The sequence below is a fragment of the Capra hircus genome, chromosome 4 (assembly GCF_001704415.2).
Source record: "Capra hircus breed San Clemente chromosome 4, ASM170441v1, whole genome shotgun sequence".
Lineage (NCBI taxonomy): Eukaryota > Metazoa > Chordata > Mammalia > Artiodactyla > Bovidae > Capra > Capra hircus.
Genome location: NC_030811.1, coordinates 69,612,366 through 69,900,723, shown reverse-complemented (window position 1 = coordinate 69,900,723; position 288,358 = coordinate 69,612,366). Strand labels below are relative to the sequence as shown.

Sequence of the window (288,358 nt, the reverse complement as noted above, 5' to 3'; positions counted from 1 at the left end):
CTTTCATTTCCTTTTCTTGAGGATGGTTTTGGTCATGGCCTCCTGCACAGCATTATGAACCTCCGTCCATAGTTCTTCAGGCACTCTGTCTACCAGATCCAATCCTTTGAATCTATTTGTCATCCCCAGCGTATAATCATAAGGAATTTGATTTAGGTCATACCTGAATGGCCTAGTGGTTTTCCCTACTTTGCTCAGTTTAAGCCTGAATCTTGCAATAAGGAGCTCATGATCTGGGTCACAGTCAGCTCCAGGTCTTATTTTTGCTGACTGCATAGAGCTTCTCCATCTTCAGCTGCAAAGAACATAATCTGTCTGATTTCGGTTTGACTATCTGGTGATGTCCATGTGTAGAGTCGTTTCTTGGGTTGTTGGAAAAGGGTATTTCTCTTAACAAAACTGTTAGTCTTTGCCCTGCTTCCTCATTTTGTACTCCAAGGTTAAATTTGCTGGTTATTCCAGGTATTCTTGACTGCCTACTTTTGCATTCCAATCCCCTATGATGAAAAGGAAAATTTTTCTTGCTGTTAGTTCTAGAAGGTGTTGGTCTTCCCTGGTGGCTCAGACAGTATAGAATCTGTCTGCAGTGCAGAAGATCCAGGTTTGAACTCTGGCTCAGGAAGATCTTCTGGAGAAGGGAATGGCAACCCACTCCAGTATTCTTGCCTAGAGAGTTCCATGGGCAGAGGAGCCTGGCAAGCTACAGTCCATGGGGGTCACAAAGAATCAGATATGACTGAATGGCTTTCACTTTCACTAAAAGATGTTACAGGTCTTCATAGAACAAGTCAACTTCAGTTTCTTTGACATCAGTGGTTGGGACATAGATGGGTTACTGTGATGTTGAATAATTTGCCTTGGAAATGAAACAAGATCATTCTGTTGTTTTTGAGATGGCACCCAAGTACTGCATTTTGGACTTTTGTTGACTATGAGGGTTACTCCATTTCTTCTAAGGGATTCTTACCCACTTGTCGTAGATATAATGGTCATCTGAGTTAAATTTGCCCATTCCCATCCATTTTCATTCACTGATTTCTAAGATGTAAGTGTTCAATCTTGCCATCTCCTGATCATGTCTGATATACCTTGATTCATGGACCTAACATTCCAGGTTCCTATTCAATTTTGTTCCTTAGAGCATCAGGCTTTACTTTCACCATCAGACATATCCACAACTGAGCATTGTTCCCACTTTGGCCCACCCTCTTCATTCTTACTGGAGATATTAGTAACTGCCCTTCATTCTATAAATCCTCAGAAACTAAAATATCCACTAATGTGGATCAGCAGTATTAAAAAGGAAAGATCAGTGGATACCACAGAATCATCATTACAACTAAAGACTCTGCCAGCTGCTCCTAGTAAAAATTCAGCAATACCATAGCTCTATGGGATTATATTCTAGCTTCATTTGCATATTTTTCTGGGTTTTGTACATATGTTTATATTTAAGGTAAACATTTAGAAAATTTTTTATACATCTTAACCAATCTTCTTATATTTATCAAATCTAGAGTTGAAAGACCCATCCCCCTCAAATAGATGCCATGAAGAAAATGTATCTGGTAGTCTCCCAAAGCAATAGAAATAAAAACAGAAGTAAACAAATGGACTTAATCAAACTAATAAGCATTTGCACGGCCAAAGAAACCATAAACAATGAAAGACAGCCTAAGAATGGGAAAAAATATTTACAAATGATGTGGCTAACAAGGGATTAATTTCCAAAATATATAAATAGCTCATACAACTTAACAACAAAAAGCTGAACAACCTAATAGAAAAGTGGGCAGAAGACCTAAATAGACTTTCTCCAAAGAAGACATAATACAGATGACCAATATTATTCAGTTCAGTTCAGTTCAGTCGCTCAGTCGTGTCCAACTCTTTGCGACCCCATGAATTGCAGCACTAATTATTAGAGAAATGCAAATCAAAACTTCAAGGAGGTACCACCACACACCAGTCAGAATGGCCATCATTAATAAGTCTACAAATTACAAATGCTGGAGAGGATGTGGAGAAATGAGAACCCACGTATACTGTTGGTGAGAGTATACATTTTTTTCAGCCACTGTGGAAAATGGTATGGAGATTCCTTTTAAATCTAGAGTAGCCATATGATCAAGCAATCCCACTCCTGGGCCTATATCTGAAGAAAACTCCAATTCTAAAAGATACAGGCATGCTAGTGTTCATAGCAGCACTATTTACAACAGCCAAAATATGGAAGCAACTTAAATGCCTGACAGATGATTGAATAAAGAAGATGTGGTATATATACACAGTTGAATACTACTCAGCCACAGGGAAAAAGAAAATGAAACAATACCATTTGCAGCAGTGTCAGTGGACCTAGAGATTATCATACTGAGTGAAATAAGCCAGAGAGGGAGAGACAAATATCATATGATATCATTCACATGTAGAATATTAAAAAATGATAAAAATGAACTTACATGCAAGACAAACTATTTAAAAGGTAATGATAGAGCACTTTTCACAGTTGAAAACTTACCACCTTTAAATTGTGTAAACCTAATGAGTTCAACACCTGGCAAATAAATTCCATTTAAGAGACACATGTACCCCAATGTTCATCGCAGCACTGTTTATGATAGCCAGGACATGGAAACAACCTAGATGTCCATCAGCAGACGAATGGATAAGAAAGCTGTGGTACATATACACAATGGAGTATTACTCAGCCGTTAGAAAGAATACATTTGAATCAGTTCTGTTGAGATGGATGAAACTGGAGCCGATTATACAGAGTGAAGTAAGCCAGAAAGAAAAACACCAATACAGTATACTAACACATATATATGGAACTTAGAAAGATGGCAATGATGACCCTGTATGCAAAACAGCAAAAAAGACACAGATGTGTATAGCGGACTTTTGGACTCAGAGGGAGAGGGAGAGGGTGGGATGTTTTGGGAGAATGGCATTGAAACATGTATACTATCATGTAAGAATCGAATCACCAGTCTATGTCCAATGCAGGATACAGCATGCTTGGGGCTGGTGCACGGGGATGACCCAGAGGGATGTTGTGGGGAGGGAGGTGGGAGGGGGGTTCATGTTTGGGAACGCATGTACACCTGTGGTGGATTCATGTCAATGTATGGCAAAACCAATACAGTATTGTAAAGTAAAATAAAGTAAAAATAAAAATTTTTTAAAAAAATCACAAGGAAATCCAAAGAGGAAATGAAACATGAGCAGAGAGAAAAGACATACTAGCTAAAAGGAAGGAAGAGTTAATCTAATGGCCTGCCTTCTCAACGGCAAAAATGGAAGGCAGAAGACAAGAGAATTAGTAGCCTCAATCTTCTGAGAGACAAATAACTCTCAATTTAGAACTGTATACACAAAATAAACACTCAAAAAGGAGAGTTAAAGAAGCACATCTTTAGAAAAACAAAAACTGGGCATTTACTACCAACAGATTCTGTGTTCAGCAAAAATATAAAGGATAGATCTTATAAAGATAAAAATATTTTACCATAAAGAAGGTCTCAGATTCAAGGACTAGTAAATAAAATATTTTAAAAGAGAATAAATCTAAACAAATATTGAACAAATAAAAAATATTTATGCTCAATATGGAGACTAAAAACAATTGAAAGTTGCAAAGAACTATAAGCTAATGAGAAAAAGAGCATGAAATCTAAAAGGTAGTGTGGTAACGTACGCTGTAAAATCCTGGAGGAAAACACAGGCAGAACACTGTGACACAAGTCACAGCGATATCTTTTCTGATTCATCTCCCAGAATGATGGAAATAAAAACAAAAATAAGCAAATGGGAATTACTTAAACTCAAAAGCTTTTGCACAGCAAAAGTGAAAGTGAAAGTGAAATCTCTCAGTCTTGCCCGATTCTTTACAGCCCCATGGACAGTAGCCTGCACCAAGGTCCTCCGTCCATGGGATTTTCCAGGCAAGAGTACCGGAGTGGGTTGCCATTTCCTTCTCCAGGGACTCTTCCCGACCCAGGGATGAAACCCAGGTCTCCCGCATTGTAGACAGACACTTTACCATCTGAGCCACCAGAGAAGTCCAAAGGAAACAGTAAACTCAATGTAAAGACAACCTACAGGGTTTGCCTGGTGGCTCAGTAGTAAAGAAGCTTCCTGCCAATGCAGGAGACATGGGTTCCATCCCTGATGCAGGAAGATCCCACATGCCTTAGAGCCACTAAGCCCATGTGCCACAACTACTGAGCCTGTGCTTTAGAGCCCAGGATTGGCAACTACTGAAGCCCACCCTCCTAGAGCCAGGGCTCCGTAACAAGAGAAGCCACACAATGAGAACCTCGTGCACCACAGCTAGAGAGTAGCCCCCATTCCCCACAGCTAGAGAAAAGGCCATGCGCAATGAAGATCCAGAACAGCCAAAAATAAATGAAAAGAACTGAATGATAGTAAGTCTACCAGCTTAAAGAATACAAGGGGAAAAGCAGGACAAAGAAAAGGCTCAAATTGCTGGTAGAGATTAACCAAAATATATGCAAGTGAACCGATTCTTCTCCTGCTAAAAGACATAGATGTCAGACTGGATTTAAGAAAATAGTCCAGCTCTAGCTGTGTATAAAAGCCATACTTGAAACATAAAGACACAGACAAGTGGGAAAGGATGAAAAAATGATATACCTGAAAAGTGTTAACTAAATGAAAGCTGGTGAAGTTAATTTAAACTGCACAAATATAAGTTAAGGCAAAAAGCATTACTAGAAATAGAGTAGGGCCTTCCCAGGTGGCACTAGTGGTAAAGAATTCACCCGCCAATGCAGGAGACAAGAGACACAGGTTTGATCCCTGGGTGGAGGAGATCCCCTGGAGTAGGAAATGGCAACCTACTCCAGTATTCTTGACTGGTAAATTCCATGGGCAGACGAGCCTGGTGGGCTACAGTCCCTGGGGCTGCAAAGAGTCATACACAACTGAACACACACACAGGATGGAGAAGGTCACTGAATAATCATCAAACAAACTTTCAGTTCAACAGAAGGATATAACAATTCTAAGCTTTTACTCACTAATAATAACATAACTTGAATTCTATTATGCTAGTAAAATAATTATACCACTAATAAAATTTTAAAAATAACTTATCAGTCGAAAAATCAATAGATTAATATCCATATGCAAGGCTGTTCCTTAATGCCATTTCACAGGTTATTAGATAATAATAATTTTGGTTCTCAACACTATTTAGCCTCATCAGGTAAGTTATGGACTGTTCTCTATTTTTCTATGCCAGGATTAGAATCATCTCCCTCAAATGTTTGCCAGAATTTATCTCTAAAACCCTCTGTGCATAGCATCTTCCTTCTATGAAGATTTTTTTTAACCGCTTACTTGTTTTAATACATACAGATCTACTCACAATTTCTATTTTGTCTTGAGTCAATTTCATTTATTATTTTATGAAAAGAACCATTTCTTCAGAGTTTTTAAAACACTGGGGCATCAGAACATTTAAAAAAATCTCTGCTGTAGCTGCAATTTTCATCCTTTAAAGTGTTTCTTTGAACTCTATCTTTTGTTTTAGTGATCAGACTGTCCAGAATTGTCAATGTTTTGATATCTTGGAAAACTAGTCTTTAACTTTGATGTCCTTTTCTTGCTCATTATCGTCTGCATTTATTTTCACTTTCTTCTTTTACTTTCTTTGAGTTTATTTGTTCATTCTTTGCCAGCGTTTTAAGATAAATACCTAGCTCATTAATCTTTCTCATTAAGTATTTCACTCTAAAAATTTCCCACTACATAGCATTCACCAACATTTCCAAAGTTTTTAGTTATAATTTTTTCTTTATTCTATAATTCTAAGTAATTTTTAGTTTTTCTTTAACTCATGAGCTATTAAAATGTTTTTAATTTCCAAAATTATCTTTGTTTTGTTCTGTATGTATACACATGAGTGTGAAATTTATTTTTATTTTTTAATATTAATTTAATTATGGTCAGAGATGGAATTCCATGTGAAATCAATTCTTTAGAAATTACTCTAACTTCCTATATGGCCAAAGCATTTGTTTGTATTTTGTGTTACATTGTTGTAAATGTTCCGTGTAACTTGAAAAGAACTGGGTTCAAGGTCTTTATTAATTCATAAGGTCAGTATTTACCAAACTGTCTATATGATAAGAGTTATTTGAGGCTCTTTTTTAAAATACAGCTTCTGACTCTCTCTTCTGGAAATTCTCATTCAATAAGCCTGATCAGAGAAGTTTGGGAAATCCTGCAGTGAGCCAAGCAATTTTGCTGTTCCATTCAGATTTTCCTTATTTGTACTGATCTATATCAATCTGATTTATCACTTATTGAGATAGCTGTATTCAAATATTTCAGTAAGAGGGTAGATTTTTAAATTTTTGCTTTTAATTTTGTCAGCTTTAAATATATGGATTTTACACACACACACACACACACACACACACTCACACACTCACACACCCACACACTCACACACCCATCCATTTGGTAGGTCTATTACATTCTCTTCAGCTTCAGTTCAGTTCAGTTCAGTCGCTCAGTCGTGTCCGACTCTTTGCAACCCCATGAAGAGCAACACGCCAGGCTTCCCTGTCCATCACCAACTCCTGGAGTTTACCCAAACTCATGTCCATTGAGTTGGTGATGCCATCCAATAATCTCATCCTCTGTCATCCCCTTCTCCTCCTGCCCCCAATCCCTCCCAGCATCAGGGTTTTTTCAAATGAGTCAGCCTTTTGTATCAGATGGCCAAAGTATTGGAGTTTCAGCTTCAACATCAGTCCTTCCAATGAACACTCAGGATGATTTCCTTTAGAATGGACTGGCTGGATCTCCTTGCAGTCCAAGGGACTCTCAAGAGTCTTCTCCAACACCACAGTTCAAAAGGATCAACTCTTTGGCACTCAGCTTTCTTTGTAGTCCAACTCTCACATCCATACATGACCACTGGAAAAACCATAGCCTTGACTAGACAGACCTTTGTTGACAAAGTAATGTCTTTGCTTTTTAACATGATGTCTAGGTTGGTCATAACTTTCCTTCCAAGGAGTAAGAGTCCTTTAATTTCATGGCTGCCATCACCATCTGCAGTCATTTTGGAGCCCCCCAAATAAAGTCAGCCAGTGTTTCCCCATCTGTTTGCCATGAAGTGATGGGACCAGATGCCATGATCTTAGTTTTCTGAATGCTGAGCTTTAAGCCAACTTTTTCACTCTCCTCTTTCACTTTCATCAAGAGGCTCTTTAGTTCCTCTTCACTTTCTGTCATAACCATGCTTATATCCCCTCAAAATATGCCCAAACCTGGAGGCTTTCATGCCAGTATCAAAACCCTCCACTGGAAATGACAATCCATAGAGGTAATATATAAAACATTGATATCATTCAAAGGGATAGAAATGAAGCATCTCCCTTAATTCAGTGGTATATTAATACAAAGAGAACGATTAAGCATTTTACAGGATTTATGAGTTTTCTGCTTCCATAGGTATTATTTCTAGATTCATAGAAGAGCTATGTCACTCTTTGCATTGAAGAGTTGCTTATGGCTCTGTATTCAGCCAAAATATTGGATAGTAATTAGACTCCAATTAAAATAAATAAATTAAGAAAAAGAAATGGCTTATTTTCAGAATAGTGTCTTGTTTGCACAAATGTGTCTACTGAGAAAGAGGAGGAAAGCTTGTGTGTTTCACTAGGGTCTGCATTATTCTGGCAATTTCTCTAAATGTGTTCTTGGAGGACCATGCAGCCTGCTTCTCTTATTCCACATCTGAGATACTCCCCTCTGAAACGTCCTGTTGGTGATTATGTAGACCCAGCTGTGGAGAGTGGTTTACTGGAAATGTTTGTAAAACAATTAAAACTTTCATCATGCCTCCTAACCTCCTGTCTTCTTAACATTAAAACCACCCTTTGTAATTTCCTTGTTTTTCTCACATTGACTGGTTCTGAAGGGAACATTTATTTATGCCATAGCAAACACAGTTTAACTGGTAGTTTGGCTGACAGAACAGCTTTGTTTCTATGCTTGTATAACCCCCGCTTCTGACAGCAGAAGTTGAGAAACAAGTCATCTTAGCAAACTGCCTTTGCAATGCCAGAAGACAGAGCCAGCTTGTTATTACAGGAATACAAAATCAGTGGAGGGTTACTTCATTTTTCATTTATTGACCTAAGGACGAATAGCCCAATGTAATATTACTTCAGAAATCAATAGAGATAACACTGTAGTCAACTTTCAAAAAATAAAAATAAAGTTAAAAAAAAAAACCTGTTCTTTCATCTGGTAGCAGTGGCTTTAGGGTACTATAAATTGTCCTGCAGGACCTTCATAGGGTCCACAAAGGCTGAGAAGAGTAATGAGGCATGTCTATCCAGAGGGAGGCTAGATAAACATGGTTTAAGATTAAATTGCTTCCCAGCAAAGCAAGAGTTATTAGATCACTTTTTGCAGAATCAGTCATTTTTATAAACACAGATACAAAACAAGTAAATCATTGGACATTCTTCAACTAGAAACAGGGTGGTTTGCAATCGCTATTGCAGAGGGTCTTGATTTTTCAAACAAAAAATTAAAACCCAGCAACCAAATGAAAACTGTGAAGGCTCTTCTCCTCTTGGATAATTCTGCTTCAGATACTTCTGGACTTTTAAGGGGAAACAACGTTCTGTTGTGAAAATCCATCGTTGGGCTATTTTTCGTCTTGTTTTTAACTCCCTTGTAGCATGGCTCAAATCACTGTCCCCAGAACAAAAGAGATGTAACACCACTTTTTAAATGACGCTGTCTTCCTAATTCCCTGTTAGACCCTTAGCAATACACATCATTCTCTGTATTCTGTATTTTGGGCAGGAAATTCTTAAAAAGGCGTTCATGGTCTTTGTAGCACCCACTGAATGTAAACCTTAAGTGGTGCTTGAAGCCAGTATAAACCCCTTTGGTAGCAGTCATCTTTGTAAGCTGTACCATCCTGGTGAAATGCAGGAGGAAGAGGAAACTGAGTGAAGCCTCTGGGTCTTTCTAAAGGATGAGTGGACCTTACAGCTGGAGAGCCGAGCCACGGGTTCATTCAGTCCCTCTGTTTCCTGTACGTTCACGGCAAGCTTGTTTGCACGTTTTCCATGGGCTTGATGAGTATCTGTCTTTATACCAGAGGCCCTTAATAGGTTTCTACAGGATGACAAGTGACTTAGGAGATGGATTACATTAATTTAGGAGTGTGCAAGCTTGGCCCTGTCCTGCTCTATCCCTGCGTGATCTTGAGCCTTGAATTCTCCAAAGATAGGGAAACTAATCCTTACCAGCTGCTTTTGGGGAGGGGGAGATCAAATGTATAAAGTAATTGAGCTCCTCATTAACAAAAATCATCTATCAGTGTGTATTACTCATTATGGAAAAGAATTAGCCTGTCCACAATTTGGTTTCATTTTGCTTTTGATTAATTGTATCATGTATTGTCAACCAGGACTCCATAAGGAAATGCAATTAGCATCATCAATGTTAATGATGACTGAGAGTTGACAGGAGCCAGATGTCTATACAGAATTCAGGGGGAAAACTCACTCTAATAAACTTATGATCTAGTTTAAAGGAAATAGCAATTGCTCAATTTCCCTGAAATGTTAAACTTTAAAGAGCTGACTTATAAAGAAGCCAAGATGATAAAGAAGTAAAAAAAAAAAGTATACACAAAGAAAAACTAAAGAAATATTTGACAGGAAAAATAGAGAACTGAGATTGAACAAGTAATAATGGTTTGCAATCCTATAAGGACTCCATGTTTTGGGGCCAAGTTAAGCAATTCTGGGCTTGTTTTCTCTTGTTTCTCTCTCCGTGTTCACTCTTTTGAACAGGCCCAAGCCATACCTTTCATTTCTTCATTTATGTACTTCTTTCAGACATTTTTATTTGCTGCTGCTACTGCTGCTGTTGTGTCGCTTCAGTCTTGTCCAACTCTGTGTGACCCCATAGACAGCAGCCCACCAGGCTCCCCTGTCCCTGGGATTCTCCAGGCAAGAACACTGGAGCGGGTTGCCATTTCCTTCTCCAATGCACGGAAGTGAAAAGTGAAAGTGAAGTCACTCAGTCGTGTCTGACTCTTTGCGACCCCATGGACTAAAGCCTACCAGGCTCCTCCGTCCATGGGATTTTCCAGGCAAGAGTACTGGAGAGGGGTGACTGTATATAAAAACTATGCTAGGTGTGTAAGTGATAGAAAAATACACATGACATAGTCACCTGTTCTAAAAGGATACAATGTCTCAGTAAGAAGAACAAGACATGAACACAAACCACTCCTACTTAAGGAAGTATGAGAAAAACTAATACAAGAGAGACAGGAAAGGAAAGAAGTTTATTTCCTTTCCAGCCAGACTTCAAAGGAAGTCTTTGAAAAAAGTTGTTTTCATCTGACTCATGCTTATTTCCCATCACTACTGAAAAACTCATTAATTCTTATCCAGATAAATTGCATAATGTTAAAATTAAGATAAATTGGTATGACAACACTAAGTTTCAGATTATCTCCATTTCTTCCAAGCAGAAAAAACATTCTGTGCTCTTGGATGGTCTGTCTTTTGAGAAGTCACTCTTCAGCTCCCTAGACATGTCCTAGGAAACAAGTGTCACTTCTTGCACACTGGCTTGGGTTGCTATCCTTATAAACCAGGATACTTTAATGACTTGTTGCTCCATACTGGATCTTGTTTGGGAAATAACATTAAAGACTAATGTTACTTGCCATCTGCATTTATCATTTCTCAAAGTTGTGCTGGAAGCCTAAATGACCAAGTCAGATTATACCCATGGTGGTATGAGGAACAAAGGAAATTATTTAGTCACTAAGCCTCTGCATGAGAGCAGGACTTGATAAAATGAAGGCACCTCCTCCCAAAAGGATGGGGACATAGACTGCATATCAAGTATTTAGGGATTACAAATTTTTTTCCCTTTCATAAAAGTCTTTCTTACTCCTTTTTGACAGGAAGAAATGGCAAGAGAAATAAATCAGTACAGTTGTTTTTCCAGAATAACAATAACATGCTTTCTTTGGACTTTGTTCATAACCTCACTGAACACTCAGGTCAATAAACTGAGAGACAAAGTCTTCTCACAGAAAAAATATACAGTGTGCCCAGAAATAAACCCACGCATATGTAGTCAACTAATCTTTGTCAAGAGCACTAAGAATGCACAAAGAAAAGATAATTTCTTCAATAAAAATAGTTTCTTTTTTCAGCTAGAAAAACTGAATATGAAATTGAACCCTTGTCTTACATTATACACAAAAAACAACTCAAAATGGATTAAACCATAAGTGTAAGACCTGAAGAAAAACATAAGACTTCTAGAAGAAAACATAAGGGGAAATCTGCTTGAAAATGATTGTCTTGGCTATGATTTTCTTTTTCGGGAGATATGCAAAAGTGAAGAAAACAAAAGCAAAAATAAGCAAGTAGGACCACATCAAACTAAAAAGCATCTTTACAGCAAAGTAAACAATCAGCAAAATGAAAAGATGACCTAGGAAATAGGAGAAAGTGTCTGAGTACTCTATCTGATAAGGGGGTAATATCTAAATATATAATAAACTTATACAGCTCAATAGCAAAACAAAACAAAACAAAACCGATTTTAAAGTGAGAAGACCTAAAGAGACATTTTTCCAAAGAAGATAAACAAATGGAAGATATACAAGATATCTATATTTCAACAGATACATGAAAAGGTGCTCAACATTGCTAATCATCAGGGAAATGCAAACCTAAACCACAGTGATGAATCTCCTTATACCTGTTAAGACAGCTGTTATCATAAGACAGATGTTGGTGATAATGACGCAGAAAGGAGAAACTGTATGCTGTTGCTGAAAATATAAATTGGTACAGTCATTATGAAAAATAGCCTGAAGACACATCAAAAAATTAAAAATAGCACTATCACATGATCCAGCAGTTTCACTTCTGGGTATGTTTCTAAAAAAATAAAATCACTGTCTCAAAGGGCTCTCTGCACTCCTACGTTCATTGCAGCGTTATTCACAATAGCCAAGACACAGTCACAACCTAAATGTCCATCAGCAGATGAATGGGTAAAGAAAATGTGGTACATGCATACAGTGGAATAATACTGAGCCATAACAAAGAAGAAAATCTTGCCATTTGGGACAACATGGATTAACTTGGAGGGTATTATGATAGGTGAAACAAACCAGACACAGAAGAGCAAATACTGTATTATTTTACTTATATATGGAATCTAAGAAGATGAGCTTATAGAATGAGAGGGTGGTAACCAAGGCTGGGGGTGGGGAAAATAGAGAGATATTGATCAAAGGGAATAAACTTCCAGTTATAAGATGAATATGTTCTAAAGATCTAATGTACAGCATGGTGACTATAGTTAATAATCATAAGTTTTACATCTTACAGCATATTGTACAACCTAACTATATATAATTTTTATTTGCCAATCATACTTCATTAAAGCTGAAAATTAGAAGAAAAACATACAATGTCATGTGAAAGGTGCTATTAAAAAAGCCAGAAAGGCAGAGAAAATCATGAAATAAGGCAAATCATTCTCATTGGGCAGGGTTTTCTTCCGTGAAAGAGTCACTCTTCTCCTTTGTGAAGTTGATACTTCTTCTCTTTGAAGAAAATAAGGAATTTTTGTGTGTTGAAGCTAAAGTGTTACTATTTGTTGAGTGCCTACTACACAGTATGCATTTATATGCTTTATTTAACCCTTATATCTACTGTGCAATATTACCCTCATTTCACTGGAGAGAAAATAGAGGTTCCGAGAATATCTTGATTCAGGGTGTTGGATTAGTAAGTGCTGGAGACATAATTCATACTCAGGACTGTCTCACTTGAAATTTGTACATTTTCCTGTAGGTCATAAAGTCACAAGTCATAATGCCTTCAGGATAATGGCTTTACCTTAATCCTTGAAGTTAGCTGTGGTCACAGTGGAAGGCAAATTTAAAAACCGAGGAAAATCATACAATCCTCCAAAAGTGGGCATAAAATGAAGAGGATGGCTTGCTAGCATACAATTAAAATTTGATGCTTATTAATACATCATGCATCAATTTTGTAAACTCTATTGAAAATGTTGAATTGTGGAGTTCATGTCCTCCTATACTCTTTTGTGGCCTTGTATATTTGTTCTGGAGTGCTTCCAGGAACAGTCACTGAAAGGACTCTGGTGTTTGTGATGTTTCTGAGGAGTTTGGCAAGGCTCAAGTTCATGAGCTGTCTGTATTTGGCTATTGTTGTTCTGCTGACCTGCTCTCACTGGCTTTTGACTCTCCAGCCTGGAGTTCCATTCTCTCCATGACATTATACTTGACTTTACACAAATCACTTAACCTTTTACAATTTCTGCTTCAAAAGAAACAGGATGGAAATCATTTTCTGAGTTCCTGCAGCCCTAAAATTTCATAAACTAAAACTTAACATTCTCTTTTTATTTTTATAGAACAGATTTTTATGAATTAATTTTGCTTGGCTAAACAGTTATTTTTAAAATTTTCAGTGAAATTCCAGCAACCTTGGAACAAGTGTGAAGATTTTCAAGTTGGTTATTCATCTATTGTGAAAAAATAGATTATTCAATGTTTGTAAATTCAATTTATTATTTTAAAATTAACTTGCATAACCATTAAATATATAATATCAGGTTAAAAATAAGCCCCTGTTTAAGTCCATAGAGATTTAGTTGAACACAAATCTATTTTTTGAAGATTAAAGATAGCACACTCTAAACTGTAATAGTATGTAGTCTAAATATAAAACTAAGCAATTAAGATAAGGTAAGAAACTCTTTATGATCTTCATGTAAGGTTTTATTTCTTTTTTGTTCCCTTTTTAAAAAAATATTTTGCTTGTCCTCAGTGAAAAAAATATTAAGAACATCCTACTTGTATAGTCTTTCAGTTCAGTTCAGTTCAGTCGTTCAGTCATGTCCGACTCTTTGCGACCCCATGAACTGCAGCATGAATTGTGACCATGAACTGCAGCCCTCCAGGCCTCCCTGTCCATCACCAACACCCGGAGTCCACCCAAACCATGTCCATTGAGTCAGTGACGCCATCCAACAATCTCATCCTCTGTCGTGCCCTTCTCTTCCTGCTCCCAATCCCTCCCAGCATCAGGGTCTTTTCCAACAAGTAGCTCTTCACATCAGGTGGCCAAAGTACTGGAGTTTCAGCTTCAACATCAGTCCTTCCAATGAACACCGAGGACTGATCTCCTTTAGGATGGACTGGTTGGATCTCCTTGCAGTCCAAGGGACTTTTAAGAGTCTTCTCCAATACCACAGTTCAAAAGCATTGATTCTTTGGCACTCAGCTTTCTTTATAGTCCAACTCTCACATCCATACGTGACCACTGGAAAAACCATAGCCTTGACTAGATAGACCTTAATTGACAAAGTAATGTCTCTGCTTCTTAATATGCTGTCTAGGTTGGTCATAACTTTCCTTCTAAGGAGTAAGCGTCTTTTAATTTCATGGCTGCAATCACTATCTGCACTGATTTTCAAGCCCAGAAAATAAAGTCAGCCACTGTTTCCACTGTTTCCCCATCTATTTCCCATGAAGTGATGGGACCAGATGCCATGATCTTCATTTTCTGAATGTTGAGCTTTAAGCCAACTTTTTCACTCTCCTCTTTCACTTTCATCAAGAGGCTCTTTAGTTCCTCTTCACTGTCTGCTATAAGGGTGGTATCATCTGCATATCTGAGGATATTGATATTTCTCCTGGCAATCTTGATTCCAGCATGTGCTTCCTCCAGCCCAGCACTTCTCATGATGTACTCTGCATATAAGTTAAATAAGCAGAGTGACAATATACAGCCTTGATGCACTCTTTTTCCTATGTGGAACCAGTCTGTTGTTTCATGTCCAGTTCTAATTGTTGCTTCCTGACCTGCATACAGATTTCTCAAGAGGCAGGTCAGGTGGTCTGGTATTCCTGTCTCTTTCAGAATTTTCCACTGTTTATTGTGGTCCACATAGTCAAAGGCTTTGGCATAGTCAGTAAAGCAGAAATAGATGTTTTTCTGGAACTCTCTTGCTTTTTTGATGATCCAGCAGACATTGGCAATTCAATCTCTGGTTCCTCTGTCTTTTCTAAAGTCAGCTTGAACATCTGGAAGTTCACGGTTCATGTATTGTTGAAGCTTGATTGGAGAATTTTGAGCATTACTTTACTAGCATGTGGGATGAGTGCAATTGTTCGGCAGCTTAAGCATTCTTTGGCATTGCCTTTCTTTGGGATTGGAATGTGTAGTCTTTATGGTTTGCAAAACACTTCCATGTGCAGCAGAGCTACATCTTATGTGAGAATTATGTCCTAAAGTCATTTCATAAAGTAAAAAATTGCATATGGATAAAATTACCCATGAAAATATTAACCCATAAAGAATGGCATGCATGATTTTATACATTTAAAATATATAATACATATGTATGAAGGTAATATCTGTAGTATAAATTTTGCAGTTAAAAATAGTATATACAGTTCATTTCTAAATTGTATAAAAAAGGCACATAATTACATATTTTAATTTGTAGGAGAATGCATATTATTTGTAAGCATAAATGTAAAATGATGCCGCTCCAACTGTATGGATTTCACATCTGTAGCCCATAGGTGAGCTACAGATTATTATATCTACATACCTATATAAAGGAAAATATGGCTTGGAGTAATGTTAAAACTTTTCTAAAGCCTCAAAGCTAGTAAGCTGCAAAGCTACAATTCAGATCTTTAAAACTTCAGGGGCTATTGTCTTTCTACTACCTCATAATTGGCTATTATTATTTCACTTTCTATTTGAAGTATATAAACTTATTTTTCAACTTCACTGAATTTTTCAGGTTTTTTTTTTCAGTACAATTTATTTTCTCAAAAAATTTTCTTCTCCAGATCATCCATTTCACTGATAATTCAGAATGAGAAAAGTGCTATTATATTTAATATGAAAAATCTATTAATTAGAATGAATTTGACTCACCCATGGACTCACATTCTAAATTTCCTATTCGGCTACTTTAAATGTGTGAGGATTGTTTTGGGAAACTTGTTGATCACTTATAGTTCCACTTCCGAAACAAGAGTAGGTGAAGTAGATATTTAACTGCAGATAAAAAAGGTCACTATTTGCTCAAGTCTGGCCCAAAACTAGTTTTAAAATTTCTAAGCAAATGTGGGTCAGCCGATGTGAATAACATCTTGATTCTTATCTGTTGGTATATCAAGACTCATTTCAAGAGAAACTTTGTGTTTAACCCCCTGCAATGCCTTTTGCTTTCTTGGTCGTTTGTTTACTTCCATTGTTCTTTCTCTTAGGAATAATAGCAGTCTGTATGCTTTGGAGGTACACATTGTACTTAAAAGAGATGGCTTATGAGGAAACCGATTTTGGTCTGCCCCAAGTCGAGACACAGAGTTACAAGCCCTGACCGCAATCCATACCGATTAGTAGTCTGGATTGACAGCCTAGGTAGAATCACACCCTAACCTCCTAAGCCATTACTCCCCCCCTAGGAAGTAGCACAGCAGCAGATTTGAAACATAGACTAAATTAACAATGCAGTTGTGAATGTATTAAGGTGAAAGTTATAAGTACATTAATTGACTATGTGTTGGAAATCAAGAAATTGTGTTTATGGGATTTTTCTTATTCCAACAGCTTGTATGTTGCTTTTCCGAATCATTTTAACGCTTGCTCTTTTTAAATATATCTTCCTATACATTGAACCACACAGACATTTTTAAACTTGATAACTGTCTCAACCTATTATTTTTCAGAAGAGAAGTTGAGTTCTCCCTGTGGTAAATAATCTCCCTGCGAACATTCAGAGTGGAGCTAGAATGCAATTTTTATTAATTATTGATTCATGAAGAGGTAATGAGAACCTCCTGTGTGTCAGGAATTTTTGATCTTTTTTTTTTTTTAACCACACTGCTCCTAGGACATTTGGTATGATTGCAGTTTTATTTTGAAATGTGAAATAATAAGTGAATGGTACAAGAGTTTGAGGCTTCCTCCAAGACTCAGTGGTAAAGAATTCGTCTGCCAATGCAGGAGACACAGGAGATGTAGGTTCAATCCCTGGGTCAGGAAGATCCCCTGGAGGAGGGCATGGCAACCCACTCCAGTATTCTTGCCTAGAAATATTGGACAGCAGAGCTTGGCAGGCTACAGTCCATAGGCTTATAAACATTCAGAAATGACTGAACGTACACACGCATATGAGAGATTTCAGGTCTTGGTTACTGTGAGAGACTTGCTAATGAAAATCCCTAGGAAGAGAATTCACAGGAGTTGCCTTCCATGCTGCCAGACTGAAGTTAGGCAAGAAAAGATGGTAAAAAGGAAATCTCTCTCACTGTGTTTTCTTTGGAAGAAAAAAACATTCCCTGCCCCCCAAAGTTGGCAATTAATGGAAAAAGAGAAAAACATACAATGAAGCACAGGAATTGTAGATTGTGTCCTCTTAGGGCCAGCTTCTTGGACATGAGATCTATACAGCCACTCAGAACCACATTTAAAAGGTTTTCATGCTGAGCGGTGCCATCTTGGAATTCTCAATAAATTTTCAACAGGGGATCCCAGATTCCTACTTTTCACTGGGCCAAAAAAATTAGGTAGCCGTTTCTGCTCTTCTCTTCGCAGGGTCTCTTCTGCCTAGCTTGTACACAACTCTGACTTTCCTCACCCTCTCCTGCTCTCTTTGAAGCAGGCCCGACTGCCAGGACCTGCTTCTTTCATCCAAACACATCTTTAATGTAGATCAGGTTTGCATAATAAATTCTCCCTCTGGAATTCAGCTTTAGATAGACTCATTTGGGAAAATGGAATACTGATTGATATACAACTGGATTTTTCTATTTAGTAATATTTAGAGAAGACTCTCGAGAGTCCCTTGGACTGCAAGGAGATCTAACCAGTCCATCCTAAAGGAAATCCATCCTGACTATTCACTGGAAGTATGCTGAAGCTGAAACTCCAAAACTTTGGCTACCTGATGCAAAGAACTGACACATTGGAAAAGACCCTGATGCTGGGAAAAATTGAAGGCAAGAGGAGAAGGGGACGACAGAGGATAAGATGGTTGGATGCCATCACTGACTCAATGCACATGAGTTTGAGTAAGCTCTGGGAATTGGTGATGGACAGGGAAGCCTGGCGTGCTGCAGTCCATGGGGTCACAAAGAGTCGGACATGACTGAGTGAATGAACCGAACTGAATATTTTGAAAATCTGCTTTTGTAGCAGTAAATGTCTGCCCTGTTCTTTTTTAAACCAGTAAAATCCATATATAACCCAGATGATATGCCCATTGTGAAATCCCTAACTCCTAGAGATATGGTCAAATTTGGTCCAAACCCCAGTTTCACCATCCTGTGAGAGAAATTTCATGGTTTCTTCTAGGTCCTGTGCATATCTTTAGAATCTTCACTTGGGTATGTTTTTGTGCTGCGTTACTTCAGAACAAAGGTCTGACTGCTTCATCAGTTTCACAAGATGTCTGATAATATACATTTTGTGATTTGTGTGTGTATTTTACTAAAGATTTGAGGAGACTAGGGCTGGAGGGAGAAGTTCTTGAAGGGGAATAAACAGTTCTCTGCAATATAGCTGATCTTTGTTCTCCATCTCTCCCATCTCCCTTCTTTCTCCAAAGTAACAAGTGCACTTTGCTCTTGTTTTACAATAAAAATGTTCATCAGTATCAATATTCTACCAAAAGCACTTCCCCCATCAAACATTGTTTCCATCCTAAGAGAAATGTTTGTTAAAAGCATTTTTATAACACACAGCTTGAATAGTTATCAGTAGTTTTCCCAGAAAGGTGGAAATGCAGAAACATTTTCCTTATAACTTACATTTTATGTTTTTTGGAATGTTTATACAAAATTATCATCAAAAGACTTGCCTTTTTCAAACTGGGCTTGAATATGTGTTTCAGATATTACTGCAGTGTATTTTTGTTGAATTATAATTGCTTTACAATGTTGTGTTAGTTTCTGCTGTACAGCGAAGTGAATTTACCGAAGGCAATGACACCCCACTCCAGTACTCTTGCCTGGAAAATCCCATGGATGGAGGAGCCTGGTGGGCTGCAGTCCATGGGGTCGCTAAGAGTCGGACACGACTGAGCGACCACTTTCACTTTTCACTTTCATGCACTGGAGAAGGAAATGGCAACCCACTCCAGTGTTCTTGCCTGGAGAATCCCAGGGATGGGGGAGCCTGGCGGGCTGCCATCTATGGGGTCGCACAGAGTCGGACACGACTGAAGCAACTTAGCAGCAGCAGCAGCAGCATACATATATCTCCTTTTCCTTGGATTTCCTTCCCATTTAGGTCACTGCAGAGCATTGAGTAGAATTCCCTGTACTATACAGTAGGTTCTCATTAGTTGTCTAATACATAGTAATGTATTTATGACTATGTCCAATACATAGTCATGTATTTATGACAATCCCAATCTCCCAGTATATCTCACCCTTCTCTTCCCCACTTGGTATCCATACGCTTGTTGTCTACATCTGTGTCTCTATTTCTGCTTTTCAAAGAAGCTCATCTATACCATTTTTCTAGATTCCACATATAATGTTAATATACAGTATTTGTTCTTCTGACTTACTTCAGTCTGTATGACAGTCTCGAGGTCCATCCATGTCTCTGCAAATGGCATAATTTCATTCTTCTTTATGTCTGAGTGACATATATATATACACACACACACCCACACATATGTATGCACACCATCTTCCCTGGTGGCTCAGACGGTAAAGCGTCTGCCTACAATGAGGGAGACCTTGCCTACAATGAGGAAGACCTGGCCCTCATTGGGGGTCGGGAAGATCTCCTGGAGAAGGAAATGGCAACCCACTCCAGTATTCTTGTCTGAAAAATCCCATGGACAGAGGAACCTGGTTAGGCTATAGTCCATGGGGTCGCAAAGAGTCGGACACGACTGAGCGACTTCACTCATATACACACCATATCTTCTTTATCCATTCCTCTGTTGATGTATATTTAGACTGCTTCCATGTCTTGGCTATTGCAAATAGTGCTGCAACGAATATTGGGGTGCATTTATCTTTTTGAATTATAGTTTTCTCTGGGTGTATTCCCAGGAATGGGATTTAGGGCCATATGATAACTCTATTTTTAGTTGTTTAAAGAACCCCATACTGTTCTCCACAGTGTCTATATCACTTTGCATTCCCACCAACAGTTTAAGAGGGTTCCCTTTTCTCCACACCCTCTGCAGTTTTTATTGTTTATAGATTTTTTGATGATGGCCATTCTGACTGGTGTGAGGTAATACTTCACTGTGGTTTTGATTTGCATTTCTCTAATAATTAGTGATGTCAAGCATCTGTTCACATGTCTGTTGTTCATCTCTATGTCTTCTTTGGAGAAATGTCTATTTATTAATAGATTTTCTTCCCATTTTTTGATTGTTTTTTTTTGATATTAAGTTATATGAGCTGTTTGTATATTTTGGAGATTAATCCCTTGTCAGTTGCTTCATTTGCAAATATTTTCTCCCATGCTGAAGGTTTTCATCTTATTTATTATTACTGCCTTATTCTGAAGTTCTTTGTATTCTTTTTCTTCTTTCTCTTCTAAAAATATTTGTTTGTTATGAAAGAAGCTGCTTTTCTGAGGGTCACAGAGAAACTTATTTTTTAATTTCATCTTAAGAAAAGAGTGAATGAATTTCTGCATCTTTCAATTGTGGAAGTTTTGTGGGAAAATATATTATAGTGAAAGCAATATTAGAAAACCCTTAAACCATCACTTCCCACCATAATGTGTACTCATTTAATATTTTTCATAAATATCATATTTTGAAGGGATGCTTACATGAGCTGGTTATGTATTTTCAATTCATTGATCACCTTTGTACTGATTTATTTCGACTCCATTGATATGTGCTACTTAATTACAAATATGCATAGAATAATGTATGGGTTTCATCTCGTTATGCAAATAACTTTCCCAAAGAGCATTGTTTATGAGAGTCAAGCACTCTGTTTAGAGTCAGAAAGAGTGATTTATATACTGTTCTGCACTAACCAGTGCTTCATGCATGAATGGTCATTTCTCTCTCTTAATTGAAAACTAGCCAATTAGCCTACATATAATTAGTTTGCACATCAAGCAGATGAGCTATTGAATAAAAACACCATCTAATGTAGAATCAATTAAGGGTCAATCTGCTGAAGTAAACAAGCTCATAACCAGGCTTCTCTGCTCCAAAGAAAAAGGAGAAATAGGTTTTAAAATATAGTTACAAATTCATAGTAACTTTATACCATATCTAAAAACTAACTTAAATCATAGGCTTAAAATTCCAAGCTTTAAAAAAAAAGAGAAAATCTTTGTGAACATAAGTGAGTCAAAAGACTTTAGAGATACATCACCAAACACAATCCATAAATGAATATATTAAAAAATTGGAATTTGTCAAAAATGTTAAAACTCTTCTCTTCGAATGACATTAAGACAATGAAAAGATAAGTTATAGGTTAGGAGAAAATATTTGCAAATCATGTAGTTGATTGTAGCATCTGGAATGTATAAAGAATCTAAAATTCCAACAATAAGAAAACAACAACTCAAATTTTAAATAATGGGCTGAATATTTAAGCAGATACTTCACCAAAAAAAAAAAGCATATGGAATGCAAATAAGCATATGAAAAGATGTTCAGCCTCCCACGTCACTGTCATCGCAGTCGCGTCTAACTGCAACCCCATGGACTTTGCGACCCCACAGACTAACCCGCCAGGCTCCTCTGTCCATGGGATTCTCCAGGCAAGAATATTGGAGTTCTTTGCTACTTTCTTCTCCAAGGGATTTTCCCAGCCCAGGGATCTAACCAAGTCTCCTGTGTCTCCTGCATTAGCAGATAGATTCTTTATCACTGAGCCACCAGGGAATTCTTCCTGAGTCGTTAGGAGATGTAAATAAAACCACAAAGACCTGCTACTATACACTATAAGAATGGCTATATCTCTTATCTATGGTCAAAGCAAAAATTATCAGGATAATTATAACTGCTGCTATATTGCAAGAAGGAGAAACATCTGGAATTTTTCTACCCACATTAAATAAAGTCTGCAAACCTCTAACTGAGAGTTTTAAACTAGAAATCTAAGTACCTCTAGAGGCTGAAAGACTGGACTTTCAGAGGCCTATAAAATTCTTTAAGTTAGAAATAAAATTGCATGTGCATGCCTATATATGCATTTTGAGGGGAAAGGAAACAAGGATATCATTGTTTTCAGTGAGGTCATTTAAACAAAAACAGCAACCAACAACCAAAAAGTTTAAGAACTCACCCTAACTGATAGCCTCATTGACCCAGACAACAGAGGGAGCTGAATGAGGCAACCGTGAAACTACTGAAGAGGAAGAGGCATTGATAAAGGTAAGGTCCTTTGGAAGATAAACTCACAATTGAAAATTATAAATCACACCAAAAAAATCCTTGCCATGTCAAAAGATTTATACCTTGGAAAGATTCACAAATGCTAAAATTTAAGATCAGTTCAGTTCAGTCGCTCAGTCGTGTCCGACTCTTTGCGACCCCATGAACTGCAGCACGCCAGGCCTCCCTGTCCATCACCAACTCCCGGAGTTCACTCAGACTCACGTCCATCAAGTCAGTGATGCCATCCAGCCATCTCATCTTCGGTTGTCCCCTTCTCCTCCTGCTCCATAGCTTTATGAAGCCAAAATTCATTCATTAAAACAAAATCGTGGTAAGAAACACATGAGATTTACTCTCTTAACAACTTTAAAGTATACTATATTGTTAACTCTAAGCACAATGTTGTACAACAGATTCTCTAGAACTTGTTCACCCTGCATTCTCATTGAATAGCAATTTCTTATTTCCTACTCTCTCCCCCGTGCCCAGCCCTAACAACCACCATTCTGCTTCTGCATTTGTGAGTCTGACTTCTGCAAATACCTCATATAAGTGGAATCATACAGTATTTGTCACTCTGTGACTGGCTTATTTTGCTGCAGGAAAATGGGGAGCAAGAGGACAATCATGTCCCAGGTCTCAGGTGAGTCCCTGAGACAGGCCACCAAGTAAGTGTCCTTGGCAGGGAAGAATTCAAGAGTAAGCCATAGTAAAGTGAAAACAAGCTTTTCTGGGAGATACACACTACAGAGATGAAGTGTGGGCCATCTAAAAAGTCAAGAGGTCCTGATAAATGGGGTGGTTAGTTTTTATGGGCTGGGTAATTACATATGCTAACAAGTAGGAGGATTATTCCAGTTCTTTCAGGGAAGGGACAAGGATTTCCAGGAGTTGGACCACTGCCCACTTTTTGGTCTTTTATGGTCAGTTTGGGAATCTTCATGGCACCTATGGGTATGTCATTTAGCATGCTGCTGCTGCTGCTGCTGCTAAGTTGTTTCAGTCGTGTCCGACTCTATGCGACCCCATAGACGGCAGCCCACCAGGCTCCACTGTCCCTGGGATTCTCCAGGCAAGAACACTGGAGTGGGTTGCTATTTCCTTCTCCATTGCATGAAATAGCATTCTGCATTTTAAGTATGTTCAGATTTCTCAGAGAGATATAGAAGTAAATAACATCCTGGAAATAAGATTATAAAATTAACAAATCAGAGCACAAATATATGAAAAGAGACCAAGTGTAAATAATAGAAATGAAAAAAATGGTTCTTAAAAGTAAAATAGGATCTTAGATAAAATAAAGAGTAAGCTAGACATAGGAAAATAAAAGTAGTCACTAGAACAACTCATTCAAAATACAATATAGGAGGAGAAGGAGGTGGAGAATATGAAAGAGCCATGAAAGAAAACAAAGGATAGATTGAGAAGCTCCAAAATATAAGTAAGAATTCAAGAGCAGAGATAATGGAATGAGAAAATATTTGCAAAAATGATATCTGAAATTTTTTCAAGAATTGAGGAAAGACATGAATCCTCAGATTCAGAAAAATCTTGCCAACTGAACAAGGTAAATAAATAAAAAAGAAATATACTATTAGACATATAATGGTGAAATTTTAAACTATCAAATATAAAATGCAAATATGAAAAGCTACTAGAGAGAAATTATAGATTACCTATAATGCAATGACACTAGATTGAACATGGGCTTCCTCTTAGCAGAAATAAATAAATGTCCAAAGATAATGACATAATATATTCAAAGTGCTAAGGGAGACTAATTCTTATTCAAGACAAAGTGCAAAACAAATACATTTTCAGGCACATAAAGACTAAGACTTCTCACTACAAGATTTAGTAGCAAAACTGCCAACAACAGTAAAACAAATTCAAAAAGAAAATACAGGTGCCACAGTGGACAAAGAAATTGTTTAAAGACGTAAATTCATAAGTTTTGACCAGGAAAAAATACCCTGACAATAATTTATGGAGGATGAAAATGGGCCTTAACTACAATTCATGCCAGTTGTAAGGAGGCAGTTTTATTGTTTTGGGGAAGGGTAGAAATAGCTATTAAATTTTAACTATTATCTTGTTTTAATAAAACAAGGGAGTAGCTCACATTACACTCAGGTAATTTGTGAAGAAGAATTCTTGTACACTCATTTCTAAAAATGCCATAATTTTTTCCTTTAGAAATCAGTAATCTCTTTCCAAGTGAAAGAAACAGTTGATCTATGGAAAATGAGATATTTATTGAGACCATGTCATTTTAATTATCTTCTGGATTTTCCTAGAGCACAGAATGGTATGAGTTTCAATATTTATTAAGTGAACTGTCTCCTAGCATTAAATAAGAATTAATCAGAATACATATGGATTAATCACAAAACTGCTACTAAAAATAATTTCCAAATAAAAAAATTTAGTTATAATGGCATGTTTACATAAGTAAGAAGCAGTAAATAATTCTGCATGGAAGGAAGTTCTGCATTGTAAAGTATCAGCATGACCTAAGGTTAGACTTGCTAGGTATGAAAAGAATGCTATGTCAGCATAGCCCTGGAGGACAGGATTGGGGATATTCCTGGATCTGAGAACATTTGAATCTGATGTTAAACCATACAAGAAAGCAGAAGCCAGGCCTGGGGAAAGGGAAGCTGTTTTGGGAAAGAGGAAAAGCATATCACAGTAGGTTTAAGTGGAAACTCCCAGGGCATTACTGAGGAGAGGAAACAATTGTCTTCCATCATTTTACTCTTAATTGAAGAGAATCTATTTCTAGAACTTGCATGTTGGGGAAGTAGTACTAATCTTTTACTTTTCACTTCACTTTGTTCCAAATGGCTTCCTGCTCTCCTACCCTCACCCCTACCTAAAGCAACTTAAGCAACTTGTAATTTATAAGTGACATCTCACAAATGTCTGTTATATGTAGAGCATTGGATTAATTAACTAACTAGGGGAAGAAAGAAAAAAATAAAATCACAACTGCAATCCCTAGTATAATTTCTAGAGAAGAAAAACAAACAAACAAAAAAAAACAAAGCTATCTGCCATTGTTTTGTATTGATTATCTATCAGAGATTGCCTGACCAGAGTTTAGAATTGTATATCTGAGAACTTTGTACCTTTTACATCATATACACTGTGCCTAGATTTCATTGGTTGCAGTGAAAACAGATTTTTCATGAAAATGAATCATAAACATGATTCTCCCTTAAACTTCTTTGGACAGAAGGGGCAACGTCCCAGGTTTAAAAGAGGATAATTTTAAAATAAAAGCAAAAAACAGGATAATCTTAGTAATTAAAAAATGAAACATCAAATCCTTTATGTGAATAAAAGAGAACAATAATAAAATGCCTAGTCTATTTTGGAATCCAATAAGAAATGTAACACTTTTTTTCATGTTCAGATACTAGGAGATAAATCATTAAGTTGATGGTGGATACCACTAAAACAGAACTTTGGTTTCTGTGGGATGACAAGACTGGCATCCAGTTGTTGCTGCTCAGTCATTAAGTTGTATCAACTCATTGCGACCCCATGGACTGCAGCCCACCAAGCTCCTCTCTCCTCTACTATCTCCCAGAGTCCACCCAAACCCATGTTCATTGAGTCAGTGATGCCATCCAACAATCTCATCCTCTGTTGTCCCCTCCTCTTTCTGCCCTCAATCTTTCCCAGCATCAGGGTCTTTCCAATGAGTCAACTCTTCGCATCAGGTGGCCGAAGTATTGGAACTTCAGCTTCAACATCAGTCCTTCCAATGAACACCCAGGACGGATGTCCTTCAGGATGGACAGGTTGGATCTCCTTGCAGTCCAAGGGGCTCTCAAGAGTCTTCTCTAACACCACAGTTCAAGAGTATCAGTTCTTCAGTGCTCAGCTTTCTTTATAGTCCAACTCTCACATCCATACATGACCACTGGAAAAACCATAGCCTTGACTAGACCGACCTTTGTTGGCAAAGTAATGTCTCTGCTTTTAATATGCTGGCTAGGTTGGTCATAACTTTCCTTTCAAGGAGTAAGCATCTTTTAATTTCATGGCTGAGATCACCATCTGCACTGATTTTGGAGCCCAGAAAAATAAAGTCAGCCACTCTTTCCACTGTTTCCCCATCTATTTCCCATGAAGTGATGGGACCAGATGCCATGATCTTCGTTTTCTGAATGTTGAGCTTTAAGCCAACTTTTCCACTCTCCACTTTCACTTTCATCAAGAGACTCTCTAGTCCTTCTTCACCTTCTGCCATAAGGGTGGTGTCATCTGCATATCTGAAGTTATTGATATTTCTCCCGGCAATCTTGATTCCAGCATGTGCTTCCTCCAGCCCAGCATTTCTCAAGATGTACTCTGCATAAGTTAAATAAGCAGGGTGACAATATACAGCCTTGACGTACTCCTTTTCCTATGTGGAACCAGTCTGTCATTCCAAGTTCAGTTCTAACTGTTGCTTCTTGACCTGCATACAGGTTTCTCAAGAGGCAGGTCAGATGGTCTGGTATTCCCATCTCTTGAAGAATTTTCCACAGTTTATGGTGATCCACACAGTCAAAGGCTAAGGCATAGTCAATGAAGTAGAAATAGATGTTTTTCTGGAACTCTCTTGCCTTTTCCATGATCCAGCAGATGTTGGCAATTTGATCTCTGGTTCCTCTGCCTTTTCTAAAACCAGCTTGAACATCTGGAAGTTCATGGTTCACGTAATGCTGAAGCCTGGCTTGGAGAATTTTGAGCATTACTTTGCTAGCTGTGAGATGAGTGCAATTGTGTGGTAGTTTGAGCATTCTTTGGCATTGCCTTTCTTTGGGATTGGAATGAAAATTGACCTTTTCCAATCCTGTGGCCGCTGCTGAGTTTTCCAAATTTGCTGACATATTGAGTGCAGCACTTTTCACAGCATCATCTTCCATGGTTTGAAATAGCTCAACTGGAATTCCATCACCTCCACTAGCTTTGTTCATAGTGATGCTTCCTAATGCCCACTTGACTTCACACTCCAGGATGTCTGGCTCTAGATGAGTGATCACACCACCTTGATTATCTGGGTGGTGAAGATCTTTTTTGGACAGTTCTTCTGTGTATTCTTGCCACCTCTACTTAATATCTTCTGCTTCTGTTAGATCTCTACCATTTCTGTCCTTTATTGAGCTCTTCTTTGCATGAAATGTTCCCTTGGTATCTCTAATTTTCTTGAACAGATCTCTAGTCTTTCCCATTCTATTGTTTTCCTCTATTTCTTTGCATTGATCACTGAGGAAGGCTTTCTTCTCTCTTCTTGCTATATTTTAGAACTCTGCATTCAAATGGGTATATCTTTCCTTTTCTCCTTTGCTTTTGGCTTGTCTTCTTTTCACAGCTATTTGTAAGGCCTCCTCAGACAGCCATTTTGCTTTTTTGCATTTCTTTTTCTTTGGGAAGGTCTTGATCCTTGTCTCCTGTACAATGTCACAAACCTCTGTCCATAGTTCATCAGACACTCTGTCTATCAGATCTAGGCCCTTAAATCTATTTCTCACTTCCACTGTAGAGTCACAAGGGATTTGATTTAGGTCATACCTGAATGGTCTAGTGGTTTTCTCCACTTTCTTCAATTTCAGTCTGAATTTGGCTATTAAGAGTTCATGATCTGAGCCACAGGACTGTCTTGTGAGCCACTCTCAGTCTTGTTTTTGCTGACTGTATAGAGCTTCTCCATCTTTGGCTGCAAAGAATGTAATCAGTCTGATTTTGGTGTTGACCATTTGGTGATGTTCATGTGTACAATCTTCTCTTGTGTTGTTGGAAGAGGGTGTTTGCTATGACCAGTGCGTTCTCTTGGCAGAACTGTGTTAGCCTTTGCTCTACTTCATTCTGTACTCCAAGGCTAAATTTGCCTGTTATTCCAGATGTTTCTTGACTTTCTAATTTTGTATTCCAGTCCCTTATAATGCAAAGGGCATCTTTTTTGGGTGTTAGTTCTAGAAGGTCTTGTAGGTCTTCATAGAACTGTTCTACTTCAGCTTCTTCAGCATTACTGGTTGGGGCATAGATTTGGATTACTGTGATATTGAATGCTTTGCCTTGGAGACGAACAGAGATCATTGTGTCGTTTTTGAGATTGCATCCAAGTACTGCATTTTGGACTCTTTTGTTGACTAGGATGGCTACTCCACTTCTTCTAAGGGATTCCTGCCCACAGTAGTAGATATAATGGTCATCTGAGTTAAATTCACCCATTCCAGTCTATCTTAGTTAGCAGATTCCTAGAATTTCGACGTTCACTCTTGCCATCTCCTGTTTGACCACTTCCAATTTGCCTTGATTCATGGACCTGACATTCTGGGTTCCTATGCAATATTGCTCTTTACAGCATTGAGCCTTGCTTCTATCACCAGCCACATCCACTGCTGGATGTTGTTTTTGCTTTGGCAACATCCCTTCCTTCTTTCTGGAGTTATTTCTCCACTGATCACCAGTAGCATATTCGGCACCTACTGACCTGGGGAGTTCCTCTTTCAGTGTCCTATCTTTTTGTCTTTTCATGCTGTTCATGGGGTTCTCAAGGGAAGAATCCTGAAGTGGTTTGCCATTCCCTTCTCCAGTGGACCACATTCTGTCAGACCTCTTCACCATGACCCATCCATCTTGGGTGGCCCCACACGGCATGGCTTGGTTTCATTGAGCCCTTTCCTTTGATGAGCCTCAATTTTGTGGGGAACAAGAAAAGGAATGAAGTTTTAGATAGAGAGGTTAATCATAAACTCAGCAGAGGAAATCAGTTTTCAGTAGACTCAGATTCAACACCTTCTTCCCAATTTAGGGTAGTATGCCCAAATTAAATGCATTCATATTTCTGCTAAGAAATGTATCGATGATTCACAGTGAGTGGAATAAGTTAAGACTATAAAAAACTTTCTATCCCTTTACATGGATTTTGTGGCAAGAGTTCATATCAGATATTGCCACCAATATGAAAACCTTTTGGTTTTCAAAATTATATATAAAGTATTGTGATCCTGTACTACCTTCAGGAGAGCAGAGTGGTGAATAAAGTTTACACTTTCTTCAGTTGAGAAAAATTGGTCATTAAAACTGCTATCATAGAATAGTCACTTCCTATCCTAAAATAAGCCCTCAGTGTATTCTGAATGGGCTTTAGTGGAAGTCTAGAAGTTAACCAATAGGTTAATAGTGTAAGTTTTTGTCTACTTTATTATTATTTTTGTTAAGCCATGAAGCACATTATTAGTTCTATTCTTATTGGCTTCTAATAAATAAAATAAAACAGAATTAAATTAAATGTTAGTATCAGTCTGCCTTTTTCGCTAGGCCACAAACTCGGTTGCTGCTGTTTTTCAGCTGTTCACATTATCGATGTGTTTTCTTCTGGCCTGTTTCCCATGCTGGTTTTCCTCTCTTAGATGAGGGAAAGAACACCAAGGAGCACATCCCATCCCAGCCAGACTCCACTGACTCCTCATCACGTTCTTCTCTGGGCACAACAAAGTGTCAGACAGAACAGCCATAGCATCCTACGCTCAAGTCTCCACTCGTGGTTTATAAGGCAGGGGGAGTACCCAGCCACACCTGCCTCTATCCAGTCCTACCTGCAGTAGAGGGATCTTCCATCAGCCAAGCTTTGTTCCCAAGCATAAGTTCAAGTGGCTCCTTTCCACAGGATAAATTTTGAGTCACCTCTGTGGCCCTCGTTAGATCCCAGATAAATTTGAGCCACCGTTTACTTAAAATTCCTAAAGTAAAACTTAAGGAAACTTAAGTTTACTGATCACCCTTAAATTCCACGACTGATAGCTAGAAACGTACATCTCTTCCAGCTAGGCACTGTACTAACAGAGGGGAGTCACCATGAGGTATGCACAATAACATAAATTTATTTTTATCATGAACTTTTTTTTTATCATATTACCTTTGTATATATTTCTTGCCTTTGCTGGTTGACAGCCTTGGAGTAAAAGTAAGAGGATTAAGAGTTGTTAAGTCAGGACAACTCCCCCTACAAAGAATTATGAATATTTTAAATACCAGATATACTTAAAAGGATTTTCCTCATGTTTCAGTTTTTCTTGGTAAAATATTTATAAGATAATTGAGGTCTTTATTGTATTAAGTCTTACGGGAAATGACACAGAGAAGAATAAAACACTGTTATGTCTCTCAGGGACAGTTTGATCTAGAAAGGGCAAAGGACACATTAGTAAGTTATCAGAATGTTCCTCAGAGAAGGTGATGGTACCCCACTCCAGTACTCTTGCCTGGAAAATCCCATGGACAGAGGAGCCTGGTAGGCTGCAGTCCATGGGGTCGTGAAGAGTCAGACTCCACTGAAGTGACTGAGCAGCAGCAGCAGCAGAATGTTCCTGCTTAAGGGTTAGGAGGAGGAAACATAGTCCCCAGATATAGAAGGCCAGGAAGAGAAGTAGAAAGAGCATGGGCAAAGCAGAGAAAAGTACTGCAGGACATCAGATGTGGCTAGAACAGGAGTGTTGGAAGGTTGCAGATGAACTTGAAGCTGCAGATGAAGAATAAATGAGTCAATAAAATAGGCATATAGAGTCAGTCCCAGCAGTCCAAAGTAAAGCAGTGCTATTAGGAAACAAACGAGAAAAAATAAAAGCAAAACCTGATTAAGGTGCTTTGGGTTAAGCCAAGCATTTTTAGTGATATTTGTAAACAAATAAGCATAAGATTAACCAAGACTGGGAAGTAGGGAACATGTGCAGTGTATGACTCTAACTGAATAGCGCCCAGGCTGTGGGCATGGACTCCTGAGCCAGGCTGCTCAAATTCAAGCCCTGGCCCCCAGTACTTGCTGTGTGACCCGAGATATTGATTTAATTTTTTTGCACATCAGTCTGTTCATCTATAAAATGATGATAGCAAATACACCTTTTGTAGGGTTGTTCTGAGGATTACATTAGTTAACACATGTAAGTTCTTAGCACTACACCTTGTATAATAGCAAGCATGAGAGCAGGAAGGAGGAGAAAAGGGAGGAAGAAAAACCATTAACTTAGGAGAAAAATTAAACACTCCCTTCGAGTGATCAGATACTTGGGCCTAAGGCATCACTTCTTTTTCCAAGTAATACCTGAATTATGACTGTTACGATGACAGCATCCAGGCTTCCCATAGATGGTGCAGCCAGCCAGCAGAAGCCAATTAATCTCCACCACCGCAGGCAAAAAGCTCGGGCTGCTCACTGAGACCTGCTTCCATCTCCTGAAGCATCTGCCCTGCTTGTGTTTGCAGGGGGTCAGGATTTCAGTGAGTCTCCGCCTTCCCCAGCGGTGTTGCTATTTTGGGAATTGTATAGCTTGGCACTAAAAAGAAAAGAACTGTGCAGGCCCACAGTGCTTGGTGTGTTTGTTTTTGTCTTGTTTTCGAGCTGGAAGAAACCTTGAAGCCCCAGGAGCCAAATGCCTCTCATTTGACACTAGGAGATCCTGAGAGGGCTTTGTGTCCCTGACCCCAGCAGTAAGGAAACTCAGAAATGTGTCTTTCCTGAATATTTCCGCTCCTTTTTATGTCAATGTTTTATTGAATCAAACAGAAAGTTAAGCTTTTATGAACTTGGGGCAAGCCATTGTTCTAATATTTGATGATGTTAAGTCACTTAAGATGAAAAGGAAGTGGAAACAGTGTATTAACATGAAAATATGATATCATTTTTTTTTCTTGGCTTGGGTAATCTTGAACTGTTTCACTTCTGGAGTCAGTGCGATACTATTGTATGAACATGATATTTAGGGTCAGAAATCAGGATTTGATTCCAGAAGTTACTAATTACTAATCTGGCCTTGTCCAGGCCACTAAGCTTCTTAATTAATAGGTGTAATAATATCTACCTCCTAGAATTTTGAGAAGATTAATCAGTTAATTAGAAATAGTAAGTGTTAAATCTGTAAAACACAATAGAATTTCAAGAAAGGTAAGTCTCCACCCAAGTCTGTCCTTTCCTAAGAGACAAAGTTTTAATGAGGACACCACTTAATTTTAACATGAGTATAATCACTTCTTTGTTAATCATTTCCTCCTAGATCAAAAACTAACACAGAGCTCATTTTTCTTCTCTCCATCTGCTTGCTAATTTATAAAGTGAGGTGATTGGATTGTATTTCACCTCCAATGTCCTTCCAGAATCTTCTTTCTAGCTTTTCTTTAGCCTAACGAAATCTAGTTTATCACAGCCATCAAATTCTCCTCTTTGCTGAAAGAGGGTGAGTTAAATGCTGTGTGTGACTAGAAATAAAAATGTCTCACAATTTCTCCTCTGTAAAAGCATATTTTTCCATTTTTGTTAACTGTAGAGCTCTATGGTAATAGTAGTGTTAGTTGTTAAGTTGTGTCTGACTTTTTGTGACCCCATGGACTATAGCCTGCCAGGTTCCTCTGTCCATGGAAATCTCCAGGAAGGAATACTGGAATAGGTTGCTCTTTTCTTCTCCAGGGGAATCTTCCTGACCCAGGGATTGAACTCAGGTTTCCTGCAAAGCAGGCAGATTCTTAACCATCTTAGCCACCAGAGAAGCCTCTGGTGAGCTCTATACAATCCCACAATTTATTTCTTATATAATATTATTGTTTTTGCCACTCTCTCTGTTCTGCTTCCCTCCTCTCTAACAATCTGATAAGAGAAGTAAATAGTTCATTAGTAAGATAAATATGTAATGAGTTCCATCCAAAAATATAAATATAAATATATATATATATATATATATATATATATATATATATATATAGTGATCATGGTGTATGTTCCAGATCTTAGTTTACGTTCCGTTGCATCTCCATTCAGCCCTATGTGACTCAGTCCCTTCTGACTGGAGCTGGACCATTGAAGGCTCATGCCATGCAGGTGGTCAGAAATTCTGGGTGTGTTACTACCACCAATACAGATTTGGGAACTTCCTGTGAACTCCTGGCTGATGGGAAGAACTCAGTACCTGGGCGTGGGCTAGACTGAACAGGAGAAGAATCTGGCTTCCCCGGTGGTCACCTGAAGTGGCTGAATGACTCAGCTAAGAGTCGTGGAGAGGTTGTCAGTCTATGGGGCAGACTTTTGCCAGTGGGAGAGAAGATGGAGCCAGGGCACAAAGTGATCTTGTCTTTCTTGCCTTATCCCTGGTTCTGGAATGTAGTCCCTTTATTAATCTCTGGAGATGACTCATGAAATTTGAGCAACCAGACACATTTGGTAACCGATGTATTTACCTTGGTAATACACTCTTTGTATTTGCTCTCTGTCGCTGATTGCGTTCTCTGAGAAGAAGACTCTAGGACAAAGTCTGGTGAACTGTATTTGGGACTATTCTTCGATCACTGGAAAAGACCCTGATGCTGGGAAAGACTGAAGGCAGGAGAAGGGGATGACAGATGATGAGATGACTGGATGGCATCACCAACTTGATGGACGTGAGTTTGAGCAAGCTCTGGGAGTTGGTAATGGACAGGGAAGCCTGGTGTGCTTCAGTCCATGGGGTCACAAAGAACTGGACATGACCAAGAAACTGAACTGAGCTGACTTCAATCAGTGCCTATAGAAGGGGAGAAAGAAGCAGTTTGAGCAGAGGAAGAAGTTGAGTTGTGGTATAGACTCAAGAAAGATGTCAGCCACATCTACAGATGGCTCTGAAGCTTTGATGGCCCTCCAGAATTATCCCAAATAGACCCAAGGGAACTGGGCACTTTTACTCCTATATCAAGTAGTCATTGGACGTGGGCTGTCCTGGGAAAACAACGTGACCTTACGAGAGGCAAATACTGAAGAGGGTGGACAGTTGAGTAATAAGAATGTAGCTTGGTCTCTCAGATTTAGTTTTCAGTCTGATATAGCTGACACAGTAATGTCTGATTTTTCCAGCCCCATAATGATGCCAAGAGGTTGAAAGAATATACAGGCCAACCTGGAAGATATTGCAAGTTTGGGTCCAGACCACCAAAATAAAGCAAGCCACACAAATTTTTAGTTTTACCGTTCTTATAAGGGCTTCTCTGGTGTCTCAGATGGTAAAGAATCTGCCTGCAATGCAGGAGACCCAGGTTCAATCCCTGGGTCAGGAAGATCCCCTGGAGAAGGGAATGGCAACCTACTCCAATATTCTTGCCTGGAAAATTCCATGGACAGATGAGCCTGGTAGGCTGCACTCTTGGTAGGGATCACAGAGTCAGACATGACTGAGGATGCATGTGCAGTTCATATATTTACAGTATGTTGTAGTCTATTGTGTGTTCAATAGCATTATATCTAAAAGAGCAATATATATATATATGTTAGTTTAAAAATAGTTTATTGTTAAAAATGCTAACCATCATCTGAGCCTTCAATGAGTCATCTTATTCCAATAGTAATGATGAAGATCGCTGATCACCAAAACAAATATAATGAAGATTTTAAAAAGTTGAAATATTGCAAGAATTGCAAAAATGCAATATAAAGACATGAAGTGAGAAAATGCTGATGGAGAAACTGCACCGATAGACATGCTTGATGTAGGGTTGCCGCAAACCTTTAATTTGTAAGAAATGTAGTATCTGCTAAGAACAACAAAACAAAGCACAATAAAGCAAGGTATGGCTGTGATGCATCTCAGGCACTTTCTACTTAATCACAAGATCCCTGGTAGCAAATTCTTGTTCTTCCCCATCATATTTTTACAGAATCTACAGAGCAATGCAGCAGTGATGCCATCCTTTGAAGTTCATTGCCAGGGCCGTATGGTACCCTTACAAATGCAGTGATACTAGAACACTAGGAAGTTAAGAGTTCAAATGTCTCCCTTGTTGTGCCCCCCTCCCCAGGTTTCCTGGTTCTTCACCACTGGAAAGTGAGGTTCTGCTGCTGTAAAGTTTTTAGATCTTTCAATAAAAGTAACAGGGCCATAGTATTGCCCAACCCCAGGTACCATTTTTAACTGGACTGTAAATGGGGCCTCCTGGGGTTATGCTGTATCATAGCCTTATAGGTACCTGAGAGCAAGAAAAGCACCTCCTCTGTAGTAAGAAGATAAGCATGGGAGTCAGGGCAATGAAAGGGAGAACTGAGATAAAAGGTCAAAGGAAAAAGATTTCTCCTACTTCTTATTTCCAGTAGGTTTAGCCTTGGTTAATTATATTGGTTAGGTCTCCCCAGGAAATATAAGTGTAACACACTGCACACCATAGAGGAGCTAACATCAGAGCAGTATCACTCCTGCCTGTGACCTATTGCTTTTCTACTTTTCTTCCATCTTCTTCCTTCTGAAACAGAGGCAGCTTCCCTTAGTGGGATTTATACAAGGTTCTCTTTTGACCTATGTATGAGAAAGTGATGTTCATAATTATTTGAATAAAAGTCTTATTCCCTTAACTTAAGTCCTACAATTAAAAAGACCTTCATTCTGACTAAGAATGGAAAATTAGAACATGACCCACTCTTACTTAATTAGCCCCCACTTTTTCTGCCAAGATTTAATTCTCCAAGTCTTTTGAAATGCAACATGTTAGAAATGAAATAACACAGAATCCTCAAGCACTCTCAGGGGAGGGATGAGTAAAAGTCTATTTTAAAAAGGCAAAAAGTAATGGGAAAATAATTAAAGGAAACATCTCTGACATGTTAAAACTAAAACAAACCATATGCTGTGGCACTAAATTATTTCCTGTAGCCCTAGATGAGGGCTGAGTAGGGTGATCTTCCTTTCCCTTTAGAAGACTATGCTTTGGCTAGCTCTTCTAGGCATCACATGGTTTGATTCCCTCTGACCTCCGGGCTCTGGGTGACTGTCCTGCCCCCAGTATCTGCCACTGAGGCTGCCACAGAGGCAGCAGAAATTACTGCAATGTTGGGCAATGACCTACTTTCTAGTTTTGTGAACTAGTAAAACTAATGTAGTGCTCTCTTTTTAAAAGCACAGACTTCATTGATTTTTTTTCAACAGATCAAGGCCAAGACCACCCTAGACCAAGGCAACACTGAACAGTCCCTAAGCAATTATCCTGTGATGAACTGAATTGCATAGACAACTAAATATGTGCATCTACAGTGTATTCTTTATCAGATCTGTGCATTCAGTCTGAAATAAAATATTTGTAGGTTAATCAACAGAGTGCCATTTCTAATCCATCAATTGAAAGGAAATGGGAAATTGCAAGGAACCAAGTCTAGGGATTGTCAATGCTGGTCCAATACGTGGTCACAGATCTGAGGTAATTTGAAGAACACCCAAATGTTAATTCTGCATAAAATAAAGAATCATAACATGTCATGGATGGAAGGGCCATAGAAACTATCTAGTTGATCGATCTTTAACTGCTGGGTAGGCTGTGGAGTTGCAGATGGGGAGGTTGATTGGAATCACTGGGAAATTTTCAAAGTATACACTCAGATTGTATAGAACCTTCCAACTCAGCGTGAGTGTACACGAGTCTAAGAGGATAGTGAGGTGGTGTCAGAATATTTTAGAATTCTGATAAATGACTCCCTATCTCCCTAGAGAACCCACTGTTCTACCAAACCAAACCAAACAAAACAAAAACTGAGTCCCAGAGAGGTGTGCTTTAACAAAAACCACGAAGTAATGAAACAGAGAATTTGGACTACTGAGATGTTCTGGTTCCAAATTCAAACACTAGAAATTTATTTCATTCTTCTTAGAATATGATCAAATCTTTTATGAAATTTAGAGATGACATTCTCTGATCCTTTGTATCCCTTCATTTCAGTGCCTAGCTGAACTCCTTACAGGTGATGTTAATTTGAAAATAGATTATGAAGTTTCTTCAAATGTTAAGATTTTTTAAAATGTTTATTATTTATTTGACTGTGTTGGATCTTAGTTGTGGTGTGCAGGCTTAATTGCCCTGTGGCATGTGGGATCTTAGTTCCCTGTCAGGGACACAACCTAAGTCCTCTGCATTGGAAGGTGGGTTCTTAATCGCTGGACCACCAGGGTAGTCCCTCAAATGTTAAGATTTTATACACACAAATCATCAGTGGCTTTCCTCAGTGGGTTTTGTACTGGTATGTCTTTTTACCTAAAATGAGCATTCCATATATACAAGTGAGTTTCTTAAAAACAGCGTATAGTAGGGTCTTCTTTTAAATGCGACCTGACATCCTCTATCTTATAGTTGAAGTGATTAGACTATTTGCATTTTATCAATAATCAATATTGTTGCGCCGCCTATTTTGCACTACCTAGTTTGTTTCTTTTTCCCCTCTTTCTGTCTTTCTGAGGGAACAAGGAGATTAGTGGAGTAATGGATGTGTAATTCTGTTTTTCCACATTATTGTTTTTATCAGCTGTGTCTCTGTCGACATTGTTGCTATTGCTTTTTAGTGGTTACTCTAAGGCTTATGGGTTCCCTGGTAGCTCAGCCTGCAGTGCAGGAGTGAAGGTGAAAGTGAAGTCACTCTGCTGCTGCTGCTGAGTCACTTCAGTCGCGTCCGACTCTGTGCGACCCCATAGATGGCAGCCCCCCAGGCTCCCCTGTTCCTGGGATTCTCCAGGCAAGAACACTGGAGTGGGTTGCCATTTCCTTCTCCAGGGGCTCTTCCGGACCCAGGGATCGAACCCAGGTCTCCCACATTGCAGGCAGACGCTTTAACCTCTGCACCACCAGGGAAGCCCTTATAGTCTCAAAGCTGATATGAGACTTTGGGTAGTGCAGGAGATCTGGGTTTAATTCCTGGATTGGGAAGATTCCCTGGAGAAGGAAATGGCAGCTCACTCCAGTATTCTTGCCTGGAAAATCCTATGGACAGAGAAGCCTGGCAGGTTACAGCCAGTAGAGCCCAAGAGTCAGACATAACTTAGCGACTAAACCACCGCCTGGGGTCACATATGTTGACCCATAGCTAAGGCTAACAGTAGGCATTGTTTTTATTTTGGTTTAGACAGTCAAACGTTGCAAGCCAGAAGCCGACGGGGTGGCATCTTTGAATCACTGAAAAAACAAACTATCCGTCTAGAGTTCTACACTAAGAAAATTTCTTTCAGAAAATGAAGTGAAATAAAGACTTTTGATATTTAAAGCTGAGAAACCATGATAGCACAGATACTGACCCAGCTGTAAAATTCCCTGACAATGGGTGCAGGAACAGTACCATTATATGTGCAGTGATTATAAAGAACTTAGATTTTACACATGGCCCAGTGCCCATGGGATATATATCTGAGGCCAGTGATAAAGACACAGACCTGGCTGCAACTAAAAATGGAGAGATATGCTTTCCTAAAAGCTGATATGAGACTTTGGGGAGAAATCAAGACTATGTTGGGCTTCCCAGGCGGCTCAGTGGTAAAGAATCCTTCTGCAATGCAGGAGGCACAGGAGATGTGGGTTCAATCCCTGGATCAGGAAGATCCCCTGGAGGAGGAAATGGCAACCCACTCCAGTATTCTTGCCTGGATATCTCATAGACAGAGGAGCCTGGCAGAGTATAGTCTATGGTGTTGCCAAAGAGTTGGACACAACTTCATGACTAAACAATGGCAATAAGATTGTGATGGTACATTTAAACAGAATACAGTATCAGAAATGTTGAGAGATACTTTGTCCAAATATTCCCTCATTGGTAATGATTTAGATTATTTTATGACTTCATCTGGAAGTCCCACAAAATATTAAAGGTGTCTTTGGTGGGGGCTGAAATCCTGCATTAGCTGAGGGGAAAGAGCAAATAAAAACATTACTTTGTTATAAACTTTTGTCATGGATGTGACCAGTATTTAATTCTCTCTCTAGTATTTGAGTATTTCCCTTGTTGTGTCCCACCTCTCTAGGGTAGAAGTCAGAAACTCTTTCCTAACCTTTCTTGAAGCTAGTGTAAAAATAGATATATTACATGAGATTTTTATTTGGAAAGACGTCAACATGATGAAGAAGGGAAACCTTTGGGAAACCATTGTCTGGAAAGGATAATCAGAGAGACAACTTGTTTGCAGAGAAGCAGTGATGTAAGTTCTAGAACTGAGTGCCAAGCAGCGTGGTAAGTTGTATATCTGTGCTGAGTAACAATAGGAGCAAGGACTCAGCTGGATTAACCTCAGTGTATGGTTTGGGCATTGTTCTTGGTTCCATAGCTTCTAAGACCCATTCTTTGAACACCTAGAGGATTTGCGAGCTGCCTAATATCCTTTAATACATTTTTTTACTGTGTAAACCAGTATGATAGGGTTCTACTCTTTTCACTCAAGAATGCTAGCTGGTACATTTCCTATTGTTAACCTGATTTTCATTGTCATAATCCTAAATGTACCTCCCCAAAACATTGTAGCACTCTGTCATTCCCCAAAGTGCTAAATTTTCAGAATTCTGACTTTCTGTTTTCATGCAGTCAGTTGTTGGATAAAATGTTTTTCATAGTGTTTCTGACACAACTTCAAAGAGCCTTGTAAATCCCACAAGACCTCAACTTGGCAAAAACTGAGCGTCTTTTGAGTAGCACCAGAGGAATGTTGCATAAAGGTATATTTGTAAGAGTCAGATAGTTCTATTTTCTTTCCTTATTGGGAAGAGAACATTTGGGAGGAATTACACAATCCTTTTATACACTCAGGATGCCTGGTCAAAACCCACATGGTTCAACATGAAGACTGCCAAAGATACCTGGAAGAACATTGAAGTTTTGGTCATCTAGCCAACCACTCTTATTTCAACAATGTACACTTCACAAAAACAGGAGAATAATTTATAAAGAAATCAACTCAGAGTCTTTGCCACATGAACAGAAAGGAATTTTGACTAACCAAGAAACTATGTTGAAGGAAATTAGCTATTTAAGTGTGTGAGACCACTTAAATTTCTCCTCTGTTTTAAGAAATAGAACAAGCGGTCTTAAAATGCAAGTTTTCCCTAAAATGTTTAAACTCAGTTTGTAATTGATCATAAATTAATATATGTAGTCAGTATAATTGGAATTTACATAATTTCATCTTTATAGAAAATGTTATTGGAGTATTGTTGATTTACAACATAGTGTTAGTTTCAGGTATACAACAAAGTGATTCAATTATATATATATTCATTCTTTTTCAGAGTCTTTCCCATATAGATTATTACAGAATATTGAGCAGTGTTCCCTCTGCTATACAGTAGGTCCTTGTTGGTTATCTATTTTATATTAATATATAGTAGTGTGGTTTCATTAATCCCAAGCTCCTAATTTATCCCCCCTTCATTTTCCCTTTGATAACCATGAGTTTATTTTCAAAACCTGAGTCTGTTTATGTTTTGTAAATAAGCTTGTTTTGATCAAAATGTCAAAACCTGTGATTTGATCTTTTAATAGACTTTATCTCCTAATGCCTCCAGGATAGTATTTCAGTGTCCCTTTTCCCTTCCAGGGGCCCCCTTGTACTATTCACCTTTATAGCATTCATGCATCTTATATCCTTCACTGCATTCATCTCACTAGAGGAGGAGCAAATATGTGTGTGCATACATATGTGATTGATAATGCTTAACTACTAACTCTTTGACAAGGGTTTGCTTTTCAACTTTAAGCCTAAGGATGGATTGATCTGAGAGTCTGCCTCTAGCTTTCACATCACATGTACATTTATATCCCTTGTGAAGCTATCAACACCAGTCACAGCCAGCATGTAAGGCAGTAACATAGATTGGCATTGCCTGTTTTTATCTCAGAGCTGGGTGTACATTTACAAGTATTTCTCAGCAAAGAAGAGCTGAAAGTCAGTTTCTGAGGCCTTCTTGCTAAGTGATACTATGCAAGAAATATCAGAGATTTTAAAAATAAAAATACAAAAATGAGTCTGAGAATTCGTTATAATGCATATATGACATGTCATTCTTATAAAAAGCCAGGATGCTCATCATGGTGATGTTATCTGCCTCCTGTAAGAATAGGGGCATCCTCCTCCTCCTCCATAAGCATCCTAGTAGCTTCCACCAACTAGGTCAGTGGAACACTCCGTGGTCAAATGGCTCACCAAAGAGCTCAAGAACACAGCCACTTTATCCATCCTGACTAGATTTGGAATAAATGTTATTTACCTTTGTTACACTATATGATAATTTATAAACAATTTCATCTCCAACTTTTTTGGGAGGACAGCAGGAGAGGAACTGTTCCTACCTGGTAGGTGGGTCTCAGAGTTAAGAGAGGTACCCAGAGGACACATCTGGAAAGCTAGAGAAGGGACTCAAATGGATGACCAGTCTAGCACTCTTTCTACCACACCCCTCCCCCGTCATGCATCTCCTCTGGAGGGGACACACACACCCTATAAGATATGATGAATACTGACTGCACTAGCCCTTGAACAAAGAATACATTCGTAAGGAGCTGCAGAAGCATCATGATGGGTTAGAAAGACAACCAAACTCTTTCACTAGGTGGGGAAGGTTCGATACCTACATGTCCTAGGCACTGAACTGGGCTGGGCTACAACAATGCATAGGGTTGACAGGGTCCTATCCAGGGTCCTCCTGGAGCTAACCTAACCATTAAGAGAATGAGAACACTTGAGCATTTTAGCAGCTAAGGTTTAGGCTCATGGTTGCTTATGACTGGAACTGTTTCCCCCATTACATTCTGCCTTATGCTATAATTTTCTTTTGAAAAGTCTCTTCTGTAGCTGGCTATAAATCCTAGAGGGCAAAGATCACACATTTTTATAACCACCATGTCACATTTCAAGGGAGGACAACGTGTGAAAAATTCCAGACATAACTCTGTAAAGGGAGTTGATAGCCATCTGCTGCATTGTTAGTTTTGACCTCCCTAAATCACTCCACCAGTCCCCACTAGAGTCATGTTTTCTTTATATAAAACAATTTACCCACAAAAAAATGTTGGGGAGGTTGTACCTGTAAAATGTGTTTGGGTCTATCAAAATTGTGCGAACAAAATATTTGAGATACTCATCCTGTGTAGGCAAAAACCCGGTACCTGGCATCTACTACCTAAAGATACCTGTGTCCTAGACACTGAACTGGGTTGTGCTGTGCCACACGTGGTATAAACACCTGCTTGTGCAGTGTAGCTTTTATTTCTCTGAAAGCAGGTGAGAGCAAACAGCCTCCAGATGCCCAGAGTAAGGAAGGAAGAGCTGACCTTCTGCATCTTTTTCTCCTTCCTATTTCAGCATCTACCACATCCATGCCCTGTAGTGAAGCAGAAATGAATAGGAGTATTGTACACTTTAGTATTTAAATTCACCAAAACTTCATGCATATCTACTCTGTGCCAGCAGTCATAACACTGATTGTGTTTCATAAAGATTTTCATAAAGAGCTTCTTATCTATAAGAGAGATACGATACCTACACAGAAAGGCATAGTTTTCTAAAGTCAAAGTCGCTCAATCATGTCCGACTCTTTGTGACCCCATGGACTATACCAGTCCATGGAATTCTCCAGGCCAGAATACTGAAGTGGTTAGCCCTTCCCTTCTCCAGGGCATCTTCCCAACCTGGGGTTGAACCCAGGTCTCCTGCATTTGCTGGTGGATTCTTTACCAACTGAGCCACCAGGGAAGCCCAGGAATACCAGAGTGGGTAGCCTATCCCTTCTCCAGTGGATCTTCCTGACCCAGGAATCATACCAGGGTCTCCTGCATTGCAGACGATTCTTTACCAGCTGAGCTACCAGGGAAGCCCTATAGTTTCTAAGTGTCAAGTAAGTAAGTGTTAGTCGGTTAGTCATGCCTGACTCCTTGCGACCCCATGGACTGCAGCTCACCAGGCTCCTCTGTCCATGAGATTTTCCAGGCAATGATACTGGAGTGGGTTGCCATTTCCTTCTCCAGGGGATCTTCCCAACCCAGGGATCGAACCCAGGTCTCCTGCACTGCAGGCAGATTCTTTACTGAGTGAGTTTCTAAGTTACTAACAAAGTGTCGTAGGGGCACATAGGAAATGGATAAAAAAGAATGTTAGAGGCAAGTGACTTAGCGCACACACATATAGAGTGGAATGGTGACCCAGAGGGGACAATGCTACCATTTCCTTGGATTAGTAGGAAAGGCTTGGATGAAGAGTCAGTTTTTAAGCTGAGCCTTGAAGGATGGCAGGGAAATTACAAATTATTAACTCAAATAATTAAGAGATAATTTATTTGTTCAACCAATATAGATGTATCCTACATTTTAGTACTTTGGTAGTTGTTGGAGATACAGAAGAAAATAAAATAAGTCCTTATCCTGATGAAATTTAAGTTCTAGTGGGAGAAATAGGCAATCTATCAATAAAGTACCTTATTTCCCAGCCACCCCTCACATGTTCTCTATGTTGCATCCTTCCTGAACTACCAGCTGCTCTATGTTTGAGCCATTTTCATTCATATCTCTCAGATGTTTTTTCTTTACTTACAAAAATTTTCTCCAATTTCCAGCCTGATTTGTGATTTCCCTCCCATCCTTCAAGACTCAGCTTAAAAACTGACTCTCCATCCAAGCCTTTCCTACTAATCCAAGGAAATGGTAGCATTGTCCCCTCTGGGTCACCATTCCACTCTATATGTGTGTGTGCTAAGTCACTTCAATCATGTCCGACTGTTTGCAACCCTATGGACTGTAGCCCTCCAGGCTCCTCTGTCCATTGGATTCTCTAGGCAAGACTACTGGAGTGGGTTGCCATGCCCTCCTCCAAGGGATTTTCCCAATCCCTCCAGAGATTGAACCCACATCTCTTCCATCTCCTGCAGCAACAGTTTGTTCTTCACCACTAGTGCCTCCTGAGAACCCCATAACACTCTATTCATGGGCTTACATTTCTACAGGTGTAAAAGTGAAGTGCAATTAAATGTTTATATGGCTTTTCTCCCATTAGACAAGGAATTTTTCAAAAAAGGGACCATGGCTGATTCCTTCCATGCCCTTTACCTAGGAGAAGAACCATACATGGAGCTATAATAGTATTATCACCCACAATTATAACAATAACACAAGTTAATCATACCAACAATGTGCCAGGCACTCTAAGTACGTTAGTTGCAAGCAATCCTTTGTCTTACGTATTTCATTATTATCTCCATTTTATGAATGAAAAAACTGAGACTGATAGTTTACATGACTTACACAAATCTAGTAAGGAATACATATCTGATGAATAAATAAATAGATTTTTATTTTATTTTAACAAAGAACTCTGCACACAGACTCATCCTTAAAAATTAGGTATCCATAAGGCTTAAGCATCTGTTCAAACTGTTTTGAAAATTGAGAAATATTGATCATTATCATCATCATAAATCATCAGCAAAGTCTGGTTACATATCAAGTTTCATGGTACTGAGTGATGCACTGTATATGATTTTAAAACTAAAGAGTAAATGATCTGCATGAAGGAACTCTATTGCATACAGCTCCCAGAGGAACATTTGAAAGCCTCAGCCTTTATTTTCTCTTGGACACATATTGTCTCCAATTTTAAAGACAGCTGTTAGAAGGAAATGAGGCAAGGGATTTAGGGGGCAGTCATGAGACTTAAAAATAGAAAATGGCTTTTTTTTTTTCCTTCATGCAGTGTCTCCTTTCCTTCCACAGTACTGTATACCACATCTGTGACCACACAGCTGATACCCATCAGCTCTTGGAGAATCATTATGGACACAGTAGCTCATTTTCATAGTTAAGACAGAAAAGTTGGACCAAAAGAATTCACCTTTGGAGGACTTAACCAATTTGTGTGCATTGCAAAATCTCAGGAGTCACCAGATTCTTACGTATTCTTTTGCTTATTGAGCTTGAATGAGGAATGATAAAAATCTGAACATGTTGATTCCTATTGTCTGCAGCACTATGGTACTAAATTTACCTATAAAATCTTTGAATTTCTTTTAGTAAAGGTATCACCAAAAGGTAAAACACTACTGCATTTCTATTTAACACAGCCTTCCTGGTATTCATTTCTTTCAATAAAATTATCTCTCTTAATATAGAAATAGGAAATAAAGCAGATTTTGACCATTCTATCTAAGGTCATTTTCATCAGCCTACTGCCTTAGCCTTCATGATGGGAATAGCGTTCATTTTGAAAAGTTCCTTTCGGTCATTCTGAATAAATGAGCCATTAGAAATCCAATCAATGACGATGAGCTTGGGTATTATAAACAGTTATGCTTTGAATCTTGATATTTTGAAAAACATCCATATTATCAGACTAGGAAAATGTTACTTATTAGCAATATTAAGGTGTTTATAATTTAAAGTCCATATAATTTTGCCTGTCACCTAAACACATAGAGATAGGTACTCAGCCATTTCTCTGCATAGAAGGGGGCTGGCCAGGAACTCACTACCTGTAGTCAACCTTAAAATTAGTAAGAAAGCCTTTAGAGAAGAAAAGATTAATAGAAGAGGTATGTAGCAAGCCCCTTCCTCGAGTAAATTAAAACCCTGAAGAATCTGATTTCTTGTTTCAGAAAGAGCTAAGAACTGTAAGTCAAGGACCATGACTGTTAGAACTGTGCAGCCTTCTGAAATGTTTGTAAAATCTCTATGTTGGTTATATTTGTTACCCTCTTTTTTTAAATTTATTTTAATTGGAGGATAATTACCATATTGTGATGGCTTTTGCCATACCTTGACAAGAATCAGCCGTAGGTATACATGTGCCCCCTCCGTCCTAAACTCCCCTCCTGCCTCCCTCTCCACCCTGGCCCTCCAGGCTGTCACAGAGCACTGGCTCTGGGTGCCCTGCTTCATACATCGAACTCTCGCTGGTTATCTATTTCATATATGGCAATATATGTGTTTCAGTGTTATTCTCTCAAGTCATCCCACCCTCTCCTTCTCTCACTGAGTGCAAAAGTCTGTTCTTTACATCTGTGTCTCCTTTGCTAACCCGTACATAGGATCATTGGCACTCTTTTTCTAGATTCTGTAGATATTTGTTAATATATGGTATTTGTCTCTTTCTGACTTACTTCACTCTGTATAATAGACTCTAGGCTCATCTACCTCACTAGAACTGACTCAAGTACATTCCTTTTTATGAGTTAGTAATACTCTAGTGTGTATACGTACCACAGCTTCCTTATGCATTCATCTAAAGGTGGACACATAGGTTGCTTCTGTGTCCTAGCTATTGTAAATAGTGCTGTAATGGACACTGGGGTACATGCGTCTTTTTCACTTCTGGTTTCCTTAGGGTATATGCCCTGTAGTGGGATTGCTGGGTTGTATGATAGTCTTCTTCCTAGTTTTTTAAGGAATCTCCATACTGTTTTCCATAGTGGTTGTATCAGTTTGCATTCCTAGCAACAGTGTAAAAGGGTGCCCTTTCCTCTACACCCTCTCCAGCATTTATCATTTGTAGACTTTTTAATGATGGCCATTCTGACTGGTGTGGGATGATACCTCATCATGATTTTGATTTGCATTTCTCTAATAATGAGTGATGCTGAGCATCTTTTCATGTGTATGTTATCCATCTGTATGTCTTCTTTGGAGAAATGACTGTTTAGGTCTTCTGCTCACTTTTTAATTGGGTTGCTTGTTTATTATGAGTTGTATTAAAACCCTTAAAACTAGATGGGAAGCATAAAGAAAAGTGGTGGGTTATAGAAGAACCTTAAAGAGGAAGCAAGAGAAGGCAGCTACTATGATAGTGCTTGTGTGTGTGTGCTCAGTCGTGTCTGACTCTTTGTGACCCCATGGACTGTAGCTCACCAGACTCTTCTGTCCATGGGATTCTCCAGGCAAGAATACTGGAGTGGGCTGCCATGCCCTCCTCCAAGAGGGCAGGGATTGAAACCATGGCTCCTGCTTCTCCTGCACTGGGAGGCAGATTCTTTACCATTGCACCACCAAAGGTGGTGGCTATGATGGTGAGAGGGGAACATAAACCAAATTCCACAAGGCAGGCTATTAAGAAGGGTAGAATGAAAACTCTTAAGGAGGGGCTGATACTGCTTCCACAGACAGAATATCTTCTTCTTCAGGGAAGCTTCAATTCTGCTCTTAAGGCAACTGGTTGAATCAGATCACCTCCTTTATTTAATGTCAACTGATTGTACATGTTAATCACATCTACAAAAACCCACAAGGGTTTCGAAACCATTGTATAAACAGAAGCATGGCCAGCTTAGACCAAAGGAGACGGAGATAGGGTAAGGTAAAAGTGGGCTGGTGGATTCCCAAAATTTTATACTTAGAAAGTGAGCTGATAGAACTCCTTAGTTGCAAGCATGTGCTACCCTCGAAGAAAAAGCAGTGACTCCAAGGATAGAGGCAAGATTGCAGAGGCCAGGGGCTCAGAGGCAGAGGTAAGAGCTGCGGGCAGTGGTGTCTCGAGCTGCGGTGGGCCCAGAGCTGCGTTGAGCTGCAGAAACTGAAAGGAATTTGCTCTGCTGGATTTCTAGCTTGTTTAGGGTAGTTTTTCTTTTATTCCTTACCTTTTCTCCGTTTTGGAAAGTGACTATTCTATGTGTCCCACTACTGTTTTTTAGAACCTGAAAACTTGTATTCTAGTCTCTTAGGTCTACAGATGGAGAAGAGTCTTATCTCATATCAGTAATACCAGAGTCTCGCCTGTACCTGACTGGGTTGATTTAGATCATAAGATTTGGAACTTTATAAATTGATGATAATTGGATGAAATTTTAAACTTAGACTTAATGCTGTAACTGGTTGAGACATTTGGGGGTATTGGGATGAAGTGAATATTTCACACACATGGAGTGAATTTGAGGGGAGGGGGCAGAGATATACTCACATCCTAATACCTGGAACCTGTGAGTGTTACTTTCTTTGGGAAAAGTGTCTTTTTAGATATAATTAAGGATTTTGTTATGACCAACCTAGACAGCATATTAAAAAGCAAAGACATTACTTTGACAATAAAGGTCTGTCTAGTCAAGGCTTTGGTTTTTCCAGTGGTCATGTATGGATGTGAGAGATGGACTGTGAAGAAAGCTGAGTGCTGAAGAATTGATGCTTTTGAACTGTGGTGTTGGAGAAGACTCTTGAGAGTCCTTGGACTGCAAGGAGATCTGACCAGTCCATTCTGAAGGAGATCAGTCCTGGGTGTTCTTTGGAAGGAATGATGCTAAAGCTGAAACTCCAGTACTTTAGACACCTCATGTGAAGAGTTGACTCATTGGAAAAGATTCTGATGCTGGGAGGAATTGGAGGCAGGAGGAGAAGGGGATGACAGAAAATGAGATGGCTGGATGGCATCACCAACTCGATGGACATGAGTTTGAGTAAACTCTGGGAGTTGGTGATGGACAGGGAGGCCTGGCGTGCTGCGATTCACGGGGTCGCAAAGAGTCGGACACGATTGAGTGACTGAACTGAACTGAACTGAAGGATTTTGAGATTAAATCACCCTGGATTATCCTCAATTCAATGCAAATATCTTTATAAAACACACACATAGCAGAGACACACAGAAAAGAGGAGAAAGACATGTAAAGATGGAGACAGAGTGGTATAGTCACAAGGCCAGTAATGCTCACTACCACTGGAATCATGGAAAGCCAAGAAATCGAATTTTCCCTAGAGCCTCTGGAGGGATGAGAGCCCTGCTGATGCTTTGATTTTAGAATTCTACAACTGTGAAAGGAAACATTTTTTGTTGTTTAAGCCTCCAAGTCTGTGTTAATTTGCTACAGCATTCTTAGGAAATGAATACATTTACCAGTTCAGTTCAGATTGGGTGCTCAGTGCTAGCTGACTCTTTGTGACCCCATGGACCGCAGCACGCCAGGCTTCCCTGTCCATCACCAACTCCCAGAGCTTACTCAAACTCATGTCCATTGAGTTGGTGATGCCATCCAACCATCTCATCCTCTGTTGTCCCCTTTTGCTCCCACCTTCAATCATTCCCAGCATCAGGGTCTTTTCAAATGAGTCAGCTCTTTGTATCAGGTGGCCGAAGTATTGGAGTTTCAGCTTCAGCATCAGTCCTTCCAATGAATATTCAGGACTGAATTCCTTTAGGATGGACTGGTTGGATCTCCTTGCAATCCAAGGGACTCTCAAGAGTCTTTTCCAACACCACAGTTCAAAACCATCAATTCTTTGGCACTCAGCTTTCTTTATAGTCCAACTCTCACATACATACATGACTACTGGAAAAACCAAAGCATTGACTAGACGGACTTTGGTTGGCAAAGTAATATCTCTGCTTTTTAATATGCTGTCTAGATTGGTCATAACTTTTCTTCCAAGGAGCAAGCATCTTTTAATTTCATGGCTGAAGTCACCATCTGCAGTGATTTTGGAGCCCCCCAAAATAAAATCTGTCACTGTTTCCATTGTTTCCCCATCTATTTTCCATGAAGTGATGGGACCAGATGCCATGATCTTAGTTTTCTGAATGTTGAGCTTTAAACCAACTTTTTCACTCTCCTCTTTCACTTTCACCAAGAGGCTCTTTAGTTCTTCTTTGCTTTCTGTCATAAGGTTGGTGTCATCTGCATATCTGAGGTTATTGATATTTCTTCCAGCAATCTTGAGTCTAGCTTGTGCTTCTTCCAGTCCAGCATTTCTCATGATGTACTCTGCATATAAGTTAAATAAGCAGGGTGACAATATACAGCCTTGACGTTCTCCTTTTCCTATTTGGAACCCGTCTGTTGTTTCATGTCCAGTTCTAACTGTTGCTTCTTGACCTGCATACAGATTTCTCAAGAGGCAGGTCAGGGGGTCTGGTATTCCCATCTCTCTCAGAATTTTCCACAGTGTGTTATGGTCCACACAGCCAACAGCTTTGGCATAGCCAATAAAGCAGAAGGAGATGTTTTTCTGGAATTCTCTTGCTTTATCAATGATTCAATGGATGTTGGCAATTTGATCTCTGGTTCAAATTGTCCCTAAGAGGTACAAAATGTACATGGGTTTCCTTGATGCAGTTTTTCAATAATGTGCCAGAGTATGCACAAAAGAGTGATGTCCTCTTTTGAAAAGTCCCCTTAGATCTCAGAAACATCATGCTAAGTAACAGAATCCAGGCTCACTCATGACATAGTATGTAATTCCATTCATATCCCATTATAATTTACCCTACAGAAAGCTGACGAAACTGTAATACCAGAAGATTGATCAGTGGTTGTCAGGGACTTAGAGGATTCTCCATTGAGGTATGGGGAGGTATTCAGGATGATGGATGTAACCAATATCTTGATTACTTTGGTAGTAACACAACTGTATAAGTTTCTCAACACTTAAACTATATACCTTATACCTTAACAGCATATATTTTACTGTATGTAATGACCTTGACTTCTGGTGCTGTAGGTTTATATAGCTCTGCTTTAATATGTTTGGAGCAAGTATTTTGACATGATGTGTATACCAGTCTGTGATATGTATGCACAGCTGCAACTCACTTGGTTTTCCTTGAATTTTTATCTGTATTCTGATATCCATTCATTCTCAAAGAACAGTTATTTTTCCACCATTGAAGATATTCAAAACAAACCACTACACGTTCTGCTTTAGTTCCTAAATAGTTGAAAAAGTATTTTGCTTATTGAAGTAAGTATATAGTATCTAAAAGTGCTACTTTGTTTAGTTTTAATTTAATGAATATTTAGTATCTAATAAGACCTGCCTCTTGAGAAATCTGTATGCAGGTCAGGAAGCAACAGTTAGAACTGGACATGGAACAACAGACGGGTTCCAAATAGGAAAAGGAGTACGTCAAGGCTGTATATTGTCACCCTGCTTATTTAACTTCTATGCAGAGTATATCATGAGAAACGCTGGGCTGGAAGAAGCACAAGCTGGAATCAAGATTGCCGGGAGAAATATCAATATCCTCAGATATGCAGATGACACCACCCTATGGCAGAAAGTGAAGAGGAACTAAAAAGCCTCATGATGAAAGTGAAAGAGGAGAGTGGAAAAGTTGGCTTAAAGCTCAACATTCAGAAAATGAAGATCATGGCATCTGGTCCCATCACTTCATGGGAAATAGATGGGGAAAGAGTGGAAACAGTGGAAACAATGGCAGGCTTTATTTTTGGGGGGCTCCAAAATCACTGCAGATGGTGACTGCAGCCATGATATTAAAAGATGCTGACTCCTTGGAAGAAAAGCTATGACCAACCTAGACAGCACATTCAAAAGCAGAGACATTACTTTGCCGACTAAGGTCCGACTAGTCAAGGCTATGGTTTTTCCAGTGGTCATGTATGGATGTGAGAGTTGGACTGTGAAGAAGGCTGAGTGCTGAAGAATTGATGCTTTTGAACTGTGGTGTTGGAGACTGTTGAGAGTCCCTTGGACTGCAAGGAGATCCAACCAGTCCATTCTGAGGAGATCAGCCCTACGATTTCTTTGGAAGGAATGATATAAAGCTGAAGCTCCAGTACTTTGGCTACCTCATGTGAAGAGATGACTCATTGGAAAAGGCTCTGATGCAGGGAGGGATTGGGGGCAGGAGGAGAAGAGGATGACAGAGGATGAAATGGCTGGATGGCATCACCGACTCAATGGACGTGAATCTGAGTGAACTCCGGGAGTTGGTGATGGACAGGGAGGCCTGGCGTGCTGCAATTCATGGGGTCGCAAGGAGTCGGACACAACTGAGTGACTGAACTGAACTGATGGAAGCCATATGCTAAATGCAGGGCTGGAACAAAGAGTGGTTACAGGGATAATTAAGAAACAATTCATCTATAGTTAGAAGTATAAAGCAGGAAGCAAATAAGTTTAATACAAAACAGATTCAAACCAAAAGTTCTGGGGTCTTAGAAGAGGAAGAAGTTATATCCAAATGGGAGGATCTCTTTTAAGTAGATGAGATGGAATTGAAACTTGAAAATGGATGATTGTAGATTCAACAAAAAGAGGAATCCCAGGCGGAAGAAACTGTATGGGCAAGAGGTATGCTATGGATTAAATGTGTCCCTACCCCTGCCCCTAATTCATATATTGAGTCCAATTCCTCAGTGTGATGATATTTGAAGAAGGAGTACTTGGAAAATAGTTAGGTCATGAGGGTAGAACCCTCATGAGTGGAATTATTGCCCTTGTAAGAGAAGGAGACAAGAGATTTCCTTCTCTGCTCCCCACTATATGAGACTACAACGGGAGGACCACTACCTCCCAACCAGGAAGTTGTCTTTCCAGACACCTGGGTCTACCTGTCCCTTGGACTTAGACTTCCCAGCCTTCAAAACTATGAGAAATAAATGTTTGTTTTATAAGCCACCAGTCTGATAATTTTCTGTTTCAGCCTAGACTGAGTAAGACAGTACAGAAATAGGGACAGACTCAAGAAACAGTCAGTAGTCTCTTTGACCAATAGAATACCTGCAGAGGAGTGGGAGAAAAACTAGAAAGGGAATTTAGGATAGTTTTCTGTATGTCTTAAATCCAAGTTGGGAGATCTGTACTTAATTCAGGGGTCAGTGGGGAGTTATTAATGCAGTGCTTGAGAATTTTGAGAATCTTGTGACAATTACAGATGCATTGCTCCAGAAAAGTACACAGGTGTACAAAGTATATGCTATATACTGTTTCAGAAGCTTCACAAACACCTAGAGCTCCTCCAGGGCCTTCCTTCCCTGGGAATCCTGCGTTAAAGAAGTTTTGAGAAAGAGCCTTACTCAAGGGAATTATCACTTCATGTTATTTTAGTTAATTCCTCCATATATGATTAGAATGGAGAATTACATTGATATAATTTATGAACTAAAAGTTGGTTTTCTTAAAGTGTGGCCTATGTTAGAATCACCTACAGGGCTTATCAAACATCCATATTCCTAAATCCTACCCAGATATACTCAGAGTCTCTAATGGTAAGACCAGGATGCCTTTTTTGAATTGGAGTGTAGTTGATTTACAATATTGTGTTAATTTCTGGTGTACAGCAAGGTGAATCACTTATACATATATATTATCCACTTTTTTTTTAGATTCTTTTCCCATATGGGTCATTACAGAGTATTGAGTAGAGTTCCCTGTGTGATACAATAAGTCCTTATTAGTTATCTGTTTTATATATGGTAGCATGTATGTGTCAATCCCAATCTCCAAATTTATCCCTCCCCCACTGTTTTTTTTTTTAATGTATTTCCTTTATTTTTTTTTTTTTGTTTGTTTTAAACTAGCACCAAGCTGATGCAGACATGACTGAAGCATCTTAGCAGCAGCAGCAGCAGTAAGCTGATGCCGGTGCCCACTTCACTTAGAAATCCGCTTCACGAGTAATGAAGAGGGTACAGTCATTTCTCAGTATCAGTGGTGCTGGGGGATTGGCTTGGGGTCCCCTGAAGATACCAAAATACACAGATGCTCAAGTCCCTTATGTAGAATGACGCAATACAGCTGGCCCTCCATATCCCTCCATATCCATATCCTTGGATTCAGAGAGCTAGAGAGCCATTTGTATTGTGGTGGACATTTGCTTTTGACTTACCAGTAAAGCATGAAAGAGACAGAAATAATTCAAGGGGAAAAATATAAACGATTTTTTTCAACTCCACTAATTCTCAAGACACCCTCTGCAGTCAGTACCAATTTAAACTAAGCATAGGAACATCTTCCGCTGCAATGTGATAGGAAGCATGTATCCTGGGGGAAAATGGCTCCTTTACATTAGCCAGAACATGTATGAGGAACATTAGCATCACACAGTCAAGGTGTTGGAAGCTATAGATGGGTCCCAGTGGATGAAGATAAACAGTCATCATCCTTAACCTTAAAATCACCTGCCACAGCAGCAAGGTAGTTTCTGAAATGTGTCTTGATCTGAAGAGATCCAAGGTTTCAATACTTATCAATCAATCTTTCCAGGAAGGATTTTGCAAAATGGCAGTAATTGTCAAGGTTCTAGAATCACTAGGATATTTTGCTTATCAGAACTCTACTTTTCTGGTGGTGTTTTCTTTTTCTTTTTTTGTAAAACAATCACCAGGACTGTATTCTTAAAAAAAAAAAAAAAAAAGTTGTTGATCCCAAGCTTGTTTTATGATTTAGAAATTCCACACATTCACTCCTAGTTAGGGATACAACATTTTATGATATGGTATTAAACTACCAAATCCATGTATTTCAGTTCCTGACTTTTTAAAAATTAAAGGAACAAAAGGGAGAGTGCGTAATAGGCTGATTGAGGAGTTAGTTGCTAAGTGAAGCTATTAATTTCATTTTCGTGACATCACAAAAGTGTTCATGGAATTTTTACATAGCAAGCACACATACTATCTGTACTTGTGTTTGGTTCATCCAAGAACAAAGACTCAATTTGTATAAACAGCCATTTTTATTCTTTCTTAGGTACTGGTAGTATGTATTTATTGTTTTTGATTTCCCAGTACTCCTCTTCCTCTTCTTCTGGATATAGCAAGCTCTCCTTTGAACAGCTATTCCTCCCCTGCTCTAGCATGAGGTTTGACTGGAAGCTGTCAATCACAGAACTCCACTCTCATGGAGGGCCACCTGATTGTCCTGAAAATGGGCGAGTCTGAGCTCTTCCCAAAGATTTTCTGAACTAGAGCTTGGGTAGTTAGGAGAATAGTAATAGGGAGGTGAAAAGAAGTTCTGTCCTCTCTGATGATGAAGCTATTAGCGCAAGCAACCAGAGAGGCTGATAGCCATGTATTCAGGCACACTGAGAGAGCTTGATCAGAAGCAAACAACAATGAAGCTATCATTCAGGAGGACAGGTTGTTTTAAGCAATTCCTTTGACTTTAAGAGGCATCCTAATATGCTTCAGTCCTCTGCTACCAAATGTTGGTGGCTACTGGTCACATGTGGCTCTTGATCACTGGAAACATGGTTAGTCCAAACTGAGTTGTTCTATATGTCTCAAATAACAGTGTATATTGAAGACTTGGTGTGAGAAAAAATGCATATAAAATATTTCATTAATGATTTTTATAATTAACATGTGAATTATAATATATTGAATATATATTTAAATGAGATTTTAAATTAATTTCATGTATTCCTTATTTTTTAATGTGGCTTCTAGAAAATTTTATATTACATGTGAGTCTCAAATTATGTGTCTATTGAAACAGCACTGCTCTCTAGTGTAATCTGTGTTTTTGATTTGTTTAGCTACTTGGGGTGAGGTGTGTACCATTGGCAGCCTGTGGAGCCCTAACTGATGCTGAAATCAGTAACTGGAACGCAGGCAGTGAGAGAGAGAGATCTAAAATGTGGAACTGGCTACATTCAGGTGCAGAGTGGGCTGGGAGGTTTTCTGCGTCATGAGGCAGGAAACTCAATAGCAAAGCTGTTAGTTAATCATTATAGGTTGTTTAGATGATGTGACTATTCTCACTAAGCTCGAATGTCACAGAAAAAAAAATGAGATTTTGGGGGTATTGGCCACTTGCAAGCTTCAATAAGGTGCTACAAGAGGGGGAATATGTGGTCAATGCAGAGGTTTCTGAAGCGGAACAGGAATAGCAGCCTGGCACGGCTGGGTAAAGAGGCCATTCTGCCACTGAGCATGCTCTGGATTTCAAAAAGTACCCACTGCACTGAAATCCAGCCGTGGGGTAACCAGCATGAAGTCAGTTCCCATAAATGTTTCCCCGGGTTACAAAGGAGATTGTGAGCACCTGTGGCAGAGGGCCTTGTCCCATCCCTGCAGCCTGCCACACTGAGATGGAGACCAAAGTTGGATGCACTAAGGTGAGGCCCAGGAGGGTGGGCAGTGCCTACTGAAGGGTCACCAGGGGATGGAAGCTGTGGAGGAGGAGGGGATCCAGATTCAAGCACCTTGACTGCTGAGGTTACTGGCTTCAGTTCCTATCAGACCGAGTTCCTCCTAGGCAGTCCTAGGGCCTTAAGGAGGGTCTTTCGTCACCACCGCCATTCCCAAACAAGAAAGAAGGCATACAAATTAGGAATCGAGGACTGACCACTGCCTGGGCCAGTCTTTTTTCATGCTCCGTCTCACCAACAGGGACTGCACAGCTAAAGAAGTGTAGCAAAGATATGAGCTGTCCACCAAGGTATTTTTTTCCCTCCTTCAGGTACCCACCTTGATTCCCTTACAGGAGTTTTGTGGTCCTTTGTCTAATTATCTGTAATGGCAAATGAGAGGAAATGATACCTCCTTCATTCTGTCCTCCTGCTCATAAAAAGCCTTCTAGTATTAAACAGCAAAAACATCACTTTGCCCACAAAGGTCCATATAGTCAAAGCTATGGTTTTCCTGGTAGTCATGCATGGATGTGAAAGTTGGACCATAAAGAAGGCTGAGCACTGAAGAATTGATGCTTTCAAATTGTGGTGCTAGAGAAGACTCTCGAGAGTCCCTTGGACTACAAGGAGATCAAACCTGTCCATCCTAAAGGAAATCAACCCTGACTATTCATTGGAAGGACTGATGCTGTAGCTCCAATACTTTGGCCACCTGATGCAAGAAGCCAACTCATTTGAAAAGACCCTAAGGCTGGGAAAGATCGAAGACAAAAGGAGAAGGGGGACGCAAAGGATGAGATGGTTAGATGGCATCACTGATCACTGGACATGAACTTGAGCAAACTCCAGTAAAGGACAGGGAAGCCTGACATGCTGCAGTCCACGGGGTTGCAAAGAACTGGACACAACTTAGTGACAGAACAACAGCAACGATATGTACATCTCCGTGCTCTTTCCCACTTCTGGCTGACAGAGGTGCAGAAAAATGTTAGGAAAACTTTGGGAACCATGTGTTGAAGAAGGCAAAACTGCAGCTCTCTTGGACTATTATGTAAGCAAGGTATAAACTTCTATCTACATGTTTGGTTCTGTTTGTTATCACAGCCTAACCAAATACATCTCCCAGTAGAAAGATCCCCCCAAATGTCCATGATGAGCAAAGCCACACAGAACACTAAGCAAATCGACTCTCTCTAGTACATAGCAGACAGACCAGACAAACCAGCTTCTCAGTAGATAATCCATTGCCATGAACTCTTCCAACAGAAGTAACCTGCTTCCTTATACAACAGGGCAGCCACTGTGTGCTACTGCCCTGCTCTGCTCCTATACAATGCTCTTCTCTGACTGAAAGATTTTGTTAACATTTCTTCTGTTTGTATGTTGTATGTGTTAGGGGTTGTTAAATTTCTCATTTGGAACATGGCAGGTGGCTGCGATGGCCGGCGCACTCAGCGCGGCTGAGAGGAGCTACCCCGCATCCGAACTCAGGGGCAACGGTCTGGAGAAGCCACCCTGCATACAAGGCCAGGGGCGGCGGCCGGGAGGAGCCACCACGTGCGCGAGGCCAGGGGCGGCGGCTGGGAAGATCAACCCACATCCAAGGAGCGGTGGCTGCGCTGGCGCAGGAGGGCCTAGAGGAGCTATCCCACGTTGAAGGTCAGGAAGGGCGGCGGTGAGGGGATACCCTTCCTCCAAGGTAAGGAGCATCGGCTGCACTTTGCTGGAGCAGCCATGAAGAGATACCCCAAGCCCAAGGTAAGAGAAACCCAAGTAAGATGGTATGTGTTGCAAGAGGGCATCAGAGGGCAGACACACTGAAACCATACTCACGGAAAACTAGTCAATCTAATCACACTAGGACCACAGCCTTGTCTAACTCAATGAAACCAAGCCATGCCCGTGGGGCATTCCAAGACCGGCGGGTCATGGTGGAGAGGTCTGACAGAATGTGGTCCTCTGGAGAAGGGAATGGCAAACCACTTCAGAATTCTTGCCTTGAGAACCCCATGAACAGTATGAAAAGCAAAATAATAGGATACTGAATGAGGAACTCTCCAGGTCAGTAGGTGTCCAATATGCTACTGGAGATCAGTGGAGAAATAACTCCAGAAAGAAAGAAGGGATGGAGCCAAAGCAAAAACAATACCCAGCTGTGGATGTGACTGGTGATAGAAACAAAGTCCAATGCTGTAAAGAACAATATTGCATAGGAACCCAGAATGTCAGGTCCATGAATCAAGGCAAATTGGAAGTGGTCAAACAGGAGATGGCAAGAGTGAACGTCAACATTCTAGGAATCAGCGAACTAAAATGGACTGAAATGGGTGAATTTAACTCAGATGACCATTATATCTACTACTGTGGGCAGGAATCCCTCAGAAGAAATGGAGTAGCCATCCTAGTTAACAAAAGAGTCCAAAATGCAGTACTTGGATGCAATCTCAAAAACGACAGAATGATCTCTGTTCGTCTCCAAGGCAAACCATTCAATATCACCTTAATCCAAGTCTATGCCCTAAACCGTAATGCTGAAGAAGCTGAAGTTGAACGGTTCTATAAAGACCTACAAGACCTTTTAGAACTAAAACCCAAAATAGATGTCCTTTTCATTACAGGGGACTGGAATGGAAAAGTAGGAAGTCAAGAAGCACCTGGAGTAACAGGCAAATTTGGCCTTGGAATGCGGAATGAAGCAGGGCAAAGACTAATAGAGTTTTGCCAAGAGAATGCACTGGTCATAGCAAACACCCTCTTCCAACAACACAGGAGAAGACTCTACACATGGACATCACCAGATGGTCAACACCAAAATCAGACTGATTATATTCTTTGCAGCCAAAGATGAAGAAGCTCTATACAGTCAGCAAAAACAAGACCAGGAGCTGACTGTGGCTCAGATCATGAACTCCTTATTGCCAAATTCAGACTTAAATTGAAGAAAGTAGGGGAAACCACTAGACCATCCCTTATGATTATACAGTGGACGTAAGAAATAGATGTGATAGACAGAGTGCCTGATGAACTATGGAATGAGGTTCATGACATTGTACAGGAGACAGGGATCAAGACCATCTCCATGGAAAAGAAATGCAAAAAAGCAAAATGGCTGTCTGGGGAGGCCTTACAAATAGCTGTGTAAAGAAGAGAAGCGAAAAGCAAAGGAGAAAAGGAAAGATATAAGCATCTGAATGCAGAGTTCCAAAGAATAGCAAGAAGAGATAAGGAAGCCTTCTTCAGCAATCAATGCAAAGAAATAGAGGAAAAGAACAGAATGGGAAAGACTAGAGATCTCTTCAAGAAAATTAGAGATACCAAGGGAACATTTCATGCAAAGATGGGGTTGATAAAGGACAAAAATGGTATGGACGTAACAAAGCAGAAGATATTAAGAAGAGGTAGCAAGAATACACAGAAGAACTGTACAAAAAAGATCTTCATGACCTGGATAATCACAATGGTGTGATTACTCATATAGAGCCAGACATCCTGGAATGTGAAGTCAAGTGGGCCTTAGAAAACATCACTACAAACAAAGCTAGTGGAGGTGATGGCATTCCAGTGGAGTTATTTCAAATCCTGAAAGATGATGCTGTGAAAGGGCTGCACTCAATATGTCAGCAAATCTGGAAAACTCAGCAGTGGCCACAGGACTGGAAAAGGTCAGTTTTCATTCCAATCCCAAAGAAAGGCAATGCCAAAGAATGCTCAAACTACTGCGCAGTTGTACTCATCTCACACTCTAGTAAAGTAATGCTCAAAATTCTCCAAGCCAGGCCTCAGCAATATGTGAACCGTGAACTTCCAGATGTTCAAGCTGGTTTTAGAAAAGGCAGAGGAACCAGAGATCAAATTGCCAACATCCGCTGGATCATGGAAAAAGCAAGAGAGTTCCAGCAAAACATCTATTTCTGCTTTATTGACTATGCCAAAGCCTTTGACTGTGTGGATCACAATAAACTGTGGAAAATCCTGAGAGAGATGGGAATACCAGACCACCTGACCTGCCTCTTGAGAAATCTGTATGCAGGTCAGGAGCAACAGTTAGAACTGGACATGGAACAACAGACTGGTTCCAAATAGGAGAAGGAGTACATCAAGGCTGTATCTTGTCACCCTGCTTATTTAACTTCTATGCAGAGTACATCATGAGAAACGCTGGACTGGAAGAAACACAAGCTGGAATCAAGATTGCCAGGAGAAATATCAATAACCTCAGACATGCAGATGACACCACCCTTATGGCAGAAAGTGAAGAGGAACTAAAAAGCCTCTTGATGAAAGTGAAAGAGGAGAGCGAAAAGTTGGCTTAAAGCTCAACATTCAGAAAACGAAGATCATGGCATCTGGTCCCATCACTTCATGGGAAATAGATGGGGAAAGAGTGGAAACAGTGTCAGACTTTATTTTTGGGGGCTCCACAATCACCGCAGATGGTCACTTCAGCCATGAAATTAAAAGACGCTTATTCCTTGGAAGGAAAGTTATGACCAACCTAGATAGTATATTCAAAAGCAGAGACGTTATTTTGCCGACTAAGGTTCATCTAGTCAAGGCTATGGTTTTTCCTGTGGTCATGTATGGATGTGAGAGTTGGACTGTGAAGAAGGCTGAGCACCGAAGAATTGATGCTTTTGAACTGTGGTATTGGAGAAGACTCTTGAGAGTCCCTTGGACTGCAAGGAGATCCAACCAGTCCATTCTGAAGGAGATCAGCCCCGGGATTTCTTTGGAAGGAATGATGTTAAAGCTGAAACTCCAATACTTTGGCTACCTCATGTGAAGAGTTGACTCATAGGAAAAGACTCTGATGCTGGGAGGGATTGGGGGCAGGAGGAGAAGGGGACAACAGAGGATGAGATGGCTGGATGGCATCACTGACTCGATGGAGTCTGAGTGAACTTTGGGAGTTGGTGATGGACAGGGAGGCCTGGTGTGCTGCGATTCATGGGGTCACAAAGAGTTGGACACGACTAAGCGACTGAGCTGAACTGAGCAGGGATTACAAGGAGTCATATGAAGACTTGTTTGAGAAAAATGGACGTTAAACAGACATCATGAACCCAGAGATGGCTGCAATAACTGGGAGGGAGTAGAGGTTGTGTTCTACTGGAACATATGTGGAATTAAGGTATAATCATTGCAATAAGTTACAAGAGAGAATTTTGAGAATTGTTTATAACTGTAGAGGAGAGTATTTGTATATTAGACACTGTGCTACAAAGTTCAAGCTTAGTAGAAGCATTTGGGTCAAGACCTACATAAAAATTTCTGGGCATCATCAAGAAGCTAGACTTAAAAATCATGAAAGGAGTAATCAAAATTGAAGATAAATAAATGTTTTAATCAAACATCCTTTTTAAAGACTTGAGTTTAACGTAATGATGTTATTCATCTGGCTGTTTTACAAAATGTCACAGCACTTAATGAGTTAGTACCAAGTGAAACGAAAGAAGCTGCAATGCTCCTCTCAAATCAGCATCTTCAAGGTATCAATATATTTGGTGAATAAGAATGAGGAAAATTACATTTTCATTAAATTATTGAGGGATCATTAGAGGCATCAACCTCTACTTGTATAATAATGCTGTCTTTTGCTTGGGTATTATGTTGAACTTTTTTAAAAAGAAAAATGCATGTTGTTTTCATTTTAAAAATTGTTTTAGCAGAATTATCACAGAGAGTAAAAGAAAACATTCACCTGATGAAAAATTATTAGACTAAAGACTTACAAATTATATTTTGAACTTAAGTTTCAACAAAAATGAGTCCTTCCTACTCTTGAAATAAAGCCAGCACCTACCCCTGATTGGTATTTCAGGATCAAAGGCAGTCTCTGAAAATCTAATTCTACTTTTCTCAAGTTCTTAAGGTCTTGAATACAATTATTGAGACTACTAAACCAAGAAAATCCTCTTTTTGAGAGTAGCAGGCCAAATTAAAAGGATATACTTTGTAGTCAGCCATCTCAAGACTCTTTACTGAATGAAAGTTAAGTTAGCAACAGAACAGAGAAGCAAATGAGGAGCTGTAAAATCAATGTCAGACACTCCAATTGTTTCCCCATTGTCCAGTCCCCACCACCTCCCCCGAACTTGACTGACCCAGATTCTCTTACAGAATGTAATTTCTGTTTGGTCTTCCTGGATGCGATATGGTAGAGAAGAAGGGAAACTGATTAATCATTCTGATTCTACCCCATGCCTACTTTGGACAGCTTAAGTAAACCTCTCTGAACCCATTTATCCCTTTCTAATATAGAGACAATAATTTTTGCCCTGAATTCCTCATAAAGTTATTGGGGTTAACATGAAATTTACTTATAAACTATAGGTTATTTTACAAATATGAATATATTTATTCTATAAAGAAACTTTTAGAGATATTTAACTACTTGATATAATAAGCAAAAGGCACATAAAAATAAGAAGCAGTATCACATGAAATAAAAACATGAGCCCTATTTCTGGCAGTTTAACAGATTAGATATCCCTCACAGACATCCCAACTCAAATAACTAAAATTCTTCATAAACCATAAATAAGAAACATCCTTTAAGTGCATCTCTGAACTGACACAAAAAGAAAAATGTTGAAGACAGAAATAAATAGAAAGTAGTAATGAGAGGGAAGCAGGAACATAAATGCAAAAATTCTTAAAAGACTATCATATCAAATCTAGCAATATGTATACATAGATAGGTAGATAGATGTGACATGTATATATATATTTTATATTTTGATATATGTATATTCCCTGGAGGAGGAAATTGCAACCCAGTCCAACAGTCTTGCCTGAAAATCCCATGGACAGAGGGGTCAGGCAGGCTATAGTCCAAAGGGTGGCAAAGAGTCAGACATGACTGAGTGACTGAGAGAGATAGAGAGAGGTGTATATCACAGACAATATATAATGGTTAATTGCTATTCATTCTATAAATATGAAGTTAGTTTAACATTCAAAAATCTTCCTGTTCTAGTCAATATGGAGGAAGTGCACTGCAGCTTATCTCTGCTACTGATTACAAGTAAAAACTGAAAAATATGCAAAAAGAAACTACTTAGGACTTAGAATATTAAGTAGCAGTTAGAATATTGAGAAAAGTCAAAACTTGAAAAATGACAAGTGTAACAGTAGTGAGTTTCTGAGATTTTTTTTTTACGCACACATACATTTTCTGTTTTTTTTCTTCTCCCTCCTTTAGCTTTTGTCTTTGATCCAAGGGTGGATTGAATTGGAAAACTACAAAATTGGCACAATCAGCAAAAATTTCAGGGAGAAGCTCATCTTTTTGGCCATAGAAGGAGAACAAAAAACTGCTGCAAATTATAAAGTGAGGAAGGAGGCCACTGTCTCTGTCTCTCCCTCACCTCCTCCCCAGCCCTGTAATATAATCATATAGGAATATAAACTGTCATAAATTGAAAGTCTTACAGTTATTGATTTTTGAGCCGCACACCTCAGTGAGAATGATTGCATTGGAAAAAAAGTGAAAAATGCAGTTTCTGTTCACTTCAGCTTCTCTCTCTGATATTATTGTATGAAGAACTAACTTTTAGAACATTCATGTAGAAATTTCTTTATACAGAAACTATTTAGATCGGCTGATGACATAGAAGGGGGAACCTTACTGTGCTCTGATAAGGGCAGATCTGCGTAGACTTGAGCTTTGAGAACATGATTTAGTCTCTGAAATAAAAATGACATTAGTAGAACTGATGGGGAGAACAGTTTGAAATAACTGAATACAGCAAAATAGAAAGTGGGGCTATAGAGTAAAATTCCAAATATTTTGCTCACATCAGACCTCCTTCAAATTCTTCCTTAGTCAAGGATATAGCAGAAAACACAGTTTACTTCCAGATAGTTCAAATGAAGAGACTTTAAGGAAAGTGCTCCTTAGAGAAGTGTGAGCAAGATGACAGGAACAAATATGACTGAGTGAAAATATATATGGTTGTGCATTTCCAATGGCTCCGTTGGTAAAGAATCTGCCGTAATGCAGGAGACCTGGATTCAACCCTTGGGTTGGAAAGATCCCCTGGAGAAGGGAAAGGCAACTCACTCCAGTATTCTTGCCTGGAAAATTTCATGGACAGAGGATCCTGGAGGCTACAATCCACAGTGTTGCAAGAGTCAGACATGACTGAGCGATTAACACTTTCACTGTGTATGACTGAGTGAAGCACCCAAAGCTGCCCCCTCTCCCCTCGCGCTGCACCCAGCAAATAGGGAGGAAAGAGTGTTGCCTGACACCCATGAGACCTGGGGCCATGGTGAGGGGCTGCCTGCCAGGAGCTGCAGTCCCAGGAGCTCCTGCCACAGTCTCAGGGTCAAAGCAGAAAGGATTAAGGAAGAAAATACCCACCTCTCTTCTCCCACCATTCCCTCTTATGCTGATGCCGCCCACTGGCTGAACACAAGCTGAAAGCAGAGAGTGAGAGGAAGGCAGAGATTGGAGTGGGATAAGGGTGGCAAACAGAAAAATACAGGGATGCACCTGATCACATCACCCTGGCTCTTTTATGACCTATGAATTGCCTCTTTAGTTGGGCTTGTCTTTTGTGCATCATTCATTTCTCCTTCAATCCTACGGAATTTAGAGTTGGGATGTAAGGGCTTGGAAACTTCTGCCTCCTGTTCTAAGACAGAGATAAAGGGAACAAGATGTGCACAGGTTTCTGCTATATATCAGTCTTTCCTTGTCCAGAAATATCAGTAAAGGAGAAAACAGGAAGAAATTTTAGCTTGATTCTCCCCATCCCTGCTTCTGCGTTGCATATAGCCCAGAGGACGCACATTAGCCCTCTCCTTTGTCCTCATTCTCTGCCTCTCTCTTTGTCTCTCTGTCAGAAAAACACCAGAGGTCAACATGTGTCCTTTAAAGAAAGTGACAGTAACTATAGCCAAGAAATTAAAAGATGCTTGCTCCTTGGAAGAAAATCTATGATAAACCTAGACAGCATATTAAAGAGGAAAAACATCACTTTGCTGAAAAAAGTCCATATAGTCTAGGCTATCATTTTTTTCAGTAGTCTTGTACAGATGTGAGAGTTGGATCATAAAGAAAGTTGAGCACTGAAGAACTGATGCTTTCAAATTGTGCTGAAGTCCTATGGAGATCAAACCAGTCAATCCTAAAGGCAATCAACCTTGAATACTCATTAGAAGGACGGATGCTGGAGCTGAAGCTCCTATACTTTGGCCACCTGATATGAAGAGCCAACTCACTGGAAAAGACCCTGATGCTGAGAAAGATTGAGGGTAGAAGTGGGTGACCAAGGATGAGATGGTTGGATGACATCATCTTCTCAATGGATATGAATTTGAGCAAATTCTGGGCGACAGTGAAGGACAGGGGATCCTCGTATGCTGCTGTCCATGATGTCTTGAAAAGTCAGGTACAACTTAGTGACTGAAAAACAACTAACAAATGAAATGCATACCATAGGTTTACATACAAAGTATTTTTTAATGATACCAAAAAATCATAAGAGAATTTCATTTTCTTTCTTCTTTTCTAACTGGTAATGAATGATTGTAAAGATGATATAACTATTTGTAGACTATGGGATCAATTATTTGGAATAGCTACAAGCCTTTCACCTTAGTATTCTGGCAAGTGTTAGAATTCAACATCTAGACTCAGTTTTCCTTTTTGTTTCCAGTAAAACAGATCCATACCTTTAGGCAGAAGACATCAGGGAAAAGAACACATTATTGTTTCTGCACACATTTCTTGAGAAGTGACCATGTGCCAGCCTGTGCTATGTATGTATTTTATTTGCAGGCTTAGAACTGGGCACACAGCTAGGAAGTTGCAGAGTGCAGTTACCAACTCAAACACTCTGTGTTCCTCGATTTCTCTACCATTCTATATCCATCTGAAAATAGTAATCATAGCAGTCTTAAAACAAGCTGGCCATTTTTTAAATAAAGCAGAACTTTTAAAAAGAGACCAGAAATTGAAATTTGTGTGCAGGGCTCTGATTTTTCTTATTTCTAATGTTTTTAGAGGGAAAAATCACAATATATCAATTTGGACAGTAAAACTATTCTGCACGACTTTGCTTGTTGGTTTCAATGGAAAGATTTATAGCACTTTTTTTTTGCACTATCTATATTTGGGTCTGGATCTCAATCCTCCCAGATAAGATTGCAATTCCAAATTGTACAAACACAGTTCCATAGTTGTGAGAAGCTTTTCTAAGCCTTCACAGTTTGATGCCACAAATTGCCAGACAGCCTGCTTCTAGAGTTTAAATAGATCACCTCCCTTTGAACTGTTATCACATTCAGTGAGGCTATAGCTATATAGCACAAAAATAATCTTGATGGGACTAAAATACTATCAGCCTCCATCATCTATCCTACATTCTGCTAATAATCTAGGTGTTTTCAAATATATGGGTTGATAGCATGAGGTAAGTAATATATCTGGACACTTTAAAGCTGGGGTCAACAAACTATGGCCCATGGGCCAATGTTGGCCCGCTTTTGTAAATATAATTTTATTAGAACACAGTCACACCCACTCATTTATATCTTGTCCATGGTTGCTTTCACATTATGACAGCAGAGTTGAATATAATAAGCCCCCTACATATGAACCTTCAAGCTACAAACTTTCAAAGAGGCAAATGTGCACCCACATGTCCAGTCACGTAAGTTAGTTCATGTGTCTGGCCTGCAGTGTCACATGTGAGCATCCTCCACAAGTGGTCAAGATTCTGTGGACCATGTAGCATACAGTGTCCAGTGTCCTTATTTCAAGTGCAGGATTCTGGAAGCAAGCATAGAAGCAGCAGTGATGTAGCTGCTAAGCAGTGATGTGGTGTACTGCTAAGAAGCCCAAGCAATAACAATGGAAACAAAAGAGAGAATAATTGAGAGAGTGGAGTGAGGCAAAAAGATGGAATTGGGGGCCCAGAGAAAGGATGAAGAGAGACAAGAGGAAAAAGAAACAACTGAAGAATCAAAAAGATTCACGATGCAGGAAAAGGCAAGAGATTTTCTTTATTTGAGGAGGCTCTGTTGCTTTTGAGGAATGGGACCAAACGTAGAATGGTACATAAAGTTTGCAGCAGCCAGAATGCATTGCATTCAGAATGCCATCCGGTGCTACCATGTCACCCATGATGAGAAAAAAAGAGCTCACATCCAGATATTACTGGACCATTTTTTCTATAGGGTAGATAGAATTGAATGCAGCAAGGAACCAGAATCTGTGCCATTGTAAGGAGTGAATAAAATTGCAACTTGCCCCTTGTCTCCTATTGCTGACGATCCTTCAGTTCTACCATCTCCCACTTCCTCTCCCTCCTCCAGTCAGTAACTCTTCTTGCCTGTTCACTTGATGTATGCCAGCTGTTGTACTGTACTACTGTAGTTTTTAACGTGCTGTACTGTAAGACAAAAAATATTTTCTTTGTGTTTTTGTTTGTTTACATATTATTTATGTGTAAAGTATTATAAATCCATTACAGTACAGTAGTATATAGCAGATTGTGTTATTCAAATACCTTGGCTAACTTTATTAGACTTTATTAAACTTTATTAGATTTATGAACAAATTGGACTTATGAACATGCTGTCAGGACAGAACTGTAGATAGGGGACTCTATATAGTTAAGACAGAGACTGCAGAGGCAACATCCAAAATATTCACCATTTTATTTTTTAAAAAACGGTTTCCCAGTGCTGCTTTTCCCGAAAGATCTCCATTTTCTTGGATTTGGTTTGATTTTTCTCTTTTTCAATAAGAGGATCAGGAAGTTAAAAAGTTCCCTCATTATTCCCTTTATTTTCTTTGGCGCATTTAACCACTCTGAGCTAGTTATTACATCTCAACAAACCAGAATCAGTACTGTTAGCTGTAAACCTGCCTACTTTATAAAGTATATATAAAGGGTCATGTAGTAATAATAGGATATGTGCAGTTCTCGTTAAGCAGAGTGTGAGGTGGTTCAAAAGGAGCTAGAATAATTTTCCATCTCATGAATTTCAACCGTGCTTTGGATGAGGTGGGTCACAGTGAGTTATAGGCAAGGTTTTGGAATCACACCTGGGTTCAAGCCCTGGCTTTACCAGTTATGAGCTATGTCTCTCCCCTGCCTGTGTCAGTTTCCTCCTCTGTTACATGTAGTATCCATCTCATTGGGCTGTTAAGAGGATTAAATTGGATTAAAATAACTATGCTTCATGTAGTTGTGGTGCATAGTAAATTCACACATACTGCCATTGGTGACTTAAGAAAGGAATTAAAAAGACAAAGTCAGGAATGAATGAAGGAAAAAAAAGAATTAAAACCACCAAAAGAATGAGGGCATTTTTCTATATTTTTTGCCTTAACACTCCAATTTCTAGAGTTAAGAAATAGTTCTTTCTTTAGGGACAAGAGCAAATGCTTCAAATGTAAGATGTTTTCATAAATCAAATTATCCAGAAACTTAAGGGTTTGCTTGTTAAGTTGAACAAACAGAATTTGTGAAACCTACAGATGTTGTGATCACTCTCGGGGCTCATTTCAAACCACACAAATTTTGAATGAGATGTGAATTCCTCCTGAGTGCACGTGTACATATAAGCAATAGCCGATTTTATAAGCTTGAGAAGCATATTTGCTTTCAGCAAGAAATGAGCTCTTACTTGGAAAACTGGCCTAAAAACCTGTTACTGCAGTGGATTCATTTTCATTTATTTCCCAACAGGTAATGGAATTTTCTTGGAGTATTGAGAGAGAGTGCTTCACTGAGGCTGGGTATTGTCTCATTTACATGCAAATATTTTTATCTTCATCTTAGATAGTAATATAATCGTGCTCTATAAGGCTTGCTCTGCACCCAGAATTTAATTAATGACGTGTCTGCATAGTCAAGATAGAAAGTTGAAATTAGAAAAGTTTGGCATCAGACAGCTTCAAAGTCCTTGGCTGTTTTTGTAATTTCACTCACTTATTCATTAAGTTAACAATGCGTTAGACACTTGTATGTATAAATACATAAATGGAAACACACAAACTTGCCTCCAGGGAGGTTACAATCTAATAGGGATACAGAGGCAAACAGAAAGAATCCTTCTAGGTCTAAGTACATTGGAAACATACAAATCCAAAGGGAAAAAAGATACCTTGCACAAAGGCAGGGTCTAACTGAACCTTGAAAAATGGGCAGACAGATGTGCAGGGCGTGCCAGGCAAGAAACAGCATGTCCCAAATGTTAGTGGAAAGTGGCTCATTTCTCTCAGAAGGTAACGTGTTCAGTGGGGAGAGGGGGCTGAAGGTGTGAGACAGGTGTGAGTGGAGGTTGGACAAGGTCCTAATCATGGAAGACATTGTCAAGCAAAACACTCCAGATCATTCCTGAAGGAAACCAGAAGCCACAGGGAAATTCTGAGCTCTAGAGACAGGGATCTGATTTTCACACCAGAAATGTCACTTCAGCAGCTGTGTGAGAGTGAAGTAAGGCCATAAAAGGGGCGATCGGAAAGTGAAAATGTTAATCTCTCAGTCATGTCCTACTCTTTGTGCCCCTATGGATTGTAGCCCATCAGGCTCCTCTGTGGAATTATCCAGGCAAGAATACTGGAGTGGTTTGCCATTTCCTTCTCCAGGGGATCTTCCCAACCCAGGGAACAAACCCAGGTCTCCTATGTTGTAGGTCGATTCTTTATCAGCTGAGCCACTAGGGAAGCCCTGGGGCAATCAGAAAGTGACCTAAAATGACAAGTGGGCAAGTGATGCCAAGGTCATGAACTATATAGATATCCACGGTAATAGAGATGGGAATCTAAAATGAAAAGTACTTAGCAGACAGGATCTTTAGAAGGCAGGCTTCCTAGGTGGTGCTAGTGGTAAAGAATCCACCAGCCAATGTAGGAGCCTCAGAAAATACGAGTTCGATCCCAGGGTCAGGAAATCTCTTGGAGAAGGAAATGGCAACCCATTCCCACTCCAGTGTTCTTGCCTGAAAAACCCCATGGACAGAGGAGCCTGGTGGGCTACAGTCTGCTGTTGCTGCTGCTAAGTCGCTTCAGTCGTGTCCGACTCTGTGCGACCCCACAGATGGCAGCCCACCAGGCTCCCCCATCCCTGGGATCCTCCAGGCAAGAACACTGAAGTGGGTTGCCATTTCCTTCCCCAAAGCATGAAAGTGAAACGTGAAAGTGAAGTCGCTCAGTCGTGTCCGACTCCTAGTGACCCCATGGACTGAAGCCTACTAGGCTCCTCCATCCTTGGGATTTTCCAGGCAAGAGTACTCCTATGAGGTCACAAAGAGTTGGACATGATGGCATGTGCACACACTCACACACACACACATACCCCACACACAGCTTCAGAATATAAGGATTGATAAGATGTGAATTTTAAAGGAGGAATAGTCATCTAAGATGAAACCCTAATCTCTGGCTTGCACAGCTTACAAAGTTTTATTTATAAGAGAAATTCAGTAGAGGCAACATGGGGACAAGGTTTAGGATCACTGTGGAAGATGAACAATTCTCTTTGGGATACCATCTCTGCAGCATTTCTAAGCAGAGATGCCTGATAGACAAATAGAAATGAAATTTGGGGATTAAAAAAGTCTGGACCAAAGCTACAAATATGGGAGGCACGGACATTTAGGTGATATTTGATGTGTGTAAACTTAACTGAGTTAAGGGATCCCAGCTAGCCTATAAAACATTACTTCTGGATGTGTCTGTGAGGGTGTCTCTGGAAGAGAGTAGTATTTGAATCTATACTCTGAGTGAAGTAGTTCTAAAAGATTACTCTCACCAAAATAAATAAGCATCATCCCATCATGAGAGCCTGAGGAGGGAGGGGAAAAAGGGTGAATTCCTTGTCTCTGATTGAGCAGAGACATCCATTTCCTCCTCCTCTTAAGCACTAGCACTCCTGCTTCTGGGGTTTTGGCTAACACCAAGACTTACTTCATTGCCAGAACCCACCCCCAAAACCCAGTTCTCAGGTTTTCAATTGTTGTTGGTGTTCAGTCTCTAAGTTATGTCCTACTCTCTGTGACCCCAGGGACTGCAGCACACCTGGCTTCCCTGTCCTTCATGCCCAGTTTGTTCAAATTCTTGCCCATTGAGTTGGTGATGCCATCCAACCATCTCATCCTCTGTCTCTTCCTTCTCCTCTTGCCCTCAGTTTTTCCCAGCATCAGGGTCTTTCCCAATGAATTGGCTCTTCACATGAGGTGGCAGAAGAATTGGAGTTTCAGCTTCAGCATAATTTCTTCCAATGAATATTCAAGGTTGATTTCCTTTAGGATTTACTGGTTTGATCTCCTTGCTATTCAAGGGACTCTCAAGAGTCTTCTCCAACACCACAGGTTCAAAAGCATCAATTTTTTGGCACTCAACCTTCTTTATGGTCCAACTTTCACATCCGTACATGACTGGAAAAACCATAGTTCTGACTATATGGACCTTTGTTTCTGCTTTTTTAATATGATTTCTAGGTTTATCATAGCTTTTCCTCCGAGAGCAAGCATCTTTTAATTTCACAGCTGCAGTCGCCATCCATGGTGATTTGGGAGCTCAAGAAAATAAAATCTGTCACTGCTTTCACTTTTTCTCCTTCTGTTTGCCATGCAGTGATGGGTCGAGATGCCATGATCTTAGTTTTTTGAATGTGGAGTTTTAAGCCCTTTTTCACTCTCCTTTTTCACTTTTATCAAGAGGCTCTTTAGTTCCTCTTCACTTTCTTCCATTAGAATGGTATCATCTGCATATCTAAGGTTGTTGATATTTCTCCTGGCAATCTTGATTCCAGCTTGTGCTTCTTCCAGCCTGGCATTTCCCATGATGTACTCTGCATATAAGTTAAATAAACAGGATGACAACATACAGCCTTGTCATACTCCTTTCCCAATTTTGAGCCAGTCCATTGCTGTTGCTTCTTAATCTGCTTATAGGTTTCGAAGGAGGCAGGTAAGGTGGTCCAGTACTCCCATTTCTTTAAGAATTTTCCACAGTTTGTTGTGATCCACATAGTCAAAGGCTTTAGTGTAGTCAAGGAAGCAGAAGTAGACGTTTTTCTGGAACTCTCTTGCTTTCTATGAGCCAAAAAATGTTGGCAATTTGATCTCTGGTTCCTCTGCCTTTTCTATACCCAACTTGTACATTTGAAAGTTCTCAGTTCATGTACTGTTGAAGTCTAGCTTGAAGGATTTTGAGCATAATCTTGCTAGCATGTGAAATGAGCACAGTTGTATGGTAGTTTAAACATTCTTTGGTATTGCCCTTTTTGGGGATTGGAATGAAAATTGACCTTTTCCAGTCCTGTGGCCCCTGCTGAGTTATTCAGATTTGCTGACGTGAACATGCAGTTTTCCAAACTTGAGTGCAGCACTTTAACAGCAACATCGTTTAATATTTTAAATAGCCCAGGTCTTCAGACTCAGACTGAATTGCACACATACATCTTTCTTGTTCTCCAGATTGCATATGACATACTGTGGGACTTTTCTTGATCTCCATACTCATATGAGCCAATTTCTATAATAAATCTCCTCAAGTTATCCATATGTATATATCCTGTTGGTTTATTTCTCCAAGAACCCTGACTAAAACGGACATTGTGGGTATGGATGAAAACACACAAGAAAATGTAGTCTCAGAATAGAAGAGGAACTATAATGGAACCCCAAACGCTTCAGGGAAACACATAGGGAGGCTGAAAACGACCCAAAGGAGAGCATCTTGGAGACCATTGTTGACTCTACAGACAATGATTTTAATGGGAGGCGAGCCAGAATGCGGGAGATTGGTTGTAGAATGTGGGAAGTGTTTGCAAAATGCTGCGGGGAGAGCAGGAGGCTTGACTGTAGAGAAATCATCTAAAGGGGCAATGAATGAGCCAGAGGGCTGTTTGGGATGGGAGAGGAATGGCCAATTAAAAGGGCAAGGTCAAAGGCTTAGAAAAAGAGATGTTTATTGAGTAAAGAAGCATACATTTTATTTAATTTTTTTTAAAAAAATTTTTTTTTAATGAACAGTTTCATGGAAAAATGATGGGTGATTATACTTGATGTTAAATAATCATTTTGAGTATAGTCTTACTTTTAACTGGAAGTTTTTCCTCATTTAAGTAGGCTTTTTAAATTACTTTTTGTGTGATGAGAATGAGTGTTGGTTTGCCAAACACAAGGAGCATCTGAATGGTCGAGTCTCTCTGAGTTGGGATGGAAACAGATGTGTTTTTTCTGGAAGTCATAAACACTGTTTATGTAACATAAGATCCATCATAACCTTGTCAGTATGTGAAGAACTTGCTTTTGAGTAATGAGTTGCTCTTTAATGAAGCATGCTGTTGAGCGTGTTTGGGGGATGCTCAGCCAACACCGGAGACAAGATTTTTAATGAGCAGCTCTACAAACTTCAGAACTAAGAGAAAAGATGCTCATGGAACCAGATTTCTCTGCACCACCACTACTGCTGCTCCAGCCAGCTCAGCACTGGCCTCCTTCCTGGAGCAGAGGTGCTGACGGCTCAGAGGCAAGACAGAGTCATGGTCAGGTCCTTCCCTGGGGAGTTTCAAGAACTTGAGGCAAGTTTGTGATAGGTACTAGAAGAAAACAAGAGAAATAAGAGAGAGAGGAAAAATCTAGGATTCCTAGAGATGTGGAAAAGGGCAGGGGCTGTAGCTGAAAGACAGGGGAAGATGAGAAATTACACAGTGCCCATTTCACCATTCAGCAGTCACCAGAAACCTACTGGGTGAGGAATTTTGCCTTGGACCAAATAATGCCTAAGACAGTTTCTAGCTTAGAAGATACAAACAATTCACCCTAGAAAAATATATCTAAAATTTTAAGTATCAATCCATTCATTGATCAACATATAAAACATAATTTTATGACCAACCCAATAAAAGCAGTTATTTCCTAATAAAGGACTATCTGTATTTTAAAATAGTCTTCATTTGCCTAGTAGTTCTGTCAACATTTGTCTACATGGTGCTATGTGGGCATGCTTAGTCACTCAGTCCTGTCTGACTGTCTGTGACCTCCCAGACTGTAGCTCGCCAGGCTCCTCTGCCAATGTGATTTCCCAGGCAAGAATACTAGAGCATGTTGCCATTTCCTCATCCAGGGGATCTTCCCAACCCGGGGATCAAACCTGTGTCTCCTGAATTGGCAGGTATATTCTCTACTACTGAGCCACCAGGGAAGCCTTGTCTACATTACCTGATGACTTCTATTAGTAGTTTCAGTAGCAATTTACCATAAATAATAAAATCTACTTTTATTTTAAATCAGAGTGAATAAACATTTTCTACAAAAAAATTCCTTTATATTTATAGGAAATTCAAAAAAGATTAAAAAGTATTCCCAAAATTGCCACGCATTTGATACTATACTTCATGACAGGTAAAAAATATTTTTAATCGCCATAGCAAAAAAGTAAAATATCAACCAAAGTGAAAATTCTACTGTTTCTTTTCAAGCCTGATTGAATTTAGTTTTTTTTTAAACTGAATTCAAAAATATGACAAGAACATGAAAAATCCTTAGATATTAAAGCTGGGTCCTAAGCCATATAAGGATCAAATTTATACTCCAGTTCTGTGTTTTTAGAGGGCAGATGGCATATATCACTTCAGGGCTAGAAACGCTGAAGCCACTAAAGTGGCAACTGAGCTTTCCTAATCTTAGAATGTGAATTGTTCACATCTATGTTTTCTGGAAGCTTGATCATAAAAACAGGGGAAAAAAATGTAAAAGGTCTCTGCTATCTACTTCTGAATGTTCTGTGCTTCTGCAATAAATCATATCATTAAATCATTTTCTTATTCATACCTTGACAATCTGAGCATGTGGAAAAAAATTACTGTAATTAACAAGAAAACTCAGAAAGTCACAATCATTTTAAGGGTAAAGATGTAGGTCACATATGCTTCTGTCTTCTCACAGATTTATCAGACTGAGAAGACAAAATGAAAAGTGTTCAATTAGAGCTATGTGCAGCTTTTTAATTCTCATCAAAGTTCACTCAACCGATTTATAATTTATAATGTCAGCACGTCTTGTTTGCTAGATTACTTACCTAGGCATATTTCTAGTATGTTCAACAGCTGTCCTGTCCTTTCCTGTTTAACTCAGAGTGTGTTGAACAGATAACTGCACTTGCTTCATTTTTTTCTTAACATGGATGTTTGCTCTTTTTCCAGACACGCCTGTATGCATCTTTCCCTCTCCAGCATTTGGCCTAACAGGGTATTCCAGGTCTAATAGTAGAGCATCTCCCTTATTGAAGAACAGGAATCAAAAACAAGGGGTTCCTCCAAAGTATATTAATTGGAGCTGATACACTGATTAAAGTAGTCTATCTGATTGAATGTGACCAACTATAAGTTCCTCTTGTCTTAGAAGGACAAAGAGCTGAATAAAGGGAAGGGGGCGAGGAACAGCAAGCAGAAGGAAGAGATAAAAATGAACAAATAAATGAAGACAAAAGGAAGATCATGCTCACAGAACAGCAGTGCCTAAAAATATTGACAGTAAATTTGTATGAGGCATACCTGCAGCCTGCAGGTAGGGCTTTCCCTGTGGCTCAGTGCTAAAGATTCTGCCTGCAATGCAGGAGACTCGAGAGCCATGGGTTCAATCCCTGGAAGATCCCCTGGAGAAGGAAGTGGCAACTCACTTCAGTATTCTTGCCTGGGAAATCCCATGGAGAGAGGAGTCTGGTAGGCTATGGTCCATAAGGTTGCAGAGAGTCAAGAGATGACTGAGCACATGAGCACATACCTGCAGGCATCGTTATGCGAGCAAAACATTTTCAACGAATCATTGCTCATGTCATTCACCATATTTTGCGCTATTTAAATAATGACTAGTGAAGAATAACATGGTTGTCTTAGTCTAAGAGAAGATAGCTTCCATATGAGGAAAATAGCCCTTTTACAGAAAGGAATGCCTAAATCTGATTGTGATAGGAAGATGTCAGCTCAACTTCAACCAACCCTCCTCCTGGGTCAGTGGTCCAAAATAGTCCCACAGTTTTTAAACCTTGTAAATATTTCATGTTGGTTCTTGTAAGTTATTTTTGTTTATTGTACATAATGCAAGTCTGCATCACCACATTATTACCAGTTAAAAATAATAATAATAAGTTGGTTTCTAAGGACACCAATAATTGACAAGACATCTAAACCACTTTTGCAAAGAGGTCACATTTAATCAGAACAAAGAAATTGGAGGAGTACACGGCCAATGCACTGACTTTGTTTTTTCCCATTATTGACATTGAAGATTGCATTTTTGTAGCACTGACAAACCTAGACAGCATATTAAAAAACAGACCTATCACTTTGCAAACAAAAGTCTGTATAGTCAAAGCTATGGTTTTTCCAGTAGTCATGCATGGATGTGAGAGTTGGACCATAAAGAAGGCTGTGTGTGAAAGAATTGATGCTTTCAAATTGTGGTGGTGGCGAAGATTCTTGAGAGTCCCTTGGAGTGCAAGGAGATCAAACCAATCAATCCTAAAGGAAATCAATCTTGAATATTCGTTGGAAGGACTGATACTGAAGCTCCAGTACTTTGGCCACCTGATGCAAAAAGCCGACTCATTGGAAAAGACCCTGATGTTGGGAAAGATTGAAGGCAAAACGAGAAGGGGACGACATAAGATGAGATGGTTAGGTAATACCACCAACTCAATGGATATGAATTTGAGCAACTCCAGGAGATGGGGAAGGACAGGGAAGCCTGGCATACTGCAGCCCATGGGGTCACAAAGAGTTGGACCTAACTTAGCAGCTGAACAGAACAGAACAACTTACAAAGTAATTCCCTGTGAATGACCTCACTTATGCCTTACAGCAATTCAGTAAGAGAAATATTGTGTCCATTTTCCTTATGTGGGCCTTGAGGTTCAGAAGGGCAGCAAGCTTCCCAAGGTCATGATATTAGTAAGTTGAAAAACCTAAGCCCACATTTTTTGCTTCCCAATTCCATTCTCAGTCCCTCCTCCCTTCCAGCAGAGATGACTCCACTGAGGGCCGAAGCCTGATACCTAGATGAGGCTTGGACATGGGTCATATGGGTGCTTTAAGTCACAAAAGCATGTTCTGTTTACTTCAGGGATCCTCGGTATCTAAAAATTGAACTTATAATAACTGCATCATTGAATATCTTTAAATTGGAAAGTCTCCACCTAGATAACTTTCCACTTTCATGAAAGGCCATTTTCCTTTGAGTCCCTCACTGTGGTGGTTTCCTGCTCCGTTGAGCCAGTTCACAATGGAGGCTGCAAGACGAAATTTTCCCTATGGGACGCTTCTCAGACCTCCTATGGACTCTTCCATGGTTGCTCAGGTCTGTTGTTCCTCACGGGCAGCTCCACAGCTCAGAAAACACTCGCGGGAGGCAGGATGGGGTAGGGGTAAGAGAGTCGTGAGAGGTAAGGCATCACAGTGTGGTGACGTGGTCCTCCTTCTCCGCAGAGCTCCACGTGTTAAGAAAACAGGGGTGGCGGGCATGGCAGGAGTGAGGAGGAAGCCCTGCGGGGTGGAGCGGGGAGCTGTGACATGATCACATTAAGGGGGGCACTTCATGATTGCTGACACTCTGTACTGTGTATTGTTCCTGCAGGAACAATGCGGGTCCCTCCAGGATCCCTGACTCCCGTTATGATGACAAAAGCACCAGCAGCCACAGGGGCCTATTTTTCCCTTGATGTATATCATTTAACTTTCACAATTTGACTTTTTGTGAATAGATGCCATAAAGAAATTTTCAAAGACATGAGTGGGAGCTGTGAATGGTAGAAACTAAAGAATCAGCTCGCATGCTTAACAATTCTATTCTAAACAGCCAAGAAGGTGTTTGGAAATGAACACACAGCTCTGCCTTTAAATTGCCCAATTTTCTATAAACATGTAATTTTATTAACAGTTCACATGGATGGACTGTTCTAGGAACGATGCCAACAACGCTGGGTCTGCCTTGCTCCCCTAAATGCGTTGCACTCACTGGGCACAGGAATCAGGAGAAAAAGATTTCACTGTGACTGAGAAATCTCTAGAAACCTTTTATTCTTTCCAGGAGCCCCTCTGGGACACAACCTTCAAAATCACCCCCAAGACATCTCATCTTTTACCAGGGTATGTGGCAAAAACTGTGAGCTACAGGAAAAGAACTAATAAATGCCATGCAAAAATAAAGGCCCTCTGCCTTTCTAACAAAAGTTGCCAATCAAACATCAGAAAATGTATGGGCACACTCCTGTATGCATATGCACGTGCAGGCATGCGTGCACACCCGGGCACCAGGACAACGTGCTATTATACAGAAGCTTCAGATGATCTTTTAATACCGTGTCTTCTGATGACACAATGCCCCATTTTTCTGTTTTAAAAATTCGTTTCAGTCAGAAGCTCTCTTTTATTTTTCAATAGCAACTTATGTTTACAACTCTGTATTACCATTTTATAGATAGTAAACCTGAAAGGACAAAAAGCTTACCTGCCTTAATTTTAGCGACATACTAGCAACCACAACTCTTAATTTTTTTGTCACATGGGGGATTGGTAGGAGCTATTTGGACCTTGTCCTGTGCTTTCTGTCCCACGGATACAGCTTCTGAGTCACAGCTGAAGTAGTGACTCAGAAGGACATGGATATTTCTCCACATTAGTAGATCTTCTTGTTCCTGTAAAGCCTTGTTCCAGGATCATCAGCTCCCCTTCAATGCTGGTTCTTCAAACCTGAGAACATAAAGAGGCAGCTGGTAGAGGGGTTGTGCGTGGACACTCTGAAATCAATTGTGTGCATGTGTTAGTTGCTCAGTCCAGCACTTTGAGACCCCATGGATTATAGCCCACCAGGCTCCTCTGTTTATGGGATTTCCCAGGCAAGAATACTGGAGTGGGTAGCCATTCCCTTCTCCAGAGGATCGTCCTGACCCAGGGATAGGACCTGGGCCTCCTGCACGGCAGGCAGATTCTTTACCATCTAAGCCACCAGGGAAGCCCTGGTGCAGGCAAAAACTTGGCTTTAGCACTTGGAAGCTGTACAACCTCGAGCTGGTTGCACTTTACTAAGCCTCTTCTCTTATTAATAAAAGTGAGACAAATAACAGAAGCTTCTTTACCTGGTTGCTGTGAGGATCGAAGCATGTTACCCAAGTGGTTCTGATATGACCCACCTGGACTCCCCCAACCTCATGTTACCCAACCTGCAGCTATCCCTCTGATCTTTTTCCTACCACGGTTCCCCTTCTCTCTCCACTCAGGCACCCTGGGCTCCTTCTCCATCCTGCAGCACACCGGGTCCGCTCCCTCCACAGGGTCTTTGCATTGCTGCTCCCAGGGCCGAGAACCCTCAGTTCCTGATATCTACATGGCTCTCCTGCACCTTTATGGAGGGCTGTTGCTTAAGTGCCACCTTACCGGAGAATCCTACTACGGTAGGTAGAATAATCCTGATTCCGCCCTCCCCCTTCCTGCTGCAGCAAAGAGGTTGACTTCCTAATTCTTGGAACCTGTGACTATGTTACCTTACATAGCCAGATAGACTACACCTGTGATTCAGTTACAGCTGTTGAGGCAATTATCCAAGGCTGTGTGGGTGGGTCTAATAAAAACAGGGGTCCTTGTAAGAAGGAGTTAGTGGAGGAAGGGGAGGAGATCTGAAGATGTTCCAGTGCTGGCTTTCAAAGTGGAGGAAGCCTCTAGAAGCTGAAAAGGGCAAGGAAATGGATCAACCACCACCCACCTCCCCCTCACTCACCAGAACATCTAGAAGGAAAGCAGCCCTACCAATCCATTTCAGACTTCTTACCTCCAGAACTGTAAGGTAAATTTGTATTGATTTTGACCATTAAGCTTGTGGCTACTTGCTACAGCAACAATAGGAAACTAACAGATACTCTCTCACTGTCTACATAAAATTGCCCCCATCTCTGCACTCACACCATGGCTTTCCCTTCTGCTTAACCTGGTGGATATACTTTCTTAGCTCTTGATCAACACCTAACATAGGTTTATTTATCTGTTTTTTGTCTCGCCTTACTAGAATGTAATCCTCATAAGAGAGGTCTCTGTTTTGTTCCTGGATTTGAAAAGCACCTGGAACATAGAAGGTACTCAGTAAATATTTCTTGGCTAAATGAAAAGCCTGACATGAAGTAATCCCTCCATGATGGATTGCATCTGCAAGTACAAAACTTCTAAACAGTGAGCTGCAGCCTAATTGCTACTTTGCAAAAAGAGTTCTCTGTGTGCCTGATGTCCTGCTCTCCTGGGCCCTTGAGTCGGCAGGTGGAGTGGCCTGGTCTATTTATCCAGCTGTGCCATTCAAATAATATCATATTCTACGTGTGGCAATAATGGAAAAGGATGTTGTAAGGCATGTTTGAAGTCATCAACAATGACTGCTCTGGAAAAATCAGGACTTGTTTTTTCGAGAGCCAAGGATTCCAGAAGACAGTTGCATCCTGACCATGAAGCAGGTCTTAGTGTGAAGGTGATGTCAACAGATAACCCCCTTTTCTTATGGAATCCCTTTTCAAGTTGGAAGTGACTTCCTGTGGTAGAAGGCTTACTGCTGAATAGTAAATATGAACTCAGGTGAGAGGACCTCATCAATGACTTCCGTTGAGTTTTCAGGGTTCACTCTAAATCATCAGGCTGGACTCCCATACCTTTGCTGTCTCCTCACTGGAAAGTTACTTTTCTTGACTTGCAAAGCTGTCTGTTTCATCCATGTGCTCAGATGCTCAGTCATGTCCAACTCTTTTGTGACCTCATGGACTGTAATCCACCAGTCTCCTCTGTCAGGGGGATTCTCCAGGCAAGAATACTGGAATGAGGTGCCAGTTCCTCCTGCAGGGAATCTTCCAACCCAGGGACTGAACATGCATCTCTTATGACTGCTGCATTAGCAGGTGAATTCTTTACCACTGAGCCAGCTGGGAAGCCCCTTTTTCATTCATACTGACCGACTATTTCGAACAGGTTCCCTGTCACTGATACAAGCATTTTCCTTCCTTGACTTTTTCTTTTTTACTTCAAGTGTTGCAGGATTATTTGTTCATTAACCATTTCTAGTCTTACACTGTCACAGGATAAGCTGACTGCTCTAATAATCAGGGCTGCTCAGTTCTGGAATTTGCTGAACCGAAAGTCAACGCTGATAGTGAGCATACTGCTGAAGAAGCAGAGTTCATGAGATTAAAGCCATTTAGTGCTGGCCTCCTGTATTGATTCACGTATTCACTCATTGATCTATTAAATCAATAGATAATTACTAAGTATCTACTACATGTTGGTCCCAGGGGATAAATATAAAACAAGATAGACAGTATCTTCGATGTAATAAACATTACAGCCCAGCGAGAGTTAGATGTTGACAACTAACGGCAAGCATGTTGAGTCTACAAAGAAGAAAACCAAGATTCTAGATGAATAAATAGTCAAAGTGTTAGTCTCTCAGTTGTGTCTGGCTTTTTGGGACCCCATGGATTATAGCCTGCCAGGCTTTTCTGTCCATGGATATTCTCCAGGTAAGAATCCTGGAGTGGGTTGCCATGCCCTCCTCCAGGGCATCTTCCCAACCCAGGGATTAAACCCAGGTCTCCCACATTGCAGGCAGATTCTTTACCACCTGAGCCACCAGGGAAGCCCTAGATGAATGAAGAACCTATTTCACTCTTCAACAGATGTTTGATGAGTGGCTGCTATGCATAAAGGATATTTATTAGATGTTGGGGTTTCAAAAGTGAGTAAGACCAGAAAAGTCTCTGACTTGGTAGAATTTACAATCTAGTAGGGGAAAGAGAAATAACAAACAGATAAATAATAAATGTCAAGGAATGATAAATCCTGTGAAAAAGCATAAGAAATAAGGTTGAAGGAAATGGTGAGTGGGCAGTTGTATAAAGACATCTTAAGATTATATCTGAGTTGGCCTCTTCTAGAACCAGCCTCATCTTATCAGACTTCCTGGGAAGTGGCCTTAGGAACAGGAGGAACATCCAGAGATGTCCCCAGATCTTGAACCTGCTTTGCAGTGCCAGCGCCATCATCATCTAGAGGTAGGTCCTCTGCACAATCTGGGAAGGCTATTCACGTTGCCATTAGTTCTCTGTAGAAGCTTGTTGCCTCCTTCTATGCGCACATAGCGATAATGTAGTAACTCAATTTTTTTATATAACGTATTTTTGGCTGTGCTGGGGGTCTTCATTGCTATGTGGGCTTTTCTCTAGTTGTGACTAGTGGAAGCTACTCTCTAGTTGCTGTGCGAGGGCTTCACATTGTGGTAGCTTCTCCTGCTGTGGAGCACAGGATCAAACCCATGTGTCCTGCACTGGCAGGGCAAATTCTTCACTACGGAGCCACCAGGGCGCTTGTAACTCAACTTCCAATAGAAACTTCCGAGTACCTTTATATATATGAATATGTATGTATATATGTATGTATATATAGGGGGAAGAAGTCTGAGTGAGGGAGTGCTTAAATGAGATGCAAAATGTTAATCTGTCTGCAAACTTCTGGCCCAGGCAAATTTTCTTCTCATGTTCATTTGAGGATAATACTGAGTTTATGGAATGATTGGCAAGAGAACTTTATGGTGAATGAGACTTAGACTGAAAGTTGATCAAAGAATAGATATTTATTGATCTTCTATTTGCATGGCTACAAGCTCGGTAACCAGAAATTGTAACCAGAAGGGTTTTTCTCTTGTTGACTTTCTCTACCTGAAATGAACATTTAAAGCTTAGAGTCCTGGTTATTTAAGACAGATAACATCTCCTACATATGCCTTTCTATGAGCAGTGCTTCCCCAACTGAAAAAAGATGTTACTGCCACCTAGACGCTGTGCTCTGGGCTCGTACACACTTGTAATTCTGTTCTTAGTGTCATGACTGACGACTCTTTGGTTAAATTTCCATAGGGGAGGGGCTTGTTTCTCTCTGAATTCCCTTTGCCTTACACAGTTTTCCCCAAAGTTCCCAGATAATATGGCTTACCTTGGGGCACTTGTTAAATTACCTGGATTGTCTGGCCTCTCCCTGGAAATTCTGATGGAGTAGTTCTGAGCTAAGGCCTAGGAATCTTGTTGTTTTAACAAGCATTCCAGGTGATCCTTATCATGGGGCAAGATTGGGAAATCCTGGCCCAGCATGCAGTAACACTAAGAACAAGTGATTGAGTGAACTAAAAAAACTACTCGTGAACAGAACTTCCTTTTGTCTTTTTAGATCAGATAATCATCAAATAAATATAGTATTGCAAAAATACTCTCCTGTGGTGTTGGAGAAGACTCTTGAGATTCCCTTGGACTGCAAGGAGATCCAACCAGTCCATCCTAAAGGAAATCAGTCCTGAATATTAATTGGAAGGACTGATGCTGCTGCTGCTGCTGCTAAGTCGCTTCAGTCGTGTCCAACTCTGCAACCCATAGATGGCAGCCCACCAGGCTCCCTTGTCCCTGGGACTCTCCAGGCAAGAACACTGGAGTGGGTTGCCATTTCCTTCTCCAATGCATGAAAGTGAAAAGTGAAAGTGAAGTCGCCCAGTCATGTCCGACTCCTAGCGACCCCATGGACTGCAGCCTACCAGGCTCCTCCATCCATGGGATTTTCCGGGCAAGAGTACTGGAGTGGGTTGCCATTCCCTTCTCCAGGAAGGACTGACGCTGAAGCTGAAACTCCAATACTTTTGCCACCTGATGGGAAGAACTGACTCATTGGAAAATACTCTAATGCTGGGAAAGATTGAAGGCAGGAGGAAAAGGGGACAACAGAGGATGAGATGGTTGGATGGCATCACCAACTCAATGGACATGAGTTTCGGTAAACTCCAGGAGTTGATGGTGGACAGGGAGGCCTGGTGTGCTGCAGTGCATGGGGTCAAAAAGAGTCGGATGCAACTGAACTTGGCCCCTAATATGATGAATTGTTTCACCTGGACATGAGTAAATTAAGAAATTAACAAACTGGCAGTTGCTGCTGCTGATGTAGCTATCTGTCATATAATCCACTCATAGATTTGTACTTCTCAGCTGGGTGACCCTACCTCCCAGGGAATATATGACTATATGGCCATGTCTGAAGACACTGAGTTCTTCCAACCGGAGAGATGCCATTAACATCTAGACGCTGCTAAATACCCTACAATGCACAGAACGGCCCTCCTCACCAAAGAAATATCCTCAAATGCCCAGAGTGTTGAGACTGAGAAATCTTGTATTAGACTCAACAGGATGCTTTAAAAAATCCTTATGTCTGGGCCACTCCCTAAACCAGTTACCTAATAATGTCTGAGGGTGGGACTCAGGTATCATTGTTTGAGCTCTGCCAGTGATTTCAATATACACCCAAGGCTGACAGCCATTGCATTAAATCCAAAATTTGCCATCTATTGGCTGGGAAATTAGGCACGGAACCTCCCAGTTTCTGTTTCTTCATCTGTAAAATAAGAATAACACCTACATCAGAGGGTTATTATAGAGATTAAAGAGATACTGCATGCAGCAGTGCCCTGTAACTAAATATACAAATGTAAGGTATGATTACTGCTCCCTGTTCAGGTGTCAGTCCAAGCGGCAGAACTGGGTGAGTTACTTACTTAACACCATGGGTATATTGTTGCATGCAAATTCATTCTTGTATTTTTTTCGCCTAAGATATGTTCTGCATATGCCAAAGAAGTTAGAAAATTCATATGCTTAGGTGAGTTTTTTTGTTATAAAGTCTTCTCCCACTCTACTTGTTCTCTTTGATATGTTTGAATTTATTTGTTGTTGTTGTTCACTCCCTAAGTCATGTGCATCTCTTTTCAATCTCATGGACTGTAGCACACCAGCTCCTCTGTCCTCCACTATCTGCTGGAGTTTGCTCAAATTCATGTCCATTGAGTCAGTGATGCTATCTAATCATTTCATCCTCTGCTGTCCCCTTCTTTCCTCAATCTTCCCCAGCATCAGGGTCTTTTCTGATGAGTCAGCTCTTGAATTTATATGAGGCTTTAACAAATCAATCCCTCTGTTTTTTTAAATTAATACGGTTGGAACTGCAGTCCCCCAGGGACCTCCCTATATCTACTGACAGAGCACATCTGGGAAGGCCACCATTAATCTTGTAGAGCCACATCTGGGGCTAAGAGCAGGAGAGGCTATAGAAATGCAGAAACCCCATATGACTGAGGAGAGCAAAGGTTACATGCTTTGGAGTATAGGTTAAGACAGATGAGTTAAGGCTAAGAGTCCTGTGGTAACATGTTACTTCGTGGTGTGGTCCATAGACCAGCAGCAGCCTCATAGCTGGATGATTGCTGGAAATACAGCGACCCAGGACCTGACCAGAGTTAGTGCATCAACATAGGTGGTCTAATAAGATGCTCAGGTGATTTGTAGGCACTTTAATATTATAGAACCATTACTCTAGAAAATGACACATGAGATATTAGACAACTCAGTTCTCCCAAACATCAAGCATGCAACAGTCTTGGGTAAATCCATGTCTGTTCCATGTCTCAGATGGATTCAGACTACTGCCAACTGCTACACAAGAAAGTTTCAATTTGATAATTCTCCCATCCTTTACCACCTGTAGCAGCCACTCTAGGTTATTAGATAATGACCTTAGATCGTATTAGGTGATAAACTTAATAAAAGTTTTGGCTAGAAGATAATCACCACGTATTTTTGCCAGCCTATCTTCTGAAGCATTTGTTTTCATTATCCTGAAAAATAGTTTCCCTGGCAATAGAAGGGTTAATTCACGAGCTGCCAAACTGGTTTCTCTTGTACTGGTAGATCTAATTGGCTCATCCTTCTTGCTGAGAGAGGCAGTTAATCAGTATATAAAGACCTGTGATTGATGTGGCATAACTTCAAAAGGTACATGGTTTATTTCTCGATGCAAAAGCCTCCTGCTCCCTGAGAAGCAGGCCAAGAGTCAGGCATATCCTTCAATCTCTCCCTGTTGCCCGCCTGCTACTTTTAACATCACATATCTGTACCCTAGAGCCCTATAGCTTCTCCTACTTCAGACTTTCAGTACCCTCTTAAAAGTGTGTTTGTGTTGAAGGGGCCTTTGTTCTAAAATGACATTGGTACCCAATACTTAGATTTAAATCAGCTATGAATTCCCTCCATTAATTCCTATTTCACCTTTTGTTCAAAAGTCCTCCAACACTGGCAATTACGTGCGTTATTATAAACTATATTCAGCAATTCAAATCTCCACCCAGGAAATTAAAACAGTTTCCAGTTGTTTGGAGAAAGAATTATTCTGACATGAGGGAAAGATATATATTTCACATGACAAAGAAAATATAAGAACATTTATAAGTTCAGAAAGGAAAACACAAGGCCCTTTAAAAGAGTTGGGGGGAAGCAAGATTTACATTTTGAAGAATCAAGTGCTACAAAGCTTTTGAAAATTAGGAGGCCCCGAGAGAGTTTTTTTTTTTTTTTTTTTTCAATTCCAGTCTCTTGAGTTGGGCTTCCTCATGGCCAAGCAGTAAAGAATCTGCCTGTAATGCAGGAGACCTGGGTTGGGAAGAGCCCCTAGAGGAGGGAATGGCAATGCACTTCAGTATTCTTGCCGGGAAAGTTCCATGGGCAGAGGAGCCTGGCAGCGCTACAGTCCATGAGATTGCAAAGAGTCAGACACAACTAACGTGACTGAGCAGGCACACATGCACTCTTGCGTTGCTTAAGAACCCAAACCTGGCTGATTGTAGGAAGTATCAGTAAGCTCGCCTCCCATGTGGTATACATGAATTAGAATTCTTACAGTTCAGTAAGCAGAGTAATCAGCCTCTAAATAGCCCAAAAAATAATCTTAATGGTGTAAAAATACACTGCATTTTAAAGTTAGTATCTTTCTTGTATTAACAGTCTTAAGTGTATCAATATGTATACAGTATAACCTTAAAGTCACACTTGTGTTAATTTAAAGGCTCAGTCTCATTACTGTAAAGTCACAATTCATGTCGTATTAAAAAAAATCAGTAATGAGATAAATGAGGTTTTTGGAAACATAATCTCATAGTTGAATAAAAAGAATGTATCTCTTATAGATTGTCTACTTTTACCTAAAAAAAAAAGACTGACTTTTGTAGAAGATACTTAATAGAAGATGTAGTCTTGCTATCAAGAACTAAGTATTTCATCAGGAAAATAACAAATGCATGTGACTTTAAGTAGAGAATACTTTTGTTTTTAAAAACAAAAATATTTTATGTGTCTGTATGTGAAAGGAAGATAATAGTGATTGGAAGGTTTAGGGTGCTCCTAATAAAAGAGATGAAATGTAAAGCTGGCCATTGAGGAGAGAAAAAAGAGTTTGGAATAAGGAGAGACAGAGGGAGCATTGTATGTAGCGAAAGAATATGCACAAAAACACAGAAGCAGAAATGACTTAATGTATATATAGCAGACCCTGTTGGGTGTCCTCCCCAACGTGCTTTTCTAGGCTCTTTGTAGCAGCCAGGAGTGGTCACATGACTGAATTTTTGTTCTGGATAATATGTCACATGAATAGAATTGTCCTTGAGAGTTTCTAGCTAATTTTTGCTTCCTTGCTAAAAGGGACAGCTGTGCTTTCCCCTTCTCTTTTATTTCTGTTTGAATATAATTATGATGACTGGTGCTGTAGTAGCCATTTTGCGACCATGAGGGAAAAGCCCAGAGAATTCAAGACCCAAATTGAATATAAGAATATAAGAATATAAGACCCAAATTGTTGAAGCTTCATTAATACCAGTAGTTTCTTATTTCCCAATTTCTTATTATACAGGAGGAAAATATTAGCACTTATTTAAGCCATTGTAGTCATGCTATCTGTCACTTACGGGAAAATGCAATTCTCCGTCATAAAGTGTAAGAAAAGGAGTGAAAATCGACATCTAAGTGACACAGAAAGAGAGAACTTTATGGACTGATGAAAAATAAGAATATCTTGAAAAGGCTAGTTAGATTACAGGGAGCAGAAGTGTCTGATACCATGGGCATTAGAAAGCTGTTGAATATTATCCAAGGGAAGAGGAAACAGAAGAGCTACTTATTGGAAATCTTACCAATAAACAGGTTATTCTAACAATAACGTGCAAGACAACTCAGAAGCATTAAAAGCAACACAGCCATATGTTGAAGATGAACCTCGTATATGGTAAAATATAAACTACTTTTTATTCGTCTCACTCAGAACTTGAGATAACCAGCCCAGCTGTTGTGATCCCCCATCCTCTGTGTGTGTCTTCGTTCAGGCTGCTATAAGAAAGAACCAGACACTGAGTGACTTAGAAAGAGCAGGGATGTATTTCTCATAGTTCTGGAGGCCCAAGATCAGAGAGTGAGCATGGGCAGGTTCTGGGTGAGTGCCCTGCTTCTCACTTATGGATGGCTTTCTTCCCTCTATGTTCTCACAGGGCAGAGAGTTCGCTAGCTCTCCAACCTCTTCTTAAAAGATTTTGTGAGCACTAATATCTTTCATGAGTTCCACCCTTATAAGCTAATCCCCTCCCCAAGACCCCATCCCCAAATGTCATCATATTGGGCCAAGTGGTTCCGCATACGAATTTACGGGAAATACAAACATTCAACCCACTGGAGCTACAGGTTCTCAAGTCAGGGCTGTGATGAAAATTGCACATAGTTAAAAATACCGTGGAAAATTCCCTAGGATTCAAAGGACAGAACTTTTGTGTTTGTTTTCGCATTCTTACTGTCATTTTCCTTTCCCTAGTGTAGTGTTCTGTAAACTTTGTCTATAGAGGGCTGGCAGTCAGTCAGTTCAGTCTCTCAGTCGTGTCTGACTCTTTGCAACCCCATGGACTGCAGCATGCCAGACTTCTGGTCCATCACCAGCTCCCGGAGCTTACATAAATTCATGTCGAGTCGGTGATGCCATCCAGCCATCTCATCCTCTGTCATCCCCTTGTCCTCCCGCCTTCAGTTTTTCCTAGCATCAGGGTCTTTTCCAATGAGTCAGTCCTTCACATCAGTTGGCCAGAGTACTGGAGCTTCAGCTTCAGCATCAGTCCTTCCAATGAATATTCAGGACTGATTTCCTTTAGGATGGACTGGTTGGATCTCCCTGCAGTCCAAGGGACTCTCAAGAGTCTTCTCCAACACCACAGTTCAAAAGCATCAATTCTTCAGCATTCAGTTTTCTTCATAGTCCAACTTACACATCCATACATGACTACTGGAAAAACCAGTAAAGATTTTAGGCTTTGCAGACCATACACTCTCCATTGCACCCACTCAATTCAACTATTGCAGAGCAAAAGCAGCCATAGACAGTACATAAATTAATGACTGTCTGTGTCCCATCAAAAGTTTATTTACAGCAAGTGACAGCAGGCTAGATTTAGGCTACAAATCATAATTGGACAACCCCTGACCTAGAGCATTGGAAACCAGTATTCCTTTTTTTTTTTTTAATCACAAAAAGTTTAATGGACATCCATCATCTTATATAGATACAGAATTAATGAAATAGAAAAAGATATTTTTCCTTGGGAGGAGAACTCTTAGGATTTGCTCTCTTAACAGCTTTCATCTATAACATACAGCAGTATTAATTATATTAATCATGGTGTATATTATACCACTAGTACTTATTTGTCTTATAATTGGAACTTCGTACCTTTTGACTGCCTTCATCCAATCTCCCTCCCTCAATACTCATGAAAACAATCTGATTTTACAGAGTGATGTGTATACATATTTCTGAAGGCACGAGCTTATAATGAAAAGCAGCAGCCCCTCTCCCATCTCTATATTCTACGTTCCAGCAGCAATTGTCTATCTAAATTTTGTTTCTGTTGCTTCTGGAGTGTATCCTTATATTTCTAAACTAATGTTCTTTAAAGTGGAGAAAGGTCATGAAGTAAATTAAGAGTGGAGGCTATATAGTCTAATTTATATAATATAAATGTATATGAAAATCAAATTAACTGTTTATAATATAGTTTAATGTATTTTCTGTAATTTTTAGGGTCTAATGCTGAATAAGATTAACTATCTTTTTAAATCAAAAGGCCTTAGCATTAGTTTTATCCTTTTAAATCAAAAGGCTTTAAATCTTAAGATCCATTAATTTCATTCTCACCTTCTCAAAGTTTATTGTGTAACTTTCATGCAGTCTAAGGGTCATTTGCCTCATTAATATAGTTTATTGTCCCCAGGTACTGAATATCACAGAATGTCTCAAAACTGTATTTAGTTTCAAATGTTTTCTAATTCAAACCTTTAATTGTATTTTACTTTTATTTTTTCCCAATTATGTAAATATTAAATTCATAATATCCTCTCCCCGCCACAATTTCCTTGTCAGGATAGGCTATGTGACATTGTGGTAATAAATTTCTGCCCGTACCTCAGTGGTGTAACAAAATGAACATTTTTCTTACTCCCAGCAGCTCTCATCCAGGTGGTGACTTGAGAATATACCTTGTGGCTATGCCAGGTAGAACTGTTGACTTCTAGACCTCTGAGTAAGAGAAAAGAGATCACAGCTGTTCTCTGCACTTTGGCTTGGAGGTTGTATGCGTCAACTCTGTTTATGGCTAAATTACCAGAATCAGTCACTCTACCCCAGGGGAACTACCTGTCAGGTTAGGAAATACCATCTTCCTGTGGGATTGAATGGGGCTTAGAGAACACATAGTATTTCCTCTGCCACATTCTGTTGTATGAAATGTGATACATGTGTGCATGCATGCTAAGTCACTGCAATCATGTCTGACTCTTTAGGACCCTATGGACTGTAGCCTGCCAGACTCCTCTGTCCATGGGATTCTCCAGGCAAGAATACTGGAGTGGGTTGCTATGCCCTTCTCCAGGGAATCTTTCTGACCCTGGGATTGAACATGCATCACTTACATTTCCTGCACTGGTAAGCAGGTTCTTTACCACTAGCAATAAAAGGCCATATACAAAACAATTTACAGTCTTTTGAAATTTATGTAGGCTAAATATCCAATATAACATATAATAGCACTTGGAGACAAAATGTAAATCTTATGTAATGTAAATCCTAAGGAAGAATTCAAAGGTTATTACCAGGTTTTATTCCCCAGTTTAGATAGCTACATTATAATATTTTGATGGATCATCAGAAGAATTAGTTGAGAATTAGGGAACCTGTACTGCAGAAGAAGAAGTTCTATTCAGATGTCATGATACTTGACAACCACAAATGTTATCTGAAGGGTATTGCTACTGTATTCAGTTCATTCCTTTTGAGGATTTCATGACCATCTTTAGCCAGGCATAGCTGAGAGAACAGCCTTTGTTTTAGACCATCTTTTTGTTTTGACCCTCAGTTCCATTAATCCATTATTGTTTCCAGTGATCTGCACTGTGGTGTAATTTCTTTAGATGAGAGTTCTTATTGCTGTTTGCTGGGAGTCTGAAGGCTTTGATTATGCACACACCCTGAGATCACTTTGAGCATCAAATCTATGTCAGTAGGGGTGCTAAGGACGCTTTACTCCCCTCTAATGAACTATGTAAAATTGGCTGCCTGCTTTGTGTATGACTCCAAAAGTAGCAGAATGTGACCATAATGTTATCTCAAATCGGAGCCTGGATTTTCTGCTAGAGCTGGGGCTATATTCAGTTCCTTTAGGCACAGTGATTCTTACCACGGAGGCATGGATTCCTGGATTTGGAGATGAGAATTAGAATCTCTTGAGTTATGAGCAGTGTGTGTAGTAAGAAAAGGCATATTTAGCAAAACAATGCAATTTCATATTTTGAAAAGCAATTATTTTTATGACTTGAAATCCCAAAACTAAAATTGAACCATCTTCCTGGATGCTGGAAATAACCAGATGTTTTGAGAGGATATATATCCAAATCAGCAGGGAATTGGATTTTTACATTTATTAAAAGGCATCTTAGGTTTGAAACATGAAGTCTTTCACGATGGAAAACTGAAAATAGATTTTCCACTGTGCAGGGAAAAAAGAAAACCATGGCATGATTAGAAGATTTGAGGGCAAGAGGGTCAAAAGGTAAGAATTCAGAGCAGTTGGTAAGGGAATAGCAGGAGACTGACATTACCTCTAGGAAATTCTTAGCAATAAAAGGCGTGGAGGCACAGAGAATGCCTGAGCTGCATGGGATGAGAGCTCACTTTATTTCATTTGGATGTTAAAAGAAGGCTGATGAAGTTGTGATCACTAGAGTGCATTTATGCTTGAGGCATAACCTGTAACCCCCTGCATGGATAAAATCACAAGTCCATCTGGGCCTTGGTTTCATCTATTAAGTTAGAGGGTAGATGGCAGCCAAAGTCTCTTCCATTAAAAGATTCTCTCATTTTCTGAGACTATATCACCCACCCCCAACACACAGAATCAAACAATTAGCCAACAGTCAGGAACAAACATTCATCAAGCCCATATAAAGATTCAAACATTGTTGCCCAGAGTCTAGAGATGTTGCAAAACAGGATATAGATTGTACTGTCTATAGGGAACTTATTATCTGTTTGAGAAGACAAGGTTTAAAAATAAATAATGCAAAAAAGTACATCATTTTCTATTAGAATTGGGTAAGCAAAATACAACTTGCAGGACAACTCTGACCCAACAGTTATAGCTGCTGTCACGTTACATAGTGGAGAGTTGAGTTATTGTTACAATGTATGGTCCACAAGCCTAAGATATTTACTGTCTAGCACTTTACAGAAAAAGTTTGCCAACACATATATTCAGTTCAGTTCAGTTCAGTTACTCAGTCGTGTCTGACTCTTTGAGACCCCATGGACTGCAGCATGGCAGGCTTCCCTGTCCATCACCAATTCCCAGAGCTTGTTCAAACACATGTCCATCGCGTCAGTGATGCCATCCAACCATCCCATCCTCTGTCATCCCCTTCTCCTGCCATCAATCTTTGCCAGCATCAGGGTCTTTTCCAGAGTCAGTTCTTTGCATCAGGTGCCCAAAGTATTGGAACTTCAGCATCAGTCCTTCCAATGAATATTCAGGACTGATTTCCTTTAGGATGGACTGGTTTGAACTCCTTGCAGTCCAAGGGACTCTCAAGAATCTTCTCCAACACCAAAGTTCAAAAGCATCAATTCTTTGGTGCTCAGCTTTCTTTATAGTCCAACTCTCATATCCATACATGACTACTGGAAAAAGCAAGGCTTTGATGGACCTTTGTTGGCAAATATCTCTGCTTTTTAATATGCTGCCTGGGTTGGTCATAGCTTTTCTTCTAAGAAGCAAATGTCTTTTTATTTCATGGCTGCAGTCACCATCTGCAGTGATTTTGGAGCCCCCCAAAATAAAGTCTTTCACTGTTTGCATTGTTTTCCCATCTATTTGCCATGAAGTAATGGGACCAGGTGACATGATCTTCATTTTTTGAATGTTAAGTTTTAAGCCAACTTTTCACTCTCCTCTTTCGCTTTCATCAAGAGGCTCTTTAGTATTTCCTTGCTCTCTTCCATAAGGGTGGTGTCATTTGCATATCTGAGGTTATTGATATTTCTCCCAGCAATCTTGATTCCAGCATGTGCTTCATTTGGTCCAGCATTTCGCATGATGTACTCTGCATATAAGTTACATAAGCAGGGTGACAATATACAGCCTTGATGTACTGCTTTCCTGATTTGGAAGCAGTCTATTATCCATGTCCAGTTCTAACTGTTGCTACTTGACCTGCATACATATTTTTCATGGTATTTCCATTTCTTTAAGAATTTTCCACAGTCTGTGTGATCCACACAGTCAAAGAATTTGGCACAGTCAATAAAGCAGAAATAGATGTTTTTCTGAAACTCTCTTGCTTTTTCAATGATCCAACAGATGTTGGCAATTTTATCTCTGCCTCTCTGTTCCTCTGCCTTTTCTAAATCCAGCTTAAACATCTGGAAGTTCATGGTTCATGTACTGTTGAAGCCTGGCTTGTAGAATTTTGAGCATTACTTTGCTAGTGTGTGAGATGAGTGCAGTTGTGTGGTGGTTTGAGCATTCTTTGGCATTGCCTTTCTTTGGGAGTGGAATGAAAACTGACCTTTTCCAGTCCTATGGCCACTGTTCAGTTTTCCAAATTTGCTGGCATATTGAGTACAGCACTTTCACAGCATCATCTTTCAGGATTTGAAATAGCTCCACTGGAATTCCATCACTTCCACTAGCTTTGTTTGTAGTGATGCTTTCTAAGGCCCATTTGACTTTGCATTCCAGGATGTCTGGCTCTAGGTGAGTGATCACACCATCATGGTTATCTGGGTGATAAAGATCTTTTTTTGTATAGTTCTTTTCTGTATTCTTGCCACCTTTTGTTAATCTCTTCTGATTCTGTTAGGTCCATACCATTTCTGTCCTTTATTGTGCCCATCTGCTGAAATTTCCTCTTGGTATCACTAATTTTCTTGAAGAGGTCTCTAGTCTTTCCCATACTATTATTTTCCTCTATTTCTTTACATTGGTCACTGAGGAAGGCTTTCTTATCTTTCCTTGCTATTCTTTGAAACTCTGCATTCAGATGGGTATATCTTTCCTTTTCTCTTTTGCCTTTTACTTATCTTCTTTTCTCAGCTATTTGTAAGGCCTCCTCAGACAGCCATTTTGCCCTTTTGGATTCTTTTTCTTGGGTATAGTCTTGATCACTGCCTCCTATACAATATCACAAACCTCCATCCTTAGTTCTTCAGGCACTTTGTCTTTCATATCTAATCCCTTGAATCTATTTGTCACTTCCATTATGTAATAGTAAGGGATTTGATTTAGGTCATACCTGAATGGTCTAGTGGTTTTCCTACTTTCTTCAATTTAGATCTGAATTTGGCAATAAGGAGTTCGTGATCTGAGCCACAGTCAGCTCCCAGTCTTGTTTTTGCTGACAGTATAGAGCTTCTCCATCTTTGGCTGCAAAGAATATAATCAATCTGCTTTCGGTATTGACCAACTGGTGATGTCTATACATACATTAGAATAATCAAATAGTGTCACATGGTGAGACAGAATAGATTCCAAGTGGTAACAGAGGACAGAGCTATTGGAGTTGTGATAAGGCCAGCCTGCAGAAGATTCATTCAGTCCAAGCAATCAGAGAGGAGAGAGTAAAGAGTTTCTAGTTTCTGGAGGAAAAAACAGAGGTCATGAACAGAGACACTTATAAGTAGTATAGAAATGTTGAATGTAACTGTGTATTGTTCTTTTTTTATACTTATAGTTTTGATTGTGCTGGCCCTCAAAATCATTAATTTGGAAAGGGAAAATCCCATGGGCAGAGGAGCCTGGTAGGCTGTAGTCCATGGGGTCATTAAGAGTCAGACACAACTGAGTGACTTCACTTTCACTTTTCACTTTCATGCACTGGAGAAGGAAATGGCAACCCACTCCAGTATTCTTGCCTGGAGAATCACAGGGACGGGGGAGCCTGTGGGCTGCCGTCTATGGGGTTGCACAGAGTCGGACACGACTGAAACAACGTAGCAGAAGCAGCAGCAGCAAGCCTCTTAAACAGTCTTCACAATGTTGTTCCAAAATCAACATTGATTAAAAATTCACCACTCCTCTCCTGAGAAGCAGGAAATATTGCTGTGTGGATACTTCTAATAAATGAAAATTTGTGATTCACGCTAAAGATAATTAGGGGGCTACACAAATGAATTTCAAGGGATATTAAGATTGGAAAATCTGGACTTTGAAATAAAATATCAATATTTTTTGTATTTTTATTGCTATCTGTCCTTAATTCATAGATGTACTTTATTAACCAGTATACTTCTGACAAATGAAAATACCTGAAGCTAAATAGTAACTACAGTGGATTTTGGATTAGTTATTTCCCACTGTATCAAGCTTTGCTATCATGGCACCCAGTTTATTTTGCGCCTTTAAATATTTCTCAGTGCTTCTGAGACTTTTAGATGCTATGGGGACCCACACTAAAGCCCACTCCACTCAGCCAGAACTGCCCGACTCAGAAAATGTTCCATGTTCCAGAATTCTCCTTGCTCTTCTTTCCTCCCCAATCTAAATTTATTTTCCTGCATTTGCTTAGTATCATGTGTGTTAGGGGCCTTGATAGCTACTTGAAAAGCATTATATTATACTGGTTAATAGAGCCTTTACTAAAAATTATTATTATGAGTGTTATGAATCAGCACTTGGACATGGAAAAATTCATTCAGCCCTAAAACTCCACCCCCCACCGCCCTTGGTAATGTGCTGGGCCCAGGGGACACAACGATGCATGTTAGCTTGTGAGTAGCTTCCTGTCTTCACCAGTGTGCCCCCAAGGGTGGTCCCTGAGTGATCTCCACGTGCACCTCAGATCTGCTGATTAAAATACGCAGCTGTTTAGCCTCCAGAAGAGGTTTACTCTGTGAGGGTACTTGGGGAGGCCACATGATGTACAGATTGTTAGCACGCTTCCATTTTTCCATACTTTAAGGTCAAAGGGAGATGATTCCTGGATTCAGGGCATTCGTCATTCGGGACACTGACAGCCATGGCTAGATCTGACTTGCAGATACATTTTTTAAGATTGGGAAATTTCATATAAACATTTAATTTCTTCCTTGTCTTGAAAAATTAGAAGCTCTGATATCACTAGGTTTGTGTTTCTTGACTCAATTCAAGGAATCTTTTCCATTACAATTGGACTAGTTCAAATCCCTGTCCTTCTCTACTGGGTTGCACACCTGGAAATCCTTATTCAGATACGTCACAGAGCCCTTAGCCCTTGTAATCATTTGATTTAATGACCTGCGATCTAGAGTCAAGTGTGTAGTTCAATTTTTGTTTTTTGGTTTTTTTTTGTTTTTTTTTTTAGTTTTAAGCTCTGTTAACGTTATCCCAATTTATCTGTGTCCCAGATAAGGCTGTGACCTACTTCTATGCTCAAACCTTGAAACACCTTGGGAAGTGGGAATTGTATGTGCTAGAGCAGAGAATGGTCAAGATATTTGGGGCAAGTGGTTACTTTCAGGCATCTAGCCAGCATGGGTTTGACTTAGGATGTTGAGCCTGGGTCACAGGCAACAGAACTGAGATCACTTTATTTCTCTCTAAATCCAGCATTCCTATAGCAATTGTCACCGTGGTATCTCGATGTGTTCTGACAGGGGAAATTTTCACTTATTTAAAAAAGGTGGGAATGAGGGATAGGAAAACTCCTTCCATGCCTTAGCCTTGGGGCTATTTCCTCTATAAGAGCTCAGAAATATGTGTACACATAGGACAGAAGTTGCCCCATGATCTGACTCAACCAAGGGCTGGTGTTATTTCTTAATGGTGAGGCTGCAGATGCCCAGCCGAAGGAATACTTGAACCTGAGGACTGGAAGGTCCTATAGGTCATAATACTCATTGCCTGGCTCTTTTCAGTATTTGAGGCACTTGTGCAGTTAATCTCATTTAATCCTCATAACCAACTCTGTGAAGTAAGTGTTGACATGTTCATTCCCACTTTATAGTGTCAAAAAGAGATTCACTGAAGATTAATCACTTGCTTCAGGTCAAACATGTCTTCTAATAACAACTCTCCTGCATTTTAAATTATGACCAGTGTTTAAGAATCTTATTCAGCCTTCACAGCTTCTGTAGAGTATAGGGCTTCCATTTACGTGTGTGTGTGTGTGTGTGTGTGCATGAGTGTGCGTGCACGTGTGCGCATGCTTAGTCACTGACTCTTTGCGATCACACAGACTGTCACCTGCCAGGCTTCTCGGTCCATAGAATTTCCTAGGCAAGAATACTGGAGCCAGTTGCCATTTCCTTCTGGGGATCTTCCTGCCCAGGGATCAAACCCGTGTCTCGAGTCTTCTGCATTGCCTTCTTTCCCAGCCAAGCCACTGGGAACACCAGATGGAGTTCCCTGGAGTTGTGTAGTGTGGGCAGTGCTGAGTCCTCACACATCAGTGGGAAAGGTTTGTATCTGGGTTTCCCTGCAGGCATAAATAAGACAAGCTTTGTGGAATTCGTAGTGGGCTAGACAGACTTATTTAAGCATATTCAAAATCATGTGAGTGCAATGATATAGAAATGACCTTGAATCTGATCTCATTTTCAGTACTGAAAAAAAGGAGGGGGGGAAGCAAACTTCAGTACTGTGCCTATTATTAGGGACAAGTTACTTGTGAGACACTTCAGGACTTGCAGCAAGAAGCACCAAGGCTCCCTACAGTTCCTCAAATACATCCATAAATCCTCCTTATCCTAGAGAGGTCAGCTTACCCTAGAGATGAGTGAGTTGGTTGATATAAAAGTAACTTGTGGGAAAGAAGAGGAAGAATGAGTTTATTCAGAACAGATGCTATATTAATTTGCTTAATCTGCCATAACAAAGTATTAGAGACTGGGTGGTTTAAACAGGAATTGATTTCCTTATAATATTGGAGGTTAGAAATCCAAGATCAAGGTGTGAGCAGGGTTTTTCTGAAGCCTTTCTCCTTAGTTTGTAGATGGCTCTTTCTTTGGTTTGTAGATTGTTTTCTTCAGAGGCCTGTTCTCTTCTTCCCTCTTCCCTCTGTGTGTGTCTGTATCTTGCTGCTGCTGCTACTAAGTCACGTCAGTCGTGTCCGACTCTGTGTGACCCCATAGACGGCAGCCCACCAGGCTCCCCTGTCCCTGGGACTCTCAAGGCAAGAACTCTGGAGTGGGTTGCCATTTCCTTCTCCAATGCATGAAAGTGAAAGTGAAGTCGCTCAGTCATATCCGACTCCCAGCGACCCCATGGATTGCAGCCTTCCAGGCTCCTCCGTCCATGGGATTTTCCAGGCAAGAGTACTGGAGTGGGGTGCCATTGCCTTCTCCTGTGTCTGTATCCTAATCTCTTCTTAAAAGGGTGCCAATTGTGTCGGACTGACTTCATTTTTCCTTAATTACTTCTATAAAGACTATTTCCAAATACAGCCACATCCTGAGGTACTATTGCTGCTGCTGCTGCTGCTAAGTCGCTTCAGTTGTTAGGATTTGAACAATGAATTTGAGGAAGACATAATTCAGCCTGTAACAGACGCTTACATTGACCCTTCTTAGAGTTTGTGAATTGTCAGCATGTATTTTGATGGTGGATGGCAAGCTTTGTCAGCACATCTTTGTTGTTGTTGTTTGGCCATGTCCAGCTCTTTGCGACCCCATGATCGGCAGCACGCCAGGCTTCCCTATCCTTCACCATCTACGGAAGCTTGCTCAAACTCATGTCCATCAAGTTGGTGATGCCATCCAACCATCTCATCCTCTGTCATCCCCTTCTCCTCCTGCCTTCAATCTTTCCCAGCATCAGGGTCTTTTCTAATGGGTCAGCTCTTTGCATCAGGTGACCAAAGTATTGGAGTTTCAGCTCCAGCATCAGTCCTTCCAATGAATATTCAGGACTGATTTCGTTTAGGATGGACTGGTTGGATCTCCTTGCAGTCCAAGGGACTCTTAAGAGTCTTCTCCAAGGCCACAGTTCAAAAGCATCAATTCTTCAGCCCTCAGCCTTCTTTATGGTCCAGTTCTCAGATGTTTTTAAGTCCAAGTTTCCTCCATCTTTTTACTGAAATGAATAAAATGCATAAAGTCTTGTTGGAGCCACACAAACTAAAATGTTTTGCCTTAGGGATCATGAAGTTAAAATTCTATGGAAGATAAGCATGTAAAGGAAGTAAAGTAAAATAAAACAGTGTAGGTGGAGATTCTAGAGACAGACTGGTGAGCATACTCCTCAGGCTCACTGGGACTTGCTGTGAACCCCGTGAGTTCAGACGCTCTGAATCGGAGAGGTTGGGAGGCTGAATATTGATATAAAATGGCTCAAATTTTAAATGTTGGCCATTCATTCCTTTTTCAAAACCCAAAATCCTGTATGAGTCAAACAAAATATGTCTGCATACTGGATCTAACCCGCTGGAATGGGTTAGGCTGGTCTGGATCTGATGACCTGTACTAGATCAGAGTTTTCAACCCCAGGTGTATATGAGCCCTAGGGAAATTTCTGAATCATTACCATGTAGTATTTAGTTAAAACATTTCTTCACTGGAGAAGAGAGTCATGCTTTAAATACAGCAATCATTCGTTTGGCCAGAACTGACTTATAGGACCGACCCTACATTTCTGTATTATGACTTTTGCAAGCACTTACAGAGAGTTGTTACCGTTTAATATAAAACTTAGACTATTTGCTTTAAAAATTAAAAAAATATATACTAATAGCCTTGTTAGGACTATTATATAGTTACAGGATCATTTTATTTAATTCAATAAATTCTTTCTTTCCTAAATTTCACATGCATTAGGGTGACTATTCATTTTGTAATAGGTGCATGCAGAACATGAAAATAGTAATGACTTTGTAAGAGTTTTCGGGGGGATCAGACATTGTTAAAAGAACTTTACATTAATGAATTGATTGAACTTCTTCAGCAACCCTGCGGGGGGATCTCCATTAGGACTGCCACTTGACAGATGGCTACCTGAGGGAAGCACTTGCTCAGGGTCATAGGAAGAGTCTCTTAATCATGTAAACTTGCACTTAATCACTATTCTAGGATATGTGACCTGCGTTACTGTTTTGTTTTCAGGGAGTGGGGGCATTTGGGGCTCCAAATTTCTCTCCTTCTCAGAATTCCCTTATTTGGTCTATCATACTTAAATTTCAATCTTCCCCACCTCTCCCCATAAAAGATCTCCTTAAATGTCTCAAATTGGGCAGAAACTTCATTGTAAGAAATCTGAACTCTACCTAATAGCTATAGAGTGAGCTTCTTAAACTATTGTGTTTGTGGATAGAATTCATAGGAAGTCTATAAAAATAAAAATTTGAATATTGTATTTTCATGTTCACTGGCTCTTGCCAACAGTCAATTCAGTTCAGTGGCTCAGTTGTGTCTGACTCTTTGTGACCCCATGAACCGCAGAACACCAGGCATCCCTGTCCATCACCAACTGCCAGAGTCCACGCAAACCCATGTCCATTGAGTCGGTGATGCCATCCAACCATCTCATCCTCTGTCGTCCCCTTCTCCTCCTGCCCTCAATCTTTCCCAGCATCAGGGTCTTTTCAAATGAGTGAGCTCGCCAAAGTATTGAAGTTTCAGCTTCAGCATCAGTCCTTCCAATGAACACCATCCTTTAGGATGAACTGGTTGAATTTCCTTGCAGTCCAAGGGACTCTCAAGAGTCTTCTCCAATACCACAGTTCAAAAGCATCAATTCTTCTGCACTCAGCTTTCTTTATAGTCCAACTCTCACATCCATATATGACTACTGGAAAAATCATAGCCTTGACTAAATGGACCTTTGTTAACAAAATAATGTCTTTGCTTTTCAATATGCTATCTAGGTTGGTCATAATGTTCCTTCCAAGGAGTAAGCATCTTTTAATTTCATGGCTACAATCACCATCTGCAGTGATTTTGGAGCCCCCAAAAATAAAGCCAGCCACTGTTTCCACTGTTTCCCCATCTATTTCCCATGAAGTGATGGGACTGGATGCCATGATCTTCATTTTCTGAATGTTGAGGTTTAAGCCAACTTTTTCACTCTCCTTTTTCAGTTTCATCAAGAGGCTCTTTAGTTCTTCTTCGCTTTCTGCCATAAGGGTGTTGTCATCTGCATATCTGAGGTTATTGATATTTCTCCCAGCAATCTTGATTCAAGCTTGTGCTTCTTCCAGCCCAGCGTTTCTCATGATGTACTCTGCATATGAGTTAAATAAGCAGGGTGGTAGTATACAGCCTTGACGTACTCCTTTTCCTATTTGGAACCAGTCTGTTGTTCCATGTCCAGTTCTAACTGTTGCTTCCTGACCTGCATAGAGGTTTCTCAAGAGGCAGGTCAGGTGGTCTGGTATTCCCGTCTCTTTCAGAATTTTCTATAGTTTATTGTGATCCACACAGTCAAAGGCTTTGGCATAGTCAATAAAGCAGAAATAGATGTTTTTCTGGAACTCTCTTGCTTTTTCCATGATCCAGTAGAGGTTGGCAATTTGATCTCTGGTTCGTCTGCCTTTTCTAAAACCAGCTTGAACATCAGGGAGTTCATGGTTCACGTACTGTTGAAGCCTGGCTTGGAGAATTTTGAGCATTACTTTACTACCATGTGAGATGAGTGCAGTTGTGTGGTAGTTTGAGCATTCTTTGGCATTGCCTTTCTTTGGGATTGGAATGAAAACTGACCTTTTCCAGTCCTGTGGCCACTGACAGCATCATCTTTTAGAATTTGAAATAGCTCCACTGGAATTCCATCACCTCCACTAGCTTTGTTCGTAGTGATGTTTCCTAAGGCCCACTTGACTTCACCTTCCAGGATGTCTGGCTCTAGGTGAGTGATCACACCATCATGATTATCTGGGTCGTGAAGATCTTTTCTGTACAGTTCTTCTGTGTATTCTTGCCACCTCTTCTTAATATCTTCTGCTTCTGTTAGGTCCATACCATTTCTGTCCTTTATCGAGCCCATCTTTGCATGAAATGTTCCCTTGGTACCTCTAATTTTCTTGAAGAGATCTCTAACCTTTCCCATTCTAATGTTTTCCTCTATTTCTTTGCGTTGATTGCTGAGGAAGGCTTTCTTATCTCTTGTTGCTATTCTTTGGAACTCTGCATTCAGATGAGTACATCTTTCCTTTTCTCCTTTGCTTTTCCCTTCTCTTCTTTTCATAGCCATTTGTAAGGCCTCCTCAGATAGCCATTTTGCTTTTTTTCATTTCTTTTTCTTGGAGATGGTCTTGATCCCTGTCTCCTGTACAATGTCACGAACCTCTGTCCATAGTTCATCAGGTACTCTGTCTATCAGATCTAGTCCCTTAAATCTATTTCTCATTTCCACTGTATAATCATAAGGGATTTGATTTAGGTCATACCTGAATGGTCTAGTGGTTTTCTGCCCTTTCTTCAATTTAAGTCTGAATTTGGCAATAAGGAGTTCATGATCTGAGCCACAGTCAGCTCCCAGTCTTGTTTTTACTGACTGTATAGAGCTTCTCCATCTTTGGCTGCAAAGAATATAATTACCAACAGTATTTACTTCAATTATGACTTTAAGCAGTACACCTGGTTGTACCTGTGATTTTGTCACAGTAGAAATCATAGATTATTTAAAATCTTAATACATAAAATTGTTGTCGAATTTTCAAAGTATTATTTATATTCATGGAAACTTCAAAATTATGTTAATTGTGGACCTGCCACTGTATCTTCTTATTTACTGTGAAAGAATGAAGCACATCTGTTTCTGCATTACGAATTTGCATATGCAGAATTCTTGAATATAACTAGTTTTCTTCGTTGTTGTTTGGCCTACATTTTGTTTTATATATTACATTTTCTTTTTTTCTGAGAAGAAATCAGTAAGTTGTACTGCAGTGCCAAAGGGACCAATCACATGAAAAAGAAAATAATATTTTATCTGTTTATTCATCTATCTTTCCATCTATCCGGCCATTGGTTCTGTTGAATTCATTTGATTAAATATGACTGACTGTACATCATGTGTTCGACCCTGTGTTAGGCATCGCAGGCTTGGAGTAATGTTCTTACAAACCCACCAATCTTCTATTGACCCTGAAGTCTGAAAAATCTGCTAAAGGTTCCCAGAAGGTATTGGAATCTTCACATTTGAAATGCCTTTGTTCTTTGAAAGACATTCAATTTCTATCAGTCTCTTAGCTGAGGGAAACCCAAGGCCACCCCTCACTCTGTTCTTCCTCTTCCCTTTAAATCTTTTAACCTTTTTCTTATTTTCTGAAACCTATGTAGGCATGCTACTCCCTAGAAATAAGAGGAACGTTGCTACCCTTTAAAAACTAGGATTAGAACCTGTACGTTGTCAGACACGACTGAGCGACTGAACTGAGCTGATTACTTCTGCTTCTGCAATGTCATCCTTTGTTGCCAACACAGGTTTTCATGTCTGACGACAGATGCGGTGGCAGATCAGTGCCTGGATTCTGTTTGTCAATGGCAGCTGGAGAGTCTAGACTGGCTTCACCCCTGTCTCTAGACTGAGAAAACAAGTAATATGGTCCTGGAGCAATCCACTTAGGAAAGGGAACACTAGGAAGTTCCCTTAATTATACACACTCTCTGAACGTAAGGACATGTGTTTTTCAGTTCCAGTCATGACAGAGTCCCTAATATTGGACCAGTCCTCTTACTGAAAATTAAACAAGTGAAACAACATATTGTTATATGAAATGACTGTTAGAAGGCATTGACGTGTAGTGAATACAGGCAGGATTTCCAGAACAATGATTCTTGAGTGAAGTGCTCAGGATGGCATAGAGGTCAGTTGGGGAATAAAGATGAGTTTTACTGGGCTAAAGAGACAGAGGTCAAGATTTTGGGGTTGCCACAGTGTCTGAGAGATGAAGAACAAAACCCCAGAGAATAAGAAACTTAAGAAAGAGTCCAAATATTCTGTATACAATTTCTTCTTAAACATTAGGCTGATTTCTAAGCTGGGCATGTGCATGATGAGACTTTAAAAAAGCAACAGAAAACAGCATCTGAGAGGGGCAGGAGTTGAACAAAGATTTAATAAACAGGACACAAAACACTAATCATACAGGCAAAAAATTGGTAAATGGATTGTATTAAAAGAAAGGACTTATGTTTTGATTTACAAGTTCATGAAAATATTTCCCTTTCAGAAGCTTTATTGCTTTACTTCTCCCATTTGAATCTATGATTACGTTCTTTTGTTTGGTTCTATGGCTCTAAAAATGATCCTGTAGAGGAAATAGAACCATACAATGTGGTATTTGTAAATGGAGTGCCCTTACCCACTGCTCACACTCAGGGGTTTTGAGAAGATTCTGTTCAAATTTAAAATTTTAAATTCCCCATCACTATCCCCATGGGTATCTGTGGCCACATGGGGTGAGGGTGGAGAGCTGATCAAAGCAGAAAATGTCAAACAAACGTGTCTTGTGACCCAGAAAGCATCATGCCTTTTGGATAGTCTGTGATCAGGAATTGGAGGCTGAACACTGACAAAGTGACATCCTTAGCAGATAGTAGGACTTCCCTGGTGACTCAGATGGTAAAGCTTCTGCTTACAATGTGGGAGACCCGGCTTCGATCCCTGTGTTGGGAAGAGATGGAAATGGCACCTCACTCAAGTACTCTTGCCTGGAAAATCCCATGGATGGAGGAGTATGGTAGGCTACAGTCCATGGGGTCACAAAGAACTGGACACAACTGAGCAACTTCACTTTCACTTTAGCAGATACTACTGAAGAGAAGACATATATCTCAACTGAATTGATTTTTAACAAAGATGTTAATGCTCAAAGTAATAACTCATGAAAATCAAGTGATGATGTAATAAAGGGATTTTGACTGATAGTAATGGCTGCTGCTGCTGCTAAGTCACTTCAGTCATGTCCAACTCTGTGTGACCCCATAGACGGCAGCCCACCAGGCTCCTCCATCCATGGGATTTTCCAGGCAAGAGTACCGGAGTGGATTGCCATTGCCTTCTCCAGATAGTAATGGCTAGTAGGTGGCTATTTCTGTTTTCCATTAAAAAAAAAACTTACTGCTAACAAAACAACTTCAGTGGTTAAATGTTTCTTTAATTGTTATAGTAAAATTCCAGACTACTTAAACCTTAATGTTGATTTTTCAGAAGTTTTTTTCTTGATTATTCTACAGGTGACTTCGCTTTCCCTAGGATGAAAATAGCAACACCAATGGTTTTTTTCCTTTAAATTCTTGAATCATAAATAAGACCACGCCTTCAAGTCTAGCTATGACATTGCTTTATTCATGTTTTGACTTAAATTTTATTTTGTGTTTGGTTAATTGAATAATGTCTGCTATGTATATTTATAGTATGCCTTTTCAAATAATGACATCATATTTTCAGGCACTTTTAAATACAGCCAACAGATTTGAATCAGTTAAAAAAAATGTAGACCAAAAACTATTGTCAGAAAGTGAGATTTGGGGCAGTATCAGGTGGAGTTTATGTCTCAAAAATTCCCAAAATATTTCAAACTCCATTAACTTGGTATATGGCTAATGATGACAACTGTCTGGGAAACATTGGTGTATTGTTTCACAACTTTCCATTAGCGAGCTATATACTTATGGCTTTTCTCTTGCACTTTTTTGTTTGTTTTACACATCTTTCCCACCCACCATCCACCCTGCCCCCCATGCACACACACACTGCACAGTATGTGGGATCTTATTTCCGAGACCAGGGATTGAACCTGTGGTCTGTGCTCTTGCAGTAGAAGCCCAGAGTCTTAATCACTGAACCGCCGAAGAAGACCCTTGTTTTGCATTTTGTCTCAGAAGTAAATCATCACTAAGCCAATCATATATTCCATCTACATATTTATCAGAATTTAAGGCCATCATCTTTAGTTTCCTTTTCAATTCTTCAAGTACTACATTTACCTTTGAATTGAACAATACATACCCCATAGTGAAAAGAAAATCTCAGTTTTGATTTTAGAGCTAGCTCTGCATTCCTCATCAGAGGAGAAAAGGGTCTGATCTCATAATCTATTTAAATAGTTTTTAAACTTTCTAAGAAAAATAAAGCTCTCTATAATTAACGCCTAATGGTATAAACACCCCTGCTTTGGTGGTTGCCTAGTAACTACATAAGGCAGGCTTCTGAGGTTGCTAAAGAGGCTGAATAAACGGAAATAATCAGATTCATTTCCAATTCAGGTGGATGAGGGACAGCAATGGGCTAGATTTCTTTGTTAAAATTATTTTTCCATAATAGCTTTGCACTAAAACTAACTCTTGGAAATGACTTCTGCAGATAAGAGTCCAACCAGCAAATAATAGTTTAAGATTTTAAAAACATTAAATGGAAGTGCTTCCCTGGTGGCTCAGACAGTAAAGAATCCACTCACAATGCAGGAGACCTGGGTTTGATCCCTGGGTTGGAAAGATCCCCTGGAGGAAGGAATGGGAACCCATTCCAGTATTCTTGCCTGCAGAATCCCCACGGACGGATGAGCCTGACAGGCTACACAGCCCGTGGGGTCACAAAGAGTCGGACACAACTGAGCGACTAAGCACACAAATAGAAGTGAAGCAACACTACTGTATTGTTCTATATTAGCCTGAGTTTCTGTTCTTAGAGTGACCGAACTGGGGAATAATGTTATTACTGAAACCTTAACTCTTCAAAAAAATCTTGTATTTGGATGTCGCTTTAGCATTGAGTGACCAAATGCAGTTCCTAGCTAGAGGTGGTATTAAAAGGGCCTGGGAGTGATTATAATAATATATTTATGTTTAGTTTTGGCTTGCATCTACCTGGCATGTTTAATTTCCTAATTATATTTTGCTTTTAGTTTAGGTAGTTAGCTTGCATTCCCTTGGCACACACCAACTGCAGTTGGTGGAGGCGGCCTTCCAAAACCATAGGTTGTTGACAAGAGTGGCTAACTAGATTAGGATTAAATTTACTGAGAAATCCACAAAGAGCCTGAGCACATGTAGATAATGACAAGTTGACTAAGAGGGAATGTAGTTAGGTCATATGAAAACTCATTTCTGGCAATGTCTTGGTTTCAAAAACATGTGATAGATACAGGGCAGTCAAAGCTCATTTGTGCTCTTCTGTTAGCATTTCTTGTGTCAAGATCTGGGGCTTCCCAGGTTGGCCACCGCAGCGTAGACAGGGATAAGCATGGTCTGGAACATTTAAATTTTATAACTATAGCCCTGTGGATAGAGTCAGAAATGATATGCTACTCGGTAATTCTGTCATTTGGCAACAGTAATGCATGGTAACATATGGTTTGCTCTTTGGAGTTAGCATAAATGTTGCCATTGACTGAAATTAAGAATTTTCCTATTCTAACAGGGAACCAGTTTTGATGCATGTGTAAGTTCTTTCATCTTTTCACATGGAAGGAAGCACACGTTGCATCATATGTGTAAGACTCTGGGGTTTTGGTTTAGTGGGTTGGAGGATGTGGCCTGTGAGGTCAAGGCCATGGTTTAATCAGAAAACCACTTGGTTCCCCAAGTAAAGTCTGCATTTCTAGCTGCAGAAACCCATTTCCTTGGTTTTAAAAGAGAATCTTGAAGAGTGTGCTATGGCTCAGCACAAATACCTTTATTCCAGGATTCAGAAAATAATTTTTCTGAATTCATTTGTCAGCGGATCATCCCTTTTGCTCAAAGGAGAAGACAATGTAACCAATAGTTTTCTCCGTTTGTAAAATATTCAATATCTCTCCTTTCATTTCAATGCTGAAAGAAACTTACTAATTAGAAATCATTATTCATTGTTACATATATTCATTGCTTTTCTTCTTGCTTATACTTTCACCCCTTCTTTTTCCCATTTTCCAGAAATGTTCATTCAAACCCTAGGATGTCTTTTTTTTTTTTTTTTTTTTTTTTTTAGTTGGGGGAAAAATTGTTTTGCAATGTTGTGTTGGTTTCTGCAGTACATTTTTTTAGCTGTTTAATGAAGCTTCAAAAGATTTAATTTCTAAAGCCATCAAGTCAATACCCTTTCAGATCTGTTTTGGTTTGACTCTAATTGAGCTTGTCTTTGTGCAAAGAAAGTATTTCTGAAAGAGTTAATTTGCAGTCTCAACAGAGGCTAACTCAGGAGAGAATTTAATCCATCAAGTGTCTTCCTGGTGGAGAAGCAACCCCAGCCAGGTGACTAGTGAACTCCTGGTGTGCTACTTCTGTGCAGTAGGTTGGGACATTCCTTCCACCCTTAGCAGTGGGCAGTGGCAGGTTTAAGGTAGAGACAAAAATTCTGTTTTTCTTCCCAGGTCTTGAATTTTGGCAGTTAGAAAATGCCCTGTGACTTCTTTTTCTTTCTTTCTTCCTTTCCTAACTGTTTATTTTTCATTTTCTAAAGAAATGAGAGAGGAAAGAAACCCCTCAGGGATTGATTTCTTTGTGATGTGATAGTTTTAATTTTATTTAGACTAATAGAAGCTATTTATTCCCAATGATGATTTTTTTAAGTTGAGCTTCATGTATAAAATAAATGAGGTTTGCTTCCCAGAAATATTGTCATGTCATATTTTTAGTTCTTAACTCCCAAGTGAAGTTTATTCTTATTTTTTCAGAAGTGAGTTGGTTAATTTCTTGGGTAGAATTCAATTTCAGTATCAAGTATCAGTATCAAGAAAATATATTACCTTATGGTATGAAATGGAGAAGGAAATGGCAACCCACTCTAGTGTTCTTGTCTGGAGAATCCCAGGGATGGGGGAGCCTGGTGGGCTGCTGTCTATGGGGTCGCACAGAGTCGGACACGACTGAAGCAACTTAGCAGCAGCATGGTATGAAAATTCATTTTGGAAAGAACAAGGAATGCTTTTGGTTCTAGCTTAAAATTTTGACTATCAGCTCAGCGTCTACGTTTTACCATCAAGTGTTTTTCTTTTATCTAATAAGGAGTCTAGTTATTCTAATACTGAGCAATTTCAAAGAAAATATTTGATAAAAGAAAGTGGTATAATGAACAAGGATGAAAACCATGCAGATAAGAGAGGGAGGAACTATCAGAGAGAAATCAAAAGAAAATAAATGAACACTTCTGCTTATGGGACATGCTGGAGGTGATTTCTAAACCTGTGACCCTTAACCCAGGATTCCAGGTGAAAGTTCTTTCTGGATGTAGCACTCTTCTGCAAGGGAACTTTCTACAATTTATCGATCATCCCCTTTAAGGACCTTTGCAGAAAAGATTTTCTCTGCCCTGTTTTGCCTTATATTTAGATCCAATTTGGAAAGTGAAGCAATTAAAGTGCTTTCATTTAGGAGGCCACCATTTAAAAAAAATGAACTCTGATCTGTAACCCTCAAACTAGATATTCATCTTCCAGAATTTTGAGTCCAGGATTTGGTTGTGATTTGCTTTTACTTCTTTGAAAAGTAGCTTGAATGCCTCCATTTGATTTTGTGCTTTCAACACATTTTTGGGATCTGGAGATTTGGGAAAGCCTACACCATATGGTCTTGATAAGGTGATAGATTTTCACATCCGAGGAATTGGCAGGAAAGGGTAGCAATCGAAACTGATATGGGGAGGGAAAATGACGAGTTTGGGCCTAACTCACTCATGAAATACCTCCTGAGACTTTATGATTCCCATAAAATCGCTTTTAGGCGAGCTTTTGCTTTGTCTTGTTCTTGTCTGGTGTATATGTCCTCACTCTGTTGTTGTCAGTCCCTAGGTCGTGTCTGACACTTTTGTGGTCTCACAGACTGTAACCTGCCAGGCTCCTGGGTCCATCGGATTTTCCAGGCAAGAATACTGGAGCAGGTGGCCATTTCGTTCTCCAGGGGATCCTCCTAGTGCAGGGATCAAACCCGCCTCTCCTGTGGCTCCATTGACAGGCAGATTCTCTACCACTGAGCCACTTGGGAAGCCCTATGTGTTCCCACTACATGGGGATAATTCTTTAAAATTCTCTTAAGAGTAGAGAGCTGTCTTTTATTAGCAATGACACGACATTTCTTGGTTAGCCTGCTTTCACCTTTTTGGAAAGAGATTGTATAGCTAGGTACAGTTAAGGGGCCCGCTAACGCAATAAACGGTAGTAGCAGACATTCTGATGGGGAATTTGATGGTTTTGGAGAATGAGAATCAAACAAAGGCAGGCATATAAACCAAATGGGTAAAAACGTCCTGGCGGCAGTGTTGGGGGGAAAATTTTTTTTTTAAGAAAAAATGAAAAGGGTGCCTTATGTGATTTCTAGACGTGGGCTTGGGGGAACTGAAGAGAAGGACCTTCCTTGCTCTAATAGAGAATTCGGATTTGGGAGGCCGGACATTTAATCCGTGTGTCTTTGCACCGCCACCGTCAGGAGAATCTGCTCCTGGGCTCTTTCTTTTCCTTCACCTCGCCCTGTGGTTTTGATTCTCCTATTTGCGCTCGGGGCCTTAACCCGGCCTGGGCATGTGCCCAGTTCTCGTACCTCGACGAGCGGGCGGATGGCTGCCGGCCCGGCGCTGTGCGCACGGCGGGGCGGGGATCGGGCGGCGCGCCGGCGCGCAGCGGGTTAAGGCGGCGGGGGTGGCGGCTAGGGGCGGAGGGAGCGCGGCGGCGGCGGCTGCGGCCCGGCTGCGAGCGCCCGCGTCCCCGGACCGCCGCGGGTTAAGCGCCGCCCGCGCCGGGAGGGCTGAACCTGGAGCCGCCGCTCCGAGCTCGCCTTCGGATCCGCTAGAGCAGGAAGATGGCGACGGACGGCGCGAGCTGCGAGCCCGACTTCTCCCGCGCCCCCGAGGACGCGGCCGGGGCCCCGGCGGAGGCGGCGGTAATCGAGGTCCCAGGGTGGGCATGCGATGCCGGGCTGGGCGCCCCCCGGGGCGCTCCGCACGCCCGGGCGCTTCCCGGTGCCCTCTCCTCGGAGTGCCCCCTCCACGGGGTCGCCTCATCCCCGGAGGCCGGGGCGAGGCGGTCGCCTGGTCTGGGGATCTCGTTTGTCCTCTGCGCGCCTCGCGGGTAGCAACCCCGGTCCGCCGGGTTCTCCGGGCTCCATGCATGCGTCCTGTGCGGCCCCTGCACGCGGCCCCTCTGCCGCGGTCGGGTTTGGCGAGGGGCGCGGGCAAGGGTGTGTTTCCTGGCGAACTTGACCCCCTATTGTTCGCCTCTGGCTGCTCGCGTGGTTGTGGACGCGTGTCTCCGGGGTGCCTGGCACCTCTCCGCGGACCCGGAAAGCTGCGTGGGGGAGGTGGGTCGGCGCCGATCCGGTGTCGGGATGCCCATTGTGTGTGTGTATGTGGTGTGTATGTGGTGTGTGTGTGTGTGTGGTGTGTGTGTGTGTGTTGTGTATTTCCGTGCCTGAGGCCCCTTGGGAGCGGCCCCATGCCCCGCTGTGGGCGCTGCTGCCGCTGAGCGCGGGCGCTTGGGTCCTAGCTGCCTTCTGCCCCATCACTTGGTGATGGTTGGGGTTGAGGCGGCCGAGATGTCCTCGTTCTTCCCGAGACCCCGGCGGGTTTGAGGCGCAGCACCTGGTATCAACACATTGTTCTTCGCTCGGATCTAGAAGCCAAATGAGCTTCCATCTATTGCTGGTCCCTCCTTTCACCCCCAGAATACCCAGTGCACAGAGGCTCAACGGTTAGTTTCCAGCCCCTACCTTGGGGGAAGGCCAGTCGCACAATACCTGCGTGGAAATGTTTTGGGGGTTTGGGAAACAGCTCGGGAGGAGCTGCAAGGATCTGCAAAGAAACGCAGCTCTGGGAGCGGCTTCCAGTCTTGGCGGGATCCCATGAGCCAAGCGTGGACGCCCTGGCTTTTTTCCCACCCGTGACCTGACCAGTGTCGGTGAAGGAGCAGCCCCCGGAGGGCATGGCCAGGTGTGAACATCCAGGGCTGCTTTAACTTCCTACCCCTCTGTTCGGAGATACGGCTTTCTGGAGAGGTGAAGGGGAGAGGTGAAGGAGAGTTGTGGAGGAAAGCTACTTGGCCGTGTGAAGAGCTGAGCCTGGGAAGGAAAAAAGAAACAGGGAGAGAAGGAAACACTGAGGCGGAGGGCTGCTGTTTTCCACTTGTGAAACTGGCAAGTTTTGATTTGAAACTTTTAGGGAAATTGATGGCTCATTCTTTACGTAGAAAATGTCTTAAGATTTCATGTGAAACCTACCTACTTGTGATGCAGGAGATCAGTTCCCCTGTGTAAGGTACTATAAAGAAGCTAGCCAGTAAGACAACAAACCTCTCTGAGAAGTTGAAATGATTGGGTACCTTCATCCCCAAGAGATGGGGAGGGGAGTGAGAGAAAAGAAAGAGGTGTGTTTCTTGTTGCCCAGAAAGGTTGGATTTGTTTGCTTAATTGACTTAAAATGGGTTTCTTTCTATACACTCTATTTTAATCATCAAATAATTAAACCAAACAAAAACAGCTGAGTTATGGTCAGTAGCTTCCTACTACCAAATAGTAGCTACCAAATCATTTTATTTGGTAAGATTACAAACAGAGCTTTAGACACAAGCAGATTTTTGTGTTAGGAAGGTCAGTGTTCCCTTTCTGCTGTTGAAATTTTCAGGAGTCTGATATTTTAACTGCTTAAAGGTAGAGGTTTGATCATTTCATCCTGGTGGATTAGAATAGCCATGAAAAACCTGTGAAAGTGAAACTCCTTTGTTATTTCCATAGACTCCTATAGGGTTCTGAGGAGATGCAGTAAGAATTCTTAATCTAATATTTTTAAAAATGTTTGGTATTTAGTGAAATTTTAACGATGGCTTCATATGTGGTAAACTGGACATTTATCTTTGAAGTAATGTACAATCTGCCTGTAGCTGCCTCTTGATCTGTAGACTGATTTTTTAATTAAAGAAAAGCTAGATTAAAGAATATTTGTCATTATAATTGCCTCTAGTCTAATGATTAAAATTTAAAGGCATGATTATGCATTTTAGGTTTATGGCAACTGAGGACTTAATTATTTTAGTGGATAATTCTTTTTTGAATTTTTGAAAGTTATTTCAAGTCGGTTTATATATTATGCATTTTACATGTATATTTGGCAGTAATGAGCCAACAGAGACCCAAAGCGGTAGGCTATTTTTGAAAGTGAATGTTTTCATTAAGTTTTGACTATTTAGATTGTTGCTTAGAGACAAGTTTAATTTATAGTTTTCAGCTTAATATGATTTTCAGTGGAGTGTTTTAAATTTAGTTGTGGTCCTTGTTCTTAGCTGTTTAAATCCTGAAAGCATCCAAAGTATAAGGCTAAGGTAACAACTACATTTTTCAGTAGATCATATTAATAGTGTTTGCTGTGAACCATGCTGGAGGCCTGGATTATTTTCAGCATCTTGGCCAAATGTGATGTCTCTTCAACTATATTGCTATTTCTACTTTGAAACTAACTCTTAATGGATAAGGCAGCATGGAAAGCAGAAATCTTCCTGCCTTTAATTGTCACCGAAGAATTTAAGAGTAAAAGGAAAACACAGATCTTTTTAGAGCTATGTTTGGGAACTGGACCAATATTCTTGTTCTTCTAGGCTTTTCTGGAGCAGTTAATATACCAAATTTTGTTGTCATGGTGATAGTGACAAGAAAAAACTTGGACAGTAATTTTGTTAAGAATGCACAATAGTGATGTCAAACAAATTAACAGCTAGCACCTTCAAAGTTGTGTTCCCAGGTGACAATATTGAATATAAACCCAATAGAACTTTTTAAAGCTAATTTTGCTAAGCTTTCTTTAAAAATTATTGTTATGTGGCAGCTACAGAGTTTTGAGAATCTCAAGGTAATTTAGGTAACAGATTTTCTGGATTTAACACACATTACCAAACACATACAGAGATGGAGATATTGTAACATCTTTGCTGTTCTAAAGTAAAGCATTGCAGTGGTAGAAACTCACAGGCACCAGGGAATCAAATCCAAGACCATGGGGTCATGAGAGGCACACAAAAAAAACAAAACTGCAGCAAGAACCTGGGGAGAGTCACAGGGAGGATTCCTGGTGGAAAGATCTGGAAGCATTCCACAGAAGGATGGAGGACTTGGACAGGAGGACTGCACGTAGCAGTGTGCGAGTGTGACTGGTTTCCGGGATTCCTTGAGAGGAGGCCTGGGACAAAGATGAGCATAGAGGTTTCAGTCTTAACTATGTGCTTTAGAAAAACTGCTTAGAAGTTGGAAAAAATGTACGAAAATATTCCCCAAGTAAGAATATACGTGATTTTATCAGGATGCTGCTTTGTTTCTTCTTGAAAAGTTTGTATATTTCTATTTGCATCTGTTTCATGGACTTCATTATTGTTGTTGTCATCATTGTTATATTTCTCACAGGAGTAACTTAGTTAAGGGAAAAATATTTGTCCTTTCTATGATTGAATCCATGCCTAGATTCCCACTTGGTCTTATCCTCCTGTGCTTCACATGACTGTATGAAGTGAGAAATGTTTCACAGGCTTAGTACTTAGCCATATACAGATATCTGCTGTTGATCATATGGACAGCAAGGCGCTCACTGGGAGGGAGCAGCCTCCTTCCTCAAGAAGAGCAGTGTGGATTTTGTTTGTGAAAGCAGAGGTTTCTTAGTACGGTTCCAGGCACATGGTAGATTGTTGCTGTTGTTCAGTCACTCATTTTTGTCTCTGTGACCCTATGGACTGAAGCACACCAGGCTTCTCTGTCCTTCACTGTCTCCTGGAGTTTGCTCATACGCATGTCCATTGAGTCGGTGATGCCATCCAAGCATCTCATCCTGTCATCCCCTTCTCATCCTGCCTTCAGTCTTTCCCAGCATCAGGGTCTTTTCCAATGAGTTGGCTCTTAGCATCAGGTGGCCAAAGTATTAGAACTTCAGCATCAGTCCTTCCAATGAATGAATATTCAGGGTTGAGAATCTCAAGGTAATTAAGGTAACAGATTTTCTGGATTTAACTTTAGGATTGACTGGTTTGATCTCCCTGCTCCCCACGGGATCCTCAAGAGTCTTCTCCAGCACCACAGTTTGAAAGCATCAGTTCTTCAGCACTCAGCATTCTTTATGGTCCAGCTCTCACATCCGTACATGACTACATGGTACATGATAGATATTCCACCAATATTTATTGAATAAAGAAAGTGAACATTCATCAAGAGCCTGGGTCATAATCCTTAATGTTGATAGGCTAACTAGAAATCTTACTTCATGTGTTACCAGATTGTAATGAAGCCGTTGGCCTGTGATTTGTGTAATTATAGATGTTATAGATCTCTTCTTTCTTCTTCTGATTCTTGTGGTTGTTGGTTTTCATTTTATATTTTTCCCTTCTAAACTGCTTTTCTCAATGATATTTCAGCTGCTTTACAGATTTTTTAGAAATTAAATTTCCAACATGGTTAGTTTTCCCTTTAGATTTTCCCTCATCAGAACAATGATTGAGGCTGGGGATGTGGTGGTGGAGGGATGGAAACTGCACCCCTCCATTCCTGAATTCTTCTAATAATAGAGTCAAGGCCAAATCACCCACTAGGGTGTGTGGAGGGGGAGGATGGTTGAGAAGGGGTCAAGAGAGATGCTGGAAACTTGGAAACAGGAAGAGGGAGTAGAAGGAAAGACTGGGCAGGAAGGACATTTGGAATTGTCTGCAGATGTCCACAAGTGTGGGACTAGAATTTAGATTTGAATGTGCCCAGGAGGGATGGTGCCAGTTTCTCTCCCTTCTTCCCCTGCATACTTGACCACCTAAGCACATCTGAGCATTGCTTTAGAAGGCGGCTTTTCTTTGAATACACTTGGTTGTATTCTCTGTTGGAGCTCCTTTGCAGGACTTATATTATGTGGAAAAGGAAACTTGTCTTTGACGATTAGGTAAAGAAATGGAGAACAGTTACAAGAGAGATGATGATGATGACATTGATAGCAGAGGATTTTTAAAATTTTACTTTGTTAAAATAACTTACACAAAAATAACAGCATCATAGTATTAATGCTGTGCACAGTGTGGTCCCATCCATGTGTAAATCTCGATTTTAGAAAAAAAATTGGGGTTTCCTTGGTGACACTAGTGGTAAAGAACCCACCTGCCAATGCAGGAGGAGAAAAATTGTTCTCTTGAAATAAATTATTAATGAATAACCAAATATGTTGAACATGAATTTAAAATGTTATTATAGTAAGTGCAGTGGAGCCAAGTTAACATTGCTACCTGAAATGGATACTTGTTTGCAAATGATTTGATTCTGACATTTTTATATTTCATTGAAAAGGCAACAAGGTGATGCCAAAGGCCTGAGTTCTTCTACAGAAGGGCTTTGTAACTGCAAGACAGTTCATTTAGTTGTCCATGTCTTAGCTCTTCACTTGAAAATCAGCGTGCTGACATTTGCCACCTACAGATAATCGAAGTGATAGTCTTCCATGCATTCTATCTGCATGCCAGCTCCCATGTGAAAATGATCCATGTCCCATGTGAGGTGTTGTTAATATTGAAAATAAATGAGTTACGATGGAAATAGATGTTTGTTTTATCTGAGATGTGGCTCTTCTTTTCCAGAGTTAAAATGGAGGTTAGAGGAATTGTGAAAGGGGGAGAAGGGAAGGGAGGTAACTGTCCTTAATTACGAAATGCTGCCGCCCCTGGCTGAGCCATATTTGTGCTTTTCCTTCCCCCTTTCTCCTACTTAAAATTAATTACATCCATTACCAGGTTTCCTTCCTGACAGTCTGTTTACTTGTTGGTTTTACTTCCTTCTAATACATGGAGTTGTTTGTCTTGCGTGGCAGACCCCCGGTGGCATGGTTGATTTGAGGTGCATGGCCATGGAGAGCTGAGGCCAAGTTCTCAGCATGTGGCTTTAAAGGCGCATGCCAAGTTGCCCTACTTTAGGTTACTGTAAATGATTTTTGAAAAATGATTGAAAATGACCTATCTGTTACTTAGTTGCCCTGAGAGTGGGCCATCACGTTGTGTCTTAGCAAGATTGGTGTATCTGTTAACACGTCATTTTACATGATTTGTGTTTTTATACTGAGCAAGAGAGGCATTTTCATACCCAAAGTGGGAGGCATGTGTGTTAGGTAAAATCATTCAAAGGTGTAATTGCTCTTGCTGTCCTGACACATCTAGTAGAGGTGAGAAAATGGAAAGTTAATATGGATAAGTAAGTAGAAAACAGTGAAGACACACAGGAAGCAGAGCATGATTACTTGTCAGTAAACTAACAGACTCTTAAGACTGAATTGAGAGTGAGAGACTTCTGAGTCTGAAAAGACCTAAGGAAGGGAGCTTTGAGCTATGTCCTGAAGAAAATGGGATTCAGATCAATTAGAGGAGAGAGGAGAACTAGGAAGTACTAGATCAGAAGTGTGCAACTCTGGTCAGGAATACCCTATAGAAAGAAATCAGAAGGAATAATCTCAAAGCAAGACATGACTGCAGAGGTACAGTTTTAGACCATGAACACATGTACTTTTCATCATGAAAATCCTTATAATTGGCTACATATTTTTAAAAGAATGTAAATATTCTTTATACCTGGATTTAATTTTTCCATGTTAATGATAGTTTTCAAATTTTGCTTTTTCTCCTTGAAGTCTCAATATGAGTTTCATTGCTTTCCTCTTCTTTACAACCTTTTACATTCATTCCCAAAGCATGAATCTTGCTTACATAAAAAGTTCTAAATGCATTATTAATTATTAGTGAAAGTGAAGGTCACTCAGTCGTGCCTGACTCTTTGCAAGCCCATGGACTATACAGTCCATGGAATTCTCCAGGCCAGAGTACTGGAGCAGGTAGCCTTTCCCTTCTCCAGGGGATCTCCCCAACTCAGGGATCGAACCCAGGTCTCCCTCATTGCAGGCGGATTCTTTACCAGCTGAGCCACAAGGGAAGCCCACTATTAAACTGGGAGGAAAACATATTTCTGTACCTTCTAAGCAAAGAGGTAAAAATTAATTTTTCTTCAAATATTTCTCAAAGGCTTCAGGGAATGACCTAAATTTCCTCAGCCCAATAATCCAGTTACTCTGATGGTATGTGAAATGAGGACATTTGGGGGCTGGAAGAGATTTCAGAGATCACTTAGTATAGCTTTCTCATTTTGCTGCTGAGAAACCTGAGATCCAAAGAGATGAGCTAACGTTCTTTCAATCCATCTGCTTTCTCTGACACCCCTCCTCCCTCCCTTGTAAATTCATTGATCAAATGTAGGCACAACCCGCTAGATTTGAAATGGAGATGCTCTTGGTATCTGAGAAGAGCCAGAGTGCATGTTTTGCTTTGTATCTGGTCACTAGATTATCACCATGAAGTGAAAATCCCTCAGTTGTTCCTGACTTTTTGTGATCCCAAAGACTATACAGTCCATGGAATTTTCCAGGCCAGAATACTGGAGTGGGTCGCCTTTCCCTTCTCCAGGGGGTCTTCAAGCTGATGCATATGGGCAAAGATCTGAGGGATACTTCTGCCACTGTGGCTCATAATCATAACTTCTAAAGGCTCTTTTGGTACCTATCAGTGTGCTGACCCCATTAATTCCTAAGGAGACTTCTGGCCCCTTTGTGGCTCAGTGGGTTGAGAATCTGCCTGCAATGCAAGAGACACAGGAGATGCTGATTCCATCCCCATCCCTGGGTTGGGAAGAGCCCCTGGAGAAGGGAATGGCAACCCACTCCAGTATTTTTGCCTGGAGACTCCCCATGGACAGAGGAGCCTGGCGAGTTACAGTCCAATGGGTTGTAAAGAGTAGGACACGACTGAAGGACCAAGTTTGAATTTCCTGTGTAAACAAAGTATGTAAGATTTTTTCTTTCAGGAAGAGTGTGGGAAGAGTGGTAGTGGAGGAAACTTGGTATTGGCCAGTGTTCAGTTCTGGCAATTTAAGATGACAGCTCAGCCAGCTTCTATTTTGTCATGTTTCTCATTTTTCCTTTTTCTTCAGAAGCTTGTAGGAGAATATTCAGGAGAATGCTGTCCTACACCTGCCCCAGATAAATGAAAGTGTTGCAGACTTTTGTGTTGAACAGTAACAGTTTGAGGTTGTGTCTCCTTTTCCATGTATATATGTCCCAAAGAAATCTTTCAATCTGATGACCAGACTCAGGATTAGTTTAGGCTGCCTGTGCTGGATTTTCTAAACTAGGTGTTAAGAAGAGCTTTTCCTAGAGTCCTTTTTTCTGGCAAACATCAAACATGGTAGGCAGGAGAGTGGCCTGTGGAGTTGAAATTTACCAGATTTTTTTCTTCCTTTTCTGTCTGAGTGCCTTGCTGTCATTAAAAAGAAAATGAGATTTGAATTTTCCCTGTTAATTAGGAAAAGCTATTGCAGTGGTAATAAAGTTTAGTCTCTGAACATGTCTGCTCTGGTTTTTGGGTGGCAGGGGTATGGGTATCATATTTGCTTAGGGACCTTTATGTAGATCCTAATTTTTTTGTGTGAGTGTGGCATTTATATCTATCCTGTCTTGTATCTTCTTTTGAAAATTAGGTTTTCAAGTTAGTCTTTTCAAATATTACATGATTTATCACAAAAAAATAGTAAAGAGGATGAAAGGAAACTTTTGTAGGTGATAGATTTGTTTATGGCATAGATTCTGATGAAGGTTTCATGGGTGTTTACTTACCTTCAAACTCATCAAATTGTATATGTTAAATACAGCATTTTTTATGTCAATCACACCTCAAAGTAGTTTAAAGTACAATTTTAAGTGATCATTTTACTCTTAAACCAAGAGACTTTAATAATTGCTTTTTCTGTATCTAAGTACTTTTGTACTGTAAATGTGTCAGGTCAGATAAATGACACTTCATATGAGACAGTAATAGAGTTTTTAATGAGATTTTTTTTGGTTCTGGGCTTTATTTTTCTAAAAATACCAAAATTAATTGAATTTATTTGTGAAATACCCAGTCTAAAACCTATGACATAATTTCATATACTTTCTTTTACTCTTAGTTTGCCAGTTTAGAAGGTGAAAACGTCAAGTATTGGAGAGTGACCATTTGGAAATATGCTAATAATATCTTTATTGTTGAAGGCCACAAATTAGAAGTACCTTCACTCAAGGGCTTCCCTGGTGGTGCAGAGGTTAAAAGCATCTGCCTGCAATGTGGGAGACCTGGGTTCAATCCCTGGATTGAGAAGATCCCCTGGAGAAGGAAATGGCAACCCACTCCAGTATTCTTGCCTGGAGAATCCCATGGATGGAGGAGCTTGGTGGGCTGTAGTCCACAGGCCGCAAAGAGTCGGACACGACTGAGCGATTTCACTTTCAGTTTGGAAGCAAGGGTGAGAGGTAGAGGACAGAGAAGCAGGCAGATAGATGCACTATGCTTAAAATAATGCATCACTTAATAAATTAAGACAGATTATTTTTTAACATTCTCTGTAACATTTATTGTTTAGCAAGAATCCTTGTAACATTGTTTTTTAAATGACTTTTCCTTTTTATTGATGGTAATACATTAAAAAGAATAGACGTGTTGGTTGCAGGTCACATGTTGCAGTGTTGATGATGATGGAACCAGGGCAAGCTCTTCTGACTCTAATGTGAATCAAATCATGGCAAAGTCTTTCATAATTTATTAGTTTTTAAAGTAGAGTGCTTTGCTTATGAAGCTTCGGGGAAACAAGGACAATAAAATATACAATTAATTAAAATCTTTAGAACCACCAGCAGCATTAATAAAACATTACCCTCTAAAGCACATAAGAATTGCAGCTTACTTTCCCATCTCAGTGGGAAAAACCGGGATAAACAAGTCTGTCTCTCATATAGTCAATAAACTGAGTTTATTGGACTTGGGCTGGTAGATTTTCAAAGAAATAGGCTCCTAGCCAATATCCCACTCCTCCCTTTTAAAACATCTGGGAGCTCTCAACTTTAATAATAATAACAGTCACCTGCCTTTATTTAGCACTTACTTCACTGATGCATTCTTTTTTTAAATTGAAGTTTAGTTTCTACTGTATAGCAAAGTGATTCTGTTACACACACACACACACCCCCACACACACCCCCACCTCCTTGCAACCCCATGGACTGTAACTTGCCAGGCTCCTCTGTCCATGGGGATTCTCCAGGTTGCTATTCCCTCCTCCAGGGGATCTTCCTGCCTGACCCAGGGATTGAACCCAGGTCTTCTGCATTGCAGGCAAATTCTTTACCATCTGAGTCGCCAGGGAAGCCTGTGTGTGTGTGTGTGTGTGTGCACAATATGTAGGCATATTGTATACATATGTATGCAATCTTTTTCATATTCGTTTCTATTGTACTTTTCATAGGATATTGAATAGAGTTCTCTCTGCTATACGGTAGGACCTTGTAGTTTATCTATTCTGTATGTAATAGTTTACATCTGCTAATCCCAAACTCCCACTGCGTCTTTCCCCGACCCATTCTCTCTTGGCAACCTCAAAGTCTGTTTTGTAAGCCCTGGATCTCTTTCTGTCTTGTAGATAGGTTCATTTGTGTCATATTTCAGATTCCACGTATAGGTGATCTCATATGGTGTTTGTCTTCCTCTCAGTATGACTGACCTCACTTAGTATCATGATCTGGTTGCATCCATGTTGCTGCAGATGGTACTATTTCATTCTGTTCCATGGCTGAGTAGCATTCCATTGTATACATATGCACCATGTCGTCTTTATCTGTTCAGCTGTCGATGGACATTTAGGTTGCTTCCGTGTCTTAGCTATTGTGCTGCTGTGAATGTGGGGGTGCGTGTCACTGATACATTGCTGTTTAATCCTCATAAGAACTTTGTGGGATAGATGCTGGGATTTCTGTTACACCCACGAGAAAACAGACTCAGATAAGTTACAGAATGCTTCTCCAAATGTTCATGGAACCAAAACACCAGCAGTAGCAGGAGCACATAGAAAGGCAAATTCACAGCCCCACCTCAGACTTTGTGAATCACACGTCAAGGATGAAGCCCAGCAGCCTGTGTTAACAAAGTCTCCAGGTGATTCTTTTGCTTGAATTTTGAGAATAACTGGGTTATAAAGCTTAAGTGACTCCGCTAAGTAATGGGAGCAGAATTTGAGCTCTAATATATTGGATTTTATTTTTCGCAGTGAACATCTCTAAGTTAATCTTCCAAGCAGAGGTCACCCAGAACTACCCATCCTGTAGGCTTGCTACAGGTTTTCTTTTCTCTTTTTCCCACCTTAGCCCCTACCTTTCCAAATAACTGCTTTGTTGAATGTATGTGCAAAAAGAAACAATTTTAAGGGTACGATCCTTTAAAAATCTTATTCAGAGAACCAGTTAGCTCTGGTCTCTTGTTTCCCTTTATACCACCATTATCTCCTTCCAGAAGGTTCTTTTGCAACTGGGAAGTGACCAATTCTGGTCATACCAGTTTGGAAGTCCCTGGAGTCATTTATAGGCTTTGCTGTGTTTACTTGTTTGTCATCACAATGATAGTATGGTGCCAGATACACAGTTGCTAAACTGGTTCTCATTGGCTTATTGATAGAACAGCACTGTTTCCGTCTCTAGAATGTTGGCACCATGCTGGCAAAGGGTGCAGGCAAGACACAGTGCTTGGTTGCAGTTTTGCCATTTTCCTGGTTGTGTGATCTGGGTGCATCATCTGACTCCTGAGTTGCGGTGTTCTAATTTGAAAAATAGAGGGGATGATAGAGATCTGACAGGTTAGATCTGTTCCTTCACGAGTTCTTTGGATGGTGACTGGGTTTGTCAAATGAGTCATGATGGGAAGGAGCAGTGGGCTGCATGTTTGGAGGGCGCTGGGGCTGTGGACTTACCCAGGCCCAGCGGTCAGCATGCTAACCCGTCCTCTTTCAGCTTCGTCTGTGAGATAGCTGTCAGGAGACCTGCTTGGAAAAGCTGTTGTGAGGAAAGAGGGCAGAGTTGGCAACAAAAGAATGAGAAGCCGTGGTGTGTCGGTGGGATGCAGTCATCAAGGAGGGATGGTAGAGAAGGGCACGGGGCTGCATGGGCAGCGGGTGAGGGTCATGACCCCCCAGGACCATGGTGCCGTCGCCTCCTGGGATAACTGGTCTCTGGAAGAAGACTCACTCACTTCAGCCTCAGCTTCCTATAAAGCTGGCCTTACGGAATGGCAGGAAGTCAAAAGCATTGTGGAAGAAAGCATTTGACAACCATATAGCGGGGCCTTCAGAAACACCTAACCAGCAGCCCAGATGACTCCATGAGCTGGCAGGCCTGGCCTCTTAAAATCATATTGCCTGCATGCATGAGTGTGTGTGTGAGAACATGTGTGGTTGTGGAGGTAGCAAAGAGCATGTTCCTTCTAAAGGGGCAGCTGCTACTTGACTCGGTGACTTATTCCCCTGTGGGAATGTGAATCTGGGGTTACCCGGTCATCTGAGTTTGGAGAAGCCAGTGATCTGGATTTTTTGGTGACATCTTGAGATTTTCTTACTGCTGACTGGAGAAAACAAAATGCTTTGTGGCCCAAGTAACACACATCTGTGGGCCAGATTTGGCTGTAGGCTGCTAGCTGGTGGCCTCTGCAGCAGAGTGTTCTATAAACATGACCTGTTATTATTGGATGTCCTGGAATTTATAATAACCTCCCAGGAGCCTTTACGTTGGGGCCCTTCTAGGAATACAGTCATGCTTTCTTTGCTACCCTCGTAACTTCTCCCCAACACAGACTGGGCCTGTTTTGATATAGACTCCAGGGACTTTAAATTTGTGTGGTATAATTTGAAGAGATCCTGAAGCCAGGTGGGCAGTCAAGCTGGGAAAATAGATCTCATTAGTGGAGAAACGTGGAATATTGTCTGTGTGGTTTTTACCTCTCCTCATAAAAAGTGAAAGTGTTAGTCACTCAATTATAGCCCACCAGGCTCCTCCGTCCATGGAATTCTCCAGGCAAGAGTATTGGAGTGGGTAGCCATTCATTTTGCCTGGAAAATCCCATGGACGGAAGAGCCTGGTGGGCCGCAGTCCATGGGGTCGCTGAGTCGGACACGACTGAGCGACTTCGCTTTCACTTTTCACTTTCATGCATTGGAGAAGGAAATGGCAACCCACTCCAGTGTTCTTGCCTGGAGAATCCCAGGGACGGGGGAGCCTGGTGGGCTTCCATCTATGGGGTCACACAGAGTCAGACACGACTGAAGCGACTTGGCAACAGCAGCAGCAGCAGCCATTCATTTTTCCAGGGGATCTTCCTGACTCAGGGCTTAAACCCAGCTCTTCCTACATTGCAGGCAAATTCTTTACTGTCTGAGCTGCCAGGGAAACTCCTTCTTGTAGAAGGTCAGAACCTACATTGTCTGCTGCTGAATGGGTCCCCAGTGTCCCCTGGGTTTGTTGAGCCATTGGGATAAATGTGACCCATTGCATATCTTTATGAATCTTTTTCACTTTTTAAAATTTGTGTTACAGAAAAAAGAGTTTGATGTGGATACCCTCAGTAAATCAGAGCTTCGGATGCTCCTCAGTGTGATGGAAGGGGAGCTGGAGGCCAGAGACCTTGTCATCGAGGCCCTGCGGGTAAGAACCTTCTAGGGCTGAGTCCCATTTCTGTGTCACTTTCTTTTCTCAGATGGCCAATAGCAAAGCTGCTGCTTCTTAATTTTTGAGTCATGTGGCTTTAAAATGTTCCATCAGGTTAAAACGTGCCCCTCCTTCCGAATACCAACCCATAACCTTGATAAGCCCTGACAAACCCTCAGGTCAGATGGACATTGAAAGAGAGAATGATTCCAAACTGTCTGATTTGAGGAACTTGAGAATTAAAACTCTGTAGCTTCTGAAATCGTTTTATATTTCCCATATTTCTTTGATTAAAAACATAAGTTCTCAGGAAATTGGTAGCTTGGTACCCTACATGTATGTGAGGCCAGTGAGGAAAAATTAAGTGAATCATTTATAAAAGAAATTGCTGGTAGTAGAGGGTTTTTTCTTCCTATACAAGCTATAAATGATTTCTTATTTTCAGAAACTCTTGAGTTAAAAACTAAATCGTGGCAGATTCACGTTGATGTATGGCAAAACCAATACAGTATTGTAAAGTAAAATTAAAAAAAATCTTTATACATATGTATCTTTAAATAGTTTTATTACTTTTTTCATCTGATCTTATAGTAATTTTTAACTTTTCATAATTTGCAAAGAATTATCTTCCAATATGTTAGAATACCTCAACAAAGTTTTGTTTTCTTAAGAAAAATGTTTTTAAACTTTCTTGATGTAGAATTTTCTAATTGGTTACTCCCCAGATTAGGTTTATAAGCCAAACTTGAGGGTTGTTTTTTTTTTTTTTCTGTTTTGTATTTAATACTTTGTATGTAAGCAGGTGTTTCCTGATTCTTGGTCATTTAATCAAGAGGGATATATTTATTATACAGGAAGTATGGATGTATTTTTTTCACCAGGAGGTAGTTCCTTAAACTTTGTCTTAGGGAGTTTAACATGTGAAACTTTGTGGAATATGTAAGCAGTGTTCCCCCATGTGGCTGCTAGTATGGTGGGAGAAGAGGTAAGAGAGGTGAGTGGTTAGACGTAGTGGAGATGGTGCATGTGCTGAGAATCCAGTTGTGTGGGGAAAGGGGCAGCAGTTCCTGAAGTAATGACTTAAGTCATTTTCACAGCCTGGAAACTGCTTTTCTGGGGATAATAATGATTCTTCAATCTGATGACAGAGAATGATGGTCTCAGAAGAAAATGGATTGTGGTTATAGCAACGTCATGCCAGTGATGAGTTGAGGGTGTTGATTTTTGAATGATAAGATTTGCTAAGTAAACCTGTGCACAGTTCGGTAGTGAGAGGTTTCCGTCTTGTTCCACATTTGGAACATTTGCATTGTTTTGTCTTTGTTCACTCGCTGAGTCACATCCAACTCTTTGCAACCCTGTGGACTGCAGCACGTCAGGCTTCCCTGTCCTTCACCATCTCCCAGAGTTTGCTCAAACTCATGTTGGTTGAGTCAGTGATGCAATGCAACCATCTCATCCTATGTTGTCCCCTTCTCCTTCTGCCTTCAGTCTTTCCCAGCATCAGGGTCTTTTCCAGTGAGTCAGCTCTTCGCGTCAGGTGGCCAAAGGATTGGAGCTTCAGCATCAGTCCTTCCAGTGACTATTCAGGGTTGGTTTCATTTAGGATCGACTGGGTTGATCTCCTTGCAGTCCAAGGGACTCTCAGGAGTCTTACATTGTTTGCCAGCGTGTATTTTCTTGAGTGAACTTTGTGGGAGAAATGCTAAGGCAGTTCACCACTCAAGACTGTGACTTTCAACCCAAGGAGAGAAGAAGGTAGCAGTCACCTGTAAGACCAGTGCAGCTTCTTGAGACCAAAGGGATGTGAAGGCTTCAGTTCTCCCTTAGATACTTCTCTCTCCCTCTCTTGTGCTCTTTCAATCATGTCTGACTCTTCTATGACCCCACGGATGGTAGCCCACGAGGCTCCTCTGCCCATGGGATTTCCCAGGCAAGAATACTGGAGTGGGTTGCTGTTTCCTCCTCCATGGGATATTCTTGACCCAGGGATTTGAATATGTGTCCCCTGCATTGCAGGCAGGTTCTTTACTACTGAGCCAACAGGGAAGCCCCCGTCCCTCTCTGTTTACCTGTAAAAGTCATCAGCACCGAGGCATTTCCCTCTGCTTGCACCCATGTTGGAGTGTTTAGTGGAGTTTGTGTTTTTATGTGTCACCTTAGCAACCACATGTTTTTATCTCTTTAACTTAATTGCAATGCTTTCAAACTCATGCAGAGGTAGAGGCTTGTTACTGATCAGGGCTTGCCGAACTGTAATTTTTTCATAGAATCAGAGTGCTGGAGCTGCAAGGAGCCTTAGATGGTATTCTAGGTCAGGGTTTGCATATCTAGCAGACCCAGTTTTTCATTTTTTATGAAATACTTTGTATTCCCCTTTTACTATGTCGCAATGAAATGTATTCTAAATTGCATATATAAGTAGGCTATGTTAAAAATAGCCAATCAGTTCAGTTCAGTTCACTTGCTCAGTCGTGTCTGACTCTTCGCGACCCCATGAATCGCAGCACGCCAGGCCTGCCTGTCCGTCACCAACTCCCGGAGTTCACTCACGTCCATCGAGTTGGTGATGCCATCTAGCCATCTCATCCTCTGTCATCCCCTTCTCCTGCCCCCAATCCCTCCTAGCATCAGAGTCTTTTCCAATGAGTCAACTTTTTGCATGAGGTGGCCAAAGTACTGGAGTTTCAGCTTTAGCATCATTCCCTCCAAAGAAATCCCAGGGCTGATCTCCTTCAGAATGGACTGGTTGGATCTCCTTGCAGTCCAAGGGACTCTCGAGAGTCTTCTCCAACACCACTGTTCAAAAGCATCAATTCTTCAGCACTCAGCTTTCTTCATAATCCAACTCTCACATCCATACATGACTACTGGAAAAATCATAGCCTTGACTAGATGGACCTTTGTTGGCAATGCATTGCCCTAATTGTGATATAAAGTGACAGAGAAGTAATTTATTATAAAATATTATTCATTTCCATATATAACTGCTGCATGACTATATTGGAAGACAAGATAAATTAGATGGGTGTTCCCACCTATTCTCATGACGTTGCCATGAGCACAGTCATTGCAAAAGAATCCTGATCCGGGCTTGCCGTGTCACTGACTGGGATACAGGGAACAGATTTGCCATGGGTAAAGTGATTTCACTGAAATAGTGAATGACTCTTGGTAAAGTTCCAAATTAAAACACACATTTACATGGGAGTTGACCGTGAATAATTTAGTGTTTATTAAAGCTGAATTAAAACAGCTTGTTTATGTGTGGAAAGAAGATCCTCTGTTGGCTCAGAGAGTCATCCTGAAGGTTCTAGTGAAAGGAGTGAACAGAGGGAAAGTTGTGGGGGACTTGGGACAGCTCCTGGATATGTGGCAGGCCCCTAGCCCTGCTTCCTAAGTGCCACTCACTGTGACGCTGTTTTCACCTATTTCAAGAATGCCTCTTGGGTACTAGTCTGTAGAGCGCCACCAGTCTCTCTCATATATAGACTCAGACAAAAAGGAAGTCCAAGGAAATTGTGACTTACTTCAGGTTGAAAACGTGGCATGCTTAAACTTGGTGTGTTTGGAAATTCTTAAGGTTTTTTGTCACTTTTTAAAATTGGAAATCATGATTGATTTGTGTAGATGATTGCATTTCTAGGAGTAGGTAATAATGTCATTTTCACATACCTGTTGTAGACTCACTCTGGTGATTTACTGATTGGCTATTCCCTTGGGGATTTTTGTTAGAGCTGGTGAAACTAGTGAAATATTTGCTTGGGTCCAGGTGTGTCCTTTAGTTACCTTTTCTTTTAATAGCAGAGTATAAGTTAGTGACTGGCTAATGCCCCAGAAAGAAACTGGGAAGGAGAAAGAAAGTGAAACTTTCATTTTGTAAGAAATTTATTCCTAAATAAAAAATCAGAATCTACTCAGTAAGTATTCAGTTGGGAGAAATACATTTTGTTTAAAGATAAAGTCAAAAGTAATTTCTTTGAGAATAGTGAAGATCTTTGAATTTAATATATAAATTGTGATTTTTTTTTTTAAGGTAGAAGTTGCCTAATTTGTACTCTGAACTTTAAGATTTAGAAATGATTCTGTTGTGAGGCATTAAAATTCTTTAGAATTTAACAAATGTTAAAAAGGTATTTCAGACCAAACTGTTTTATTTTACCTTTTTAATCATGTTATCCTGATGGCTCTGGATAAGTTATGGTCAAGTTAGATATGGTCAGGATATGGTCAAGTTATAAGATATGGTCAAGTTACCATAAAAGTGGCATAAATCATTGAATTAATAGCCTTAGACTTGTTAGGACAATCCATAAATACAATTTGGGGAAAAAGATGTTAGGAAATCGCAGTATATATTCTGATACTTTTACTGTTTTCATATGTTTAAGGTAAAAATATTTTTCAATAAGCTTATGGCTTTATAACATGTAATATTCAACACATTAATTTTTATTGGGGGAAATTATGTTTTAAAAAGCAGTATCGATGGAAAATCTGAATTGCATAAAGCTGCTTAACTGAAATGTTATAATTTCATCACATAAGAAATACTTTGTTTCTCAATGATTTCCCTCTCATTCACATAAAGTAGAAATAAATCATTGAATAAATATATTCAGTATCAAATCAAGTCTAAAGGAAAATACTTTGAATTTTAATAAAGAAGGGTGCTCAGCGAGAAGCGTTTGTATTTTCTGAAAACTAAGATAGACACAGAGCCTTTTGAATAAAATTTAATTGAATATTCAAAATTTGAATCTACAACTTAGTCCATAAATCATTGTTTCAATGCTCAGTGTTTAGTTTTTGAAATCCTCTAGCCCTCACTTCATTTTCCCTGTTGCTGCTGGTATTTTTACCAGCATCTTAGTCAAAGGGGAGACAAACGCAGGGAGAAGAAAATGCTGCAGTTACAAAATTTGAAGAGTGAAAATTGTCTTGTGTGTGTGTTAGCCTGCTATCATTAGCATGTGTGTGTCAGTCTCTTAGTGGTGTCCAGCTCTTTGCAGTCCCATGGACTGTATCTAGCCAGGCTCCTCTGTCCATAGAATTCTCCAGGCAAGAATACTGGAGTGGGTTGCCATTCCCTTCTCCAGGGAATCTTCCCAACCCAGGGATCAAACCTGGGTCTCCTGCATTGCAGGCAGATTGTTTACCATCTGAGCCACCAGGGAAGTATGTTTATGTAAATATCATATCATTGAAACAATGAATTCCTTGGGCAGGAACCTCCAGATTTGCCTTCTTTTTCCACTTAGTTTGGATAAATGAGAATTAACAATATTAACAGACAGAGCAGATCTTCCTCTTAATCTATAGTCACCATAAAGTAACCACATCATCCAGATTTTCAGGTATTACTTGCACTGAAACTTTAAAAATTAGCCAGTTTAACATTTCCTTGGATAGAAAGCATTTGTAGCCCTTAGATCATAGTGGATATTAAATTATAGAATTGACTTGTGCAGGCTGCTGCCACAAAGGGACCTAAAGTATAATCGATTAAGTAAGTGGTTCATTTCTCAACTACAATTCTGCAGATGAATGATCTCTACTGGAGAGACAGCTTTATGCCAGGGAGTCATTCAACCTCCCAGGTGATTTCTAGCCTACTGCTCTCCTTAGGGAATTAGCTTCCTCTGTATAGTTGAAACTTGGGCAGTGTCACCTCCACATCCCAACCTATGGCAAGGGGTGGGGTCAAGAGAGGAAATGAACAAGCAGCTTCCTCTAAGCAGTGCACACACGTGCATTAGTGAGAACTTTTGTAGACACAGGTAGCTGCATAGGACACTGGAAAATGGCACTGGCTGGCTACTTGCTAGTGCTAGGAAGGAAGGGAGAAGGTTAGATGGCCTCTAACTACCGAATACAGGCTTCCCATGTGGTTCAGTGGCAAAGAATCCACCTGCCAATACAGTAGACATGGGTTCGATCCCTGGGTCTGGAAGATCCCCTGAAAGAGGGCATGGCGACCCACTCCAGTATCCTTGCTGGGAAAATCCCAAGGACAGAGGAGCCTGGTGGGCTACAGTCCATAGGGTTGCAAAGAGTCAGGCACACTGACACAGCGCAACAACCCAACACAGAGCATTATCTTGATTTAATGTTACATATTCAGTGTCCTGGGGTACAGTACAAGAAGATCCTTCTCTTTCTACTTCCCTCTGTAAATATTTGTTGAGTGCCTACTTTGTATAATTGTGAACCGAGTATCAGTGGAGCTTTATTACAATACCAAGATTGTGTTCATTTAGAGAATTCTTATATCTTGAGTTTATATAGTTCTGAGTAGTGTCATTTCGGCTGGAGTTATACTTTTCTTGGATTGTGACTCAGTATATATTTTGTCTAGAATATATCCCTTTTTGAAAACCTGGTCTTTCCATTGAGTTAAACACTCAGTTAAAAAGCAGTTGTAATGGTTTTGCTCTGAAGCAGATTTTTTCCACCTCAGCATAATTGACATTTGGGATCAGGTGATGGGGATGGGGGTTGCAGGAAGGAAGCTGTCTTCTGCACTCTAGGATGCTTTGTAGCCTCCCTGGCCTCTAGATGCCAGCAACACCTCCCTAGTTATGACAGACAAGAAGGTCTCCAAGTCACCCCTCCTTGGGAAACACTGCTGTAAACTGAAACTGGTTAAGGAAATGCCACTTTCAAAACTATATTTGCTAAAATAAATGTAAGAACTTTAATGATTCAAATATATTTTGTTATGATACAGGGATTTTCCTGGGAGAGATTTTTTTTTCTCAGAGCTAAATATTAATCTGAAAACGTCCATTTTAACAAATCTCATGACTCTCAAAACACACCAGATACTTTAAATTGCATTATAGTTTCTTAGGCAGAACTTCAATGTTTTATTTTTAAAATTCAAAAACCTTAATGGCCATCTGGTTCAGTGCTGGGATCTTTACATAGAACAAAGTTAGTCTTTTTAAATAAAATGAAAGCGTTAAATGGAATAATGTTGCCACTCCTTTTGAAAGCAGCTACGCATATACTACAGAGTATTGTGAGGGTTGTCCTCAAATGACATGTCTGCGAAATAATGATAAAAGAACAACATTCTGGTTTCAGCTAAGTAAAACATACAGCCTTTTGTATTTCAGAATTCTCCTGTGATTGCAGGCAATTGATTGACCAAAACATACTCTTTTTTGTGCTGTTTATTTTAATTAACAAGTGAATTTGCTGAGCAGAGCTGAATTCATGAGACATGAATTGTTTCCTTCCCCGTCTGTGGAGATAACGCCTTTTCTTCTATGTTTAGAAAAAGGAAGCAAGTTGACCAGATGTGCTTTTTTCTGCAAGCAAATGAATTTTCATAATATGTAATAGCTGATGATTTTTAAGTAGCATTGTATTTGGTTTAGTAGGGCAAACAAGAAATGCCAATTTTGATTCTTCTGAGAGACTTTGTTTTCCCTGACGAACAGTTACTATTAGTGAAAGGAAAAAAAAAATAGAAGACTATGAGGCAAAATACTGCTTTTTTTATACTAGGGGTAGGAGATGAGATACAAACTATTAGGTATAAAATAAGCTATAAGGATAGATTGTACAACACGACAGGGAATATATCATTATTTTATAATGACTATAAATGGAGTATAACCTTAAGAAATTGTGAATCCCTATATTGTATACTTGCAACTTACAGTATATTTTAAAGCAACTGTACATCAAAAAAATTATATGAGTGGAATCATATGGTAAAAAAAAGAAGGTAAAGGTGCCATGAAAGCAAAGTGTTTTATCACTACCATTTAATAAGCAACTGAAGTCACTCGAGTAACATTTTCTTGCTGATGATTAATAAATTAGCAGGATATTGTGAGAACAAGCTAAAGAGGAAGTTTCCTAGGTCAATAATGTACCATCTGATCCACACTGTGTACAGGATAGACTCAAGGTTACAAATGGTATGAAACCAAGAGTGTGTTTTTGTCCACTTCAAAGGTTATCATAATGTGTGGAACTATCAGTTGAATTAATGGTTCGCTTTTAGAACTAGCTCCTTGAAACCTGAAAATGAAGGGTCTTCCCTTGAGGCAGTCTGATAACATTTCGGCCATCTCATCTTAACCCTCAGTGGCTACACTACAAGTCATGGATTCTTGTGGGAATTTGCTTTGCCTCATACATGACTAATTCTGTTTTGATTGTAAGAAGGAAGAACAAGGGTCTAAAACAGTACTCAAAACTTTGCCCTCCTTCTCTTTGATTCTGGTTATCTGGGGAAGAAAAATGAAGAGGTTTCAGGTTCTGTCATTCAGTTTTCTGAGTCAAAAAATAAACTGTTGTTGAACAAATAAGGAAAGGCTGTGTCCCATATTTCTATGTACTTGGACAGGGTGGGGGAAGATGAGATCCAGCATCCGATCCTTAAACGGATGTTTATTGTCTTCAGGCATGTCCTGGGCTTCCAGGGTGGTGGACAAGGGGATATGATTTCTTTTTCATGAGTCTCATATTTTTTTATTAATTTTTTATTGGAGTACAGCTGCTTTCTTCCTCAAGGATCTTAGGGTCTAGTGAGAGAGATTGACATTAAACCAATGAACACAGTATCTAAGTACAAATGATGATTATGAAAGAAAGGACAGACTGTTAGGAGAGAGGTGAAGGGTTGCTTATATTGGGTTGGGAGAGGCTTCTCTGAAGAAGTGACACTCCCTGAGACTTGCAGAGGTAGTGGGAGTCCAGTTGCAAGGACAGTGTTCAGGCAAAGGGAGCAGCGCGTGTAAAGGCCTTTGGAGAGGATGGAGACTAACAGGTGATGGGAGCTGCGGGAGCTCAGAGAGCAGGAGAAAATGGCACAAGGTCAGATGCAGATCCAGGCTGAGGCCCGACCACGCCGGAGGGCGAGGGTCGTAGAAAGCCTGGATGTCATCCTGGGTCAGGTAGTCAGCTGTTGGTTTGTTTAAGCTTGAGAATGCCGTTGAATTGATGTGCTGTGAAAGGCATCTTTTTGGCAAATGCAACATTATCATGCATTCTATTTTTGCATAAATTTTAATTTATTAAATGTAAATATTTAATGTAACTATTTTCAGCTTGTCACCATTTTCAAGGGAAAAAATGACAAAAAACACCCTAACTGCTGGGCAGACAAAAGTCTGCAGGAGAGCCGTAGTAAAGGCAGGCTGTCAGAGCGGTTGCCTAAGAAATGTGGACACCTCAGATGCTGACAATTATTGCCCTTTAAGAGGGCGTGGAAAATGTGCTTCCTCATTAACTTTTGTCACTTAGGAATGAACAGTGTTTTTCTTCAAACCGTTGAGATGAGCTGATTACGGTTTTTAGTTAAGGGCTTGTGCACCTAAAATAAGATTGATAAGGTAAATTCCCCACTTGAAATTTTTTGAAAGGCAAAAGTCTATCTTCACTTGCATTTTTTCCAATCCAGTTCCCCTCCATTCATGAATTTTGCTAAAAGACCTCTTTCATGGCATAAGAGTCCTATAAATTTCTAAAGACCTATCTGTTATAAAATCAAATTCCTTTTCAACTTTTTCACGTAGGGTTGGGTGAAATAGCAAAAGATTGCTTCACATGTACTAAAGGTGACCTGGCAAGAATGTGAAATACATTTCAACATGGTCAGAATTTGTTCTGCCCTAGGACATCTATGTTGGCCTGTTTTAAGTGGACCATTAACAGGGCTTATGCTCACATGATTATCCCTTACAAAAATAAAATGCTAGAGCTGAAAAGCCCTCCAGCAGCCCAGAACCCTTTTCGTGACATTCTTCCATGGAAAACAGACCATGAACAGTCTTCTCTCAGTGTAGGCACTGCACTAGGCACCTTACCTGTAGTAAAGTGGAGTTGCGTCTCCTATGGGCATTAGGCTTGAATGGCTGAAATATTGCCAATAGTAAACCCATGGGAAGTCTCAACTTACCAGTAAAGTACATCGGACATGGCTGTGTATACACACAGCATAGGTTGCTTCTCTCCAAGTTAGAAGGAAAGGGCCACCTGTGTGCTGCTCTCTGGGTACTGCAGCTCTTCTGCTTTTATGAAAGACTTTAAATCCTGGGTAAATGGGGTTGGATGGATGATTTCATAGCACGTCTCTTTGGTCTTAATACACAGTTGTAGGTTTGTTCGAATTGTAAGGATTAAACAAGATAATATGCTGGCAAAGGATCTGGCACAGAGTAGGTGCTTGAAAAAATTATTTGCATTTAAATCTCAATCTGCGTTGGTAGAAAGATCTTCCCCTACCCTTTCTTCTTCTCCTCACACTTTGAAAGTTATAGGACAGATCTTGGTCACCTGCTTCCTGTCTCATAAAGTGGACATTGCTTTTTATTTCTTAGGATAGAATTCTGACTCCTGAAGTCAGACTTTGCTAGATGAAAACTAAAGCTAATCTAGGCTACTAATTTATCCTCACAGCAAGCCTAAGGCAGGCAGAAAAATAAGCAGTAGTAGGAAATCAGGTGGGTATTTTGAACGATCATACCACAGGCTGAAAGGAGCTGGAGTCAGCATCGTTTCTGGGGGCTCTGTGGGGGCCACATGGGTCCTGAGTGGAGAGGAGTGACTTGGCAAGTGTTGTCCAGACAATGTTTGCTAAAGTGGAATTACCCACCACCGCCCCCCCACCAGCACCCCTCCACCAGCACCCCTCCACCACCACCCCCACCCCTCCACCACCCCCACCCCTCCACCACCCCCACCCCTCCACCCCCACCCCTCCACCACCCCCACCCCCACCTCCCCTCCACCACCCCCACCCCTCCACCCCCACCTCCCCGCCACCACCCCCACCCCCACCTCCCCTCCACCACCCCCACCCCACCCCCACCCCCACCCTTCCACCACTACCACCCACCTCCACCACCACCACCAAAAGAGGGCTTAGGAATTTTGAAAACTTCTGAACTCTTTTGGAAATAGGATAATACATGTTGTTAATTATTTTAAAAAGTCACTTTCTAAGTGTGTAGGAATGGTGTGATAACAGTTAGATCTATGAACTGTTATAAATACTTACCCTGCAGCTTGTCAGTCTGTTCTCCACATCTCCATATTTAGGCAGCATACTCTTTATGTTAAATCTTTGATTTTCAGTGACGTTGTTTTAAACTTGGCATGAATAATTGTTTACAACCGCCTCTGTTCCCAGCCATCTAAAAGTGAAGAGGAGGGAGGTGGTTCAGTCCTTTCAAACTAAACAATTTCTTTTCTACAACCTCCTTCCTTCACCCCATGATTGTGGTCTAGGCAGTAGGCAAACCAAAATCAAGAAAAGGGTTGATTCCATTTGACTCATTCTTCCAAGGAATCCTGAGGTTTGCTGCAGTTTCCAGCAGGCAAATTTGGAGCAGGATATGGAGATGGAATGGGACTTAACGTTATCGAATTTTTATTACATACCAGCACTTCACATATATTATCTCCTGTCATCTCTGTGAAATTGCTTGACCACTTTAGGAATGGTGAAACAGCCTCCAAGGAAAATAAGCCATCTTCTGTTTGACTCCTAACGTTGGCTCTCACCATATGCCTCTGCTTCAAAGACAGCATTAATGACACTATTCATTTTGCTAGAGCTGGATGTTGTCATTCATGGAACCGTTATTTTACTTTAAATGGTGTGAATTCCCAGAACATTCCCCACACACCTGTAGTTGATTGTAAATATCAAAAGCTGCACAGAAATTGAAACTACACAGAAATTATTGTTAGAAAGCCTCCTTTTAAATCACAGGCTGTTCCCTCCCAGTTGACTGCAGGTAATTATAAACAGAAATAAATCTAGCAAGACTTCTAAGATCTTATTGACTGGCATTTATGATAAGTAGAAGAGCATCATTTTTTTTTGAAATGTTTTCTTCTTCTCACTAATTATCATACCAAATACAGAAAAGTTCTGTAGTAAGGGTATTCTCATCTTCTGCCTGAGAACATTATGAAGCGTGTGTGAATGCCACGTGACCCAAGTTTAAGAAAATGATGGAGATTTCTGAAACAGAGGAGGAGGCAGTAGCTAAGGAACTGCTGTTTCTGTCCTGATCATCTTCCCACATTTCAGTCATTGTTAAATCTGTCTCTGGTGGTTACATTTCACTTTTTGATATTTTTTTTCTGTATTTGATCAACTTGTTTTTCTTTTTTCATCTGCATTTGAGAAAATGGCAGGTGATAATTGAGCCTTTAGATAGGAATTTAGTTTGGTTTCCATGAAAGGCTGTTATATTGATTTATTTGACTTATATAATCCTTTGATTTTTTTTTCCAATTAATAGCAGTTGCAAGGAACTCATAAAGATGAAATTATATAGCCAGGTAATGATAGATTCACTCCCAGAGAGGAGTGTAATATTCTTAGTAACAAATATATTAAAATGCAGATATATCATTGGCCTTGTTAAAAAGTTCAGATTTCCTTTCACAAAGGCTAAGTCAATAGAATAGTAGTTTTAGATTAGATTATTTTAAATAATCCCTAAAAATTAGAGATTGACAATGATTTTCTATTGCTTTGTCTTTCTCCATGAGTGACTGGGGCATAAACCTTTCATAGACACTCTGAAAAGTGTGTTGAGCTTCCTTCTATAGTGTCTTGACAAAATAATGAGACCTCACTGGTGAAATTCAGAAGAAACCTTCCATCATCTCTGCTTGGTTAGAACTACAGATTTTGTGCCTGTTTAGGGAATGGTAATACAATATGAATTTTGTTTAGAGGGATGGTAAGTTGGACAATCAATGGAAGAACTTCAGAAACCCTTAATAGGAATTGTTAATACATTCACTTCTTAATAAGTTTAAATGTCAAATAGTTGCCTATTGAGATTAACTGTAGGCTTTGAAATAGGAAAGGATATGATAAAAACAGTGTTTAAGGGACATTAAACACTTTTATCCACTTTTGGAAGTAGATTGACAGAAAAAGGGAGAGAAGTTGATCTGAGGAAGCAATTACAATTGACATTTTTAAAAGTGTGGGTTCTGTAAAACTCTGATTTCTAGGTGATGGTTCTAAATGTAGGTGAAATGCCTCATGAATTAAAGGGACTTGAATAGATGGAGAAGCGATAGTGAATATAAATAACTCTTCCAGCATAATAGAGCATCATTTTCTGACTTATGACAGCAACCAGTTATTGCTAAAGCAATTTCAGTGTCAGGGTATAAACCTTTTTTGTGAAAAGGATAGTGTGTTTGTGCCCCATGTGAATTCATACTTAGGTAAATAGGCATCAACTCTAGTTCTCCGACCAGCTTTTTTACTGCTAGTCATTTAGCCTTCACCCAGCAAATACTTACTGAGTATTTTCCATCATGCCTTGTTCTGGACAGTGGGAAGAGTGGAAACTAGCCAGTCCCTTCCTCAAGGGATTTATTGTCTAGGAGAGGAATTTAACCATAATTAACAAGTCACATTTGTGGTACATGAAGCAAAGGATAAATATTGGCCATTAAAATTAGGTACCATAACTGTTAGGTTTTAAGATCCATTTTAGAAGGTTATATGAAAATAGGGTCAAAATAAGAGTACTAACAACAGCAAAATAATAACATTTAGAATATATTTAATGAAAAGGTAAATAACCATATTTCTCTCGTTTGGTCCATACTTACCGCGTGTCACTAGATTTTGTGCACCTCCCTCCAAAAGTTGTTTCACTTTGTGTATCAGCTGCTATGCTGTCTCCTGCTCTTTGCTCTCATGCAGATGGTGGCCTCGTGAATTTCCTGCTGTTCACAGTGGATATCCGACTCCCTTATTTAGCACTCATTGGGTTACTTCAGATTACAAAGCAGTATTGCTATTTGTGCCACTGACTTTATAGAGTTATTATTATTTTTTAAGTTCCCTTTATAATTATTGCAGCCTCAGTTCCTTGGGGTTCTGCTGCAGCTTTAGAGGGGGTTAGTGGAGATGAGGACTGAGGTGGTGTTTTTCTTCGGTTAATTTGAATTCTTTCTCAGGGAGTCCTGTGTTTACTCACAAAGAGAGATCCCCTGGGAGAATTTTCCCTCTAGAAATGTCTGAATCTTGTGATCAGCACTCTCAAAGGTCCTAACCTATGATCCTGTCAGCGGGAGAGGAGAAAGGATGCAAAGATAATACTATGTTCCTGGCTTTGTCATCTGTGGCTATGTTACAAATCACTTGGAGGCTTAATGGTTTTAAAGAACAACAGTCCTTTATTTTGCTCCCATGTCTGCAGTCGAGACTGGGCTGTGTAGGAACATTGCCATCTGCTCCTCACGTGGCAGTGGGAGGAGGACAGAGGCCGGGGCTGGAGAACCTGCTTCAGGATGGCTCCTTCATGTGCTGGCTGCCTGCTGGGAGGGCAGTGGGACTCTCAGCTCGGGGCTTGGGTTCCTCTCCATGGGTTGCTTCGGCTTCCTTGTCACAGGGTAGCTGGGATCCATCAGTAAACATCCTAGCAGACAGGAAGTAGCATCTTCTAGTGCCTTAAACTCTGGGTCACAAAGTCACTTTCCACTATATTCTGTCAGGCAGTCACAGGAATCGGATTCAAGGGGAAGAGATGTAGACCTGACCACCTGGCCGGAGTGGCAGAGAATTTGGGGGTAATATTTGACCAACTCCAAAAAAGTGATCTTTGCTGAGCCCTGTCTGCCAAGAGCGCTACCTAGGGCTGTATGTAGATTATCTCATTTAATTCTCAACATTGTCGCTGGAAGCCCTCACTCTAAGGCTCATGGTTAAGAAATACGTTCTGTGTCATGCAGCTGACAAGTGTGGAGACCAAACTTGAACTGTGGCCTTCCTGACTCTTAAGTGCATCTTGCTAACCACTCTCCTATCTAATCTGGTGGAAGATAACCCTGCCAAGGCTACTGATTATAATGCATGGCGGGTTTGTAAAGCATAGATGAAAGAGTTTTAATGAAGGTGGTTGGTTTCTGGGAAGAGGTGGCATTCTAGGAGTCTTCTGAAGAATGATTAATTTCTAGAACAAGTAATAATTAGAGCAACAAGAAGTGGATGTGAGTCAGACAACATGAGCACAGGATTTGTGTACTCTGGGCAGAGAGGGAATAAGGAGGCCTGGAGCACAGGCTATGCACTTTAGTGGGGGCTAGGACAGGCTGCTGCTGGGAAAGACTGAGGGCAAGAGAAGGGGACGACAGAGGATGAGATGGTTCGATGGCATCACTGATTCAATGGACATGAGTTTGAGCAAACTCAGGGAGATAGTGAAGGACAAGGGAAGCTTGGAATGCTGCAACAAGAGTTGGACACAATTTAGCGACTGAACGACGAGGACAGGCTCAGTCAATGAGGATTTGAAGGCCAAGCTGAAACATCTGTGTGACTAATAGAGTACATAGGGCAGAGTCCCTAAAGATGTCTAAGCAGGGAGATGGACTGACGCCAAAGCACTGGTTTTCAAAGTGTGGTTTCTGCATCACCTAGAACTTGTTTAAAAAGTTAGTGTGTTAATTGAAAAAATCAGAGAAAGGCAAACACCAAACGATTTTACTCATATGTCAACTCTAAAACAGATGAGCAAACAAAAATAAAAATCTCATAGATTTGGAGACCAGGTGGGTGGGAACCAGAGGAGAAGAAGAAAGACGCTGAGGGGCGAGCAAGATGGGTGCAGGGAGTCAACTAGACAGTGGTGGGTAACAGCCAGATCTGTGGTGGCGATCACACTGTTGTGTATACAGATGTTGAATTAGAATGCTGTGTTCAGTTCATTTGCTCAGTCATGTAGACTCACTCGGCCAGGACTCTTTGCGATCCCATAGACTGCAGCATGCCAGGCTTTGCTGTCCATCACCAACTCTGGGGGCTTGCTCAAACTCATAGCCATTGAGTCGGTGATGCCATCCAACTGTCCCATCCTCTCTTGTCCCCTTCTCCTGCCTTCAATCTTCCCAGCATCAGGGTCTTTTTAATAAGTCAGATTTTCTCATCAGGTGGCCAAGGTATTGGAGCTTCAACTTCAGCATCAGTCCTTCCAATGAATATTCAGGGTTGATTTTCTTTAGGATTGATTGGTTTGATCTCCTTACTGTCCAAGAGACTCTCAAGAGTCTTCTCTAAGTTCAAAAATACCGATTCTTCAGCACTCAGCCTTCTTTAGGGTCCAACTCTCTCACATCCACACGTGACTACTGAAAAAACATGGCTTTGACTATACAGACCTTTGTCAGCGAAGTAATGTCTCTGCTTTTTAATATGCTGTCTAGGTTGGCCATAGATTTTCTTCCAAGGAGGAAGCATCTTTTAATTTCACAACTGCAGTTACCGTCTACAGTGATTTGCTGTATACCTGAAATTTATATTAAAAAGGAGTGCAGATATTCCTTTGCATATACTTTGGGGGTGGAACACAGTCTACTGTGTGGCCTCACAAGCCCTTCGGGTGATTGATCGGCACTCAAGTTTTAGAGCCACTGATCTGACAAGTGGCCACTCACTGTAAGGCCAGATGTGCTTTATGTAACATAAAATCAGGGTGCTCTTAAATCCTTGGTACTGATTGAAATCCCTGAAGGCTGAAGAGGCTTTTTGTGCAGTAAGCAGAACGGCCAGCAAATTGGGGTCTGATGCCGTTTCTCGTTGTGGAGAGATTTTGATGAGAAAAAGACAGCCAATGACTGGTCTCAGGACAGCTTCTCCAAAAACCATCATTAAGTGACTCAACCCAGACATGGTCTCAAAGAAGTTGTGGGAATTGTGCTAAAGAAGCTTTCTAGAATTGTTGGACTGAAATAAAACATGTTATCGAGACATGAAGAACTGTGTATAAAAATGGATATTCTGTCATAGTCCATGTGATCATTTTTCTTGAAAACTTTTATACCCCGGATTGTTCCACAGAGGATTTAAGGTGGCTTACAAGAATAAAAACAGCAAGATGGAAGATACAAGTATGTGAAAATCAAGATTAGGAGCTAACACAGGGGCTTACAAACCTTGTAGTCATAAGACCTTTTCTTCTCATCAAATCTTACGTGGGGGCCCAGTACATATAACAGAAGCTGAGCCACCGAGTTGAAGCAAAAGTTGGGGCTCTGTGCTTCCTGATGGAAAAATAAAATAGTAACAGGCGAGTTACATGATTTGTGTTGTTCATAAGAAAAAGTGCCATACTGATTACTTCCTCAGGGAAGACACACTGCCGGTTGCTAGGGGTCGAAAATGTCTTTCTTTTCTCTTTTATTAATTAATTATGTATTTTGTTTTCTGTTCGATTGCCTTGGGTCTTCGCTGCTCCATGCAGGCTTTCTCTAGTTGCGGCAAGCAGGGCCTACTCTTTGTTGCAGTGGCCTCTTTGGTTGCAGAGCATGTGCTATGGGACATACCAGCTTCAGTAGTTGCAACGCACGGGCTTAGTAGTTGTGATGCATGGGCTTAGTTGCTCTGTGACATGTGGGACCTTCCCTGACCAGGGATTGAACCCATGACCTGCAATGGTGGGCACATTCTTACCCACTGTCCCACCAGGAAAGTCCTGAAATTTTCTGTAGTGCATCTTCAAACAGGAGGTGTGTTTATCAATGTCCACGTAAAATGTGATAGCTGAGAGCAAGTGACTGCTTATGCCTAGCATCCAAGGGCATAAGTGAGAGGCAAGATGCTTAGGGGAGATAGCCAGGGTAGAAGTGAAGAGGGTCAGGTGATGGGAGGTGGGCAGGCAGCAGGGGGTTAATGCATAGCTTCCCCCCGAGAGTTCCCTGTGAAGGAGGCAGTCAGAAGATCCTCTAAATAAACAGATGGGCTGTGTAACCTTCAAACCATTTGCTAGTATGATCTATCATTTGCTAATGTTCCTTGTTTAATCAGTTTATGTACACATTTTTCAGACAGAACAAGTCATTTATATTCAAACATGGTTAGACAAAGCAGTAGCTATAAAAATGAATGTGGAACAGAAAAGCATGAACATGGTTTATATCAATGTTTCCAAAAGAAAATGAGAATTGATGTTAAAAACTTTGGCTTATAACATTTTCTAAGAATGTCCAACTACTGCCTGGAGCAAACATTCGTATGTCACAAATTTTTGAATATACTTTGTAGTTCAGGTACTGTTGGTTGACATTAAACACTGTATGTACCACATTCTAGCACTGTAATAATTTCGCTAAATATTTCCTTTAATCAACTGACTTCATTTGGAAGTTCATCAGTTTGCAAGCTTATCAGTTTTCCACATGCTTGGTTTTGGACTTTCCAATTCCCTTTATTGTAACCGTTCATGCTTTGAAAACCAGTTTGTGCCACATTTTTTCCGGCACACCTCAAATGGTTTAAAATGTTACAAGCACTTGGTAACTCTGCTATCTAGAATTTCGTTACTCATGTGTTTCTTCCCTCCAGTGGATTGTGTATGATTTTTTCAAGACCTTGTTGCTATTCTCCGCCTGTCTCCAGACCAGATAGCATGTTTTCAAATTGTAACTAACCAAGTGTAACTGTTGGTAAATATTCACTGTCATATCAAGTTAGGCTACCTTACCTAAATGAAACCAACTATAGTACCCTAACTAAAAATGAGAGTATTTTAAGTGAGACAAAGTAGCTAGCTTTTAAATCTTGACATTTTTAACAACAAAGTGAAGATTCCCCAATAGGAATAATAACAGAACAACTTTTAAATGGTTTTACTAGTAAAAATATTTGTTAGAATTTAAAGTTTATATCAGCTTTGTAAAATATGACAATTTATAGGCTACTCAAATGTGTCTCATCATTAATCATTGTCTTAACTATATCAGTAATATTGTATGATGTTTTAAAGTCACAGTTTTGTTTTATTTTTGTTTTGTACATATTTGATAGGACCCGTATGGAATCAGTCTTTCTCTCTGACAGTTTTCCTCACTAATAATTGTTTTAATTCTTCATGTACTAGAAGTTATACTAACTTTTCTTAATAGAAACATATATCATTTGATAAATTGACTTTAAAATTCATTGATAATCTTACCTCCATAATGTAACTGTAACTCTGTTATTCAACATTGTTTTATATTCTTCATTTTTATCAAGCATTTTCAGTAATTTTAGTGCTCATCAATTACAGCCGCAACCCACTCCAGTGTTCTTGCCTGGAGAATCCCAGGGTCGGGGGAGCCTGGTGGGCTGCCGTCTGTGGGGTCTCAGAGAGTCAGACACGACTGAAGCGACTTAGCAGCAATAGCAGCAGCAGACTATACTGTATTTTATAGGACTGAAGAAATAAAACCTAATTATTCCTCTATATTCTCTAATCTGCTATTTTTCTTTTAGTGGTAGGCAGAAATGATTTTCAAAATGTTAATAGCATTACATAGGCCCCAGTGAATCAAGGATTCCTAACCAGCCAAGACATATGACATCCATTACACCATCTTCTGCATACTAGCTGAACAAGAGCCTTTGTGATGGGCATCTTTTAGAAATGTTTTAGCTTGGAAAGCCTTCCAAGGAGATGCGCAGTCCAGTCAGATACCATTTGCTGTGTCATCTTAATGCATCTTGATAACACCTGTTAATAATTTTAGAATGACCTATTCATATAAACTAAAACCTGTAATTTAAGTGGGTGCAGATTTAAATGACATAATTTACAAAGAATTTTAAGTTATGCTATTTAAAATAGCGTGCCTATTTCCTAATTATTGAAGCAATATATGTTCTTTGTAGAATGTTTTTAAAAGGCACCGAAAATGACACTCAACCTTCATTCAGAAGTAACCACTTTTATCCGCATTAATGAGAGTACATAGTATATATCTCTCAAAATGCAGTCATGCGCTACCTAATAATTTGTATAGCCTGTTTTTCTCAGTATATTATGTATATGTCACTAGACATTTATCAACATGATGATTTTTGGTCACTGCATGTCACTTATTTAATGAAACCTCAACGACTGGAAGTCTCCTTCCACATGTTAGATTACATGAGGTCTGGCTGCAGTTTCTTCTTTGCAGATCCCCCCAATTCCCTTGGTCTTCTCAGTTTGCCCCATTCACTTAGCAAATCCCCATGTTTGTTGAATTCAACTCTCTGCCGACCTCATGTCCACACCCATAGGGGAGCACAGGCTGCAGCAAAACCACCCCGGCTTGCTGACTGGACTCACGTATAATTCCTGACCATGTGTGCCTCACGTTGGCCCTTGGTGCTGGTTGGCAGTGGTCGCACGCTTCCTAGCGCTTTCCTCACCTGTCCCTCTAGATGCTTTTGCGCTGTCTCCCCTGTGGAGGCCTTCCTTCAGCACCTCCTCCCTTTGCCTCACTCTGGGCTGCGTCCGTTCCACTGAGAGTGTAGAGGCAATCAGAAAGAACTGCCGTCCTCTCAGCAGCGCAGGGACCAGCGCAGGCATCTGTCCCCACACTCATTTTTCCTCCTCTCACTGTGGGCAGACTGCCCTTGTTTCTGGCTCAGGCTCTGCTGGCCCATGTGCACCCACTTCTGTGCCTTCTCAAATATTCAGGGACACCTCTTCAGCAATTATTCCCAACCCTTCTGTGTCATCAAATTTTTCCTCAAATTGGGCTTGCCTCCCACTGGTGCTTCATTTCCTTCTGCCACGTTACAGCAAAACTCCCTGAGATAGTTGTCTGCTAGCTGACGCCATTCCTTTTCTCCCACTCTCCCTCCCTTGGCCCTCCTCTAATCAGACTTTTCCCAGCATTCTCTCTACCAAGAGTCAACCCCACTTTGTAGTTGCCAGGAAAAAAAAATAAAACGAATGAAGAAACAACCTCAGAGTAAGACTTGGTGCCTCTGTTTTCTCTCACACTCTGTATCCAGTCTCTCTCTAAATGTTGTTGACTCTTAACCATAAGATACACAACCTAACTGCTTCTGCCATCACCACTGATAGCTCTCTGTATTAATTTCCAGTCAGAGTGCTCCTGTTAAAACAGGAGTCAGGTCATGTTATCCTTCAGCTAACATCCCTTTAGTTGCCCCTTTCTGAGTAAAAGGCAGAGGCCTATCAGGGACCTCAAGACTGAACGATCCCCACCCCCACCCTATCTCGTAGTACCTTTTCCTTACTCTTCTGTGGCTCTAAACTGGCCCTGTTGCCTGTTCCAGCCTTGGGGCTTCTGCGTTTGCTGTTCTCTCTGCCCAGAAAGCTCTTATGAATAGACCTGTGGCCTCCTTCCCTTGCCCTTTGAAGGTCTTTGTTAAAATGTCATCCGTCCTGTTTACGTTGCCGCCCTCTCCACATCAGATGCAGTCCTCTTCCTCCTTTCTTGTTTCATTTAGGTCTATTACATATAGTGGCATTTGATATGGTGTATATTTTTACATGTTTGACGTATCTACATGTTTGTTTTCATTTTCCCACTGGAACATAAGCTCCTTAAGAGTAAGGATTTTGTTTTGTTCACTGCTTCATGGCTCCTGGCTTGAATGAATGGATTTAGATGGACTCCAAATTTCCCCCGTGAAATAAATGTATACTTTTATATCAAGGGGCTTCCCTGAGGGCTCAGTGGTAAAGAATCTGCCTGCAATGCAGAAGACACAGTAGGACGTGGATTTGATTCCTGGGTTAGGAAGATCCTCTGGAGAAGGAAATGGCAACCCAACCCACTTACAGTATACTTTTCAGGAAAATCCCATGGACAGAGGAGCTTCATAGGCTACAGTCCATGAGGTCACGAGGAGGCTAGATTAATACATGTTGTATAGACATAGCCATATTGTATCCTGTTTTTCCTTTTTCCATGTCATACAAAAATGCTCATTTATTTTTGATTTTAGGTTAGTGCATATTTTGCTCTCTCTCTTCTTTTTCCATAGGTGTTAGAGCCAATGGGGAGGATAGCTTTTATGTATTACTTGGTTCTGGGGTGTTAAGTCTGCATTTCTAGGGAGCCTGGAGTTCTTTCCTACACTTTATGGTGCCTTCTTCCTGCTTCTGTCATCATGGTAGAGATGAGTTAGTGGTTAGTGTGATTCCTTAAAGCCTGTAAGAAAGAAACTGTACTCTGATCAGGTGTCCCTTTCTCCTTGTTCTCCACCAAGCCAGAGGGGCTGCTGGGTCTTGTGTTTATTCTCTGCTTATAGCATCCCTGCCATTTGCTGTCCTGGGTGTGGGGTAAACTCGGGAGTTGGTGATGGACTGGGAGGCCTGGCGTGCTGTGGTTCATGGGGTCGTGGAGAGTCGGATGCGACTAAGCGACTGAACTGGGCTGTGATTCTAATGGCAACTACTTCTAAATTGTTACTGTTCTGTTTTTCCTCTTTTATGCCTTGATATTCTATTCTTGTGTACCCCATCATTTTTCAACCATGATGGAGGGAAAAAGTGATCTTTCATCTGACCACATCAGTTAGTGTCTCTAACTTTCTGCATGTGGCATATAATCATGTATTCATCAAGCTTCCTTTTCCCCATTCTTATACATGTCATTTCTGGTGGAAAGAAGGGGTTCCATGAAAAGTCTGTCTTTTTGTATTTGAGACTTAATTTTTCCTTGGAGAGGTATGGAACAGACTATTTTAGGGTCCTGAGGCTACCATCCGGAGAAGACAATGGCACCCCACTCCAGTACTCTTGACCTGAAAAGTCCCATGGACAGAGGAGCCTGGTAGGCTGCAGTCCATGCTAAGGGTCGGGCACGACTGAGCTACTTCACTTTCACCTTTCACTTTCATGCATTGAAGAAGGAAATGGCAACCTACTCCAATGCTCTTGCCTGGAGAATCCCAGGGACCGGGGAGCCTGGTGGGCTGCCGTCAATGGGGCCGCACAGAGTCAGACACAACTGAAGTGACTTAGCAGCAGCAGAGACTACCACCACGTTGCCATTTGATGTTTGGAAGTTGCTGCTATCTCATTAGTGTTCTAGAACAAGTGTGTCTGTAGGGGGCTCTTCATTCTCTGTAGTGAAACATACAAGTCTGAAATGTTCCAAAGACTTAATGAAAGGGTAAAGATGAAAGGGAAATAAAGACAGAGAGTAGAGAGTTTGAAGGAGCGGCTATCAAAGTGTGGTTCACTGTCCACGGAATCCACAAGACCCTTGTAAGTAGTTTAGGAGATCAACACGATTTTCTTAATAATAGAAGACATTTTCTTTTTTCAGTCTCATCCTATCATGAGTATACACTAAGAATTTTTCAGGCTTTATGATGTATGATTTTGTAACAGATCAAATGAAGAAGCAGGTATGAAAATCTGACTGTTTTCTGTTATACCAGTTGTTTAAGAGATTTGCAGAAATATAAAACAGTGCCACTTTGGTTTGAAAAATACAATGATTTTTTTCCCACAAAAATTTATGTTGTCATGCAGTATGGTTTTATTATTGTTTCAAAATAATGAATAGATATTAATGTTCTCAGTCTTGATTTCTTTTAAGATAAGTAGCAATAGCTACAGCCTGCATAAGCAAAAGCTCTTTGGGTTTTTAATAATTTTCAAGGATGAAGAGGTCCTGAGATGGAAATGTAAAATCACTGGTCAGATAATTTGGGTTTTGAAATACAGCTCATTCGTGTTTAGCTATGACCTGTTTAGACCCATTCTTCCTTCAGAGCCCATGCTGAGCAGTCTCTCTTGATTACTTAGGGTTTGCCCACACAGCTCAAATTTCCTGCTGGAAAACATAGCTTTGTCTAATGATGCTCCAAATAATTGCCCACAAGAGAACCTCTCCAAAGAGTGAGAGAACCATGCTGTTTGCAGCCGCAGCAAGCTGCAACCGTAGACAGACGGTGCAGTGTCCCTGGTGGGCTTATAAGGGATGCCCCTGTGTGGCAGTAGGTTACAGGTGTGGGGAAGACATGGAGAGGGCAGGGGAGAAATCTTTTTTTGATCTTGTGACGTGCCTGACCTCAACTTGACACTGAATACTGACAGGAATCAAAAATAGCCCCTCCCCCTCGCATCTTTGACAGGGGGTGGGATTGCTAAAGGTTTTGCTTTTCACAAAAGAAAAATCTTTCGCTTCTAGCCTGTTTCTGGAGTTAGAAATGTTTTGAAAGCCTACAGGTTCAAGAAAGCTATGATGCGTAGCTGTGGTCGTGTACTTTTCACTCTTTGAAACCTTTAAAATGCACCCTAAATATTTGTGGAATGCATGAACAGGTGTTGTTTTGTGTGTGTATATATACTTGTCTGTATACATACATATATGTAAATATATGTGTATGTGTTTATTAATTTTTATAGCCCACGTAAATTAGGAGGAGTGACTCTTGTGTATGTATGTATATACTTGTCTGTATACATACATATATGTAAATATATGTGTATGTGTTTATTAATTTTTATAGCCCACATAAATTAGGAGGAGTGACTCTTTCAGGGAAAATAATTTGAGTCATACCTTTGGAAGTTTAGACTAATCAAATTTGATTATTTTATAGTAATAAATAGTCATAAAAATTGTATAGATAGAGCCTATTTTAAGAAAACATTTTAGGGTGATTTTGTAGAAGTAAAGATGGGTTATTTTGTGGGAACCCTGAGGTAATGATGCTGTAGGTGATAAAGCTGAAGTGTAGGGAGGTGGCCATGTGACCAGGATCCAGCAGGACTGGAACCAAATGTTGAACCAAGATCAGACTCTAGGTTCCTGCCCTTTTATCATGAGGCTCCTAAAGTCAGAGGCTTGACCTTATTTCTTTTTTAGATAGAAGTAGCCTGGAAAATCCCATGGACCGAGGGGTCTGGTGGGCTGCAGTCCAGGGGGTCGCAAAGAGTCAGACACAACTGAGCGACTTCCCTTTCACTTTTTACTTTCATGCAATGGATAAGGAAATGGCAACCCACTCCAGTGTTCTTGCCTGGAGAATCCCAGGGACGGCAGAGCCTGGTGGGCTCTCGTCTATAGGGTCGCACAGTGTTGGACACAACTGAAGCGACTTAGTAGCAGCACCAGCAGCAGCCTAGAAAATCCCATGGACGGAGGAGCCTGGTGGGCTGCAGTCCATGGGGTTGCGAAGAGTCAAACACGACTGAGTGACTTCACTTTCACTTTCATGCATTGGAGAAGGAAATGGCAACCCACTCCAGTGCTCTTGCCTGGAGAATCCCAGGGACAAGGGCGCCTGGTGGGCTGCTGTCTGTGGGGTTGCACAGAGTCAGACATGACTGAAGTGACTTAGCAGCAGCAGTAGCAGCATTTTTATTAAATTAAAACCATGTGGCTGAAAATGCTTATAAGAAGACATTAACAAGAGTAAAGTGCTTGATCCCATTAATGGGAATAATTTATTAGCATATTGAATATAATCATATGTTATATGTGTTGAAGTTTTTCATTTACTGTGATCCCTTTATCTTTTCTAGAGGATTTTACTAAGCTACAAGATGCATTATTAAGCTGTTTCCATGGTGTTAATGTGGTCTTTGCCTTTATTAGCTGTGTGACTTTAGGAAATGTGTTCCCATACCTTCAATCTCAGTTTACCACTCTGACAAATGGGATGTAAAACAGCTCTCTTAATATGGCTTTCAGGATTTAATGAGGCTATGTGTGCAAACTCCTAATAGTCATAGCCCTTATGGTGTGCCAGATAGGGAGACGAGGTGAGCGAAACACACTGTGGGGAAAAATTCCTATTTGTGACCAGATTTTGTATTAAGAGAATAGTAGGTAGGCTCCTGTTTTAGGCAGGGTAGTTAGGAAAGGCCTGAAAATGAATTTTAGTGTTTCTCTGGGAAATGAACTTGTGGAAATTGTATTTTGGAGGATTTTTTTAAGTACTCCCATTTGGAACATTCATATACATTATTAAACAAGAATGTAGGAACACTTTAAAGAAATTAAGAAATTCTAAATAATAAAATGGTACAGTGGTTCCCAGCTGCTTCATAACTGCTTATTATTAAAAAGATTTATATAAACAAGCCTAGAGAAACTATAATAAATCCTGAAATCTGTATTCTAGGGCAGTTTCTTTCAGTATTTTATATGTTAGTGTTCTCATGAATGTTTTTGTAAAAGCAGATTCAAAGGTGATATATAAAAGTGGAACCTCATAAATTAAATAGTAGATTTCAGAGAATGTCTGCTTCAAGTCTTCCAAGCTAGATCACTTGTTCAATAGCTGGTCATTTGTTAGAAAGTCTGAATTTGAGTATATGAATCCTTTTAATAGCTAGGATAGTTTTCAAAGACTGGGCCTGTGATCAATGCAGAGTTAATATATGTTAATGATTTTTAAAAATCCTTCTTTCTATTCCTTTTGTAATGATTAGCTAATGTCTGAAGAGAAAATCTGCCTATAGTCTTACCCCTAAACAAGGTGGCAGATACGATGTTAAGCTCTTTAACAATATCAGCACTAGAGACCATGCTCCAGTTTTGTGCCATGTACTCTTTACAACGTTCCTGCTTACTCAGTGGGAAACTGACGTTCAGCGGGTCACGTCTCTTCTGATGTTAGTGGCAGATCTCTGATCTTTGGGCTCAGAGTTTGGTTTTTGTCCTTTTCACCATGGTGGTTGCTCACACCAGAGATGGACTCTTGATACTTGGGAGGGTTTGTAGAAAGCAGTAACAATTGAGCCTTTGTGGAAAGCATTAAAGAGGTAAGCATCTTGTCACACTGTGCTTGCCTCTAGGTGGAATGTCTTCCCTTGGGAGACTGTGTCCCCTAGGGCAGTGTTGGGCTTCCCTGGTAGCTCAGCTGGTAAAGTATCTGCCTGCAATGCAGGAGACTGCAGTTTGATTCCTGGGTCAGGAAGATCCCCTGGAGAAGATAGGTGACCCACTTCAGTATTCGTGGGCTTCCTTGGTGACTCAGGTGATAAAAAATCTGCCTGCAGTGCAGGAGACCTGGGTTCGATCCCTGGGATGGGAAAATCCCCTGGAAGAGGGCATGGCAACCCACTCCAGTATTCTTGCCTGGAGAATCCCGATGGACAGAGGAGCCTGGTGGGCTACAGTCCGTGGGGTTGCAAAGAGTCGGATACGACTGAGCGACACAGCACAGCACAGAGCAATATTACAGTTAACTGTAGCCACATAATAAGCTGTACCATTGTTGTTTTAAACAATGATTTGTTCTTCTCATGATCTGTGTAGGCTGGCTGGGTTCAACTGGGCTAGATTAAGGGGCAGCGCAGTAAGGGATGAGACTGGAAAGGCAGGCAGAGATCAGTGGATGGGGGACCTTGTGGCTGCAGCTTTAGGTGGATGTCCCTTTCTGCGGCTTTTAGACCATCCTTTTTATAAGGATTATGCCTAGTCCTTTACTTGGCATTTTCTTGACTGGAAGACACTGGTTAGGGCCAATGAGGAAGAGTTTAGAGCAAAGAAAGTAGCCAGGTATACCAAGACAAGAGAAGTAGAAATCAGAATCTGGAAGGGACTTCCCCGGTGGTCCAGTGATTAAGACTCTGAGCTTCCAATGCAAGGGGTACAGGTTTGAACTTTGGACAGTCAACTAAGATCCCACATGCTGCACTGGTGTGGCAAACAAAATCTGGAAAAGAGGCTGTCAGAGAAGGTTCATGGTGGTGAGAAAACAAAGTTTATTAGGCTAGCAGATGTTGAAAAAGAACATTTTGTTGTTTTGTTGGTGGTGGTGGTGGTGTTATGAAAGTGTGGAGCTCAGTGCCTTGTTATTGAGAATTTTTGTTGTTGTTGTTACAAAAGACAGAAACCAGATAATTCCCAAGAAATAGATTGGCTCATATAATTGAACAGTTACAGCAGTAAGTCTAGCTTCAAGATCTGACTAGACACAAGGACTCATGATGTTGATCAGAACTCAGTCTCATTCCATTTCTCAATTATGATTTATTCCTTCAGGTTAAGTCTACTCAGGCAAAGACTGGCTCTGGTCTCTCTGAAAAGTACATTGGTAAATTGGAGAATTAGGTTATCTTGTACAAGAGTTACATTTATTAACTATTTCCATTGTATTCTTAAAGATCACCTTGTTCAGTTTTATAAAGAAAAATATAATGGGGGAAACCCCATGAAATGATACAAATTTAGCATCATTACACACCTATGAGAAGAGCCAAAATCCAAACACTGGCAATACCAAGTGCTGCTGAGGCTTATTTATTGGTGATAAGAATGCAAAGTGGTGCAGCTGCTTTTGGTACTCCACTTTGGAGGTTTCTTACAAAGCTAAACATACTTGTAACTACTCCAGGAATTATGATCCTTGGTATTTACCCAAAGGAGTTGAAAACTTACATTCACAGAGATGTTTATAGAAGTTTTATTCATAATTTTGAAAACCAGGAGGCAACCAAGATGCCCTTCAGTGGCTGAATTGGGATACATCCAAATAATGGAATATTATTCAGTATTGAATAGAAATGAGCTGTCAAGCCATAAAAAGACACGGAGGAAACTTAAGTGAGGATTACTTAGTGAAGGAAGCCAGTCTGAAAAGGCTGCATTCTTCATGATTCCAAGTATACTACAAAGTTCTGGAAAAGGCAACACAGAAATGGTCAGATCAGTAGTTGTGGCAGGAGTGAGGAGGGGGGAGAGAGGTGAATAGGTGGAACGCAGAGCATCAAAACCACTCTATAGGATTCTGTAATGATGGATTTATGTCATGCATTTGTCCAAACACATAAAATGTACTACACCAAGAGTAACCCCAAAGGCAGACAATGTACTTCCCATGATGTTTTGTCAATATAGATTTATTAGTTGTACCAAATACGCCACTGTGGTGAGACTCGTTGATAATGGGGGAGGCTGTGCGTTCGTAGGTGCAGAAGGTGTATGGGAGATCTCTGCATGTTCTTCTCAATTTTTCTGTGAATATAAAACTGCCCTAAAAATAATCTGTTAAAAGAACAATCCAAGAGCATGGCTTGTGTTTAAAACTTGAAGTAGCAGAAAGAAGTAGAAGCATCACCTTGGTAATGAAGCCTTCTATAACCAACTCTTGGGCCCAGTCTTAGCCTGGGCACTTGATAAGTGGTATATAAATTTTCCTGTTACTGAGAGCAACAGAACTGAACACTTGTCCTTGTGGCAAGCAGCATGCTGTGCACTGTACATTAATGATCTCTTTAAGGCTTACAGCAGTTCTGTGGCTTGTATCATTACCTTTATTTTACACCTGAGAAACCGAGGCTTGGGAAAGGTCACAGAGCTAGGAAATTGTAGGACCAACATCCAGATCCAGGCAGTTGGAAACCAGAGTCTGTATCCTGGACTGGATTATATGGCTTTCCCTCCCTAGAAGCTTCAGTGTCTTTGCAGTCTCAGCCAGACCCAGTCGCTTTAAGGAACAAGAGCTGTGCAGGTTAGCGCGCCCATCTTTCTTGTGGACAAGTCACCCTCACAGCTCACTGTGCTGTCCCTGGGGTTCAGTGGGAGGCTGTCTCCTGCAAACACTGTTCAGATGGAGCTTCAGCCATCCCTTGTAGGAGGCTGGGAAGTTACAGCATCCATCCATGCACAGCAGTTTCTGGCCCTCTTGTGTTCAGAATTCCACCTGAGGATGTGAGCGCTGTAAGCTCTTTTTCCTTCTATTAATGCTGGCAATTATCTGAAGAGAGTAGGAAAATTGGAACCCTGTTGTATAACTCTGAGGCATTTCGAAGAGGCACCTCTGAAAAAGTAAAACCTTAACCTTTTGCTTGTATAGCTTTTAAAGGGCCAGAATTATTTGGTTCTGAGAAGACAGGTAGGTATGTGCTTAGTCGCTCAGTCGTGTCTGACTCTTTGCCACCTCGTGGACCATGGCCTACTAGGCTCCTCTGTCCATGGGGATTCTCCAGGCAAGAATACTGGGGTGGGTTGCCATGCCCTCTTCCATGGGAGGAGGATCTTCCCAACCCAGGGATTGAACTCCAGTCTCCCGCATTGCAGGTGGACTCTTTACCACCTGAGCCACCAGGGAAGCCCACAAATACTGCAGTGGGTGGCCTATCCCTTCTCTGGGGGATCTTCCTGACCCCGGAATCAAACCAGGGTCTCCCGCATTGCAGGTGGATTCTTTGCCACCTGAGCTGTGAGGGAAGATAAGTAAACCCAACTTAACACCTTCCAGGTGGACCAAAGAATTAGTGTGTTCCTGTTCCTGTGTTGAAAAGAAAATGGAACAAATTATAAAAGCTCATCATTTCTTGAAAGCAACAGAGTTGAATGCTGTAAATGAGACTGCTACAGATGTTAAGATGGAGAAATTTATGATTAGCACTTTAAAAAGTAACACTTCTTCATTTTAAATGTTAATTTTATATTTCTTTAGCATGTTGACATAGGTAAATATTCTGTCCCTCAAACTATGTACTTACCTTGCATTCTTACAACCCTGCATTGAAATTTTAAATTCTCTCTCATGAGGAAGAAAAGAGAGATCAGTTTGTTCCACTCTGTGCTTTGTATCAGTTCCTACCTGGAGTGGATTATAATTCCTAGTGGAATCCTAGGTAGGGAGGAAAAAAACAAAATTAGCCTAAGTTCTCAGCTAGCTCAGAATCAGTTGGTTCTCTTTAGTTTTTAGAGATATTATGGATTCTAAATTTATATCACATACTCTTAGTCAAATGTATGTACAAAATACATTCTGAAGTCCATATATTTGACTAAGCTATGTTAAGATCTATTCTATCTATCTCTGTCTATGTTTCTTTGAATAGTTTATATGACTGAGAATAAGCTGTGTACAAAGCTGTTCCTGATTAACCTTTTGTCTTCCAGCTGGAAATTCTTAATCAGAAAGCTTTATTTCAAAGGAGCAAAGCTAGTCACTAGCACTACTCAGTACTAACACTACCGATGTTTGTGCTAGTCACTAGCACTACTCAGTACTAACACTACCGATGTTTGTGCTTAGTTGCTTCAGTTGAGTCTGACTCTGCATCCCTGTGGACTGTAGCCTGCCAGGCTTCTCTGTCCATGTGATTCTCCAGGCAAACGTACTAGAGTGGGTTGCCATCTCCTACTCCAGAGGATCTTGACCCAGGAATCAAACCCACTTCTCCTATGTCTCCTGTGTTGGCAGGAGGGCTCTTTACCACTGGCACCACCTGGGAAACCCTGATGTGCATTTAAACTAATTCATAAAGAATTCATTGTTTATTGTGCACTTAGCTCAGTACTCATGATAAACATGAGGAGGGCCCCACTCCAGTGTTCTTGCCTGGAGAATCCCAGGGACAGGAGAGCCTGGTGGGCTGCTCTCTATGGGGTCACACAGAGTCGGACACGACTGAAGTGACTTAGCAGCAGCAGCAGGAGGAGAGAGAGGCATTTTTAAGCAAATAACAGTGTTAAGGTGGAATCACAGGTGTTCAGCTGAGAGCTCTATACAAAAGACATTGGTGGCACAGAGAGAAAGGATTGGGCACTGGGGCAGGGGTGGTCACAAAAGCTTTATAGAGAGAGACGAACTCGAAACTCGGTCTCACTGGAAAAATACAACAGCAGCTCTCTACACAGTGCTGTGAAACAGCATGGTGAACTGAAGGCCTTGTGAATAGTTTTGTGGTTGGAACTTGCTTTAAAAGGTACCCAGGATTGATTTCATTTATTTATTTTTGTCTGTGCTTGGTCTTCAGTACCGCTCGGGGTTTTCTCTAGTTGCAGTGAGCAGGGGCTTCTCTCGCTGCTGAGCGCAGGCTCGGTGGTTGCGGTGCATGGGCTTCACGTTGCTCTGTGGCCTGTGGGATCTTCCTGGAAGGACTGAACCCGGGTCTCCTGCACTGTCAGGTAGCTTCTTTGGCACTGAGCTACCAGGGCAGCTCGCTACCCTGGATTTGTTTTAAGCAGATATGATAAGACGCAGACATGGCAATGACTGCCATGATGGAAGAAATGTTTTATACTTAGATCCCGAGAAATAGAAAGCACAGCATAGCCGTGAAGGGCCATGTGGGGAAGCACCGGAGTCAGTCTGGAGGCAGGGGGGCAGGAGGGGCAGAAAGTCTTTATTATGGTTTCTGTGGGAAGGAATGTATAAGGTGAGGAAAGCAGGCTTAGTGTTGAGTAGTCTGAATAATTTCAAAAAGCTCCAGGAAATAGGGACTGCTGCTTGTTGTCCAAACCTGTTCCTAGAGTGATTAGAGTGGGGGATAGTAGGTTTATTAATGAGGGAGGGTTTGATAAAGGAGGTGATAAAGGTGGGGAGGGGTGGGGTTTGGGCTGCAGATTGGTTGGTTTGCACAGGAAAGTCACATTTGCAAACAGTCATTTGCTCTTTGTACAAACTAGCCCTGAGAGGAGCAATCTTCCCCTTATCAATGAGTTAGATGTTAGAACAGCAAGAATACTGAAAATAAGGATATATAGTTAACACAGAGCTTAGGAGATGAAGGGAAAGAAGGTGGGCAATGGAATATGAAAAATGAGAGGAGAGAGAGAACACGGGTCAGCTCATGGAAGACTTTGATGAGGTTTGGGCTTAACTGTTAAGTAATGAAGAGTTCTTGACAGCTCTTGAGCAATACAGTGATATCTTTGACCTGCATTTCCAGGTAATCATTTTGGTCAGCAAAGAGAAAGACTGATACTGATTGGTGAGATATCACCACTGGAGATGTGGAGACCAAGCAGGAGACCATTGCAAGTGTTAGTGAGAAAGATGACAAGCAGCTTGAGTAAGAAAGAGGTGGCTAGGATGGTGTTGCTATTTAGTCGCTACGTCATGTCTGGCTGCTATGTGACCCCATAGACTGTACCCCACCAGACTTCTCTGTCTGTGGGATTTTCCAGGTAAGAATACTGGAGTGGGTTGTCATTTCCTTCTCTAGGGGATCTTCCTGACCCAGGGATCAAACCCACGTCTCCTGCATTGGCCTGTGGATTCTTTACCACTGAGCCGTAAAGAACCCGCCTGTCAATGCAGGAGAAGCAGGTTCCATCCCTGGGTCAGGAAGATCCCCTGGAGAAGGAAATGGCAGCCCACTCCAGTATTGTTGTCTGGATAACCCCATGCACAGAGGACCCTGACAGGCTACAGTCCACAGGGTCTTAAAGAGGCGGACATCAGTTAGTAACTAAACAACAGCAATGTTAGGTCTTGACTGACCCCGTGGGAACGAAAGGGATGCAAGTACCTGTTGATAGTCAGGTTGCAGGTGAACTGTGGTGATGCCATAACCAGAGCAGGGTGTGGTAAGAGGTGCTTGGTGGAGAAGATGAAGACTTCAGTTTGATCCTTACCAATTTTTCTGGGTTTGAAAGACCCAGGGTAAATTTTTTAGTGGCAGTGGAATTTAAGAGTCTGTGAGAAGTAGGTTTTTTAGCCACAAAGAATGCTGGGTCCTAGCTCCCCTACCAGGAATTGAACCCATGCCCCTGCAGTGGAAGTGTGGAGTTAACCACTGGGCCGCCAGGGAAGTCCTGCAAGAAACTGTACTGTTCACAGAGTACTGTTTGTAGCAATTTAGAGATGAAAGGATTTGGAGAGGAAAAGCAAGGCATAGACAGACTACAGAAAAGAAGTGGGAAAAATAAATAGTTTCCTTTGAGAAAGACTGTAAGAGAGGGAACAGAACTTTGAGAGTACTAAGGGAAAAAAATGATCTCCAGCATGAAGAAGAAAGCAAGGCCCCCCAGTCTAGGTTCAATGCAGGATACAGGATGCTTGGGGCTGGTGCACTGGGATGACCCAGAGGGATGATATGGGTTCAGGATTGGGAACACGTGTATACCCGTGGCAGATTCATGTTGATGTATGGCAAAACCCATACAATGTTGTAAAGTAAAATAATAATAATAATAAAATATTTTTAAAAATTGATGCTTTTGAACTGTGGTGTTGGAGAAAGCTCTTGAGAGTCCCTTGGACTGCAAGGAGATCCAACCAGTCCCTCCTTAAGGAGATCAGTCCTGGGTATTCATTGGAAGGACTGATGCTGAAGCTGAAACTCCAATACTTTGGCTACCTGATGAGAAAACTGACTTATCTGAAAAGACCCTGATGCTGGGAAAGATTGAAGACAGGGGAAGAAGGGGAAGACAAAGGATGAGATGGTTGGATGGCCTCACTGACTCTATGGACATGAGTTTGAGCAAGCTCCAAGAGTTGCTGATGGACAGGGAAGCCTGGTGTGCTTCAGTTCTTGAGGTCGCAAAGAATTGGACATGACTGAGCGACTGAACTGAACTGAAGTGTGACATTGTTCCTTTTTTCTTCAATCAGTGCCTGTGCTGTGTTGGATGCAATTTCTCTGTTGGGTGGTAGGCTTCTAAGTGACCTCATGGGCAGCTTAATAGCTTTCAACTCACCTTCAACTCTTTAAAATCTCAGTCCAACTCACTGTCATCTGCCCTGTGCTCCAACTCAGTAACACCTATAAATCCTTCATTTGGAAATGAGAAAAAAAAAGAAAGCAAGGCTGAGAGCCGTGAGGGGATGAGGATGGGTTAGGAGCACAGAGAAGGTTTGGAATATCCACCACGGAACCAGAGACTCATGGTGCATAGGCCTCCTCCGAGCTGTTATCATTCACTGAACCTCTAGTAGCCTTGACTCCTTGGGCCCAGGTGAGTTTGGAGACTTCAGATGTGTATTGGCTTTAAAATAGGCTGTTGATGCTTCAGCACAGCTCAGCCTCCTGAGAGACACAGATGGCAGATTCTGGGTGGAGCCATGCTGACAGTACTGAGAACTAATGGTCTGAAAAAATAGAAGCATCTGGAGAAACTTGAGCTCTACCCTGGATGGAGAGGAAAAGGGGTGAAGGCTGTTGGAGCCAAAGATGTTAGGACATTGTGAGCTCTGACCCTTCTGCTCATCCACACAATTTAGGGCCTCCTGGATGATGGGAAAGTTCTCAGTGAAGAGGGGCACTAAAATCATTGAAAAGTCATTTTATGTTTTATCTTTCTCTGAGTGTTGGAATTTAAAATGAAAGTGCCCTGTTATTGTTCAGTCATTAAGTTGTATCTGACTTTTGGTGACCCCCTGGACTGCTATATGCCAGGCTTCCCTGTCCTTCACTATCAAAGTTTGCTCAAGTTCATGTCCATTGAGTCGGTGATGCTACCTGAAAGTGTCCTAAGGGACACATATTTCATCCACAGTTAGAATTATACCTTACCTTACCCTATTAAAAAAAAAAACAGCTTACATTTTGAAACATCATTAGCCTTTTCCTAGCCCATAGGATTCTTTGACCATTTGGTAATCTAGGCTGTTCATTTGCAAAAGGTAGTTTAAATATTGGAGAAGGCAATGGCATCCCACTCCAGTACTCTTGCCTGGAAAATCCCATGGACGGAGGAGCCTGATAGGCTGCAGTCCATGGAGTTGCAAGCTCCTGTTACCTTCTTGTGAAACAAAAACAATGACTGCTTTCTCAGTTTATTTCCTGAGGGGGTCAAGCAGCCTCCAGAGTCACTGAGCCAGCAAGGAGTGGTTCTGATGCTGCTGGCGTGGCTTTGTGGTAAAGGGAGAATGAAGCCCGTGCTGTTGGAAAGCCGTCAGCAGTTTTAGTGACTCTGATGGTTCCCTGGGCCCTTTCTCCCTCCAAATAATGCATCAGCTCTGAGGACAGTGTTCTTCCCAGTGGCTATATACTTCGAGTTTTAATTCTTTACTCTTATTTTCAAATCTAGTTCTTGAAGGGGAAGAAAAGAATAGGAATGCTAGATGCAAAATTTGTTTCACTGTGTCTTTGTCCTTTCCCTCAGATGTGGGTGCACAGGTTTATTAATTGTAGGGTAGGTTCTTAATGTATCATAGTGCTGATGATTGACCTTAGAAGACATCCATCAAGCATTTGCTCTTGGCCTCCTAGCATGACCTTGACTCAGTAGAGTCATAGCAAAACCCTTATAACAGATCACTGTTCTTCCATTATTATCCTCCTGGACATAAAGTGAATTTGATTGCCTGTTTTATATGCCATATGTGTTCTTTGTGTGTTTAAAAACAATCTGTTGTTTGTAAGGGCCATTTGAACATTGAGAAATAGTAATATTAAGACTGGTACTAAGTCAACTTCAAAAAGAATTATTTTAGAAGTCGTTTTGGTAGGTTTTTCTGTTGGTACAGTTTTTTGTATGTAATGGAGGGGAACTGTCGTGGATGCTAGGCTTAATCTCAAGTGCATGTTATCGTTTACTTCTCAAACACAGCTGTGAGTATCCATGTGCCTGGTACCAATATTTTAAAATAGACTATACAGGCAAAGCCGTCTGTGTGTCTACTGTCAAGCATGAGGATATTTTAGAGGGATCTCCTAAATGCACGGCTGTACTGGGTCAGCTAAGACAACTATCACGATGCCTCAGATGCTCTGAAGGCTTCTGTCTTATAAATTCTGGTGCTTAGTAAGGTTGGTCAGTTTGAAGGTAGGATGGCAATGACCAGTGCTGTGGCTGTGATTCCTACTGGGGGCATTTACTAAAGCACAGAGACAGGTAAATACCCAGATCCTTTCCTGTTGGTTAGCAGCAGTGGTTGAACGAGTGTGTGTGGAAGCCTGTTCCTAGTCCTGTTGCTTGTAGGGATGTGTGTCTTCCGGGAGGTTCATAGCATCATCTGATGTTGTAGTCATCATCAGATGAGAATGCTTGTCTTCAGCATGAATGATAGTATTGTCTGCTCTGGCTGAGGGGCTGTGACCACAGGCTTTAGTTCTGCTTGAACAGCACTTCTGTCTAACTGATCAGCTTTTAAGAACTGACATGTTTTCTGCAGAGGGGGAATGACCTTAATCCCATCCTAACTTTGTTATTGTTACTGTCCTTGTGTTCTCCAGGAACACTAATAGGAGACTAAGGATATTAAAGGACGGAAGCAGATGCCTTCAGTAGCAGCTCTGGGATAGAAGGAGTGGTAATGGCAGGGTCCTGGCCTCCTTCCTGCAGCAGATTCTAGCGAGCGCTGTCGTGTGCCACCTAGAAGGAGTGTATCTAGCCTGAGGCCCCAGACGCTTTCAGACCAAAGCTCACTTTCACTGAGAAAGTGGGTGGCAGAGCTTGGAGAAGAGAAAATGGATTCTTAGAAGAATAGGCTTTAAAACTAATAGTTCAGGTTTACTCTTTTCAGAAATTGATCACAGCCTATCATAAATCATGTTGGAGACTCAGGAAATGATTACCATTCGTCTTGGCCTAACCTCCTTTGGAGGAGACACCATACTCTCACTGTTTCATAATGTGTAGCACATGTTTACAGCGTTCTGTAATTTACTCTCTTTTACAGACTATTTAAGAAACTCTACTCTCTCTCCTTTTTGCCCACAAAGCAGAATAAAGAAGACGGGGGCTGCTGATTGCTAGAGGAAAATGGCCTATGCATAGACGTTGCCTAATGAATTCTCAGTGAATAAATGATGTAAAGCAAAAAGAAAAATCTAGCAGAAACATAAGTAGTTGAATATTTTCACGATGTGAGTTACCACAAACCTGCGATAAATGACCTATTCAACTTTATATTAGTAATACCAAACAACCTGTGCACCACAGTTAGTAGTGCATAAAGTATTTTCACAGCTATTCTTACATCAAATACAGTGCAGGAAGATGAAATTGTGTGGTCTGAAATGGATTCTTACCCTCTTCCTGCCAGTGAAACTTCTCCTGCTGAGATCTGCCTGTCCCTTGAATAAGATAAGCTCTTCCCCTCACGTTTTGCCTGCTAGATCCCTGACTCTGACTTAAGAGAAACTAGGAGTGTCTGACCCAAAGTTTGCACATCTGCCACCATCTCAGAGGCACCCCACACCATCTTTCACTGCAGGCATCTGAGGAACTTGCCCTCCAGGGACTCTGCTCTCTCCCAGGGCTGCCCAGAGATCTGTGTAGTGAGCCACGTTTTCTGGTTTGCTGCAAGAAGTAGCAGAAGGTACTTTCTTTTAGATTGGGAAACATTTAATGGTGGTCAAATTACTGACGGAGTTTGAATGAAGACCGCTTTCAAATCGTCGACATTCCGTTTCCCTTGATGGCTGTTGATATGGAGTGAGTCATCTTCAGCTGGTAGAAGGTGAGAACGCTGAGGCCTTTCTGTTTATGTTTTCCAGATGCTCAGCAGGGCTTGCATCAGTGAACTGCTCTCAGTGACCAAGGCTGGATCCACTGGGAGGGGGGAGGGGATGCAGCCTCGGGAGCACGTTGTCACCATCATTCCCTCTCTATGTCTTGGGGAATCTTATTTTTAACTGCACCAGCTTACGTTTCCTACAGCTATAAAAGGGACCATATTTTAAATTTTTAATTGCAATCTCTGCCCACAGAAATTATCTGTTGTATTGTCCCTAGGAGACAACACTGCCTTTCTTTCTTGGTATTTCACTTTTTAAATTTTTTTGCAAGGGTAAGCTTATGTTGACACTGTTCCCATACCCACCACTATTTGCACATTTCTTCACCTGAATCACAAATAAGTAGGCATTTCTGGAATTACCATATTGGTAAACTGTGTTATTCCAAAAATAATGAAATCTTTCAAGTAAGCTACCTTCCTTTCTCTTGAGGTTGGTCTCTTTCTGTTTGTTTGGATAACTACTTGTATGTTCATTTTAGACAAGGCGTTTAATGCTGGTTTTGTTTTTCTTATTATGAGTCCAAAGTTCTAGGTGGTTGAAGCCAAATCAGAAAATGCTTCAGTGCAGTCATGATAGTGTGAATAGCGTGCAAACAGGAGAAGAAACCTGTTTGAGAATTTTCAAAACAGGAATTCGGTCCAGCAAACATGAAGGAGACTAACTGCCAAATCCCGGCCAGTGTGCTTGGCACAGAAATATTCAGTCCCCAGAAGTGGCCGCTGCTTCTCTGGATAGTCTCCGACCACTCTACAGAAGCCTTATTTGCAAATGCTTTAATATCTATGATTGAGTACAATTTTATGTTTTTTTAATCGTCAGAAACATATTTTCTGACAGATGTTCCTCTAAGCAGTGTTTTCCAGCAGCTGCTGTTTTGCTAGTTCACTGTACAGTAACAAATTTTGATAGGTTTTTTGATGGGGTTATATATCTTATTGGAAAAATTCTTTCAATTTATTTAGTATCTAGAAACTTTAGAAAACTTAAAGATACGATTTACAGCTTCAGCAAATGAATGGCTAGTATACATTTGTTACTGTAAGGCTACAAATAGAATCTTTACATGTTGACATCTAAATTTACCCTGAGAGTAGAAAAATGCATCCATTAATGAGGGCAAAGCTTATCAAGTTAATGCCTCAACAGTATCTTCTCGCTGTAAATGTGGTGTTTGAGAACACATCATTGAACTTACATTAGAACCAATTTCATGTATTAAAGAGTGGTATTGAAATAGGATTTATTGTATTTTGTTCTGGGTCTTTGTATTTTGCACTGTAATCTTTTAAAAATATTTCAGAGGACTCTATTATCTATGCCTTCTCTATTGCTGGAATGTCACATTCGTATGCCTTTAAGTGTTGGATGGTGAGTTCATTTCCATCAACTGACATGATAAGTCGCTTTTGCTGCATGTGTAGCATCTCATGAGCACACCCTCAGTACACACCCTCAGTGTCCAGAATAATGGCCCCTTAGGAGCACAGGACTTTTGCCTTAAGGATTGTGATGCAATTGAAGAGGCAGAATAGTTCTAAAGGTGTGAATGCACAGATGAACACAATCACCCAATGTACTAGAAGCTTGGTAAATGTCTTGGAGCTATAACTAACATGGTGACTTGACTTGGTACTGGCCTCTGACTTCTAACTTCTCATTTCTCTAAGGAGATAGGCTAAAGGATACAAAAATAAGCAAAAACTTGCAAGCTAGAAAGAATGTTATTATTAGTAAAATGGCATACATCGAAGGTGTCTCAGACCATAAAGAGTCTGCCTGCAGTGTGGGAGACCCAGGTTCGATCCCTGGGTCAGGAAGATCCTTGGAGAAAGAATGGCAACCCACTCCAGTATTCTTGCTGGAAAATCCCATGGACGGAGGAGCCTGACAGGCTACAGTCCACAGGGTCTCAGAGTTGGACACGATTGAGTGACTTCACTTCTTCACTTCACTTCATTATTTATTACACACACGCTGTCTTCCATACACCGAGCCAAGTGCCTTCCCTGCATTATTTCATTTAATCCTTCAGAAAAACAGTGACAACTTCCTGGGTTAGGTATGCTCTTATGAAACTAGAGAAGACCCAAGGGAGTAAAGTAACCAGCCTGAGTGTATGTACCTTGATCGCTGAGCCCATTCTCAACAGATGCACTCCCCATAACCTGAAAAATAAAGAATATCTGCTCCATAGAATGTTGAGATGAAGGAGGACTGACTCACTTCCTGGGTCCCTGTGATGCCCTCTCAGGAAGTGGACCTGTAACTTGGAAAGAGCCAACCCACTCCTACCTCCTAGGCTCTGGGGAGGTGAGGGCAGGCTAAGGGATAAGTAGGGAGTTGCCAATTGAAATCCCTTCTGTGACGCAAAGGAGAAGTGTCAGAAAGCAGGATTGCCGCAACGACCAGAGAGCTGTCTAGGCGTCCAGGCTACTCCCTGATATTCCTTCAGGACCAAGGATGCCAAAGACATGCCTAGGGAACAAGTTCAGCTGAAGAGACTCCTTGTCCTTAACACGCAGGGTGGGGGCCACGCAACAGGAGCCCTCTCGTTCGGGGGCTGTCACTCTTCTAAGCTGAAAGCAGCATTGCAATGTAAATTTGCACCCGTCTGCTCACTGCTCCCCATATTCAAGTAGAATTTTAATAGCAGTTCAGATGGAGAGTAAAGATACTCAGGGAGCTTCTCCCTACCTGCTGATGGTTAAAAACCAGATCTGAGTTGACTCCCACTGATCCAAAATGGAGTTAGCAGATACTAGGAAGAGAAAGAGAAAAATCTCTAAGGCCTATGAAGAGTTTTGCAGCATAGAACAAGGAAAATAACACTTGAAATGCAAAGTAACAACCTCCATCTGACAAAAATTAACATGAGAAGTAAATTTTAGAAAGTATTTTAGAGAGCATCTGCTTTGTGTCTTAAAATTCAAGGAAATACAGGCTCTGAAATTAGACTGAATGGTGGGTAAGCCAGATTGTGATGGAGAGACAACTGCTACAAAGCTACGGGGAAGAACTCTCAGAATGGAGCCTGTATCTTGGAGGCTGGAGAGAGTCCTGGCTGCACCTCTTCTAGCCGCACAACCCTGGACAAGCCCCTTGCCCACTCAGTGCCTCATTGTTCTTATCTATAGTGTGAAGACAGCAGTACCTACCTAATATGGTTGTCATGAGAATTTAAAATGTACTAGGGAAATGAAAATATATGTTAGAAGTGAGAGGGGGGAAAAATTGGCACTATAAAAAAAAACTGAATCCATGACAAGTTCTGGATTTCCCAGAACCTGTAGGAAGGGATTAAAGGGACAAAATAGAAATGAAGATACATGTGTGTGGAGCACAGAGATTGGAGATCTGCTGGAGAAAAATTGATGCTCCTCAAAAAGGGTCAGCAGTAAAAAAAAAAAAAAAAGAAAAAGTCTCCAACTGCATGCAGGAGACGCAGGTTCAGTCCCTGGGTCAGGAAGATCTCCTGAAGGAGGAAAAGGCAACCCACTCCAGTGTTCTTGCCTGGAAAAATCCCATGGACAGAGGAGCCTGGCAGGCTGCAGCCCGTAGGGTTGCAGAGAGGTGGACATGGCTGAGCATGCATGCATGCAGAGAGACTGGAACAAATGAGATGGATGGCCATAACCAAGATGTAGCCGAGTCTTTAGATGAAAAAGCCACATGCCAGGAACATGCCAGCCAACACTGGGAATAATCTTAAATGTTATTTCTTAATTTTAAGGATGGAGAAAGAATCGACTTAATCAGGCAGAAAAACAGGAGGCTTACCTGAAAGGGAAAAGGTCCACCTTGGCTTTGGGCTTGCTCCTGTATACTGTTGGATACGGAAGGAATCTTAGGATGGCCGCTTGAGAATGTTTTTACCCAGACAATGTAAATGTAGGAAGGAAGTAGAAATCATCTAAAGACTAGTACAGATAGAAAGTATTCCCATCCAAAAGCTGCTTGAAAAGTAAGTGACCTAGAGATCTACCTAGTAGAGAATAAGCATAAAATACTAAGTTTTGAAATAATGGTAGAAAAATGTAGAGATAAGCAAGAAATTGGTTATTCTTATCCTTGACTGGGGCATCAGCATACTTAGGAGAATCTGGGTAGACTTACTGAATGTGTTGGGCCAAAACTGAGTGTTTGCAGAGTTATATAGATGATTCTGACGAGCAGCTAGGACTAAGAACTACTGCTCTAGCAATTTTAATCAGTGTATGTCCTATACAGAGATAATTAGAAAAGTGGGAATAGTTCCAAAGATTTGTCCAAAGTATCTTTTTATTCTCAAAGTTAGGCTAATCAATTTGAAAATAGAAAACTGTAAGATATAAAAGCAAATTTTAATAAATGAAAAGATGCTTTCCATGGCAAGAGTTAATTTTATGAAAAAAGCCCTCTATTTTCAAGTGTGTTTCTAATTTATACATAATTTCAATCAAAGTTATCGTTGTTTTACTTTGTAGAAGTTTATACATCTCAGTCTCATCTGGGAGAATAAACTGTTAGCATAGCAAAGAAATTTTTAGAAACATATTGTGAAGGAGGCTTGTTCTTTTGGTGGGTTGCATTAAATAATACAAATTAAAACTTTTGTACTGGAGAATTATGGATAGAAAGATAAATGAAATAAAATAAAATATATTTTTTAAAAGTATTTTAAAATACTTTAAATATTTTAAATACTTTAAAAGTATTTTATATTTTAAAATATATATATAAACAAGACCCAGTATTACAAAAGTAAGGCAATTCATAATAATAAAAGGATTTGTTGTTCACTTGCTCTGTCGTGTCCAACTCTTCACAACCCCAAGGACTGTATGTAGCCTGCCAGGCTCCTCTGACCATGGAATTATCCAGGCATGCATACTGGAGTGGGTTGCCATTTTCTTCTTCAATATAACTAATAACATACCTCAAAATACATGAAGCAAAAATTGACAGAATTCAAGAGAGAAAGAGAATTTCATAATCACAGTAGGTTTTAATATCTCTCAGGGAAAATTCCAAATATATGTAAAGTGTTGGACAAAAAGAAGCTTCTGTGTGACAAAGAATCACAGAATTGGAAAATGAATGACATTAAAATACAGCATCAAAATATTTGAAATATAGCTAAAACCATGTTTATAGGAAAATTGAGAGCTTTAAGTGCTTGTATTAAAAAGGAGAAAGATATACAAATCGGTGGCCTAAGATTCTACTTTAAGAAACTACAAGGAGGAGAGCAAAATAAACATAAGTAGAAGGAAAATTTTTTGTTGCTAAACAGCAGCAATTAGAAAAATACAAGATAGGCAATAGAAAATTAATAAAGCTAAAAACTGGCTTATTGAAAAAAATCAACAAAATTGACTTATTCCTGATTAAAATGATCAAGAACAAGAGAACACAAATAACTAATTTTTGTTCTTGTTCAGTCGCTCATCCATGTCCGACTCTTTACGATCTCATGGACTGTAGCATGCCAGGCTTCCCTGTACATTAACAACTCCCAGAGCTTACTCAAACTCATGTCCATTGAGTCCATAATGCCATCCAACCATCTCATCCACTGTCGTCCCCTTCTCCTCCTGCCTTCAATCTTTCCCAGCATCAGGCTCTTTTCCAATGAGTCGGTCCTTCTCATCAGGTGGCCAAAGAATTGGAGCTTCAGCATGAGTCCTTCCAATAAAAATTCAGAACTGATTTCCTTTAGGATGGACTGGTTGGATGTCCTTGCAAGTCCAAGGGACTCTCGAGTCTTTTCCAACACCACAATTCAAAAACATCAAATTCTTCAGCACTCATCCTTCTTTATGGTCCAACTCTCACATCCACACATGACTACTAGGTAAAATATAGCTTTGTCTAGGTTGGTCATAGCCTTTCTTCCAAGGAGCAAGAGTCTTTTAATTTCATGGCTGCAGTCACTATCTGCAGTGGTTTTGGAGTCCAAGAAAATAAAATCTGTCACTATTTCCATTGTTTATTTGCCATAAAGTGATGGGACTGGATGCCATGATCTTTGTTTTTTGAAAGTTAAGTTTTAAGCCAGCTGTTTTACTCTCCTTTCTCATCCTCATCAAGAGGCTCTTTAGTTCCTCTTCACTTTCTGCCATGAGGGTGGTGTCATGTGCATACCTGAGGTTATTGATACTTCTCGCAGTAATCTTGATTCCAGCTTGTGCTTCATCCAGCCCGGCATTTCACATGATGTACTTTGCATATAAGTTAAATAATCAGGGTGACAGTATACAGCCTTGACATACTCTTTTCCCAGTTTGGAACCAGTCTGTTGTTCCATGTCCAGTTCTAACTGTTGCTTCTTGACCTGCATACAGATTTCTCAGGAGGCATGTAAGGTGATCTAGTGTTCCCATCTCTTTAAGAATTTTCCACAGTTTGTTGTGATCCCCACAAAGATTTTAGTATAGTCAATGAAGCAGATTTTTTTTTTTTCAATTCTCTTGCTTTTTCTATGATCCAATGGATGTTGGCAATTTGATCTCTGGTTTCTCTGCCTTTTCTAAAACCAGCTTGAACGTCTGGAAGTTCTTGATTCACGTACTGCTGAAGCCCTAACTTGGAGAATTTCGAGCATTACTTTGCTAGCGTGTGAGATGAGTGCAACTGTGCATTAGTTTGAATGTTCTTTGGAATTGCCCTTCTTTGGTATAGTAATGAAAACTGACCTTTTCCAGTCCTGTGGCCAATGCCGAGTTTTCCAAATTTGCTGGCATATTGAGTGCAACACTTTGACAGCATCATCTTTTAGGATTTGACATAGTTCAACTGGAATTCCGTCACCTCCAGTTGCTTTGTTTGTAGTGATGCTTCCTAAGGCCGACTTCCTTCACCAGTATTAGGAATGAAAAGAAGTATTATCACTACAGATCCTACAGACATTAAAGTGATAGTAAGTGAATACTGTGAAAAACTTCAATACCCTGAGAGGAATTGGTCACATTTCTTGAAAAATAGAACTTACAATGTTGATATAGGAAGAAATAAAATTCCAAATGGCCATATATCTGTTTTTATATTCATTATCAAAAACCTTCCCCTAAAAACAACTCCAAGCTCAATTGGTTGCACTAATAAATGCCATCAAACATTCAACAAATAAATACTAATATATACAAAACTTTTCAGAAAATGCAGAAGGGAGCATCATGGCCCAAATCATTTTTTTTTTGCAATTGTTGTTGTTCAGTCACTAAGTCATGTCTGACTCTTTGCAACCCCATGGACTGCAGCACACCAGGCTTCCCTGTCCATCACCAACTCCCAGAGCTTGCTCAAACTCATGTCCATTGAGTCAGTGATGCCATCCAACCATCTCATCCTCTGTCCTCCCCTTCTCCTGCCTTCAGTCTTTCCCAACATCAGTGTCTTTTCCAATGAGTCAGCTCTTCTCCTCAGGTGGCCAAAGGATTGGAACTTCAGCTTCAGCATAAGTCCTTCCAGTGAATATTCAGGATTGATTTCCTTTAGGATGGACTGGTTTGATCTCCTTTGTATCCTAGGGACCCTCAAGAGTCTTCTCCAGCATCACAGTCCAAAAGCATCAATTATTCGGCACATAGCCTTCTTTATGGTCCAACTCCCAGAGATCTGTACATGATTGCTGCACAAAACCACAGCTTTGACTATACAGACCTTTGTCCACGGTGTGATGTCTCTGCTTTTTAATATGCTGTCTAGGTTTGTCATAGCTTGTCTTCCAAAGAGCAGGTGTTTTTAATTTCATGTCTGCCATCACCATCTGCAGTGATTCTGGAGCCCAAGAAAAGAAAATCTGCCACTGTTTCCACTTTTTCCGCATCTATTTGCCATGAAGTGGCAGGACCAAATGTTATGATCTTCATTTTTTGAATGTTGAATTTTAAGACAGCTTTTTTACTCTCCTCTTTCACCTTCATCAAGAGGCTCTTTATTTCCTCTTTGTTTTCTGCCTTTAAAATGGTATTATCTGCATATCTGAGGTTGTTGGTATTTTGCCCAGCAATCTTGATTCCAGCTTGTAAATCATCGAGCCCAGCATTTTGCATGATATACTCTGCATATAAGTTAAATAAGATTAGAAGTATCGTAATCCTCAAACTGACCATGTTTTAAAAAATAAAGAAGGAAAATATGGACCAATCTCTCTCATAACTGTAGACACAAAATCACTACTGCTGATGGGAATAAAATTGGCAGACTCCTCACTACAGAGGAATTTGGTAATGTATTTCAAGAAGTCTTCATTATGGTGAGCTATAGTACCTCTATGCCCACTTTCTGGAGAGATTTTTTTTTTTTTTAATCACAAATGGATGTTGGATTTTGTCAGAAGCTTTTTATGCATCTATTGAAATGGTCATATGGTTTTTATTTAATCTATTGATGAGGGATATCACTTTAGTCCATTTGCAGATATTGAAAAATCCTTTCATACGAAAATGGTTTTATCTTTTAACCCAGTAATTCTATCTCAGTGAATTTAATATTCCCACATTTTACCTGCAGGTATGTTAGAACAATTGAAAGTAAAGTAAGTGATAAACTAAGATTTTTTTTTTTAGTATATAAGGATTCATATGTGGAATACTATTAAATATTGATACAGATCATTGAAATAGGAACTGTTTAGCAAACTAAATGAGAAAGTTTACTTGAAACATACTCCCTTAAGTCCTTGATAACTGTTTTTGGTATTAAGTATATGCTTATAAAATATAAATTGTAGAGTACCAGGAAAACTTAATAGTGACTACTTTCTGGTAATTGAATCATGGATCTTTTTGTTCATTTTTTTTTCCTTTTATTATATTTTCCAAAGTTTAGCAAACTGTATTTTAAATCAAAATGTAGAGTATGTCAAGTATGCTTATGGGTTTGGATAAGCACACTTGGTTGTTGTTGTTGTCTTTTCTATTAACTTGAGTAATAATGCCTCTTTATAAAATTTAAAATTGTTTTTTGATATGGAAGTTTTACAAGTCATTGTGCATGACTAATCCCAGTAACAGAACCATTATTGCTGCGGCCTTCAATAAATAATCGGTATACATGGGTTTTAGACTGGTAGCTCATTGTTAGAGACGTGAAAGGCATGGTTTTAACTGTCTAGCAGTAGTAGATAATCTGCCTGCCCATGCAGGAGATCCAGGAGACCCGGGTTCGTTCCCTGGGTGGGGAAGATCCCCTGGAGTAGGAAATGACAACCCACTCCAGTTTTCTTGCCTGGAGAATCCCACGGACAGAGGAGTCAGGCAGGCTATATAGTCCATGGTGTCGCAAAGACTTGGACACGGCTGATCAAACACACAGAGGTAAAGATACAGCAGTTCGCAGCAGTTAACTGCCCAGGGCAGAGTTGGCAGGTTGGTTCACCTGTGCTCCAGTTCTGATTGATGGATGGTGACTGCCTGGAGAGATGTATTAAGATAAATAGGATTTAGCCTGGATTCGGCTTAGAGTGTGTTGAGAGTGTAATAATGTCTTCTCTAAGCAAGAGAGCAGAACAATGAGGCATGACGTGCCATTCTTGACCTAGTTAGGGAGTAAGGGTAATCTTATTTTTGCAGTTGAATGTGGGCCGTATTTCTAGCTGAGATGAACACTGATGGGTGTTTGCAAGGTGGTTAAGTGGCAGGCAGGGTTAAAATAAGGACTGACAGATTACTTCCTGCTCTGGTTTCTATGAAATCAAACCATTTCACAGATACTGTTAGAATGGTCTACTTTCCTGTGAGAAAATAGGTCATTTATTGAAGTATGACTTCCAGATTTTAACCTCAGGCACCAGGTAAATCTAAGTCACTCATAATATATGGTTCACAATATTCATTATGTATATAACTGGCATGACAGTTTCTGCACATCCAGATTATTTTGTCCTTGAGCAGGTAGGATGTTGTGGCAGCTCCATGACATCCTCCTCCTGCCTTGCAGGAAAAATCATGACACACCTTGCATTCCTCTGTCCCATGTATGTCTCGCCACATATCAGCGATGTTTGAAATGTGCTCACTGGACTGAATTACTCAGACTTTTTGACATTCTTTACTCCAGGAAGTTACATTTTGTTTCTGGCTAGTGAATTTCTAAGCCTTTGTAATCACTGAAAGGCAATGAATGTCGTTCTCCAAAAGACTAGTTTTCACATAGTTGTTCCACCTTCTACAGTCCACTCAAGTACTATGTATGCGTGTGTGTGTATTCACATGCACACACACTGTGTATGAATGTGTAAACTCACTCCTAGAATGACATTTATTTGCGAGTAGGATTTTTTTCCCTTCTTAAAAGAGCAGTTTTTTTTTTTTTTTTTTAAACTTGGTCTACTGGAACTCCTTACCACTAAGATAGAGATTTGGAGCTAGATAGATAAATTCTTATGTTGGCTGCTTGGAAAAAAATTCCATCCCTCTTGATATTGAATAATAGTATTTCAGGGTTTGAGGGGAGTGTAGCAGTTTAGAAGCAGACGGCCTTCCTAATTTTTGAGACTTTGCACCCACCCCATTTCTACCATTTGAGCCATGTTTGAAACACTGCCAGACAGATTTCACTCCAATCCAGTGCAGCCTATTATTACTTTGGAACAGCTTTGGCCCTTAAACATTCCTTTTTATAATGGCAATAATTCTATTCCTTGAGAATAATGAAAATAAATACTTCTGTGAAGATGAAATGACTTCAGATATTGAAAGAATGTTATCGTGCTTCTGTAAGTCTTTTAAGCATCCCTGTTTTCTTTTTCTATTCAGTTCTCTCTTCAGGTCCTTTTTGTATTGATCATTCTTTAAATATTTCACCCAGAAGTGAGCTCAGTAGTCCAGAAATTGTCTAGCTCTGATTGATAGATCTTTTCTGTTAATTAATGAAGCCTGATGTGGAGTCTGGATTTGGGGTGTGGAGGGGCAGTGTTCATTTCTTGGTTCACTCCTTGAAGGCAGTGTTGATTGCAGGCCCAAGTGGTTTTCATACTTGTTTCAGTGTTTCTGCTCAAGAACTGACTCATATTAATTCCTGTGAAAGTCCATCTAATCAGACTGGATTCATCGTTTGAATCATCCCTTGTGCTTTTGTATCATTGGCACCCTTGGCGGTGGCCTCTGCCTTGTGTAGGCTGGAGCTGAAGACCGAATTCCTCTGCAGTCTTCTTGCAGTTAGATCTGTATTAATGCTAGTGGGTTTTGGTTGTTGTTTTTTGTTTTTGTTTTTGTTTTTAGTTTTCAGATACTCAGTGCCTTTTGATAATATGCTTTTGGGGAAAAGCTATTTAGGAACCATTTTTCTTATTGGATTATATTTTGCACTTATGTAGTACTCTCTGAAGCATGAATCTGGAGGGAAAAAAAATGCTTACATTTGATTACATTATGTTGGTGTATGGTCAGCAACTGTGAAAGTACATATAGAGCATATGGAAAACTGTTAATTATTTAGAATATTGTCATATTTTTGTCTTTCAAACTTCATTAATATTTCTTTGTATTGATCTGAATAATGTTGTAAGCAGTAATTTTTGAAGCCCTTTCTACTATTCCAGAATACTCTAGTCATAAATTACAAAATGCTTCAGAGTAGTCTTTGAAGTAATACTACCTGGGTTGAATACCGCTCCTGTAGAAATGACCTTGGGAGAGGAAGTTAATCTTTCTCAGCCTCAGTCTGCTTGTCTATAAAATGTGAATTTAAAAAGTGGCTATCTCCTGAACTTAATTTTAGGAGAAAATGAATGGGAAACATCTTGCAATAAAAAATAAACTCTTAGTAAAATTTACCTTTTATTAATACTTTTTAATGTTACAAAATCATTCCAGCTTTTCAAAAGACAAAATAATATGATGTTTGTCAATATGTTCTAAAATTAATTGGTGATATGTTGTAATTGTGACCTACAATTCAAGTTTTTAGGGTTTTTTTTTTTTCCCTAAAAGGATTGTATACTGTAGAAAAAGCTGAATAGCTAAAGTACTTTTCCTTTTATTTTTGCTAATTGAGTCCACCCTACTTCAGTTGATCTTACAGAACAATGAAAGCCAGAAGTAGGAACTCTGTATGTCAGATCCTCCATTAATAATGGCCATGTTTTTATTTCTTGCTTGCAACTTTCTCAGGATTCTATATAGCTTCAGATTGTGATAAAATTATGTTTTTATTTATCAGTGCATCAGTGGTTTAGGAGTTTGAGTCTGTTTTTATAATTATAGTTAGCATGTGGCTTCATAATGACTCATTTCCCTGAAATGCATTTCATTCTCAAGTAATTCTGATGCATAATCCAAGAAGTTATCTGCACATTCAGCTATTCCATTTTTTAGGGAAAGGCCTCTTCAAACTCAGTATTATACACATTTCAAGTCCTTTTTTATTATACAGTATCCTTAAATGTTCATACTTTTATGTTGTTGATCTGCCCTTATTAAAAGTAATGTGGTATATTCAAGATTAAGAACTCTGTTACAAAGAAAGATGTACTAAAAAAGGTATACTTCTTACAGTAATGTTAAAAGAAATACTTCCATAGTTGAGAACCCCTGCCTAATATGTAAGTTTCAGCAGGGGTCCTATCATAATAAATATGGATGCTAAAATGAGGACCAAGATGCCAGATTTTCAGAAGAAACTTGAAGTCCACCTTTGACTTTTAAACTCCTTACCCACATTGAGGGTATAAAAAATGTAATTGTTGGAGATTCAAGAGAGAAAGGATTTTTATCAAGGGGCGTTTCTCTGGAGAGAATGCTGTGCATCCCTTCATCTCAGGAAGAAGTCATTTTAATTGGTTGTTAAAATGTAAGTTTCAGCTGGTAAGGCCAGTTTACTGAACCATTCAGGTAGAGTGCGCCTGTTCCCCTCACTTCCATCTTCGTCTTCATCCTTTACCTCTGGTCCCTTCCAATCTGGAGAGGATGAAAATAACTAGGAAAGACAGGGAGAAAATTGAATGAAAGAAGACAGGTTTTCTTAAACACTTCCTTCCCAGGTGGTGCAGATCCTAGCTGGGGAAGAGAAGCCGTCATACCACTGAAGTTGGATATTCTAAAAACCAAACTGAGATTTTTATGTTTTAAAGTGACTATAGGTATTATATCAGATAAAAATGATTAGAAAAACCATGGGGACTATCCCAAGTGTTCACTCAGGGGTGGAAGATGAATCACCACATTGAATAAAAATTAAGAGAAAAGTTAGGATAAAATGAAATTGCTTTTGTAATTGCATCTCTAAAATAACACTTATTTAGTGCATTGGTTATATAATTGAATCTGAAGAATCTAGAAATACCAGATGTTTTTTGACTTACAAACCACTTTGATTTTTTAAGTTTAAAATAATCCTCTGAAAGATAGCTTAAATTTTATGGTGAATTGGACTTTTCTTAAATTATATTTTCTAATCTAATTTGGTAATAGGAAAACAAATGTTAGATTTTCTCACTTGTCATTTGCATTCGTGTTTATCTACTTGTTGGCTTGCTGATAGTGGTCTTAAAATGGAAAAGTTGAGTTGGTCAGTGCAGTTGGTTTAAATTAAGGAAATGTATGTAATATTTCTTTAGAAAACATCTTTGACATTTTGGGAAATTAAGCTTGATTTATTGTAAAGTAATTTAGTTTTTCCACTGGCAGTGGCATAGAATAATTTTTTTCTAGTAGCTATTCCGAATGACCTGAGTTAGGAAAATGTTGCTCATTTTCAATATATTCCTACTACTATTTTCCTGCTATTTTCCATTTTATGCAAAGGCCATTGTAGGCTAATTATAGAAAATTGCATTTAGTGCCAAGTGGATGTGAAATTAACTTTGACGCTGATGGACTGACATTTAAAGTAAAATGAGGTTACATTCTTTCCTGGGATTCTATGAACTATATTTTAATGTCCTTCAGTTCTGAGAAGACATTTGCATCTTCCTAATTTTCTGGAGGGTTTTTTTTTTTTGGTAGTTGGTCACATTTCACAAAATGTGAATGTTGTGATTTTTGACATTAAAAATACATGAAATATTTTCTTCAAATATTTATAAAATTCTTTCTGACTATACAAAACTTGGTGATTTATATTTTGTGACTTAACATGGTGAAGATTATGTGAAATATAAGTTCTATAATCATTATTTTGCCTGTTTTTTATTTTTTGTTAAAAATTATTTTAATTGTTGATATTATTTTACTTTAAATGAGAAAAGACTGCACCTAAAATTCAGATCCTTGAAGGGGTCCGCATCATGAGGAAAAAACTGTTTTTGCATATTTTGCAATTTAAAAGACTATATTCTTAAAGGAAGAACTTTTGAACATAGCTTGGCAGACTGGTCAAGGTTTGAGGTCACAGTCTCCTTACTTCTCACCACCTGACATCACACGTAAGCCATGACTCATGACAGTTGTGAATACCATTTGGAGCAGTATCCACCAAACTTCATATAAATATTTTCCTGTATATTTTCATTTCTTTTCCTGAATACATTCTTCTGATTTTGTTCTAGGCTCGCAGGAAGGAGGTATTTATCCAGGAACGGTATGGGAGATTTAATTTAAATGACCCATTCCTGGCACTACAGAGAGACTATGAAGCAGGTGCCAGCGATAAAGAGAAGAAGCCAGTTTGTACCAACCCCCTCTCCATCCTCGAAGCAGTCATGGCACACTGCAGAAAAATGCAAGAAAGGATGTCCACACAGCTGGCTGCTGCTGAGAGCAGACAAAAGAAGGTATTGAGACTTTCCAATCGTCTTTCTTCCCATAACACAGTGTAGAATGAGAAGACCACTTCCGAGGTGGTTGTTTTGTTCTTAAATGCTGGACAAATTATGGAGACCCTTCTCAAATGTAACACTAAATCATAAAAGAAGTATGAAAAATTATGTTTCCCTTAATAGTTACTATGATGCTTTTATTAAAATAGGGATTTTTGGAGGGAGATTCTGTTTCCTAATGCCCTAAGGCATGTTTAACTCTGAATGGGTGATCAGTAATGCAGCCAGGACTGATCATAGGGTGGCATCCCCAGCTTTCTTTATCTAGCTTCTGTCTCCTATATGTCTTTGCAGTTAGAAATTATTATTTTTTTTAATGAAAATAGTATGAGAATAGAATGAAAGTTTGCTTAGTATATGCAATCTCATAACATGTCATTTGAAGTTCTGGTTCATCTCAAACTCGCCTCTGGGGTCTGATGGTGTGTCTGCTGCAGACCTCCAGGCTCCTGCTCACATGTGTTTCATTAAAACCAACCTCCTCCGCCTGCCTCACCTCCCCCAGCAACACAAATACACATTTATTGCACTGAGCACATGCTTCAAAGAGTCGTAAGTGATGAAAGCTTTCTGTGATCAACCATGAGGAAATAGAAGTTTAAATTTTTTGTCCTTCTGATACACTGCTGAGACAACTGATTCCCTTTATTAGAAGAGAGTGAGGAAGACAGAGAAGGTAATGATGTCTGGTATGATTAGAATTAAAAGTAGTATGTTCTTCCAACCATTATTAAAACATAAAATAAGTCTTCTATTCGTCCTTTTCAGAGAATTTGTTATAGCTCACATTTAACACCTGATTAACAGTTAACCTAAATGCACTATACTATATAAATATTTATGATGCTGTCATTGACTGTGTGGGCTTTCTCCCTGTAATTATTTCTTTGCAGTAATATATATTTGCTGGTGCTCTGGGATAGGTGTTGAATAAAGCAAACCTTTGCTCAGTATGCACGTGGTAGAAAACTGAAGCATGAGTAAATAATAAAAGAATAGACGGTCTTCCCTGCATGTGAGACCGAATCACACTGTTTTACTCTGGACTCTGCATACCGTCTACAAAGCCCTGCGGAAAACTACTGAGATCTCTAGAGATTTTCGAAAATCCCCACAAACCACATAAGCTAAGAGCCAGTGTGTTTCCGTTGATGTCACTAAGGCTCACTTGTATGTCTTGGATGAGACACATTTCAATTACGTTCTTAATGTGTCAAATGAGCTATTTCATAATAAGTACGTCTGCTGGGGTTTGTGCTGTATTATCAAAAATCAAGAAAATATTTTGTTGTAGTTTTCATTCAGTACGTAAAATGCATGCTTTACCAAATTTTACTTCAGTTTTGCATTTTATCTATCGTTTGTCTTATAAGAGAGGAAAAAAAATTGAATCAAGGCTTTGAGTTCAATTCTGAGTTGAATCAAAGCTCGTATTATCTAGTTGACTTTTTAAAAAAAATCAGCTTACATCCTGTTTGTTTCTGAATGCCTGGGTCATTTCCAACCTGGCTGGAAGTGAAAGGAAATTGTTTCTGTCCTATGGGTCCTGAGAGGCTGGTATGGAATGAGCCAGTGATCTGTCTCCCACATATTATGGAGACACAGAGGTCCTTTATGGCCACATTGACTGGCTGTGCTGTCTCAGTGAAGGGTCTTTCTGAATGGCAGTGCTACCTTTTGTCCCTAAAGGATATTCTATTCCAGTAGCTTGTAACGTGTGAGGAGAGTAACTGTTTGTACTCTTATCCTGGATCTTTATTTATGAAGAAAATAAGGTAACATAGCAGCTGATAAGATCAGTCATTTCAGTAATAAAATTACCTGTCACCTCTACTCTTGAGAGTAAATATAGTAGTCAGACATCTTCAGGTCTCTTATATGTAGAATAAATGGCAGCTTTAGAAATCTAAAAGCATTAAGACACAGAAATCCTTTATTTTAAATGAACCCAGGTCATCAAATCACTGCCAGAGCAAAAGTCAGGGAAAGCAAAGGTCCCATTATCTTCAATTCAAGTATTTATTATCTGACACTGGGCAGAGCTCTGTGGTGATTCTAAGACATTTGGCCTGAACACTGCTCTGGTTGGCCTCTCTAGGCGGGGGAGGAAGCTTAGCACTCATTCATGCATTGGTTCCTGCTGAGACTACTAATAGGAGGGTTAACTGGTAATTTGCCTGCCAGGAAAATTTGGGCAAGAGTCAATTTGGCAAATGGACTGAGCCTCAAGCCACTTTGCATAAACTAATGGGTAATCATCACGGGGAAATTTGCCTCTGGTAATATACCAGTTAGAGGCAGTAACCCAGGTGGTTATTATTTGGGTTTTTACTTTTTATCTTGTGCATCATCTGTTAATACAGCTTCTGTTCTAATTTATTTTCAGTCATTTTATTCATACATAGTATAATTTCTAGCCCAGAAATAAAAAACATCTTTTAATTTGAGCAGAGCTTATAAAAGAAAAAAAGCAAAAATAACAACCAGGAAATTCAGAAGGAGGCAGTTTTTTTCACCAGAGGAAAAACTCAAAGTAGTTCTGTGTATTAGATAGAGCTCCTTCTAGGTAGGGCTTCCCTGGTGGCTTTGCAGTAAGGAATCTGCCTGCAATGCAGGAGATGCCAGTTCTGTCCCTGGATTGAGAAGATCCCCTAGAAAAGGAAATGGCAAACCACTCCAGTATTCTTGCCTTGGATCTCCCTTGGACAGAGGAGCCTGGCAGGCTACAGGCCATGGGATTGTAAAAGAGTTGGATATGACCAAAGTGACTAAAAACAAAACAGAAACAACCTCTTAGGTGGCAGCTCAGTACAGTGAGGTCAGTGCATGACAGTAGATGCACCAGGCAGAATGTGTAGTCACAAGCGATTCCAGTATTCACGGAGTTAATCGGAAACAGCATTTATTTGTTGGCTTACAGCATGGTAGAGCATGGCTGGGGGAACTAGGGGACCAGCTCTTAGCAGCCAGCATCTCTGACAAATGCTCACTGTAGATCTAGTCTGCAGTGGCTGATGGTTCTACTGAGCTGGATGCTGAAGCTGGCTGACACCAGACACCACCACTGCCATCACTGCTCTGGGTCTTGGATATGCTTCCCCTAGCCCTGCTGCTTTTGGTCGCTCATTTCCTAGTTGATGCCTGAGGGCAGGTGCATTTGATTGGCCAAGCTCAGGCCACATGCGTTCTCCTTAGCTACAAGACCAGGAGAGCAACTACTGGCTGTATTTTAACTACCACAGGAGAGAGCCATCAGTGCAAAATTTCCCTGACATAGAAAGGAGTTTCAGCTGCTAGACAACCAAAGAAATGATGAATGGACCAGAAAAGAGCAATGAAAACATGTGTTTTATTTCATATGCCTCTTTCTTCACATTGTAAATAATTGTATTCATTTTGCTATTTGTACTCACTGTTTTCTGCTTCATAGTTATAACATACAAATATAATTTAACTTTACATTGTTTTCTAGACTTTTGTTCAAGGATAACATGGTAGAGAAACATCTAAAATAACATTTTTAGGAAGAGTATATCAGAGTCTTTGTACATGAATGATTGTTTTCAACTCCTTCCTGAGTCTATTTTTGTATAACTCATTACAGTTCAAAATGCATTTTTACTCCCCAGGGAGCATTGTAGAGCAAGCATTAAGGGGAGCTGGAGACTGAGGTCTGCAGCTTTGAGCCAGGACCTATAGGGGAGAATAGTTTCCCTTATCCATGTCTTCTCTTGAAACTCTAGATCAAGAAGAAGGGGCAGATGAGAAGTGCAGTGCCTAACGGCTGACTGACTGGTTGTTACAGCCCCAGTAAGGAAGAAAATCTCCTACATCTTACTGTTATGTACTTGTTTACCAGGACTGGACAGTTTCCAGTGGGGGTGACCATGTAGAAAAGAGCAAAAGGGTGCAGTGAGTGTTAAAAGATTTGAGGGAGCATTAAGAAATATAATTAGATGTCATAGAAGTGTTTTGTGATTGTGACAGACATGCAGTCTGCTTCCTCATTTTACAAATGACCAGAACTGCTTTCCTCTTTCTTTCCCACTTCGAATTAGAACTAATTGCCTTTACATTGCTGCTCCACTCCCTCCTACATAGTTTTCCCTTTCATTCTGGAAAAACAGTTGTTTGGTGCCTCTTCATTCATGGCTCCCAATCTGGGTGCTATTCTTGGAGGAACCACCCACTTTCTCACTATCAGTGAAGCTGTGTTGGCTCTTCTGAGCTCTTCCATACAACCTGCTGCTTTTTGCAAAAGGCTTTGGTGATACTGCTCCATGCAAAATTCCCCTTGAGCCATGACTTGAAAGTGGTTGTGAGTTGATATAAATTGGACAATAGTAGAGCAGAATCAACTGGAACTCAGTAATCTTTATACACGAAGGACATGGTTCCTTCATAATCACAACAGAGTGCAGTTGAGTTGGGAAAGTCTGTTCCTACCCCTAACCATCAGGTCCACAGAGCCTGGATCACTGCTCAAAACTGTCCCAGATTTGGCCTCTGAGAGCCCTTTTAAGCTACTCCTTTTGATATATTCCCATGATTCCTACAGCACATTCTTTTTACAGAAGGATTTTTTTTTTCTTACAAGCTCATCATACACTTTTCTTATCGCAAACCCTGGGATTAACTATTACATACAGAAGCTGTTATTTTCATTCCTCTCTAATGGAAAGTAGAAATGAATCTAGAGCTAGGAAATTATGCATACTTATCATATTCATAAACATATTTTATATACACACATATCTGTATCTTTATTTATCTATAGTGAGTTCATACTTATATTGACACCTCTGATTTTAATCCAAAACCATAGGGTACATTCTTATCCTTTATTCAGAACTAACTTCTCCAACAGTGAGAAAGCTGTCAGCTATTATACTTCACTATATTACTCATTTACTGCAGCCTAGAACACACAGAGCTTCCCTGGTACCTTGGCTGGTAAGTAATACGACTGCAATGCAGGAGACCCTGGTTCGATTCCTGGGTCAGGAAGATCCCCTTGAGAAGGGATAGGCTACCCACTCCAATGTTCTTGGCTTCGTTGGTGACTCAGACTGTAAAGAATCTGCCTACAATATGAGAGACCTGAGTTTGATCCCTGGGTTGGGGAGATGCCCTCCTCCAGGGTAACCCACTTCAGTATTCTTGCCTGGAGAATACCCATGGACAGAGGAGCCTTAAGGTCTGTGGTGCATGGGGTCGCAAAAGGTCAGACATGATTGAGTGACTAAGCACTGCACGACACAGAACACAGAATCCATAGCACTGTAAAAAAAGCAAAACTGCAAACCTGAAAATCACTAGTTTATCTCTTTTAAAGAGATATTTACATTAAATCTCACATTAAAGTAACCTGCACATTTGCATAAGTGCACAAATTGATGTTTTAAAAATGCATATACTTGTGTAACCTGTACCTCTTAGAAGATAGAAAATATTTCCATTACCACTGAAAATTTCCTGGAGTATCTTCTCAATAATTATCTCTACCACTTCAGGCAGCCACTGAACACTCCTCTGATTTTTTTTTTTTTTAAATCGTGAATTAGTCCTATCTCTGTACTGTAACTTTAGATAAAAAAGATGACTGCAATTAAATAATGAGCCTTCTGTGTACAAACTGTAAGTCTTTCAACTGTGTTCTTATTTATGAGAATTGTCTTGTCTGTTCTAGATTGCTTATATTTCTGTGAAAGTTTTCTTTGAAAGTTTTCAGGGATGAAATTTCATTGACCTTTAAATATTTTGAGAATTGATATCTTTAACAATATTGAGTCTTCCAATCCATGATTATAGTGTTTCTCTTGATTTATTGAGCTCTTTATGGTTTCTTTCGGCAGTGTTTTATTGTTTTTAGTTTAGTAGTATTAAATGTCTTTTGTTAGGCTTATTTCTAAATATTCGGTGCTATAATAAACACATTATTTTTGCCAAACATTTGTTGCTAGTGTGCAGGTGCTCAGTTGATTTTTGTATGTTGACATTGTATCCTGTGATCTTGCTAAACTTGCTTATTAGATTTAGCAGTTGTTGTGTATATTTGATATGATTTCCCAGGTAAACAAGCATGTTATCTGTGAATAAAACCCATTTTAATTCTTCCTTTCCAAATTGCCTGCCTGCCTTCCCTTTCTCTCTTCTCCATCATTTCACAGACCAGAGCCCAGAGCCGTCAGAACAATGTTGATTAGAAGCAGTGAGTGAAGACTTCAAAGGCCTTTCCTTTACTTAGGGAGAAAACAGGCTGTTTCATGGTTAAGTATGATGCTAGCTGTGCTTTTTTATAGATGTCTTTTATCTCATTGAGGTTTCATTCTGTTCTTTGTTGAATAGTTTTTATCATGAATGCGTTTTGAATTTTGTAAAATGGTTTATCTGCATCTGTGGCTGTTGTTATGATTTTTCTCTTTATTTGGTTATTGCGATGGATCTTACTAATTGATTTTCAAATATTAAACCAACTTGAATTCCTGTAGTTAATTTCAGTGGGTAACTTTTTATCATTCTTTTTAAATATTACTGGATTCAGTTTGCCTGTATCTTGCTGTGGAGTTTGGTGTCTGTGTTCATGAGTGGTAATTTTTTCTGTGGATTTTAAAATAATTGTTTTGATATGAAAGTAATTCTGGATTCATAAAGGAAATTGGAAATATTTCCTTCTCTGTTTTGAAAGAGTATATGTAAGTTTGGTTTTGATGTTCAGTTGAAGTTACTAGTAAATCATATGAGTTGAGAGTTTTCTTTAGGGGAAAATTTTTATTTGTGAATTCAGTTTCTTTTGAAGATATAAAGCTATTTCATTCTTTTACTCCATTTTATGTCAGTTCTGAAACTTGTATGCTTCAGAGGAATTTGATTTGTTGAATGTTTTGACAGAAGGGTTTTCATCGTTATCTTTTTAATATTCATTTCATAGTGATACCTCATCCTTTAATCCTGTTATTTGTGTTTTTTTATATCTGTTTCTTAATCTGTTTTTTAACAATGTTAATGATGTTTTAGATTAAAACAACTTTTGGCTTTGTGAACTTCTCTATCATTTGTTGTCTCCTGTATTTTCATTGATTTCTTACCTGTGCCTATTTCTTACGTTTGTTATTTCTTTCTTTTCACTTTGTATTTTGTTCAGTTAACTTTCCCTAACTTTTTAAGGTAACACTTAGATGATTAATTTGAGACAAAACTTTTGAAAAAAATTTTACTGAAGTATAGTTGACTTACAATATTGTGTTTAATTTCTGCTCTATTAGCAAAGTAACTCAGTTATACATTTATATATTCATTTTCATTGTGATTTTACCCCAGGATATTGAATATAGTTCCTTGTGCTGTATGATAGGGATTTGTTTATTCATCCTATACATGATAATTTATATCTGCTAAGGCAACATTCCCAGAGAAAGCAGTGGCACTCCAGTACTCTTGCCTGGAAAATCCCATGGACGGAGGAGCCTGGTAGGCTGCAGTTGAGCCTGGTAGGCTGCAGTCCATGGGGTCGCTAAGAGTTGGACCCTACTGAGCGACTTCACTTTCGCTTTTCACTTTCATGCATTGGAGAAGGAAATGGCAACCCACTCTAGTGGGTTGCCTGGAGAATCCCCGGGAAGGTGGAGCCTGGTGGGCTGCCGTCTGTGGGGTCGCACAGAGTCGGACACGACTGAAGCGACTTAGCAACAGCAATGCAACATTCCTGTCCTTCTCTCCTCCCTCCTTGGCAAGCACAAGTCTGCTCTCTGTGTCTGTGAGTCTGTTTTTGTTTTGTAGGTAGGTTCATTTGTGCCATACCGTAGAGTCCACATGTGAGTGATATCATATTGTATTTGTCTTTTTCTTTCTGACTTCCTTAACTTAATATGATAATCTGCAGGTCCATCCATCCATGTTGCTGCAAATAGCGTTATTTGATCCTTTTTGATGACTGAGTCATATTCCATTGTATATATGTACCACATCTTCTCTATGCAGTCATCTGTCGATGGACATTTAGGCTGCTTCCACATCCTGGATATTGTAAATAATGCTGCTGTGAACTTAGAGGTGCATGTATCTTTTGAGTAAGTTTTGTCTGGGTGTATGCCCAGGAGTGGGATTGCTGGATCATATGGCAACTCTTTTTTTTAGTTTTTTGGGGAACCTCCATGCTGTTTTCCATAGTAGCTGCACCAATTTACATTCCTACCAACAGTGTAAGAAGGTTCCCTTTTCTCTACACCCTTTTTAGTGTTTATTTATTTGTAGATTTTTTACCAGTGGCCATTCTAACTGGTGTGAGGTGGTACCTCCTTGTTATTTTGATTTGCATTTCTCTAATAATTAGCAGTAACAAGCATCTTTTCATGTGCCTGTTAGACATCTGTATGTCTTCTTTGGGAGACAACTCTTCTAAAGCAATTATCAATGTAATTTTCTATGTATTCTCTGCTTTATCTGCCTTTGAGTACTTTGTTTTCACTGCATCCAACACACTGTGATATATTATTTTTATTTTCAATTAGCTCAAATGTTTTCTAATTTCCCTTGTGATTCCTTCTTTAACTTCTGTACTATTTAGAAGTGTGTTTTAATTTTGAATTTTGGGATGTTATTAATATCTTATTGTGATTGATAGTTTAATTCTCCTGTGGTCAGAGAACATATTCTGTAAGATTTTAGTCTTGTAATTTTTTGTTGGTTTTTAATAGTGCAACAAGTGCGTCATCTGTAGTCCTTGGGTATTCTGTTCCATAGCATCCATCAGGCCAGGTGTTTTCCATAGTGTTATCCACAGCTACTGTATTCCTGCTGATATTTCAGTTTAGATCTTTAGCAAGATATGGTTGTCATTAGAAATTTGTTTATTTCCCCCTTGACTTCTGTCCGATCTCGCTTCATGTATTTTAGAGACTGCTTCAGCCATTGTCTATAATGTAGTTTCTCTGTGTGTAACATGTGTTTTTCTCTGGCTGCTTTAAGGTTATTTGTTAGTTTGTTTTCATCAGTTTTACTATGATGCGCCTAGTTATGGTTTTCTTTATATTTATCCTGCTTTGGGATTTCTGAGCTTCCTGGTTAGATATATATATTTTTTAATCAGATTTGTGGATTTTGGCCATATTTCTTTTAATATGTTCTTCTTTCCCCATTCTTCTTCTCCTTTTGGAAATCCAGTTGTGTGGAATTTAGACCCCTTTATGTTGTGCTACAGTGAGATGCTCTTCACTCTTTCCGTTCCCTTTACTGTTTCTCAAATTGGATACTTCCTTTTGCTCTGTTTTCAAATCCATTGGTTTTTTTCTTTCCTTTTTAGTTTTCCTCTTTCAAATCTTCTATTAAGCTCATTAAGACATATTTTTCCATTTTAGATATTATTCTTTTATAGATTTTCCATTTGTTTCTAGCTTCCATTCCTGTGCCAAGACTCCCATTTTGTTCCATCACCACAACTGTGTTTTCTTGGAAAATGGCTGCTTTAGGGTTCTTGTCTGCTAATTCCAGTAGAAGTCACCTTAAGTTCAGTTTCTACTTGAGTACATTTATCTTGTGGATCACTTAAAACTTTTTTTTGCATGTCCAATAAATTTTTATTGCATACTAGACATTATGGATGATGTGGTACAGAGACTGTGGAGTCTGTTATCTTCCAAAGAGTGTAAGTAGTTAACCTGATTAGACTCACAGTCCAAACTCTGACTTTTTGCAGTTGGCAATAGCTAAAATATTTGCTTATTTCTATTAGTCACTCAGTAGTAACCTCTGTGATTAAGTGGAGACTCTCTCCTGTGCTTGCATGCTAAGTCATGTCCATCTCTGCGACCCTGTGGACTGTAGCAGCCAGGCTCCACTGTTCATTGGATTCTCCAGATGAGAGTACTGGAGTAGGTTGCCATGCCCTCCTCCTGGGGATCTTCCCGGCCTAGGGATCAAGCCCATGTCTCTTGCATCTCCTGCATTAGCAGGCAGGTTCTTTACCAATAGTGCCACCTGGGAAGCCTGGACTCTCATACAAATGTGTAATTCGAGAGTCTGCCAGTGACACTGGTGAGGTTAGTTGCAGCAGCTTTCGTTTCATCCTCTGGTTCCTCAGGCCAGCATCAGGGATGCTTTGTGCTTGAGCTCTTGCTGCCAGTGCTGTCAGGGAATATTCCTCACTTGAAAAGCTGTCCAAGGGCAAATCTCATCCAATGCTGTTGGTTTCTTTCTAATGGGAGGGTGTACTCCTCTCCTGTTTCTGTCAGTTTTATTGCTCTCCAGAGCCTTCAAACAGGTATTTTCTTAAGTTTATCATTATTATCTGCATGAGCAGGTAGTCTAATAAAAGTTGTTTCACCATTACTTATAGTGAAACTGTCTCTGATGTACTTTGCATGGTTGTAATTACTGTCTGACTTATAAAGACATCATCTATGTGTTTAATACAGTCCATTCTCTAGCTCTTTGTTTGCATGTAAATGTAAGGGGAAACACTGAGCAAAACTGACATTTTGAAATAGCACAAAGCTAACATTTTTTAGTGCTACACACAATGGTAAATACAGGTGTTGCCTTGTTTAATCCTGTAATGTAATCACTATTTTTGTTCTATTGTGCAGTTAAGAGAACCCTCCTTTAGAAGGAAAACTTACCAAGGTTACACAGCCAAGAAGGTGGGATTAGAACTTAGTATTGTACTTCTTGGCTTCCCAGGTAGCACAGTGGTAAAGAATCAGCCTACCAATGCAGAAGATACAAGAGATGCTAATTCATTCCCTGGGTCAGGAAGATCCCCTGGAGGAGGAACTTGCCGGGGTGCAGCCCTGGTGGATCCAGGGAATTCGAAGGTGGGGACAGCATTGGCGTCCTTAGAAATAGCTTATTTAATTACAGATAGAGAGGGATTAGAAAATTAGCAGAGAAAAAGAGGCTGAATAACTTGGTTCACATGGAATACCAATCACCACCTACGTAGGCCGCAGGTGTCTTCCCGCTTTCCTGAAGGAGGAGAGGTCCCCCGGTCCGATCTTAGAAGCCCAGGCAAAATTAATAGGCTTGGTGGGTACTCATGCACCAGATGGGAATTCGGCCAGAAAATAGTAGGAGAGAAAAGGAGGCTGAATAACTTGGTTTATGTGGGATACCAATAAAATTCCAAGACAAGGAATTTGTACCATCTACGTTGGGCCACCGGTGCCACTTGAATATCAGAAGGTGCCCCTCCTTGGGCTCCTTCTCGCGTGGGCTTGAAAACCGGGGCAAGTAAGTAGACGTGGCGAGCACCCACGCTCCAGATGGGAATTCAGCCAGAAAAACAGGGAGCAGAAAAGAACGACATGAGGGAATCAGTCTTTCCGGAAACTGATCCAATTTCTTTATTTTGGGGTTTGCTTATATACCTTTTGTTACACATAGGAATGAATACAGAGTCACGCGGTGGTCAGCAGTCCTGACCTTTATCAAAATTAGGTGCTTCACATAAAAAGGTCTTAGGGATTTTACATCATCTTCTGGCCATGAGACCTGCTGACATTTTATGATCCTTTCTTTCTGATAACCAAAAAACTTATTTCTTCCAAGGGTGTTGTTTCTTAAACCAGGCATCACCCTCCAAATAAAGTTACATTCCTATAGGGTGAGGGTGTAGTGAGTTACAATCAAGAAAGGAATTTATTTAACCCAAGGTTAACACGATTAATCTTAAAGGTTAATACTTATTTCTCCTATATGCTTAAATGTTAATACTTATTTCTCCTATATGCTAGTTATATTCATTATAAGGGCAGACAACATGGAGATGTAGCAGCAAACATCAACCCAACAAATGAAAATTCTTTCACCAGTGTTCCCCTTAAGATCTATTTAGTCTTAAGATAGTGATAAAGTTACATTTTTACATAGCAAGGACACAGTGATTTATAACAAGGTACAGTGATCTATTACAAAAGAGAAAATTCACTAACTCAAAAAGTCTAGTATTGCTAACCTTAAAAACTACTATATTTCCTTTTCTATATTCCAAATACATTGATTAATATATTTCCAGGTGCCTAAGGATATGGAGGCCTGGCGGCAATCATTGACTCAAGAATGAGAAAAGCCCTATGCTAATTAAGACTCTCAAAATACTCCAAAACTCTCCATGCTATTTATGGTTGAGGGGTAGTAAACAATCATGTGTGTAGTGGCAGGAGTATGGATAATCCTGACACACAAGCTAGTCTGTCAGCAGAGAGGTTTGATCTGAGACACCCTTGTCACACCCAGGGCAGGGAATTAGCAGCAATTATTGGCACAACAAATGAAAAACCCTTCACCAATATAATTCCTAACCAACCCACTATACTAATAATTTCCAACTCCCCACCAGAATTTGCCTTTAGTAAGTCTAAAACATCTCATGCCTCTCAGATTGGGAGGCTGTAAACAATCACATGTGGCCGGAGGAACCTATGCAGGAGGGCTAGATAACCTTCAGAGGAGTCCATAAGCTGAAACACTCTTGTCACACCCAGGAATTTTAATTGCCTTGGAGCTGCATGTTTACTCCTTTTCCGAGAGAAACGGTTATGGGGGAGAGCCCCCCATAAAGTCAGAGGTGTAGGTGAGAGCATAAAACAGACTCTGGTTTGGGGGTAGATGCTTGGGAACAGGGGGTTTCCTGAGGCTTGATCACGCCTTTGCGTATGCCAAGCCTCCTTCCTCATGACCTTTGCCATGGGCAGAGTTCCTCACGCTGGCCCCTGGCATGCCAATGCAGAAGATACAAGAGATGCAAATTCAGTCCCTGGGTCAGGAAGATCCCCTGGAGTAGGAAGTAGCAACCCACTCCAGTATTCTTGCCTGGAGAGTTCCATGGACAGAGGAGCCTGGTGGGCTACAGCCCATGGGATCACAGAGAGTCAGACATGATTGAGCATGCATGCACGCTGTAACTACACTTCTTACTCTTTAAAACACAAGAACTTTATCTTTGGGTCAGAATAGTCAAGGACATTTTTTAAATAAAAAAATTATTTTTTGAGTGTTGAAGTACATTTATTTGCTTATTGGAAGGAGCAGATAGAGAGGGGGATGTTTATACAGAGCAGTGTTATCACTAATGGAGCAAGTCAGAGGTGACAGGAATAATGAAGTTAATTGTTGAAGAAAGTCTGACCTTCAGCAGTTGGAAACATCTTTCCCTTGGAGTGAAGGCAAGGATGAATGGATTGATATGGCCATAAAAAAGCTTAAGAGTGGAGACAGGATGTGCAGGGAATGAGTTAGTCTGAATGTTCTTAATCAGAGTCTGTTAGGGGAGACCGAGAGTCACTTGAGTTGTCATTGGGTGAAGTACTGGGGAGAATGACGGAGGTTTAAATATCCCCTGAAATAGTAAATGGTAGAGGAAGCTAAACAGAGTTAGGTAGAGTGATTGATGATTGGGGCTCAGAACTCAATTGAGTTGGGAGCCTGTGTAGTAGGTGCATCAATTATGTGATTTTCTCTGTGCTCTGCTATCTATAGTGAGATTAAAAGACTCATGTTTGTCTGAGATAGGATTTATAAGGCACGAATGATGGAAGAACAGAGATAAAAAAGAATAATGGCTGCTTTTCTAGAAGTATAGTTTTCTGTTTAGATACCTGAGATTAGTTGAGTTGGAAGTCTCTTTAATTTGATTCTAAAATGTAAGAGATTAAAGTTGTTTCAAAAATAGAGTGAGATGACCCAGTATAGAAATACCATGGGCTGCATGTGTGGGTGTGGTGAAGAAAACTTGAAACAGCTGGAGCCATAAATGAGTGCCAGGATCCTGACACTGATTCACTGGACCACATCAGGGAAATCACTAGCTTGTCCTCTATTTGGCTGTTCTGTAAAGTGCAAGTAGCCCTTAAATTCTAGAAGACAGTTTTTTTTTTTTTTTCCACATTGAGGTAGATTATGAAAATCATATTTTAAAAATAAAATGAAAATTGACCTGATTTGTGCTTTTTTCCTACATTGGTTGCTATAAGAATTTGGAAGGGGGGGTTAATACAAAACCTATTGAATATTTTCTCTCTACTTCTGACTTTCTGTATGTCTTCCATAACAACCTACTTTGATGCATTTAGAAGAATTAAAGTGCTTTAGCTATGAATAAGTTCAACTTTCTGTGAGGCACCCAGATGAATAAAATACAGGTATAAATCAAGTATAGGACAGCACTATTGTTCCTTAAATATTACCTAATCTACTTATGAAGTCAAACCCCAAATTTCATATACAATAGAGTGTATGTGTGTGGACAAGTGTCTCTGATTATTCCTGGGGAATTATTTGGATTCCTGATCACCTCTTTATAGGACCTATTGCAATGCTATTCAGTGACTTCTTCACAGCCAGAAGGATCCCCAAATAAATGAATAATGCCTCTGACTGTCCACTGGGCAGTGAGCCATTCTTTGCTTTTGGTCTCGTGTCTGACTAAGGGGGGTGGAGTAGTGGATTTAATGGTGAGGAACAGGAACACATTCTCAACTGATGGATCATGCGAGCATTTCCTGTCTCTGTTATTGATTACTTAAAGCCAAGTTAAATAATTACTGTCTCTCTTGAGAGTATGTTTGTGTTTAACCTCTGAGGGTAGGTGAGTCCTTTTTTTCCATGTTTTTAATTGGGTAGATCTGTTTTAACCTTGATGATCTGTAAGCCCCTTTATGGACCACCATGAAGACATTGTCTCTAGTTGGCAAGACAAGGCATGTGGGCCCACTTGGCTGCTACAGCCCAGCTTGAGATGTATCCCTCACAAGCACTTCATGGCGCATTCCCTGGAGAGAAGTGAGAAACCTGGGTGAACATGTTAGAATTGTATCTGTGTATCAGAAAGGCCCTCCCTCGGTTGTTTGGAAGATTGATGTTTCTGTGAACTGTGTGAATTTCATTAATTCAGACACAGCAGCAAAGAAGCCAGAGTCCCTGCCCTCATGAGTCCTGTTCTAGTTGAGGGTAGGCAGGTGCCAGGGAGAAGGCAATGGCACCCCACTCCAGTACTCTTGCCTGGAAAATCCCATGGGTGGAGGAGCCTGGTAGGCTGCAGTCCATGAGGTCGCTAAGTCAGACATGACTGAGTGACTTCCCTTTCACTTTTCACTTCCATGCATTGGAGAAGGAAATGGCAACCCACTCCAGTGTTCTTGCCTGGAGAGTCCCAGGGACAGGGGAGCCTGGTGGGCTGCCGTCTCTGGGGTCGCACAGTGTCGGACACCACTGAAGTGACTTAGCAGCAGTAGCAGCAGGTGCCAACCAAAGGGTGATTCACTAAAGGATGGAAAGGACTGTCCTCCACAGGATGGTGAGGGCAGCCTCGCTGTGAAGCTGACAGTTGAGCAGAGGGCGGAAGGAGTAAAAGAGCCAGGCTTTTGTGCCATTGGGTGTTTTGGTGCTTATTAGAAAAGGCCAGGTGGAGGTAAAAAGGTTTTTAAAAGCTCCTCCTCTGTGCTGATCAACTAGGCAAATATTGTTTTGGGAAGCCTAAATCCTAGGGTCTATGGCTCAGTGAGCAGACAGACCCTTCTCCTTAAGGAAAAAGTGCTCTTCTTTCCAGGCAGATGCAGCCCCAGGCGTGGGCAGATGCTGGTGAGAGCTGGATTTTGGTTCCTCTCACCCTTGCAGTACCCTAGTCCGGCATTCTTGCGTGGAGAATCCTGTGGACGAGGAGCCTGACGACTACAGTCCATGGGGTCACAGAGTCAGACATGACTGAGCATCTGAGTACCCTTGCAGCCGGCCACCCTTGTGCAGTACACAGACTCCTCAGTGCAGGAGCCCTGTGTGACAGGTCATGGCGGAATTTCTATGCAGACAGACAAAACCAAAGACCCTGAGGCAGGATGACGCTCAGGAGACCTCAGGGAGATCAGTGTCATGGGACCCAAGTGGGCAAAGGGGAACTGAAAGAGATGAGGTCAGCTTGGGGTTCACTGAGACTGATTATATTTTTTATTTATTTTTTTGGTTGCACCACATGGCATTTGAGATCTTAGTTCTGCTACTACTCTTGGAACCTGTGCCTCCTGAAGTGGAAGCACAGAGTCCTAACCATTGGACAGCCAGAGAAATCCCATGACTGTATTTCTAATATTTCTTATATATGAGTTAAAATAACTTTCATATATGATTTTACATGATTTTTCCAGCAAATGCTCACTTGTAAGCTCAAAGTAGATTGACCCCCCCCCAAAAAAAGCTAAGTAATATGATTAGCAAGTATAGGAGTTTAGAATTTAACTGAAGTCCTCTATTTTCAGCACTTTTCATTTTACAGTGCCTCAAAGATTAGTAATTCTAAGGCATTAAACATTAAAAAAAAAGTTCTCTACCAGAGTTCTGTTTTTACAGAAGCAGACCTTTCTGAACTATGTGTTGTGATTTGAAGCATCAGATTACCCTTCTCCTTTTCTCTAGTTAACTTACATTAAAAAAAGTTTTCTGTTGTTATGATTGAGATTTTTTAATAAAACTATTAACATTTTAATATTAATAACATTTTAACATTTAATATTTTCTCATTTTAATGAGTCTCTAAAATATTATCCATCATCTCCCAACTCATTTCAGAAATGTGGCGCTTTAGCTAACCCAAACCATAGAGTTGTTACAAAGTTAATACAAATCTCTCCCCATCTTTGGCTGAAAAGAATCCTCTGCCTATTAATCAGGGCTGTCCTGTGCATTTCTTTCAGCTGGAGATGGAAAAGCTTCAGCTCCAAGCACTTGAGCAGGAGCACAAGAAGTTGGCTGCCCGCCTGGAGGAGGAGCGAGGCAAGAATAAGCACGTGGTCCTGATGCTGGTCAAGGAGTGCAAGCAGCTCTCTGGGAAAGTCCTAGAGGAGGCCCAGAAGCTGGAAGAGGTGATGGCCAAACTGGAAGAGGAGAAGAAAAAGACAAGCGCGTTAGAGGAGGAACTCGCCACGGAGAAACAAAGAAGCACAGAAATGGAAGCTCAGATGGAAAAGCAACTCTCGGAGTTTGACACGGAGCGGGAACAGCTTCGTGCCAAGCTGCACCGAGAAGAAGCACACACGACTGACCTCAAAGAGGAGATAGACAAGATGAAGAAGATGATCGAGCAGCTGAAAAGGGGAAATGACAGCAAACCCAGCCTCTCCCTCCCCCGGAAGACGAAAGATAGACGTTTGGTCTCCGTATCTGTGGCAACAGAAGGACCAGTGACAAGATCTGTTGCGTGCCAGACCGACCTAGTGACAGAGACTGCTGAGCCCTTGAAGAAGTTGCCTTTGACCGTGCCCGTAAAGCCTGCCGCGGGGAGCCCCCTAGTCTCCGCCAGTGCCAAGGGGAATGCCTGCGCCAGTGCCGCCTCGGTCAGACCGGGTATCGAGAGGCAGGTTTCCCACGGTGACTTGATAGGCTCCTCTCTGCCCACTGTCCCACCTCCAAGTGCAGACAGAATTGAGGAAAATGGACCAAGCACCGGCTCAACACCAGATTTAACCAGTAGCCCAACCCCACTACCCAGTACAGTTTCCCCGGCCTCCGGGCACACGCCCACCCCGCCTCCGCACAGTTTACATTCACCGTGTGCCAACGCGCCTCTGCATCCGGGTCTGAACCCACGCATCCAAGCGGCTCGATTTCGATTTCAGGGCAGTAATGCTAATGACCCAGACCAAAACGGAAACACCACCCAAAGCCCTCCATCCAGAGATGTCTCTCCTACAAGTCGTGACAACCTAGTGGCCAAACAGCTTGCTCGGAATACTGTGACCCAAGCACTGTCGAGATTTACAAGCCCCCCGGCGGGAGCGCCCCCGAGACCTGGAGCGCCCCCAACGGGGGATGTTGGCACCTACCCCCCGGTTGGTCGAACCAGTTTAAAGACTCCTGGTGGGGCCCGAGTTGACAGAGGAAACCCTCCTCCCATCCCTCCAAAAAAGCCAGGGCTCTCCCAAACTCCTTCTCCACCGCACCCCCAACTCAAGGTTATCATGGATAGCAGCAGGGCCTCCAGCACAGGGATCAAAGCTGATAACAAAACTGTGGCTTCGCCTCCTTCCAGTTTGCCACAAGGGAACAGGGTAATAAATGAGGAGAATCTCTCTAAATCTTCCTCCCCTCAGCTGCCACCAAAACCATCCATAGATTTAACTGTGGCACCTGCAGGCTGTGCCGTTTCAGCCCTGGCCACATCTCAGGTGGGTGCCTGGCCTGCTGAAACCCCTGGACTGAACCAACCTGCATGTCCAGAAAGTTCCCTTGTCATTCCCACCACCACTGCCTTTCGCTCTTCCATAAACCCTGTTAGTGCCTCATCCCGTAGAGCAGGTGCCTCTGACAGCCTCCTGGTAACAGCATCAGGTAAAGGGATTGAAATGCTATATCCTTCTTTAAGAATGTGGCCTGTCACTTGCCTTCATTTCCCTCACATTGCCTTAAAACTTTTTTTTTTAATCTGATACTTTTTTTCTATTTCTTTCCCTTCTTTTTTTTTTTTTTTTTTTGTATGTGTGATTTTCTTTAAAGGCTCCAGGGTATGGTGATTCATCTTGCTGTATGAATTGCGGTTTTGTTATGCTGAGTGCTTTCTTCTTTTAAAAATAACCTGAAAGCAGTGGTTTGGAGCACACGGAGACCATTAATTTAGAGAAACTGAAGCATTTCCATGGGAGGAAAGACTCGTCCTTCTTATTAAATATTTATCTCACAAGATTTCCCTATTAGTGAGCTGTCTCCAGGCTTATTTGAAAGAATGCTTTCAGGTAGTTATTAACACTACAGTCTACTTTGGATTATCAAATTGATTAGAGGTGTTCTGTAATTGCTATAGTCTATGTGTTAATATCAGTTTGGTGTTGCCTTTTTTAACCTCAAAAATAGTGTGTGTGTTTGTAAACCTCTGCTCGAAGTTTACTTCAAAAGTTGTTTACTTTGTTTAGAGCTAACACTTAAGCACAGATGGGTAACATAGCACATGGGCTGTACTGGAGAAGGTTTCCAGTGCAGATGTGGCTTATAAAGTCACTGAATCTGGGACTCTTGAACAGCGAGTTGATAAAGAACTAGATTTTTCCCTTTTTGTTTTCTAGTGCTAAAGGAAGCATTGCTTTTTATTGGCATTTGTTCTTCACTGACTAAAAGTGGCTCTAAAATAATGTTACAGTGCCATAGTTTTGATGAAACTTTGCAGGGGTCTCTCCTACCCCAGGATGTTAGTGCTTAGCAGAGGCTGCTGGATCTGAATGAGAGAGAACTTTAAGAATTAAAGGCAGATTTGAGCTCTGTTGTTTTTAAGATTTAGGGAGAAGCATAGGAATAAGAAAAGAAGGTAGCACTGTACTTGCTAATTATCAGGTAGTGAGAGCAGTGTAACAGGACTGATTTATCCAGTTATAAGCTGCCTCCTAGATGTTCAACTCCTTGAGAAGTTAGGTTTATACATTAAGGGGCAAAATTGGAAATTGGAAACAGCATGGATTTGATGTTAGGCAATGGCACCCCACTCCAGTACTCTTGCCTGGAAAATCCCATGGACAGAGGAGCCTGGTGGGCTGCAGTCCATGGGGTTGCGAAGAGTCGGACATGACTGAGCGGCTTCACTTTCACTTTTCACTGTCACGCATTGGAGAAGGAAATGGCAACCCACTCCAGTGTTCTTGCCTGGAGAATCCCAAAGACGGCGGAGCCTGGTGGGCTGCTGTCTGTGGAGTCGCACAGAGTCGGACACGACTGAAGCGACTTAGCAGCAGCAGCAGCAGCAGCAGCAGGTCTACATTGGAGTCTAGACTCTGGCATTTGCAGCTCTGTGTTTTGGGTGATTTTTCGTGAACTGAGCATATTTTCTCATCCTTAATATGGAGCTTATGCTGTGCATATTGGGGAATGTGGCTGTTAGGATTTAATATCGTTACACAAAGAACGTGGTATTGAGCTTAGAGCAGCATGACTGATGAACAAATAGAGTAATTTTACTGCTTGTATTTTGAAAATTTGCTTTAGAATTGACTTCAGTGTTGCTTTGTGATATCTTATTTTTTAATCCAAAATGATACTATTGAGCTGGATGGCCTTTCTCATGGCCCTTTTCCATCAAGTTAAATCCACCCTCAAAGGAGGAATTTTTGCTACTCTTCAGGAGCATCAGAGAATGTGCTGTATGGACTTAAGGTACTCACAGAACATAAGTTCCAAAAATGTTTGGAGCCCTGGCAGTGCTGTTGACATAAATACATGGACTGTAAAACACAAAACACTTCCTGTGATATATCAATTTTGTCACTTTTTAAAAAATACAGGGCCATCTTTGCTTTGTACCCTGATGCTTTGCCAGTGGCTGCCTGGGTCATTCCTGTGTTCCAGGGTTCAGCTCCTAGAGCCCTTTGGTTTCAGTGGAAAAGCTTTAAAATCAGGATCCATGACTGAAGAATGTTTTGTCAGCAGGATGTAAGTTAACCTCTGGAGTCATAGAATTCCACTATATATTCACCAAAATGACCTGTCTAGGATTTTGGATAAAGGAATCATAGCTCCTCGGGCTGGGGGCAGGGGGCGGGCGCGGGGAATGCCCTTGCTTGTGTGTAGAAAGCAAGAGAGAATAAATTGTAGAACCAAAGGAACAGCAGTCACAGAAGATCCATGAAACTGGTTCCTCATTTTCTCTTCTCTGATTTTGCAGTTGGACCACTGCAAGGTTACCTCTGGTGGCATAACAGCCTTCCATGTCATTTGATTAGAAGATGTAGTTTATTAGGAGAAAAAAGGAGGCAGTGGAATTTGTTTAGGTATCAACAAGCATTTGCTGAACATCCACTCTACTACGGGAGGAAGAAATGTTATTATAGTTAACATAGTTGGGGTGTTTAACTCAGCTGTGGATGTAAGTCAACTGAAACTTTGCAAATAAGGTAGAAGATTTCAACTCTTTCCACTTAGATGCCCCCCTTTTGGCTGCCATGCCGTTGCCACTTGGGAAGCACCAGAGTGCCCTCCATCCTGCTTCTTAAAATCTGCCTTGCCTGGGTGAGCATGTACCTCTCCAAAGCGTAGGCTCATTGAAGGGTTTTCATCTTGTAATAGTTACTGGTATCACTGTGATCACTAAGTAGGAAACGGGGACACTGCACCTACCAAATACCTGGTGGATGTGTGCTCCAGGGTCAGTGGTGAAAAGAGCACTGGGCTGAGTGCAAAAAGGCAATCTTGGTCCATTTCTGCTCCTTTCTAGGTATTACCCTAAAGAGCAGATTCTCTCTGAGTCATTAGTTTTTTCATCTAAAAATGAAAGCACTGAACCAAAAAAGTAATGATAGTTCCAAACCAAAAAGATGTGTTAAACTTGCCTGTTGAATTTTTCAAGTAGTAGTTCACTACCTCTCCCTTCTTGGAAATCGAGATCCCATTGTCTTTGAAACCCTAAAAATCTACATTTCTATGTCAGCTTATATCTATGATAAATAATTATGATTAAGTTAAAGCACTGAAGAGAATTGCAATGACAAAAGAGATCACTTTGATGAATTGTTTTGTACACTAACTCAGCCCTTTTAAAGCCAAATGTAAAATTTTTAAATAACACTTTATGGCCAAATGTTAAAATTTTTATTATTTAAGTAAAATTTAAATCAAAATTTTTAGAATTTAAAGTTCCAAACAGCTTAGAACTTCTTGCTGCTCCTGAACTTGCCGCACGAACACATTAATTGTTAGATGAACAGAAGCCTAAACCAAAAATCACTCCAGGCAACTGAGTTTCCATACCCTTGGAATTTTTTTTTTCCTGTTTCTTAAAAAAGTTGTTTGATGCATTTTATTTGATTTGGTTCAGATTTTTTCCCTTAGGTAAACATGCATTTAAAAAATTCTTCTCCATGTTTGATTGGCTTAAAGACTAAGTCAGAAAATGAGATCCCTCTGAGCTATGAATGAGATTAACCTTCTCCACACTCTGAAGCTGATGCCGGAAGCTGTTCTCAACTCCTCTGCTATTGCACGTTCTGTCTGTTCCCTTCATCACTGCATGTTCTGCAAGATGCTCACTTTTACTAATGTTTGCATATGATTCTGTAGAGCTGAATGACCTTTTTCTAGCATCATTAAAGTAGCTATATAACTGCAGGTCTGTTCAGGTGTTACTTAACCATTACTTAACCTAACCAGTCAACTAAATATTATAATTTTGATCATTGTGGGGAATTTCAAATGAACAATAAAGTCTCATGGTGAAGTTTCATTTTTCCCAAATTTATAGCAGGATTTATTATAGTAATTTAAGCTTGCTGAGCCTGGAGAAAATTGGAAGTGGTAGTGGAGATAAAAAATGTACTTAAGAATACATTTAAGAATTTTTTAACTTTAAGAATACTTGATATTTATAAAGCAATTTTCATTTTTAAAGACTTTTTCAATATATTTAAAAGAAGAAAATAAGAGAATTGATATATATTCTTCTGGAGTCTTTATATTACAGAACTATAAGATTCTTGGGTGGTCTAAAGATTGAGAAAATTTTTGAATAAAATATTTTGTCTTTAAGATAGCTTAGCATTAGAAATCAGGTTTCCTAGGAAATTATATCCATAATTGAATATTTCCACAAAAAACAGTTAAAATATATTTTAATTGTCCCCAATGGCTAGAATCATCCTAAAAAAAGAAAAATGAAAACAAACCTCAAAAGAATGGCAAACTATTTAATATTTACCTGTTAGTATTCCTAAAAGGATATCAAGAACTGAGGACCACCCCACCCCTGGTTTGAGTTGGAGATACTGAGAGAGAGAGGGGATGGGGGTGGAGGTTGGGAGGAAGGAAGTGGGGGAGATGGACAAACAGGAGTGTGGGCCATAGTCCCTCCTATTCCACAGAGAAGCACAGTGCCAATGCCTTCAAATTGCCTTTGTGTTTGCTTTGCAGTCAAGGTTTCATACCTTGGTATTTATAATTTCTCTGTTTGTCATCCATTTCTAATAAGTACTGATTTAATTTTTGTGGGCTTGTTTTTTTGTTTGTTTTTAAGAAAATACAAAAGGTAAAATGTACCAGAGAGGAGCCTTCTTGTAAGTATGAAGTAAAAAATGTTACTTTTGTAAGAAGAGCTAATGAATATCAATGGGAAAATATCACAAAGTTTAGATAAATATCTAATTTTATGAGCATTTGAATTTTATGTTATTATAGTCTGAGTAAAAGCAATAAGTTACCCAGAGATCCAAATAATTGAAGATATAATATCCAGTTTCTGATAAGCAGTCAGTTTCATTTGTAGAAACTGCTTTGGTGTTTTTCTGAAGAATTTTTAAAGTTCTGAGGAATACTTTGATATTCACCTTTTTAATACGTACTGAAATAATTTAAGGTCAGTGATTTAAGATTCAATGATAAGTTTATTATGTATTAATATAACACCCATGTATTCAGAATATTATCCTGGTACCGAGGTAGTAAAGACGCAGGGCATAGTAAAGAGCTACCATTGTATCTTACTACAGAGACTGTTACTAGACAGATGTAGAAAGTGTACCCCAGGAGTGAATATGTGCACACATACCCCCATATACACATCAACTTTACTTTCAGATTTTGGGGGCTTTACTTTCAGACTTTAAGGAAGAAGGACAAATGACTTATTTTGAAAGTTAACTATATTTAAGCCTAAAATACACTAAATACCTATATATTACATTAAATAAACATTTTTACTTTACTGTTTTTACAGCCTTTTGATCAAGGAAGAATTCAGAAAATTTTCCATGCTATATGCAGCCGACTTCACACACTTAACAGATTCTCTTCTAAAGCTGCTAAATACTGATGAGAAATCCTAACTATGATAACTCTTATGGCTTTTGTTAAAATTATATGGTAGAGTGTCCTGTTTTGTTAGCTGATTAAAAGTTTTTGGTACAAAATGTGAAGATGGCCGGATGATATAGTCTTCCATTGTGTATTGAATATTTGTGCTGGTATATTCTATATATGTTGTGCTTCTATTAATACTTAATAGTAGTTGGCCGCCCACTATTTTTCTTCCCAAATAAGAGAATTCAAAGAATGTAAATATTCCTTCACGGTATTTGGTCCATCTCAATGGTTTATATAAAATTTATAAATTGAGTACCTTGGAGACATTGTAGAAAAAAGGAAATTTTCTATTTTTTAGAATTATTTCTATCTTATGCCTAAAGATATCTTTCAGTTAATAACTGAGAAAATCTGTACATAGTTTTAAAATTCAGTTGTTTTTAAAACAAGACAGCCTTCTTGTTTCCTGAAACCAATCACCACTTTAACACTTATCTGTACAAGACTCACAACTAAAAATAATTTGTCACGGTGTATATTAATTTAACTAGCAGCAGATATAAGATTGAAATAACAGTACAGATTTATGCTAAAGTAAATATTAACAGATTGGTCATATTAGAAACCACATAATCCTCTAGGGTTACGTGTTCATGTGTCTGTGTGTGTGTGTAATTTGGACAGGAATGGTTAATATCTGTCTCTTATCCTTGCTCCTACTCTCTAACTAGGGTCACTTTAACCCACAGGCTGGTCACCCTCCCTAACCCCTTTGCTAATGAGTGGTGGTCCTGCCCCCCTGGCTGGCAGGCCCACCCTTCTTCAGCAAGCTGCTGCCCAGGGAAATGTCACTTTATTATCAATGCTGCTTAATGAAGAAGGACTGGACATTAATTACTCCTGTGAAGATGGCCATTCTGCCTTGTATTCTGCTGCTAAGAATGGACATACAGGTAATGATGGTACCTTCTTCACTGTATCACCCTCTTGCAAAAGGATGAAGAGTTAAAAGGACTGTAGCCATTATTATGAGCAAAATTATTATTTCACATTTTCTCTTCCAGGTGAAATAAAAAACTTTTTTTACATGATTTAAAGTTTTGTAAACATTTAAAAATCCAATTTGGACAGTTCGGTGACAATGTAAAATTTTGCAGCTAGCAAAAAGTTGTCTTTGTTTTATGCACAGTAAAATGTATTGTATGCCTAGAAATTTGGGGTCTAGTAACTGTAAAACACATTTTAAATAAAGCCCCCATCTGTGATCGCTTTGGCCAGGACAAAATAGCCCTAATTTGTCTCTTAGAAATGGCTGATGTCTGTGAAAGTAAAGCCGTAGGGCTTTAGCATATGCTGCAGTGAGGGAAAGTTTTAGTAGTTAGGAAAGGTCATGGGTCTGAAATTGTTCTGTAGTTAGAACCAATTTATAGTTATTTGAATTTTTTAAGAGAACTGAGAGGTTGTGCAACTATACACGACATACTGATGAAGTTGGGGGATTAATCTTGTTCCTTAAAAAAGCCAATCTTATAGTCAGACACACTAAAACATAACAGTAGTGCAGATAAAGAGATGACCTGATGGCAAATGCAAAGTTAGATAGTAGGCAGATATAAGCCATGCGATCCTGGTGAATTCACATGATGTGGCTTTCTTGGAAGTTTTCAGAGCTTCAGTGTGTTCCAGTGGGCTGCATAGAAGATTCTAGGGAACTACAATATGAGAACTCAATTATTTTAAAAGTATTTTGGAGTACTTCTTCCAAAGTACAGTAGTAATTTCCTCTAATATAGAGAAATTCAGTCTAGTAAATAACATGTGGAACGTGAGGTCTAAGTGGTATTCATGCCTGAGTCTGGTGACTTTCTGGAGGTTCTCCTTAATATTCATTCAGCGAGTTAAGTCTAAGATAACCACAACATGAAAGCATTTTAATGATTAAATTAAACACCAGAAAGTAAGATTTAACTATTTAAATACAAAGAATGGTATATCAATTTAGTCAAAGAATTTTATTTTCCATCCAGTAACATTTTTTTCTGGGATTGTCTGATGGAAAAACCTGGTAAAACATTTTCTGACATATGACTCTCCTTTCACTCATCAGTCACTCTTCCCCCGGGTGCCCCCACAAAATGAAAGAAACCTTGTCTTAGTTGATGAGTCTGGGGTATATGATCCTGGGGGAAAGAGGCTTCTTTTCCTTCATAATAGCCTGTGGAATCTTATATCGACCCTGAAAGAAATGTCAGATGAGCTGTGCATGAGAGAGGTCCCTTGGGGTTAGTATCTGTCTACAGCCTGTATAGAATTTGGCTCATCGTGAATCTAAGTGGGAAATTAAAATGGCTTTCTATTAAAATCCGCAGACTGTGTGAGATTGCTGCTGAATGCAGAAGCCCAAGTCAATGCTGCTGATAAAAATGGCTTCACACCCTTGTGTGCTGCAGCTGCTCAGGGACATTTCAAGTAAGTGATGCTCGTAATCCTTTTTTTTCCCCTCATGAAAAGAGCCTCTTTATGATTTGCACATATATTTTAGTTCTGGCTGAATGTGTAAACTAGTACTTAAGATCCTTTGGCAAGTAAATTCAACTAAACGTCTTTGAGAATTTAAGTGCAAAGGAGGATCCTAAATTTGCTCTTCTTAATAATAGATAGTTGTATATTGGGAAGTGAAGAAGAGGAATATGCTGTTTCCAAACCTCGTGTGAATGAGCTTACTTCCGAAGAGGAAGATTATTTTTAGCCTATCAACATAAAGTCATCCCTCCTTTCTGTAGGGGATTGGTTCCAGGACCACCCACAGATGCCACAATGCAAGAATGCTCTGAGTCTGTTACATAAAATGCTGCAGTATTTGCATATAATCTACGCACATCCCCCCCCCCCCGCCCCCGCCCCATACACTTTAAATCATCTCTGGTTACTTATAATACCTAATACAATGTAAATGCTATGTAAATCGCTGCGAGCATGTGGCAAACTCAGGTTTTGCTTTTTGTAACTTCCTAGGATTTTTTTTCCAAGTATTTTCCATCTGGGGTTTGTTGAACTTGCAAATGTGAAACCTGCACATACGGACAGTCAAGTGTGTATGTGATTATATAATGGATTGTTACACACTTCATTGTTCACTATTTTCCACCACCTCAACACACACACACGCACGTTATTTATTATTATCAATTGTTCAAGTATGCACCTTACTTTATCATTTTTTTAAAAAATTGAAGCAGGAACTTAACATGCTTATAGAAGTTAGAGCACAAAATCGAAAAGAGCCTGTAATTAGAATATACATAAGTTTACCAGTGATTTCTTCAGTTGCTTAAATAACTGAAATAACTTCAGTTGAATAGAGAGATAACTTTTTGTAATCAAGTGATATTTTAATAATATTGATAGAATATAGCTAAATTGCCTTCTTTGCCTGTACTGAAATGGCAGTCTACGGAGAATGAAAGCTGTTTTCAACTTTTAACTTTTACCATCCGAATAGAAATGTCTCATTAACAAACATTAAGTAGCATTAAACAATTAACAAATCTCAGAATTCTTGACATAAGGTTTTTTTAGTTTCACACTGCTGTCATTCTTTGTAAATATGAATTTTTAAAAGTTCAAAATGCATCCTTAATATATGTATTACTTTTTTCCTGCATGTTGAACATGCATCTCATCACTCTGAATTTATTATTGATGATCAGAACTATTGATTTTGCTGCTGCCTTTTTGCATGTATTCCAAGTCCTCCAGGAAAGATTCTTCCTCTGGACTATACTTTTGCCTTTACTGCCAGTAGGCGTTCTGTAGGGCTACTTGCTTGGATAGTGTAGCAGTCATGGGAATGGAGGCATGGATGGAGGCATGGAAGGATTTGCCAAAAAGGGAGAACCCTGGGGAAATGCAGGGAGGCTTGGTTAATTTAAATGTATATGAGATACACATCAATAAGTAACTTATTTTTTCTAATGTATAAACAAATCAAATGTTGTCAGAGGAAGCCAAGAGAAAGCCTGCCTCTGAGCGAAAAACCAAAGATGTGCATTGCTTCTTCATTTGGTTATGATTTATTCCTCTTTTCTGAATTTATTCTCATTTGATTTTGCAAACTGTAGTTAGTTCCTAAGTGCCATGAAGTCTTGAATTCACCTCACTGCTGTCCTTCCTGATTCTCAGGGCAGTGCATTTCTGCTAACTTTGTCTTTTTTCCTCGTAAACTAGCCCCATTTCAGGGGAACAAAACAGCCTTTGCTGCCGTTTCTCCCCCAAACAGCCCTCTCCTCGGTCTGCGCACATGGTGCCCTGCTGTCTGCGCTATTTATAATTATTTTCTCAAGTGAAAATCTCAGAATGACTCAGCAGCCTGACTCTCTTCAAGGTTCAAACTATTTTGAACCACAAATAATATATATGTCAAGCACAGTTAAACATATTCCAAGGACTCTGCTTTTATATGTTGTTTACAGAGAAGTGTCATAAACCAGGTATTCACCCTTGATCAAAGCTGTTATTTTAAATTTTCATGGGAGTAATTAAAATATCTTCCAGCCTTGTTAAAATAGTATCTATATAATAAGACCAGTAATAATAGAGATTTTATATATATATATATTATAATTCATGTAGTAAATAAAGATGCAGAATTCCTCTAGCAGTATTTACTCTTTTTAATATCTTGGTCAGGTGGTACTTCAGACATCAAACCAGGTTTGTACATAATTAATCATACTGTTGTGTTTAGGTGTGTAGAATTATTAATTGCATATGATGCTAATGTTAATCATGCTGCTGATGGAGGACAGACACCTCTATACCTGGCCTGTAAAAATGGAAATGAAGAATGTATTAAACTCTTGTTGGAAGCTGGAACTGACCGAAGTGTAAAAACCAGAGTGAGTACCTGTATTTTATATTTTGTCCTCTGATTACAATATGTCTGCACACTCTGCAGTTCAAAAAATAAAATAGGTTAAAATACAGGTTGCTATGTTTTGTTTAAAGTTTTGTTTTGCTTTGAATATGTTGGATCCTCATGGTCTGACCTCTGTTCCTCTGATTATTCAAAGCTTGTTAGTTAGCCTTTCTTTTTAAAGGTAGTCGGTGTAGTATCAGGGAATTGTAAGCCATCCATAAAGGTCACCTGTCATTGAGTTGTCATCATCATCCACAGTAGTGCTCATTTGTAATGTGTATAAACAGGAAGCAGTTTTGTGGCAAGACAGTGCCCATTGCCAGGACTTAGAGGAAGGTTATTTGTGCTCACTATTCCTCACAGAGCTGACCTTTGTTTTTGCTGAGCTTATGCAGCATCTCACAGAGTTCAAGGTCATTGTCTAATTTGCCTCAGAACTTGAAGCACTGTGTGTGGAAGTCCAGTATGGAACCTAATAGGCTGAAGTAGCTTTATGCATTTGAAACAAGTTCCTCCATTCGCCCTCCCTAGTTGGCCTTTATCATCCTATCATGATAGACTTGAAGACCAAGACTCAGCCCTTCCCACACTAACATGCATTTCTTCAGTGGGGGCCCATCTAAGGGCTGGCAGGTTTACGGGACCCACTCTTCACTGGGCTCAGGAGTTTTTTCCCTGCAGTTTCCCAGAATGTTAAAAGTGTAGTAATTACCATCCTATAGCATATTCATGATGAATGACAAGTGTAGACATCTTAATTGCCAAAGATTATCTGAACCTTGGATTTCTTCTGTTAATAGAGAATTGACTATACTGTGCATCCATTTCACAGGAATCACCCTTAAAATTTTCTAGGATAGAAAGGTATATTATGTATTTTAAGATCACTCTTAGATACTGGATTTTCTTAAGTTTTCAAAAGTAAACCCACAAATAATAGTATAATCAGGGATGTAATATAAGCTAGGTATAGACATTTTCCATTGAGTCCTATGGCTAGAGCCTTTTTTCTTTACTTTCTATTTATTTTTTGAAAATCTGAGAAAATAGTCCAATGTTATTCTTTTTCATGTTGTTTTATATATTTAAGAAATCTGTGGTATTACACATACTTATTATAAAATTCTACCTTATATATGAAAAAGGAATGAATTTTACATCAATATCTGAATGAAAAATAAGTAGTGTGACATAAAAATTGAAGTCACATCCTATAAGTTAGAGAACACAGAAATCCATGCTCTCAAGCTAATTGTTGATGAACTGAGTGAAGTCATTAGAAGTACAGAGGCTCCAAAGTACAGAGATAAATAGCATAATTGATAAAGGTCCTTAAGGGAATAATTAATTATTTCTCACAACTTTTAATAAGAAATCAAAGGGGAATACAGGATTTTAAGTTTTTCTGAAATGATTACATGGCCTTTGTAATATAAGGAAGGTCAAGAGCACTTACACTCTAGTCCTTAATTAAGACTGATGCCTAAGGAATGGTATCCACAACCCAACAAAGAACAAGCTATGAAACACTTTGCCTGCCTGGGGTACTCCCAAGGACTGTATGATATTCCAGCTATTGCCAGCCATGGTCTTGCCTTAGCCAAGTTGATTCCGATGATGTGAAGTACAGAACCAGAGAAAAAGCTACAACATCCAGGTTTTAGCAAATGATCAGATGACTCAGTCTAAATGTAGATTATTATCATTTATTGTCTCTCTTCCTCTCTGTCTTCTACTCATTATTATTTTTTTTTTTTGAAGTGTACTATCAATTCAGTTCAGTCCAGTTCAGTCACTCAGTCACGTCTGACTCTTTGAGACCCCATGGACTGCAGCTTGGCAGGCTTACCTGTCCATTACCAACTCCTGGAGCTTGCTCAGACTCATGTCCATCGCATCAGTGAAGCCATCCAACAATCTCATCCTCTGTTGTCCCCTTCTCCTCCCACCTTCAGTCTTTCCCAGTATCAGGGTCTTTTCCAATGAGTCAGTTCTTCGCATCAGGTGGCCAAAGTATTGGAGTTTCAGCTTCAGCATCAGTCCTTCCAATGAATATTCAGGACAGATTTCCTTTAGGATGGACTGGTTGGATCTCCTTTAAGTCCAAGGGACTCTCAAGAGTCTTCTCCAACACCACAGTTCAAAAGCATCAATCCTATTCACTGGAAAAAATTTAGTGTAGCAGCATGAAATACCAAATGAAAAAAAAAAAAAGGCTAAAGGGGAAATAAAACCAAAATACATATCACCAAAATAATCATCAATTCTTTTATGATAGTCTTAAAAATCTAATGCAGATGGATACCTGAGTAGAAGGCAGATCTCTCTGTATATAAAAATGAGAGACTACAGAGGGGATCAAGGTTTTCCTTAGAATAGAGTTTGTCAAACTTTAGTGCATCAGAGTTGCCCAGAGGGCTGCTAAAACAGAATGCAGGGCCCACCCCTTGAGATTTCTGATTCAGTAGGTCTTGGATAAGGCTCAACAATTTACATTTCTAACAAGTTCGCAGGTGGTGCTGATGGTGCTGATCAGGGAACCACACTTTGAGAACTGCTACCCGAAAAAAAAAAGAAATTCTGAGTCTGTTCTAACAACCAGCTAAGTGGATGATTGGGGCTTCAAAGTAATATGTTCTAGAGAATGAGCCCAATATTTTAGTTGGAATATTTTCTAAGCTTGCATTTACCAGTATCCATCTGCAATCCCAGAGAGGTCCATAGAGGGCCAATAGATATCTCGTAAAGTTATTTGACTTTGTTTTCCCTTTATGTCTGCCTTTTCCATATGATCTAGAATCTTTCCTTCTGGAATCAGTGGCATAAAATTTTAAGATGACTAGAATTAGCGCTCTTCCCTATAAATAGAACTGTGTTCTTATACTTGGATATACATTTTTTTAAATGTGTGTTCTGAAGTTCATTCTTTCATAATATTAAGTTGAGATTTAGTTTTACCATATATAATGCATATTTACCAGGCTGGGTAGTACTAACTCACTCCAAATGGTTGAGTGTTAAGAAGAAACTCTTACAAAATAGCAGACATGAGTCAGAGCAATGGAAAAGGCACTAATTGACAGAGGTCTGAGAGAACCTAGCTCATCGATGATATTCAGGATTGGAATGCCTGCTTTTCCTGTCTCAGTGGTCCATGGCCAAGAATATTTAGATGTGAACTTTAAATAACACTGCTCTCAACATTCATGTTGTAATCAACTCTTTCCCCCTGGTCGTTTTATTTTCAGGATGGCTGGACACCAATTCATGCAGCCGTGGACACTGGTAATGTGGACAGCCTCAAGCTTCTTATGTACCATGGAGCCCCAGCTCATGGAAACAAGTTGCAGGAGGAGCCTGGGTTGGCCATCTTTGACTTGGATCAAGAAGAGCATCATGAAGGCACATCCAAGCCTGTTGTTCCTGCAGACCTCATCAACCATGCTGACAGTGAGGGCTGGACTGCTGCCCATATTGCTGCTTCAAAGGGTTTTAAGGTGTGTCTGGTAGCAGCTGGCCTCATTATGCAGTTGTAATTTGATGAGTGGCAAAGTTGGCTGCTATTGGCTGAGTGTATTTTGCTTGAATAATTGGAGACTGAGCAGCACCATTTTCAGAAATGATCCAGTAAGAACCAACTATATTTTTTGTCCAGCAGATACTTACCATCAAGCGTATATGAGATGTCATAAAAATCAGTTTGGAGTTTGTTAACAAATGTGGGAGTAATTCCAGACATTTTATCTCATGTAAAATTAGGAAGAGAAGTTGGATATTGATTGAGGCCAAGGCCATCCAATGATTGTTTGAGTTAGTACCAAGATTGTTTGTTAATACCAAGGCCATCCAATGATTTTGAGGGTGAACCAGGATTCAAGTACACGTGTCCTGTGCTCTCAGCTCCCTCACTATGTACTACCTGTGCTGTCTCATGATTCATAAGAGAGAGTTCTAGATTTCACCCATTAGAGTGGAGAAAGATTGTGATTATTAAAGAAAATACATGATATAGGAAGCCATCCATTCATGCTTATTTTTCCATTTAAATCACTTTAGCAATAATTGCTTTAACAATGAAAAGCTATCAGGAAGCTCCTGAGTGCAAGGCATTATGGGAGCTAACATTTGTAGGAATCGTTTATGTGATTAGGTAACTCCTAGTTCAGCGGCAGGAGTGCAAAATCCAAGACAAGCATAGGGTAAGAGAAGCACCGAAAATTTAAAACAAGGATAATAGACATGTGTTTGGAACAATACAAAAATGCAAATTTTTATTTTTTGGAAGACAGAATGCACGTATTTCAGGGAGCAGAGCTGTGGAGTATTAGGCTCAGAAATGACTCAATCTGGAGGAGAGAGAAATGATCTTGGCCTTGCAGGCTGGGTTACATTTGTCACCCATCACTGGGAGAGAGTAGTTCAGATGCAGGGAACAGAAGGAATGGTATGGAAGTAGAAAGGCTCCAGCTGAGCTAACGAAGCGTAGTGAGAAGACAAGACTAGGAGTTTCATAGTATAGCACAGGCCTTCGGTGATGCACTGAGTCTGAGTTTTATTTACCAGACAGAGTAAAACTTGAAAAGTTTGTACAAAGGAACAAAAGAATCAGCTCTATCGTTTAAATTGCTTGATTGAGCAATGACATTTAGAAGATTTGGGATTATGAAAACCTTGATGACAGGGAGAGAGATTAGGTGAAAGATGATGAGACTGGTGGAAATCATAAGAGAGGTCACAGAGTAGAAATGTCCAAGAACTGCAGACAGATTAGACGCATTGAATGAATGGGATGAATAGAAGGGTCATAGTTACTTTCCCAGAAAGAGGAAAGAAGAGGTATTGTTGTGATCCAGCAGATAGAATGTGGGTTTAGGCATGCTGAATTTAATGCTGGGACGTGTTCATCCAGATGGAGATATCTGGAAATAGCTAGAAATGTTCATTTGGAGCTCCTGGTTGGTAACTTCCTGTGTTATGATCTAGAGCAGAAGCTGTTCATCTTGGACTTGGGTGTTTTTGAAACAAGTGAGAAACAGGACTGAGTCAGTCCAGTGTGGAGGTATTGCTTGTTAGTAGCAGTTTACTCCCAATTATCCTTTAAAAAAAAACCTACAGTAATTATATGAGCTTGATATTTATGTATTGATTTGAATGGAATGCAGTGACATTTAACATAAAAGTACTTGGAAGGCAAAGATGGGAAATACGGAAGGCTTAAATTTAAATAGGCATAGTTAATCTAGTACAGTGAATCTCATTTGATGGAGAAAATGTGTGTTGCAGGGGTGATTTTCGACTTGCCTCCCTCTGCTAGAAAATCTCGGAGTATAATGTGAAAGGTTACTGACAGTGGTAGGTTGTTCATGCACTCACCCTGAAGGCAAGCGAAAAAGGCAAAACAGAAAATGAAACCTGAGCATCACTGAGAGGAGCTCTCCCTCCAGGGTGAGTTCCCCTTTAGGGTGGGGGCTTATGGTGCCACTCAGCTCCTCCTTTATGAACTCCTCATTAGTCCTGGTGGTTTCGTAGCTGAAGATGGCATCTTCATGGATTCCCAGGCCCTTGGCAACATGGATGCTCTGTCAAGGGGAATAGAATTTCTTTCTCATGTCTAATATGACTCTTCCAATATTCTCTTATTTTAAGAACTTAAGATAAATTTTGAATAAGAAGAGAGAGATTTTAGAAAGTAAGCGTGGCTGACAACATTGACAGACTGCAAAGAAAAATAATAGATTAAAATAACAAGCTTTTTTTTTTTTTTTTTTTTTTTTGCCCTGGAGTAGATACTTTGTCTTCCAGGCTTACCTCTTCATTTACGATTAGGACATTTAAACTATGGAGAGATGAATAGACAGTGGGAATGAAGACCAGATTGCCTGGTTTAATTACTCTTCACACAATACCACTCAGTGTGCCTTCCTAGTCATGGGTATTGGAAAATATTTTTGCATCCTTTGCCTAATACAGTGTTTATATCGTGGCTGAGATAGTTCTCCAGAGAGGTAATCTATTCACAACTAAGTTGCTAAGACTGGTTTTCAGAAAAAATACATTACAATCCTGAGTTAATCATTGTGTGGGTGAAGAGATTCTACACTGACCACAAGTGGGGCTTAAAAAATGTATTTTTTTTTTTTTTCTACCGTAGCTTTCATGTGTCTGCTCTACATAAGGGAGCAGCACCACTGTTACCCAAGAAGATCACTTCCGTTTCACATGTTTCTCATTTGACAAACGTGGGATTTGGGAGCTTGAAGACACATAGCTCATCTATTCCAACCCCCTTGCCTTGCAGATGAAAAAGTGTCAGTTTTGGGAAATAGGATAACTAATTCCCCAAAGTCAGTTCATAGGAGATCAGGTTCCTCAGTCGGTCCTTTTTCCACTTAGTTCTTGGTCTTTTTCCCAGTGACTAAGCAATTGATGCAAATCACCATTGGTCTTTGGTGACCAGAGGGGCTCTCTCTAAAGCTGGTCTGTGACTACTCCACGGCCAAACTCGTCACTGAGGATACACTTGTTTTCATCACTCAGTGTGAGTGATAGAAGAGTTTCTTAGTGAAACTCTGTGTTCTGTCATGAGAACTTTGACACATCAAGCTCCTGCAGCAGGAATAGATTAGGGAGAGTGTCTGGATTTGAGCATCTGGTTGTCAAAGCTCTCGTACAACAGATTCTTTATTTGAGGGACTGTGCATGTTGTAAGTACAGGAGTAGATTATACTTCTGGCTTACATATTGCCAATGCTGGAGGCTTCCTATCACTCCTGTTCTTACTCAGTCTTTCTGGGTTGTTAAACATGTTGATTCTAACGCAGACCTCTCCTTGGCTTCCACAACACTGCCCCTTCTTTGCTTCCCTTCTGAATTTGATGATCAGGCTTTTTCTTTCCTTTTTTTTTTATTCTGTTCTTTTTCTTTTATTTTTTAACCCTAGGCAACGCCCAAGCCATCCTAGCTGCCTAGTCCTATTTTTAAGAATCCAGTCTTTCAACTTCAGCAGTGGCTTCTACAATACCTCTTCCCCAGCCCAGATCTCCCACCTGGCTTTTTACCTGCTTTCCAGTCATTTATTTTCCACCATCCTAGAGGTCATCCCTAAGCAGGCCCATGGGCCTCTGGTCAGGCAGTGGTCTTCTTGTTGCCATCTTTACACTGTTCTTGCATTGTTCTGGGATTGTAGACTGACTGATGCCTTTTTAGCTCTTAACCAGGTGAATCCCAGGCATTTCCTCCCACATTCTAGCATCTGCCCTAACTGGATGGTCTGCATGAGGTGTGTATCTTAAGTGCAGAGGCCCACATAGAGCTCTACAATGTAGATTTTTCTCTCCCTAGGTCATGCCTACAAGGAAGAAAAAAAAAATGATAGGAGTCCCTAGAATTCTTTCTTGTCACAGTGAGTTGGATGCCTGGCTAGAAAAGACAAACACAGAATAACTTGTGAGGTTGGACCAAATCTTTGGGACTAGATGCTAATCATGGAAGATAGAAATCCATTCTTTGGAGTCTTTTATTTTTTGTGCTTTTGATTCTCCTTGACCATTTTTCCCTTAATTTTTATAAGATTATTTTTGAAAAGGCCAGTTTGACTCAACTGTGTGTAGACAAAGGAAAGGCTCTTTTTAAAACCTCATTCCAGAATGTCCAGTGCAGAGTGTTGTACACTTGCTTAATTTAACCACCAATGACTCACTGACAGGATCCTAAAGGATTCTCACATAAACTTGGCCAACCAGAGTTGTGCTCCCACCCCTCACTGAAGATCTGCACTTTCCCGTGTTTTCCAGTGTTTTCCACTGACACCTTTCATGGATCTAGTTTGACCCTTTTTCTCCTCTCACTTTATACTTTTCCCTTTGAATGATCTTACTGGTCCCCAGAATATAATCTATAGAGGTTCCAAAATCTTCTCTCTAGCCCGCTTATTCATGTCCTCAGTCCTTTCAGGAAGATCCTGTGTAGGAAGCCCATGATTTACAGGGCATCTCCTTGATACCCCAGTTGGCCCAATACAGTCCTTGTGGATGTCCGTCATCCCAGTGGAACCATTAACAGCGCCCCCTTTTACTCCTAAAAGTGTCTCAGTTTAGACAGATGTATGGTAACCCTATCGATGGCCATTGCTATCTATCTATAGTGGTGGTGGTGGTGATTAGTCACTCAGTTGTGTCCAGCTCTTTGCAGCCCCATGGACTGTAGCCCGCCAGGCTCCTCTGTCCCTGGGATTTCCCAGGCAAGAATATTGGAGTGGGTTGCCAGTTCCTTCTCCAGGGGGTCTTCCTGATCAGGGATTGAACCCATATCTCCTGCAAGTCTCATGCATTGCAGGCGGATTCTTTACTGCTGAGCCATCCAGGAAGCCCTGTTGATGGCCATATTCACATTTATTTCCACCAAACAGCTCCATGAGGATGCGTCCCCAGACTTCTGTGTCTATAATGCATCTCTGTTCCTCCTCTCTTAATCCAGTAACATCATCTGACATTTGTGTCTCTTGCTCCATCTTCCTAAGTTACTGAGTTCAAATGATGGATACAGTTCTATATTTTATTCCTTTATAAATGAGTGCATGAACAAAGAGGAGGCTGTGTTTTTAAACACATTCCAGGATGTCCCTCGGGGAGCCCTCATCACAGGCTGTCTGAACTTGCATAGGCTGCTGTGGTCTCCCCATCTCCAGTCTCACCACCTCCTTTATGCTGCTTTGAGAGGGACCTTTCTCACAGGGGGAGTTGGTTGTGTAGTTTACCCTTCATCTTTCCAAGGATAACTGATCTTTCTGTCACTTCGAGGATGAGTGCCAGCCCTGTACATGACAGTCAGGTCCCTTCCAGTTCCGGCCTCAGCCTCTTCGCACCAGCACACTCCTGGCCCCTTCTCCCCTGTGCTCTCTGCTCGAATCCTGCAGACATCCTGTGCTGTCTCCTCTCCCTGCTTTTGCATCTGCTGTTCCCATTACCCGAGACGGCCCCTTCTGTCCTGACCCCTCCCTGCCTGGAAAACATCTCAGCTTAGGTCTTGGCTTCCAGGAGTTCATTGCTCCCAGGGTACCTCTTCACACTTCACTTAGGGAGCTTATTCTTTACTGGAATTATTTATATACCTCCTTCCCTCTCCACTGCCTAAAAAAAATCACTTTTCATCATTGTATATATTGTGCTCAGCAGTCTCTGGCCCATGAGTACTAAATGTTTGTTGAATCAGTGAGTAAATGAGTAAATTTTATGACAGTTCTTTCTTAACTGGTCTTCTTTTTGTCACTTTGTTTTTCAGTACGTCTTCCAAACTCACTAATTGGTTTTCAGAACTGAGTTGATCATGGCACGTGTCTACCCAGATGTATCCTTATGTCTCCTGCAAAGAGTCCATGCTCCCTCACCCTCAGCTCTTCATGGCTAACTCCAGCCACCTTCATCTCCCCGCTAAATCTCTGCTTCCTCAGCTGTTGTTACCCATTGTGTTGTTTCTCCGTCTCCCCTGCTCTGCCCAACAGTGGGCACAGCCACATCCCAAGGTTGTTCCTGACATGTGTGCTGGACCTCGCCTGTGCATTTGCAGACTGAATTCCCTCCCACTCCCTCTGCCCAAGCTCAGTCTCTCAAGTTTCCTGCCCTGACCTGGGTCTTATCTCTAGCTCTTTGGACTTGGGTGTTCTCCTTAGTCTGCCTGGCACTGATACCCTTTCTTCTCAGCTCTTAAAGGCCACTGACAGAGGTGGTTCATTGACCCTAAACATCCCTTCTCCCCTCTTCTACAATAACGAACCTCTCAGAGTTCAGCCCCAAATAAAGACTGCATTTTCCAGCTTCCTGGAAGATGACCATGGCTGCCTACCTAAGTTCTGGCGATTGGGATGTGAGTGGAAATAGAAGCCGAACCAAAGCCCACTGTCTTTTAAAGTCTCTGCTTGCTGGAGACATGTATCTGTGTTGTGGTTAATAGCACTTTGACTTAGACGTATTCATCGGGACTCTTGTTCTACATCCCTTGGAACAGCCTGCCCAGTTTAGGTCCCCGAGAATCCATGTCCAAAAACAGCAGTTGGCATCACAGCATTTGTTCCCTCCACTCAGATCCCACCCATTAGCGAGAGGGCTGAGATGTTTTTCTCTGCCTTTCCCACTTCCTCTTCTGCTGAGGAAAGCTTTGCCCCTCACTTCCATAGGCCCCCTTTCCTGCATGTTTTCCTCATGACTCTTGACAATATGTCATGTTTCTGCTGGAGAAACAGAACTGTTACCTTATTCATCATCACAACCCTGGGGTTTTAACACAGCTCCTGGCACCCAGGTGCTTCGTATCTGTTTCATAACGTTGTGAGGTTTGATGAGCACTAAATACGTGTGCAGTGTTGTAACGGTGCCTGGCACTTAGTATGTGCTTGAATAGTTTTTGTAGCCGCTGTTGTTAAGTGTTGGTTAGGTAAGGTTTTCATCTTCTTTGTGTTCCCCATGGAGCCCAGCAGAGTGCTGTGAAACTCACAGTTGTGGCTCTATTTGGATATGCCTTATCCTGCTATCTTTCTGACATTCTGCGCTTCCTTATAGAGAAAGCTACTGCTTAGATTATTGCCTACTGATCTGCCTGACTATAATAATTATACACAACCCACCGTATAGGTGGACTTGAATCTTGCAAATTTTGGTTGTATCTTTTATTTCTGTTTCTAATTTGAACTAACGTCACCTAGAATTATGACATTTGTTGATGTACTATAATTCCTCACCACTTACCTGAATACTTGGGCTGTTTTCTAATTAGTGATGATTATGTTGATTGTAACAAATACAGCACGCTAATAAATATTGAGAGTGTTTTATGTGCCAAGAATATAAATTACCTATCTTTTCATTTAAATCACCTAACAACCTTATGAAATATAGATATGTGAGACACAGATAAGGAAACTGAAGCATAAAAATGTTAAATGATTTACCAAAAGTCAGGTAAAAATCATTTATAATGGCAGGATAAGATCCCAGGTCTGTTTTACCTCTAACCTGTACTACCTTGTGTAATAAATGTATTATTTCTGTCTCTTGTCATCTGAGAATTCATGAAGTTTAGTGCTCAGATTGCATTCTGCTTGAATCTTTCATTTGAGTCAATTTCATTAACTCTCATGCATTTACTGATTTTGCACAAATTAGTAATATCAATGGGATAAAAACTATTATTTATTTATTTGGCTTAGTTTTTAGTTCATTTCTTAGCTTAGTGATTTTTTAAAACTTGAACCCCAGACCTATGAAAGCCAGACTTTCATTGTTAGAGGAGATCCCTCCAGCCTCAACAGCAGCAGTGATAAATGCTGTCAGTTAATCCCTTTGCAGGCAAACAGATTTTCTTTATTCAAAGGTCCTCTGGCTCAGCTCCTCCATTTTGCAGGTACCAAGGCTTTGTCTCCCATCCCCTCAGCATCCAAAAAGAGCCCCTATATTAAATCAGCACTGGCTTCCTTTTCATATTTCGCTTACTTGGTGATCTCAGCTTTCTCTTTTTCTTTCTGACCCTTATGCATTCCTTGCATTTCCTCGTGGACTATGATTGCATTTAAAATACGTTTAGGAGGCAATAGGAAGCAACTGGAACTCAGATATACTCCTGGTGGGAGTGGAGTTTGGTATAGCCACTTTTAAAAGCTCTTTGCAGTATATACAGATACAGAACATGTGCATACCCTGTTCCCCAGCAGACCAACTCTGTATGTATACACAATAGAAGTGTGTACCTGTGTCTGCCAAAGGACACATCAGAATGTCCATAGTAGAACCCAAATGTCCACCAACAAGAGTAGAGATAAATTGTGGTATATCCATGTGATACACAGTAATTTTAAAATAGGATGAATTGAATTATAACTATTCCTAATACATGTATGGATTTTATAGCATTATGGTGAATGAAAAGAAGCCAGATATAAAAGTGTACCTGTAATATGGTTCCATTTATATAAAACTCTTAAAACAGGCTAAGTGGACTTCTCATCTTAGGAATCATAATAGTAGCTGCCTTTGTGAGGAGAAAGGAGGGATTAGTGGTTGAGATGGAACATTAAGGAGGCTTCCAGAGTCCTCCTCCCACAAGTATGTTCACTCTGTGATAATTCTGCAAGCTTCACACTTATTTATGTACTTTTCTACATAGATATTATATATCAGTAAGGAAAACGTTTTATAAAACACACAAAAAAGTATCTTAGAGCAAGATTAGGGAAAGCTGTTCAGACTGCCTAGTTTACTGTGTTGTCAGAAGCAAAAGTCAGCCCAAAGTCTGTGTGTGTGTGTGTGTGTGTGTGTGTGTGTGTAGGTGTGTAGGTGTGTAGGTGTGTGTGTACGTGTAGGGAAGTGATGAAAAGGACAGTACTTGCTTTGGTTGTTAGTTCCTTTTCATGGTTTCTGGTTTATTCCATTTTGTGCTTACTTTGATGGGAAATCAGTAGACAAATCAAGACGTAGTAGAAGCTGAAATAGCAGAGCTCCTTGATAAATATCCCAATGTAGTATCCTGCCTTGCACTTACTTGAAAATGTTTGTGTATATATATATATTGTCTGTCTACCACTTTGAATTGAAAAACTTTGGAAAACTAAGACCTTTCACCGCAAAGGCTAGTGATACCTTTTGAGTGGAGACTCCCTGGAGCAACACAGAAGAAACTGAAAAGGCAAGGGCACGTAATTCCCGTGTCTATTGAGAGTGTTTTTCTAAAACCTCAGTCAATGTGGTGTTTACATATAATTTTCAAATAAAAATAAGACAACATAAGATCCAAAATATATTTGCGGTTACAAGAACTCTGGGACAGAATTAGAACCCTGCACTTTTATGACCAGGAAGACAATACCTGGTCTAGAAGACAATGCTGGGAGTTTGGTTGTAGCAAAAGTCTTTTTGTATTTCCAGGTTACCATAAAAGGATACTGTCTGCCCAAGTCTTTTTTCCTTAATGGCACTCTGCAAACTGAGTAATTAGTAAGCCAGTTTTTTCACTTGAAACCTAAGAGACTGTTCTAAGAACAGCAGTGTTTTGATCTTGTGAATCACATGTAAATGAAGCCCTCTTTGCTTTTCACTTGGAGACAGTGTTTAGATTAATATGTATATTTGGGTTGTTGGAAAAGAAATAAGCTTTCTGATTGAGAATTCCTGATTGGCTTGCTACAGGCCACTGAATCTTCCCTTGGAGTTTTCACTTGAGTTGATTCATTTGGACAGGAGGTAATGGAGTTCTTGTCTTCACAGAACTGCCTAGAAGTCTTGTGTAGGCACGGAGGGCTGGAGCCGGAAAGAAGAGATAAGTGTAACCGGACCGCACACGATGTTGCTACTGATGACTGCAAGCACCTGCTGGAGAATCTGAGTGAGTGCCCTGTGCAGCTGTGTTGCTTGTCCTGCATCTGCAATGCAGGGGCCTCTGGGACTGTGGGAAAGATACTAATGCAGCTTCAGTTTTCTCATTCTCTTCTTAACTTCCATTGAACACTAGCTGCTATAGAAACACTGATTATAAATGGGATACTTTTATTTTTCCGTGTAGAATGGCTTTATACAGAATTACTGAAATAGTGCTAGCTCTTTCTCATCTTTGACCTTGGACAATATTTGATAATCATTGCTTTTTTTTTCTTCTGACTTAGATTATCTTTAGCTTTTTAAACATGAGACTAGGAAGGTAGAAAAAAAAAATCATGGCCAAGTAGTTTGCTTTAGCTGACAGTGTGAATGTAGGCAGGTCAGTTCTCTCTCACTATCTGGTTGCCTGCCTGTGTAGGAAGATAACCATTTGGTTTCATTACAGCTCTAAGAGTATAGCTTCTCAGCACATGCTGTGAAAGTTTCACTTGCGGGTGTGTGAATTTGCAGTGCTCAGTTCAGTTCAGTCGCTCAGTTGTGTCCAACTCTTTGCAACCCCATGAACTGCAGCACGCTAGGCCTCCCTGTCCATTACCAACTCCCAGAGCCTACCCATCTCGTGTCCATAGAGTCAGTGATGCCATCCAACCATCTCATCCTTTGTCCCCTTCTCCTCCTGCCCTCAATCTTTCCCAGCATCAGGGTCTTTTCCAATAAGTCAGCTCTTCGCATCAGGTGGCCAAAATATTGGAGCTTCAGCTTCAACATCAGTCCTTCCAATGAACACCCAGGACTGATCTCCTTTAGAATGGACTGGTTGGATCTCCTTGGAGTGCAAGGGATTCTCAAGAGTCTTCTCCAGCACCACAGTTCAAAAGCATCAATTCTTTGGTTCTCAGCCTTCTTCACAGTCCAACTCTCACATCCATACATGACTACTGGAAAAACCATAGCCTTGACTAGACAGACCTTTGTTGGCAAAGTAATGTCTCTGCTTTTGAATATGCTATCTAGGTTGGTCATAACTTTCCTTCCAAGGAGCAAGTGTCTTTTAATTTGATGGCTGCAATTACAATCTGCAAAAATTTGGAGCCCAGAAAAATAGTCAGCCACTGTTTCCCCTGTTTCCCCATCTATTCGCCATGAAGTGATGGGACCAATGCCATGATCTTACTTTTCTGAATGTTGAGCTTTAAGCCAACTTTTTCACTCTCTTTCACTTTCATCAAGAGGCTCTTTAGTTCTTCACTTTCTGCCGTAAGGGTGGTGTCATCTGCATATCTGAGGTGATTGATATTTCTCCCGGCAATCTTGATTGCAGCTTGTGCTTCATCCAGCCCAGTGTTTCTCATGATGTACTCTGCATAGAAGTTAAATAAGCAGGGTGACAATATACAGCCTTGACATACTCCTTTTCCTATTTGGAACCAGTCTGTTGTTCCATGTCCAATTCTAACTGTTGCTTCCTGACCTGCATACAGGTTTCTCAAGAGGCAGGTTAGGTGGTCTGGTATTCCCATCTCTTTCAGAATATTCCACAGGTTATTGTGATCCACAGAGTCAAAGGCTTTGGCATAGTCAATAAAGCAGAAATAGATGTTTTTCTGGAACTCTCTTGCTTTTTCAATGATCCAGCAGATGTTGGCAATTTGATCTCTGGTTCCTCTGTCTTTTCTAAAGTCAGCTTGAACATCTCGAAGTTCACGGTTCATGTATTGTTAAAGCCTGGCTTGGAAAATTTTGAGCATTACTTTACTAGCGTGTGAGATGAGTGCAATTGTGCAGTAGTTTGAGCATTCTTTGGCATTGTCTTTCTTTGGGATTGGAATGAAAAGTGACCTTTTCCAGTCCTGTGGCCACTGCTGAGTTTTCCAAATTTGCTGGCATATTGAGTGCAGCACTTTCACAGCATCATCTTTTAGAATTTGAAATAGCTCAACTGGAATGCCATCACCTCCACTAGCTTTGTTTGTAGTGATGCTTTTTAGGGCCCACTTCACTTCACATTCCATGATGTCGGGCTCTAGGTGAGTGATCACACCATCGTGATTATCTGGGTCGTGAAGATCTTTTTTGTACAGTTCTTCTGTGTATTCTTGCCACCTCTTCTTAATATCTTCTGCTTCTGTTAGGTCCCTACCATTTCTGTTGTTTATCGAGCCCATCTTTGCATGAAATGTTCGCTTGGTATCTCTAATTTTCTTGAAGAGATCTCTAATCTTTTCCATTCTGTTTTTTTCCTCTGTTTCTTTGCATTGATTGCTGAGGAAGGCTTTCTTATCTCTTCTTGCTGTTCTTTGGAACTCTCCATTCAGATGGGTATATGTTTCCTTTTCTCCTTTGCTTTTCTCTTCTCTTCTTTTCACAGCTATTTATAAGGCCTCCTCAGACAGCCATTTTGCTTTTTGCATTTCTCTTCCATGGGGATGGTCCTGATCCCTGTCTCCTGTACAGTGTCACAAACCTCATTCCATAGTTCCTCAGGCACTCTGTCTATCAGATCTAGGCCCTTAAATCTATTTCTCATTTCCACTGTATAATCATAAGGGATTTGATTTAGGTCATACCCGAATGGTCCAGTGGTTTTCCCCACTTTCTTCAATTTAAGTCTGTATTTGGCAATAAGAAATTCGTGATCTGAGCCACAGTCTGCTCCTGGTCTTTTTTTACTGACTGTATAGAGCTTTCTCATCTTTGGCTGCAAAGAATATAATCAGTTGGTGTGACCATCTGGTGATGTCCATGTGTAGAGTCTTCTCTTGTGTTATTGGAAGAGGGTGTTTGCTATGACCAGTGCGTTCTCTTGGCAAAACTCTATTAGCCTTTGCCCTGCTTCATTCCATACTCCAAGGCCAAATTTGCCTGGTACTCCAGGTGTTTCTTGACTTCCTACTTTTGCATCCCAGTCCCGTATAATGCAAAGGACATCTTTTTTGGGTGTTAGTTCTTAAAGGTCTTGTAGATCTTCATAGAACCATTCAGGTTCAGCTTCTTCAGCATTTCTGGCCAGGACATAGACTTGGATTACCGTGATATTGAATGGTTTGCCTTGGAAATGAACAGAGATCACTCTGTCATTTTTGAGATTGCATCCAAGTACTGCATTTCGGACTCTCTTGTTGACCATGATGGCTACTCCATTTCTTCTAAGGGATTCCTGCCCACAGTAGTAGATATAATGGTCATCTGAGTTAAATTCACCCATTCCAGTCCCTCTTAGTTTGCTGATTCCTAGAATGTCGACGTTCACTCCTGCCATCTCCTGTTTGACCACTTCCAGTTTACCCTGATTCATGGGCCTAACATTCCAGGTTCCTATGCAGTATTGCTGTTTACAGCATCGGAGTTTGCTTCTGTCACCAATCACATCCACACCTGGGTGGTGTTTCTGCTTTGGCTCCATCCCTTCATTTTTTCTGAAGTTAATTCTCCACTGATCTCCGGTAGCATATTGGGCACCTACCGACCTAGAGTGGTGATCAGATGAAATAGTATGACCTCTTATGTCAGGATTATCACTCAACCCTTCAGTCAGCCAGCTCTCTCAGTAGTGGTCTTGAGCTTACACTCTAATATTGAGTCAGAATATGAACAATAAACATAAATGATTCATTATATAGTATGTGAGATGGTAATATTTGCTACGTTAAAGACTAAGAGGGATGGAGAGTGAGAGGGTGGGTTTCAGTTTTTAAAATGATAGGCAGGTAGCCTCACCACCAAGACATCTGAGCAAACACTTGGAGGTGAGGAAGGGGTAGCTCTGAGGATCTCTCAGGTAAGAACTCTGCAGGCAGAGTGTCAAGTGGACTGAAGCCCTAACAAGTAGGAGCCTATCTGTGTGTCTGAGGAAGGGCACTCAGGGCCGAATGACTGAGTTGGAATGAGTGAGGGAAGGAAGGAAGAAGATAGGTCAAAGAACTTACAGGATGGGAGGAGGGTGGAGCCATTCTGGGGATTTAAGGTAGCTATTTCAGTGTTTGAGCATAGTAGTGATGGGACCTGGTGTACATTTTTTTTTTAAAGAATTTTTGTCATTTTAAAATTTAGGAACATTATAAGCATTCCTACCCTAAAAAGATATTTGTTAGCTATTTCATGTTAAAATTTCTTATCGACTTATTAGACATAAGTGAGCTTCTAACTAATACAACATTGTAAATCAACTATATTCCCAAAAAAACTGTTTAAATGGTTACTAAGAAAAGATAAAATCAAAGGAATCTCATAATGATTGTAAAAGTGAATCCTGGCAATGTCCCTAATAAGAATGGTGTACATCATAGTGGTGTCTCTGACTGCTTTGTCAAAAATCAACTAGGAAGTCACAGGCCTAATGTAGCCAGTAATGACTTCTCAGTTCAGGATTGTAGTAGATAGGGACCTGTGGGTTCTGGGTATAGCTAAGGATAAGCCAACAGAACTTCCTAGTGACTTACTGTGAAGTACAAGAGAGGGGATTTATGGATAACTTCCAAGATTTTCAGGCTGAACAACTGGAAGTATAGCGTTGCCCTCAGCTGTCAAGGGAAAGGCTGTGGGTGAAGCTGTTTTTTTCAACAAAGGTCAGGAGTTACAGTTTGAATTACGAATTTGAGACATCTGTTAGGGTGTCTCTGTAGGAGGTATCAAATTAGCAAGAATTGTGAAGATGGGTATGAGCTGGGTTTACAAATCTGAGAGCCAGCAGTCTAGAGATAGTTTTTAAAGTCATGGAACTGGATTAGGTTATGAAGGCAGTGAACACAGATAGAAAAAAATAAGCGAAATAAATGAGGCTTGCCAGACTCTATTATTAAGAAGTCTGCAAAAAGGGAAGGGGCCAGCCAAGGAACAATATTAGAGGATGACCAGTGAGGTGTAAGGAAATCCATGAGGAGTGTATTGAAGAGCAGAGCAATCAGTTATGTTGGAAGCTGCGGAGTAAAGACCGAAAATAAAATCTAGCAGTTGGTCATTTCCTCTTCATCAATTACAGCCTTCTTGTGGTGAAAGGACTTGCATAACTCAGTAAAGCCATGAGCCTTGCCATGCAGGGCCACCCAAGACGAACGGGTCATAGTGAAGAGTTATGATAAAATGTGGTCCACTGAAGGAAGAAGTGGCAACCCACTCCAGTATTTTTTGCCAAGAGAACCCAATCAACAGTATGAAGAGGCAAACGGATATAACACCAGAAGATGAGCCCTCTGTGTCAGAAGGTGTCCAATATGCTCCCGAGGAAGAGCCGAGGGCAATTACTAATAGCTCCAGAAAGAATGAAGTGTCTGGGCCAAAGCAGAAATGATGCTCAGTTGTGAATGTGTCTGGTGTTGAAAGTAAAGTCTGATGCAGTAAAGAACAATATTGCATAGGAACCTAGAATGTTAGGTCCATGAATCAAGGTAAATTGGACGTGGTCAAGCAGGAGATGGCAAGATTGAACATCAACATCTTAGGAATCAGTGAACTAAAATGGACAAGAATGGTCAAAGTTAATTCAGATGACCATTGTATCTACTACTGTGGGCAAGAATCACTTAGAAGAAATGGAATAGCCCTCATAGAGTCCAATATGCAATACTTTGGTGCAATCTCAAAAACGATAGAATGATCTTGGCTTTTTTCCAAAGCAAACCATTCAACATCACAGTAATCCAAGTCAGTGTGCCAACCACTGATGCAGAAGAAGCTAAAGTTGACTACTTCTATGAAGACTTACAAGACTTTCTAGAACTAACACCAAAAAAAGATGTCTTTTCATCATAGGGAATTTGAATGCAAAAGTAGGAAGTCAAGAGAGACCCACAATAACAGGCAAGTTTGGCCTTGGGGCACAAGATAAAGAAGCAGGGCAAAGGCTAATGAGTTTTCTTAAGAGAACACACTGGTCATAGAAAATACCATTTTTCCAACAATCCAAGAGATGACCATACGTGGACATCATCAGGTGGTCAATACCAATATCAGATTGGTTATGTTCTTCACAGACCAAGATGGAGAAGCTCTATATAGTCAGAAAAAAAAAAAAAAAAAAAACAAGACCTGGAGCTGCCTGTGGCTCAGATCATGGCTCCTTATTGCAAAACTCAGGCTTAAATTGAAGAAAGTAGGGAAAACCACTAAGCCATTCAGGTATGACCTAAATCAAATCCCTTATGATTATACAGCGATGGTGACGACTAGCTTCAAAGGGGTAGATCTGATAGAGTATCTGAAGAACTATGGACTGAGGTTCATAACATTGTACAGGAGTTAGTGATCAAAACCATACCAAAGAAAAAGAAATGCAGGATGGCAAAGTGGTTGTCTGAGGAGGCTTTACAAATAGCTGAGAAAAGAAGAGAAGTGAAAGGCAAAGGAGAAAAGGAAAGATATACCCAACTGAATGCCATAGAATTCCAGAGAATAGCAAGGATCAATAAGAAGCCCTTCATAAATGAACAGTGCAAAGAAGTAAACAATAGAATGGGAAATACCAGAGATCACTAAAGAAACTTGGAAATACCAAGGGAACATATCATGTGAGGATGGTGCATGATAGAAGACAGAAATGGTAAGGACCTAACAGAAGCAGAAGAGATTAAGAAGAGGGGGCAAGAATACACCAAAGAACTGTACAAGGAAGGTCTTAATGACCCGGATAACCACGATGGGGTGGTAACTCACCTAGAGCCAGACATCCTGGAAGTGTGAAATCAAGTGGGCCTTAGGAAGCATTACTACGAACAAAGCTAGTGGAGGTGAAGGAGTTCCAGTTGAGCTACTTAAAATCCTAAAAAATGATGCTGTTGAAGGGGTGCATTCAGTATGTCAGCAAATTTGGAAAACTCAGAAGTGGCCATAGGACTAGAAAGGTTAATTTTCATTCCAATCCCAGAGAAGAGCAATGCCAAAGATATTCAAACACAGTTGCCCTCATTCTGCGTGTTTGCAAGTTTATTCTCAAAATTCTTCAACAGTATGTGAACCAAGAACTTCCAGATGTATAAGCTGGATTTAGAAAAGGCAGAGGAACCAGAGACCAAATTGCCAACATCCTTTGGATCATAGAAAAAGCAAGGGAATTCCTGAAAAAGCATCTATTTCTGCTTCAGTGAGTATGTTAAGTCTTTGACTGTGTGGATCCCAACAGTTTGTTTAAACTTCTTAAGAGAGGGGAGTACCAGACTCCCTTACCTGTCTGCTGAGAAACTGGTATGCAGGTCAAGAAGCATCAGTTAGAACTGTACACAGAGTAGTTGACTAGTTCAAAATTGGGAAAGGAGTACGTCAAGGCTATATATTGTCACCCTGCGTATTTAACTTCTATTCACAGGACTGGGCTTCCCAGGTGGCACTAATGTGTAAAGAACCTGCCTGCCAATGCAAAAGACATAAGAGATAGGGGTTCTATCTCTGAAAGAGGGCCTGGCAACCCATTCCAGAGTTCTTGCCTGGAGAATCCTATGGACAGAGGTGCCCGGCAGGCTATATTCCATGAGGTCACAAAGAGTCAGACAAAACTGAAGCACCTTAGCATGTACACATGCAGAGTATGTCATGCAAAACGCTGGGCTGGACGGATCACAAGCTGGAATCAAGACTGCCAGGAGAAATATCAATAAGCTCAGATACGCAGAGGATAGAACTCTAATTGCAGTGGCAGAAGGTGAAGAGGAACTAAAGGGCTTCTTGGTGAGGGTGAAAGAGGAGAGTGAAAAAACTGGGTTAAAACTCAACATTCAAAAAACTAAGACCATGGCATCTGGTCCTTTTGGAAGCAATGAGAAACTTTATTTTCTTGGGCTCCAAAATCACTGTAGACGATGACTGCAGTCATGAAAAGATGCTTGCTCCTTGGAAGGAAAGCTATGACAAACCTAAACAGTGTATTAAAAAGCAGAGACATCACTTTGTCCATTAGAGTCAAAGCTATGGTTTTCCCAAAAGTCATGCATGGATGTGAGAGTTGGACCATAAAAAAGGCTGAGTGCCAGTTTTCCAGATGTGGTGCTGTGGAAGACTCTTGAGAGTCCCTTGGACTGCCCAGAGATCAAACCAGTCAATCCTAAAGGAAGTCAGCCCTGAATATTCATTGGAAGGACTGATGCTGAAGCTGAAGCTCCAGTATTTGACCACCTGATGGGAAGTGCTGACTCATTGGAAAAGACCCTGATGCTGGGAAGGTGAAAGTGAAAGTTGCTCAACCGTGTCCAACTTTTTGCAACCCCATGGACTATAGCATCCATGAAATTCTCCAGGCCAGAATACTGGAGTGGATAGCCTTTGCCTTCTCCAGGGGATCTCCGCAACCCAGGGATCGAACCCAGGTCTCCCTCATTGCAGGCAGATTCTTTACCAGCTGAGTCACAAGAGAAGCCTGATGCTGGAAAAGATTGAAGGCAAACAGAGAAAGCGGTGGCAAAGGATAAGATGTTTAGATAGCATCACTGACTCAACGGACATGAATTTGAGCAAAGTCTGGGAAATAGTTTAGGACAGAGGAGCCCGGCATGCTACAGTCCTTGGGGTCACAGTGAGTCAGATAAGACTTAGGAACTGAACAACAAGTTGGCCAGTTAATGGAAAAAGAAGAAAAGTTTAAGAAGGGGAGTATAAAGATAACAAATTTTTAAACATTTTGTTTTAATTTAAAACACTCCAAGTAATTCTTTCATCAACTTTCAGGTGAAGCTCTTCATATTAATATGGTTCTCCTGATCGAAGTACCATGTATTCTTGAACAGATCACACCTTTAATGTTTCATCTGTGGCTTCTAGTGTTTGAGGATTTAAATATATTTATGAAGCAAACTAATGACAATATCTGTCTCAAGACAATTAAATTTTTTTCTAATTTTATTTAGCCATCTCATCCATGTCGCATTAAAAACTTTTATAGCAGCTCCTTTGTTTAGTTTTAAAAGTGTTCTGATTTTCTAGAAGTAGGAACTCATTTCTTCAGTATCTGGAATATTTAGTTTACTAATTAGAGTTTGTGTTCAACAGACATGAAGATTGGGATGAAAGACAAATGGCTCTTGCATATAATTCAGTTCATGAGAACAGAAGTACATGGGGTGCTGCCCACCTGGGGGAATACCTCAGTTGGTATCACAGAGAGATTGGAAGGATTATTTTAAAAGCTTCTACTGCACTGTTCACTGTTTATCAAATACCTACTAGTTCTTGTAAGATAGTGTGTTAACAGACAATGTGTTATACAAGTAGTGTGTTAAAGTCCCTCCAAACACAAATTCATTTACTCTTATAGCAACTCACTTGTGCCTTCCTTCCATTTTATAGAGAAACTGGGGCATAGAGCACGTAAGGCAAGGAAGCATGGCTAGTAGAAGGTGACCCTGAGGCCAAGCCCAAAGTCTGTATGAGCCTGAAGCCACTGTCCTCAGCAACTGACCTATTCAGCAATAACCCCTCTTCTTCATGATGTTTTCAAGGAAGGTGAGGAGAAAGGGCAGTTGAGAGTTCAGGGTCAAGAGAGGGCTCCAGTTTTCTCTGACACTTTTTGAAAGAATTTGAGAATCTTGCCGAGCAGAGGTATCAGGAAGTAGACCAGCCAATTAGACAAAGATAAAGAGCTCAAGCAACATGATTCCAAAGAAATTATGAAGAGATTGGGAGACCAAAATTTCCTCCAATAAACAAATATTCATTCGATGTTTACAAAGGATGGCTGTCCTTTGCTTTGTTTACAAAATGTTTATATCTCTTCCTTTTTTGTGTAAAATTTTTGCTGGTTTACTTCCTATCAGGATTTCTTTTCCCTATTTTTTTTTTTTCTTCCAACAGATGCTCTTAAAATACCCTTAAGGATTTCAGTGGGTGAAATTGAACCAGGCAACTACGGTGCCGATGACTTTGAATGTGAAAACACAATATGTGCTTTAAATATTCGCAAACAGACATCCTGGGATGATTTTTCAAAAGCAGTGAGTCAAGCTCTGACAAACCATTTCCAAGCAATCTCTTCTGATGGATGGTGGAGCCTGGAAGACATGACGTTTAATAGCACCACCGACTCCAGCATTGGCCTCAGTGCGAGCAGTGTGCGATCCATCACATTAGGTATCAGCAGTCCTGCAATGAAGGGAAAGTTACATTTCTGGGTTTATTTATGTTTATGGGCTCCCTAACCTGATTCATAGTTCATTGATTAATTACATTCAAAGCTCACTTGTGGCAGCTGCTGGCGCTGAAAACCTTGAGTGTTCATAATGCAGTCATTACATAATGTTGCCTGTTGGTATAAAAATGCTTTTACACCTCAAATAATACCCAGAGAATGAAGAACATGAAAGCCCTTGATGAGGCTTTGTGATTGCACTTGCTATTTTGATAAATGCAAGAAACTAACCACATTGCAGCTGCTTGCTAATGCACAAGCTCTGAACACAGCTCCAAGTTTGTACTTGGACTGCGCCAGAGATTCAGTAGAGCAGGAACACCTTACGTTCAGACGAGAGTTAGAGGAAGCACTATAATGAAGATGTAGTCAAGCCTTCCACTTGGGAGGAGTTGGGGTGATAACTGGTTGTTTCTGTTTGATGGGACTCCGAAGAATTTAAAAAGATAAGATTTGCCTTCTGGTGAGCATAATACATGTACTATAAATGTTAGCTGTCCTGGTTACCCTCTTTGCTGTTCAAGTAGGAGATCTGACGTCTATGGGGAACCTTCTGTGGTGTCAGGACTGTGCTAGGAGCTATATTTATATACAGACCTCACTGAGTCCTTACAGTAGGCTCATTTACAGATAACTAGTTACAAGATAACTTGCCTGAGGTTACACAGCTAAGGAACAAAGCAGTCAATTCTCAAATCCCAGTCTGTCTGATAGGAAGGTCTGTGTATTTTCAATAGCACCATGTTCCAAAAGAAGAGTCAAAATTGAGGAAAGGGCAAGTTTCAGCATGTGATTAATGTATCAGCTTATATTAGAAAGTGTTTCATTCTGTTCAGGCATATACCGTAAATCACTTTGAAAATATATATCCTCTCATTTTTGAAGCAGATTCAGTTCAGTTCAGTCACTCAGTCCTGTCCGACCCTTTGCGACCCCATGAATCACAGCACACCAGGCCTCCCTGTCCATCGCCATCTCCTGGAGTTCACTCAGACTCACGTCCATCGAGTCAGTGATGCCATCCAGCCATCTCATCCTCTGTCGTCCCCTTCTCCTCCTGCCCCCAATCCCTCCCAGCATCAGAGTCTTTTCCAGTGAGTCAACTCTTCACATGAGGTGGCCAAAGTACTGGATTTTCAGCTTCAGCATCATTCCTTGCAAAGAACACCCAGGACTGATCTCCTTCAGAATGGACTGGTTGGATCTCCTTGCAGTCCAAGGGACTCTCAAGAGTTTTCTCCAACACCACAGTTCAAAAGCATCAATTCTTAGGCACTCAACTTTCTTCACAGTCCAACTCTCACACATCCATACATGATCACTGGAAAAACCATAAGCCTTGACTAGATGGACCTTTGTTGGCAAAGTAATGTCTCTGCTTTTGAATATGCTATCTAGGTTGGTCATAACTTTCCTTCCAAGGAGTAAGCATCTTAATTTCATGGCTGCAGTCACCATCTGCAGTGATTTTGGAGCCCCAAAAAATAAAGTCTGACACTGTTTCCACTGTTTCCCCATCTATTTCCCATGAAATGATTGAACCAGATGCCATGATCTTCATTTTCTGAATGTTGAGCTTTAAGCCAAATTTTTTGCTCTCCTCTTTCACTTTCATCCAGAGGCTTTTTAGTTCCTCTTCACTTTCTGCCATAAGGGTGGTGTCATCTGCATATCTGAGGTGACTGATATTTCTCCTGGCAATCTTGATTCCAGCTTGTGTTTCTTCCAGTCCAGCGTTTCTCATGATGTACTCTGCATAGGAGTTACATAAGCAGGGTGAAAATATACAGCCTTGACGTACTCCTTTTCCTGTTTGAAATCAGTCTGTTGTTCCATGTCCAGTTCTAACTGTTGTTTCCTGAACTACATACAGATTTCTCAAGAGGCAGGTCAGGTGGTCTGGTATTCCCATCTCTTTCAGAATTTTCCACAGTTTATTGTGATCCACACGGCAGATTATTCACAACTTAATTTTATGGATTGTTATGATCTTAAAATGATTATTACAGAATTATTATGTCATTTTAGAAGTACATTTAGAAAAGAAGTCAAATCATTCTCAGGACCTCATTTGCCCACAGGTGCAGTGTTATTTAAAGTGTGAGTCTGCCCAGGGATCTGTGGTTCTTCTGACTTCCAATAAACGAAGTCAGCACAGTGCTGCTTTGAAGGAAAAGGCCCTCCATCATCAACCCTCATCCAACTAATCTGGAAGCTGGGGGAAGGCAGGTGGTTGTTCACCTCTGTCATATCCATGTACTTCTGTGAGCAGTGGGTGTGAAGGCCAGTCTGTTCTGGTGTTCATTCTTGTCCCTGAGTACTTGGGCACCCAAGTAGCATTCATTTCATATCTAAAAATTCATTGAGTTCTGTGGGCTTGGTCTTGAGTTTGCTACTTGGCTGTGGCCACTTGATGATTGGTAATTACAGGCATACCTCAGGGATGCTGCAAGTTCAGTTCCAGACCACAGCAATGAGTTTCCCAATATAAATCAAGTCACATGTATTTTTTGGTTTCTCAGTGCAAATAAAAATTACTTACAATGTACTGCAGTTTATGGAGGTGATGGAATTCCTATTGAGCTATTTCAAATCCTGAAAGATGATGCTGTGAAAGTGCTGCACTCAATATGCCAGCAAATTTGGAAAACTCAGCAGTGGCCACAGGACTGGAAAAGGTCAGTTTTCATTCCAATTCCAAAGAAAGACAATGCCAAAGACTGCTCAAACTACCACACAATTGCACTCATCTCACATGCTAGTAAAGTAATGCTCAAAATTATCCAAGCCAGGCTTCAGCAATACATGAACCGTGAACTTCCTGATGTTCAAGCTGGTTTTAGAAAAGCCAGAGGAACCAGAGATCAAATTGCCAACATCTGCTGGATCATGGAAAAAGCAAGAGAGTTCCAGAAAAACATCTATTTCTGCTTTCTTGACTATGCCAAAGCCTTTGACTGTGTGGATCACAATAAACTGTGGGAAATTCTGAAAGAGATGGGAATACCAGACCACCTGACCTGCCTCTTGAGAAATCTGTATGCAGGTCAGGAAACAACAGTTAGAACTGGACATGGAACAACAGACTGGTTTCAAATAGGAAAAGGAGTACATCAAGGCTGTATATTGTCACCCTGCTTATTTAACTTCTATGCAGAGTACATCATGAGAAACGCTGGGCTGGAAGAAACACAAGCTGGAATCAAGATTGCCGGGAGAAATATCAGTCACCTCAGATATGCAGATGACACCACCCTTCTGGCAGAAAGTGAAGAGGAACTAAAAAGCCTCTGGATGAAAGTGAAAGAGGAGAGTGAAAAAGTTGGCGGAAAGCTCAACATTCAGAAAACGAAGATCATGGCATCTGGTTCAATCACTTCATGGGGAATAGATGGGGAAACAGTGGAAACAGTGTCAGACTTTATTTTTTGGGGCTCCAAAATCACTGCAGATGGTGACTGCAGCCATGAAATTAAAAGACGCTTACTCCTTGGAAGGAAAGTTATGACCAACCTAGATAGCATATTCAAATGCAGAGACATTACTTTGCCAACAAAGGTCCATCTAGTCAAGGCTATGGTTTTTTCAGTGGTCATGTATGGATGTGAGAGTTGGGCTGTGAAGAAGGCAGAGTGCCTAAGAATTGATGCTTTTGAACTGTGGTGTTGGAGAAGACTCTTGAGAGTCCCTTGGACTGCAAGGAGATCAGCCCTGGGATTTCTTTGGAAGGAATGATGCTAAAGCTGAAACTCCAGTACTCTGGCCACCTCATGCAAAGAGTTGACTCATTGGAAAAGACTCTGATGCTGGGAGGGATTGGGGGCAGGAGAAGGGGACGACAGAGGATGAGATGGCTGGATAGCATCACTGACTCGATGGACGTGAGTCTGAGTGAACTCCGGGAGTTGGTGATGGACAGGGAGGCCTGGCGTGTTGCGATTCATGGGGTCGCACAGAGTTGGACACAACTGAGTGATTGAACTACCCTGAGCAATGTCTAAAAAAATACACATACTAAATTAAAAACTTTTGCTAAAAAGTGCTTGACATCATCTGAACCTTCAGCAAGTTATAATCTTTTTGCGATAGTAACATCAAAGATCACTGATCACAGATCACCATGACATATATAATGAGAGTGAAAATGTCTGAAATTTTGTGAGAATTACCAAAAATGTGACACAGGTGCCAAGTGAGCAAATGGGCTGTTGGACAAATGGCTTGATAGACTTGACCCATGCAAGATCAAGAGCCTTCAGTTTGTAGTTAACAATATCTGCGACACGCAAAAGAGCAAAGCACAGTAAAAGGAGGTATGCCTCCATAACACTGTTAATGTGTATGTATACGAGAAACTTTACAGTATCAAAAACCTAAGCTGGATTAAAGGGACCACGGGCAACAGAGAAGCAGTGAGTTACAGGTGAGCTGTGTATGCCTTTTGGGGTGGTGCTGAGGACAGGCATTTAGGAATTGATCCGTGGAAGGAAGGGATGAATGTAAGTGCTTATGACTGCTCCCTCCCCAGAATGGACACTTTCAAAGCCGGGCCCTTTTTTCTGAGCAAGAATGAACAGAGAGCCCAAACTGTGAAAGGTTTGATTTATTCTGAGCCCCTGAAGTTGCCTGTGAATCCAAAAATGTGTTGGAAAGGGTGTCAGGGACCGGATCATAAAGGATCTCTTGCCTCATTCAAAGTGCTCCAGCTTTGCGAAGCAGGCACTGGAAGAACCGTGGAAGGGTGTCATCTCCATTGTTCTTAAAAACTACACCCTGGACATATTGTTTATATTTGCACTCTCCAGATTTTGTTGAATCCCTATAGCTTGAAGGCCTCCCACTGACTGTCAGTGAAAATAACCCTTTGTGTGACCCTTTTCATAGTGTGTGTCTCTGACAGTCCAAGCTCTAGAGTTCTTTAGGGTCTCACACAGGAGAGTGTACATTGACTCTTGTAAGAATTCCTTTTAAGCATCTCTTGACGTTTCCTTTTGCCTTTTTTTGAACTAGGAAGTGTGCCGTGGTCAGCGGGTCAGAGCTTCACCCAGTCCCCATGGGATTTCATGAGAACGAATAAAGCAGAGCAGGTCACTGTGCTTCTGTCAGGTAAGGATGCTCCAAACTAAGGCAACATTGAGAGAGAGTGCCTCGTGAGTGTTTCATGAGTCATGATTCTGTCCTGTGCCCCCAAGCCATGCGTGCGTGACTCCCACGCTGAGTAGTCAGATTCTCTTTGAAATATTTGATTAAGGAGAAGAAAAATCAAAAGCCATGTTTCTGACACCTGTGATGGTGTCTGTTCTGATCATTGATTGCTGCCACTCTGCCTGCATTTCTCGTTAGGAGAAAGCTGATGTGCTGATGAGAGAGGGACAGACACCATGTCAAGAGAAACGTCTTACTGCTGTCAAGTACAGCGTATGATGACTGTGATGATTACAGTGCAAGCTAATCTTCAGTGAGCATCTACTGTGTGCTTGGTCATCTTGTTTACATGCATGACAAGCATCAGTTCATGTAATCCTTACAGCAGCATAATTAAGATAGGTGTATCTGTTTATCCTCATTTCATGTATAAGGAAATTGAGGCTCAGAGAGACTGATGTTCTAGTCTGAGTGTGTGCAGCTAGTAAGTAGTATAGGAATTTTCAGTTTCCCAGCCCTTGATGCTAAAAGGCTACTGATTTTATCATGTATTTCCCAGGTTTGGGAATGGCGCTTTTAAAAATTCAGTTTCAACTAATAAAGTTTTATTTTATTATTTGACCTGTTTTTTTTTTTTAAAAAAACCTGAGACCATTCCAGAAAATTCCTTCAGGCTCGACGCCATGTTGAGAGAGTGGCAGCACACAGAAGGGGGTGGAAGCGGGGCCAGAATTTGGGAATGCACCTGTACATGGGTGCTGGCAAAGCTAGAACTTCTGAGGATTGGTATTATACATGGCTTATAAGCAGTAGAATATTGAATCCAGCAATCAGAGAAGATACAAGCTACAGTGTTGGAACCTGGATCTGAAGGCCCTGGTCGTGATTGACAGGGGATAGGTGGGCTCCTCCTGGGGGAGATCAGGCCAGCTGAGGAACTCTTGGGAGCCATGGCAGGGGCTGTTTCTCAGCCAGTCCAAGGTGTCATAACATTTTCACGACGGTAAAGGCACACTGGTTCCTCTTGGCCACATGTCAGTTCTGCCTACAGATGTCGGTAACCATCTTGTATCTTACATTCAGCTCTGCTGGTTTTGATCATTCTTACAGTTGACATGAAGAGCCCTTCTGTGTGTTTCCTTCTCTCAGGGCCTCAGGAGGGCTGCCTCAGTAGTGTGACCTACGCGTCTATGATCCCTCTTCAGATGCTGCAGAACTACCTCAGACTGGTAGGTGGACCTGCCAGGTGGAGTCTTACGCTCCTGGCCCCAGTGAGGATTAGTTGGTTGCTCAGCTGTGTGAGCCCCTCATTCCCCTGTGCTCTGACCTCGTGACCTTTCCAGGCCCCACTCCCTGGAAAACTGCTGGTATCTTGCCTGGAAATTGCTGAGACCCAGAGACTGCCTGTGACCTGCCAACTATAATTTGGGCAGGAGGAGGGTGTCTTTTCATAACAAGGACTTGGCACCAAGTAATTGGTCATTAATATGGAAGAGAATGACTAGCTATCAAGATGCCTGGCTGTAAACCTACTCAATTTAAAATTGAGTAAATATGCTAGCGTTAGTTATTGTATTGGTTTGCCACTTCAACAGAAGCAGTTATAACTTGGACAGAAGTTTATTTTCTCAAACACAGAAGTCCCAGCATATGTGAGGGGCCCAGGGAGGTGGAAGGTGCAGGGTCTCAGGGTCTCAGTTCCATCTCTCTCCTAAGCTCCTCGCCCTTAGGGGTCGTGTGTGGATTTGGTCAGACAGTCAGTGCTCCCAGGGTCCAGCCTGAGGGAGGAGAGCCAGGAGGGCAAGTCCCTGCCTTTCAGAGAAGCTGCACACACCCTTCCTGCCCAAGGAATTAGACATGTGTTCACACCTAACTGGAAGTGTGGACTTGCTGAGCAACCAGGCATTCAGCTAAAACTGAGTAGTTTTGTTATTAAAAGGAAGAAGGAGAATATGATTATCAGGAAAGAGTAGCAAATTCTAGATACAAAATGGATAGATTTAATGCTCTGCATTTGTCCAGTACTTACTATGTGCCCGGCAATATGAGACAGCCAGCACTGTCATAGATGACGAACCTGAAGAAGCAGAGAGAAGTAAGAACATGGTCAAGGCCATGAGCCACTTACACGAGCCAGTGGACAGTAAAGCCAAGATTATGCAAGTCCCTGATGCACACATATGTCTCATGTGAAATGCATCTCAAACTAATATTGAAGGTGTAAAACAGCCATGAAATTAAAAGACGCTTACTCCTTGGAAGAAAAGTTATGACCAATTAGATAGCATGTTGAAAAGCAGAGACATTACTTTGCCAACAAAGGTCCATCTAGTCAAGGCTATGGTTTTTCCAGTGGTCATGTATGGATGTGAGAGTTGGACTGTGAAGAAGGCTGAGCGCCGAAGAATTGATGCTTTTGAACTGTGGTGTTGGAGAAGACTCTTGAGAGTCCCTTAGACTGCAAGGAGATCAGTTGCAGACCAGTCCATTCTGAAGGAGATCAGCCCTGGGATTTCTTTGGAAGGAATGATGGTAAAGCTGAAACTCCAGTACTTTGGCCACCTCATGTAAAGAGTTGACTCATTGGAAAAGACTCATGGTGGGAGGGATTGGGAGCAGGAGGAGAAGGGGATGACAGAGGATGAGATGGCTAGATGGCATCACTGACTCGATGGACATGAGTCTGAGTGAACTCCAGGAGTTGGTGATGGATAGGGAGGCCTGGCGTGCTGTGATTCATGGGGTCACAGAGTCAGATACAACTGAGCAACTGAACTGAACTGAACTGAACTGAAAACATTGAACCATCATCTTGCCTTAATTTGGAAAGCTTAAAAAAAAGTAAATGAATGGCTTTGACTCTGACCCTTTACACAAGTTGTTTCCATTAACTGAATTGATATCTTTGATCCTGATGGAAAGAAGTTTTCAAAATCTTTCTATTGATCTAGCTAGGCTTACCACTGGGATTAACCTTTCTAAAAACAGCATATAAACATTCAAAGGCTTCACAATTTAGGAGACAGGGTGTCTTCTAAATCTGATACTTTCTCCACCCACCCCACCCCCACCCTTCTCTCTCTCTCTCTTTTTTTTTTTTTTTTTTTTTTTTTTTGCTATTTGCTCCTCTTTTTGTGAAGGATCAAAGAAAGCCTGAGGGTTACATAGAAACGGGAAAGAAAGCTGTCCTATTCCTTTGCTTCACTGAAGGTTAAATTTATGTGACCAACTGGATTTCAGGAATGTGAGTCTAGGCTCTCAGAGGGCTCATGCGACGAGTTGACTCATTGGAAAAGACTCTGATGCTGGGAGGGATTGGGGGCAGGAGGAGAAGGGGACCACAGAGGATGAGATGGCTGGATGGCATCACGGACTGGATGGGCTTGAGTCTGAGTGAACTCTGGGAGATGGTGATGGACAGGGAGGCCTGGAGTGCTGCGATTCATGGGGTCGCAAAGAGTCGGACACGACTGAGCGACTGGACTGAACTGAACTGAACTGAACTGAATCACCCGTTGAGATGATAAAATGACTAGAAAGGCGATGCAACCAGATTACAACTGTACATTAGTCTTGACTAACTAGCTCAGTCAAATGGAATTTCTGTTAGCCATACTGCATGCATGCTAAGTCACTTCAGTTGTGTCCGACTCTCTGCAGCTCTTTGGACTGTAACCCACCAGGCTCCTCTGTCCATGGAATTTTCCAGGCAAGAATATTGGAGTGGTTTGCCATGCCCTCCTCTAGGGGATCTTCCTGACCCAGGGATCGAAGCAATCACTTTCAAGTTTAAAATGACCCTGGTGGCTCAGTTAATGGAGAATCCGCCTGCCAGTGCAGGAGATGTGTGGGCTCGATCCCCTGGAGCAGGAGATGGCAACTGGCTCCAGTATTCCTGCCTGGAAAATCCCATGGACAGAGGAGCCTGGCGGGCTACAGTCCATGGGGTCACGAAAGAGTCAGACATGACTTAGCAACGAAATGACAACAGGCAAGCATAACAAACACATAGTCATTGTGACTGTTTGTCCTTCTATGCGTGCATGCTAAGTCACTTCAGTGGTGTCTGACTCTATGTGACCCTATGGACTGCAGCCTGCCAGGCTCCCCTGTCCATGCGATTCTCCAGGCAAAAATACTGCAGTGGGTTGCTGTGTCCTCCGTTCTCCTATAAAAGATAATAAACCCTTTATGGAGATTGACCATCTGTGATGCATTCTTATATCCTGTTTAGTTATTTAATTCGGTTGTTTGACAGTTATTTGTTGAGAAGCTCCTAAATGCAGGCGGTGTTTTAGAGACTTAGGATATAGCTGTGTATAAGCTGCATTCCTTGACCTCATGGAGCTTTCACTGTAAGCTGTGTAGGTATGTGTACAGTGTCTGCCCCACCTTACAGTGGGGCAGATAAAAGGCAGATGGATAAATACATCTGTAATGTGATATCCAGTACTAATTATAAGTGTAAAGAGAAATAGTGCAGTTAAGGAGGTAAAGAGGTAATGAAAGGGGTGGCAGAAAGAGCTTTTGAATGGAGTTATTAGGAGAAATCTTTCCATTATGATGCATAGACAGAAAACTAGACAAAGTGAAGCTAGAAGCCTTGAGGAGGGATCTGAAGCAGAAAGAACAGCCGGTACAGACGTGTCTCAGCTGGCACTGAGGTTTGAGAGATGAGCAGAAGCCAGATCATGCCGGACCAAGGCAGGGACTTTGAATTTTATTCCAGTTATGATAGGACTGGCTGTGCAGGCACAGGAGGGCCTAGAGGAGCTATCCCACGTTGAAGGTCAGGAACGGCTACGGTAAGGAGATACCCCTCGTCCAAGGTAAGGAGCAGCGGCTGTGCCTTGCTGGAGCAGCCGTGAAGAGATACCCCACACCCAAGGTAAGAGAAACCCAAGTAAGATGGTAGGTGGTGCAAGAGGGCATCAGAGGGCAGACACACTGAAACCATACTCACAGAAAACTAGTCAAAATAATCACACTAGGACCACAGCCTTGTCTAACTCAGTGAAACTAAGCCATGCCTGCGGGGCAACCCAAGACGGGCGGTTCATGGTGGAGAAGTCTGACAGAATGTGGTCCACTGGAGAAGGGAATGGCAAGCCTTGAGAACCCCATGAACAGTATGAAAAGGCAAAATGATAGGATTTTCCTATCATTTTCCAAAAGAGGAACTCCCCAGGTTGCTACTGGAGGTCAGTGGAGAAATAACTCCAGAAAGAATGAAGGAATGGAGCCAAAGCAAAAACAATACCCAGTTATGGATGTGACTGGTGATAGAAGCAAGATCCGATGCTGTAAAGAGCAATATTGCATAGGAACCTGGAATGTCAGGTCCATGAATCAAGGCAAATTGGAAGTGGTCAAACAAGAGATGGCAAGGGTGAATGTCGACATTCTAGGAATCAGCAAACTAAGATGGACTGGAATGGGTGAATTTAACTCAGATGACCATTATATCTACTACTGCGGGCAGGAATCCCTCAGAAGAAATGGAGTAGCCATCACGGTCAACAGAAGAGTCCGAAATGCAGTACTTGGATGCTATCTCAAAAACAACAGAATGATCTCTGTTCATCTCCAAGGCAAACCATTCAATATCACAGTTATCCAAGTCTGTGCCCCAACCAGTAACGCTGAAGAAACTGAAGTTGAACGGTTTTATGAAGACCTACAAGACCTTTTAGAACTAACACCCAAAAAAGATGTCCTTTTCATTATAGGGGACTGGAATGCAAAAGTAGGAAGTCAAGAAACACCTGGAGTAACAGGCAGATTTGGCCTTGGAGTATGGAATGAAGCAGGGAAAAGGCTAATAGAGTTTTGCCAAGAAAATGCACTGGTCATAGCAAACACCCTCTTCCAACAACACCAGAGAAGACTCTACACATGGACATCATCAGATGGTTACACCAAAATCAGATTGATTATATTCTTTGCAGCCAGAGATGGAGAAGCTCTATACAGTCAACAAAAACAAGACCAGGAGCTGACTGTGGCTCAGATCATGAACTCCTTATTACCAAATTCAGACTTACATTGAAGAAAGTAGGGAAAACCGCTAGACCATTCAGATATGACCTAAATCAAATCCCTTATGATTATACAGTGGAAGTGAGAAATAGATTTAAGGGCCTAGATCTGATAGACAGAGTGCCTGATGAACTATGGAATGAGGTTCGTGACATTGTACAGGAGACAGGGATTAAGACCATCCCCATGGAAAAGAAATGCAAAAAAGCAAAATGGCTGTCTGGGGAGGCCTTACAAATAGCTGTGAAAAGAAGAGAGGCAGAAAGCAAAGGAGAAAAGGAAAGATATAAGCATCTGAATGCAGAGTTGCAAAGAATAGCAAGAAGAGATAAGAAAGCCTTCCTCAGTGATCAATGCAAAGAAATAGAGGAAAAGAACAGAATGGGAAAGACTAGAGATCTCTTCCAGAAAATTAGAGCTACCAAGGGAACATTTCATGCAAAGATGGGCTCGATAAAGGACAGAAATGGTATGGACCTAACAGAAGCAGAAGATATTAAGAAGAGGTGGCAAGAATACACAGAAGAACTGTACAAAACAGATCTTCATGACCCAGATAATCATGACGATGTGATCACTCATCTAGAGCCAGACATCTTGGAATGTGAAGTCAAGTGGGCCTTAGAAAGCATCACTATGAACAAAGTTAGTGGAGGTGATGGCATTCCAGTTGAGATGTTTCAAATCCTGAAACATGATGCTGTGAACGTGCTGCACTCAATATGCCAGCAAATTTGGAAAACTCAGCAGTGGCCACAGGACTGGAAAAGGTCAGTTTTCATTCCAATCCCAAAGAAAGGCAATGCCAAAGAATGCTCAGACTACCACACAATTGCACTCATCTCACATGCTAGTAAAGTAATGCTCAAAATTCTCCAAGCCAGGCTTCAGCAATACGTGAACCATGAACTCCCTGATGTTCAAGCTGGTTTTAGAAAAGCCAGAGGAACCAGAGATCAAATTGCCAACCTCTACTGGATCATGGAAAAAGCAAGAGAGTTCCAGAAAAACATCTATTTCTGCTTTCTTGACTATGCCAAAGCCTTTGTCTGTGTGGATCACAATAAACTGTGGAAAATTCTGAAAGAGATGGGAATACCAGACCACCTGACCTGCCTTTTGAGAAATCTGTATGTGGATCAGGAAGCAACAGTTAGAATTGGACATGGAAGAACAGACTGGTTCCAAATAGGAAAAGGAATCCGTCAAGGCTGTATATTGTCACCCTGCTTATTTAACTTCTATGCAGAGTACATCATGAGAAATGCTGGACTGGAAGAAACACAAGCTGGAATCAAGATTGCCGGGAGAAATATCAATAACCTCAGATATGCAGATGACACCACCCTTATGGCAGAAAGTGAAGAGGAGCTAAAATGCCTCTTGATGAAAGTGAAAGAGGAGAGTGAAAAAGTTGGCTTGAAGCTCAGCGTTCAGAAAACGAAGGTCATGGCATCCGGTCCCATCACTTCTTGGGAAATAGATGGGGGAACAGTAGAAACAGTGTCAGACTTTATTTTTGGGGGCTCCAAAATCGCTGCAGATGGTGACTGCAGCCATGAAATGAAAAGACGCTTACTCCTTGGAAGAAAAGTTATGACCAACCTAGATAGTATATTCAAAAGCAGAGACATTACTTTGCCGACTAAGGTCCGTCTAGTCAAGGCTATGGTTTTTCCTGTGGTCATGTATGGATGTGAGAGTTGGACTGTGAAGAAGGCTGAGCATCAAAGAATTGATGCCTTTGAACTGTGGTGTTGGAGAAGACTCTTGAGAGTCCCTTGGACTGCAAGGAGATCCAACCAGTCCATTCTGAAGGAGATCAGCCCTGGGATTTCTTTGGAAGGAATGATGCTGAAGCTGAAGCTCCAGTGCTTTGGCCACCTCATGCAAAGAGTTGACTCATTGGAAAAGATTCTGATGCTGGGAGGGACTGGGGGCAGGAGGAGAAGGGGATGACAGAGGATGAGATGGCTGGATGGCATCACTGACTCGATGGACGTGAGTCTGAGTGAACTCCGGGAGTTAGTGATGGACAGGGAGGCCTGGTGTGCTGCGATTCATGGGGTCGCAAAGAGTCAGACACGACTGAGTGACTGAACTGAACTGAACTATGATAGGCAGCCACTGGTAGGATTTGAGCTAGAGTGACATACACCACAATAACTGAAGTGTTGACAATCTATACACGATATGGAAACCTAGTAATGCCTGAGTTTTGAGTATTTCTTTTAGGCATACCTTGTTTTATTGCACTTTGTAGATACTGCTTTATTTTAATTTTTTTTGTTTACAATGAATTGAAGGTTTGTTGGCAGTCCTGTGTAGAGCAAGTCTGTTGGTGCCCTTTTCCACCAGCATTTGCTCATTTCCTGTTTCTTATGGAAATTCTCCCAATATTTCAGATTTTTTCGTTATTATGTTTGTCATGGTGATCTGTGATCAGTGATCTTTGATATTGCTACCACTACGCTGGCTGAAGGCCCAGATGATTGTTAGCACTTTTTAGCAATAAAATATTTTTTAATTGGGCTTCCCAGGTGGCACAGTGGATTATGGTATGCACATTTCTGTTTAAACATTTAATAGACTACAGTTTGGTGTAAACATAAACATAAATTTTATATTCACTGGCAACCGAAAAAGACATGTGACTTGGTTTATTGAGACAGTTTATTTCTAGTGGTCTGGAACCAGACCAGCATGCCTCTATATGCCAAGCTTTGTTATAAGTATATAGATTGTTTCCTTTAATCATTCTATGAGATAGCTACTTATACCAGTCGTGTCCGACTCTTTGCGACCCCATGGACTGTAGCCCACCAGGCTCTTCCCTCCATGGGATTCTCCAGGCAAGAGTACTAGAGTGGGTTGCCATTTCCTTCTCCATTAAAGGTGAACAGACCAAGACTATTTGCTCAAGATCCTCAAGGAGAAAGTGGTAGCCCCTAAGGAATTGAACCTAGGCTGTCTTCCATTCTTATGCATGTTAGCAGAGTTCATACTAGTTATTAATCTATTGGTTTAGACATAGCTGTCGTAGACAGTTTTTACTGCATGTGTGTGTGTGGTTAGGGCTTCCCAGGTGGCGCTGGTGGTAAAGAACACGGTTGCCAGTTCAAGTAGAGGCAAGAAACACGTCTTCCATCCCTGAATCAGAAAGATCCCCTGGAGAGGGAATGGCAATCCACTCCCGTATTCTTGCCTAGAGAATCCCATGGACAGAGGGGCCTGAAGGGCTACAGTCCACAGAGTCTCAAAGAGGCGGACCTGATTGAAACAACTACATGCTCAGTCAGTCAGTTGTGTTCTGCTCTTTGAGACCCGTGGACTGGAGCCCGCCAGGCTTTTCTGTCCATGGCGTTTTTTCCTAGGCAAGAATAGTGGAGTGGGTTACCATTTTCTCCTCTAGGGGATCTTCCTTACCCAGGGATCAAACCCACGTGTCCTGCATTAGCAGGTGGATTCTTTACAGCTGATCCATATGGGAAGCACAATACGTGTAAATGGGGTAAATAGAATTCATGTGTTAAAGCCCGGATGCAGAAAACCAAATGGAGTGAAACCTTTAAATCAGACTTCTTTTTATTTAAATGATGTTAATTTTAAATACTGTTCTTCCACTGAATAGTTAAATAATACAAGTACATTTTAAGTCACCATCCTTGAGTTAATAAGGAGGCATTTAACTTAATTGAGTTTGAATCACTAATCACTTATTATAATAGTTGAACTTTTTATTATCTCAAACTTTTCTCTAAGTCAGTTTGCAACTTTTATTAGCTTATTAATAACTCCATAATTTAATAATTCAGTGACTGTGAATAACTATTAGAAAAATACTTGAGTAGATCACCTTTATCTGATACCTGTTTTTAAATGTAGAACTCTGAATCCTCATGAACACGATTCTTGAGAATTACATTGACTGTCCACTTCAGCATGTGCCATGCTCATCATCAAGAATCATCACTAGGAGGTTCTGCTTACTCTTCATATATTCCCAAAATAAATTTGCTATATTCCCATAGAAATGATGCTGTAAATGATGGTTATGTGCCTTAACATTGCCCATAAAAGCTTATCAGCCCCTTTAATAGATGAGCAGGTTCAGATTGATCTTTTTCAGGGCATGGAGGGACAATACTGGGTACAGTCCTAGTGGAAACTCGGGGGCAGGAAGAGTTCAAGAGTGCTAGAGGCCAGGTTGGAGAAGGCAATGGCACCCCACTCCAGTACTCTTGCCTGGAAAATCCCATGGATGGAGGAGCCTGGTAGGCTGCAGTCCATGGGGTTGCTAAGTCGGACATGACTGAGCAACTTCACTTTCACTTTTCACTTTTCATGCATTGGAGAAGGAAATGGCAACCCATTCCAGTGTTCTTGCCTGGAGAATCCCAGGGATGGGGAGGCCTGGTGGGCTGCCGTCTATGGGGTCGCACAGAGTCAGACACGACTGAAACGACTTAGCACAGCAGCAGAGGCCAGTTGACAAGGGGGAAATTATATCTAAGAGTTATATCTTATAGTCTTTTTAAATAGTTATATACCCAAGTTACTACTTTTGTGCTAGTGTGTAATGGCCTGTCTTTATTCAAAGTTAGTAACCAGGTCTGACCTTGGCTTTTATGGTTTCCATAAGCTCATTTGTTCATACTGTTCATGGGGTTCTCAGGGCAAGAATACTGAAGTGGTTTCCCATGTCCTTCTCCAGTGGACCACGTTTTGTCAGAAATCTCCACCATGACCCGTCCTTCTTGGGTGGCCCTACATAGCATGGCTCATAGTTTCATTGAGCTAGACAAGGCTGTGGTCCATGTGATCACTTTGGTTAGTTTTCTGTGATTGTGGTTTTCATTCTGTCTACCCTCTGATAGAGAGGGATAAGAGGCTTATGGAAGGTTCCTGCTGGGAGAGGCTGACTGAGGGGGAAACTGAGTCTTATTCTGATAGGCAGGGCTGTGTTCAGTAAATGTTTAATCAAATATTCTGTTGATGGGCGGGGCTGTGTTCCCTCCCTGTTGCTTGACCTAAGGCCACTCTGTGGTGGAGGAAATGAAGATAATGGTGACCTCTTTCAAAAGGTCCCATGCCTGCACTGCTGCGCTCAGTGCCCCAGCCCTGCAGCAGGCCACCGCCGACCCACGCCTCCGCTGGAGACGCCTGGACACCCATAGGCAAGTCTGGGTTGGTCTCTTGTGGGGTCACTGCTCCTTTCTCCTGGGTCCTGGTGTACACAAGGTTCTGTTTGTGCCCTCCAACAGTCTGTTTCCCCAGTCCTGTGTGAGTTCTGGTGGCTCTGTGGTGGGGTCAATGGTGACCTTCTCCAGGAGGGCTTATGCCATACCCAGGTATGCTGCACCCAGAGCCCCTGGGGCAAGCCACTGCTGACCTGTACCTCCACAGAAGACACTCAAACACAGTTCTGGCTTGGTCTCTGTGGGTTGGGTGTGTGTTTTGTGCCCTTCCCAGGTCTGAGCAGCTCAGGCAACCAGGTGCTTGGCACATCACCTCGTCTCAGGTGTGCTGTGTGTCTCCTCTGGAGAGCTGATCTCAGGTTGCGACCCTCCTGGTGGATGTCAAGCATCCAGGATCTCAGGAAGACAGGTTAGCAGCTGGGAGCCTGCTGACAGTTTGGTGGAAGATGTCATCTCTGGGGCTGAGATTGTAGCAGCCCGTTACCTTCTGGCTCTGGCTGTCACAAGCCTGCCTCTCTACCTACCTCCTGGTGGGGAGGGGCTGGTATGCAGCCAGCTAGCATGTATGCATATGAGAGTTGGGCTATAAAGAAAGCTGAGTGCGGAGGAATTGATGCTTTTGTACTGTGGTTTTGGAGAAGACTCTTGACAGTCCCTTAGACAGCAAGGAGATCCAACCAGTCCATCCTAAAGGAAATCAGTCCTGAATATTCATTGGAAGGACTAATGCTGAAGCTGAAGCTCTAATACTTTGGCCACCTGATGCAAGAAACTGACTCATTGCAAAAGACCCTGATGCTAGGAAAGATTGAAGGTGGCAGGTAAAGGGGACGACAGAGGATGAGATGGTTGGATGGCATCACCAACGTGATGGACATGCGTTTGAGTAGGCTCTGGGATTGGTGATGAACAGGGAAGCCTGGCGCGCTGCAGTCCATGGGGTCACAAATAATCGAACACAACTGAGTGACTGAACTGAACTGAACTGAACTGAAGCTCATTTTTGAAAGCATATAGTGTGGGTGTCTCTCTGTATGTGAACTGTAATTTCTCTTGAATTCCATTATTATTTATACCTATTCTATAAAGAGAGACCTCAGCAAATGCCTAAAAACACTAGCGTGAAAGACCCCCAGCTTTGGTTATGCCTAATGCTGAATGTTCCAGTATTGTTTGGGGGAATTTTACATGAGTAAGTTGACAGTAACTGTATTCTGTGTGGCTCTGAAGTCATATATAAATCAGTTGTTTAAAATTAAGTTTTCAGAGAGTTTGTAATGAAAGTCTTAGCTCTAAAGCCTGACCCTTTAACCTATAGCCATCCCAGTTTCATTAGCTCCGGAAAGACCTTTTATTTTTCGTTCTTTTTTGAGTTCAGCATCTCAGCACAGCTTGGCCTAAAAACTGTCTCAGTAGTAGAAGCTTTTCCTCAGACAAGTGAAACTCTGACCAAACGCTGAAGTTGATTGCTTTAAAATAATGCCACAAGTCTGAAAACACATTGCAGGTGCCACATTGGCCATAACAGGACTACGGCTCCTCTGGTAAACTCCATTCTGCAGAAAAACACTGTGGAGGGAAAAAAAGATAAAGGGATAGATGGGCCTTTGTGGAGGTCATTGTCTCCATTTATCCAGAATTCATTTGCCGCACAAAGCACTAATTGACATGTGATGAGAGCTTCCTGAATAGGCTCTGAAGACACAAGAATAAAAGGGATTGGTACCCATTGTGATAACAAGCCCTGTGTCCCTTTACTAATAAGCAGAAATGTCACACTGTAAGCATGCACTTAGAAGATAAATCTGGGGACTACAATTCACCTTTTAGAAGTTGGGTTTCAAAAAGCAGATCTCCTTTCAACACAGTTAAAATATTTACTACCCCCCCCCCCCAATCTGTTTACCTTCCTGTCGACCTATCCATCTATCTTTAGAGCTGCCCTCTGCTGGAAGCATGGAGGATGTATATTTTTTAAACCTCAGGCCTTGCTATTTGGAGAAATAATATGGTAACTCTAAAACAGATAAATATGTTTTCTTGCCATAGCTTTGCATGTTTTCACCAGTTTAAATATAGCGAGAGGCTTCCATAATCAACTTTTTTGTTCAGCTCTTAAGTGGTAACCAACACAACTGTATCATTTGATGAGCTAGAACAAAATATCATTCACAAAAAAATTGATAATACCTGAAATAAGTAGAAACCTACTAATAGGATGCTCGCATTAGAATGTCTCAGTGATCTAGAAGTCTTTTACCTTGATTTACTTATTGAATTTACTTATTTATATTCTAGAAACGATGTAAGACTATGTGAACAGACATGCTTACTACTAGTGAATGGCCTTTCAGTAAAATTTTTCTGTCTTTCCTGAGAACCAACAATCTGAGACCAAATGAGGTGCTGGAATTGAAGACAGCTTATGTGTGAAGTTGGATATCTTGCTGTTACATGACTTCAAAGTCAACCTTAAGAAAATATAAGCAGTTTGACAGGATGGCTAAGCTTGTTTTCCAAAGTGAGACAAGATTAAATAGCAGTGCTGGTTGAAAATCTCAGTGGGCTTCCCTGGTAGTTTAGCTGGTAAAGAATTCGCCTGTAGTGCAGGAGACCCCAGTTTGATTCCTGGGTCGAGTACATCTGCTGGAGAAGAGACAGGCTCCCCACTCCAGCATTCTTGGGCTTCCCTGGTGGCTCAGCTGGTAGAGAATCTGCCTGCAATGCGGGAGACCTGGGTTCGATCTTGGGTTGGGAAAATCCCCTGGAGGAGGGCATGACAACCCACTCCAGTATTCTTGCCAGGAGAATGACTGTGGACAGAGGAGCCTGGCAGGCTACAGTCCGCGGGGTCACAGAGTCAGATACAACTGAGCGACCAAGTGCAGCGCACAGCACAGACTATTCAGCAACCCTTGAAAATCTGTTTCACTAGTGCGAAACTATCCATTCTTGGTGAGAAGATTTCTACCCAGCAATTCATGGCAATTTGGGATTAATTTGGAGAGCTCAGGATCTCTGCTTTAAAATTGCACCTGGCAAGCAGCACCTAACACACAATTTTCCACTAAAGTAGTTTTAAAAGGGGATAAAGCTTCATAGTAACAGAGAAAAATAGAACTGAGGTCTTCCTCGGGCAAGAATCTAGAAAAATGGTTCACTAACTTGAGGAGCAAGAGATTGTCAGGTTTATTTGAGGCCTACCTGAGATGAGATAGGAAAATATTGTTATCTTTCTCTTACCCATCTTTACTAATGGTTTTTTAAAAAGCAAGCTTTACTAGCAGTTAGGAAATTGAGCATACATCCTTTACTGCTTCTGCTCGGGGCAGCACCATGATACTTTGCTCCACCGCTTGTCAGCGCAGGTCCTTCCGCAGCTCTGCAGAGGTTGGATCCTAGAAATCCCTGAGCAGAGATCACGGGCTTTGATGAGACTGTGCTGCATCGGGAAGTATATTGTATCTGCCCTCTCAGTGGGCTGGGAACAGGAGCATCCTGCTTCCCGAGCAGTTCAGCTCATGCACTTGTCCCCCAAGGGAAACAGCAGGACCTTAGTCCACTGCAGCCAGAGCTGGATCCTGGAGTTTAACTAGAAATTATAGACACCAGCCTGCCCTCCATCTAGTGACCTAATTCAGCTGGAAAATCAGCGGACAGTGAGTGAAATCAGTAATGGTCCACACACCCTGCTTTACTGCAAAATTCTTCCTGTCGCTTCACAGTAGATAAATACCCATGACAAGTTAACATTACACTGTGGGAGAATACTGCGGAAAAGAACAAAACCTTCCTGAAAACTCAGAAGAACACAGCTTAAAAATAGCTTAAAAGAAAAAAAGAAAAAGAACTTTGGGAGATTATGTTCATTCTCTAGAGGATGCAAGGAGATAGATTGTGAAAGCAGGGCAAGAAAGCCGTGGTAGAGGGCAGGATAAGATGAAAAGGAAAAGGGCTGGAAAACAGATGGATGAGGCAAGGAGCTCATCAAAGAACAACCCAAAATGCAATGGCCTCACTGAAATTGTGCTTGAGATCATAAAGAGCAGAACAGAGGTGGCAAGTGAAAGTTCCATTCAGGGTTGTGAGGGTAGAAGAGAAGGACAGAGTTAGGCTAATGATGAAGGGACAGGTGTCCTCATAGAGCACAGCAAGGGAACTTAAGCCTTACAGGTGTGCCTTAGAACTAAAAGAGGAGAAATTGACAAAAGCGTAAGGAAGAAAAAAATTTCCAAGCTGAAAAAAGTTTGCACATGTCCAAAGGATTTACCCTATTTCATTTAAAATTGGGAGAAAGAGACTGTAACTAGATAAATCTGGGAAATGGGCAACATTTTTTAATGACAAGAACAATCGATGTATCCCCAAGCTTCCCTATCACATAGGTACAAGTGAGAACAGACTATGCTATAATAATTCTTCTTTAATAAAAGCTTACCCCTGAAGTCTTGTGGTGCCATAGCCTCACTACCTAGAAGCAGAACCTCAACTGAACTATTATCTCTCCTGTGTCTCTGAGGGAGGCCCTGTCCCCATCTGGGTCCTGGCTGGCACCTTTACCACTGCTTGGTTTTCAGATTCCCAGGTCCATGGAAAACAGCCCAGGGCAGTCGCTGCTGAGCTCAGCCTCTCCTTTTAGGATCCTGATGTTTGTCAGGCAGCTACAGCCACTGTCGTTTTTCTTCCAGACACGCTAGTCTCTCTGTTGCTACCCTACCCCCACTGTGAAACCAACTGTTCCCTTTTTAATTGAAGGCTTAGCAGTGGTGGAATAATATTTAAAATAAGATGAAATCACTGGTGGCTACCAGGTAGATTGTCTTTCAGAGCCTAAAACTCAGTCCCCAGTGCAACATCAAGGGGCCCCTTAGGATCACTTCCTTCCTTAGCCCATTGTCTGACACCTAGTGGTCAAGCCTGGTTTCCCTTGCCTTCCTAGGAGTTCGTCTAAACACGCCAGGGTCTTCCGGGAAGCCAAAGCTCAGGTCTTAAAGGCCCCAGGTAAGGAAGGAGTTCCTTTTCCTGTAAGGAGCCAGGGGCATAGTCACTGTCTTCACGAAAGGCCACTCTGGTCACCCTCTAGGATGTGACCTTCCCTTTTATATAAAAGGGACAAACGGATCAGAGCACAGCAGAGCAACAACAGCACAAAGATCCACATCCATGTCCTTACATTGTCCCACTGCAGATTAAAAAGAGAGACAAGACCCTGTCATGTCTTAACACTTTTCTGAGTCTGGGTGGCTCAGTCCTCAATCTAACTTTGTCAAGGGACTGGTTAGGTTGGTGCTTCACCTGTGTGGGTCCTTTTCTGCCAAACCTTTCTAGGAAGAAACCTCCCCAGCATGGGAGCACAGCACTGGATTATGGGGGTGTGGGAGGCTGATCTCCACCCCAATTTCACTCCAAACGTCATTGCCCTTGTCCTGCATAAAACATCATTCATTGACTTTCCATCTCAGCACCCATTACATCTCCACCTGTTCTTAGATGAGATATTTTTATACATGAGGATAAAGAGTTTTTAAAATCATATAGGCTTCCAGGAAGGAAGGAAAAGTGATTAGCCAAACTCTACCTAGATTTCTGGAATTCAGTGCTTGGAAGAGTGGGATCGTATAGAGAGTTGATCCAGGTATTTTATCCTCATGAAGATGTCCTTTATGTAAAAAGTCAACACAAAGGTATTCTCTGATATACAATAGGTGTAAAAAGATGGCACTCCTGTATGCTTAAAAACCAAATACATGCCTGTCAACTGTGCAGAGAAGAAAACTGGAAGCATGAACCATATTGTAGTGGTTGCTTTGCTGATTTCTATCCTGCTTCTTTAGTTTTCTTTGTGTTGTCCAAAATTTCCTGAAAAACATTCACTGCTATTTTAACCTCTGAAAAGTTAGATAAGCATTGGGAAATTTTGAACTAAAGAGCATCTGTAAAGGATAATAATAAAAAATTACAGAATATCTATAAGGGACAAAATACACTAGGAACTGTGTTCCCAGGTAGTATACTGAACCTCAGTGTAGAAAATGGAGGAAAGAAAGGAGTATACTTTTTCAAAAGAGGCCCTCTCTTGCTATAAACATGTAAATACTGTAAAATTCGGAGAAGGCAGTGGCACCCCACTCCAGTACTCTTGCCTGGAAAATCCCATGGACAGAGGAGCCTGGTGGGCTGCAGTCCATGGGGTCATGAAGAATTGGACATGACTGAGCAACTTCACTTTCACTTTTCACTTTCATGCATTGGAGAAGGAAATGGCAACCCACTCCAGTGTTCTTGCCTGGAGAATCCCAGGGACAGGGGAGCCTAGTGGGCTGCCGTCTGTGGAGTCGCACAGAGTCAGACATGACTAAAGTGACTTAGCAGCAGCAGCAACTGTGTAAAATATAAAATACTATGTTTGTCAGTGTTCACATTAAAATGAAAGACCATATGTCCAGTGAATGAAGCCAATCCCTAGAAAAATACTTTTAATCTTTTGAAAGGCAGAAAACAATCAGAAAGGACATTCTACACCATGTAAATATACCAATAATTTAATATTTATCTTCTCTCTAGTATTTTTACCAAGATCTTCTCTTGGTTTATTAATAGGTCGAGCAATATCATAATGTCATTTTCCACGGCCCAGAGGGGAGCTTGCAAGACTACATCGCCCATCAGCTTGCACTCTGCCTGAAGGTATGGGTTAACCACATACCCTCTCCTTTCCTTTGAAAATGCGAGAGTTCAGAACTAACCACACTCTTCTTATCACAGCACAGACAAATGGCTGCAGGATTCCCCTGTGAAATAGTGAGAGCCGAAGTGGATGCTGATTTCTCCAAGGAACAGCTAGTAGATCTGTTCATCAGTAGCGGTAAGACCATCTCAGCTAACTGAATTGTGATAACCAAAAGGCATGTTTTGTCAGTTAATCCATTGCAAGGAAAAAGTGTTGTGCTTGGGGATAAATTTCAGTAGACTGTTCAATGCTGCCGCAGCTATGGGATGAAAATTGGGAGCCCCGGTGGCACTTGTAAGAGGCATTTATGTGTATGTCATTGCATCTGTTCTACATCCTGCATCCTGTTGATAAATTATCTGTTTGAAGTGTAATATATAATTGGCACTAGAGGATACCAAAGGGGGGGGGCAATCCACCTTAGTGAAACCATGGTATCATTGGTGCAGTTTTTAATTAATTGCACAGTGGTAATAAGTGATTGATTTTTAGTAAATTTTATTATTCGTGAATTCTGTGCAACAAAGCACCCCTTATTGTTGCACCTGGGGTGCACTGCTTTCTCCACTTCATTCTTAGTGTGCCGTTGACCAGCACTTTGCTAAACACAAACCATGCATTAATTAACTCATTTGGACTTCCCCAGTGGCTCAGCAGGTAAAGAATCCTCCTGTAATGTGGCATGGGTTTGATTCCTGGGTCTGGAAGATCCCCTGGAGTACGAAATGACAACCTGCTCCAGTATTCTTGCCTGGAAAATTCCATGGACAGAAGAGCCTGGCGGACTACAGTCCAAAGGGTTGCAAAGAGGCAGACGTGACTAAGTGACTGAGCACACTCAGTCTCCACAACAACCCTATGCAAGTTGGGTTTTTTCCCCACTCTGAGAGAGTCTAGTTTAATTTGTCTGAAGTATGGAATGGGCACCAGCATTTAAAAAAATTTTTTTACTGGAATTATAGTTGATTTACAATGTTGTGTTAGCCTCAGGTGTATAGCAAAGTGAATCTGTTATACGTATACATGGATCCACCCTTTTCTTTTTTTAGTTCTTTTCCCATATGGGCCATTATAGAGTATCTACTTATTTTTGGCTGTGCTGGGTCTTCATTGCTGCGTGCAGGCTGGAAATAGTTGCAGTGTGAGGGCTTCTCATTGTGGTGGTTTCTCTTGTCGTAGCTCACAGTCTCTAGTAGTGGCTGCAGCTCACAGGCTTCAGCAGTGGTGGTGCCCAGGCTTAGTTGCCTCATGGCATGTGGGATCTTTCCTGGCCAGAGGTCAAACCCATGTCTCCTGCACGGGCAGCTGGACTCTCAAGCACTGGACCGCCAGGGAAGCCCCTGGAGTTGGTATTATTATCTCCATTTCAAAGGGGAGGAAACAGGCATAAAGAGCTTCAATAACTTGCCACAACTACACAGTGGCAGAACCATGATTTAAACATATTAATTAATACAGCATTTCCATGAATTCCCCTTCTTAGGCTCCAGAGCCTAACACTCCCATCTTCAGCACAGGCAGAGTCAGTATGACCCTGTAGAGCATAAATGACTAGTGAACCAAAACTGGAATGGAGCAGCCTCTGGTCTCTGTGGGCTCACAGCCTCAGAGAACCTGGGGATAGGGTGAAGGAGAGAGGTGGTTGTGAGCTGAGTTAGGATGCAATAAAGTGCAAATTCAGGTCTCTGCTTTAGGGCAAGGGGTGATTCTCATCTTTGGACCTCTGATCAAGGGAGATATCTTGTAGCTGGTGACCAGGCTGGGGAAGATGGAAATCACCAGGAGTTCCTAAGCCAAGAAATATGATTGAGAGGCAGTTTAGAGGCAGGCTGAGGAGTCCACAGACATGGAAGCACATTTTGAGGATAGGAAAACACCAGAATCTGAATGTTGCCGTAGTACTCAGGCGACTTTGCCAGAGATAGTGAGAGTAAGTGACAGAAAACTGTCTTCTCTGACAATACTGACAAAGCTAACGATTATTACGCTTTGTCTCTGGTAAGCCCTATTTGGGGCTTCCGTGGTAGCTCAGACAGTTAAGAATCTGCCTGCAATGCAGGAGACCCAGATTCAATCCCTGGGTCAGAAAGATCCCCTGGAGAGAGGAATGGCAACCCACTCCAGTATTCTTGCCTGGAGCATTCCATGGATAGAGGAGCCTGGCAGGCTACAGTCCATGGGGTCACACAGAGTCAAACACAACTGAGTGACTAACACACTTAAGCCCTATTCTAACGTCCCTGGTTTATAAGCACTTGAGACAAGAGGTTAAGTGCTGGCTCATGGATGCCACAGCGAGGACACAGCAGTGCAGACTAAACCAAGCAGTCAGAATCCTGAACCTGACCTGAATCACTGCCTGCTGCTGCTGCTCCTCAAAAACTCATCTGTGCCCCCCATTTCCCTCCCTTAGTTTTATAGCAAAAACCCCCTACATTTTTCATTATTCAGTCTTTCTTCATTTCAGAGTAAGAAGTTAAAACATTGTGTGTCTTGTTCTATCAGGGTAAACAGCAGTTAGACTGAACTCTGCTCTAAGCTTAGCTAAAAAAAGAAAGCTGAAAACAGTGAGTTAGGTTAAGAAGGATGCTAAGGTGACCAGCTCTGCGTTTCTAAATCTTTGAGGAGCACCTTCCTAAAAATAACTCTTCTTCCTAATTTCCCAATTTGGTGAGTCTCTTGGCCCCCACACTTGGAACTCAGGTCGCATTGGCAGACCTGAAAACCTAAATGCCCACAAGTGCCATTAAGCTACATAAAGGGGTGGAGCAGGCTGGTGGGGGCAGGAGGGAGGGAAGCCTGTCTCTGTCTCCATGAGAACAGTATCTCTCAGCTCTAAGCGGCTCAGTGGAGATGCAGTTTCATGGGTTTTGTGACTTGCAGGAAGAAGCAAGAAACCCAAGTTTTTCTGTGAAAATTTGGGAGTTTGTTCTTCAGTGTGTTTTCAACTATCTTAATTTTTTTTTAATTTTTACTTTATTTTACTTTACAGTACTGTATTGGTTTTGCCATACATTGACATGAATCCACCACGGGTGTATACGAGCTCCCAATCCTGAATTACTATCTTAATTTTTAAAGTTATGTTAAGACCATCTAGAACCCCCCAGGTCCTCTGATTCACGGAGCACTCACTCCTGGCGCACAGCCAGTCCACGGTCATGTCCTGCCAAGTGGGCCCCAGTGTGCCTTTTTCATCCATCCCTGTCGGTGCCATCTACTTCATGCCTGCTTTTACTCAGTCTTGTCTACTTGCCTGTAAGTGGCTGCTCTGCCTTCCTTTTCTCCTCCCTGAACAGCCGTCACAGATCCCCAGACCTCTGATTAGAAGCTCTTTGTGATTCCTGTCCATTTTTCCATCACCCACCGAACGAAGTCAGTGCCACTTGGTCTTCCATTCTAGGACATTGTTCCACTTAATGTGTTTGTTTGACCTTTTTTAATTTTTTGACATATAACAGTAAGTGCAAGGTATACAGTGTATTGATATGATACCCAAATATTACAAAATGATTACCACTATATCATTAGCTAGAATTTCCATCACCTCATATAATTACCATTTCTTTCTTGCAGTGAGAACGTTTACTGTTTACTCTCATCAATTTTCAAGTATATAATAAATACAGTATTAATCCCCCAAACTTATTCATCTTACAACTGAAAGTTTGTATCCTTTGACTGGTATCTCACTTCCCTCACCCTCCAGACTTTGACAACCTCCATTCTACTCGGTTTCATCAGTTTGGCATTTTTAGATTCCACATACAGGTAACATCATGCAGTATTTGTTTTACTCTGTCTGACTTACCTCCCCTAACATAATGCCCTCAAGGTTCATCCGCGTTGTCGTAGACAGCAGGGTCTCTTTCTTTCTCGTGGCTGAATCATATCCTGGTGTTTATGTACGCCACCTTTTTGTTATTCATTCAGCTCTTGATGGATGGTTAGATTGTTTCCATATTTTGTCTCTTGTGAATAATGCTGTGATGGACACAGGTGTGCAGGTACCGCTTCAAGATTCTGATTTCCTTCCCTTGGGAGATATGCCCAGAAGTGATATTGCTGGATCATATGCTTCTTCTGTGTTTTAGTTTTTTGAGGACCCTGCATACGGTTTTCCATAGTGGCTGCACCAATTTATATTCCCACCAACAGTGCCCAAGGGTTCCCTTTTCTATACATCATTACCATTTGTTAACTCTGTTTAGGGATAGTCTTTCTAACAGTTGTTAAGTGATATCTCATTGTGCTTTTGATTGCTGTGGGTTGGTGCATTTCCCAGATGGTTAGTGATGCTGAGCCTGTTTTCATGTACCTGTTGGCCATTTGTACATCTTCTTTGGAATATCTGACTTTTAAAAACTAGATCTCTAAGCTCCAGCAGAATATAGCATTTCTTCCTCACATGTCCTTTGCTTTTCTACTCTCCACATCTTTGTATATTCTGCAGCTTTCATCTAGAATAAACACACAAACTTTGGTTTCGCCCGCCCCCTACACACACACATACCATGACTACCGCATGGCAGGTTCCCGGTAAAGTACTGTGTGGTACATGGCTAGTTAAAATAAGACATGGCAGTCCCTGTTTTAAATACTCTGAGGACACCCCAAATAAAGGCTTGTCTGATCTCTCCAGATATGACAACTACCTCTGATGAAGAGCAGGAAGCTTTGTTTACCTCTGTCCCACCCAACTGTAGTCAAGGCATTGAGGCTTATTTGGGCTTTTACGTTCGTCCCACACACACAGTATGAGCTCCTTGAAGGCTAGTAATGTAGCTTTTTCTTCTATTTCACTTTGTACACTGATTGCCAGTAATTACTTGTTGAGTGAGTGGCTGAATCTCCTGTTATAAGAAATAGACAAAGAAAAATGGAATGTTAATCATACTTAGTTGTCAGCAAGTAGAAGAACTTGCTTATAGTGGAGCTAGAAAGAAAAAAAGAGAGTGTAGGAATTGTTGAGGCAGTCCTTGATGACAGGGCATAGAAACAGAATGAATTGGATTTCCAAAAGGTTTTCAAATGATAGACTGCGTCCAAAAAATCTACTTTCTTATAGGAAATAGTATAGCATCTCCAAATATTAAAGGACTTTTATTCTGTATTTGGCTCAATAATTTACAAGTATCAAATATCCTCTTTCTTTTTTTTTTTTTAATAGCACAAATAAGACACAAACACAAGGCTTCTACCTGCTAAGACCTTGAATGCAGTTACCAAAGTTAGCAAGCAGAGCGTATTGTAGGCTCCTCATTCGCCGTCGTCCCCACATCTAGGCAGTCCCCGTTCCTTCTGAATCTCCTTCCCATAGCTCGTCCCCACCTCCTGCTCTCCAGTCCCCCTGCCACCTGTCATCTCTTGTTCAAGGGACTGTGGCACTAACCCCTCTTGTTCTTCTGCTCTCACTCCTTTCTGAAGCCCTCTGCAGGCTTCCAGAGGGCTCACCCTAAAACGTAAAGCTGCTCATGACAGTTTCCTACTGTTATACTCTAGCGTCACCAGAATAGACGCTGGCGGTCTCTGCATGTCAAGTCAGGAACGTTGCAGTCTAGCATCAGGTCTCTGCCTCGCTGCTGTCCGTCCTCAGCTTCGGGAACTCCGTCCATTGTCACGGCGGTGGGACCCACTGCTCTTGACAGGTGGCCAATGAGGAAGTCATGGAGAAGGTACATTTCGAGTGGATGAGGACACCAGGAGCTCCTGAGGCAGCACCAGGGACTCACAAGTGAGCCAGAGGGAAGGATCTATGGGCAGTGCGGTGTCACTGAGTGTGGTGCAGAAAGCCCCCAGCGGGGGATTTTCTTTTGTGGTGAAAAAAAAGGTGATGGAAAAGGACAGAGTAGAGAAGGCAGAGATCTGGGTTAGAGGAAAGGAGCTTCAAGGCTATTCGACTTAAGCTTTTAGAATACTAATGGGACAGAAAATGTCTATCCCCTAGTCTCTCTCTTTTTTAACCAAGAAAGTAAATTGATTGAACACCATGACTGCCATATGAGGAATGTACTGATTCATAAGGTGTTCTAAACTTATTCCTAGTTTTTAACCTTTTTTTCTCAAAAAAAAAAAAAAAAAAAGGTTTAAACTACAAAGATTTAGCTGGGGGTAAGAATGTTGAGCTTTCCTCTTCCAATGGGCACAGCACATACATTTCCATATATGTTCCTCTCTGTGACTCTGTAGAAGAAAGCCAGTGGAAAGAGACCGAGGATGAATACAAGAAGTGTATGAGCAACAAAATACGGGGAAGAATAGCAGATTTTTAAAAATTATTAGTTTTAAGGATCTGAAACTTACATGGATTCTGAAATGGTGCCGGTGAAGAAAGGAGTGTAGAAGAGAAGACAGTTCAGGAAGAATGACATGGCACTTACGCCTGCAGTGGGTATTTTGTTCATCTTAAAAGAACATCTTCCTTCTCGTATTGGCTTTCGTGAGAAACTGTCATGTCACATGACTCAGTTATTTGGTAAGGAGGGTGTGAACGTGTATTAGAATTGGGTCCAATTTCTCCTCAGTATAAGGTGTTGAGTTAGGTTAACAAGACAGATACTTTTTTAAATTACACGTGACAGGAGTAGTAAGAAAAAAAAAACACTCAATTGGTATTTTAAAACAATGCTTAGAATTCCTGAGAAAACTTTCTACTTCCAAAGAGATAAAGATGGAATTACTGTAATAATATCATATATAATTGAAGTCTACATAAATGAGATTTCCTCCTTGGACCCTGCATTGCTAGAGGCTCTTTGCAGACCTTTCCCTTGCTTCTCATCTGGACTCAGAGCATCATCCCCACAGAGCCTTGTTTTAAATGGACGGTGTAAAAGATGGGCCACGTCCATCCCCAAAGAGGAGAGTGTGGACTTGGCCTCACCTTAGACATGAAGTAATTTGGGTTTAACTATAACTGTGATATGTTATTTTTAAACCAGTGAGTCTTGCTGTGGAACTTAGCTATCCAGAATTTTGCATACAAGGGTGTGCAAGACTGAACTATAGCCCTGAGCCTAGCCAAGGAGATATCTGATTAAGATTGCTGATCTCTGAGGAGGAGCAGAGATGATACATCTGCAAAGTTAGGAGAAAGGAGGACAAAAAGAGATTAGTTTCAGAAATGGGGTTTTGAATTAGTAAAGGACAAAGGAAATTTAAATGGTCAGCTTTCCCACCATAGGCCAGAAGAAATCTCCAGATATAACATGTCATGAGGAGCCATCTTGTGTCTCCATAAACTCTGATCAAAGCCTGAAAAATCCTTCAAACCCAAAGGTGTGATGAGTTTTTGCTTCTGTAGTTGGTTAATATTATAGAAATGAATCCATGTTAAATAACTTGAACTAGACATGCTAGTCTAATTTCACAACTAAAGTGAAATTCACATTTGGACGAACTTGTTAGGATGTTGAACTTAAGTGGTCAGATAGAGAAGTAGGGAAAATTGAACATATGCAGCCGGAAGTGTTGATGACAAAGCTTTTCACCAAAAAACAACCCAGTCTATTTGACCTGGGATCGATACCTGAGGGGAGACTGATATCAACAAAATTGAGGTGGAAACCCAACCCAAGTGTTTCGAACAGCACCCCATGTACCTTTTGTCTAGGACACAAGCTGTGCGTTAAATATGGGATAAATTAAGTCACTCACTATAAATAGAATCCTTGCTTATGGTCCCGGGAGAATGAGTTGGCGTCTTTTTCCAGGAGATCTCCTACAATCCTATAAACGCATTTATCTCCAGCTTGAATCCTTCCTTGCTGCCTCCCTCCTTCTGGTCCAACCCTGCTGGACATCTCAGGAGAGATGCCTCACTCATCAGACACTCAGGCCTGAGACATAGCCCATCGCCACTGTCTCAAGTGTACTCCCGCTCATGTGCCCTCTGCCTTCCTTCACTGCATGGCTGCTCCTCCGGTGAGAACTTCTGAGTTGCCTCTGATACTCCCTCTCTGCCCCTCTCTCAAGACAGTCAACCACTGAGCTTTGTCATTGTTCAGTCACTGTCGTGCCCAACTCTTTGCAACCACATAACAGCAGGATGCCAGGCTTCCCTGTCCTTCACTGTCTCCCAGAGTTTACTCAGACTCATGTCCACTGAGTTGGTGCTGCCATCCAACCATCTCAACCTGTCACCCCCTTCTCCTCCTGCCCTCAGTCTTTCCCAGCATCAGGGTCTTTCCCACTGAGCTTTGCTGACTCATACCCTTTTGTTCTGAGCCTTGGCCCTGGAGCAGGCTCCCATTACCCCCTGTCCTCACCTCAGCAGTAGGAGCCTGTAGATGTGTTCTCTTGTTTCTTTACTCTCCCATCAATTTTACTCACCAGAGCAAGATCTCAGAGGAGGAGCCAAACCGTGTTTCTCCCTGCCCTTAAAGACTTCCACTGATTTCCAGAGCTGGTAGTTTCTCCCTTTCAGCATGACATCCCGGGCCTCCCACTTTTCGTTTGTGGCTGGGTTCTGAGACTTCATTTCAACCAGTTTCATGCAGGCTGCACATAAACCACCAGTGCCCCAGGCCCAGCCCTGACCGACTGCATCAGACCTCTGAGGATGGATCCCAGGTGACTGCAGAGTGTGGCGCAGAATGACGACACTGCCTGCCACCCTGCTGCCCACAGAGGGGGCTCCTGGATTCCACCCCACTGATGTGGCTTTGCCCCCGAGCTCCCAGCCCATCCTGACTGGAGGCCTGGGTCAGCTTTGGACTCGCCTTCGTGCCCCTCTTGAAACTACTCTAACCTTAGTTTGAGGTTTCAGTCCCTTCAAGGACTGAGCCCTGCCTGGAGTCCATTCTTCCACCTGTGCCATTTCTTAAAACTAGAAAGCCTTCTGATCTGTCAAGATGCCATTCTTCATAATGGGTCCAGTTTAAAATGCCACATTCCCCCACTTAGAATCAGTCACCTCCAGCACTGTGCCATAGTGCTTAGCACAGTACACAGGGCAAGGGGGCAGTGGAAGACATTGTTGAGATGCAATTACATGTTCCTGTAGGCACGTTCTAGCTAGACGCACAGCTTCAAAGCTACTAGAACTAGCCAAGCACTTCCCTGGTGGCTCAACGGTAAAGAATCCGCCTACCAGTGCAGGAAATGTGGGTTTGATCCCTGTGTCGGGAAGACCCCCTGTAGGCGGGCATGGCAGCCCCACTCCAGTATTCTTGCCTGGAGAACCCCATGGACAGAGGAGCCTGACAGGCTACAGTCCACAGGGTCACAAAAGAGTTGGGCATGACTGAGCAACTAAATAACAACAAATTACGTGTTCCTGCAGATACGTTCTAGCTGGACGCAGCAGCTTCAAGGTCACTAGAACTAGCTGTACACTTAATCCAGATCAAGGAAAAACTGGAGACCTTCAGTCCTCAGTTACAGAAAAGCAGATACATAAGCCATTCAACCTGTCTTTTTTTTTTTTTTAAATCACTGGGCATAAAGGATTTGTTAGCTTATCATTATTATTTTTTTAAAAAACTGTAGGTTTATCGTGTACTTAGTGGCTCAGTCGTGTCCGACTCTGCGACCCCATGGACTGTAGCCTGCCAGGCTTCTCTGTTCATGGAATGCCCCTATGCAAGAATGCTGAAGTGGGTTACCATGCCTTCTCCAGGGGATCTTCCCGACCCAGGAATCAAACTGAGGTCTCCTGCATTGCAGGCGGATTCTTTACCAGCTGAGCTGGTAAAGCCATCATACTTCCATAATAAGTGTAGTTCTGAAATAACATTTGACCCTGAGAAGCACAGAATGTGTTAGCACTCTTCATTGAACAGCCGTGTGGAGGGGGATGGGGCACATGCCGAATGCTGGCGTACCCACCCCCACAGACAACTCGATGGAGAGGCAGCTGGTTTTGATTCTGGTCTTTTAGTTTTTAAAGCTTTGTAGCATCCAGAAAAGTTATTTCAGTCTCAGAAGAGATTAATTTACAGTGTTCAAGGAGTTCTCTTGAAAGTGACAATGCATTTGTGTGTATAGTAACACGGAGGCGGAATGGGTATAATGTACTATCTATCATAAGTGTTTGCGAAAAGTGGAATTACTTGACAAAATCACTGCTGAGTATTCTAAATTGATCTTTTCTCAAGGTTAATTTAGCTAAGACTAGGGCATCTTAGAATCTTCTAAAATATTAAAAGGTGATACAAATTTTTTATTCATTGCTATCTAGCAAGTATTATAGATGTATTTCAATTACCGTATTAACATTTGAGTGCTTAGCAGGTGCCCAGGCAATCTTTCCGTTATATTTTATCTACTGATTTGCCTAATACATATAATAATAATCCTGCATTTATGCAGTTCAGGCCCCCTGTCTTTAGTGTGAGGACCCCTAAAATAAGAATCACAAAACCCAGATTGTGGTCCTTCCTTATTGCTGTTTCTGAAGCCTTGGTCAAATCTCCTTAACATCTCTGAAATCTATGAAATGAAAGGAGGGATCTGCTTGTCTCTGAGGTCCTGTCTCCTTAATTTTATGAACATTTTACACATGTGTAATTTAAAGGGTTAAATTTATTAAAATAAATTTAAAGGATTCAATCCTCATTGAAGGATTTTGATCCTTTGTATTCTGAAATATCCATCTATAAAATACATACTACCTATTTTTATAGATCAGTGAATAATTTAAAATAAAATGATAATTTAACCGCTGACCAGGTCACAAAATAGAACATCTCTAGCTTCCAGAATGGGCCCACGTGCCCCACCCTTGTTCACAAACCCTTCCTTCTAGAGGTAGCCACTAGTCTCGCTTTTGTAATCATTTCTTTGCTTTTTAAAAACAGTTTAACTATCTATGAATTCCTAAAGTATATGTTCATGTTTTAAAGTGTATGTTTCATGAACTCTAAATGGTGGTGTCATATTGTTTGTATCCTTGTGTGATTTGTTTCTTAGTATACCGTTTGTGACAGTCTTCCATGTGGCTGCTAGTAGTTTGTTCATTTTCAAATCCATTGTAGGAACATGCTTTCTATTCTGTTGTTGGTGGACTTTGGATTGATTCCGTTTGGGATCTGTTATGGAACTAGTTAGTGTTGGATCGTTCTGTGTGGGGGTGTCCTCAGCTGTATTCAGTGATTTCAAACTGTTTCCCAAAGTCTTTATACTTTCCCAGCCATGTCAAAGCACCTTGTCACATCTTTGCTAACATGTAAACTTTTGCAAGTTTGTACATTTCTGTCATTTTATGTTTTAATCATTGATCATTTAATCAGATACATTTTAATCATTGAATTTCTGTTTTGACCCCAGCATGTCTGATCCCAGTGAAACAATCTCCTGCTAACAAGAAAATCATCGTCATCTTAGAGAACTTGGAAAAATCTTCATTGTCTGAGTTACTGGGGGACTTTTTGGGACCTCTGGAAAATCACAGCACTGAAAGCCCCTGTACCTTCCAAAAAGGTAAAGATAGATAGTAGAGAGACCACCCCAAGAAGCCAGCTGCTCTAAGAGCTTTCTAATCTCTCTGTCCCCTGGAGCACATTACACTTCATGGCCATCTTTCCTTCACTTGTTTGCACTTGTTCCCTGCTATGGCATCCTGACGTTGGACTGCTGCTTTGGTTTGTTTTAGGAAACGGAATGTCTGAATGCTACTACTTTCATGAGAACTGCTTTCTGATGGGAACAATCGCCAAGGCCTGTCTGCAGGGCTCCGACTTGCTGGTGCAGCAGCATTTCCGCTGGGTGCAGCTGCGCTGGGACAGCGAGCCCATGCAGGGGCTGCTGCAGAGGTTCCTCAGGAGGAAGGTTGTGAATAAGGTAACAGACCACACGCAGCCCATTGTTGGGAGAGGGTCCTTGACATTCCCCTGGCATTGCTGTCAGGCAACCTGGGCTTGAGCTCTGCCACTTACTGTGTGGCTTCTGACAAGCAGAAACTGGGGATAGGCAAGGGTCAAGTGGGGCTTCCCTGGTGGCTAAGACAGTAAAGAATCTGCCTGCTTTGCAGGAGATATGGGTTTGCAAGAGACTCAGGTTCAATCCCTGGGTCAAGAAGATCCCCTGGAGGAGGGCTTGGCAACCCACTCCAGTATTCTTGCCTGGAAAAATCCTTTAGACAGAAGAATCTGGCAGGCTGCAGTCCATGGGGTCATAAAGAGTTGGACACAACTGAGCGACTAACACTTTAAGGATTAAATAGGATAATGTATGTAAAACTCATAGCAGTACCTATACTATATTAAGTATTTTTTAAAATACAAACTGTTTATAATAGCCAGAGCATGGAAGCAACCTAGATGTCCATCAGCAGACGAATGGATAAGAAAGCTGTGGTACATATACACAATGGAGTATTACTCAGCCATTAAAAAGAATACATTTGAATCAGTTCTAATGAGGTGGATGAAACTGGAGCCTATTATACAGAGTGAAGTAAGCCAGAAAGAAAAACACCAATACAGTACACTAACACATATATATGGAATTTATTTTTTTAAGTGGTTATTTATTTATTTTTTAATTGTTATTTTTACTTTATTTTACTTTACAATACTGTATTGGTTTTGTCATACATTGACATGAATCCGCCATGGGTGTACATGGGTTCCCAATCCTGAATTTAGAAAGAGGGTAACAATAACCCTGTATGTGAGACAGTAAAAGAGACACAGATGTATAGAACAGTCTTTTGGACTCTGTGGGAGAGGGAGAGGGTGGGATGATTTGGGAGAATGGCATTGAAACATGTATAATATCATGTAAGAAACGAATTGCCAGTCTAGGTTCGATGCAGGATACAGGATGCTTGGGGCTGGTGCTCTGGGATGACCCAGAGGGAGGAGGGAGGGGGTTCAGGATGGGGAACATGTGTACACCCGTGGCGGATTCATGTTGATGTGTGGCAAAACCAATACAATATTGTAAAGTGAAAAAAAATTAATAAAATTTAAAAAAACAAACAAGCAAACAAATAGACGTCCCTGATGGTTCAGGGTTAAGACTCTGAGCTTCCAGTGCAAGGGATGCAGGTTTGATCTTTGTTGGGAAACTAATATCTCACATGCCGTGTGGTGGGGGCCCCCCCTCCAAAAAAAGCAGATAGGTTTTACTGTTTTAATTAACCATTCTCAAGGGGTCTCCCTGAGTTTAAATGCTGAGACTAGATTAGAAAATTAATCATTCTTCTTAAGGAAAAGCTACTGTTTCTTTGGAGCCTTCATTAGCCATCTACTCAAGCTAGTTTTAATATTTGTCACATTGTGTTATAGTAACTATTAAAAAGTCATATAAAAAAATTAGAAATCTCTGTTGACACATTTTTAAGAAAAATAATCACTTTTAGTGATTTTTCATAGTAAATATTCTGCATTCTATCAAAATAACAAAATTAATTTAGTGCTTACCAAATTGAGCACAATATTCTCTGAAGTCATATTCTTAAATTAAGCCAGTAGCTAAGTGTCTGGGTGGATTTGAAATAAAAGAGCTCTATTTAGCAAGATTTTATTGTTTAATCCTGCACAGTGGGCCACACTTGGAGGACAGGATCTTTATTGTATCAGCAGAGGAGTTTAAGCAGTAGGTAATACGACACCCCACTGTTAGCTGCTTCACACACAAAAAGAGGCTTTTTTCCCTTACATAACCAGATGCCTTGCAGTAGGTGTTGCTGATGTCCATTCACACCTTCGTGATGTCAGGTCCCAGGTCTGGGTGAATCTCTTGGCCTCTCTTCAGGACTGCCTGGCTTCTGCAGGGCTTCAGGCACCACACCCTCACACAGACTTGTTCACAGGTAGGGAGCAGGATGCTGCGCTGTGCGGAGAGGGGACTTAGGCTTCTTTTGCCTCCTTCTTATCAGGGGGGACAGCATCTTTTTCTGAAACTCCCAGAATCAGAAGACTTCCCCTTAATGGTTCATTAACCAGAACTGGTTCCATGCCCACCCTTCTGCCATAGACCTTGACTAGAGCTATCTTCCCAACACCAGAGTGCTCCACCGAGTTCCTGAACAAAATCTCTGGGTCTGTTGTGTTAGAGCATGTGAATGTACATGCATTCATAGAGGAGGGCTGGGGGAGGGTGGTGGAGGGAGAAGGGTGTGGCGGGAATGCCTTTGGGACTTCAGTGAACAGTCCCTACCAGTGGTGATTTCAATTAGTACCTGAAGTTCCTAATTGAATCAGAAATCGTCTGCCCCAAGCTCTGCTAAAGTCAGTTTCCGGATCATAAATATATGCTTTTATGATCTATTATATGACCTCAGCCAGTAGGAAGAAAGGGGTGATAAAGACAGTCACAGATTTTGTAGCTTTTCACATCATTGATGCTTCCATTAACTTTATCACTATTAATAATTAAATCTTACTGCTGAAAAGCTCACCTAGAGAACTGCAAAAGATACCAGTGTTTTTTTTAAAGACTTTATTATTTTTAGAGCAGTTTTCGGTTTACAATAAAATCGAAAGTCCTCAAATACGCATAGCTTCCCGCATTCTCACCAGAAGGCTGCATTGTTCATCAAGGAGGAGCCTGCACTGACACAGCAGAGTGCCTGGTTTATCTAAGAGAAGAGCATGGAGTGCTTCACGAATTTCTGTGTCTTTCTTGCGCAAGGGCCGTGCTAATCTTCCTTGAAGTCTTTCCTAACCCTCTCCCTCTTCCGGCTGTCTGGTAAACATAGTTTGAAAAGGATTGATTTTACTTATTTTGAAAGGAAAGGTCTAATCTTCAAGCGCCACACTTTCCTCCATTGTGCCTGCGGATGGGCAAGTGGGGTGTGCTGTAGGGAACAGAAAGTGGGGAGGAAGGGTAATGTGTTTAATTTTCCAGGACTCACTTCAAGTAGGTTAATAAAGTGGATTGCTGGGGTAGGTGTACAGTGGGAATAAAGGCAACTGCAAAGCAATGGAAACCGTGTAACTGCAGATGGAACCAAATCTTTGGGGGCGCTGAGAAGCACGCTGGCATGTGATCAAACTTTCCTCTTCCAGTTTCTCACAGGAATAAAAGTAAACAGATCTTTTTTGGAGAAGACAAAGCTTCTAGTATTTAATAAAAAATAATCGTACCTTCTTTAGTAGGAAATTGAAAGCAAAAGAAAGTGTTAGTCACTCATTTGTGTCTGACTGTTTGCGACCCCATGGACTGTAGCCCGCCAGGATCCTCTGTCCGTGGAATTCTCCAGGCAAGAATACTGGAGTGGGGTGCCGTTCCCTTCTCCAGGGGATCTTACCCACTCAGGGATCAAACCTGGGCCTCCTGCATTGCGGGCAGATTCTTTACTGTCTGAGCCACCAGAGAAAGCCAAGGAAATTAATATTCACCTATTAATTGTAGCCCATGATCTCATTTTCAATGGAAGACTATAAGAGAAAGTGGGAGAAATATGATCCTCTTTTGAAAAAAATGGGACATTATAACAGATCCCAAAGCCTCGTGTGACAGTGATGTCACTTTAGTGAAGCTGCTACAATCACTGAACCACTCTTGCATTTTTTTCTATGCCAAATTCTATCCCTTGGTGTAGGATATTCAAACATTCACATATTATCCTCAGTCTTAATATCATAGTTGCTTGGTAAAGTGGAGATTTACATGAATGTGTTTCTTATAAAAATAGTTAATTGCTATATCTTACTTTTAAATATTTGAGAGATTTCTCTCCATAGTATATTAATCTTTGTCCTTTTGTGAATCCTCTGTAGTACCAAAAAGGGACTCTTGTATAAGATATAATTCTAAAAAGAGCTGCTTCCATTCAACCATGTGTGTTAAACAGTATTACTTAAATGTTTCACATTTTAAAATTTGAAAACATATCTTCATGTTAGCAGAGTGGTGTACATCTTAAGTTAGCATTTTAGCTGAGACTTCCCTTCTAGGGAAATTAAAAATAAGACAAAGTGAACATGCCATAGGTTCCAATATGCCATCTTACCACTTATCCATATTAAAATATTTAATGTCATTTTTATTTCATTTATTCAAAATCCTTTTTTGAAGACCTACTATTTGCAAGTCCTTGGGAGATATTCTGTACACGTGTGAAAAGTGATTTCTGCCAGCACTGATGTTAAGAATTCATCCAAGTAGGACACCGCATCCAGGGTGTCTCGCTGCTCTGTGGCACCTGCGTCCTTTCATTCGATGCAACAAACTGCAGATCCGTATCTCACGCTAACACACATCATAGGGTGTGTTATTACGTAATCCCCCTTTCACCCGCCCCAAGTGAAGGTGAGACTAGATGAGGCTACAGTTTTACAGTTTTAAATTTTTGTAGCTTTAATTTTGAATGGTTAGAAACAAAAGGACAGTGAGCACTGTTCTAACCCAAGCCCCTGTCTTCCTCCTCTCTGTCTCCAGTTCAGAGGTCAGGTGCCCTCTCCCTGCGACCCCGTGTGCAAGACGGTCGACTGGGCCCTGGCTGTGTGGCGCCAGCTCAACTCGTGCCTGGCCCGCCTGGGCACACCAGAAGCACTCCTCGGGCCAAAGTATTTCCTGTCTTGTCCTGTAATCCCAGGGCACGCCCAAGCAACAGTGAAGTAAGTGCCATTGGTCCTTCTTTGCCTTTAAAGTATTTAAAGTAGAGCCCTGGCCAGTCGGGAATGGTGGAGCGTGAGAGAACTATGCCACTCCTGCCGTCAGCGTGGGACGTGGAGCCCTGCCCTCTTGTCAGAGGACGACCATGACTTGTGTGTTGGGCAGTTCCTAAGGAAACAATTTTTGCTAAGACTAGATAGATCATAGGTTTCCTCTGTTTTCAAAACTCTCATCAGATCCATATGTGGCTTGCTGTGCAGTGTCTCCTGAGGAAGGCCCACGTAAGAAATTCAGTCAAGTACCCTGTAACCAAAAAAAAACCACATTCTACTGATGAATTGAAAAGCTTGCTCTTTTATTAATGATACTTATACACTTACATGAGTAGTAGCTCAGATGATAAAGAATCTGCTTGCAGTGCACGAGGCCAGGGTTCAACCCTGGGTGAGGAAGATCCCCTGAAGAAGGGAATGACTACCCACTCAAGTATTCTTGCCTGGAGAATTCCATGGACAGAGCAGACTTATAAACTTACTATATTTTCCTTTGTAGCCGCTTATAAAAATAGACATACATATAGTAAGGTTAATGACATAGAATATCAGGAGGAAATTGAAAGGAGGAAGGAATTTGTCACCAGCCGACTTCCTTAGTAAGGGTTCTGTGAGTTGCTGTTAGATTTGACTCTGTACTTTCTGGCATCCTGGGCAGAAATCTATTTTGGAAAGAAAGGGATTCAAGTAAAATGTCTTCTTATTGTAACACAAACTATCAATTTAATAACAGTTAATTGAGGGAGGAGTACTGTATTAAAAAATACATAGTAATTTCTTGTTAAAAAGCAGTATGTTTATTCATATAATTACCCGATTCTCTCAGTATCATGATTACATCTGAGCCTTTTTTTCCCCTGACATCCAGAATCTCAAGATTCTTAGGAGCCATATTTGGCTTTTCCTGTCTGCAGCACAGTCATTGTCAAAAACTAGAGGCTCTGAGACTGGTACCCTGCCTGCAAGCTGACAGGTTAGCCTGCTGGGTGCAGGATGCTGGGTCAGAGGCCCCTCCTCATCACTCAGAGCACAGCCACAGCCCTGCACTGTCGGCAGTGGTTTCCCCAGCTCCTCAGGTCCTGCAGGGGGATGCGTAGTGGCCCAGGTGGATGCTGGCTTTAGCGGCAAAGCTGTAGAACTACGAGCTTGGGAATCACCCCATCTTCTAATGGGGGATGCTGGTAAATCTGCCCACCCTTTGCCCTGGAAGGAACCATAACTTTCATCACCCTGGTCAGGAAACTGCCCTCTGCTCCAGAAGGAGACATTATCTCTCCTTCCCAAGTCTGTGTACACTGCTAACATCCTTGAAAAGACAATCCAAGACAACAGCTGACACGAGGATACAGAAATGCCATGGAGACTTATCTCCCAACAGCCGTATTAAGGGGCCACCTTTTAAAGTTTTCTCTTTTAGCCAAAGCTTGTATCTTTACCTTCTCAGCACCTTTAGGAGTAACTGTTTGCTCTTTTTTTTTTTTTCTTCCGGAATTACATGTCACTCTACATTAACAGAGAAACTTGATACTAGGTAATAGTTTTAACAGTTCCTATTCTAGGTGATGTAGTTTTGTCTACAGCTGTTAATGCTATTAACTGTTTTTTAATGCTACAACAAAGTATAATCTTTTTTGAAGCAATTTTGATTGACATTGAGTGTTCTAAATTTCAATTAAAGTCCTGCAGCAGCTACAGCTATTAATGCAGAGTCCACCTGAGGCAGTGGCTGGCTGACCCCATCCCCTCTCTTCAGGGCTCACCTGCCATGTGTAGACACCAAGCCCCTGCAGAGCAGGAAGATTTAATTTGCCAGTGATCATAAAATGTATCCCAATTGCAGAAATACTAAAACATATGTATCTTAGTAAGGAAAGTGGCAATTAAGTTTAAGCTATTTAGACACAGACTTTCAGGAAATCTTTTCCCCCAGATTTTTTAGTCTGTAACGTTTTCCATGTATGTTTCCCTTTCCATGTATTTATTTGTGCATTCGTTTATTCAGCACTCCAGTGCTCCAGGATCTTATAAAGAAAAACAGAAACAGGTAAACAGTTTCATTAGAAATACATTGTTATTTGTAAAGCACATTCAAACTGTTTTGGTGTTGGATAATTTCACTTATTCCAAAACAACCTGGGAAAGGTAGCCTAGCCATAGAAACACTTGGGCTTTGTTCAGGGTCTTCAGCTCTGTCCCAGGTAGAGTTGTGTGTGATTCCTGGGAGCCTGGGTCCTAACTGTGAACCCTCTCTTGGAAGGTGGATGTCTAAGCTATGGAATGCTGTCATTGCACCCAGAGTTCAAGAAGCAATATTGTCAAGAGCCTCTGTGAAAAGACAACCCGGCCTTGGGCAAACAACTAAAAACCCTAGCCAAGGGCAGCAGGCTGTGGTTAGAGCTGCTCTCAGCATTTTGCTTAATAAAGCTGTTCTGCATGGCTGTCCCCTCCAGAGAGCAGGTATGTGGGTTTATGCTGCGAGGAGAGGAAATCCGCTATTATGTAATGCTTGCTTGAACTGGCTTTTAAGGAACTCTATTTTCTCTCTGTAGCAGGTGAGATTATCTCCATGAAATGGATGTTGCACAGCACTGCTTTAAAACTCACTCACTTGCTCTCTCTTAATTACTGGCTTATGTTTAAATACCAGACTTCAAAGTAATGTTTGCTGGTTGACAAACCCCTGCTTGGGTATGCTAGGCCCCTGATTTTTGAAGAGGCTATTTCTTTAAGCGTTAGAAATGTTGGATTTTGCTTGACTCTGTGCAACTGCGCTCTTGCTTCTGTCCTTCTGGCAAAATGTGGTTAATGTTGTTTCAGAGCTGGACCAGCATACAGCTGATTTCAAAGGAGGAAGCTTCCCTCTGTCCATAGTTTCAAGTTACAGCAGTTGCAGCAAGAAGAGAGAGAGTGGCGCCTGGAGAAAGGTGAGCACCAGTCCTCGCAAGAAGTCCGGCCGGTTCTCATCACCCACCTGGAACAAGCCAGACTTGAGTGAAGAAGGTAAGGGGGCAGGCATGAGGTGTGTGTACCCATGAGGTGGCTTCCGAATGCCAGTGCGCTTAATGTTTATCACTATGCATTCAACAAAGCAAGATTTTGAGGATTTCAGTGTGTATTTTTCGTGGAATAAAGCATGTGGTAGGTACATTCCACAAATTGTTGAGAGTCCCCTACCTGAAAAAAACAACCATTCATACTAGAATTCTGAAATTAAATTTATCTTTACCCTGTTAGTGATCATCTGCTTTTTAGCAATTTGATTTTCTTGGGATCCACACAGTTATATTTATGTAATAAAAGCTGATACATTAAAAGAAAGAAATATACAAATGTGCATTCAGAAGTGAACCTGAAACTTTTAGAAGTATGTGTTATTTGATTATAGACATATTTAATACCAATTTAAGGTGTTTATAAGTGAGTCAGTTTTACATATTTCTTCCTACATGAGATGTATACCATGTACCAAGTTTTCTTCTAAACGCTAGAAATAGAGCAGTGAAAACAAGAGATAAAAATCGCTCCCCCACAGAGTTTCATTCTAATAAATTATTAGACTTGTTCCTTTTGGCCTTGATATTAGGAATAATCAGTTGTTTAAATATCCTCCCTCAGTTCAGTTCAGTTGCTCAGTCATGTCTGACTCTTTGCGACCCCATGGACTACAGACGCCAGGCTTCCCTGTCCATCACCAACTCCTGGAGCTTACTCACCATCCAACCATCTCATCCTCTGTTGTCCCCTTCACCTCTCACTTTCAATCATTCCCAGCATCAGGGTCTTTTCAAATGACTCAGTTCTTTGCATCAGGTGGCTAAAAAGTATCGAAGTTGCAGCTTAGCATCAGTCCTTCCAATGAATATTCAGGACTGATTTCCTTTAAGATGGACTTGTTGGATCTCCTTGCAGTGCAAGGGACTCTCAAGAGTCTTCTCCAACACCGCAGTTCAAAAGCATCAATTCATTGGTGCTCAGCTTTCTTTACAGTCCAACTCTCACATCCATACATGACTACTGGAAAAACCATAGCCTTGACTAGACGGACCTTTGTTGGCAAAGTAATGTCTCTGCTTTTCATTATGCTATCTAGGTTGGTCATAACTTTTCTTCCAAGGAGCAAATGTCTTTTAATTTCATGGCTGCAATCACCATCTGCAGTGATTTTGAGGCCCAAGAAAATAAAGTCTGTCACTGTTTCCACATCTATTTGCCATGAAGTGATGGGATCAGATGCCTTGATCTTAGTTTTCTGAACGTTGAGCTTTAAGCCAACTTTTTCACTCTCCTCTTTCACTTTCATCAAGAGCCTTTTTAGTTCTTCTTCACTTTCTGTCATAAGGGTGGTGTCATCTGCATATCTAAGGATATTGATATTTCTCCTGGCAATCTTAATTTCAGCTTGTGCTTCATCCAGTCTGGAATTTCTCATGATGTACCCTGCATATAAGTTAAATAAGCAGGGTGACAATATACAGCCTTGACGTACTCCTATTACCATGTCAAGTTCTAAATGTTGCTTCTAAACCTTCATACAGGTTTCTCAGGAGGCAGGTCAGGTGGTCTGGTATTCCCATATCTTGAAGAATTTTCCACAGTTTGTTGTGATCCACACAGTCAAAGGCTTTGGCGTAGTCAATAAAGCAGAAATAGATGTTTTTCTGCAACTGTCTTTTTTGATGATCCAGTGGATGTTGGCAATTTGATCTCTGGTTCCTCTGCCTTTTCTAAATCCAGCTTGAACATCTGGAAGTTCATGGTTCACATATTGTTGAAGCCTGGCTTGGAGAATTTTGAGCATTACTTTACTAGTGTGAGAGTTAAGTGCAATTGTGCGGTAGTTTGAGCATTCTTTGGCATTTCCTTTCTTTGGGATTGGAATGAAAACTGACCTTTTCCAGTTCTGTGGCCACTGCTGAGTTTTCCAAATTTGCTGGCATATTGAGTGCAGCACTTTCACAGCATCATCTTTAGTGTTTGAAATAGCTCAACTGGAATTCCATCACCTCCACTAGCTTTGTTTGTATCCTCCCCTAAAAGATATCATATTTGAGTAAGAATGGAAAGATGTTCCCACCTCATATGCATTATGGATTTCTGATACATGTAACTAACTTTACCTCTTCAGGAGCCCCTTGTACCCCACACTGTTCTAAATGGCAACTCTCTCTAGTATTCTTGCCTGGAGAATCCCATGGTCAGAGTAGCCTGGCGAGGTGCAGTCTATGGGGTCACAAAGAGTCAGACGTGACTGAAGAAACTCAGCAGGCACACACACGGCAGCTTTACAGCAGTGGGGCTCCTAAGTGATATGATGTCTAACATCCTAGATTTCTTAAAATAGAAACAGTTGCTTTTGTTACCATATTTTTCATATGGAAGATTGTATTGATTTTTAATAAAAACTAATGTGATTTTAACTATATCAATACATGCCAGAGTTGTGTGATTACCCCAAGTATGTGATCATAAGTTGTGACTTAACGTCATGTAAGTAATAAGTTTTAAAGTAATTGAATGGATAGTCACTGAAAAACATACATAAACTCTCATTGTAAAGGTAAGTGTTATTTATAATAGGATACATTCTGATCTCCAAGGCTTGCCCTTACTTCCTAAAGTTAGAGTGTTTGCTTCAGGGAATAAAATCATTAGACTGTAGCCCCCCAATAGAGCAAAGAGACTCCCTCAGCTGGCTTTCTGTAACAAGGATTATACCTGTTTGTCCTTTGAAAGTATCCAAAAGAGCTCAACAGTGAGGACTGTCATCTCCATTTACAGATGACAAAATTAAGACTCAGATCCCCTTGATCACCTGCTCCGAACCACTTCTCCTACAAACAGGGGGTTCTGCAATCCATGTTTTTGTTTCTAATGAGTCCAGTGCTATTTTCTTCAGTCTTTGCCACTCATAATAATCCTGGTACTCAAATAAGGACACCTATGCAGGCTCTCCACTGTGTTACTTCCTAGTTCATTAGAATTCCTGTAGGATTCAGGACCAGCTGCTTTCCTAAGTGAGTACCTAAACAATAAGCATTGTCAATATATATTGCAGTACTGTAGACTTGTCAGACAAAATCCATAAATACGAACTTCAAACAGTATTATGAAGATAAATCTAACTTGGAAATATATATTTGGCAAAAAGCTGAATTATAAATTATTTTAAGTTTAAATTTGTAATATTTATTAGTTGCAGAACTAGTGGATATAGCAAATGTTCTTTCAAACACGAAAACTTAATTGTATGCAACCACAGTTTGACATCAACATAGAGATTTATAAAATGCATTGGCCAGGGTTTAGGTGAATGAACCACTGGTTGGTTAACAACCAAAGGTGGACATGCTTCTAGTTTTATTTTTATTTTTTATAATAGTCACCTTGTCCAATAATTACACTTCATACAGAATTATTACAACAGTTTTTGGGTTGATATTTTTAGACATCATTGTTTTAAAAAATACCAAAGTAGAACTCTCTTGCATTCCATGCAGACCACTAGGGAAGCTCATAAAATTTGATAAAGACACAGCCCTTTTCTGTCCTGACCTAAACCAAGCTGAGATGATGGTCACTGCTTCTGGAGGGCAGAGTTCAAGCTTAGGCACTTCCATGCTAGTTAGGGGAAAGCTACTAATTAATGCTTTCCGACAGTAAGGACAAAAGTGTGGATGAGGAAATGTAGAGACCTTCTGATGATCTGCTTTTAATCGGGATATACCAAATTCAACAGACTTCTCAAAATCATTCTTTAGAGATAATCTATGCTAGCACCATTCATACAATTTTAGCATCTACTCAGAAACAACTGTATTAATGCATTTATAAAATGTAGAGTATTATAGAAATAGACATTTTGAATCTAAAATGGTTTAGTGTTTCTCAAACTTTTGACCATAAGCCACAGTGAGAAATGTATTTTAAAGCCTGACCAGTACACACAGACCTATGCATTTGCATGTCTCTGTACATGGATACCAACTTGTATATTTATGACATACTAGCTGTACAATCCGGTGTTCCCTATTCGCTCTGTTTTTTTTTTTTTTTTAATGGGTTGAAATTTGCAGTTAGAAAAACATTGGTACGATAGGCAGCATTTGTTTTAATGCTGTGACTTTTCGTTTACTTTTCCTATTTAGTTTTCTGTAAAATGCAAAGCAATCAAAAGTTAAGTTTCTATACCACTAAAGCCACCTGCACTGTGATACATCATGGGGCCCACACATCAAAAACTGTTGGGTCTACACAGTCAGGATCCCTTGGAAGGCAAACAAAAGGATTACCATCTTCAAAAGGCAGGTACTAACTTCTTTTAGGCACTTGGAGAACAAAGGCCTAAGGTTGTGAAGACTTGCCTGGTTGGAATAGGATCCATTGATGAAAGCAGAGCTGAGGATTCCCAAATTGAGCCTCAGGTGGTGTGAGTTGTACTGATTTTAGTCATAAATGTACATGAGGTCGTTGCTTATTCCTTAGGCTTCCACAGGGCCTCAAGAGATGGATTTAATCCAAAAACAATATGAAAATACATCAGTCTAGCGAATATTTCTTTTAAATACAGAGTTCACAATGCACAGGGACATTCTATGGAAATGACTACATTTTTTTTTCTTTAAACAGGTATCAAAAGTAACACTATATTACAGCTGAATTGTAACAGGAATGCTTCACTGTCAAACCAAAAGTAAGTTTCCCTTGCAGATTTAACTCATAACAAACAGTACACATTCTCATCATGTGTGTGCTAAGTCACCTCAGTAGTGTCCAACTCTTTGCGACCCCATGGACTGTAGCCCGCCAGGCTCCTCTCTCCATCGGATCCTCCAGACAAGAATACTGGAGTGGGTTGCCCTGCCCTCAGGGGATCTTCCAGACCCAGCAATCCAACCCTCACCTCTTCTGTCTCCTGCATTGGCGGGTGGGTTCTGTACCACTAGCGCCCCCTGGGAAGCATTAGTCTGTGCAACTGTCATGCTGTGAATAGAATTTTTTAAAAAGCAGTCGAGGTAATTCAAAGGCTAGTATTAAGCTGAAATCGAATGAATGAAATCTAAAAAAATACAAAGCCTATTTTGCTTTTAGATTGGTGAAAGAGTAGAAATATCATTGACTTCAGTTTGTATCAAGTTTGATAGTTATTATTAATACAGTTCACAAAGATATGGTAAAATCCTGCATCTGTGAACTTTTAAACAGGCTTTAGAGGACTGATGATTTTAATGATAGAGTTACAGAAACATAACATGACTGACTTTTTTTCCTCATGCCGCTGCTAGGGAATTGTTGATTATATGCTTCCAAATTTGTAAACTGAAATAAAGATTTATCATAGAATAAAAATGCTTAGCTAGTTTGTAAATAGGTCCCTAGTAAAAGGGGGTCAATGAATCTGTCACACGCATGTTTGAGCCAGGCCCACTGTTAGATCTGTTGTATTCAACAGCCTATACAGTATTTGTTATAACCCTATGATGTAGCATAAGGCATTTGATAGAAGGGAACCCAGGAACTGAGGTATTGAGTCAACCCATGGTCATGTTGCGAATAAAAAGTGATAAATTCACATTCACTCCATTGTCACGCTGCCCCTACACCAGCGTGTTTAGTGTCATCCTTGGGGACAGAGAAGGAAAGGGAAGAGTAAGAAGACTGGAATGTTGTAAGTCAAAGTGGATTTCTTTGTGTAATAAAATTGTATCCTACTGAGAATTCTGACTGGGAGTTACCAAAATCAGACAGGAATGGGTTGTTGTATAAAGTGACATTTATGGATGCCTTTAAAGGATGTTAGAAACTTTTTTGCTCCACAAATCCCCCAGAAAGGTGTGGGGTCTGGGTTTCCATATTGGAAGTTAGATGGTTATTCTGGGTTTGAAAAACTCTTTTCTGAACTCTGTGGTAGGTCTTTAGAGAATGATCTGTCATTGACATTGAATCTGGATCAAAGACTGTCTCTGGGTTCGGATGATGAAGCAGATCTTGTCAAGGAACTTCAGAGCATGTGCTCTAGCAAATCTGAATCTGATATAAGCAAGGTAAGCAGGACACAGCGGGGAGGGCATTGAGTGGCTCCCCCAGCAGCAAACAGACTTCTTTTGGAGCCACATCATAGCTCTTTCCCTGAGAGAAATCCCTTATCAAATAGTATGACTAATGCTCCAAATCAAAACTTCCATTACCTTGCTTAGAAACGTCCTTCCTTCCAAAAAACAAAACCTCTTATACAAGGGAGCTCTGTTTAGCACAGCTTCTCTGAAAAACCCAAAGTGAAAGCTGCATGTGTTGTGTTACCACAAATTCAACCAATACCACCTTTTCCTTTCCATAGTCCTACCTTTGGCTGTCACCAACAGTAAGAGCAGGACAGCAGACTTGCATTCTGCAGAGGGGAACAACTTTACTTATAAAATATGAAAAATAAGTGGCCTGTGTAATTTGTTTAAACTGTGAAATTTGAGATCCAAAGATGGAAATCAGTGACCCAAAATCTTAAAGCATTAACAGCATCAAGTTCAACCTGTTTTTGCACTCTGATATCTGCAGCAGTTTTTTACCAGGCTTCCTTGATAAGTGCCTTTTGCTTGAAAGGGAGCAAAAGAGGGTAGTTATAACTTGTGCAGGTTCTACCCCAAAACTCACCTGTTGTATTTGGACAGTCTACTGCTGCTGCTGCTAAGTCGCTTCAGTCGTGTCCGACTCTGTGCGACCCCATAGACGGCAGCCCACCAGGCTCTGCCGTCCCTGGGATTCCCCAGGCAAGAACACTGGAGTGGGTTGCCATTTCCTTCTCCAATGCATGAGAGTGAAAGTGAAGTCGCTCAGTCGTGCCCGACTCTTAGCGACCCCATGGAATGCAGCCTACCAACCAGGCTCCTTCCTCCATGGGATTTTCCAGGCAAGAGTACTAGAGTGGGGTGCCATTGCCTTCTCCAGGACAGTCTACTAGGGATAAAGAACTCACTAGCTTATTTAATCTTACTGGAAGTGAGTTGAAATAGTTAACCCTGGAAAAATAAGGTTACAATGAAAAATCTTGCAAACGTTAAATCCTTTCATTTTGTGCCAAGTATTTTTTTTTTTTTTAATAGGGCTTATCTGGTTGTCTTTTGACTTTAAAAGACAATTTTTTTTTTCTTTGAAACTATGTCTCATGTATTTGCTGTTAGTTTCACAGGTAAGCTTAATGTCCTTATGTGAGCATTTCAGGACCTAAGCTTCTGACAGTAAGACAAGGACCACACTTCTCACTGTGGGTTTTCCACAGTGACTTTACATCTTACCTTGAGTATGTCACAGTTTACCTGTGAAAACATGACCTGATAAACTGTGTATTTTCCAGATTGCTGATTCCAGGGATGACTTAAGGAGGTTTGATAGTTCAGGAAACAACCCTGTGTTTTCAGCAACTGTTAATAATCCAAGAATGCCAGTGTCACAAAAGGTAAGTGTCCCTTTTCCCTCCAAAATGGGACAATGAAGGATTGTTGTGAAATTGACTTTACAAATCTTTCACTGTGCATTACAAAGTTACTTTTACACTATAGCAGGGATATAATCAGGATAAAGGTGTTCGTGTTCACTAGGTAATCAATGTTAGAAAAAAGTATTGTTCGGCTAATAGCTTGAAGGAATCACATAGAAAAGCATTACTTTCCCCCCTTTCTATTTGATGCCAAAAAATTGGATTCCAAAATTTTTACTCTCTCTTCTATTTTTTTCACTAGTTTATGCCAAACCTAGAATTAATGTAACGTCTCTCTTCTCTGCTGTATTTTAAAATGGAACACTGAATTTCCTTTGAGCACCATTTTCAAAAACGAGTTAATGCTGAGTGATAACAGAAAAATCTACACATACATAAAAATTTCCCTCTGATTTACTTGAACTTCCCATACCATGCATGTTTCAGAGACAGAATGTCCTTTGCAAGCAAATCAGAATGTCCAACAGAAGAGCCAGGATGCCCATAGAGTTCCTTACCCTCTTGAAATAACTTTTATGATTGGTTAATAAATGCCAAAAGATGAGGTGGCCCAGTATGGTACTACTGAGTGAACGGAAACAATAAAAATACTTCTTACCCAGTAGTGCTTTCGTGAGGCAGTCCATTTTGTAAGACATGTTTAATAATGTGCGCTTTGCTCACCAAGCTATGTCCCCTCACATGGCAGCTGACACAGACCTGTGGGGAGAGGGAGTGCAAAGAGCAGGATTAAACAGTGAGCATGGTGAGACTATCCCATTATTAATCCCCCTCTGACAGCCCTGGGCTCCCGTCCCCTGCTTTCTCACAGCTTCAGTAGCTTTCAGTCCTGACTAGTTTCCTGTGAAGCTGTGTGAGCTGTGTGTGTTGGGGGAAATATTAACAAGGCTGGGGTCTTATATAAAAATATACAACATGACAGTCTACAAAGAAGAGCCAACATGACCTGTCTGGCTTACTCTGTACAGTATTTGTTCCTCTCCGCGATTCCCCCCGACCCCCAATTAGGAATGGCTTAGAAGCAAGCAGATAAGAATGACTGAGGAGGTGACACCTGGGGTCCCTGCTGATAATTCTGGTTCTGGATGGAATACATTTTTGTTCAGGGGCTGTCCCTGAGCTATGGTTCAGAACACATTCCTTGGGCCTGCCTTCTATTTCTTTGCCCACTGAGCATTCTAAGGACTATTCCCTGATGATTGTTTTCTTTGAACCTGCCACCAGAGGGCGAAGTAGTACTCATTTGGCATTTGCCAGATTCCTGAACCCTTCACAGGCTCAGGCCTTTTCTATCCTGATAAAGACAGCATTTCTTGGTTAGATGCCCAGTTTCTTCTGTTATCAGGAAGTAATTCACTTTAGGAGGAAAAGCTGTCTGTGTTAGCTGAAATCATTTTCTCCTATGTGGTTAGAGAGGGGCCTGTTAATCAAGCAGCATGTCAGCCAGCCTTCTTAAACAGAAAAGCCCATGTTTACATAAATACGTGTTTAAATCATCCATAGAATATATAATAATAAATGTTTTCTTCTTATGGAGATGAAAATTCAGTCCCCTAAAGTATAAATTCCCTTTTTGGTTGCATCATGAAAACTATCTGAGGATTTGTTTTTTAATCCCTTGTACCTGGACCACATGCCCTAGAGGTTCTGATGTAATTGGTCTAAGGTACAACCTGGACGTTGGAGTTTTTAAAAGCTTGGCGACTCTCATGTGCAATCAGGGCTTAGACCTGTTCTCTAGCACATACCTTTGATCCATCATTCATATTTTCTACCCAGTTTCTTTCCAAATTATGTCCTTGAACTTCACGTAACTTATGTTTACATATAATTTACTATTTCAGACCATCCACTACACCTCCCCATGTTCACCCTTTCTCTTTTCCCACTTCACCACTCACTTGAGTTCTGCTGATTGGTAAGCATGAAGGGGGACCTACCCAAGTGAGCTCATGATCAGGGAAACGTGAGTAAAAGGTCTTATTGCAGCATCATGAGTCGCACTTACCTATCCACCTCTGTTTCCTGATGGGCAGAAAGAGGCCTGGACCAGGTGATCAGAAGAGTTCAGAAGTACTAGAAGAATGCTAGCATGCAGTTTCCAAGAATTAAAGATCTTGAGCTCCCTAATTGCAGACTCATCACCAGGAGACAATTCACTACAGCAGAAGCTCCCTTAGCACAAGGATGGTGCCCTTTTACATTCTCTGCTGTCAGCCAAGCACCAAGAACAGTGCTTGTCTGATAAACATTCAGAATATGTGAGTAATAGTCCAGTTAGATCTAAAGGCAGAAAAATTCAGTGACACATTCAAGGTAAAGGTGTTGCACTGTAGAACTGCTTACAAACGGTTGGAACAGTCCAGTTTGATTTCCTCAGGCCTAAGACTTCATACAACTTCTGTTGACGAGGAGACTCCAGACTCAGGCACTAGTTTCACTGACTCCTGTATCTGGCATACCACAAAGGACCTAGTGGAGATCAGACAGTGAGTCTATAGGACATTAAGTATTCAACTTCTCTCCTCCCCTTTTTTTCCCCCCATGTTAAGGGAGAAACTCATACATACTTGTACAGGAACAGAGAGGAGGAAGTTAGTACTGATCACAGAAGTTGGGAACAATATCAAATTAAGCTGTTCTGTTTTCCTTTCTTACAGGAGGTCAGTCCTCTCAGCAGCCATCAAATGACCGAACGCAGCAACAGTAAATCAAAGACTGAGTTGGGTGTTTCAAGAGTTAAATCTTTTCTTCCTGTTCCTAGAAGTAAAGTCACCCAGTGTTCCCAGAACACCAAAAGAAGCAGCAGCAGCAGTAATACAAGGCAAATAGAAATAAACAACAACTCAAGAGATTTGGAACCTACGCAAAAATGAACAAGTAGAAAAATCTAACAAATAGGCCTGCCTACAGTATTCTCATTCTTCTGTATATTTCACACAGAAACCAAGGACAACAAGATGTAAATACCTTTAAATGAATCAAATGTTTTCACTGCAATATAAAGGATGAGTGCGGGACCACTATTCAATTTTTTGTAAAGAATGTATTTATAACCAACCTTTTTTTTTTTTTTCGATTCTGTCAAATTGAACTGCAATACCAAGAAGTTATACCCACTTTTCAAGTAGTTTTATAATAGAAAAGTCATAAGAGTTTTACTCAAGATGTTCAGGGGTATTAAAACAACTGTCTGTGTACTGTATATCTATACATATGTACATATGTAAATTTAAGAAAGCTATGCATCATTGCATACTACATTAAAAATGTGTACAGCATTGGCTTAGATAACATGTATCATTTTAAAGAGATCATAATTTTATGTTCACTTGATGACAAATGACTAGAATGGGGCAATAACATATCATTTCTAAACAGTTACTTTTCTTAAAAGCCATATTAAGTATTTTGCCTGTTAAACTATAGTTTTCAGTTTCAAAACTTTTAATGGTTGCATCATGTATATTTATGCTTATGAGTTTGCATTATGACTCCTGTAAATATGAACTTATATAATGCAATAAAAGTGTTATCTTTCTTACAAAAGTTTTGTACCTACGTAGATATAAAAAAGAATAACTGTAAATGCTTCAATAAATAAGTTAACTCCCTCTTCTAGTGGCACAATTGATATTTTCTAGACTTTCTTCTCAAATTACTAATTAAATAACTAAAAGTTATATGCCTTGACACCAAATAAAATATTGAATTAGTGAAATAACTTTGCTGTAGGTTTTATCTATTGCTGTTAGTAGTTAATCCATGCAAAAGATACTTGTGTTCAATTTAGAGCCATTTCAACTGGTCCTCCGTGTTTGTATTTCAGTAGCTATTCAGAGAAAGATTTTGTTACATAGTATCAGTTGGTTTAAACTAAAATAAACATTTCAGTGGAGCTCTTGGAATGAGGTGCTCATTGAAAACAAATTTTTCATACTTACCAAAAAAAAGTATAATTATATACCAACAATCATTTGCTTATCTGAAGAGTATTTAAAGTCCTTTCTTGGCCAGAATGGTTATTTAAAATATACACATGTGCATGAAAACTATATTACATTTTGCAAGTATCTTTAAAACAATGTATAGTGAAGTGGAGGAAGAATCAAGGAGGAGATCCATTCCAGGACCTGTCAGCCCAGGCTTCATCTCTGCCGTCCTCGGGTGTACAGCATGGACCTTGTGACAGGAAGCAGAACTAGAGCAAGGGACTGAGTGTAAGTAGGAGAAAGGCTGGAAGAAATAGGCTTGAACACAATAACGCCTTTGAGCTGGACTTAAATTCTTGGTGCCCTGGGGGTATTTGATACTCTCAAGTGTTTCACAGAAAGACATTAATCTTGGGGACAAAACTCAATGCTCTCCATATCCTAGACCAGCATACCCAGGTTGAGGTGGCTCTGCTGCATGCTGTCCTGCTAATATACCCTTCATATTGAATTTTATTTTTTAGTGATAAGGCATTGTTTTATATGAGCAATTTTGCTGAAGATATAGATCTCATTATTATAGTCAAGGACCAGAAAAGAGAAAAAAACAAATTTGGAATACATTATTAAGATGACATCTAGTAGCCTATCCATATAGTTTTGATTGGTTAGTGATTCAACATGTATACTTACATAATTGGATAGTAGACTGCAAGATGTCTAAAGAGGGCATTTAGATTAGGAGTTTCCAAAATACATATGAAAACCTAGTAATGGGTCATTTTATCAATTTAGGGAATCACAACTACCATTTTTTGAAAATAGGATAGAATAGAAAATATCAGAGCACATCACGGTATCACAGTCAATAAAAGAATTTTGTGTGAAGCTTTTGTTTAATTATGTGGATACATGGATGTAAGCACTGAACTGTGATGGCAAATATAACTTCCTGTGGGTCATGGGCACAAGTCTTTGAAGCTCAATACCATTAGTGGTGAGGGTCAGGGTGCTTCAGGAGTAAAAAGGTCTCTGGTGTTATACAGCCTTGTGACTGAATTAAGCACTAACATTTATTAGCTGTGTGACCTAAGGCAAGTCACTTAATCTCTTTGACCCAGATTCCACAATACTTATGTAGGATCATGACAACCCTACAAGTTGTCCTTGAGCATTAAAATGAGGTAACAATACAATGTTTCTAGTTACCTCCGTCATACATAAAAAGTAATAAATTATGTCCCAGAAGTCTTTGTGGCATTCCAACATCCCATCAAGTTGTAATAAACTCAAAAATACTAACAGCTGTATTATGAGCATCAGATTCTACTAGAGTTGTATAAAACACCTAATTAAAAGAAATATCTAATTGGAAATTGATAACTATAACCGATCAGCAAATTTTATTTTCCTTTTATGTTAACTTGATGATGAGCGTCTCCTAAATAGACCTAATACATTTTGCAGTTGAAAAAAAAATATAAACAGAAAACAAGTAAACATGTCATAAAATCTGATTATTCATGAAAAAAAGTCAATTTTGATAGACAAGGCTGAACTTTCATAATTTTTTCTTCCTGTGCAGTTAATACTTAATGCAAATTAAGTTCAGTTGACTAGACATAGCCAACACCTGATTTAGGCATTTATTCCTAACAACCATGAGCTATTACACAAAACTTTCTCTATGAAGTTATGTGATACTTTCTGAATTTTATCTGATCCCTTTTGTAATATTTTTCTCAAGAGAACATTCCACAGATGTGAAAGGAATAAATGAATGGATAATCCTGTTAGTTTGGTTTTTACTACAAATAAATAGTTGTTATAGACCAAGATGGCATTGTTAATTTGAGAAAGAGGACTATGGAAATACACAGAAAAAGGATATCAGATGCATACCTTATTTATTCTGTCCTTAATATAACAGATATTAGAAGATAACATTGAATTATCAAGTCAAGAGCTGCAGTTCTAGACAGAAGGCTAAGACACCATGTAACATCTTTGGTTTCAATGACTTCATTGGGAAAAAAAAAAAAATGAGGATTATTCTTGTCCCAGAAAGAAAAGCACAATAGGAAAATCAGAAATCCTGACAGTTGTTCCTACACATTCTGATACTTTAATAAGCAAGAGTATCAGCTAAATATATCCCCCTGAAAATAATTACTTGGGTTATAGTTTAAGGAAATCAAGAATGTCAGAGAAATTAAGAAATCAATTATTTTACAATTGCCCTAAAAATAACAAAATACCTGGGAATAAACTTAACCAAGGAGGTAAAAGACCTGTACACTGAAAAGTAAGACACTAGTGAGAGAAACTGAAGAGGGTACAAATAAGAGATTCTGGGTGCTCACAGATTGAAAATTCAATACTGTTAAAATGTCCCTACTAACCAAAGCAGGCTAGGGATAAAGAACCCACCCCTCAATGCAGGAAGACTTAAAAGATGCGGGTTCGATCCTTGGGTCAGAGAGATCCCCTGGAGGAGGAATGACAACCCACTCCAGTATTCTTGCCTGGAGAATCCCCAAGGACAGAGGAGCCTGGCGGGCTATAGTTCTTAGGGTCACAAAGAGATAAACACTACTAAAGCAACTTAGCATGCATGTACCCAAAGCAACCTACAGAGTTGATGAAATTGCTATTAAAATGCCAATTTTTTTCCCACAGAAATAGAACACATAAGTCTAAAATTTGTATGGCACCCCAAAAGACTGTGAATAGCCAAAGCAATCTTGAGAAAGAACAAAGCTGAAGGTGTCATGCTTCCTGATTTCAAACTATATTAGCTATAACAAATTGAAATAGTATGGTACTAGCATAGTAACAGAAAAGACAATGGCACCCCACTCCAGTACTCTTGTCTGGAAAATCCCATGGACAGAGGGCCTGGTGGGCTGCAGTCCATAGGGTCACTAAGAGTCAGACACAACTGAGCAACTTCACTTTCACTTTTCCCTTTCATGCATTGGAGAAGGAAATGGCAACCCACTCCAGTGTTCTTGCCTGGAGAATCCCAGGGACGGGGAGCCTGGTGGGCTGCCATCTATGGGGTTTCACAGAGTCAGACACGACTGAAGCGACTTAGCAGCAGCAGCATAGTAACAGACACAGATCAATGGTATAGAATAGATTGCCTAGAAATAAGCCCATGCATATATGGACAATTAATTTCTGATAAAGATGCCAACAATATACCGGGAGGAAAGGACAGTCTCTTCAATAAATGGTGTTGGGAATACTGGACAGCTACATGCAAAAGAATGAAACTAAACCCACTATCTTGCACCATATACAAAAATTAACTCAAAAGAGATTAAAGAGTTGAGTGTAAGGCCTACAAAAATAAAACTCAGAAGAAAACAGAGGGGAAGGCTCGTGAAATTGGTCTTGGTGATGATTTTTTGATCTGACACTAAAAGTAAATGCAACAAAAGCAAAAATCAATGAGGGGGACTACATAGAAACCAAAAGCTTCTGCACATGGGAAAAGAAACCAACACGAGGAAGATCCAACCTAGAAAATAGAATAGTTACAAACCACATATATATGATAAGGGATTATATCTAGAACATATTTTAAAAACTCATTAAACAGCACCAAAAAAAAAAGTCAAGAAATGGGCAGAGGATCCAAATAAACATTTTTCCAAAGATGACATACAGATGACCAACAGGTCTATGAGAAGGTGTTCAACATCACTAATCATAAGGAAAATGCAAATCAAAACCACAGTGAGATGTCATCTTATACCTGTTAGAATTTTTTTTTTTTTTTGAAAGTCGCTCAGTCATGTCCAACTCTTTGTGACCCCATGGACTGTACAGTCCATGGAATTTTCCAGGCCAGAATAGTGGAGTGGGTAGTTGTTCCCTTCTCCAGGGGCTCTTCCCAACCCAGGAATCAAACCCAGGTGTCTTGTATTGCAGGCGGATTCTTTACCAGCTGAGCCACCAGGGAAGTCCACCTGTTAGAATAGATAATATTAAAAAGACAAGAGACAAGTATTGGCAAGGATCTGGAGGAAAAAAACCCTCATGGGCTGTTGGAAGGAATGTAGTAAATAGGTATCTACTATGGAAAACAGTATGGAGGTTTCTCAAAAACTAAAAACATCCTTGCAGACTCCGGGGGAGATCACAAGCCACCTCTGCTCCCATCATGATCTCTGAGGGTGTGCGTGAGCCACCACCACTACTGGGCACCAGAACCAGGCATCAGCCACTGCATCAGCTTACCAACTTGCACAGACCAATCACTAGAAATGAACTAGAACATGTAACAAAAGGACAGGACCAGATGACTTCACAGGCAAATTTCTACCAGATATACGAAGAACTTACACCAATCCTTCTCAAATTGTTCCAAAAGATTGAAGAGGAAGGAACACTACCAAAGACATTCTGTGAAGCCACTGTCACCCTGATACCAAACTCATGCAGTGACACTCCCAGAAAAGAAAATTACAGGCCAGTATCTTAGATGAATATAGCGAAAATTCTCAAGAAAATATTAGCAAACTCAAATTCAACAACACATAAAAAAGATCATACAA

General features: G+C 40.6%; 1 protein-coding gene across 2 annotated transcripts; it reads left to right on the top strand.

The window, feature by feature from the left end:
- On the top strand, positions 111,053-283,582 carry CTTNBP2 (cortactin binding protein 2). 2 transcript variants are annotated; one of them, XM_018047194.1, is made up of 23 exons: positions 111,053-111,262; positions 124,800-124,907; positions 177,294-177,518; positions 194,243-195,875; positions 202,064-202,267; positions 203,684-203,783; positions 206,062-206,212; positions 209,481-209,729; positions 219,483-219,600; positions 229,365-229,640; positions 234,709-234,804; positions 235,993-236,072; positions 252,681-252,767; positions 252,846-252,945; positions 264,079-264,231; positions 264,404-264,591; positions 269,143-269,321; positions 271,630-271,829; positions 272,190-272,372; positions 276,999-277,062; positions 278,281-278,413; positions 279,718-279,819; positions 282,522-283,582. In XM_018047194.1, exons 1-23 carry the CDS (start codon positions 111,182-111,184, stop codon positions 282,735-282,737), a joined length of 4,926 nt encoding a protein of 1,641 aa, XP_017902683.1. In that variant the 5' UTR covers positions 111,053-111,181; the 3' UTR covers positions 282,738-283,582. The 2 variants fall into 2 exon arrangements, with proteins under 2 accessions (XP_017902683.1, XP_017902684.1); XM_018047195.1 differs by lacking the exon at positions 124,800-124,907.

Excerpts from the sequence above, each read along its gene's own strand:
- CTTNBP2 (XM_018047194.1), top strand. The coding sequence starts at position 111,182 with ATGGCGACGGACGGCGCGAGCTGCGAGCCCGACTTCTCCCGCGCCCCC. Across the intron at positions 271,830-272,189 it reads CTGTCCCCTCCAGAGAGCAG|AGCTGGACCAGCATACAGCT; the intron begins GTATGTGGGTTT and ends ATGTTGTTTCAG. Across the intron at positions 272,373-276,998 it reads GCCAGACTTGAGTGAAGAAG|GTATCAAAAGTAACACTATA; the intron begins GTAAGGGGGCAG and ends TTCTTTAAACAG.